This window comes from Perna viridis, chromosome 12 (assembly GCF_037379345.1).
Source record: "Perna viridis isolate PV_CMFRI_1.1 ecotype Kerala chromosome 12, ASM3737934v1, whole genome shotgun sequence".
NCBI classification, from domain to species: domain Eukaryota; kingdom Metazoa; phylum Mollusca; class Bivalvia; order Mytilida; family Mytilidae; genus Perna; species Perna viridis.
Genome location: NC_142456.1, coordinates 36824306 through 37074854, shown reverse-complemented (window position 1 = coordinate 37074854; position 250549 = coordinate 36824306). Strand labels below are relative to the sequence as shown.

At 33.2% G+C, this 250549-nt stretch overlaps 6 protein-coding genes across 15 annotated transcripts; 3 read left to right on the top strand and 3 right to left on the bottom strand.

Annotated features, from left to right (window-relative positions):
* Nucleotides 1–33598: 33598 nt before the first annotated feature.
* On the bottom strand, nt 33599–96104 carry LOC148602178 (serine/threonine-protein kinase mTOR-like). Of its 7 annotated transcripts, none has more exons than XM_088556901.1 (56): nt 96013–96104; nt 92413–92691; nt 91480–91715; nt 89647–89748; nt 89038–89136; nt 87719–87853; nt 86062–86079; nt 83602–83664; nt 82601–82768; nt 81744–81856; nt 81170–81349; nt 80720–80848; nt 79003–79166; nt 77956–78036; nt 77060–77178; nt 76050–76146; nt 74814–75019; nt 74057–74179; nt 73714–73797; nt 72549–72641; nt 71590–71724; nt 70820–70958; nt 69212–69459; nt 68492–68578; nt 67367–67384; nt 64313–64480; nt 63444–63556; nt 62220–62475; nt 61721–61864; nt 61404–61546; nt 60804–60966; nt 59405–59538; nt 57410–57488; nt 56418–56560; nt 55721–55821; nt 55392–55507; nt 54507–54584; nt 54107–54214; nt 53515–53640; nt 52736–52867; nt 52195–52313; nt 50792–50909; nt 50077–50232; nt 49504–49601; nt 48809–48905; nt 47829–47927; nt 45829–45951; nt 44881–45063; nt 42191–42500; nt 41115–41250; nt 40571–40718; nt 39801–39923; nt 39033–39115; nt 38248–38395; nt 37177–37312; nt 33599–35294 (listed from the first exon to the last, which is right to left on the bottom strand). In XM_088556901.1, the coding sequence occupies exons 2-56, from the start codon at nt 92636–92638 to the stop codon at nt 34954–34956; spliced, it is 7485 nt and encodes a 2494-aa protein (XP_088413027.1). In that variant the 5' UTR covers nt 92639–92691; nt 96013–96104; the 3' UTR covers nt 33599–34953. The 7 variants fall into 7 exon arrangements, with proteins under 7 accessions (XP_088413027.1, XP_088413033.1, XP_088413029.1 ...); XM_088556907.1 differs by having other exon boundaries at nt 79042–79166; XM_088556903.1 differs by lacking the exon at nt 96013–96104 and adding an exon at nt 95584–95939.
* A 4792-nt stretch (nt 96105–100896) lies between these two features.
* LOC148602177 (ubiA prenyltransferase domain-containing protein 1-like) lies at nt 100897–104270 on the top strand. Its single transcript, XM_088555758.1, has one exon. The coding sequence runs from the start codon at nt 101038–101040 to the stop codon at nt 102046–102048; it is 1011 nt and encodes a 336-aa protein (XP_088411884.1). The 5' UTR covers nt 100897–101037; the 3' UTR covers nt 102049–104270.
* A 2281-nt stretch (nt 104271–106551) lies between these two features.
* On the bottom strand, nt 106552–136824 carry LOC148602176 (ventricular zone-expressed PH domain-containing protein homolog 1-like). Of its 2 annotated transcripts, none has more exons than XM_088554797.1 (15): nt 136769–136824; nt 135027–135270; nt 132737–132881; nt 130867–131041; nt 129584–129747; nt 128491–128700; nt 127183–127397; nt 121165–121341; nt 120710–120833; nt 119613–119730; nt 117706–117845; nt 116168–116299; nt 114636–114785; nt 113159–113263; nt 106552–111990 (listed from the first exon to the last, which is right to left on the bottom strand). In XM_088554797.1, exons 2-15 carry the CDS (start codon nt 135233–135235, stop codon nt 111688–111690), a joined length of 2367 nt encoding a protein of 788 aa, XP_088410923.1. In that variant the 5' UTR covers nt 135236–135270; nt 136769–136824; the 3' UTR covers nt 106552–111687. The 2 variants fall into 2 exon arrangements, with proteins under 2 accessions (XP_088410923.1, XP_088410922.1); XM_088554796.1 differs by having other exon boundaries at nt 136661–136816.
* Nucleotides 136825–140220: 3396 nt separating this feature from the next.
* LOC148602175 (uncharacterized) lies at nt 140221–141387 on the top strand. Its single transcript, XM_088554464.1, has 2 exons — nt 140221–140677; nt 141008–141387. The coding sequence occupies exons 1-2, from the start codon at nt 140221–140223 to the stop codon at nt 141385–141387; spliced, it is 837 nt and encodes a 278-aa protein (XP_088410590.1).
* A 3345-nt stretch (nt 141388–144732) lies between these two features.
* Nucleotides 144733–185830, top strand: LOC148602174 (uncharacterized). Of its 3 annotated transcripts, none has more exons than XM_088556584.1 (16): nt 144733–144838; nt 146358–146440; nt 155244–155397; nt 156197–156439; nt 158732–159980; nt 162777–162940; nt 165200–165353; nt 166566–166716; nt 169692–169790; nt 171261–171383; nt 172570–172614; nt 175209–175382; nt 176467–176566; nt 177864–178103; nt 178876–179613; nt 181768–185830. In XM_088556584.1, the coding sequence occupies exons 1-16, from the start codon at nt 144817–144819 to the stop codon at nt 182028–182030; spliced, it is 4002 nt and encodes a 1333-aa protein (XP_088412710.1). In that variant the 5' UTR covers nt 144733–144816; the 3' UTR covers nt 182031–185830. The 3 variants fall into 3 exon arrangements, with proteins under 3 accessions (XP_088412710.1, XP_088412713.1, XP_088412711.1); XM_088556585.1 differs by having other exon boundaries at nt 144743–144879; XM_088556587.1 differs by lacking the exon at nt 172570–172614.
* Nucleotides 185831–194940: 9110 nt separating this feature from the next.
* Nucleotides 194941–240209, bottom strand: LOC148602173 (scavenger receptor cysteine-rich type 1 protein M160-like). The gene is made up of 23 exons (XM_088556459.1): nt 239949–240209; nt 235358–235459; nt 233327–233474; nt 232340–232509; nt 231324–231471; nt 230488–230666; nt 227371–227518; nt 225706–225881; nt 224268–224415; nt 222245–222420; nt 217911–218058; nt 214043–214215; nt 211636–211780; nt 210977–211155; nt 210054–210201; nt 205329–205504; nt 203278–203425; nt 202155–202330; nt 199311–199481; nt 197715–197885; nt 197081–197197; nt 196673–196697; nt 194941–195706 (listed from the first exon to the last, which is right to left on the bottom strand). Exons 2-23 carry the CDS (start codon nt 235449–235451, stop codon nt 195523–195525), a joined length of 3348 nt encoding a protein of 1115 aa, XP_088412585.1. The 5' UTR covers nt 235452–235459; nt 239949–240209; the 3' UTR covers nt 194941–195522.
* Between the last annotated feature and the right edge of the window lie 10340 nt (nt 240210–250549).

The window sequence follows — 250549 nt, the reverse complement described above, 5'->3', positions numbered from 1 at the left end:
AGGGACAAAGACCAGATGTGGAAAACACCACAGGCGCTAATGTCAAAGATTTGATTTTATTCTTTTACCCAAAAAATCGGAAATTCATCAGCAAGTTTCGACAAACATTTGGCAAATTTTCGCAATTTTGACCCTCACCTGAAATTCATATATTTACCATACTAACAAGGCCAGAAACTTCTTTTGTACTAAAAACACAATATTTGTTGCTTGAACGGAAACCCCTCAATTACAACATTTCAATATCATTTGTTGAGTCAATGTTGATCTCTATCGCTTCCTTCTAATAAGATCTTACTTCTCATTTCAATTTTGCCTGCGTTACATATTTCGGCGATCGTAATTAGAGATGTTGTTCGCAAATCGATATTTTTTTTATCAGGACGGACGCTTTTGTACTTATTCAACGGAGTTATTTTTACCAGCAATCTGAGGAGTTCGTTATTGTTTTCCTATCAAAAAATGCCCGATGACTTACGATAATTTGGTGAAAACGACCTAGTAAACAACGAAGCTAAGTACACTTGTGAGATATATTTCAACGCCATTGACAAAGATCAGATAATTGCCTACGATTTAATTTTACAAGGCCATTTAAAAAAGGTAAATGAATGTCTCTAGATATTAGGGGGAACCAGATTTTATTTTGTCGCTCTTTTCCCCACTTGCATCAGCTATTTTGCGCCGATGTTTTTATCTTTCGGTTTCCAAAGTCAAATTTATTAGCCAGTTTAATTTGTTCGTAACCGTTCTATATTTTACCTGTACTGCTCATCAAAACGGAACACCTCGGAATGGGGAAATTAACTCCCCTTGATTTACACTGCGCTTTAGATGCAGCTTTCGTCCTGATTAAAAATTTGTCTGGATTCAAAAATACAAACACGATTATTGATTACATAACTGTCTATTTGGGAAAATATTAATGTTGATAGGCGAGTATGGACATGAAGAGGATTATTTATCTCGACAAATCAAAGGAATGTTTTAAAACAGGATAAGTTTCAAGCTTTGTTAGATATGAGTTTTGAGAGAGGGTAAATATTGCGAAAAGTTGCCTAATTTGCATCTGCACTTGCTAAACGATGAATTTTCGATTTTTTTCCTGGAGATTCTGGACCAAAGTGCCTGTGACACACACACAAAAGAACATAAACTAACAAAAAGTACATACAAAGTAACAAAAGTAAACGGGCAACTAGGACTGCACTTAAAACTTGGGGACCAGGTGCACCGCTAGTGTTAGTATCCTCTGCTTTTCTAGAAACACCCACCAGGTTACTCAAACATAGTCAAGTCCAGGACAGACGAATGAAGAAAGAAAAACACACGTTGAACAAGTCAGTTTTCATGGTGCAGATGGATACACCGTAACAATCCACGAGTTCATGGTGAATATGGATACAAATTAACGACCCAGGAGTTTGTTAGGACGCCCATAAAACTTCAGTTGTGATGACTTCAATCATAAAGTTTTAATTGTAAGACGTCATGTGCAATACAAATTATCTGCGTAGTAATGGCAAGCAGTTGCATAAGTAAGAGTTGTGATATGAAAACTTCATACGCATGTGTTTAAGGGATGTTGCCACAGAGGAAAAGAAAGTTGACAAAAAAGAATGTATAGCTATCGCGTTTGTTGTATAGTTTGGTCAATAGTTTTTAATAGTTTCCTGTACATAAAATGAATATATTCCAAAGATTAAGCCGAGAAAATGGAAATAAACATACACATCAAAGAACATGAAAGTACCAAACACTTAAACCACATAATGGGCATACCATGACTTTCGCAACGTTACTTTTGCACACCGTATTAGGAATAAGTCAAATGAAAAAACTCACAGTAGGTCATGTTGTGCAAATTATACGAGGTTGTTGTTTGGATTTATGGAGAAACAAATTGGATTTTCAATCACAAAGTACACGGTACTGGAGAGGAAAAAGGGTATGGTAAAAATAGGGTGCATGATAACTGATCAACAAATTACAATTGCAATGAATGGGAAGGAGGTGGAAGTTGATCTGGTCCAAGAATACTTCGAGTATTATGTACAAAATCATGTTATTCACAGAATCCTTCACAGAAAGAAAATGAGAAGGGAAAAGGAGTATGCGAGAAGAAGACACAAAATAACTACTATTATGATGGAAATCCACTTCTTTTGGTAAAATACAACAGGTCCCAGATTAAAAATATCACTTCAACCAATCAGCTTTTGCATGAAACCTTCATTGAATTACAGTGGGTATGTTTCAGTATAAGACCCAGGACGGGGCAATGAACCATATATCAAGATAATCAATGAACTGTTTCCAGGCAAAAAAAAGAAAGGTAATGAGTGGCACATAACACATTTGCTTTCTAAAATGTTTTACCCATTTAATATCACAAATGCATTATTTTTCAAAGTTGAATCAACTGCAACAGTAAAGAAAAATAAACTATATAGAAAGCATTAAAATTCGTTGAACAAAGGGGGATAACTTTTTGAGTTAAGCACAATTTTGTTGATTTGTTAAAGAACTTAAATCATTTTCTTTCCATACATTGTCGGTTTCCAACAAACGTTTTACTTCTTGACATGCGTATGATATATACATTACATTTCAACAAGAATATTTCGTGGGATGAAATTTACTCTGTGCAACTCATATTATACAATCTGCCCGATTTTTACATGGGCAGCCTGTTAGATACTTGCGTTGCCTCCTCAAACAACTGTTCTTATTTTCATTTCCTTAGATCTTTTATATATTGTTTTGATTGGTTATAGTGTAAACATTCTAACTGGTATGATTTCTACCGTAGAACGTTACCAATTTTTGAAAGTTTTGATATTAACAGTAGCCAACTTTCATTTGCACTTTTATTTTTTTTAATACAGTTTATATGAGGCCTAATGACGGATTTCCAATCAAAAGGTATTTGCGATTAAAAAATGTATGAATCACTAATTATAAGCTTCTGCCTGGTATTAAGGCAGAGCAGTATTTAACACTTTCTCCAAGACCCCTTTGTACTACATATAAAATTAAAAAAAAAACATCAGATACTTATCATCATATCGTTTCTTCTGGTTCAATTTGGACAAGATAATCATACAACAAATTTATATACCAATTGTGTTCTAAAATTAGTTCAAAATGGTGTAAGCATTACGATCATTCATAAATATTATTGTCACCAAAAGAATATCATGTGGTTGTTTGTTTACTCAAATTTGCTACATACATATTTCAGAAAACAAAATTGTTACTCCCGATTCTGGCATCAATTCGGATTTGGTTTTGTTTAATCAATCCTGCTGAGTTCAACAATTTTATAGGTAATACATAAAGAGTCGTTTAAAACGTCTAAAATTCATTTGTACTTTTAAATTAAATACAAAACAACAACAACAACAACAACAACTATCTATATCAACTATAAATAATAAAAATTTTGGTGCTTCAAAGAATAACTTCTTATCACCAGCACTGAACCAAACACCAAGGAAATTCGGGATTAAAATTTAAATTGTATGCAAGAAGTACTCAAAACAAAAACAATATCGATGTCGAAATAGGAAGAAAAATCTTGCACTGTCCCGTTTTACAAGTGTATGTAAAAGATGATACATGATTCTATCCCTATGTTGAATACCTATACAAATGCGTAAGCGAGGTTTCATTTGTTTCACATGATATTGTCATTATCAAAATCGAAAATAACTTTTATATAGTCGTCGACTGTATAGGCAGAAACTGTTCTGTAATGGTTATTCGTTGGTCCGTTGTAGACTTACTTGATTGTGACTAAGCAGTACTTGCAAGTGGACCGTTTTTCTTCGAATGAGTCGACGATAACCGTAATGTATTTGTAGTTGATCATTACGTTGTCGATTGACAGAACTGTAACTCTGATGAAACTGTACGTAAGTCATCATATGAATAGGCTGTAACTGAACAGAACTGTAAGTGGTCCGTCATTCGTCGAATTAGAAGGCATTAACTGTTCTGTATTTGTAGCTGGTACGTACGTTGTCGCTTCACTGGACTGTAAGTGTTCTGTACATGAAAGTAGTCCGTCAGTCGTCGACTGAGTAGGCGGTAACTCTTCTGTAATTGTAATTGGTTCGTACGTTGTCGACTCACTGGACTGTAATTGTGCTGTACGTATAAGTAGTCCGTAAGTCATGGGATAAGTAAAAAACTGTTCTGTTATAGGTTCGAACGTTGTCAACTCACTTTCACTTAACTGTAAATGTGCTGTTCGTGTAAGCAGTCTGCCAGTCTTCGGCTGAGTAGACTGTAACTTCTCTGTAATTGTATTCGGTCTGGGCATTTTCGACTCACTAGACGGTAACTGTGCTGTGCGTGTAAGTAGTTCATCAGACGTCGACTGAGTAGTCATTAACTGTTCTCTAATTGAAATTGGTCCGTTCGATGTTGAGAATCTCAAATTTGTCGTCTCGGTGTGTTGATCTATTTCTTTGCCAAAAAAGGAAAACAGAACATCTATATGTATACATTATGAAGTTTGGTATATTGATATCGTGCATCAAAAGGTAATTTCTTATCAAAAATAATTCAATATAACAGGATTAGGTATGATGTTTATATCAAAGAGACAAAACCACATCGGGATGAAAATGTCAGCTGAGTACAACTCATTGGTCTTCAATGAATGACGAGGAAATCCTCATACCAAAGGGTAGGCTGCATCATGCCCCAAAACATTATACACACGTTCAAGCAACATAAAACAATAACTTAAAGGTGTACAGAGGCTAGAAATTCTTGACTTGGGACTGGCGCAAAAAAAATGCGGCGGTGTAAAAGAACCCTCCCACTTTAAAATCTGGCCATTGTGGAAAAAAATTAACTGTTTCAAGTAGATGATTTTTTTAACCGTAGAGCTGACATCAGCGCCATTTGTACACTAAAGTCGATTCTGTATTTTAATTTAAAAAATCATGTAATGATATATAATTTATATTCACTGTTCCAACGCACGATTAAATATTCAATGTTTTAACATGAAAGGTTACTTATTAAAATTATTTCGATAATTTACAAATATCAGGGCATTGTGTAACACTGATGTCGAATATGCATATTGATTTTTTTCTGTATTATTGTTCGGTTGCACGACTCGATATGAAATATTTAAGCGGTAACACGGACACGTTACTTACAATCAAAATTTAAAAATATTTGACGAAAAGGGCAAAAAACAAAAAATGTTGCCTCCATTGTTCAGAAAAAACAAAGGAAGAACACGCTTTCTTTATGATTTTTTCGAAGTTTGCCGAAACTACGCAAACGTTTTGTACCGTGCTTGACTTCTTACAATAACCCTTCTGGAATATGATTATATTGCGAAAGTCATCACTTCAGAAGTTTAATGGCTTTCATCATGAACTCATGGAAAAAAGACCTTGTTGACCCTCTGTATAGAATTTCCGAGACCCCCAATTTTTACTTTTTCATTATCAATACAAATGACTTGATTAATTTGCTGTAAAGTATGACAAATTTCAATTTAAACTAAACAACTGCCGAAAATGTAAAAATTTTATGGAATGTGTATCGTTAAATGTAATAGTTGAACTTACTTAAAACTTAAATTACTTTTTACCAGCGTTTCTGCTTGACGGTAGGACAAAAAATTATAATATGTCTAAATGTTTTCTTGCAGTGAAAAACCTACCCCTACCCAAAACATAAAGCAGATTACAATGTGTACCCCTTTAGATTCAATAAGTTGAATTAAGTAAAAGCGAGCTGAAAATTGAGACAAAACTAAATTTAAATGTACAGTTTAACGGTATAATAACATCAAAAGAGCACACTTTTGAAATTTAAAAAGTAATATTTTTCAAATTTTGTGAAGTTCGACTTAACGAAATCAATGAAGTTCGAGCAGCAGAAAGGGGAGATAACCATGGACGAGAATGACAAAATAAGTACAACTAGATCCAACTAGTACAACTGTCTAAATGTCTTCTGACAGTGAAAAAACCATCATTTTGGATATTGGTTTCCACAGACTCTTTAAACCAGTTTGTGTGAAAAGTCAAGATAAGGAAAAACGATAATTTCTTCCACTACCGTTTGACAACAAAGGTATAGATGCAATTAATTTTGGCTAACATCCTCCATCACAAAAACGTTACCAACAAAATACCAAGACAAATCCGTACCAATTATTTCATATTCCTGTACTTTACCCATTGCATTCATAGTTTTCTTTTCCTCGTTTGTCTACCCCGGACTTGACTTTTTTTAGCAACTCGGCGGGTGTTTCTAGAAAAGCAGAGGACGCTTACTCTACCGATGCACCTGGTCTTTGCTCCCAGGTTTTAGTGGAGTCCGAGTTGCTCATTTACTTTTGTTACTTTGTATGTATGATTTTAGTTACTTTATGTTCTTTGTTGTGTATGTCTGTTTTCCATGTCTGGTCTTTGTCCCTGTATTACATTCTTTTGATTACCGCTATAACCTTGGTTCCCTTGATTACTCTTTAACTAGTAGAATAAACGTTCTGACAGTTATAGCCTGCTCTAATGAAACAGTTCTTGTAGACCTGGACCTACTGACAGTCCAGGTAGAGGCGGCTTGTTTCAGTTTTAGCAGAGCTGGCTCTCGTACAGTGGGTTGTTCAAGAGTCGGCTCTCATAGAAAGTTCAGAAAAACTGTGTATAAAATTGTTCTTTAACACTTAGAATTTTCATAGAACAGGCGTTTCTGGAAGTCTGTCTACGAAGTTAGTACATACCACACCTGTGTATCTTAATTTCGATATAGGATGTCGTTATTACGATACGAAATAGTCTTAAGCGGTTTCCGTACAAATATAATCCTAGATTTATTCTCGAATGTTAGTCCCCTTATTACATATTGGAACATTAGGAACATTATATCATAGTGATTGGTTGTTCTGATTTAATTTACATGTTAAAAAAACATGTCTTGCTAAGTGTTCCTTCAATAAACTATTGTTAAACATTGATATTATTCATTTTAAATAGGGCTTAAAGTCTTTTTAAATAAGCGAGATTACACAATGTGCCCTTTTCGTACAGTGCCCCTTTTTTACAAAAAAAGTACCATGCCCCTTTTAAGTTCTTGCTAAAACACCATTGTAAAAAATAATATTCTATGTACATGTAGTTATACAATTTTCAAGTATCAGTGATAGCAAAGATAAAAACTTGAAATGTATCCTTCAGATCACACATTTCAAATGTGCAAGTCGTGTTGGTTGAATAGTCTTCAATGTAATCTTTAATAAATGCAGATACTGTCTCCCTGCATCATTTTTCAAGGTGTCCGTACCTCCTCAGAATGTCGATAAAACATATATAATCATCTAAACCTGCTTCGATCGTAAAATCAAGCAAGCTGCTGCTCCGATATCCACATGGGATGAATCGAACCGAAATAAGTCTTAATTTTCTTTACAGTTGCCTGATCGTGTGAAACCAGAACAATAAATTACTTACACGTTGCATCAAATGACTGTTTTATCATTATCATTATTCAATATTCAATAAAAATTGTTTTTATTTTTCAAATAATTAGAAACTCAAAGCGTAGTCTGCTATCGCAACTGTATGGGATATTCACACGTATCCGTCACATGTCAACGTATCTGAGGTCGAAATGTAGCCGCTTTGTGAAAAATTATATGGTTTAGAAAATGCAAAAGTGAATTGGCATGCGCTTGTCGATTTATTTGATTTATGCTTCATTTCAAAGAGCATATATTAATTTTTTCTAAAGACTGCTGCGGGAAGTTATTTATCGGTAGCGTTTGTTTTAGTTGACATACAAGAAAACGCAAACACATCTCATATCAAGCAAGGTACGGTACGAGCCATTTATGAATTTACATGTTCATTTTTCAGACTTCCTGCAGCACATTTTGAAAATTAACATATTCATTGACATTCATTGCAAAACAAATTACAATTTTGTCATCTTCCCACTGCACTTTTGACATTGATGTGGTTCAAACATGGCTTGATTAACCAACCAGGTGCTTCTTATTGCTCATTTTGATATTGTATGATTTTTTGTTGTGTTTGGGAAGTTTTACTTTTTGAAATTATATACTTAAAATATAAACATCGACAACATTTCACGTCCTAAGATGAGTTTAAAAGCAGCTCGTTTTCTCCATGATACAAATTTGACAATGTATGACATATTTCTCCTAAACACACCCGCGTTTTCAATTTTCTACACTTGAATTTCTGTCACAATGGACCTGTTTGTGTGACATATGTGGATACAAAAATAATTATACTTTGATCAACATTGATATATTTTATGTAGTGTTATATAAGAACTCAATCGTTATGCCAGAGCTTGCCGAAACTACGCAGACTTTTTGTATCGCGCTAGAATTCTAACAAATAGGCTTCTAGAACAGGGTTATGTTGCTACAAGATTGAAGTCATCAATACAGAAGTTTTATGATTACCGCTATAATTTTGGTTCCCTTGATTACTCTTTCTATAGTTTTAGGCATTTCTATCATGCATTGAACCATCAAACTGGTTTTATCTCGCATGGTAACAACGACACTTTGATTCCAAGATATATATAGATATATTTGTTTTAATATGCTGGAAGGTTTTGTTTTTGTGTTGTTTTTGTTTTATTTTTGTTTTTTTTTTAAATTGTTTGGTGTGTTTCTATTTTTTTTGCCTAGTCGTTATCTGGACCAGGTGCACCGGTAGGGTAAGCGTCCTCTGCTTTTCTAGAAACACCCGCCGAGTTGCTCATAAAAAGTCAAGTCCGAGGTAGACAAACGAGGGAAGGAAAACTATGACCAGTTGAATAAATCAGTTTTCATGGTGCTGATGGATACACCATAACGATCCACGAGTTCATGATAACGACCATAAAACTTCTGTAGTGATGACTTCAATCTTGTAGCAACATAACCCAATTCCAGAAGCCTATTTGTTAGAGTTCTAGCGCGATACAAAAAGTCTGCGTAGTTTCGGCAAGCTCTGGCATAACGTATGAGTTGTGATATGAACATTCCATACGCAGGAGCCGAAGGGATGTTGCCATTAAAGGGACAAATATTTTTTTGTCTTTTATAACTAAATATAAATACTTCGGAGATAAAGATACATATCAATTAAAATGTACAGAGTACACATTGTTCTTTTGGGTCATCAATTTTGAATGCACTGCATGTGGCGATAAAATATAGGTAGGTGAATATGGTGAGAAAATCATAAAACGTATTTTCCTAATGGTCTTTTTATTTTACTACATTCTTCATTTACTTGAGTGTTTGTCCTTTTCACAAAAAAATCGTAAGTGTTTTAAAAGTAGTCGGAAATTATGACGTCATAGTTGTTCAAAGTATTACAACGTCATAATTTTCGACTAATTTTACACTTACGACTTTTTGTGAAAAGGACAGATATTGTTTTATGTCAATCCAAATTAATCTTTTTTGAAGTAGTTTATTTGTTGCTGTAAGGTTTCGTTATTGAAGATTTATTTTTTCAAACATTTTGTTAACTTACATTTATATTTTTATAGTGACCATTTTTATTAGCATTTCTTTCAAACTCAGTCTACATTTGCAATTTGAAATGAAACTTATAAACTGTAATAAGAAAGTTAAACATCTATAATGAAAAGTCAATATGCGTGAAATACAAGATTATAAACTTATTTAAATAATGTTGATTTGCCAAATACAAAAATTTTTTTAGTAGTCATTTATCGAAATTCATCAAATACAGACGAGTCCATGTTGATCTTTTTTCAAGGTTTTGTGCCAAAGATTCTATACATATTTGGCTTTTAAATGAGACTTATCAACTTGAAAAAAATGGACATATTGTGTTGAATATTAAGATAAATGTTTTTAAAAGAAATATAACTCTATTATGTCTTTCAACCTATTTAACATGCTATACTTTACCGCTTCATTATGTTCATTCAGCTTTGATATCCTTAATAGACAAAACCTACTTTGTTCACTTTAGTTGATATGAATGTTTGTCTCTGACACATCTGTATTCAATTACCAAACACAAATACTTTTTGTCCCTTGAAGTCTATTGTTACTACTCATGCCTGTAAATAATGCCTGCAGCACGAATTCTTTATACAAAAACGTTTAGATTAATTGTGGGGGGTCATGGAATCACATTCACTCCAAATTAAGTAAATGATGCAAACGAAAATAGGCTACTATGAAAGGAAACATAAATAATTGATTTTCGTTTAAAGGTGTCTATTCTTCAATGTAATAATGGCAAATGGTGTCTTACACATTATTTTATAGGATAATTACTTGGAAAGAATGTATAATAAAAGGAATTGACGAATGCCTAGGTTTGCGGAACTGTTTCCGCATAAGAATTGTATATTCAAACATTCTCGGCACTACATATAATATGTTTATTACTCGTGATACCATAAAATCATCAAATGGGCACGGTTTATCTATATGGCATATTTACTACTTTAATAAAGGGTATACGATGTTGTTTTTTTTTTTTTTTTTCGTTTCACCATATCTGTTCCTTTTCTATATTTCATTGCTGACAATATATATGATGATTGTAGTAAATTCAAGGGTACAACAAATCAGCTGAACAAATGATTCAATAAGTTACATTAATAACATTAATATATTGTAATAAATATTTTCCTATTCAAATCAATAGAAAACAAAGCATGCAATATATCCCGGTATTTGCACGCAAACTTTCATTCGTATCCGGAAAAATTCAGACACGTTCCGAATACGTTTTTAAATTTATTGCACTGTTGTTGTCTGCTAAAACAAATGGCTGAACCTGATATTAACAGGTTGTTAAAAATGTGGAATTTGAAGAAATACCACAAGTGGAGGCAAATAATGCTGATTAAATGTTGAAAGACAAGGAGTCTAAGACTTTCAATTTTACTACAATTTATCAAACATTCATAAATTCATATTGCACTAGTTCATATTTTTATTATGCATCATATTTGAACTAGTGCAATAGAACACATATAACGTTGTAAAATGCATTACATCCAACACATTAGTATAATGTTAACTGAAATATTTATTAGCTAATAACTTAATGTAAACATCTTTCCCTTTAACTTTGCCCCCATAAAAAAATCCCTAAATTATAATCTCCGAAGTTCCCAGTTTCTTAACGTTCCCCCGATTTTCTTGGCTCAAATTTTCAAAAATAGTTTGTATTTTGTTTGGACCCAGTTTGTAAATAGTCGTTATTCTATAACTTCTTGTTTGTAAATAAAATTTTGAAAAATGGTTTTTATGCTTTTATTTCTTCGAAACATTGTTACAAATTGAAGACAAAACTGGTACGGGTGTAGATTAAGAGGCAGGTGTACTTTGCTAGAACAGTTGCAAGACTTGTGGTGGTAAAGTCTATCACGCACGGCCAACAGATGATGATAACAATAATAGTGGTGCAGACCAAGGACTTCAGATTTTGAGTTTAATGCCGAGTGAAGGGAGTCGATGAAGTAGTGGGAGAGGGAATTTTGTAAAAAAAAATCAAAACAAAATGGTAACAAAAATGATTTCCCGCAATTGTAGCAGGTTGAACGTCCGCTAAGTCTCTTACTATATAACGGGATCTTTATATAGATGTGCTAATTTGCGCGTCTTTCCATATTTGCAGTAGTCTACAAAGACGTAGGCTTTAGAGACAAAGTTTTGTGAATAATTTGCTTTTCTCCCCAGTCATTCCCAACTTGCTTGTTACCTGCAGGACCTGGCTTTAGGGTTGTATATTGAACAAATCTTTGGTTTAATGATGTTTCATATCTATATAAAAAAAAGCATTATGTGATATAAGTTTTCCCTGGTCGTTTCATTTCCACCCTGTTCTCGTTAGCCCCATGCCATTTCCATCCTGTTCTGAATTGTAAAAAGAGTACTATGGTTTTAATTATTATGTAAACATATTAGCTTATAATTTCTTTCATCTCTCCCAATAATGTTACCTAATTAAAAAGTATTTTTAATTGGTACTATAAAATTGACATTGATTAAAGACTGTTTATTAATTGTTTATTAAAACTTGAATAATGCACCATAATGTACAATCTTTATTGCATTGATAGGGGCAAATCGACCCAGCACGAATCAACTCAGGATGAACATTTACGGGGGCGAAACGACTCGTTACCTCATTGTACAAGTGGAAAACAATACTATCATACATTTCAATTTTCTGTGTTTCATTATTTTTGTTCTATTTGTAATCGTATTGATTGATATACAGCATTTTCATATGTGTAAACCTTGTCAGATGTAAAAGTCAATTTACATGACACTGATCCTTGTAAGTGCAGTTCTGATGCTGACAAATGAAGGCATCTATCAATGTTATAATTCTAAGTCATACACAAGCTCATGTATTTTACACCTGAAGGAATTGTTTATCTTAAATCCTTGTTTAACTTTCAGGATGAAGGCTGTGAAATGTAGAATAAGTTCGGGAGATGATTTATTGACACCAGCTAGAAGGAGCACATACTACAAATGCCAGCATCATTAATGAGTTTTGTACATTTTTTTCACATTTTCCCCTTGTTACAAGTATGAAATCTAAGAATTTAAAAAAAAACGGTAAAATATCCGATTTTCTTTAATACAGCTTCTTGAGAAGTTTGGGATACATGTTCATTTGTAACACCTACTTTCTCTAAATAAAAGTGTAAAGACAATAAAAGGCTATCTTTTCAGCTCAAATGACAATTTTTGATACATGAATAGATGTGAGTCATTGATTGAAACACTTTTTTATTTGATAATTTAGGGTATGAAACGCTATCAGTTGCATGATGATCTGGTGAAGAATATCGTTTTCTCCCCAACCGCAATGCGGAAGGGGATATATAAATACTGGTGTCCATATGTACGTCCGTCAGTCACACTATTAATTCGTATGCCTTTCCTCGAATCTTAATGCAAATTTACTTTGAATTCGTGTTCACAAATTGCACACATATTTTCACTTTTCATAACGTTCTATGTCTAATTTTTTCAACCTGAAATACAAAACTCTTTAAGTTAGTGTTTTGATAAAGTATACCATAAACAACGCTTAATTAAATGCCAATATACATGTATGTCAGTCCTTTTATTCCAAATACGACATTTAAGATTTCATTTTATATTGTTACTTCGTCTGCCAATATTTATTGATAATATATTGTGACACCAACTGACTGGTGTAAATCTTGTTTCACAAAAATTGCCCGAACAAATCAGGATAATATATATTAATTCTTGTAAAATAAATGTTTCAGCATAAATGTATCAAACATTTTCTCCTTTTTATATTCATTAAAAGACCACTTTAACATATTCCTTATTTTAACTATTTCCCTTTTATTTTAGAAAATGTTTAAGTAGCAGTCTTTGTGTGAGATACCTCTTAACTTTTGGCAGAACTTTCGAACTGAAATCAACTTAAACATTTTGATGGATAACTGCAACTACTGGTCTGTCTATTCATTATAAAACATGATTTTGCACTTTAATGTTATCTCCACAGTACCGGTCAATGTAATACTGGCATATGGACATTTTGAACTGGAAATAGATGGAATCGCATCTGTCAAAAAATACCTCATTTCTTACAAATGAATATATTTTAGCCCCCAGCATTATTGAATTACAATATTTTCATACTCCCAGACCAATGAAAATGTTTTCGCAATTTACCATGAATAATAAGAATGGATACTCTTCATATAAAAAATTCAATATTTTCTTTTTGAGACAAATTAGATAATATCACATTAGCTACAATAGCTAAATAAATTCAAAATTGAGTAAATTTTACCGATGCTTTTTGAAATTCTAATGTTTTTATTCTCACTGAACATGAGAAATGTGTTCCCTTGAGCCATGTACAACAACTATGGACATATTTCACATAAAACCTACTTTTTTTTCATATTCAGAGGAAATACATTATTTCTTAAAAATTGAATACATTTTTCCCTACCTTAAATAAATTTTAAACTTTGTTTGGTTGTAGAGGTTTTCAAATATATTTATATAGACTGTAGATGAAATTAGCTCAATACAAGAAGTATCGTTTTTCATTGTTCATTAGATTTGATGTAGTTGATTTTAGTGTGCAATAAACGTTAAAGTAATTAGTATAGACCTGAATACAGAAATGTTGTTGTTACCTAAGAATATAGCAATGTTCCCAGTGTAATAAATTTCAACAATTCACGCTGCGAAATAAATTCAATAATTTCACTCTCGGAATTTCTACCGCCAAAACGTTTCAACTTTGCTATCAATCCGCCAATCATAGAGTTTGAAATTTATGTCGAAAATATTGATAAACTATGAATAAAATCTATATTATAAATAGGATAATTAATTGGTTATAGTGAATAATAATATGTTATCATTCGTGCTTGTTCCGCCCACTGGTTAAATCTAGGCGTTATTCGACACTTGTGATAATACTTTGGTTATTCACTCTTTCCAATTATATAACCTATTATTGCTTATCCACATGGCACTTTACATGTTACTTTTCTACCTGAGCATTATTTAAACGGGTTTTTTTGTCGGAGTTGTATTCAAACAATAAGTGTATCCAACAATGTATGTCTGTATTTTGTATGACATCAAACTCCAATATGATTGTAAATCATAGGCTTGTATCTTTACATTTATTTTTACCGGTATAAGAGTCGTTTAATAATGAAAATACCATTATTTGTCAACCGCTTGTAATGATTCTTGTAAATAAGAATTAGTATGCGTCTATATTTCAAAAACATTTTCATCTGGAACTATACAGGTATATATAACATTTATTCTAGAATTAAAATATCCGATATGAAAATAATCCGTATCATTCATCTTCATTAAGGCAAGATCAATCGTTTCAACCTCAATATTAATATAGGTATCAGGTAATGAATAACTAGAATTTCCGATGGTATATAAGTACACCCAATGTATGGGTCTTCTTTATATTTATCGATTAAAGTCAATGATTTGTACCAATTTTACAAATCCGCAGTCACAGTTTGTTTTTTGTTTTTTGTTTTTTGTTTTTTGTTTTTTTTTTTTCTTTTTGTTTTGTTTTTGTTATTTTTGTTTGTTTGTTTGTTTGTTTTTATTTATTTTTTATTTTATTTGTTTTTGTTTTGTTACGTTTAAAAATTATCATTATTCCCCCTGATTTACTTTTTTTTCTTTTTATTGAACAATAATCTGGTAATGAATTAATTAATCAAAAACATCTATTTACAAACGTTTTTATATCAAATTATAAATATCTATTTTCACTCTGTCATTGTGTTCGCCTGTACAACAGGGTATTGCTTGATTAGGGATTTCCATTCTTGACGAGTCTAAGCAATGTATCTATATGACCTTTATTTTGAATCTAATGATGGACGGGTTGTTGTTGATTGTTATCATCTTGTTTGTGTTATTGCTGAATTGTGCGTTTTGATGACAAGACAAATGTCACATTGTTCACATATTGTATGTCTCCTCTAAATTTACACTCATTACCAAACCTTTTTTAAAAATTGGACCGACCTCTCTTCTTCGAAGATAAATTACAATTTGATACGTTATTTTAAAATTTTTTTCCTTGCTTTATTTTTTAATCATTTCATAAATGCCAGTTATAAAATAGATTTAGACATCTGTTGTTACTAGGGAAAAGGTGTTCGTTAAAGCAAAAAAAATAGTTGCAGAAATCGTGCCTTTCAGAATAGAAAGAGTGATCAAGGGAACCAAGGTTCTAGCCAAAATTAAAGGAATGTAATCCAGGGACAGGAACCAAACATGAAAAACAAACATATACAATAAAGAATGCTCACCATCAATAAAAATTAATAAAAACAGAGAAATCCTGTCAAAACGAAGCGATTAGAACCAAACAGAACAAATTAACAAAAATATAATGAATAAGCAAGTCAACAAATTAAGAACATAACCATGGTACAAAGGTATCGGATTCTACAAGAATGTATTAATGGCCATGGTTGGCTTGAAGAAAGACTTTAATCATTTAAGTCATGTTTATTTAAATATCATGCAGAGACAGATAGACGGGTATTCTTCAGAATTTATTCTTTCATGAATATTATCAACAATAATATGACTTTTGTGCCTATTACGGCAGTTTTCTACACAGAAATTAAAAAACATTACACCCATTTTTGTTTGAATCCCAAAATTTTGTCAAAATAAATTCTGACAGTCCATTAGAGAAACAATGTAAACATGGGAATGATGATAGAAGTTACAATAATCAGTTATACTCATAGGTTGTTTCACTGCAAATACTGTAATAACTTGCAATGATGGAAAGTATGCTGTTTACGTATACTAAATATTGTAAACATGACAAATTTATATTTGTATCATTTCCCTTACCTTGTTGTATAAATATGATCACTTGAAAAGTATTTTTTTTCCTACGTAAAACGTTCGTATACCACTGATGCCCAGTTTTACTTTTTTGTCATTAAAGTCCTGCCTCACTTACACTGTAAATAAAAGTTGTCAGTTTTGCAATGTCCATCAAGTACCTCTTTCTATCAAAGTTTGTTAAATGCCTCTGATTTCAAGTATAAGAAGTATAGCAATTGATTTACAAATTTCATATATGAAGGGTGTGTCAATATGGCATCGCAAACTGCACCAAATACCACTGCAGTCGAACATTTCCTTTCGAAATAACGACATAAACTTTTTTTTTATAAATTTTCTATAGAAAACCGGTCTGGTATTTAGACATGTACTATTATAATACAGTGAGTGAAAAACATTTAAAAATAGGTTGCACAAAATTGTGTTGCTATTCGATCAGGTAGTTTCGAATTTTGTTCAAACGCAAAAGAAAGTAAATTGCAATTCGATAAGTTTTTTTCCTTTATACTTCCCCTTGCTTTATTTTTTAGTCATTTCATAAATGTCAGTAAGTAACCAAATTTAGATATCTGTTAATTGGAGAAAGATATTCGTTAAAGCAAAAATATAGTTATAAAAATCGTGTCTTTCAGAATAGAATGCTCACCATCAATACTAAATTAATAAAATCTGAGAAATCCAGTCAAAACAAGGCATATAAACACCGAACGGAACAAATTGACATACATAAAAATATATTAAATTAAAAGACAATTGTTGCAAAAGAATTGCTAATGTCTTTCCCATGAATATTACTTAATCCCAGTGTTTTTCAGAGCAAGAAATATCCAACTTTAGAGTGAAATGTAAAATAAAATAGAATAATAAGAAAAAAAAACATTTTCTCGTCGAAATTCTGAACCAAGAATTCATTCTTATCGACGTCGTAACTGACACGTCCAGCTGTGTAAAATATCACTTTTAGTATGAAGCGTGTATCTTTTACGTGTGTACTCATGTTGTTCTTACTAAAATTGCTTTAAGTTCCATTTAGTTAACATAAATGTAGGAATTTTAGATGACGATCAAATGTAGGGATTTTAGATGACGATCAAATGTAGGAATTTTAGATGACGATCAAATGTAGGGATTTTAGATGACGATCAAATGTAGGAATTTTAGATCACGATAAAAAACAAACAGTTTCGATTATCAAGTACAAGATCGCATGTACAATTTAATACAGTAGATTATCAAGTACAAGATCGCATGTACAATTTAATACAGTAGATTATCAAGTACAAGATCGCATGTACAATTTAATACAGTATATTATCAAGTACAAGATCGCATGTACAATTTAATACAGTAGATTATCAAGTACAAGATCGCATGTACAATTTAATACAGTAGATTATCAAGTACAAGATCGTATGCACAATTTAATACAGTAGATTATCAAGTACAAGATCAATTGTATAACGTATGATTTAAAACAGTAAAATTTTAAGTGCCATTTATCAATTTCAGGATCAACAATAAAACGTAAATGTTATTATTTTATAATAATAATAATAATTATTATTATTATTATTATTATTATTATTATTATTATTATCTTTACATGTCTTTTAATCTTTGACAATACCAACAATTTGGATGTTTTGAAGGTAATCCAGTGGTGTATATTTAGCCCAACATAATAAATGGTTTTATCTATATACATCAGAAATCGTATGAATAAAACACATACGAGACTTCTTAGTGTGTATTAAGTAACTCCACCAGAATATACTGTCACAAGATTCACATACCATAAGCCAGACGTATGGATGTGTTATGCTCTGAGACGATCAAATTTAAGTAACATGTAACAATATAAATAAAGAACATTCATGAAAAATCAGAACAGATTTTTTTATCCGAGTAGCATGAAAAAACGATACTCAGCGCAGGATTTCATCTGAAATACTGATATTTATACATTTTTGAAAAACAGTATTATGCAACATTGGAACTAAATTATCTTTAATCTAAAGTTGTTGGAGGGAAATCAAGGGAACCAAGAATTCAAGATTGTGTTCAGGCGCAAAGACCAGGTAGGCTAACACACACACATGCAACAAGTAATTTCTTTCGCTTAAATATGATAGAGTAATCAATGGATCCAAGGTTATAGCGGTAATCAAAAGAATGTAAACCAGGGACAAAGACCAGACATGGAAAACAGACACACACAACAAAGAACATAAAGTAACTAATACATACAAAGTAACAAAAGTAAATGAGCAACTCGGACTCCACTAAAAACTGGGAGCATGGACCAGGTGCACCGGTGGGGTAAGCGTCCTCTGCTTTTCTAGAAACACCCTCCATGATATGATAATACACCATTTTCCCCACACTTTCTAACATGTGTATAACGAGAGATTTCAGTGGGAAGGGGGTATTGTAATGAGGTTCTGGTGATTCAAATTCTGTTTCTCTGACAAAAGCTGTACCAACTAACGAGAAGTCGCATCAAAACAGTGTAAAAGGTGAAGTGCAAAAACGTGGAATTAAGAAATATCAAAAAATAATGATTTGCATAGTGATTTATTTTGATTGATTTTATTAATCAATAAGAGTCATTAACAACAGTATATACTATATTTTCTGTAAATATCATGAAAGGGAAGAGAGGTGACAAAAAAATTACAAACGCAACAGAAAGCACTCAAACTGAAATTTAATGATCCTCATCATGACAAAACAGAAGCTAACAGTGTCAAAAGAAAGAAAATAGCTTCTTTATTCCCTGTAAGTTTCCAAGTTTAAGGAAAAACTCATTTAACTCTAATGAAAAGGAATGGAAAAAACTGGATCTTAACAAATTATCATTTTGAGTTACGGCGCTCTGACCGTATCAATTATAATGATATCATAAACAAATGAAATTCGTAGCATAATTAGTAAATCGGTAAATTTGTTAAATTTGTTCTTGTGTCAAATATAAAACAAAGCATGTCGGTACGGAGAATTGTTGTAACGAGATAAAATTAAATGGAAAGAAATGATGAATAAAAAATGACAAACATTCCACGAAGCAAAACCGAATATACGAATATAGTACATAATATAGTACCTAATATCTATTGACAGATTTTCTATATAAGTGAAAGTTAAATAAAAGTCAAGTGATTGATTAGCAGTTTTAACAAATATGATATAGCATTTCTAAAAGAAATTATGCAAATGCAACATCTTATCGCGTTAGTTTTTAATAGTAAATTGTTCACGAGTTATAATAACTTTTGCCAATCTGAGATAAACACCAGGAAGTGGACAGTGGCCGTAACTATTGAGAGAATGTTTATACCTATTTGGATTTTACAATTTTTCACTACGAAGTGTTCAAATTATGATAACATAAAACGTACGTTTTGATCTTTTTATTAAAACCTAGGAGGAGAAGAGCGAAGTTTTTTTTTTTTTTTTTTTTTTGAAGAAAGGGAAATAACTCTATAACTACACGTGTGTTTTCTTAACAGGGTAACTCTGTACTTCTGATGTTACACAGATTTATTTGGTGTACAACTCAACTTGATTTCTCTTGAAACGACAAAGTCAAATGTGGCGGAAGAAAAAAAATTAATAGTCATACGAAAAGTAGTAAGGTTTTCCCTTGACAGGGAAAGACCTTACTGATTTTTCAAACTCAACTTAAAACCACTTACTTTTCTTTTTCACCTGTAAAGTTAACATATTCTGACTTACTTTTGTACATACGTTCATTTGGTGTTAGTTTGATCTTGAAAACACTTCCGGTTATCAACTTCCGGTTTTAAGTTTAATTTCAAAGGTCTTTGACTCTTCTTACACAAATCATACTTTTCTTAAATTCTAACACTCAAACCACGAAATATTACAAATTATGAGAACATAAAGCGTTTTGATCTTTTTTTATTAAAACCTTGGAGGAGAAAAGCGAAGTTTTATTTTGGAAGAAAGGGAAAGAACTCTCTAACGACACATGTGTTTTCTTTGCAGGGTAACTCTGTACCTTCTGAAATTACACAGATTTATTTGGTATACAACTCAACTTGATTTCTCTTGAAACGACAAAGTCAAAATGTGGCGGAAGAACAAAAAAAATAGTCATACGAATAGTAGTAAGGTTCTCCCTTGACAGGGAAAGACCTTGATAAAACATAACCATGGTGCAAAGGTTTAGGATATTATATTTTCCGGAAAATGTTAATGGCTATGGGTGATTTGGAAAAAGAAGTTAATCATCTAAGTCATATTTGTTTAAATATCGGGTCTCTCAGTTTTTGGCTGTTCTGTTAATTGACTATAATCGACAAAAATATTACCATTGTGCTTATCAGGGAAGTATTTTATGTTTTACATTTAAAAAAAAAGCCTGGATACTAATAAATATCTAAAAATATATCGGAAAACATGTCACATCAAAAACTATCCGAATCAGAAAGCAACTAACTTTGTGCACGCAAGCCCCACTTTTTACGTAGTAACAGTAACCCTAAAGGAAGTCCTTTCAGACATATGAATCTTTAATCATGATAAGACTGTGTACATTTTGGTATATTGGTACAATTCAACAGCCACGGACAACATTTAACTGATATGAAATATCAACGGATTGCATTTTATATTATTTTATTCGGTGTTTCACACGGGATACAATTTATGTCACATTTACACGTATCAAAGACCTTTTGGTGTTCTCTGTAGATGATAATATTGTAGATTTGTTACATTTCTCCATATCTGTTTTTTTTTTATTTTCGTGTCATTCATTTTTTAAAGAATCTTTTTCTATCAAACTCTAAAACGGATTCTTATTAAACTATACTGTGTAAATCATAGATAACAGTACATGAGCAGCAGCCAGTGGCTTTTGTGGGGAGGCAGGGAAATGTGATGCAAACAAAATAACGAATGCTTAATTTTGTACTAGGGAAACGTATGCTGTAAGCAAGATAACTTATGTTCATTAAAGATCAAGCATTTCAGACTCAATATTAATCCACACCCTGTCTGGTCTTTGTCTTTAGATCACATTCCTTTGATATCCGCTGATATTTTGGTTCCTCTAATTACTCTTTAAGGATTAGACTTGGCTTACCCCGCGTTTTGTTTTGTGTTCCGTCTTTTTTGTGTTAACTTTGAAGACATATCGCTTGAATCCAACATTATTAAAATAAAAGTTGATTTACCGCATTTAATTAACTTTATTAGGGTCGGCAAGTATTTTAATGATCCGGTAAATATACCAGATTACGACAGAAATAACAATGAAGAATTGAAGCCAATGATACCTGATTATGATATTATTATCTGGAATAGGAAATCTGCTGTCCTTCCCACACAAAAATCTTAAGTGTAAAATTAGACCTAAGCTATGACGTCATTATAGATCAAAATATTGTTATGTCATAACTTGCAACAGATTTTACATTTACGATTTTTTTTGTGAAATCAACCAGTTATTAAAAACCGATGTTGCAGAATTTTCAAATCCTTTGCCGAAAGTCGTAGGGATTAGTTGATGTATATGAATCAACGTGATTAGACACCAATAATTTCTCCCACGAGATATATCTGCATGGTACATTGTTCCTGCAGCGTTATGTTTTTAAAAGATTAGCACATTGATGTATTAATTTACTGTATACATGGAAGCCAGTGTTATGGTACTGGTTAACATTAATGAAATACTGCATGTAAAACATATGTCAAAGACCGGGAGCAGACTTTGCTTAAAGGCATGAAGGAACGGTGTACATTTGCAATACTGTCGTTTTTTTTCTAAACCGAAAAAACGATATAAATTGGTTATGTTTAAGGAATGCGTTTCTATGACAAGGAACGCAATTCTAGCTTTAAGTCAAAAGGAAACCTGTTCATGGTTTGATTTAGTGCAACAATACAGTAACTATACAGATAACGGTTCGATAACGATGTTTCTTTTCTTTTTGTGCTATTAGACAAACTGTTCAAAACGAATAATTAAATCTTTCTAACAAAAACAAAAACAAACAAAAAACAGAAACTGTAAGTATGCAGTGACTGAAAGAATATGTGTGGCGACTTTGGAAACGTGAAATCACTACGTTTTTTTTTATTATTGTACAAAGTTACAAAATAAAATGAGCAATTGTGGGCATGGACCAGATGCACCGGTAGGGTAAGCGTCCTCTGCTTTTCTAGAAATAACCGACGACTTGCTCATAAAAAGTTAAATTCGGGGTAGACAAAAAAGGAAAGATATGACACGTAAAACACAAATCGCTAGACTTCTTACAATCGGGCTTCTGGAACAAGGTTATATTGCTACAACATTAAAGTTATTACTACAGACGTTTTTGGTCGTCATCATGAAAACGTGGATCGTAACGATGTATCCATCTGCACTATAAAAACCGATTTGTTCAACCTGTTATTTCCACTTTGGTCCGGCCGAACATAACTGTTAATTCAGGGGATGTTTGGAAAATAAGTTCTTGCTCCGCGTTTTTAGTTGAGACCGAGTTGACTCCTTTACTGTTGTTCCTTTGTACACATTTGTTAAATTATTTTATATTATATTTTTTTGTTATGTGTCTGTTTTTCCTGTCTGGTCTTTGTCCTTGAATTACCTTAAATTACATTATTTTGATTGGTTTGGTTCCCTTGATTACTCTTTTTAAATCTGTATTGTTCTTAGGTGTAGACGTCCACTTGTCAACATTAAATGGAGTTTTAAAAATCCAAATTGGTTCGATTTGCTCGTGCATGTATCTGTAGCAATGTTTCGGATCTTAACAAAATAAATCTTTATATAGCCGAGAAATAACTATATCAAGATTTTTAATATCACAAACTCGTTAAAACTTTAATTTCTTTAATCGATACAAGGAACTCATTCTCAAGTACAGATTTACCTGTAAACGATTAATACATGCGGGCACCTCTCCCCCTTTATTTTACAGTAGTATTCTGCACAAAGCACGGAAAGCTTAATACTTCCCCAATAAGTTTACTAAATCTTTGAAAAGGTTCATTTGTAAGAGGAATAGTTTTGATATTTTTGTTAAATCGTTAAAGATGACAATTTTTGGTATTGATATTCATAGTTCATATGGTCTTCACGTAGATATTAAATCACAATATTTGAAAGCAGTTTTCTGCATGTCATAGGTTATGTCCTGATTGTATGACTTATGATACACCGTTGTTCTCAACTCGATACGGGAAGAATTAGGATTCATATAGCCCCGTGCAGGTCCGGGTGTTAAAAGAATAGGCCTGCAGCAGCGCTAACCTTGTCGTATAAGGCGATTAAATAGTGCTCAGAAACCTAGCCGGGGGCTAGGCGCTCTGCCCACAGAGCAACTGGGATGTGTGCCCCAGGTGGTGGAATTGGGTACCACTGGCATGTTGCATGCTGGGGTTGTCAGGCTATAATACGGAAAATCTGACCACAAACCATAGTGGTGCCTCGTGTTGGGAAAGATGCCACGTTCCTCGCACGTTAAAGAACCCTGCTGTGCTATTCGATAGGAGTAGGAACCTTTGCACTCCACCACAGGAGGCTAAATTGCCCGACCTTACCCACCCACCCCCTTTTTCCAGTGGCAATCGAAGTTTGTCGACCCTCTTATCCTTGTGTCCCATCCTTTTTTTTCATTTCATGTTCATTTTATCATCCATTTCATGTTCATCGTCTGAATATAGCTGAAATATTGCTGTTCGGACGTTAACCCCAACAAACAAACAAACATACAATGAGGACATAATTCTTTGTAGGTTTACACTGATCTGTAGCTAGAATGTCATGTCAGTTAAACATTAGTAGTCTTTTGCTTGTACCTTTGTGTAACGTATAATCAATTTCTTTATTTCTGTTCCAACAAAGAACTCAGACATTTTTGAACTGATTTTTAGATGTATGTAATTATGTAATATTTTTCCACAGCAGATTTTGAAGGAGGGTTCTGATCACGCCAAAATACTTTCAAACCAACGCGATTTTGCACTTACCCAAAGTCAGGAATGTTTTATCTTTATATGACTAGTTTCGTTTGCACTTTCAGGACCTTTTTCATTGTATCAATCTTTTATATTGTTTTGGGATAGCTGCAGCCTGTCCTGCGATATGAGAGTTTTTTGAAAACCACATGGTGGCCTTTAGCTGACAATTTTCATCCCCGTTGGGTCGTTGTCTTTGTGACATACGCACCATAATCATTCTCTTTATTTTGACTGATATTTTTACTGACCGTAAACACAGAAGACCTTGTCATAATATTAAAATGATGAAAAGACCGATGTGAAATATATTGTGTTATATTTGTTTGCACTTCGAAACAAACAATGTAATCAAATTATACACTACCTCAATAAAAGCCGATTATAGTACAAATTACAGAACTATTGATAACTTTTTCGCATGGATTTCAGATATAATGAGTTTTAAAATCATCTTAAAGACCGTGGATATAGATATCAGACCAAAGTAAAGGTATCATTTGAACGCTATGGCAAATATAAACTTATCAGTCATGAATCATCTTTTTTCCACTTTTTTTGTTAGACAGGTCTGCGGTTAACGAAGGTTCACAATACATCTAATCTGAGATTTAAGCAGGTTTAGACCGAAAACTGACTGATCCGGAGAACTGTCTAAACCGAACCTTGAATAAATACATTTAATCCGAGATAAAGATACTTTAAAGAAACCTCTAGTTTTTATCAGTTTCTGTATTTTTTAGGTTTGGTTTACACAGGTTTGGTTTACACAGGTTTCACAGCCTTCAAATAATAATAGAGTTTGATATGTTCATTAAACTTTATCTTTAAACATTTCTTACAGAATTTGTGATATAAATGACACATATGGTAAAATTACAGACAATTGATCTTTTTTTTATAATTTAATAATGTTCTTTCAGTGGGTAAAAATTATCTGCAAAAATGAGACATATATAGACAGACTGCAATAGGTATCGGCTACCTTAAAAGGACAAGATCCAATACAAATAATAATACAGTGAAACCTGTCTAAAACGAATCCAGAATAATCCGGATACCTGCTTAAACTAGACACTTTTTGAAGTCCCTCTGTATCAATTTGAATGTATTTTTAACCTTTGTAAATAGAACTCCTTTCTAAACCGGTGTATTTAAAGTCCGAAAGAGATTAGGTTTCACAGTAATTGTAGTGGTTTGTAAAAAAATATAATATACCTAAAATTTGAAATTAGAATTGAAATTGCTTAAGATAAAATATATATATAAAAAATGCCGTCGGTGAAATTTATTAAATACCAACACATTCACGAAGTTAATGCCAATAACATCTTAACATACAATTCGATCGCAAAAACATCTATAATTGATTACATGTTGTGCCTGTGGAGATCGTCAGTCTTTTTTTTTTTATCATGTAAGAAATTCAATTATGAGGGAATAACTTTAATCAGGCTGTCAAACTACCGTTTTTGTATCAAGTAAGTGAATACTGTAAAAATTTTTACGGTAATTGTTTTCCTACCTTTCTTCTTAGCAATCTGATTTAGATTTTCAGCTAATTTACATATTTGTCATGCATATGTTTTGTATACATGTATGACTGTCTGTGTGGGGGTCTATGTATGTATCACACCACAACACCGTGTGTAAAAATTATCATTTTGACATGGGAGTAATTTTCTCATTTGACTTGTTCAAGGATTTTCAATTACTCAAATAATTAACATCTACTTCTAATGTGTCAATTCTCAAAACAGAAAATATTGTGTCGTGCTTTTTATCAGTAGATTAACTGGTCTTATACGAACTTTGGAAATAAGACCAAAACAAGATTGTTGAGTTTTTCTTCAAATGAATTGCGAGATTTTAACTATGGCTCAATCGTTGAAAACGTCTGAAATATGTAAGTATTCGATACGAGATTCTACTTTTGACAATCTTGAAACAAGGCATACTTTAAAATAAAGACAAGTTTCATACTCGTATAGAATGGGTATATGTTGAACATCCATCACATGTGAAGTGAATTAAAAGAAACAGTATTAAGGCCAATTTATATCTTAAAAAAAGAGCTTTAACGGCCAGATATTTGCATGTGTAATCGATTTAGTGATATGAGTTACACATAAGCACAACGCATACCAAAATTGATATAAGCATATGTTTCCAAAATATATGATATAGATATTTTTTGTTTGTCCCGGTCATTTTGAAAAAATATTCAGGGTTAGCTTCGGAGATTCAATAGGTCAACGTCCATATCAAGAAATCAGTTTCAGTTAATAGCACTGTGTCCATGCATTACAGTAATAGTCTCTACCGAGATTTATAACTACAGTGTACGCTGTTTTTATGAAGATTGATTGATGTGTCATTCGACAAAATACCCATAAGTCCTTATCAACGATTATCTTAAATTGACAAAATGGTGTAAGTAAAAACAAATTTTCATGCCACTGTTAATGATATATATTTTTTGTATCATCGAATGATTAATCAAAAGGTAAATGTTTTGCTATCTTACTTCTTAGCAAAATGATTTAGATTTTACTCACTCATATTCATGCACGTGAACATATATATTTGTATCCATGTATTTGTGCGACTTCGTGTGTGGTGTGGGAATACGGAGCCTTGTCTGTATCACGCAACATCAAAGAATGTGAATACTGATTTTACATGTGACTGATTTTGTTGATATCTTCAAAAATGTCTATGCATACAGTGTAGTACCAACAACATCGACATATATCACAATTTTGGATAACATTTATGTCACGGCAGTTACTCAAATTCAACGGTCTACCAAGTTCCATTTTTTTTTATTAGTAGATTAAAATCTGTCCTTCTCAACAGACTCTACTACAAAAACTGGGAGCATGGACCAGTTTCATCTGTAGGGTAAACGTCCCCACATTTTTTTTCTGATTTTGAAAGGACTATTTTTTATCACTGCATCTCTGAAATTGACCAGAAAATTTTTAACAGAATGTCAGAAAAAAAAGGTTTTAGACAGTTATCAGTCCTCGAAATGTTCATTTTCAGTGCATTTCAAAAAGTTACAACTCGGTAAATCAAAATGATATTCAAAACTTAATTTGTTTTCCTTGATTCCAATGGTACTTTCAGTCATATAAAACTTTCAAAATAGTTTTTTTTATACCATGTTTCACTCACTGCCTGATACTTACAGACACTGACACTTAAATACAACGCAGTATTATACTTATTGTTTTTCAGGAGACGACTTTAAAGAGAATGAGGAACCTTACAATATTTCTTTTAATCAACCTTTCAATTCTTCTGATCATAATACAGAAAAAAAGCCTTTTTCGCGAAATTATTCAATTTCATATTGGCATACCTAGACTGATTCATTTCATATGGATTGACAAACATTTGAACGGTTCCGTAGGTATACCATATTACGATAGAAATAACATTGAAGAATGGAAGGCAATGAATCCTGATTTTGAAATTATTATCTGGAATACAGAATTAGTCAATGAAAAGTTTCCTGAGGTTGCAAAAATATTGAAAACTTTGCCAAGTGTCGCGTGGGTTTCAGATTTATTGAGATATAAAATTATGTATGAATATGGCGGTTTATATATTGATACAGATATCAGACCAATAAAGCCAGTTCACGAACTGTTACAACGTTATAAAAAATCTGGGTTTCTTGTATGTGAAAGACCGAGAACAAATGTTGTAGATATGACAGAACAGTGTAAATACATATGCAATGCTGTCATGTTCTCTAAACCTAAAAACATTGTCATGTTGGCTATGTTTGACGATGGTATTTCTAAAACTAGAAAAGCAATTCTAGATTTCAGCACAAACAAAACATCTTCTTTAACTTATAAAGCTAAGATCTATGGACCAGGACTTGTAACTGGCATTTTAAAGCGTAACCAATACGCTACTGTGACAATATTAGGTTCGGTTACTTTTTTCCCATGCGATTGGACAGCACGCTCAAAATGCATATATGAACACTTTAAAGACCAAAGCAACACGTATGCAATGCACGAATGGAAGAAAAGATGGTGAATTAGAAAACAAAAAATCGTTGTTAGTAATTCACATTGCTTAGAATAAATTGTGCTGCACTTGCATGTTGTTTCAATAAGTTTTTTTTCTAAATGATTGTGTATTGTTTAATGATAATAAGACTTATTTCGATCGAAAACTGAAATCAAATGATCTCGCCGAACGATATTCCTACATTTGGATCAGTTAACCGCATAAGAGTGTTGGAATAGTACAGCTAGTTGCGAAGTACAATTTGTTCCCATTGGAATGCTGACCGTTTGTTGAAGACGTGTCTACCGCACTGGACAAATATTTTGTAAACACATTTCTGATTGGATAAAAAAAAATTCCATCATCATATGGACCAAATGTATCAATGTGACTATGATGTGACCAACCTTTGTAAATGATTTATTCGTGGAATTATAATAGTAAAATTAAATTATAAGTAATGAATGTCATATTGTTCCGGTATATTTGAAATAACATCAATACCCCTGGTGCACACTTGGAAATAAACTGTTACATAGGTTATTAAGTGTGCACCATGTGATTGATGTATTTCTTCATAGACGGAATAAGTATAACAATTATATTCCGTTGACAACAGTAGTATAACAGTTATATTCCTTTGACGACAGAAGTATAACAGTTTTATTCATTTGACGACAGAAGTATAACATTTATATTTCTTTGACGACGGAAGTATAACAGTTAAATTCCTTTGACGACAGAAGTATAACAGTTATATTCCTTTCACGACAGTAGTATAACAGTTATATTCCTTTGACGACAGAAGTATAACAGTTATATTCATTTAACGACAGAAGTACAACAGTTATAATCCTTTGACAACAGAAGTATAACAGTTATATTCCTTTGACGACTTTTACAACGTTGTTTGTACTGCGTTATCAGTTTATAATATAGATTGTAGTGATTTACTGATTAGTTCCTGTGTAAAAAAAATAGATAATTCTCACTGTAAAATACATTCGGTAATTTCGATCTCAGACTTTCTCCCGCCAAATATGAACATGAATATGAATTCGTAGATCACAAAATTAAAATTTATGTTGAAAAATAAAACAAGAAGACCTAAAGATTTAAAGGGAGCGCGGAACAAGTTGCGCTCTCTCATTAAATCTGGGCGTTTTAATTTATAATCCTTATTATTATTCATCTCAATAATTATCCGATACTATATATTTTCTTTTATGTTTATTCGCATTGAAGCACCCATCCTCTTATGACATTTTTGTTTAAAACAAAATTTATTTGCCGGTAGGAAAGAGTTTTGTATACAATCATTTGACACTCGTGTTATTTCACTGACTTGATGGAGTTAAGCAATGGCAAGCCGTTGTTGAATTTATTTCTCATTCATTAACTATGCATCAACATGTTAATTAATATTTATCAACATGTGTATAATTTAATTATTGATATCAATAAATTACAGAATTATAACATGTTGATAACATTAGTTAACATGTTGAATCATTTACTGATATCAATAAATTGAATGAATTAATACCATATTAATAAATATTTATGAACATATTCTTAAAACATACATGCTTTTTAAAACGCGAACTTTATAACAATATCAAACATTTTTGTGATCATAACTATACCATCTATTGATAAGCTCTTTATTACAACATGTAAATGATTCATCTATTTATTGAAATCAATAATTAATTATTATATGTTAATAAATATTCATTAACGTATGAAAAATAAAATTTAGAAAACTGAAGTTTGAATGCTTTACAAAAAATGGCGGTTAAAAACACCATGTACGTAGTTGATCAGGCATACAGTGACAGTATTCTCTTGAAGGATCGGCATTGATGTTGACTTCTTTATCTTTTACAAAATATTAGGCGTGCTTTGTTTTTCGTCTTTCTTGAAGTGTTGTCCAGTTCTAACATATGGTTGACTTACTTATCGTACTTAACATTTTTTGGGTGGAATTTCATCATGCATTTAGATTTCCAGTCGGCCAACTTATCTAGCTTTTCTTCAACGTGTTGTTACGGGCAAAAAAATGTGTTGCATAATGTTGTTGGTAATCATGTGCTCCGTTAATTTACACCAGATGCATGTAAGTGATATTGATCTGTAGTTGATGGGTTCAAACTTTTGACCTTTCTTGAAAACCGGACATGCATCAGCTGATTTTCATGTTGATGGTACTTCCCCAGTTTCATATAATATTTTTAACATCAGTAGAAGTATCGGTGCAATATCATCTGATAGTGCCTTGAAGATCCTGGGTGAGATATTATCAGGACCTGCAGCTTTGTTTCGATTTAGTCTAAGAGCAGCTTTTTCATTTCTTCCAGAGTAATTTGGGTATCGGGTGCTGTTTCCAAGTATCTAGACATGGCACATCTTTCTTTAAATTGAGATTCAGTTAGGTCCTCTTTCCCAGAGAAGACTTGTTGGAACTTGAGTCTAGGATATTCAACTTTCTCTGCTGGGTTATCATAAAGTAAGCCAGCTGAGTGTTGGTATACTACTCCCATCAGATCTCTAATGCTCGATGTAGGTCCAAAATGTCAACAAGGAATAACATAGCAGATTTGAATCTCTACCTAGATTATATCTTCGTGGTACGTTTTTCCTGCAGCATTATGTTTTTACAAGAGTAATCAAGGGAACCAAGGTTATAGCGGTAATCAAAAGAATGTAATCCAGGGACAAAGACCAGACATGGAAAACAGACACACACAACAAAGAACACAAAGCAATCAAAATTACACATACAAAGTAACAAAAGCAAATGAGCAACTCGGACTCCACTAAAAACTTGGAGCATGGACCAGGTGCACCGGTAGGGTAAGCGTCCTCTGCTTTTCTAGAAACATCCGCCGAGTTGTTCATAAAAAGTCAAGTCCGAGGTGGACAAACGAGGGAAGGAAAACTATGACCCGTTGAATAAATCAGTTTCCATGGTGCTGATGGGTACACCATAACGATCCACGAGTTCATGATAACGACCATAAAACTTCTGTAGTGATGACTTTAATCTTGTAGCAACATTACCCTGTTCCAGAAGCCTATTTGTTAGAGTTCTAGCGCGATACAAAAAGTCTGCGTAGTTTCGGCAAACTCTGGCATAACTTATGAGTTGTGATATGAAAACTCCTTACGCAGGAGCCGAAGGGATGTTGCCACAGATGAAAGGAAAGTTGACAATTCTGAATGAAAAGTCATCACGTTTGTCGTAAAGTGTGGTCAATAGTTTTCCTTTACCATCGATTTCTAAGTGTAGGTCAAGATATGAGGCCGACTTCACAGTGTCTGTAGTATCCTTTATCTCAAGTTCTTTTGGGTAGATGCGATGTATCAAATTCCCGAAATTAGGATTGTTTAAAGATAACACGTCATCTATATAGCGGAAACTGAGATTGAAGGATCTAGCCAAACAATATTCTTTCTTTCTGATCAGATCAGCTATTAAGTCAGCCTCATAAGAGTGAAGGAATAGGTCAGCTAATAAAGGAGCACAATTTGTTCCCATTGGAATGCCGACCGTTTGTTGAAAAACACGTCCACCACACTGGACAAATATGTTGTCGATTAAAAATTCCAGCATTTTGTAAACATCTTCCTCTGCATATTTGGAAAATGATTTGGAATTATTTCTTACAAAGTATGAGGAATCTCTACCAAGAACTATATATTTGTATCTAGGTGTACCATCTTTTTTGGAAAAACAACGTTGTATAATGTTTTAAGTCGGGACTTCAACCGAGCATGGGGAATAGAAGTATACAGTGTTGAAAAATCATAGGTTTTAATGCTATTATATTCAGACAACAGTCTTGAACTGATTGTCTCCAAAAGATCTTTCGAATTTTTCAGGATCCACATTGAATTAATACCACTACGGGAGTAACAAGTGTTGTGGTAGGACTGTAGACCCTCTTTGACAGTTGTGAGTATAGAAGTTAAAAGTTTTGAAAGAAGTTTGGTGGTACATTTTGCAGATCCAGCTATGAAACGTTGTTTGTATGGATTCTTGTGAAGTTTAGGTATGAACATTGATTGATGTACTTAACACCAACACATGCCTTGTTATCGAATTTCTAATTATTAAGGAAAAAGTAGAATCATATTCTCCATCCACTCTTAATCGTAAAATTGTTTTTATCTAACTTCAAGTCTGTCTACTAGGTTGTTGTTTGATACTCTTTTTCAGAAAGTACCATCCCCTAAAAAGTGGGGGGAAGCAAAAATTAGTACATTGCAAATCATCAATACATTTACTGTATCCTCAAGAACCATAATTTGAATTCCCTTTTCCATCAAGATAATTGAATACAGAGACAGAACTACTAAACTAAATACCCGAATGACTTACAGGGGGCATTTCATAAAATCAAATAATGCTAAGTATACAATGGGCAACAAATTACATAACACCTAGTATTCATGGGTAAAAAATCACACATGAAATACTGTTTGCAAGATCACAAAATAACTTACACCCCTACCGCACCCCCTGAAAGTATAAACATATATAATCGGTAAGTTAAATTATCACCTTTTGGAATCTTCCAATAGCAAGTATATTCCTTTAGGCATATCTACATTTGACATTTAATCATGTTAATATCATTATGTTAAGTTAAGAATTTAAAGTGGAGTGGAACTACTATAGAAGTCAAGAACTCAGACTTAAAGAGTTGTGGCACTGGAGTGGAACTACTATAGAAGTTAAGAACTCAGACTTAAAGAGTTGTGACACTGGAGTGGAACTACTATAGAAGTTAAGAACTCAGACTTAAGTATTTCTTAAAGAGTTGTGGTACTGGAGTCTAAATCCAGTGATGCAAAGATCAAATAATATTTTCAGAGGAAGCATCCTTTAGTGAAATTTTACTGTCAGATCAGTGGGGTTTTTTCATGCATGTTTCTGATTTTTCTCATTTTGCCTGATTCTTACAAATACTTACACTTAACATGTAAAACTCTAAAGTTGGATTTTCTCCCTTCATTATTCTTTCATGCACATCTACATATGATACCCAACTTCCCTATGAAATGTCGTCAGATATAAAGACAAGATGATTTCTATACACCCTTCCAAAATTTGTTTGGGGGGGGGGGCATAAAATCATATTATACAGCAAACATTAGTACTTTATTCATATATACATTACATATGCAACTGCTCTCTCATCAATAAACAAAACCATAAAAATCAACAACACAAAATTAATCTTCTTAGTAAAAATATACATGATATATATATATACACAACAAATCGTAACCAATAATAGAAAAATCTACTAAGAGAAAATTTCAAATGATCTGGATAATAACAGCTAAAGCACATGATACAAATCCTCTTTTCTGAAATTAGTTTACCATTACTATAAAACTTAATATCAGGAAACAATGAAAATATGAAAAGGGAGGTTTATTTCTTAAAAATAAACAGTATCAAAGTATGTGCAATTAATAGAATCTATCTAAGCCTTGAATCATTCATGTGTCCATCATTTCCAAATCTAAGCAAACAGTACAATACATATTTTAATATGACATAAAATTATATGATTTATCTACTTTTGTTTCCTAGTGTTTGTTTCAATTTTTTTTCCTATAAAATAAAGTTAAAGAATTTTAACAATGCATGTTTACAATACAAGTTGTCAAACAGTCAGAGTTGCTTAGGAAATCCTTTCAATCTGTTTTTAAAGCTTGCACAATTTTTATATTGTACAGAAATGTACATGTTTTGTGTACAGTACCTGAACTGATTTTTTCAACTATAATTGCTATCCATCATTGATCCATCACACCAATCCTTTAAACCAGTGATTGTTCCCTTCAAACATCTAGTGACCGCTGATTGAATTGCTTCAGTTTGCCATTTTTATAGATAATACTTTGGAAATTATACAAATTCAGATATCAATACATTTCTTTTTCTTTTACATTTCCCTTTTCAATAAATGGGGATTTAATATGTTTAATTCAAGGAGATTTTAATATGGCACTGCATTGGATTAGTTCCAACGATAACTCTGAAATTACAATGAACAAATCACTTGTAACTTTGTAAGACGAAACTATGATCAGAACAGTCTCAGCTTTATAAAACCGCCGGCAATCATTCACTTATTAGTCATCAACCTGTCAAACAGTTGCGTTAATCAGTTCAAAAACTGTATATACCAAAACAAATCAAGCAGGGACAGAATTTATGTAGGATGGAAAAGAGCGATTTAAATTACCAGACAAAATTAAAGAAAATCCCCCCCCAATATTATCTAATGGATGTGTTACAAAACCAGATGATAAAGGTCACATCCAAACAATATTTTAAACACATTCAAGTGTCAGGCAGTTTGCGATACATCTTAACTTTCAGCAGAACCTTCTATACTGAAATCAACAAAAACGTAAATGCAAACACTAGTCTGCCTATTCATTAAAACATGATTTTGCACTTATATATTTTCTCCACACTACCAAAATGGACACCAGCCAATGTAACACTGGCATAAGTTTTCATGAGAAGTGGCCTGTTTGATCAATAATTCAACTTGAGTTGCCACGTCAATGGGTTCTTCTGTTGGGAAATCTTTTCCAGTCAATTTATCTCTCACCCTTTGAACTATTTGTATAGCTTTCTTATTTAAGACTTCAGAAGTTGGATTATCTCCCCCTGCTGGATTTGCTGGTCCTGCAGGAACTGACTTTTTAGCAGTACCAGTCTGGGCAATATCTTCCAGAATATCTGCAGATTGATCCTGACTTCCAGCAAAGGAACCAGAATGGGCAGCTTTAGTCTTTGTTTTTACAGTAGCTGAAAGTGAGTTAAGAGAAGTCATTAATGTCAAAGAAATAAGCAAAACAATGAAGGCATTAACAAACTATAAATGATGATAAAAAATAGTATGAGAAAGGCCTGAAGTAAGCTAGCAAAGCATTTAGTACATTTCCTTTTAAATAAAATGGATTTCAAGTCATCTACAGTGGAAGTACTATTGTTCGTGGGGTATCAATTTCAGTGGTTTTCGTGGGTAGGCCAAACCAAGAAATTCGCTTCCCAACAAAAAGGAAATTTTCATAGATGTGTTTACTGAAAACCTCAAAACCACAAATTCAAGAATCCACAAACTTGTGTTTCTTCCCTAATCCACAAAAATTGGTATCCACGAATTAAAGTACTTTCACAGTACCATTTTTGTTAAATTTGATATAGGCATAATTCCATCTGTGGTAGCCGGCAAAAGATATTCATAATACATGTATGTATGTATTCGTAATTTTATCAGTCAAACAGTTTCAGGAACTTCGAAGAATTCCTTGTTTTACCATAAACAAACATACTTTTTTTTTTAAATCTGCAAGGAGTTCCGATCAAATAAAGTCCATGGATCTGTGAGGTGTACGAATTATAGCTACTCTGATATTTTGCAATTTAGAAATACACTGAAAACTGCTTAAACCAAACACTGAATTCATATCAATGTCAATACATTTTTAAAAGTGGTTAACTTTAGACAGGATAGGCTGGTTTCACTGTACAAAAAAACTCTAGAAGAAAATGTGTAACAATGCTCTGATTAATCTGACTGCTATGAAAAGTGAGTGTCTACACAATTAAAGACCTTCATCAAACTTGCACAACCATTGCTAATTTATTTTGCTGTCCACTAATTTCCCCTCAATTGACTTTTCTTTGTATGACCCTCTCGGCCAGCAATAATGAAAACCTGGTCATTATGCTGAGGCATGGTCAATGTTTATCTTGGTGATTATACCTTCACGAGTTGACTCGTTTATCTCATGTTAAGTATGGCACCATTATCAATATCGTCCCACACACCTAAAATACCCGTGCCCCATTTACCCCCTCTCAGCACCCCTATTGACCTTCTTCATAATTCCAAAAACCCTGATGAAATTTTAATAATCAACTATCTTTACATGTAATAAGCATTGCAATACAATTGTAACTTCTCATTTCCTTTGAGAACTAGGTGTATTTAGGACAAGTTTATAGTACTTGATGACAACCCCTATTTTTTATCGTATTCCATGGAAATGACCCCTAAAACCCTGAACTTTGTGAAATTTAAACATTTGTAAAATGGAGATATTCATAATCTGTACAGATAATTTGCAGTCATAATTCATATAATACGGAGAACCCATAAAGTAAACACCTCTGATATTTTAAAAATTTAACAAATCTGCTATTTGTCTAGCACATTATGCACTCCACCTGTGCCCCTCTATTTTCAGACCTACCTAGAACATTATTTCAGCAATACCTATTAAATGTACCATGCCAGCTATTCATGAAATCTGATTGGTCAATTAAGATATGATACCAACCCCACATATCAAAACTGAACTTAATCTGTATTTCATGGTCCACAGCATTGTATTGGAATTAATAACAGTTTTGTTTTGTGGCATTTTTAACATCAATGTAACAGACAAATTGGCTAAAAAATGTAAAATTAATCCTTATGTAGCTCTATTGTAACTAAATGATCAGGGTTACAAAAGAATGAAAAACATTTCAGTTTCTGAAAACCAATAAAAATCACTTACTACATTTGTATCCCTGCTGTTGCTAGAACTAGTTTAAGTGAGAGCTATTTAACTACAGCACATTACATGTTTATTGCTGGATGAAAACCTAGTTATTTTAATTTAAACTGGCCTCGACTTACTGTCCATGAGCCTCCAGTTCAACAAGGGATCATAAACAAATGCCTCCAATACCGCCATTAGACTGTCTTTATGTTCCCGTAAAACTTCCATGACACTTTCACATGTCATACGGTAGTTACCATCAATTCCTGTCACCTATGTAAGAAAAATTTAACTAATTTACAATAGAAAACTTGCAGGAAGGTTGAACATGAATAAAGTCATTCAGAATGGATTAGGCCACTTTATCTATTCAAGACGGTGGTGAGGTTGAGTTGGTATAGGTAAACATCATTTAAAAAATACTAATAAACTACCTTATTTCTTTAACAACAAAAAAACTGTAAGTTATGCTTACTTAATGGATAAACCTCCACTTCCAATGTTGGAAAGTGACAAAGTTCATGTTTAGCTATGCAAAAAAGAAGAGGAGGGGCACATCTCTAATCATAATTAATAATGATTGTGTTAAAATGTCATTACATTCCATTTAGTAGAAGTTACAGATAAGAGGAAGGTACCCCTCTGAGTAACAAAAGTTAGGTCAGACGTATGAAAGTATCACCTGTATCACTATATACCACCAGTTCATCAAATGGTCATATACGGTGATATTACAGATACCTGTTCAAGTTGAAATATCATACTGTCAGAGTACTATTTTTCGTGGGATGCCAATTTTCATTGGTTGGTGAAACCACAAAATATGGTTCCCAATGAAAAGTAAATTCCCATTGATGTGTATACTGAAAACCTCAAAACCATGAATTCAAGAATCCTTGAATGTGTGCTTCTTCCATAATCCACAAAAATTGGTATCCACGAATTAAAGATCTTTCACAGTATCTGACAACTCTCATACGACTTGCACAACTTGCAGCCTAAATTCAGCATACAAGTACATACCATGATCTTTGAAATTTTATTTTCAAATCTGTCAAATCTGGTTTCTTAAAACTTGAGGGTCCTAAAGTATCATCCTCATAATATAAAAAGAACATCCATTTCAGTAAATTAAGTAAGTTTTCTAATGGTATTGAGAACAAATGTTTGGTTCGTCATTTGTTTATGAATTTAAGTTTTAATCGTACTTCCATAGCATTGATCAACATCCTTGTCAATCTGAATGGAATCTTCTCAGGAAATTTCTCTCTCACCATGGCAACTTCAAAACAATCACCGAAGTCTATATGGATGATTTTACCACTCATACGATCCAGCATCAGGTTCGACGGATGCCTAAAATAGATTCATCAGTTAAAGTTCAAAGAGTAATCAAAGGAACCAAGGTTATAGCAGTAATCAAAAGAATGTAATCCAGGGACAAAGACCAGACATGGAAAACAGACACACACAACAAAGAACACAAAGCAACCAAAATCACACATACAAAGTAACAAAAGCAAATGAGCAACTCGAACTCCACTAAAAACTGGGAGCATAAAATAGCTTCAATAAGATATTCACTTGTATCAATGATTTGACCCAAATATATAGATTCAAATTAGTGTCATTAAAGTGCAATTATTGTCTTTATTCTGCAAAATCCAATTTAAAAAATTCCTTTTTCATCCAAAAAAATATATTTGATTCAAAGCAATGACATCCTGACAAACGAAAAAAAAATGTAACATTTGTGATATCATAGAAAAAGACTAAATTTAGTCAGTTTCAATACATCAGTTATAAATATACCATCAATGCATTTTACTGCTTAGGTAGAATGGTTGATATATAAAAGTAATGATGTTTCAGCCATTGCAGAAATGCATCTATGATTAACGGTTCTTTCAAGGAACTAATTATCTGTCACCCAGATCAAAAACATATCCTACCATTGACATAACAGCTAAAGAAGAATATCATTATAAATTACCTGTCACCCAGACCTAGGACATATCCCACCATTGACATAACAGCTAAGGATCTAGTGTAGTTAGTTCTCCTATCAAACCATACCTAAAATAAAAGTTTAAAAGACAGCTGACCAAAAGCATGTACATGTAGTTCCCACCATTCTAGGCAGCTATTATACTGACAAAAAACAAAAACATGGTATTGGAAGTGTTGAATTATCAATATGCTATAAAGTCTTAACAGTAAAACATGGATGACCAATACATGTCTGGACATGCATCAATAATCTTTAATTTTACAGACAGACAGGTGGTCAGAAAGGAGCAGCTTCTACATCTGCTGTCACTATTGGTGACACAAGTAAAAACACAGAGTTTCATTTTAACAACCACCTGAGCCAGATATTGGATTATTCTACTTTTATATCATATGTATATAAATCTCAGTGTACAAACAACAGGTAAGAAATGTAATACACTACAATATCTCCTGAATGATCCCTAAGTGCGTGTCAACTAACCTCAGACCTATTTATGCATGTGAACTTACCTCAGACCTAACTGTGCATGTGTATTAATACAGCACTTGAATGGTATCAGTTTCCTACTTACACTACGCACCATCCACCATTCCACATAGAAATATGCCCACATTAGGACTCTTATACCATAAAATTTTGGCTATAAAAAGATCTACACTTCTGTCCAAACTTCTGGGAATAAACTATAAAACTTCAGTCTAACCACCCTATCCACCTCTTTGTGTATACATTCATGTGTGTACTAACCTCTGAACTAGGACTCTTATACCACAGAATTTTGGCTAGGTCATCTCCTTGTGTGTGTTCTAATGCATGTTCAAAAACTTCTACTTTTTGCATTAGGGTTAAATGATCATAATCTGGAGCCATCTGAAAAAAAGATTATGAACATCAACGTTTTATTGAAGCAGACACAACAATGCATGCCTTGCAAAAGTAAATAGTCAAAAGATAATATCAATTTCTTTCAAATGCAGAGAATTATTAGCAAAATGTTTAAAATTGAAATAAGATTAAAATACATATCAGAAAATCTTCTTATAATTTGTGTTTACAATATAATCTTTCCTTGCGAGAAGCACTTTCTGTATGTTAAGGATAAAAGTCACAAACATGAAAAGTGAGAATGATTTTTTTCTAAAAGGACCAACTTCTTGAATTTTTGTTTAATTCTTCGGCATTATCTTTATTGGCTCAACTCTATAAACCCACCCCTTTTTGAGAAAAAAAAAAAGACAACTCATTTTTAAAAGAGTAATCAAGGGAACCAAGGTTATAGCAGTAAGCAAAAGATTGTAATCCAGGGACCACGACAAGACATGGAAAACAGACATACACAACAAAGAACATAAAGTAACTAAAATCTTACATAAAAAGTCACAAAAGCAAATGAGCAACTCAGACTCCAATAAAAAGTGAGAGCACGGACCAGGTGCACTGGTAGGGTAAGTGTCCTCTGCTTTTCTAGAAACAACCGCCAAAAAAAATCTACATTGACAGAAACATGAATAATTTACCCTCAGCATTAGTCTGTGTTCAATATTCAACAAAATCTTCTTCTTCTCTCTGTAATCTCTGATCAACAAGTGTAACGTGTCACAGTGTGGTACCCAACCAATCAAACCAGAGTTTGTCGACAGTGGAATCACAGAAAATCTCTGAATCCTACAAATTACAAACGTATTTATTTAATGTTAGTATCTTAAGTACAAAATTTGTCAAAGTGGAAATTTCGGACAATTTGCATATCTCTGTATAAAAATTCTACCACTTCTTCAAGTTTTATGAGAATCAAGCAAGTAATAAGGAAGAATTTGTGGAAAACATCATGTCATCCAATTTCAATTCCAATTTATTTCATACTGGACAAGGTATGGGCAGCAAAAATGGTAAAAAATACATTAATACAAAATAATATAAAAGAACAAACTACTTAAAATCTAACAGAGTAGAACTAACAGATATTCTGTATTGAGGAACATTTGTTTTGAGGCATTAACGTTTCACTATATGAAGTCTGACATGGAGACAGACATCATTGTAAAACTGATTAAATCTTACGTCAGATTCCTTCGGAATGTTTCAGTATTCTGTAAGAGAAGTGAATTGACCAATCTAAACAGCTGCATGACACGTTCATCCTGTCTTAAGTCTTCATGTCCTTTAAGTAAAAACATATACTCCTGACCATTGCTTCCTGCAAAAATAAAAACATCAGGATGTACACACCTAAACGTGCTACATACAATAATCACAAGGGAGCGTGGGTAGGCCAACGCGTGAAAATGGGTCTGTCACTTGAAAATGGTCATTTTGTCCATTTCTGGTCATTATTTGCTACCTGTGGGGTTCAACTGGAACAAATCAGAAACCAAAGCACATTCATCCTACAGCCTGTAGACTGTGAAAGCTACTGAAGCCAAAAAAAGTGTGTTACAGTCACGAGCGGGGGGGTCAGGAACCCCCTGAAGGGTCATTCATGTGAAAAATTGAGGATTTTTTCCAATTTTTGGCCTCTTTGTCCTAAAACTGGAAGTAGTCAATACAAGGGGTTGACATCAAAATGGTGGTGACAGAAATCATTCGTATTTAGTTTCCAGATGAAATAGAGTACTACAGATTTTGCTCAGTCCTAGAAATGAACCCTAACCCCAATAAAATCTCATTTTTTTTCGACAGTGGAAACTCATGACCTCTTCTTTTAGCTTTCAAGTCATTAATTATTAACTAACTCTATATGAGATAGCCTCATTTTAAAGCACGGTCACACTGCTTGCAGATGGACACAAGTAAAAGTAGATTAAATTGATAGATCAGATTGCTTGTTTTTTTAGATATAAACATTTGAAATTTGGCAGGAAAATGATTTGTCTTGATTTTCCATAGGTTTTGTTTTCTAGCGATTTAAAAAACCAAAGAAACAAACATGGATTAAATAAAATCTTCTCTTATAACATTTTAAAGTGTGTTTAATGAAATTATGAAAAGAAAATTGGTGGAGGTCACTAGGCAAAAAATATAATAGCTATGAAATGGATAAAACCAAAAGAGTCAAAAAATCTGATCAAGATAACATTGTAAAGATTTCACAAATTATTACAATACTAAGATTTACCAAACACATTAATAAAACATACCAAAAATACTCAGTTTCCTTGGCCTCTGTTTAGATGTGATGACCTGCATTGAACTCTGAACTTTTCTTATTTTGACAATTGGCTGGCTAGGATCATAGGTTCCTGGTACAGCAATATCAAGGTCTTGGCATCGTAAAAGTTTTGGTGAGACGTACTGCAGTTCTAACGACGTAAGCTGTGGTAATTGTTTTGATATCCTCCTGAAGACATGATAATATAGATCCCAGGCCTGTGTTAAGTCTTTCACATTCCCAGATCTTTGGTACTTCTTACACCAGTCTTGTGCCTCCATTAAATCTCTGCCATATGCCTTAAAATTTATAAGGAAATAAATTGTTACTAATTTCAATAAAAGAATAAAAAATGACTATATTGTACCAACTGAGTAGAGAATTGAATACATATAACTATAATATTCCCTACTAAAGACTATTGTTAAGTAATAATTATCAATTGAATGCTGTAAACCGAGAAATATTTACGCTGTATTTTTTTTTTTTTTGTGGTTTCTGCTATAACATGTACAAATCTGCTTTTGAGTAATTTTAAACTGGTGATCATTCATCAAATTGTATTGTAATGTTCTTCAAAGAAAATATCTGCAACAGTATGATTTCTTTTAATTACGGATCATCTTGGTGCAGAAATAGCAAAAATTAAACTGCTGCGAAAATTTCACTGTTTACAGTGTCCTTTTTATCAATAAAAATAACATTACTGCTGACGTTTCTATTGGATGTGATGGGTAGTTACAGAGAACAGTAAACCATATGTACAGAGAAAGAAAAGCAGGTAATATTAAGGGCAAAAACATTTCTACATAGACAAAAAACATTCATGTAATCTCAATTTGAACACCATGAATACTGTTCTCATGTTTATTTGTTCTATTTACATGTATATATAATGCAAGATTTGTCCTTGCACAAAGGGTTTTATTGTACACCTGATCAGAAGAGATTTGTAATGGCATAATTACAAATAGCTTGAAAAAGGTTTCTGAGTAATATACCAGACTGAAAACCAAACACTTGCCTCAACAGATCAAAATCTTCAATCCATAAAATTTCAGTTTGTACAGGTTTAATTGCCAATACCTGATTGAATGATTAAATGACGTCTCCTTGAAAGTCTGAGGTCCCCTTTCTAACATTCCCAGTACATACCTGATTGAAGGAAGTCTCCTTAAGAGTCTGAGGTCTCCTTTCTAACATTCCCAGTACATACCTGATTGAAGGAGGTCTCTTTGAGAGTCTGAGGTCTCCTTTCTAACATTCCCAGCACATACCTGATTGAAAGAAGTCTCCTTAAGAGTCTGAGGTCTCCTTTCTAACATTCCCAGTACATACCTGATTGAAGGAAGTCTCTTTGAGAGTCTGAGGTCTCCTTTCTAACATTCCCAGTACAAACCTGATTGAAGGAAGTCTCCTTAAGAGTCTGAGGTCTCCTTTCTAACATTCCCAGCACATACCTGATTGAAGGAAGTCTCTTTGAGAGTCTGAGGTCTCCTTTCTAACATTCCCAGTACAAACCTGATTGAAGGAAGTCTCCTTAAGAGTCTGAGGTCTCCTTTCTAACATTCCCAGCACATACCTGATTGAAAGAAGTCTCCTTAAGAGTCTGAGGTCTCCTTTCTAACATTCCCAGCACATACCTGATTGAAGGAAGTCTCCTTAAAAGTCTGAGGTCTCCTTTCTAACATTCCCAGCACATACCTGATTGAAAGAAGTCTCTTTAGAGGTTGAGGTCTCCTTTCTTACATTCCCAGTACATACCTGATTGAAGGAGGTCTCTTTGAGAGTCTGTGGTCTCCTTTCTAACATTCCCAGTACAAACCTGATTGAAAGAAGTCTCCTTAAGAGTCTGAGGTCTCCTTTCTAACATTCCCAGCACATACCTGATTGAAAGAAGTCTCCTTAAGAGTCTGAGGTCTCCTTTCTAACATTCCCAGTACATACCTGATTGAAAGAAGTCTCTTTGAGAGTCTGAGGTCTCCTTTCTAACATTCCCAGTACATACCTGATTGAAAGAAGTCTCCTTAAGAGTCTGAGGTCTCCTTTCTAACATTCCCAGTACATACCTGATTGAAGGAGGTCTCTTTGAGAGTCTGTGGTCTCCTTTCTAACATTCCCAGTACAAACCTGATTGAAAGAAGTCTCCTTAAGAGTCTGAGGTCTCCTTTCTAACATTCCCAGCACATACCTGATTGAAAGAAGTCTCCTTAAGAGTCTGAGGTCTCCTTTCTAACATTCCCAGCACATACCTGATTGAAAGAAGTCTCCTTAAGAGTCTGAGGTCTCCTTTCTAACATTCCCAGTACATACCTGATTGAAAGAAGTCTCCTTAAGAGTCTGAGGTCTCCTTTCTAACATTCCCAGTACATACCTGATTGAAGGAGGTCTCTTTGAGAGTCTGTGGTCTCCTTTCCAACATTCCCAGTACATACCTGATTGAAAGAAGTCTCCTTAAGAGTCTGAGGTCTCCTTTCTAACATTCCCAGTACATACCTGATTGAAGGAGGTCTCTTTGAGAGTCTGTGGTCTCCTTTCTAATATTCCCAGTACATACCTGATTGAAAGAAGTCTCCTTAAGAGTCTGAGGTCTCCTTTCTAACATTCCCAGTACATACCTGATTGAAGGAAGTCTCTTTGAGAGTCTGAGGTCTCCTTTCTAATATTCCCAGTACATACCTGATTGAAGGAGGTCTCTTTGAGAGTCTGTGGTCCCCTCTCCATCATGCTATGTAATGGCTCTAGTGTGTTGAACATTCCCTTTACATCCCTCTCTCCAAAATACAACCTTGAAGCTTCCTCTAGACCCTCATGCCAAAGTTCATGCCATAGAATAGCTACTCTAATCAGTTCTTCACTCACCTAAAAATAGCAACAAGGTTAAAACTCCATCTTCATTAATATAATACATAGAACAGATTGAGTTAAATTTGTTGATAAACATCAAAGTATGTATGAATAAAAAGTAAGGAATGACAGGTCACTCAAAATGAGGGAAACAGCATCATTCTATGAGAGCAGTTGATAGTATTCTAGTATCAAAAATTTCTGTCAATCAAAATAAAGTAATAACTTGACAACTTTTGGCTTAGAATCCATGCCCCTACCCCCTTGGTTTTTATAATGCTCTAATCACTTAGATATCATATCCAAAAATGATTTCATTGGGTTTATTGTTCTTATCACTAGGATGCTACAATTCACACATATCGCCCTTGGTTTTTCCAGTACTTTGATCATTCAAACCCCATACCCCAAATGTCTTCAAAAGTTTTCCATTGCTCTAATTACTTGGACACCATGCCCAAAGAATAATTCCTTTCATTTTTTTAAGTGTTCTGATCACTAGGATGCCATAACTCCAAAATATTTTCCTTGGTTTTTCAGTGCTCTAGTCATTTAGGCACCATATCCTTCTACAATATTTCTCTTTGCTTTCTACAGCTCCATCACTTGAACTTAATACCCATCCCCTAAATGCCTGTTAATTTTCCAGTGTTGTAAGGCACCATAACTACCCACCTAAAACCACCATCAATTCTGTCTTATCAAAATGTCTTACCAATATGTCTTGCCAACCTGTCTTACCAACCTGTCTTACCAACACGCCTTACCAACATGTCTTACCAACATGGCCTGTTGTACAAGGTTACTGCTGTGTTCTCTCATACTTTTCAGTACTTTATTGGCTGACACCTGACGAGCCATTACGTTAGATTTAGAGGCTACAGTTAGAGGATAGATTAAAGCCTGAAATTAGAAAAATTTACTAATATTTAGAAGAACTGACATTTTGAATATAATTTTGATCAAACTGTATCTTAAGTACGGTTCACATAAATTTCAAAACTTAAGTTTTCGGATGTTAATAAAGAAAAATTTCAAAAAGCACCTTATATATATACAGTGCAACCTCTGTAAACCGGCCATCACTGGGACTGACGAAATCGGCCGGTTTTCAGAGGGTCCGGTTCCCAGAGGTACCGGAAATTGACTTTGTTTCTCTGGAAACTGGTTCCGGAAGTATACAACTATGATTAATCTATGTCTGCAAAATACCCTCATTTCATTTTTAAAGCATGTTGACAGTTTGTGCAGTGCATTGTATCTTTTCAAATGTTTTTTTTTGTAATACATGTATGTTTCATTGAATAAATATTTATATCCATGGTGTTGTTATTTTACAAGTTTATTTATAGAATACCATAAATACATCGATATCGGGGGTCACTGACCTTGAATAACCTGTATATCTGTGTCAGCATTTAAATGTACAAAAACGTTTGATATTCATGGGTTTAAAAACAAATTAAAAATATACATGTGGTAAACCACGTCGATCATTGTGTGTGCAAGCTAAATTGCCTTTTAATCATTATCTTTACAAGCCGATTTGTTCAATTATTATGTTTTGATGTTTGATAATTACATTTAATTATGATTTGCACCTGTATAACATGTTTACATAACAAGGTAAATAGTCCGGCGGCAATGGTTTACATGTAAAATATGTCAATCAATAATCAATACACAGAGTGACAGGTAACAGGGTTCACCGATTTCTTAGGTAAACAGATTTTGTCGGCCGGTTTTAAGAGGTCAATATTGTATGAAAACATATGTTTCGCCGGAATTTGGAATTTAGAGAGGCCGGTATTCAGAGGACTTTTTTACTTGAATATATTGGCGTTAATTCTGGACCAAAAATAAATATACGGTTTTCAGAGGGGCCGGTTTATGGGGGTTCCACTGTATACATATATATCAACATTTAAATTCTGATTTCTAAAATAAAAATTATGAACAATGCATTTAAAAGTAACAGAACATGCATATCTTGTTCAAAAAATTTTTACAATAATACATTTAACTGAGATATCTTTTGTATTCAGCTTCAGTGTGTGTTATTGTGTTTTCATTGACTACATTAGCTAATGGTAGGGTTGGGCTCCCATCATACCAGTTCAATTCTACCACATCTGTTGCACCTGTCCCAATACAGGAACTTTTTTGTTTATCTTGTATGATCTGGAATTGGGTTCTTACATGTACATATTTAGGATAATACATGTACATTGCATTTGCTGCAAATTTCACTCACCCTTAATATATGTTATTTTAGGGACCACACTGAGGCAGTCTCTGTATTAATTTTCATGAATACTAACTTTTGCAGATATCATCGAATGAACATATTCCCAAATATATATATGATATTTTTATTCTTTGAACCATCTAAGACAGGTACTGCAACAATATGTAATTTTGAGATGATGTCTCTTTTTTTTGTCCAGTTAATTCTTGGGGGAATAAAATGAAATAAAACAGCAGTGAAGCAGCAGTAAAAGAGAAAATCTGGTAATGCATGGAAATCATAAACCTCGTTTTTTACGGATGTTTCTAGAAAAGCAGGGCATGCTTACCCTACCAGTGCATCTGGTCCATGCTCCCAGTTTTTAGTGGAGTCCGAGTTGCTCATTTCCTTTTGTTACTTCATATGTACTATTTTAGTTACTTTATGTTCTTTGTTGTGTGTATGTTTTCCAAGTCTGGTCTTTGTCCCTGGATTACATTTTTTTGATTACCGCTATAACCTTGGTTCTTTGATTAGTCTTTAAATATCTTACCTGTGGATGGGCTTTCCCTACATCAATTAAGAGTTGTGATATCAACCTGCCAACCAAGTTCCTAGGGGTGTCTATTCTGGCTATCAACTGGGGAATCACCTTATAAAAGAAAACCATGATGTATTTCACATATTTGAATATCAGCACCCAGAACTAGTTCTTTAGTAGACAAAACAAAAGTTAACATTTTGATATATTAAGTTAGCTAATAATAAACATCTACCAGCTAACTAGAGTTGTTACTAAGATTTAAAATACACATACAGTAGAAGGTTAATGTACCAAATGAGTAAGTCCAAGGTCTTGTGCTCCACCTTAGACATGCTTACTGAGACAACAGTAGTCTTTTCATGAGAATAGCTTGAAAGGAAATTGAGCATTTGCATCAGGGGATTTCAGGGGATTGGTGCCAGAATATGTATCATTATCATGTCAGACAGCTTGCAAAAATTGAGAGGGTCAAAATGCATGTCACATTAAATTCTTGTATTTTTTAACCTTTAGTATAAATAAGATATTGTGAAAGTGCTTTAATTCATGGATACCAATTTTTGTGGATCAGGGAAGAAACACAAGTTTATGGATTCTTGAAATCGTGATTTTACACATCAATGGAAGTCTTCTATTCATTGGTGACCAAATTTCGTGGTTTGACTTTATCCACAAAAACCACGAAAATTGGTACTCCACGAACAATAGTACTTTCGCAGTATAACATATGGTGGAAAGTTATTGACCCTCAATTTCTGACCAAGGGCCTTTATTTTTTTTTTTTACATGGGTCCAAGACCTTCAATTCTTTTCACTGACACTTTGTTGTGGACATTTGCTTTTTCTCAAGTGAACCATCAATTTCCAACTAAAAAGGCCTGGGACCTTACATTCTAGAAAGTAAATTTAAACCCTTGAATTGGTACAGCACCTGCCATAGCAGCAGCTATGCCCCTAAAGTCCTAGGTGTTTGGGACAACCATGCTTACCTGTAACCAATTATCTATCTGAATAGTCTTCAGTCCATCAACAAGAGCTTCATAGACTTCCATCCATTGTCCATAATCAAACCACAGAGTCAATAATCTACAAAATGTTTCTATTATTATACACGTAATAGACAACAACAGTGAACTGACTTGAAATAAAAACGAATTAGAGTAAGAATGACACTAAGAATCGTGGTAAAATGCAAAGTTTTGCTGAGTGTTTCTTCCCCACTAATGGCCCCAATGATGATGCTACGATAAACAGGTAGTTCTTGCAAGGGTACACAAGTAGGCGGAGCCAAAGTGTTATATACCATCACTGACCATAGATGCTGTCAATGCAAATAGAACGATTGCAGTATAAATTTGTATTAATTCATATCTATCTAGTACACGAACAAATTTCAATGTCCTTAAAAGTACACACCTATATGACATTTTTGGTCCTGTAAGCCTTTTTATTTAGAAAAGGCTGCTTAAATTCAATGCATAATAGTCTTTTTGCTAGATGCTAATTTTGCTGTTTTTCAGCAACACCAAAATAAATTCCATAATAATTTAGACTAAATATTAAAATCAACAACGTTTCTTTTTCCCCTGAAAATCACCAAACTTTTACACCCATCAATATAACCCAATTAACAGTATCTTGTAAACTGTTCTGCTGAAGAGAAGCCTGTATTAAGCCAGCTTACCTAAGAGTATCTTGTAAGCTGTTCTGCTGAGACAGAGCTATGGATCTAAAGAAACCCTGCACTGAGGGCACACAATATTTATGCATCTTTGCTGTATTCTGTAAAACAAAATATTACAATCATAATCAAACAAAAAAAGGAAGGGTGTTGTTTTGGGCATTTCCTGTTACATTAAAGTCAATGATCCTTGTCTGTTGACATAACAATATAGAAAAAAATTTCATCACATTTTTTTTTTTTTTTTTCAAGGGTAAAAAAGTCCTTTTTATCACATCTTCTGCACGATACACCTTAATCTTTTTAATCCCTGTCAAAATAGCACAAGAGGACTGAGGAAAATAAGAGATAAATTACCAACTCAAGTAATCGTGAGCTACCAGGAAATATTATAACCAACTTACTGGTGGAGGTTCTTGTGAACCACCTTGGGATTTGCTGGTTGTCCAAATATCCCCAGTGGACTAAGAAGAGCAGTAGCTCAATTGTAGACTCATCTGAGCAACCCATTAAAAATACTAGAAATAAATGTTTTGTCAGATTTTAACAAGGAGATCGACTCATGGCTCAACTTACTGACTCTGGTTTGGGTGAGCCACCATCAAATTTGCTGGTTGTCCCAATATCACCAGGGGACTGAGGAGCATTAGAATACATTTCTTCATCAGTCTGATTCTTTTGTTTATAAAACAACACTGCCTCATAATTCATCAAAGCCCATGCATGCCAAGCCTGTAAAAACAATAGGAAAAATCAGTATAATAAAATAGAAAAACTGAGCGATGCTCACAAATTTGATACCTGCCACACCCCTGATAACATGTATTGATTGACATCCTAACTGATTTGGATCAAAATCTAAAATAAGAGTTGCACAAAGGGAACATGTAATAAATATTCTGTGAAAGCCTTTTTCAATTCCATTCAGTGGAGTAGGAGGAATAATGGAAAAAGGATGGGTCTCTCCCTGCCTTACGTATGGAAGGACGGATTGCCAGCCCTATCACAATATCCCCCAAGAAAGATGATCAATCATATGCTTCAGTTCCCTTTTTTGCTTAACAGAAATTGCCTTTTTCCAATAGTTTCAAGTATCTTGGTTTGTATAAATTTTGCATTTCATTTGTACATATGTTTATTTCATTTAAACCTTTGAGACATTAAATAAAATTATGTATTTTTTAAAATAGAATTTGAACCAATGGTCTAAATAGAGGCAAGGAATGCCATGAACATTGGTATCCTACAAACAAATTCTTCTACAGTGTATAATATCAAGTTCTTAGCTTACCTTGTACCAATCTTTATCATGCTCTGTAGCTCTATGGTAACAATCTAGGACTTGGGGTATAGAGCTCTCGTTTATGCCCATCAAGTTTTCTGTCCAATCTCCTAGCTTCAGGAAACATCTACATAATGAATAATTAAAAACAAATACCAAAACTTTATAAGCACAACCTCATCAATAGTACTTTGTTATGGCTGATCACAAAACTACACTGAAACCTGGGGGTTCTGAATCCAGAATAAAGCAATACCCTTATCATGCTTATAAACTCAAATTTCTAGTATATTCTACATTTTAAGTAGCCCTTCAGCTAAGAATCATGGAAAATGTGATACATGGTTGGATAGCCTCCATATTCTTATTTTTGATATTTTGTTTAAAATGTATGAGTAAACAGGAATTAACAGGTTATATAACCCTTGTTCTTACCAGATAACAATTATATAGAATGTACCGTAGAATTCAAAATTAAGGGAGATCACTCAAAGAATAACATTAATTCACAATAGAAACTGTTGGATTTTCAATGTGGATTATCTCCGTAGAGCAGACAGATCGGAATGAATAATTATACATTTCATCATATAGACCTACAAAGCAACTTAATAACAAAAATAAAAATGTGTGGCCTATTTGGGGGTGTATCACATATTTCAGGATTTTCTTGATCCTTACAAAGACTGCTACATAAATATTGATACGTGTAAAACACTTCATGTATATATGCATACACAATAAATACAGTGAAAGCTATCCAAACCAAACTCCTGTAGAATGCGTTCACTTTAGACAGGTCTTTGATTTATCCAGGTTCAAAGGTAACATTTAAACTAATACAAAGGGACTTCAAGAAAGTGTCTGGTTAAAACAGATTTTTTTCATTATTCAGGTTTTGGTTTAGACAGGTTTCACTGTAAAAATGTTTCATAACATATTAACCAAGTCAATATGTTATATATGGACCTGTTCAGACTATATAAAGAACAAAGTCAGAGGTCAATACAACTGACTGGGAGAAATTCCTTTATAATTTATATATTACATATGTAGATAATGTATTTTCTTTTTGTCTGCTTCATCTGCGGCAATTCTGTTATAATTGGCCGAGAGTAATTACAGAATGGAAAGGTTTATATCCAGATCTAAATTTAGAAGTACAGCTTCAATAAACATATAAATAGAAACATAGCGCTAACAAATTTAAAAATAGAAACAAGGCTTCATGTTTGTGGAATATCATTTGCATCACGTAATCATAATAACCAATGAACAAAGAACACTGTTACACCATATGTAATATACACTGATATAGCTTTCAGCTAATTTTTGTTCAACCAAGGTCTGTACTGTTATTAAGTTTATTACATGTAAGTAGTTACTGTCAATACTATACATTGTACATGTACCTTGCTAAGAGTTTATTCAGTTCTTGTCTCTGTTGAGAATCCTCTGGTGAAATTAACTGTAAAGCTTTGGTCTGTAGTGAATGCTCCACAAAGTACTGTAACTTATTGTATGCTTCAGTCTATTGTTAAAGAAAAGGTGAAAAAAATCATTAATAGGCAACTTGAATGAATGATTGATTTATCCAAATATCCTCATACATGTAGTTCTGAATAAGAAAACAAATGGTAATACACGATTTAAATATTTTTGTTTCCTGTTCATTAAAACAAAACATTTAAAACAATTCAACACTAGTCTTTATAAGAAATTGCATCAATCCATTTTCATTGCAAAAAAAACATTGCCATTCCAGGAAGTAACATCACGGCTGTTCCATGAATTGTGTTGTACAGAAGTTTGAGATATACAGACTCAACTCACAGGCAAGTCCTCCCAAGTCTACAAAAAGGACCTAGGTCATCATTGAACTCATCACAAGTTGCATGATTACTGATAAAGTCTCTTTAGCTTGTAACTTTGGGAAATAAAAAGACACTATACCTTCTGGTTACTTCTCCACATATGTTTCATGTAGGTAAATGTCACCTCTGGGCTGACGGTAGGGAGTGGCTGATCTGGATGCTTACTTGGATCTGTTCCTAACAACATTACTAATGTCTTACTAGATAGAGCCTTAAAGTATAGAAAATATGTTAAATGTTTATTGGTAATCTGTACTTTTTATTTTTTATTTTCTTGAAATAATTGTAAGTACCCGTAATGAACTTTGTTAGAAGGCATTTCTGTTAATGCTCTAACATTAGGGGTACTCCCACAAAATTAATGAAAAATTCAGCATTCTAGGACTCCTATTTCCAATTATCCCAGGCAAGTGAAATTTGGGTTAAAGAGTTAGTTATACTTAGTAACACTTTCCCGTTGGCAAGTAAACATTTTGTATGTTGTAACCATTTGTTTAGTAAGGAAAGCAATTGTTGACTGAAGGGAACTTCATTTAAGTGAGTAGTTTTACCATGGAAATCTCAATTTCTAAAAAATATCCTAGACCACCGCGACTCCCACTTAAAATTGGAACACTTGTAAGAGATTTTTTGTTCAAATTATCACATTTTCTATGAAAAATACTATTTAATTGAATTTTTATATTAATAAATGGGGGAGAATCTCCCACATAACTATTACAAAGGTTAACAGGTATGTAAAATGGTGGGGTCAACAAGTACCTGCAGTCTGCACATAATACTTCCCTCAAAAGATGTGCTCATTAAAATCCAAATTCACTTAAATTATAGGGGTAGAGACAATAAGGTTATACTAACCAGTCTGTTATTTTTCCGACACAAGCTGCTGTATTTCAACCATGTTTTCTTATCCTCCAGCGGGGAGACAACTAAAGATCTGACTTGGATAATCCTTCTCCAGTCTTCTACTACTCTCTGGCAGCCCTATATGAGAAAAAATAAATCAGTACAGCCTGAATTTACAAAATACATTTGGGCCAATGGTTGATCCTCTGAATAACGTGGTATTAGAGAACTAAAATGTTAGAACAGAGGCTCAATGCAGGAAAACCCTCTATCAATACAGCAAATTATCATAAACCCTTCAGTTCACAAAGACAAAAAATATTATATCAGAATGAAAACATCGTGTGATATACTTCTGTAATGAAGTTTTTGTTTAAAAATATAATCACTTTCTAAAGAACTAGATTGCTACACATAGCTCTGCCATAATGTCAGAGCAATATGATAAACTACAAATATTGGCTAACAAACCAACAAAATTTGAAAAAAATATGTTGAGAAATGTTTGAGAAGTTGCATCCAAAAGGGTGACTGAGGGACAAGTGCACAGACATTAGTATTACAATATCTCCTTCTACCTAGCTGTGGGGTAAATACATCATACCTGTAATCTGTCCCACCACATTGTTTTAATAGCGTCTCTCCTGTCTGGCATCAATTTGTACTGAATCACCTCCTCCAATTCTGACAACATCTGCACATTCACCATAGCCTAAGGGAAGTAATCAAATACTCTACACATATATTCAATGTAACATGGCTATTTTTGCTGCAGTTTTTTTTTTAACAAAAAAAAAAAATGGACCAACTGCAATCGGACATTACAGTCAATTGATGACAATTGATAAAAATAAAAAGAATGGCAGTCAACCCTGAATATATAAACAGATATAAATTACAGTGAAAGTTTAAGGTTGACTGCAACACATGATCTATTTAATTAAAAAATGCTTGATACACGGAATATTTAGATAGACCAGTAGCTAATTGAAAACTGCACTTACTCCATAGGCCCTGTTGTAGCTTTCCCCAACCATAGCAGTCAGTTCAGTATCCAGAATATCTCTTGCCTTATCTATACACTGTAATATAGTGAATCAATGATAAAAAAGCAGTCTGTAACTAAAATAACTAATACTAAGAAAAAATGTCAAGACCTCATTAATTTGAGAGGTTTAATTAATCTAACTGCTATTACATAACAAAAAATCAGCATTTAAGTATCAATTGTGTAAGTGAAAAGATGGCATACTGTGAAAGTACTTTAATTGATGGATACCAATTTTGTGTGGATCAGGAAAGAAACACAAGCTCATACTAGTATATGGTACTCCCAAATAAAAAAAAACACACACACATTATCTCAATTAGAAAGATTTTATTTATGAACAGGATTCTCCTATTTTCACCATTCATAACTTCACCAGTAATATAAAGCAGGTATGAACATTAAAAATAACTTGACCTGCAAGCAGACAGGTGGCGTTGACAAATGAGTCATGATAAGTTAAATATTGGACTTCCTATTGAGTTCATTGGAATTTAACCATTAGTTTACCTGTAATTCTTTAGTTTGCTTGTTGGACTAGTTAATAATTACTCACCAGTTTACCTGTTGACCTAGTTGGTATTTAACCATTAGTTTACCTGTTGACCTATTTAGGAGTTAATAATTAGCTTAGGTGTTGGCCTAGTTGGTAGTTAATCACCAGTTTATATGTTGACCTAGTTAGTATTTAGTCATCAGATTACCTGTTGACCTAGTTGGTAGTTAATAATTAGCTTAGGTGTTGGCCTAGTTGGTAGTTAATCACCAGTTTATATGTTGACCTAGTTAGTATTTAGTCATCAGATTACCTGTTGACCTAGTTGGGAGTTAACCAGCTTACCTGTTGGGCAAGTTGGTAGTTCTCTGAATGTAAGGCAAACACAGCTCTGTAAAATGCACCATCATATGTAGTTCTAGGAATCAAACACATGTATTCTTCCATACTATCCCACTGAGCTATAAATAAAAAAGGAAACTTTTAAAACCAAGGCAAACATGGTGTATATCACTGGTAAAGAGTAAAACATAAAATCATTTTAACATATTTATACATCAATAGCTACTCTACGGCAGGTTATTTTGGCAGAAATAAAATATGCCGATTTTGAGTGTACTGCTTCAAGTGTTGTTACTTCTTTTTGGAGATAATAATATTGACAATAAACATACCAAGACCCCATGCAGCAGCTGCTGCCATTCTGGCCATCTTGGTCCTCTCAGGGTCGCTGCAAATAGACCACTTCTCACAAGCTATCTGATGTAACTGACCCCTAAAATAGCAACGATATAATATAAATATCATTTAAGAATTACCCCTAAAACCAAAATACAAATTAAGAAGTATGAAGTATTTGTAAGAGAAAAGAAAATATGCTAAATACCATTGATCTAGCATGGTAACATTCAGGTATGATCAAGCCTGCCAAATTATATTGCACTATGTGCATCGACACATTTAACCAAACTTTAATTTGAAATTGACAGAACAGAAAGAAATGTGGAGAGTGATATATCCATATACAAACCATATTTCAACCATTCTAAGCCAGAGATTAAAAATGCATATGACTTTTTCATCACCTGGCAGCGATTTCTGGGAAAGATTACTATTCATTTTAGATTTTCCTTTGTTTTCTACTGATTTCATGGCAGAAACCAGTAATTTTCATTCGATTTATTACGAGAAAAAAAATGCGGAAATAAAGACTGCAAAAATTGAATACACCTATTCATGGAGTAAATGGTGAATTTTGGCACCTGCTATTCGGTAGAATGTTGAATTGAAAAGAATGAATAGCCAAAATATGTATGAAGTGCCAAAGAATTTAAGAATTTTGGTTATTCACTTACTAATTACTATACATACCACTCAGCTAAAGCCTCCAAACAACGCATCCTCCCCAGCGTCAAACCAAAATCATCAGAATTCTTCTCTTTCAGTCTAGATTCATATGCTGCCAGAGCTTTGTTCCATTCATGTAACTTTTCATACCAGCCCTCTTGTACTTTCTGAAACAAAAATAGAAGCCTGGTTTCAATTGCTACTTTCTGTGAATATATCTTTATAGAAAAAGGAACAACTTTATATTTTCAAATATGATAAACTATGTAATAATGAATGTATTCACTAAATATGAAGTTGCCAAAAATATGACCAGAAAGTGACCAAAAAGAACCGAAATTGACAAAATATCAGAATACTGGTCAAGTTCAAGCAATGTTTTCTGTCTTTTCAATGAAAGAATTATCAGAATTCTTTATGTTTTCTCATTTTTTTATGGATTTAAGTCTATATATCCACAATTTAATCATTCAACATTATATGATTAATTTTTAGTTGAATTTTAAGCCAATAAGACCCTTTATGGCCCCTTCTCCTCACAAAATGAATAATACTGCAGGTTTCGTAATGAGTGAAAGTTAAATATTGTAAAATATCAACTCGAGTTTTTCAATTTCAAAATCATAAAATCAAGCCTAGGCAAGTCTGTCATGATGTAAGAATTAAATAACTTAAGTTGATATTTTGTGATACTCAACTTTCAAGAGTTATAAAACCTTTTTCTCTATGATTCCCTTGGAATATTATGTACACTTAATATTCGACATATATCATGGCAAAAATTATAATGATCATCCACCTATAACGTCACCAATGGTGTGGGAGAGTAACGCAAGAAACATCACTTTTGACCAATCAGGTTTTATAGAGTGATACACAGCCACACAACCACAAATCGCAACAGCAAATTTTTAATACCTCCAGTTCCTATCAAATCATCCATGGTGTGATATCATAAATATCTAGCTGTCAAAGAAGAAGATAAAATGACCAAATGATGGAGAAATTATTCTTACCAAATCTGTTCTATGATGTTTCATTGTGTATTCGAGGACACCTGAAGCAGACTCAGCTTGCTGTAACTTGTTGTTAATACTACAAATGTAATGATATGGAATTACAAAGATACAGCTACACTTAACAAAACTTAGACAGACAGAAAGAAGGGAGGGTTGGAAGAATCATGGAAGTACAAAGGGATACCAACATACATCCTGCTGTTCAGAGAGCAGAGAGGAATTAATACATGCACATAATTTGTCCATTATTACAACTCACTTGCATAAAAATTGATAGTCCATTTAATTTCAACAGACTATAAACTTTGGTGAAATCGTAAATTAATTGTCAATTGAAAACTGTATTGAGTTTTGTACAAATTTTCAGTCAAACACATTTTAAGAACCTATCCATATAAAATTCAGACACTGCAAATAGTGAAGGTGGTTCATGGTACAGTTTTACCCACTGAACAAATAATGCTTTATGGAGGTACATACACAAAATTATTGTGCACATTTCTGATTAAAGATGTATATTTTGGAGAAAACTATACATTCACCTTCCACAAAAATCAACCAAATCAAGAATGAAACTCCAGCAAAGTGCAACTTCTAAAGACTATCTGTATAATTTTTACTCAAAATTGCAGCTACCAAGTGACTAACTTAACAACTTGTTGTGAGGTCAGTAACTTTTTCTGAATAGGAAATAAATGTGAATTTGGTGGGTTTTTGACATGCATGAATCACCTCCTTTATGATGTTTATAAAGATTAATACTTAAAGGTTAGAATGTAAATAAAGAATTATTGTGTCAAATGCATCTAGTTGCAAGTAATCTGTCAATAGTCTAAACATTATTTATTCATTTCTAAAATTCTGAAGTAGGACTTTTTTATGTACAAAACGTTATTATACATTTAGAATTGAAATTACAAATTCAAAATGACAAATGAAAAGATAATTGCTGCCTTTACAGTGAAGTTGTGTATTTTACCTTCACAATATGACAAATTTTCTATAGTCAAACCTTTCTAAAATGACCTTTCAAAAGAGAGCAAAATCACGGTCCAATAAGACAGGTGGTATTTCTAAACATATTCATACACTATATATAGAATGCACCATATGGGGATATTTCAATAATAAAGAAATAAAGTATCTAACACCTGTGAATGCAAGAAAGGGAAATCTCAAACCCCCCATGGTAAGATTTAATCTTTCTCTAACAAGGCTCCAATGGTATCTGAGATTACCCATCCCCGAGGTAAGATTTGATCTTTCTCTAACAAGGTTCCCATGGTATCTGAGATTACCCATCCCCGAGGTAAGATTTAATCTCTCTCTAACAAGGTTTCAATGGTATCTGAGATTACCCATCCCCGAGGTAAGATTTAATCTCTCTCCAACAAGGCTCCAATGGTATCTGAGATTAGCCATCCCTGAGGCAAGATTTAATCTCTCTCTAACAAAGCTCCAATGGTATCTGAGATTACCAATTCCCGAGGTAAGATTTAATCTTTCTGTAACAAGGCTCCAATGGCAATCGAGATTACCCAATCTTGTATGATAAAAACTGGTGTTCAATTCTTTTTCTCATATCAAGTTTGTTTTCTGGTTAATTATTTTGAATTAAAATGGCCCACATTTAACAGTTGATTATGAAGTATCAATGTGGCCAGTGATAAGTCACAATTAGTTGTAAAATATAGGTTTGCTTCAAAACAGCCACTGAAAAAACAAACTCTGTGAAATAATCAATCAACATTTCTTCTCGTTAAAATCAATAATTTAAAGGAATTTTCAAACAAATATAAGTAAGATCTGATCATTCACAAACTCTTTTATTTACTATTGTACCAATGGGAGAGCACACACGTTCTGTCTCAACCAGTCGGTGAGATAAAGAAATTTTGCCCATTTGAAAATATGAATTTTCTTGTCTCTTTATTGAAAAAGTCAGCCCTGAATATAGATGGTCATAATGTCCTGTTTGACTGTACATAGTACCTAATGAGAGCCTCTAAAGTTTCTGTTGTGGGTCCTCTATTAAACTCCTCTTCTTTATAATGTAAGGCTTTAGCATAAGCTCTACAAACCATCGCTCTTTGTCCAAGCAGGGAGGAATCCAATGGTAGTGGACCCTAAAAAATAACATAAGCTTGATGAACTAAATTTAAAAGAAGGGAGGAATCCAGTGGTAGTAGACTCTAAAAAATAACATAAGCTTGGTGAACTAAACTTAAAATAATTCAATGAATTTTTGAACAAGTAAGCAACAAGAAAATTAATCGTATAGACATGCTTTCAAAATTCTAGTTTTACTGCTTAGGAATGTTTTCAGATCACAACAAGCAAGTAGTATGGTAGAAAAAAAAAATAAACATTTTGTTTAAAAATAAAACTGGATAAAGGAGGAAGTAGATAGCAGTACTGAATTTACTAGGGCAATTTACAAATCCAACACAAAATTCAGTTCAACACTTTAGTTTACTTGGCAGATTCATAAAACACCCCTAAATCACTCCTTTTCCAATAACTTTAATTTTACTTATTCTGTTCTAATTAAATTCATCCATGCAGCTAGCATGAACATACCCCAAACATCCTTAGTCTTCTGTGAGACTAGCACATTCCTGTCAATTGACAACCCTGGGACCATATCCTTTATTGACCATAACTTAACACAAGCTGTTTTAAAAAACTGTTTTTTGCAAATACAATTTTGGTAATAATATATCTATTAAAATTGTATATAACTGGCCTTACAAAATAATTAGTTTAACCAAAAAATACTAAAAACTATAAATTCAGTACAAAATAAAATTGAAAACAATAAAATTTGAAACCTCGTCCAAGGGAGGTAACACACTTATTGCAAAATAGGTCTGGTTCTTATCCTATGAATATCCCTTTGCTCCAATTGAGTGCTCCCATATAAGAACTGAACTGTTTGTTTGCATTAAGGAGAGCTCCTGTAGAGCTTTGTCCCTCAATTTTTATACCAAGGTAGCAGTTGGAGATATGTGACAATACGGCCAAAAAACCTACCTACAAAAAGATTTTCACTTCCTCCATCACCACAAGAAAGTTCACTTGAAGCTATATCTTTTAACTTGAAAAACTGGAAATTTATTGCAATTTGACTGCACATCATTTCCCAACTTCTATTGAAGTGCACTGGAAGAGGGCAAATAAATGTGCCATGGTCTTTCGTTGTAAATTTTTGTTTTTTGTTTTTTTTTGTAGAATTTTGACAAATTAGCAAATTTTAGTCTGGAACTCCTCCTTTTTTTTAATTTTTGAAATATATGGATCTTGGCAGAAAATTTCAAAAATCAAAAGAGAAATTCTGCTAAAACTCAATTCATACACAAAAGTATGCTGGACATGCCTCTATCAAACCAACCTTATCACAGTGTTCCATGAATTCAGCCAAGTTAAGGAGAGTCTGTGTTATCTCAGGTATTTCTTCCGATTTGAGAGCTTGTTCTAAATTCTGGATAAGTTCATCCTGTTGTGCCTCAGTTAGCTCAGTCCAACATGAAACAAACGCTGCATTAAACAGGTCTCTGAAAATTTACATGTATATACAGCTAATTACAGGATTATTACATTTATCTATTACAATACAAGTAGGTTTAGGCGAAAAGTGTACAGCATCTGAATATTTGGAGTTTGATTCATTCGCAAATTCAGTTTACAGGTAATGGCTAATGACATCCATTAAATCATGATCAATGACAAACAAATTTTCAAATCCAAATCTCTATTCTCTTGCAACTGTCCATATCACTGACACTGGCTATTATAAATTGGGGCAAAATGAGAATTTGAACGTGGAAAAATATCCAGACATTTACGATGTTATCAGATGAATTCAATGTTACAAGGAATATTGCATTAATATCTCTGAACTGGTGCCACTACTGCAGCAAAGAATGAGACATAGATTAAAAAAAAAAATAAGATGATAAAAAATACCTTGCTACATAAACGAAAAACTCACCTAGCAAGAGGGTTATAGGCCTGTGCTAATGCCCAACAGGACCTGAAAGCTGGAGAAGGGGATTCTTTCAATAATTCTATACTGAGTCTTCTTATCCATTCCATCCAGTCCTCCTTATTTTCACGTCTGCCAGCGGTAAGAGACTGAAACAATGTTAAAAAAGATTTAAATGAGAAATCAGAATCAATTATAAAACAGCAAGTCTAATAATCCAGCAAACTTCATGATTTACGAAAGATATCTAAAATCATAGTGATATAAATTTTACTCAATATGGTACCACTCCTTTTCAAATTGCCATTAGACAAACACTTTACCTTTTGGAGATTAGAAAAGCTGACAGGAAGTTTTTTGCTGATGATAGTATCTGTCCCAGTGGCAGAAGATTCTGATGGCTTGCCATGATTTTTTCGATGCTTCATCAGAACGGGATCATCTTCTTCCTCCGCTATTGTTGAACTCTATAAAATAAAGTTAAGTTTTTTGGTTTTCTGTTTGCGTTGTCTACAAACTCATAATATAACAACAATAAATCGTCATCCACTTTTATTGTTTTACTAAGCAAACAATATTTTGTAACTGCCTCATACAATTGAAACTTTTTACTGGAAAGTGAATAGATATAAATGTATTGTACCATGACTGTCATAAAGCACATAACATTCTATATTATAAAGGTTGGTATTGAAAATTACATCTTAACTTTTCCTTGATAGAACAAAGGTATTGATACTAAAACAACCCTATAACTCTATAAATTGTACATTTTTTGCAAATGTTTGTGGTTTTAAACTAGAGCTGATATTCTTACTTTACCTTCAATATCCTGCAGACTAGTACTGTGTATTTTCCATGTTGTATTTTATGTCGGGTCATGACCTTTGTTACCATGGGAATAAAGATGGAGAACTTCTGCCCCAGTTGCATGACTAGAGAACATAGAACATCCATAGCTGTGTCATGGAGTTCAGGCTGAGTGTCAAGGGTACGAACAAGGGGATGAATAATACGAGAGGCAAAGTCAGTAAGGTCAAGAGTATCAGAAAATCTATCAATGGTCTCCAAGGCAGCTCTGAAAATAGCAAAATTATTAACTACATCTTTCAGACATTCTGAGTCTATAAAACCAGTTTTGTTTTTCATTCTCAAAAAAAAAAATTCATTAAGTAACTACAATTTCAATACTTTTTTAATCAAACCTATAGTTGTGGTGTTTTAAATGCTTCATTAGAAGAACTTATTACTTGGGTAGAACTATTGTTAGTTGTCACCAGTTTACATGGTTCTTGACAACTGTACATAATTCTCAACACAATGTAAAATTTCCATTGAAAGTTAAAGTTATGAATTCATAATTCCATGAAATTTTGAAAAACCACCAAATTTGATACATGTACCTACAAATGAATGTACCTTCATAAAACCTGCCAAATAAGTTAATACAGTCTGGTGTTACAGTTTTATCTGTGCAACAAAAATTTACACAAAATCTAAAAATCAAATGTTGAAATCTAGAAATTGAACTGTGTATAGTTTCTCTGTACTAAACATAAATAATCATTTTGTCTGATATCAAAAACAACTGTTATTACAGTCCTTAAACCAATCCATGTAACAATTTGACAGATCGATAACTGCTGACTGAATGATTGCTGATAGATCAATAAAAAATGGCGGGTAACTGATCTTATCACAGTTTTGTTATGTAAAATGACGGATGATCAGTACAAGGAACTTTTAGAATTTCCGTTGAAACGAATCCAACCTGAAAACCATATTAAATTTTTCTTAAATTTAACTTATTAAATTCCCATATTGTATGTTGTAAAAAATAAAACAAAAGTAATTATTTGTTGTTCAAATTTAATGTGTAAACATTCATAGTATATATCTACTACACAGTGGTCACATGATGCAATCACCGGTTTTACCGATTGGCTTGATGGATCAATGGTTGATAGGAAACGTCTGACATTTTGTAAAAGTTCAAACTCGCGGGTTTCTGAATATGCTAATGGCAAAAATTACATAGAAACATACTTTCTGACAGCCAGTGGTATATCATTAGAATCAAACAGTTTAACAACTGGTGGCAGTAATAAATGGAGGTAATCATCTAAATTGGCACCAAACAACTGCAAGCAGTTCAGAAGCTACAAATAAAGGAAGATAATGTAATTGAAATGAATCACACATCCAACAAAACACTGTCTTGGAAAAAAATAAAGTTTTACAGCACATACAATGATGATGTTCAGGGGATACCTGGTCTTCCTTGGATAAAAATAATCACCTGATAAACTTCCAAAGGTATTTGATTAGACAATGGGGAATTTCAGATTTGAGAGAATTAAATTTTCAATCAATATCTACTACATCACATACATAGACTGATAGAAGTTTTAATCTCCTTAACTGTCAGTATATTTCCTAAGGAAGTTCATCATGAGGTTGTTATTAAATCAATAGAAGACTGACTTTATCCCTTCAACTGCACCATTAAATGTGCTGTAGAATCTTTACTTACCTTGAGTATTATTCATATGCCAATTCTTTATAACATTTTAAACATTTAAAATCAGTCCATATGCTTTTTCCATTTCAATGGGGCTCAAGCAGGAATAAATAAATTCCATTTACCATTAGTGGAGGAAAAAGACAATTTAGCCCATGAAAATATACATCTGTAAGATTTGGATGTTGATTTCTAAGGTGAAGAAATTTTTTGCATACCCAAAAACTTTTTCTGAGCCTAAGATGTCACAAAAGTCACATTTAATGAACATTGATCGTTCAAACTGCGTCACAAAATTTGTTATTAAAAAATAAAAACAATGTCATATACTTGTGCAAACACTAAATTAAATTGATAATTGAATCAAACTTGAATTTGATTAGATTCCCATTACCTTTTTAGTAACATCTCTATTTTGACTAGCATCATGCATGAAAACTTTTAATATCTGTGGTACTATCTGAGGAAGGTAGATCTTAAACTCAGTACCAAGAGCTGACACAATCTGTTCTACCAGTAGTATTATTGTATTCTGCATCTGACTATTAGGGGTCCAGTAATCCTAAAAATGGAAGTATACATATGACACATGTACCAAGCTTTGTAATTGGATAATTTTTAAAGTGATTAACCTATGAACTCAAGTGGACAAATGTGACATGTATCAAGATTTCTAATTGGACAATAATTTAAGTGATTTACCCATGAACTCTGTGGCCTAAGTTTCTTTACGGATCTTTGGGTTGTTTATCTGAAATGTCCATAAATGGCCAAAGATTCAGAAGTCCTAATATACATCATATTAAGTTGATTAGTTCCAAGTTTCAATATCCATTAAATATGATTTATGAAAAAATTCTGATACTTTTTAGATCTCTATTGGGTGTCTCTTAAAAAGGTAAATACAGACTTGTTACTTACCCACAAAATGAATGAATCTAAAATCTTAGCCAGCATAGGTTTGTTTTAGCTTAATTTAAGGAAATAACATATATTAGAAACTGGTCAGTTTTGTGTGATACATTGAAGTGAAATAAGGTCATTTTATATACATAATGTTCTACAGTAAAGTGTCTTAATTTTTGTTGAACTTTCATAAAGCCTAAGCAATGAAGCACACATAAGATGCGTTCAGAGTACATACATTGGTACCAATGGAAAACACCAAATGTTGGCAATGTTTTACTTACACCAATGGTAGACAACCTAGTCAATTGTTCCCACCGATGGAATTATTGGCTCTGAATTACATGACCATTAAAATCTTAACCTTATTTCAATCTGCTTGTGTTAATGGTAGCATTATTGAAAACCAATAAAAAAAAATCAGTAACTGGTTCAAAAATCATTTAATATACCTAGTCCCATTTGAAAACCACTAACAAATAATGACAATGGTAGACTTAAGTTACCATCAAAATTTCTCTGAATGCATCTTTTCATTTTTCTGGAATAATATCCTGTGCCTACATTGTATGTAACACATCAAGCACATTTCAAACCATGCTTTCTGATTATATGAAGAAAGATAGGAAGGTAAAGAAGATGTCAGAACACAGACATGATTTAAGGTAGCCACAAAAATAGACAAAATGGGAAGAAAATATATAGCACTTTAAGATTTAAAACAGGATTATCCAGATTTGGAAAAATAAAACAATTCTGTTTTAAAGCAAAAGAAAATCATGACTGAGAAGGAAAAAAACTATTTCTAGCTATGTTTCTTATAACAACTGAATGAAATAAGTATCAATAGTTATACAGGTGGCTATCAATAGTTTATGAAGATATTGTACATTTAATAATAAAAATGATTGTCAGCATGAAGTTGCACAAGTTGTTGTTCTAGGTATATCCCTATTTGTACAGGAAGCTGATTAAGGGGTTAATACAATGACCCCATTCTTCACTTGAAAGTCACATGGTATTGAGTAGGACCTGTAAGGTTCACGTGCAGAAAGATTTTAAAGGTACATGGCTCAAATCTATTCAATCTTATTCACAGAGGACCATTAATACAACTTATAGTGAAAAATGTAGATTCACTAACATTTGTTTCAGGCCTAAAATTTCATGAAAATTAAAACTTACGTTCTTTTATTTAGTTATTCCTATTGTTATATTTTGCATTTAAAATGATAGCTGAATCCTACCATACAAAAATTACAAGTTATTTTGTCACATTTAAGTCATCATGATGTCATCATGATGTCACCATATACTGTTTTAATGTAGTTTTTTCAAAAATTTATTATTTAACTGAGAGGTTAAGGGTTATGTCTTAATCCAAATAAATATAGAACACAAGCTATGAACAACAGAATATTTTGCCATAAGTTGAATGATTTGGAAGGCTGTTGTATCAGTTTCAGATATTGACACACGTATTGTAAGTTTACTAAATAAAATTGATAGTGAGATAAGATCATTGCCCAGCTGTAATTTGTCTGAATTTCACAATTTACTTAATTTTCTTTTTTATCATTCAGCTGTCACTTGACATGAAACATTTTCTAAAAATCTCCTGTGACCTTGACTTCCTTACTTATGACCTTGAACATAGTGAGTGACAGACATTAAATGTGCTGGTTCCCATTACCCTATTCTTTTATAGCTCTTTTGATAAGGAGATTAGTAGTAAAATTAGTCAGGATTTTACAGCACATACAAAGACTCTGTTCAAAGGACAGAGTTGGCCTTCCCTTGATTAAGGATGTAGATCTAGGGTAAGAGACATAACACTTAAAATTAGTAATATGTATCATATTCAATTTCACTAAAGCCTATCAAGCTTTCATTTGAAACAGAATGAAATCAGTCGAAATTCCTTTGATGCTTACACGAGATTGATGTAAAGTACTGAATACAAACATTCCAATGATTTTTAAGAGTTGTGTCCTTTACCCTAGGTCTACCTCCTCAATTGATAATCCGCTGATAAAATGCACTAGGTTTTTCACTGGACGATTGACACTTTTACTTCTAAAAAGTTATTTGAATCTTTGTTTGATAGAAAAATTAAATCTCTTCGTCAACTGTTCAGTTAACTACCTACATATAAAGAAATTCATCAGCTGATTGACACACAACCAACAGAAAGCCCAGTCTATCCCATGAACATTGTCACTGAATGTGCTATAATTCATAGATTAGAGGAAATTTAATTTAAAGCTATGAAGATGAAACTTAAATATTGAAGACATACAGACTCTATACCACAATCATGCAAATGTATTCAAATGTAACATTCATGTTATTCAGGTTAAATGTATTTTTATGCATAAATTCATGTAGATCCCCTAATGAACCAAGAGTACAATACCTCAGTATATACCTCAACAATTAATACACCTGTACAAAGGCTGAACTTATCTAACTCCCTAATGATACAATATGTTTCAAAATTGACTGGCCAAGAAAAAAGTATAAAAAAAGAACTATTGTGTACCTTATGCATCCAAAACTCCTGAAAATACATGCAAATCAAAGTTCAGGCACAAATTAAATAACTCAAATTGAGATACTTTTATCTACATAATTTTTTTTTTAATTTCAAGCGAGCTACCGGTAATTGTCCAAATTTGAGTTAAAGAATGATAGGACAAAAATTATCAAATTGAGACTTTTAATGGAAGTGGACCCATTGTAAATAAATATCTTGGAATTAGACAAAACAATCATTTCATCACATTTAAGTTTTTTTTAAATATTGTGAAACAATTCTTCTTATTACCATAATGAGAAACCTGTTCAAATTCAAAGTAGAAGAATTTGTTTGATTTACACTTTTTTCAAAATGTACCGAAATTGATGTGAAGGGAGTACTGAATGTACATATGTTTGTGAAATAATTTTTTTTCATTATTTTTCAGGAATTAGTTTATCCAAGTTACATTGTACAAATATGGAAGTACATGTAAATGAGAGCTTCAATATTGTTTATAATAAGTTTTGCAAGTGAGGCTTAATCGATAGAAAAAGCTAATAAAGAGCAGCTAAGAATTTTTAGAGCACTTCAAAGCTTATGGGCTGTACAAAACAATATTGACATCACCACTCTCTGGAAACTGTAAAACAGCCACTAATGGCCCTGACTATAACATTAGTTTTTATTTCAATGTATACAAAAACATATTTGTCTATGTTTTACAATTTCATTTTAGTGGAGTTCATAAAATTATGAAATTTCCAGAGTGACATGATGCAATTATAATAAATGTTAAAAAAAGGATTAAAAAAGAATTTGACATAATCATAACAATCTTGATGTAGACTAAAGACTTCATTTACTCATCAACTATATATTTTAATTAAAAATAATGAGTACAAAATACATGTTAATTTCCTTAATGAAATAATGGAGGTGTCAACTGTTTAAAATGACCAAAAAAATCTTGAAATAAAGTGTTATCAATAAATTTTCTAAATAATTTTTTTTTAAAACTACCATCCACATAGTTACAGAACTATCCTAGGCTCAATCTGTCTAAAGTACAAAAGCACAAAATATTCTGTACAATTATATGTAAGGGCCAATTTGGACCCTTTATGCCCCAACTACTTTATTACCTACCTTTATCAGTTCAAATATATCATCCAAGTAGTTCCTAATGTGCTGCTTTACGATGGATATGATCACACCAAGCTGTTGGAACAGGAACTGAGAAAGCAAAAATTAAAATATAAATCTTGGAACAGGAACTAAGAAAACAAAATAAATACCATATCTTGAAACAGGAACTAAGAAAACAAAATAAATACCATATCTTGAAACAGGAACTAAGAAAACAAAAATTAAATACCATATCTTGAAACAGGAACTAAGAAAACAAAAATTAAATACCATATCTTGAAACAGGAACTAAGAAAACAAAAATTAAATACCACATCTTGAAACAGGAACTAAGAAAACAAAAATTAAATACCACATCTTGAAACAGGAATTGAAAAAGCAAAAATCAAAATCATATCTTGGTTTTTGCTATTGACATCACACAGTACACAGTCAGATGAAAAATCTACAGAAAAAAAGTCATTTTGTAATGGATAATTAATCATTTGCAGAGCTAAATATTCATTTTACCTCCAAAAAATTATAAATTGAGAAGAGTAGTTTGCCCTTAGGTAAATCATTTGTACTACCTTTAAATGGAATTATGAATAATTTTCCCAAAGATATGATCAATAAAACTTATACTTTGATTCTGATGGTAGAAACAGTCAAATTACAATGTCAAAGTGAGTTTTTTTCTTACTACCCAATGCCTGATTCTTACAGAGACTAGTCACTTACATCTTTGAAGCTAGGTTCTGCAGTCCTGATAACATTCAGGTAAGCAGGAATAACCTGCTGAATGTATGGAACACATTTGATCCCGACTGACTTAAATATAAAGGTTATCGCCTGAACAACCATTGAGTGATGCTGGGATAGATTAGGGTCACGGATTATCTTCATAAGTGTTGCTATGGCAATGGCAAGATAGAATTCTTCGAGGGTTGACGTTGTGCTCATGTTAGCCAACATTTCACTAGTATTTTCTACAATAAAAGTACTTAGTACAAGTCAATAAAATTCAGACACTGCCAATATTAAAGTGATTCATGGTGTAGAAAAACCCACCGAACAAACAGTGGTTTTTCAGTCTACATATGCTATATTTTTACATATCAATAATCATATCAGATCTGCACTTTCAGAAAATAATACATTAATCTCCCACTAAAATCAACCAAATGAAACCAAATCAAGAACGATAACTCTTCCAAAGTGTTAATTTCATGTACAATCTGTATAATATTTATCCCAAAAGAGCAACAACCAAATGAAAAACTAAGACTGGTCATGAGATCAGTAACTGTTTCTGAACAATAAAACTGAATTCGGTGGGTTTTTGACATACATGAATCACCTTCTGTCTGAATTTTATTAAGACTGCCACTTAATAACTGTGCTATGATGCATGTTGTAAAAGCTGTTTTCCAACTTATCTTGCAAGCAAAGAAAAAACGTGAAAATGAAACACATTGAAAAAGACGATTTGATATCATATAGCCGGATGTTTTGGTGGGTGTAAAAATGTCTACAAAACATTTTTGTTTTCTAATTTTGGTGGATGAAAAGTGCTGTACTAAGTACATGTACTTAAGCCCAGAGTCCATATTTGGCAGAATTTATTTTGGCTTTTTTAGACAGACTGCTAAAATATGCCCTAATAAGCATCCTGTGAAAATTACCACTATGTGGTGTTATACATCTGAGAGAGAGAGTGAAACACAAAAAATTAACTTGTCTTAAAATAAGATTGGAAAATAAGAACTGTTAATGCATTAATATTTGTGTTGTACTAAATTAAAACATCAAAAATAGGACCTGCAAAATTGATTTTTAACACTGTATAACCCTAATCATTGTTAGAAACTGTGAAAATTGATACCATCAAATATGTACACTTGAAAAATCTGCAAAAATTAGTATGTTTACAGATCTATATGTGGCTAACAGTACAAAAAATTAATCATGTATTTTAACTAATGCCAACACTAATAGCCTATATTAAGCTAGATTGGTAAGAGGATCACATAACAATATTCTTACTTCTAATTAATAATATTTATGTTAGTTTATCACCCCTTTCAACAATCCAACAATGATTATTTTTCTCCTGCACATCTACATATGACATCCAACCTAAATGTAAAGTATCATCAGAATCAGTAGAAAGGCTGAGAAGGAGTTAACATGGTACATGGATAGATATGTGGACATGATGATACAAAAATACCCCTCAACTTTCAATGATTTAACAATAAACATTGTTCAACTTGTACAGACTCCAACTTGGGAAAAAGGTGAAATTCACCAAAGATGGACTGTACATACATTTATTCTACTCCATACCTGGCTGAGAAGCATCCTGATTAGCTTTACTATCAGATACACTATACACAGCTTTTACTTCAGACTTCTGAATAAGACCTAGGTTCATTTTGTGCTTGTGGGGATCTAAAGCTCCAAGAAGACCCAAAACTCTGATAACCTGAAAAAAAATTACTGCTCTTATTTTTAGTAACAATGACCTTGACCCTTGAAATCTTCGCCATTTCAACACCTGTTCTCCAATTCTTTTTTATTTTAATAGTCCAAGAATCAAACTAAATTTGTGTGATAGGAACTAGTTCCTGGTACAGAAACAGATGGATAACCAAATCATATAGCCCTAGATAAACCAATATGTGACCTAATTGCTATATAACAGAGTAAAGCACTCCAAAAGTCATGAACTTTGGATCAAGCCATTTGTGTTGACAACTTCTATATACAGAATAATAGCAGATATAAGTCAAGACGTATTGAGATTTTCATAACTGATGTTTTTTTTCTATATATTACAAATATCAGACATATTGTTGTCATTGGAAATTGCCAATATATTTTCAAAATCATGGTAATGGTAAGCCTTTCATTAACAAATAATACCAGGTACTTTTACCCTTCTAAGCTAATAAAAAGCATCTCCAGAATTAAAAAAAAATCATCCATTTTTAGGAAACAAAATGATGAAAAGTACCTCCTATGTAACCAAAGGTACATACATTGCAAAAAATAGATGAAATACCTGCAGCGGGATAAAACAATAAAGTGGTCGATGAAGCAAAATTATCCATTACCTCTCTCCTGATTCCAGGTGATTGCTCTGTCTTTAAGAAAGCCAGAAGTATATCCAGTAGTGTTGGATATTTCTTGTAAGGCTCTGTCACATATCCAGTAGATTCTACCAAGTGTCCAAGTGTCCACAGTGCTACCTGAAATAACAATCATCAAAGTTATGTTTGGGACATTTGAAATTGGATGCTTACCCTATCAGTGCACCTGGTCCATGCTCCCAGATTTCAGTGGAGCCCAAGTTTATGATTTTCTTTTGTTACTTTGTATGTATTTTTTTTTAATTATTTTATGTTCTTTGTTGTGTGTGTCTGTATTCCATGTCTGGTCTTTGTCCTCGGATTACATTCTTTCGACTTCTGCTTGAATCTTGATAACCTTGATTACTCTTTAAACCTAAAAGACTGTTTCACAATTCCATCATCGATCCTTGATCAGTCATCAATCAGTCAAACCAATGATTGCTTTCATTTTACATCCTGTACCTACTACACATGTAATAATGGATTCATATATTTTATGGAATCATTTGTTGTGTATTTCCATTTTACACAAATTTACTCGTTGAAACAATTCTATACATAAATTTAATTACTTTTACTTTACAATTGCATTTTTCAATTAAATACGAAATGTGAATTCTGAAATTTTCATAGACTGATCATCAATTATTGTACATGACAAAACTCAGATCATGATCTGTTATGGTCATAAGTAATCAATCCATTAGATAATCATTGGTCATTGATCAGTTATGTAGATCAGACTGTACATGTATTGTCTTAATGTATCATGTCTAATTTGTCTATCCATAAGTGGTGTACAGAGGCATAGGTTCATACATACCACCCCCTCCCCTGATTTTGTGTGTGTATAAATGATACAGTATAAGACCTCTCTAATACATTATTCAATTAATTCAATTTGATGTCAAAGGAAATCAGGGGTACATCATCAAACAAACCTCTCTTTTCTGAAGAGATGACGAGTCTTGTAACATTTCTATAATGATGGGTAACAGTTCATCCATTGACTTCCTCATTTCTATTCCACTGACCTGTAATAAAGTGATAAAAATTGTGGTATAAAATGTGATCTACAGGTTTTCTTACATGTAATCAAAGTTACACCTGATGTACACCTCAAAATGTTCAAATCATTATGTGAATGTGTATTATGATGACATAACTTTGTTTTTAAAGAATAAAAGCTCAATAAACATTCTGACAAATGGAGAGATTGGCAAACAGACAGGCAGAAATACCATCTAAAAATACTGTGGGCAAGCTCACAAAGAGAATACCCCCTGCTTCATATCATACCCAAATTTTATATAAAATTTCATCAAAATCCTTTGAGCAGTTTAGGAGGAGTTGGGCTATCAAGGTTGTAAAAGTTGTAACATGTAAAACCCATAATATGGTTTATCTTCCTTCACAGTCTGCAGACAGTATATATGTTCCTTCATGCAAGTCTACAAATCAAGCAAAATCTATCTAAAAAAAATCATCACTTTGAGTGGTTTAGAAAGAGTTGCGCTTACAAAGTTTCAACAAGTAAAATCTGTAATTTGGATTATCTCCCTTTAGAGTCCTCTGTCAATATCAATATTCCTTCATGCATATCTACAAATGATGATACATAACCTTCCAATTAAATTTCATCAAAATCCATTGAGCAGTTAAGAAAGAGTTGCACTTACAAGGAATGTAGACAGATTGACAGACAGACAGACGGGTTGATTCCAAAATACCGCCCCCCCCCCCCAAACTTTGCTTGTGTTGGGTATAAATAACAGACATACATGTAACCCGTCTTACTTAAAGATCTATAAGATTAAGCATCTTTTTTTTTACAGAGATTAAAACTTACAGAGAAAAGTATGAAATAATTTTGTTACAGATGCACAGGACCACAAGTGTAAAGAAAATATCAAAAATTAAAGCTCACCAAAATAAAGTGCAGACATTTCATAGTTAACTTAAAATTAAGACTGAGAAAATTAAATACCCCTTTTAATAGAGCAAATTGCCAAATTTCACATCAGCTACAATTACCCCGTGTTGTGGGGTGATAAGAAAGTACAAAAGTGCAAACCCCCCTTTTTTATAGACATTATATTTTTTGACCTGGGCTTGTTCACCAATAGCAGCCAACACACTGATAGTCACTGAAGGGTTTGGATCAGGTTCTTTTAGTTTTGGTATCAGCACCTGAATAAAATACAAACCACAAACATGTCAAAACTATTCCTCAATACTGTGAATTCATACAAATACATATCTAATCATCATTTTGGATTTTCACATCCGATTCAGACTGGATTTATGGAGCCAACCAATAATAAATGGAAATTTTCAATTATGAAGTAAACGTATGGTAAAAAAAAATAACATTAAATTCCAGGTTTGAACAAGTTGAATTCCATTTTAGAGCAGAAGAAAACCAGGTCTGCTTATTCTATTTACTGACCTTAAGTATAGGTTCCATGTAGGGCCTGATCAATCTGGAGGCATTTGCCACAAGGAGTCCCAGCATTCGGGCTGCTTGTTCTTTATTTCTGCCAACTCCACTATGTTCTAACTCAGTCAGGATCTATAGTATTATAGTTATTCAATCATCCAGTCAAAATTAAAAAGAAGACTGAAGAACTATCAAAACACAGTAAAACCTGTTTAAACAGAACTTTTTGCCCCAGACTTAAGTCAAATCTTTGAGCCTCACTCCCTTCATTTTTATGCATTTTACTTTTCACCTTTAAAATGGGACTATTTTTCACTTATTTAACATTCCTTTCTATTTCAACCAATCATTTTGTTTTGTTTAGACTGATGTTGGATTCACACAAAACACACTGAAATTGATATGGAAGAGTCTGGTTTGGTTCCAAACTTTATCTACGGTTGGTTTAGACAGATTTCACTGTAGTTGTATCAGAAGCTTGTAGAAATATTGTAATTCACTTCCTGGTTGACTTGCCAATGATTATGTCATTTTTAATCATTCAGTTGCTCATTGTTACTTTGTGTGTATTATTTTGATTATTCTATGTTCTTTGTTGTGTATGTCCGTTTTCCCTGTCTATTCTTTATCCTTGATTATATTTGTTTGATTTCGAGTCTTGAACTCCGTGATTACTCTTCCAAACATTTGTTTTTGTAGATTCTATATGAATAGAAACTTATTTGAAGATGTTGAACGAGCAGCAAAATGGCTTCAATGAACAAACCTGAATTAGTGTCTTCCTCAGTGATGGCATAACATAGGCAGGATTTTTGCTACTCAATCTTCCAATCATACAAATAGCCAGTTCTCTAATCTCAAAAACTTCATCATTCAGAGCAACAAACAAAGCACTAAGGTTCTCAGCCTGTGCTAAATGTGGGTCAAATCTCTCATCCAGGGAACCCAATACACAGAACCTAATGTCAGAATCTGAAAGACAAATATTGTGATTATTGTGGTCTCTAATTTCTAATGTTCTTCAGATAATATCAATGCACTTTTCTTGACAGTGGAAAGGAAATTCAATAAATAAAAACCAACATTAATCCTTTTTGTGCAATTGGTAAGTAGGAAAAATTAGTATAAATTTTTTCTTTATTCAAATTTTGTGCATTGGAAAGCTGGCAAATATTTGAACATTTGAAAACTGTTACACCAACAGTTGCTTCAAACATGTGTTGTAGTTACCCATATACATATACTTTTTTTTGCTACATTTTTTCAGCCTGTCCTAAGTCACAAATTTCTAGCCTCTGTATGTCATGTTTTGTTTTCACCTTTAAATAATGTTTGTGTGACTTGAGTACATTGGGGCAACTCTTTCACTCCACCTGTGTATAATGACTTTTTGGGGACAGCTACAGTCTGCCCTGTGGTATGAGGATTTTTTTCCATCATTCATTGAAGACCAAAGGGTGGCCTTGGACTAACATTTTTCTCTGGGTGGGGTTGTTGTCTCTTCAACGTATTCACCATACCTATTCTCGTTATACTTTTCGACATATTCACCATACCTATTCTCATTATACACTTCCACATATTAACCATACCTATTCTCGTTATATTGTAATTGTACTTATTTTACCGAGTATTGATTTTCGTGATTATTGGATTATTCGTGATTATTTTGCAGAAATCGTAGTTTTTGTGTAAAGAATAATGGTAGAAATTCTCTTTCACATACTTATTTTTCACAGATAGTACATGACTCTGAAATTTGTCAAAATAAGTATCGCGCGAAAATACTTTGAAATACGATTACAGCAATTTCAATTTGAGTGAATGAATACTGTTTCAGTTGCGATTCATAAACAGCTTCTTGCCTACATATTCTATACATATCTTTTGGAAATTAAAATAAGATTTTTTAAGTTTTAACTCAGGTTGTCTAAATTCATATATCAACACATTGCTTAACTTGTCTATCAGACAACCTTTAGAAATGACGTCAAGTAAATACCTGTATCAGTAATGCCCACAACCAATAACTTGTGTAGAACCTCTGCTACTGTGTTCATGGCAGCCATGCTGACTTGACCTTGGCTAGAAGCAAGAAGCTAAAACAAAATAATATAAGGTTAATTCTTAATTATTTAATATCAGATGTAACATGCTTTCTGATTGAATAAAAAAATTTGTCCATCATCTTATAGACCACATTATGTTATGTGGCTGTGGCGTCATCAATCTTTTTTGATAATTTACTTGTTTAATTTAGATACTAAAATTGAATTATAAGGAATGAATGATATATTTTTTTCAGTCTATTTGAAATAACCTCAATCATGTGGTGCACACTAAATAACCTGTGTAGCAAGTTATTTTAAAGTGTGCACCACGGGCATTGAGGCTATTTCAAACAGAACAAAAAAATGTAACAGTTGTTCCTTAAATATATCTTTCCTTTCTCTTTTACTATTACATCTACTAAGTTCATGATTTTTTTAAACAATTTATGAATAATTTACATCTGTTTTTCTCATCTACTACATCTATTATATGCTGAACAAACAAGCCTGAAAATATCTGTCCAGTTAAGTAAGATTGAAGAAGGATTAAGTGTTTTATGGATAGAAAGAGTTGGGATTAAATAGTCAATTAAAATATTCTAATTTGTACAGATTGTTTTAGGTCTTTTAGTCAATATTTCACATAGGGCTGCAAGAGAAGCTTTGACCCATTAAAGAAACTCCGCTATGAACTACACAAAGATTTTTTAGATATAAAGCTGATAGAAGCAACAGCCGACAGGAAAACATCTTAAATACATTGTGTAATATCAGTATTTAACCAAAAATACATCATGTACATGTAAATATATTTTTGAAGCAACAATTTGCATACTAAAGTTTTCCAACTTTTCATGATTTAAGTTTGAAGTGAAATGACATTATGACATTAAGCTAATAAAGGTTTCTTGTCTTGAAGCGAACCAACCTTCAACAAAAGAGATAATTTAGGTAAACTTACCTTCAGCAAGGGAGATAATAGCCTGGCACATGTTCTGACTGCCTCCATTCTGATTTCTTTTGATTCACTGGACAAGTAATGTTCAGCACAATGCTTTACAAACTGAGTGAGTGAATGACCTACAGAGTTATTACAGTACAATTTTTAGGATAATGAAATCAAAATGTTATCAAAAAGTAATCAACACTACACCACCTTTTCACCTAGTAATCAATTACCTGTCAACAAATCATGCAATATCTATGCAAACTTTCTTTCCTTTTTAACCAATGAATCAAGTGCTTTCTTATTTTTTTCAGTGATAATACATGGAGAATACTTTAATCTCATTTTCCTTTCCACATTTCACATGATTTGGTCAAATTTAAAAGAATTGTTATCAATGTAAAATCAGTGTGTCCACATGCTTGAGGTTAATGCCCTTTTTTCACTTCTAAGGCTATGGAATATATTTTAGATGAAAAAATGCATTCCAATGTCTTCTTGTTCAGCTTTAAGCTTTGAATATAGTTCTACAGCTGATTCCTGTTAATTGCATAGCCTAATTGTCAGAAAAAATATGCAATTAATAGAAATATGGAATTCACAGAAATTATCATTTCAAAGGAAAATACCAAATATTTCCAATGTTTAAGTGGGACATATTCTTATATCATGTATAATTAGATTCCTGCAATAGTGTCTTTACATTATGACACAATTAGAACCCTAGTTCAGTCCTTGTAAATGGTGATACCGGTCAAATTGATTCAGCTTATTTTTTTACAAAACTTGGTCACTAACAAAAGTGGTAAACATTCACCAAGTAAAGCACTTTTTATATAAAATTTAATGCAAACTTGTATATACAAAGACAAATGAGAAGTGTTGATATTTACCAAATAATGACCATTTACCTTCAAAATCAAAGCTTCCAAGGGTCCTCAGTGCAAGTGTAACACTAGTTGTATCATGAGTATCAGTTGGAGACATGGCGCCTAATGAAAATAAATACATTGAAAACAAGACAGAAATTCTGTAAGGTTGTTTTATCTACATTAAAACATGTTACGATCTTCTTTGGTATGTGTGCCTTACTTTCTTGCCAATTCATCAGATTTGTTTATTTACATGTATTATCCATTCTGTATAATGCACATTTTTACTTAATGTTAGTCAGATCTATAGGTGGAAATACAAGAATTTCTAAAATCAACTGCATTTATGCTCTCGAATGTTCAATGAAGACCCAAGGAGTGGAGGCACATGCAAAATGTTGTTTTCAAAATATTTTTCATCCATTTGAGGTCATGAACTAATGTTGAAATGGGTGTTGTTTTTTAGTTTACAGAATGATAAAATAAAATGAATTCCATAGAAAGCACAACATTTTTTAAAATAAAGGGAAGTAACTCTTTGATTTGATCATAATTAACTTGATTTGTTAGGGAACTTTGAACATGTACATTCTGAGTAATTGACCCTGAGTCATCCACTTTTGGTAAAAAGAAATCCTTTGCTTTAAATTTACTTTGAGCTTACAACAATAAATCAACAGTTTACAAAAAACAGTTTAGAAAAATTTTAAATTTAATAGACAAGTAAATTAATTAATGTCTGAATTTATATAATTCAGTAAAAGTGTGTAAAAATGGAAAATCAAGACAAACTGATCCTCAAAATATATACACTGATTGTTGGTCACATGATGTAAAAAAGAGGTGATCACTGGTTTAACAGATCGATGACTGATTAGAAACTGATTTGTGATCAATGAACGATTGCAATTATAGTTGCATGGATTGGTTCAGGTACTGTATAAAGACCACCCATCTTTTAAGACCATGAATTTGCTCTTCCTTGGAAGTTCACTTTAGTTTTGCGCTCCCTTGGAAGTTCACTTTAGTTTTGCTTTCCCTTGGAAGTTCACTTTAGACAGGTTATACTATACATGAGAAATTAACCTGAAGCAGGCAAGACTGACATGGGACTTTTAGGAGCACCTGGATGTTTTAATTGGCGTCCCATCAGGACTGTGGACAGAATTTTCAGCAATCCATCCTGAATATCTTTCTTCAGTAAAGTAATCTGAGTAGCCAGATCTCTGAGGGCTGCTGTCAGTGCTGGACTGTAATATGAATAGTTTTAAAAGTATTATAATCTATGAAATCAAGACTGAAAGGAAATTTTTTGAAAAAATAATTCATACTTGATTTGCAACATGCATTTTGATTGGTCGGTTCTCTTAGAACAAACTAAATTATTTTGTATACCTTCCTTAGGTACAGTGATGTCATTAACGTCATCATACCCATTCAAACTTTTTGATATCAAACAAATTCTTAATATTTAGATTTTAATCCATTAGAAATAAAATTAAAATAAATGTTTCAATTTTTTGAACAAGTTGTATGAAACGTGGTATGGGCACTTATACTTTTTATAAACTGCTTCATGATTCATACATGTCATAGCCACGGTAATGAGAATAGATTATTTCACTTCAGTATTTATTATCTATAGTAAATAAAGCGTAACATTTTAAGTAGCACTCCAGCTAAGAATCATGCAAAATGTGATACTTAGTTGGAAAGCCTACATATTTTTATTTTTGATATTTTGTTTAAAATGCTTTAGTAAACAGAAATTAACATTTGGTTTTTCTTGTAACCCATGCTCATAGGAGATAAAAATTATATAGAATGCACTGTATACTTCAAAATCAAGAAAGATAACTCTGTAAATGACACTCAAATACAATAGAATCTGTTGGATTTTCAATGTTGATTATCTCCTAAGAGCAGGCAGATTTGAATGAATAATTACACATTTCATAATATACACCCATAAAACAACTTAATTACAAAAATAATAATATGTAGCCTTATTTTGGGTGTATCACATTTTTCAGATTTTGCATGATTCTTACAAAGACAGCTACTTAACTAGTTACTCCAAAAGGCTTTGATTGTTCTGTTTACCCAATCAACAGTTTTTATTATTGACCGGGGCAATTGTACTGTCCTCATATTTAACGGTACTTTTCCTTCAATTTTCATTGGCGTATCAAAATCCAGATGTATTCAGGGTTTATCCTTGAATAACGTTAAAATCTGAAACCATGTGATCAGACAACATTCAACAATAATGGTCCCGTAATTTATTCATGGGTCGGGAAAACATCATTATGGTTCAGTATAATCATGATTAGAATCCTGGTACAGGTTTGTGCAGGTCGTGGCCAAAGGACGACAACTGCAGTGAATTTCACATTTGATGTTACCCATTTTTAATAGGGCTTAAAACCTTTTCAAATAATGACACAAGGTGCCCCACTTGTTCAAATTCGGGCATAAAGTGCCCCTTTTTGCAAAAATAAAAAATATTAAAAAATACAACACCCTTTTAAGTTCTAGATAAAACACAAATACAGATCAAACATTAAAATCTACCCCATCTCATCACTTCTATTTTATTCTCAAATGAAATCAATAATCCCGAAAAACTGTATTTTGGATTTTGTAGAAATTTGAACTTAGCCTGTATTTTTTAATACTAAAAAAAACTGTGCAAGGTTTCATACTAATTTATAGATACGTTCTCAAATTATCATCTGGAAACAAAATGGGATAGAGAGACAGATGACAGTATATAAAAAGTATTTCCTGTAGGTTGTCATACCTAAGACCTGTAGCCAACATAGAGTCCAACAAATCACGAACATCTTTAACCATATTACTTCCAACAGCTCTAGACAACATGCTTATACAGGTAAATACTGCTGGATCAACTACGAAACTCTTAGATTTCCTAAAATAGAAGAGTAATACCCTGTTCTAGATTAAAAAGAAACATGTATCAAATTAGGGCATTAAAACAAGGCAAACTTATTTAGAAAAAGAAAATTTTAATAGTACCTAAATAGAACAAAAATGCTTTTGTAGTATAATTTATAAGTTAAAGTGCTCATTTCTAAGAAAGAGGAATTAATCTATGAATGCATGGAGTTCTACTAGTACAAATGTACCTAGAAAGCTATGATCAACCTAATTTGTTCTCAATGACTTATTTTCAATAAGAAATTAAGGCACCACTAATTTTCAATTTGTCATCATATAAAAGAAAACTCACTTGACAGGTAAGTCTTTGGGAGGGAGAGAACTCCTTATAACTTCCATAATCCTGCCTAGATGTCGAGAGATATTCTCCTGTACTGCTATTGCCATTAGCCCTATTGCCTGGAAACCTGCCGTCCTGTCCTTAGGATTCTTCAGTGTTCCCAAAAGAAAGTTCACTGACTCTTCTAAGTAGCTAAAAACACACAAAAATTTCCCTGTATCCTCTAAAACAATTAGGAATAAAAACTATACAGCGTCTAGATTCTGAGGTTTTGATAGTGGGTTTTATCGTCACAAATTGATACAAAGTAAGGCCAAAATAAAAAATATCCTAGATTCTCATCCTTTCACAAACCAATTTTTCCACCATCCCCAAAAAATTCTAATGATCAATTCAAATCATGTAATTGGGTTAACATTTGTCAACAAAATGCTGAATAACTCTGAAAAAAAAATATTTTGATAGTCCGAAACATTTCAACTACATATGTTATTCATCAACCTAAACATATGAAAAGTAAATGAGAAACATACGAGAATCATATAATGCAATTTTTTCAGTTCCCGTAATTAAATTTCCTACTTACACTTTTGAAAATACATCTGGACTGAAAGCAGCAACACGTGGAAAAACAACCATTAACACTTGCTGTACATACGGGTTCCTACTAGTTCTGTACCGTAGTATAATACTACATATCTGAAAATTAAAGAATTTAAGTACAGATCTCAGTAGATATCAGGCAGGATACAACCATCAACACTCGCTGTACATACGGGTTTCTACTAGTTCTGTACCGTAGTATAATACTACAAATCTGAAAATTAAAGAATTTAAGTACAGATCTCAGTAGATATCAGGCAGGATACAACCATCAACACTTACTGCACAAACGGGACATCTTTCACCAGTTTGAGAAATTCAAGTCCTTTTCATGAGTGGAGCATAGCAGAACAAGTCAAAAGACCAAGAATTTCTCTAACCAGTAAAAATATCTGTTTCTTCCATGAAAACATATATATTTTGTTTGGTTCTCCTAAAGAGTGCCACTGTTTCTGGAAATATGGTATCAAAGCCTGTGTGACCTAGTCTTATTCGGGTCATCTCAACTAACAAAGGGCCGCTTCCAGAATAATTTAAGTACAAATCTCAATATGTATCAGGCAGGGTTTAAAGTAGCTGTGATATCCCTCATTTTTCAGAAACTTAGTACAAATCTCAGTAGAAATCAGGTGAGGTTTTAGATACATATGTTTATGACAGGATTCAGTTTGTCAAATTTATTATTATCAAAACCAACAAAATAGACATAATTTTCTTTAACTTATTTTGGGTTCAATTTTCAAATTTACAGTTCCACATGCAAACATAATGGCTAACAAGTAAATGTTAGAAAATCTTTTTGTCTAAAACGGTCCAACACTTCAGTTAGAGTGTTTATACCTTTTCATAGTTACGAGAGATAAGTTCCTTGCACGTGCGACTCTCATACAGGATATTTTTGGCTGGATTCTGATTGTGACCAGGTCCAAAACTACTCAGTGGTGATGATTTGTTCTGTAACTGTTGCAGTGCCATTACGCTACCCATAGACTTATGTCGATGCATCTCCTAAAAAAAACAGAGTACTCTGCCCATAAACCCAATACTCATTGCTTTTGAGGGAAAAGTTTTCTTTATTTCATCAGAACAACTGTATGATTTTTCCAACATCTCATTTCAAGTTTGAATGACTGTCACTAATCAGGTCAGTTATGATAAGGTCATAACATTTGACAGCTATTAAAACTAGAACGACAATGTTCAAAAGATCGAACAGGTGTTATATGGTCATACAGTGAGAAACATAGGCCATTGGCATTACGTAGGGCAGATTTCTACAAAGATCACTATAATAAACCACTCTGTCCCAGCTAGTTTGTAATAAAATTGGTACTTCTTTTAATTTTGTATAACAGGGATTCTTCTGCAAAAATAATTTTTATTACAAGAACCCATTACAATGGTATTTTAATTTTGTTGATTTAGAACCTAAAAATACATGTAATATAATGATTTGTCTGAATAACAAGTAAAGGATAAGCAGTTCCTGACACACCTGTTTCCTTATATTACAACCTTGAGAGTTCCTGACACACCCCTTTCCTTATATTATTACCTTGGCAGTTCTTGACACACACCTTTTCTTATATAATTATCTTGGCAGTTCCTGACATACCCCCTTTCCTTATATTATTACCTTGGCAGTTCCTGACACACACCCTTTCCTTATTTTATTACCTTGACAGTTCTTGACAGCCCCCCTTTTCCTTATATTATTACCTTGACAGTTCCTGACACCCCTTTTCCTTATATTATTATCTTGACAGTTCCTGACACACACCGTTTTCCTTATATTATTACCTTGACAGTTCCTGACACACACCCTTTCCTTATATTATTACCTTGACTGTCTTTTCATGTAAATATTGCTGATTTGTAATTTCCTCCATCTCCATATGTAATCTCTGAAATAGAAAAAAGGACAGGGTCCAATATGGTCACAGTTGTGGCTCTACCTAAAACCTAATGTTATATTTTACTGGAAAACTTCAATGGTCTAACAAAATTCATAAATTTTAGAATCCACAAATCACAAAGTTTACATAAACTATAAAAATTAATACCCACAAATAAACTACCTTGAAGGTAACAATTCATTGCAATTGATAAAGTCCTATCACATTTAGTGTTTAATTAGGACAGGATGACACAATCACAGAAAATAAGGCACATAAGCATGTATTAAAAGAACTAAAATAGCAATACTTAGTAAAGCTGGGGTAATCTAATAATTTGTACGCCATTTTTTTCAAGAAACAATTATTGAATGCTGATAGAACTTAACTATGGTAGACTAAGTTATAAAAAACTGTTGTCGATACTCATGATCCTCAGAAGGGCCAAGAGGACCACTGAAAAGTGGTGAGTATTTTTTTTTTGTAAAATAAGACATTGCTTAAAGGTTTAGAAATGGTTATCCATAAAATATTTTAACACTACGTTGAATAAAAATACAAAGAATAACATGGAATCACTATTTCAAAATTAACCATAGGGACTTATACACAATGAGTGTGGTCTTAATATTTATAACTGTTGAGAAAAGAGATTATTATAATCATAAGAAATAACCATGCATAAAAGAATATATGAATATTATGTTTCTTTCTAAACATGCATGAAAACTTATAAAAACAGTTGCACCAAAGCACAGTACAGTAACCCCCCCTTTTTTTAATAGGCATTCAAAGTCCAATAACTCTGAAACGTCAAATCTACAAACAACAGACAAATATTGTACCACACAATTATACAGGGATGATTTTACAAGGTCATCAAACAAAGCAGAAATAGGCAAAATCTGAAATAAATAAACAATAAAAAAGAATCGCAACGGTAAAATCCGGATTTCAATTAGCTGAATTCCTCTAAAAAGTTGAAAAAATCATCTCTGATTATATAAACCTCTAAAATGTATGTTGCATGTTTGGATGGACAAACTGATGAACAGTGATACCAGTATACCATAATATGCCAATAAAAAAATGTGTGATCCAAAAATAAAAAAAGAAGAAAGTAGCTTTTATTAAATCTAACATCAGCAGTGATCTTGATAATGGAATTTCATTCAATTATTCTTTCAAGAAGCAACTTATCAACCATTTGTAAGAATGAATGCTCTTAATATTAGTAAAGGCATTTCATTAAAGAATTAAAAAGATGAATTTTAATTTTCATAACTCTAAATTAATGTAAATATTGTACATGGTTGTACAATGTACATGTATCTGCATAACAACCAGTTTTCTTAGTCAAAGAAATATGCATACATTTAGATAACTAGTTTATTTTTTTCACAAGCTGCAAGGAAGGTTTTAATAATAAAAATGGTGATGCAGCACTAAACCAAGACACTATCTGAACCTAGAACCATATTATTGGAATTTTCGTGGACATCTAAATTACCAGTCAAATTTTATTAGACTTATCATTTTTTTTAATTTATTCACTGCATGTAGGATCTAACAACACTCCTTCCTACTTTCTACTCTGATGACCTTTTCAGAATCTGCTTTTGAAATCATGATAGATGAATTCTGATTGGTTGATCAGAAAGGTTATCAAAACAGAAAGTAGAATGGAATGTTGTTATATACATACCTGTTAACCCTCCCACATCAGGGGAGACGCCCACAAAACCTTTAAAAAGTTAAGAATCTCCCACATTAAAATATAAGATTTGTAGGAGTTTTTTTGGTTAAAACTACTATATTTTCTGTGAAAAACACTTAAAAATTGAATTTTTACATAAAAAATTGCTTTTACATAAATATCTTCATCATAAGATTGTGTCAATGTAAGAAGGGGGTGGAATCCTCCACAGGAACTGTTACAAAGGCTAACAGGTATGTAAATCCTACATGCAGTACCTAAATGGAACAATTGATAGGTCTAATTTTGTTAATCAGATTGTTAATTAATTTTAAAATTGGACTTTTATTTACATGTTTGACAACAATAAATTTTAAATTCTAACATTACTGAAAGTTCTACTCATTACATTAAAGTAATTATTGGTACAAAGCTACATCTGCATGTATATCACAATTTCATTGTAGTTCATGTAATTTTATAAATATAGTGCTATATCTAATTATTTCTTGAAACAAATAAATATCACTTAGACACACAAACACACGGCAAGATTCATCCTCAATCCCTTAGTTGTGATATATACAAGTATTTAAAGTATCCGTTTCAGAGCAATTTATCAAAGTAAAACAAATATCTAGGTTCATTTAGTGCCCTGCTCTACAGATTTGTAAATGGATTTGTGAATAGAAATTGCATCCCATACTTACATGCCAAACTAAAATCCCCTGTTAATCAAGGTCAAAAATGTTTTTTGTGATAAGAACAACTTCAAGTTCTCATGAGAATAAACTGTAAAATGAGACATTTTTAAGTGTGTAGCCAGCAGTCTTCACAGTAAGCTTTTTGATTCACATGCCAAATTCATAGATGCCAACCCTTTTTTTTTTGATACAATCAGAAAAAAATTTGAGTTGTCTGTAATTTGTCACCTAAGTCAATGAGTTTTAATGATCATTTAAACTCAAATTGACATCTTAGATTTGTCTATGATGAAAACTTGTTTCGTTCACAAGATTTTTCTTAACCAAATCGATAACATTTGTAAACCTAAACACACTGAATGATTCAAAATCCCATTGCACTTATTTCAAAGGTATCTGTGAAGTGTCGTAACAATCAGAACATGTTTTCTAAACCAGGAACAGCTCTGACTGGACGCAATTGGAAATTGTAAATATTAAACATTTTATTAATTTTTTGTATAGATATTACCATCTTGTTAAGTGGATTTTTTACAGGCCCAAAAGAACTTTTACCAGTCTTGCCTACTGGTTTATTGTGAAGACTGTGACTGTTAATACATACATGTATTTATCATTTTATTATGTACAATTTTGGTTTTTATATTTTCAAATTTATATGGAGAAGTCTGATCTTCATTCAACAAGTAAAATACAAGTAAAATCTAGTAATCAAAGTAAGAGCTACATAAGTTTCTGAAATAGAAGTTCTGAATATTACATTTCAAATCCTTCACATGGCAAATCTAGTATTATCTGACAACTGATGTACATTTCTAAGTAACACAACAAAAATGACAAAAGTCTTTTCAACAATGGACAAAAAGGATAAAAGATTACAAAAGCTTACATTAAAAAAAAAAGTTTTCAGTCTAGCATAATAAATTCAGAAATAATTGTGAATAGGTCAGAAAATTTTGAACATTGAAATTTTATCATTATTTTAAGCAAGTATTTTCTGGACCAAAGAATTAAATCATAAATTAATCTTAAAAGACAAAACTGTAATACATATACATGTAATTAATGCACACAATTATGTTTGAATTTACAGTAAATGCACAAGGTAGTAAGGGTTTTCAAAAGCACTGCTTTTTTGGTGTTTCTTACAGTCATATGAAAGAAATTATGTCAATTGAAAATTCAAATTGGAATTTTATTTAGGATTGTTTTTAATTTTGGCCAAAAATTGAAATAAAACTATATTTGGGACAATTTAAGCTTCATGAACCACAAAGCAGTTTTTAAAAAAACCTAAATTGTCCCAAAGTTGGTCATGCATTTTATACAAGCATAGCTTGCTCAAACTTTTTAAAATCTTTATTCAATTCCAGTTCGAATTGAGATTTAATCCTCCACCAAAATATCATTTAGTTTCAGATTATAGACTAGTTACCTTAAATGGTATAACTGAACTAAAGTAGCTTTTGTTGCCCAATCAGAAGGCTTAATACACATTAAATTACATGTATTTATGTTTTTTAACTTTTAAGCAAGGGCACTATCATTTTGGCAAAAATATCTACATGCTTCAATTGGGTAAATGATAAACAAACATATTTTTTAATATGGCCTACTGCTGTATGAAAATTTGAAGAAAAAGGCCAAGAGAACAATAATCTACCTCTCCTTCCATATTACTGCAGCGTAACAGTTCATTGATCACAAGTAAAGAGCCATGTGCCCAGTCATCTTTGGACAATTTCTTTTCTCTGCCTGTGGACTCATCATAGGGCTTGGCTGCTTCATCAAAACAATGCTGAATGATAAAAAAATAACAGTTAAAAAAACATTGAAAATTATCTAAACCAAAAGCCTTCCTAGACATTAAAGATCAGACAGTTTACAAAGGTTAAATATACATTTAACTTGATATGAAGATATTTATGGTTTGGTTTAATTAAACTGAATAGACTGATTTGAATGAACATATTTGCATTTTTGATTACTTGATGTAGGCATTTCATTGATGGAATTAACAAGGTTCCTAAAAACCAACACAAACCCTACAAACAACTTTACCTACATAAAATATGTTTTAAATTTAAGTAATAAAATACTATGATTGATTGATTGATTGATTGTTGGGGTTTAACGTCCGAGCAGCTATATTTCAGCTATATTCAGACGATGTACATGAAACGGATGATAAAATGTACATAAAATGATGATGAAATGAAAAAAGGGATGGGACACAAGGATAGTAGGGTCGACAAATTTTGATTGCCACTAGAAAAAGGGAGGGATGGGTGAAGTCGGGCAATTTAGCCTCCAGTGGCGGAGCGCAAAGGTTCCTACTCCTATCGAATACCACAGCAGGGTTCTTTAACGTGCGAGGAACGTGGCATCTTTCCCAACACGGTGCACTACTATGGTTTGCGGTCAGGTTTTCCGTATTATAGCCTGACAACCCCAGCATGTAACACGCCAGGGGTACCCCATTCCACCACCTGGGGCACACATCCCAGTTGCTCTGTGGGCCCCGGCTAGGTTTCTGAGCACTATTTAGTCGCCTTTTACGACAAGCTTAGCGCTGCTGCAGGCCTATTCTTTTAACACCCGTACCTGCATGGGGCAATAAAATACTATAATATGTACTAGACTCTAAATGCATGTAGTTCATGTCTCCACCCCTGTTATTCCAAAAAATCCAACCAAAGATGTCTCAAAAATTGCACACACCCCAACCACCACATGTCATTAATTAATTAAGATCCCTTAATGTGATAATTTTCATCCACATAATGTGTAATGAAAATATAATAAAAAAGTAATCATGATTACACCACTTTTTTATCCTGTAATCAATTACATGTGATTATTTGTAATCACAATTTACAATAATTACTGATTATGTGTGATTACTGATGAAAGTGTAATCAAAGCTGATTATGATTACTGATTATGATTACCAAATCCCTGTCCACATTATATTAATCATACCTTATACCACTGTGACTTCTGTACTGCTTTAGTCTCCCTTTGTGATGTTACTACCAAAGCAGCTCTCATAGCTGCTACTGCCCCTTCTCTTAAGACTGGCTATATAAAACATTATTAATAAAATAACAGAGTAAAATTGCTTAAATTCTTTGCCAAGAAGAAACCATACATGAATTGCTGTTCATTTAATATGGCTAAGAAACAATAAATTAACTTGACATTTACAAAATGAAAGAGTGCAAGACCAAAATCAATACTATTTTATACAACAGTTTCTAAAATCATTATTGATACATTTTGTTTATTAATCTAATAAAATCTCTATTCACTTTATATTTGATTCCAGGAGGGTAAACAATAATTTGGTAAGTTGACAGTTGGTTATAATGCACCAGAAAACGTTCACAATCAGCACAATACACCATGCTATCTCAGAACTATTACAGTCAAACCTTGATGTGTTGAACTTGGAAGAGTATCAAAAGGTGTGTTGAATGCAATTCAGAAAAAAAAATATTAAAATCAAACAAAAATAAATGTTTTTTTACTGTCTGTCACCATCTGCATGATTTTAATGTACATTTTGTAGATCTATATATATGATCTTACCTTTGGATCCCTTACAGCCGCAAAAATTACATCAAAGAACTGTTGAACTTGTTGAAAGAAAAATGTTGGTGTACATGTCGCAAGCTCTCTCAAAACAAGCACCTATTAAAATAGATTACATGTAGATATATCATGCAATGATTAAAATTTCTACTAGTCTTAGGTCAAGTAAATTTAAAAGGTAGATTCTCATCCAACTTCACAAAAAATATGGGGTGAGTGGGAGAATTTTATTATTTTATTTTTTATTTCTTATTTCCTAGAAAGGCAAAATTTTAACCAGGCGAGTGATTCAGGCTCCTGGGAGTCTCTTGTTTAATATCCTTCTTGTCAATTTATTAGGGGCGGGAAGGGTTGAGAATCTACTATTAATTCTATTTGGCCCAACAGAGGATCAAATGTAGTTTTCCAAAGTCCAGGACCCTGTATGTCTTATCTAGGCCCTTTAAAATTTCATTCATAGAGGACTCCAGAACCTTCAGAAGACTTTTCCTTTTCCTTAAGTGGACCATTGATTTAAAATTTGATTAAGTCCAGAACCTTTCATTTGTAAAAGTAAATTTGAATCCCTGGTTAATTAGTTATCATTTATAGGAAAAAAGGACCTAGAACATGTGGAATAGTGACTTTCAACCAACTCCATGGTTTTATACTTGTTATATATAACGTTTACATGTAATTCTTTGATCGGTCCTTGATTGTTATGTCATGCTGGTTAGAAAATTGGAGGTTTTATATTTAAGTAAACATATGAGGGATGGGGAAGAGACTTTATTCTTTGTATATGGGTGGGTGTTCAGGTCTCTTGACACAACAGAGAGTTTAAAACAAAACATCAAAAGAACTTCTATGGGTGACTCCCCTGGTGAAAAAGTGCCTTCCCCGGGTAACTCATATCTTTAATAGAACCCATAGTGGTATACATACCTGTGAATTGGAAAAGAAAAAGCAATGGACCAGACATGCTAACTCTTAAAAATTGAAAAGTTTACTTTGAAAACCTTAAGAATGGCACAAGAATATTAGAATAAATAGCATATCAAAAAATATATAAATTGGCTACTTTTCAAAATATTAAGTGGTATATGCAATAGCAATACATCACCCGTGTACCATGTCTACAATGAATCCTTCAATGAACTGGAAACATATACTTGTCTTACAACAAGTGGACTATTTTAAAACAGATTTCAATATCAAATGCACTTTGCGTACATGGTAAATAGAATTACATGTATCTGTAATTTTAGTTTGTGCTTTTTCCCTACTATATACATGTATTGCATTACAATAATAATAGGATAATTAATTGGAAATAGTGAATAACCAAAACATTATCACAAGTGCTGAAGAACGCCTAGATTTAACGAGTGTGCATAACTAGTTCTGCGCACGAGTTAAATCCTGAAGGGTTCTAGACATGAGTGATCATATTTTGGTTATTCATGATAACCAATTGATTATCCTATTTATTATATAGATTTTCTTCATAATTTATCGATATTTTCAATATGAACTTTGAATTCTGTGATTTTGATATCAAAGTTGTGACGTTTTGGCGGGAGAAAGCGTGAGAGTGAAATTATTGAATTTATTTCACAGTGTGAATAATCAAAATTTATTACACTGGGAACATTCGATAAAACACTGCTATCTATATAATAAATTATTTTCTTGTACTATTTTATCAAGTTCAAACATAATAAATGTTAGTGAAGAGATTACATTCTTAATTTAATGTCAATTAATTTCTCTACCTGTGAATGAAACTTGGTGCATATACAATGTACTCTCATAAACAAGGGAGGGCTTCAATCAGTCATAGAAACTTACAGCCGCATGTCTCTTTCCTTCATTTCTTTCCCCAATCAACCAATCAATCGACCTTTTGACCTCATAATCTACATGTTCTGCAGCATAAGTACCAGATGACAAAGCAAGAATGCCAATAGCCTTGGCCGCCATTTCCATGATGCTGACATCAGAGGATGGTAGAAGGGTGCGTAAATAATTAGCAAATCGGCTAACTTTGGCTGTTTTGTTCCCAACATCAACACCTATTAAGCTCACTGAAATAGAGCATATTTGTTTAAAACATGAGACAAAAAAGAAAATGTGTGTTTCCTGCTAACTTACCTTGTTTTTATTTCTACTTTGGCTTAAGCACTGTCACAGTCAGGATTGTTTCACCATTAACTCAATGATGCTCAAAATATGATTTTGAAAAATAATTTCCCTACCTGCCTTCCCTATTTTTTCCTTACAGTTAGAAGAAAACAAGACTTTTATTATTTTTGCTTGACACAGTGAAGCTTGCAAATTCATGTAGGTAGAAATGTCAAATGCTATTGAAATATTACTCTAAGTAATGTGATCTAGTGCTTAATCTAATCTCACAGTCTTGACACAATAAATAAGACTTATTGAAATTTACATATGTAAATAGTTGTTCGTCAATAAACATGACCTTCAAGCATGGTTAAAGGGAAATAAATAAGTGTTTACACATCAAGCCTGAGCATAACTGAATAAAAAGAAAGGCTTCTTAATAATTAAAAACTTGCGTCTTCACAAGTATTTCGGTTTCAAAAATAATTTTTGTCCCACCACTTGATGTAACTAAGTGATCATAGCGAAGTTCAAGTTTGATCATAAAACTGATACAAACACATCCATACTGGATCCATATAAATACACTTAAACTGCTAAAAGAAAGTACGAAGCACAGTTTTATCTTTAGACCATTATATCTGTGACACTACTTACCAATAGCTAAAATGCCACCTTTCTTTTCATTAAGATCTGAACTGGAAACCAACTCAAAAATCTGATGGTAGAATTTGTCCATAAATGCTGTATGCTCTTCAAACGGCATTTCACGCAGCTCGGTACTGACAAACCGATGCAAATCATTGGCTGTCTTGATTCTAACATCTTCATGCCGGCTTTTAAGACCAGTTATGTATTGGGGCATTAAAGCCACTGATGACATTTTTAACTTCTCTGATCTATATTCTATGCCATCTTAAATAATTACCCATTTATCTACAATGGAAGACAAAAAGAAGGTCATAATTTTAAACTCCTTCAAAACAAGCCATTGGAACAAGGTTATGTTGCTATAAGTCATCATTTAAACAAAGTTTCACAGTCAACATTATCAGCTTGTAGATTCTTGACCTACGAACTTAGCTCCTATGGTCCTTTTTGCAAACTTTAAGAGCTACGGTTCAACAGCTTGTAGATTGTTACAGTCCTTGAACCGATAACAGATGACCGGTGACTGATCTGATCGCAGTTTTGTTACATAAAATGACGTTGACCAGTTTAAAATGAAAGAAATGTGAAATATGAGTATAAATTGATGTTTAAATCTATTGTATTCTGAAAATATGTGTAAAATTGACACAGAAAACCAATGAAAACCATAAAATACATTGACAGCTTTGTGGTCACATGATGCGATCAGTTTGAGAGATTGATGACTGATCGGAAACTGATTGGTGATCGATGACTGATTGCAAATTTATTGCACGGATCAGTTCAGGTTCTGTATGTTGTGGCCATCTCTGCCATGACTGCTTGAGAACAAATTTGTTTGCTATGGTGTGGCCATCTTTACCATGACTGCATGAGAACAGATTTGTTAACTGTGTCATAGTTCCTCTCTTTAATTTTAAACAAGATCTGACATAATTATTTGAGAAACTCAGGGTACTCCTAAAAAAGCAAATGACAGATACCATGCTAGTGTTTAATGTATTCAATTATAATGGCAAAATATTAACCAATTTGCATACAGTAATTTATATCTTGAAACCAGAACAAGCTAATGTTATCCTGGTATGATGCTGAAATATAATGGGAATTTCACTTTGGCTGTGTAATCCTTCATGTAAAAAACTAGAAAAGCGTACTTAAAAATTAAAAGGACTATTGGATTTGACAATCCTTGTAGACTTTTTGAAAAATAACTTTATATGGAAGTGAAGTCTGGGGAGTCAACTCTACATTTAAAGACTCTGACACCCTTGAAAAAAAGTATCAAATTTATAAAAGAGATACAATACCATTCTGTCTTAGGGATGTACTCACACAGTATTCATGAAGTAAATAAGTGATTATAAAAATTAAATACTGCAAAAATAATTTTACTTATAACTGATATTCTATTTAATTCAGCTTTGCAACCATTGGTTGGTGCCTTACAAGAGCATCGGAAACAATCTATTACCTGGTATAAAAGATAAAGTATACTGTATCATCATGTTTCAAATATGCATGCTCACGTATGTTCTATTATTAATCATAACTTATGATGTTCTGTACAGTGGACCTTGACCATGTGCCAATAAATATTAAATTAAAATTGAATTGTATAAAGAATATCAAAAAGATCAATGAGATTATGCATTACTGCAGTGATAAAAGATTAAGGTTTACAAGTAAATGTACATGAGTTCAGGTTGGGGATAAATTCATGTAGAATAAAAGGTAAAAGTAAGCAAGAATATTTCTGGGGTACGGTTTGAGAAAAAATTCATGCACTTTTTTTTTTAATTTTAGGGGAGGGCTACAACTGGTATGCCTATTCTTGCATCCATGCCTGGTGATAATTTTTACTAAATGCAATAATGAAGTTCTGTTTGCAACAACAGCAATATAATAACATGTAGAATATTGAAATATACGGAGATATTTTCCTACATCATGTATGTTTATGATACAAATAACAAAGATTTAGTGTCACATGTAAGAGGCAAATCTTCTTTTGCATGGTTGTTTTGGCCACAAATTTTAATCAAAGTGCTAATAGCACTGGAGGTTTTTGATTCTTGTGAAAACAATAGCATGAACAAAATTTCAAAGATTACATGATGTTAAATAAAATTGTGATCATACACTTGCATATTAAATATTATCAAGAACTGTTGTTTTTTTTTAAATTTTAATACATATAAACTGAATATCAATCCATACTACTTATCCAACTTTACACAAATTTACAAATATTGTTCCATTTCACCTTTTTCCCAAATTTTTAAACCAGTCCAAAAGTTGATGTGCATTTTCATTCAAAAACTATATAAACAGTATTATCCTACACTGTAATTATACTCAAATAAAACCAATTTCAGCTTAGGAAAATAATTTCCTTCGTGAACACAAGATTTTCAAAAACTAGCCACTTTTATCAATTTTATTTTTCCCGCCAATTTTACTTGGCTAAAATCACTGCTCTTCACTTCCTGTTTATTAATGGTAAAATATTACTGATAGGATGAGAATTTGATTGGTTTGTGTATTAAATGTAACATGCTTAACACATTTTATGCTACTTGACACATAACTGCAAGAAAAAAATTCCTAAATGCAAATTTATCATTAAAGTTTTTCAAGGCCAAAATAGAGTCCCTCAACCCTTCAGTTGATTTGAAGACTGGATCTTAATTTTATTTGCAGACATAATAGAATAACGATGGGCTGAATAACTGCAAGAAACACATTTATAAAAGAGGTATTGAATGATATAAATGGAATTATATGTGGACTATATTTTTGTGTAGTGAAGTTCCAGTGATGGACTGGTGACATAAGGTATTTTGAAGGATCAAAAACCCAGAAACTGCCTCCTCTTCTACAAATGCAATGAAAACCCTTGACCATGTAAAAAAAATAATAACCCTATACATGTACATGTACCTTATTGATGATGAAGTTCTAATAACGGCTACCAATACAAATTAAACCTATGACAGGGTTTAACACTAACTATTCTAACTAGGAAGCCCTCAGGACTGAAAGAATAATTTTGTAGTCCTCATTACAATGTTGCTGTCATGTCCTTAAGACTAATGAAATTGTAAGAATAAATTTAATTCGCCCAAAGGACTATCAACTAAAATTTCAAAGCTACTGGTAATGAAACATATTTACTTTTACATATTATTCCTGTTCTTATAGCCTTCGAATTTGATATCCAATCACAGCCATGTATAAAACTGTTAACCAGTTTCCACATCAGTAGTAAATGTGAAAGTCATCTATTGCCGAAATCCCTTTTGCCAGTTTTGCCACTTTTGGGAATCAGCGTCATACCTGGTTTTTGTCAAGTGGGAATTAAATTACGTTAGATCAGAAGACAACCAAATTTTTATGTATTTTTCAACATGCATTAACCTAGGGACAGCCTAATTTTATTTTCATCAAACCCGATACGACGACAGGTTATGGTTCACAAAAAGTTGATGTCAAACACTAATGTATAGTCGTAATTATTATGTTGTCTGGAATGTTAGTATTTAATTTGCTTGGTGGCCTCGCTCATATAAAAAAATGTCGCCATCAGTAAAAAAAAAAATATACCTTGCAAAATATGTAGTAGTAAATGTTTAAAAAAACACATGAAGTCGAGTTTTTTTTTTCTACCGGAAGTCGTGCAGTGGAAATTAATCTCCAACCTTCCATAAATACATTTTGTTTAAAAACAACTGTACAATGAAAGAAATAGCAATAGCAGCATACTTCGGACTTATGGTCTTAAATTTAGTGGGTATCAACTCTGCAACATTCATTCAAATATTACTATTTTTTAAATAAGTTTAGGGTGCTTATAACATTCAAAACCGGGCTCGGAATCAGACCCGCACGAGATCCGAAAGGGAAACCATGAAACGAACCCATCATATCAATATAGATGAAGATGGAGATATACCTGACGTTTTTGTAAATGGATTTTAGCTATTTTTCTCAGATATAGTGTCAGAGGGCAACCATATCTGTGGAAAAGGAGGGAGTAGGATCAAATTTTGTGTCCTGGATTTTTTAAAAGAATTATTCTTGACCTGAATTTTTATTTTTTATTCTAGCATGTCCTGGATTTTTTTTAAAAACCAGACCTTATTTTTTTCTATTAGTTCCACCCAACTTCCCTTTTATTTTGAGTCCACCTAAGGTACCAGATCAGGACCATGCCGGTTGTTTCCAACGTTCCGGTTTTTTACCCTGATTTTGCTACTTTCCTTGTATTCCCTTTGACTACTGCCTAGATTTTATCAGTTCGATGTTTTTTTTTATTTCCTTTATTTGAGTAGAAGAAAAAATGTACAACAAAGATGATAACATGCTAGATGACAAAGGGGTCCCGAACGACTCACCAGAAACTCATTAGAGGACTAAGAGGGCCTGAACGACTCATCGGGAACTCATAAAATTGATATGCAAAAAATAATCGAAATTCGCCTCCCTCCCCTAATTTTGAAAAAAAAGTTTGATGAGAATCTATGAATTTTAATTAATATGGCCTGAACATTGGGATAAGGATACATTTTTACACTTTAACTCCATAAGACATAGGTGAATTTTATAATGATTGGACTTACCGTTAATCAGAAACGCTTGAAGATAGTTTAGAATAATGAAACTGTAATTTCAGTCATTTGTTAATTCAATAAAGTTGTTTTAAGACAAAAAAAATAAAGCATTAAGAATCCAATATTCACAGCAGTGGACTGGTATATTTTGAAATGAAATTGTCCTACTTTACAGTACTTGCCAGTTGGCAAACATGTTCTAGTTCTATAGAAAAATGAAAATGTGGTCACGAAAGTTCCTGAAATGGGGGACACCTAGGAGGAATTAGACCCATGGACTATACATCGGTTAAAGACTTCCAGGGGCGTAGCCTAGGCCTGTTTTATTTGTACGCAAAATTACGGCGAGAGGTCTTGGGGGTCGCTCAAGGCCCCCAGTGAGTCATTGCATAAAACCTTTATTTCATCTTTGAAATGTATGTTTTTATTTTTGTTACTTTTTCCGAAAGTACGCAACTGCGTATTTCCATATAGGCAGCTACGCCCCTGACTTCACATGTATTTGTCCTATTGATGACTACATACAACATGTCAAAATATATGCAATTTGACTCATGAAATACTTTTATTTGGACTTGAACCCCCTGAAAGTATTGAAGTTTTATTTTTACGAATTCTAAAAAGGCATTACTGGAGTGGAATCGCATATCATCTAGAATTATAACAGCCAGATTCAACTCTAGGTTCCAAAACACAACCACCATATATGCACCAACAAACGATGCTGAAGAATATGACAAAGCGGACTTTTATAATTCCTTGCAGACCACCATAGATAAAATACCAAAAAGAGATTTAATCAAACTAATGGGCGATTTAAACGCCAAGGTAGGATCAGAGAGAGAAGAAAGAGAGAGAAATTGGTCCACAACAGAGGTAACCACTGCAATTAAACATATGAAAAATGGCAAAGCAGGCGGAATAGACAAAATCCCTCCGGAAGCAATGAAAACATTAGATTCTATCTCCATCGACAAGTTTCACCATCTTTTGAACAGAAAATGGGAGGAAGAACAAATACCCGAGGACTGGAGCAGAGGTATCTTGGTAAAACTTCCTAAAAGGGAGACAGGAATATATGTGGAAACTGGAGAGGTATAACTTTGCTTTCCATCCCTAGCAAAGTACAATGCCATATCATCTTACTCAGAATGAAAAATGAAGTTGATAAAATATTGCGAGATGAACAAGCTGGTTTCCGACAGGAAAGATCATGTACTGACCAAATTACCTCCTAAAGAATCATTATAGAACAAACTATTAAATGGCAGACATCACTATACTTTACATTTATTGATTTTGAGAAGGCATTTGATAGTATAGACCATCAAGTACTATGGAAACATCTCAGACACTATAGTATTCCAGGGAAAATTGTATCCATCATTCGTCAAGGATTCACTTGTCAAGTTATTCACGGTGGGAACCTAACAGATCCCGTGTCTGCAGAAGTTCGACAAGGATGTCTCCTCTCTCCTCTTCTCTTTTTGATGGTCATAGATTGGGTCAGCAAAACATCTTAGAGTCAACCTATGGGAATTAAATGGACCTTACAATCATGTCTTGAAGACCTAGACTTTGCCGATGATATTTGCCAACTTTCACATCGCCACCAAGACTCGATCGCAAGAACAGGCCTCCAACCTAGAATCAAATGCCAAAAGGTTGGACTATACATTAACCCAACAAAGACAAAATCTATGAGGATCAATGATAAAAGGATAAAATCGAAAATAAAGCCTAGATAAGAGGTTCTGAAATAGAAGATGTGGTACAATTTACCTATCTTGGAAGTGTCATTAGTACAACAGGAGGGACAGATGAAGACATAGTAGCAAGGAAAAAGAAAGCACAACAAGCTTTTGCTATCCTCAAGCCGATCTGGAGGAGCAAAGAACATCTACAAAGATCCGAATTTTCAACTCTAATGTTAAATCAGTGCTTTTATATGGATGAGAGACATGGCGATCAACTGTTGCATCCACCAAAATAGTACAAGTGTTCACAAACAGTTGCCTAAGAAACATCCTTGGAATAAAGTGGCCACATATAATCAGCAATAACAACTTATGGACCGAACAAGAACCGGTCATGCACACAATTACATCAAGAAAATGGAAGTGGATTGGACACACGTTGAGAAAAGGAAGTACAAATGTAACACGTCACGCCCTGGAGTGGAACCCTCAAGGCCACAGAAAAAGAGCTAGACCAAAAACTCATGAAGGCCAGATTTGGATACAGAAGCCCAGAAGATTGGAAAGACCTGGGAGAAATTAAAGTACTGGCAAAAGATAGGAGGGGATGGAAAGCCACAGTAATCTCCCTATCAAGGGCGAATTCAGGAGGGGGGCGTGGTGGGCTTGCGCCCTCCCTAAAATTTGCAAAGCATGGGTTGTCAGGGGTAGATTTAGACGATTTTAGGTTGTGTAAAATTGGTCCAAAATTCCCAATAAAATAAACAAGTAATCTGAGTGTCAGGGTTCTTTATTTCATCATACGTGGATATGTTTTACAAACGAAAAAGGCCCTGAAATAACAATTACAATAATTAAGTTACAAGCTACACGATTAGAATTGCGTTACATACAAATTATTCATAGGAAAGACATATTATTTCCTATCTTCACTATTAAAATTACGAAACTATATCTTTACTATATCTAGTTATCAAAATGAGTTTAACGCATTCTGATCAATATAAGCACATCAATACTATATTTTAGTATGCACATCTTTGAGAATGCATCTTTATAATAATCTGCACACACACACACACACACACACACACACACACATATATATATAACTGTCCCGTACTACCATACATCGTGTACTAAGTTACAGCCCTGGATTAATCCTACGAGGAGGAATGACCCGGCCAGCGAAAGCTATATTTTTATATAGCCTAGCTGGCCGAGTGGTCTAGGGCGCTGGACTTTGTGCAGGCGGTGTTGCCATAGATGTCACAGCGGTACGAGTTCGAGTCCCGCGGAGGGAACGACCAAAAATTTGCATTGCAAATTTGATAGTTCTAACATCGTTGGGAATTTTTCAGACCTTTCTATAAGTTTACGTTATCTTCCCTGTATCAATTTGATCCGATGGAGCAGTGTAGCGAATAGAGTCGTCACATTCTGAGACGTTGTATATATATAGATAGATAGATATAACAGTAAAACGACGGAATTGCTGTACGATTTACTTGAAAAATATGAAACAAAATTAGTCGAAATAATTAAGCAAGACATATAGCCTATTTAGACACGACAATACAATGACATTACATTTGATACAAAATGTAAACATTAATTTATTTTCTCGCTAATATTACCACAAAAGATATCTACATTACACCCTCTCTACGAGAATATTTTTTAAAAAATAACCTTAAAACGTTTTTCGAAATTTTAACTGTGCCCCCCCCCCCAATCTAAAATCCTGGATCCGTCCCTGCCTATGTCCCCCATGGGATGAAGCGTATTAAGTCAAGTAAGAAGTCAAGTAAGTCATTTTACTAGCTGATCCTTTGGAAAATCAATTTTTAACACAAGAAAATGTAATCGTGCTAACATTTATTTAAGTTATATGTACTAGTTTCCATGTATACTTTTACCACATTTTTTTCTTAATTTGATAATATGTCAAATTAATGCAAAACAGGCATGAATGGTTGTGTATATCTTTATTTGTAAACTATAGGTTGTGTATATCTTTATTTGTAAACTATATTGGGTGTGTGCTTAATAGTTCTGATTAGGCAATAACTTATTAAATTAAGTAAATTTCGCCAGCGATATTTCCGGATTGTGCATACATTTTTAGTCCGGCTGCGTGTCCCACTGATGCAATTATAATATCATTAATCTCTAAATCGAAAGTAGCATGTCGAGGCTAGAGATCTGACAGTGACGATAGTCGTAAACAAAGTTTCGTAAGGCTTGAATTTATTAGATGTCTTTCCGCGACAATGACTTCCTGACATATGCTTTAGTAAACCTCGTCCTTTTTATTAATCATGCGTGCTTCCCTCAGTAGAATGGATAAGAAGAAAGAGAAATACACAAATGGAGACATTTCTTATTCTGATGATAAAACACCGAGAGGTTTATTTTCGAGACAGACACTGAGAGATGAATGTAAAAAATATATAGCTGCCCTTCGACCATGGTCATTTACTGCTAGTTTTACTCCTGTTGCTCTGGGTAGTACTCTTGCCTACAAATACAATGGTGACTTTAGTGTTTTGTCCTTCATTGTCGCTTGCTTAACCGCTTTGTCTATTCATGCAGCTGGAAACCTAGTAAACACTTACTATGACTATATTCGAGGAATAGACTCAAAGTCTGCTGATGATAGAACACTAGTTGACATGATATTGAAGCCACCAGATGTTGCAAGATTAGGAGCTGCATTTTATTTCTTTGGATGTATAGGATTTCTCATTCTAACAATGACAACTTCAGCCAGGATGGAACATCTAGCCCTTGTTTATTTTGGAGGGTTATCAAGCAGTTTTTTATACACTGGAGGCTTCGGTTTGAAATATATTGCTCTCGGAGATATTTTAATAATTTTTACATTTGGACCACTAACTGTTCTTTTTGCCTTCCTTTCACAAGGTGGTAATCTGTCTTTAGTTCCAATGTTATTTGCAGTGCCATTAGCCTTGAATACTGAAGCAATTTTGCATTCAAACAATGTAAGGGACATGGAATCTGACCAAAAAGCTGGAATAGTGACTTTAGCAATTTTAATTGGGAAAATTGGCTCATATTTTTTGTTTACACTTTTCATCTTTGTACCATTCATTTTGTTTGCATTAATGGGTATTCATATTTCAAAGTGGATGTTTTTACCATTACTATGTATGTATGAAAGTTTCAAACTTGAAAGACGATTCATGAAAGGAGATCTTCAAAGAATTCCACATGATGTTGCCAAAATGAATCTGATGATGGGACTTCTATACAACTTGAGCATTGTTTTAACAGATATTTCTGTTTTTCAGAATCTTCTTCCAAGATAATTACATATTAGATGCTTAGAGATTAACCACGTTATTTTTCATGCCATGTATTTTTTAAGATCAGTGGTCAATTCAGGGATCGACACTAACAGTAGGCCAGTAGTCCTGTGCCACCCTAATTTTGGAGTGGACTACTTGAAAAATTTTCATGGTAGTCCTGTGGGCTATCTAAATTTTCCTTATTTTTCATAAGATCGAATAAACAGAACCATCATTACTGTCTGCAGGCTACCTGTTCTACCTCTGAAGTAGTCCTGTTGACCATCAAATATAGTTAGTATCAAACCCTGCAACTTCACGAAAAGATGTATCAAAAATTAATCCTAATTTTTAATAAATTAATGAGAGAACATACATGTACATGTACATGTATTTCGGTATCAAAACACTTACCATTGGTCTTACACTCATGACTTTTTTAAAAATGATTGCAGATCTATATGTTCCGTGGAATAATTGATCTTATATGTACATCTTTTTGTGTACAACTTTATACATCACAAGAAATATTCCTTTAATAATTATGGAGTTTTTTTATTATTCAAGCTATTAACTAACAATCATTTTCTATCTTTTTTTCACATCAATTGAAGTTGAAAAAAAAATGTGCAGTCATCTTTATTAACAGTTGCCTTGTTGTATATGTATTAACCCTTTAATTGAAAAAAAAAAGGAATACAAATTTGACTGGATGACAGAAATGTTGGATTTATCCTTAGAGGCGTGGTAGACTGCTGTAAGGTCTACCATTCCACTTATCTTTCTGGTGTACCTACATGTACATGTAGCCCAGCAAATATGAAAAATGTGTTTTAAGTTTCGGGTTTTATGCTTTCAAAAATTAGGATATAAATGCAGGTATATTTTACACTGTACCTACTGTACCCTACATGCATTTTTTTCAACCAATGTTATTAAAATAAACATGTTTTTTTCTTTGACTTATTCAAAAATATTTGTAAAACCCTTAGTGCCATCCTAAAAAAATAGGATTGGCAGGGAAAGGAGAAACATGGTTTTGGCCCTTAGATGAATTATAAATAACCAATGATTGTTAGGCCAAAATAGAAGTATGTCTATTTAAGGTTACCCTACCCACAATATTTTTTCTGCCTACCCTAGCACAATATATTTGTATTTTTTAAATGAAATGCCACTAAACAATAATTTTTTTATTAGATGAATGAACCTACCCTATTTTTTTCATTCAATTTAACCTTGAACAAACATTTTTTTTTTCTCTGTAATACAAAACTTTTACTTTTTATTTGAAGTTCAAAATATTTTCTTGAATGTGGTTTTAGATTCTGTACATTATCTACAGGGGCGGATCCAGACACTTTAAAAGGGAGGAGTTACACCATGGGGTTCCTCAGAAAAAGAAAGGTGTTAGGACATTTTATTTGCCATATTTTTGTCAATTTTACACTTGTAAATGACCAATTTTCCAATAAAAAGGAGGAGTTAGAACCCCTGGATTCGCACTGATGCATTTAGTTGATGGTTGGTGAGTAGTTTGATTTTGATTTTGAAGTCAGTAATCATGGTAACATAGGATTATTTTATAACCTCAATATTTTTGTTTTGTAGGAAACATCATGTACATGTATATATAAGGCTTAATGTTTGTCCTGAGTTCCTGATTATACATGCATTTAAATTTTTATGTAAAAAAGGCATTATTGAAAAATGATGGAAACTGATAATTAGTCCATTTGTTTCTTAATTGTTCTAGTCAGAAAAAAATATATTTTGTACATCAGCAAAGACGTTTTTTCTTTAAAAAAAATAAAGATTCTAGACTGGCACATTTCTAACATTTCTAATTTGCAAATAAAATACAAGTACATGTAAGTCAAAAGTTGTAAATGCACACAAAGTGGCAAGGTATTATGTAGTACCCTACGATAAGTTGTGTGTGTGTCTGTCTGTATGTCACTGATAATTTCCAGATAACTTTTGAAGATTTTAAAGGACCTTTTTCAAAGCTTGTTTATTTATTAATTATCATGAAAAACAAATCAAGTTCAAATTTCAGTTGGATTAGATTATTCAATCACACATAAGTTATGGCCATTTTAAATAGTTTTTATGCCCCCTCCCAATGTTTTTGCAATGTGGCAGAGTATCATTTAATGTCCCATTAGATGCTCTATTTTTTATTTGCCAGAGTGGGATGTGATATAAATGTAATATATATTAATAGATTAAATATTTTTGTGTGTTTAGTTTTTCAACTTTTTCTTGACTTAAAAACTACAAGTATTATTCTTACATGTACATGTTTTTTTTGCTCTATCATTAATGAAGTACATGTCAAATGTGGGAGAAATGCATGTATGTATGAGACAATGAGTCAATTAGAATAAACTGAGAAGAGTCTTCTTTCCCATAACATGAAGGATAACATACTAACAGTAAACTTTTATATTGATCAGTAAATGTTTGGATGTGCGAATCTTTGATGAATTGGCGAATCCAGGCCCAGCGTACCTGGCGTAGGTAACCTTCCAATTTTTATGCATTTCCAATCATATTTCCTTATTATGAGACTTTTTCCTCCTCAAAAACATTCAAGTCTTTGACAATTTATTATGAAACTTCGGTTTATTGTTTTTATCATTGATGTAAGCCCCCTGAGGGCCGTAGCTACCTTTGAGCCAACGGAGGCAACTGCCTCCCCTAGAATTTCGGCAACATTAAAAAATATATATATGTAATTACGCATTTGAAGGATCGATTCCCAGAGAAGCTGAAATCCGTTTTCTAGGGGCAATTATCTAGTACCGTCGTTGGTAAAAAAAAACTTGACCGCAGAAGTTGTTGACATTAAGAAAACCCAGTACATATACATGAATGATTTATCAACTGAAATGACTTTCCTCAAGAAGTAGATAGATGGGTAGCAAAATGCAACAGACGCAATATCTTTTGCCGAAACCCGAAATTGTATCCGAACACCCATCGTATACTGAAACTCCTTTGAAAATGTAAGTTTCTCAGAACATTCACTATGTGTAAAATCATTCAAAAGCAGTTTTGTCTCGAAAAACACATTTATGTCGAAAGCATTTTTTATCATGAAGCAAATGTTGGCAAGTAAATGTGTCGACTCAACTGATAGCTCTAACCAACCAAATGTATTGGACTATCAATGAAACGAAAACAATATATATATATATATATAGAGATAGATAGATGCGCTGTACATTTTCGCAGTAGCTATTTGTCGCTGAATTTGTCGAAGAACATATTCGTGGGTATCATTTTTTTCGGTTTCAAAAAAATATTAGCGTTATATAGTGCTCAAAATCAATTTCATGGTTACTTTTCGCGCTTTTCTGTCCACCGCCAGGGGCGTAGCTGCCTATACGCAAATACGCAGTTGCGTACTTTCGGAAAAAGTAACAAAAATAAAAAAAACACACATTTTAAAGATGAAATAAAGGTTATTTATCACATATGCATACCATGATCGTAGTATAGGCTCTGAAAAAACTGGCTCCAAAATCGTTAAAATTCAGGAGCTTCCCCTCAGGGCTTTGCCTTGCCGGACTCACTGGGGGCCTTGAGCGATCCCCCTCCCCCTAAGACCCCTCGTCGTAATTTTGCGTACAACTAAAACAGGCCTAGCTACGCCCCTCACCGCGAAATTAATACCTTTACGGTATTTGAGGAAAGAAAAACCTCTGGTAGAAAGCAAATCCTGTCACAGTTTCATTACAAATTAGAAATAATTGCTATTTTTATATGGGATCACACATTTATTTTGTCCGAATGATTGTACGGGAAGTGAGAAATCTCTTTACCTAGTTGGATACAAAGACGTGACACATAGAAAACACCAGTAAAACAAGAAAACCATGAGTGGAAATTAAGGCTGACAACTAAAGTACCGAACACTAATCAATAATCAAGTCAAGTCCAAAATAAATAGATTTTACATCACCAGAGTAGCTGGTACTGGAACTGTCCTGACTTAGTACAGGCAGTTCAAATGAAATGGTGGGTTAAATCTAGATTTTATAGCGTGCCTCTTTCATTGTGGCATGAATGTATCGGTGGTGATTAAATAACATTCGCATGTTATAGTGTCATAATAGGTAAATCTGTGATCATATCAGTACAAGGAATTATTTCCGAAAAGCAATCATAATTTATTGTTTTAGAAGAAACTGGGTGTTTTTTAAACATGGACTGATATCTGAAAAAGAATTTGTTAAGAGAACTTTTGAGACACAATGTTTCATACCCCTGATTCGGGAATCTGTTACAAAGATATGTGTGATGTTCAAGGAAATCAGAGTAGTAAGTACTAGCTCTAACACAGCGAATCAATCATGAAATATAAACACCATATGCACGAGATGAAGATATATTTTAAAAACTGAAGTCCTCTCTTTTATAATAAATCTTAGTACAGAGATGACCACTGTTGTCAAATTTTAGATGAAGGTCCAAAAAAGATCGTTTTGGTAATACAAAATATTGCTGAAAATGTAATAATTTGATTTTCTTTTATTAGATAAGCCATCTGATAATCTGGTAAAACACCAATATATAATGTGTACATCTATACATTAAATAAAAAGTATAAGTAAACTTGAGAATATATAAATATTTGATATAGGGGTACTCCTCACCCAAAGATACAAACAACACAACAATAGGTTATGATTCAGGGCCTAATCTAGAAGGAGAAATGAGCAAAAACTTCTCCTTGGTTTGTGCTCACTTCTCCCATTTGTCTTTGACAGGGAGAAGTTTTTGTAGTAAATCACATAGACAAAAATGTCAATATTGTTATTTTTCTAACAAAATTACTAAAACTTCTTCATGTCATCAATGTCTAGATTAGGCCCTGTGATTTTAAAATGAAAGACAAAGAGGAGCATAGCTACAAAGATAAAATAATACATGTTTTCGATTGCTAAAAAAATGTTGAACAAATGTAGTTCCATATCAACATGTATAGCTGAACCACAATGCAATGCTTTAAATTGCACAAATTGGGGATGACAAAACTCATGTTAAAAATTGTAGCTATGCTACAAAAAGTGGAATACAATAATATTATTCCAGTAAAAACAAACATTACCATATTGTATAAAATGTTATTTTGAAAGGTTTTTTAAGTCTAGTTCTGTCTAAAAACCAGGGAGAGGATGATTCATCATATCTTAACAATAATTAATGAAACTGTTAAATACATTTCTTGCATCCTAAAAACAACTCTTTATATTCATTTCATTGGATCTGCTATACATGTATATGTAAAATATTTTTTGACTGATGATACTCTAAAATTTTGTTAAAAAATATTCCTGTACTTTTCTGCAGAAGAACTTAACCAAATTATAATTGTTTATATATCCATTGACCAACTCTCATTTGCACTTATATTTTTGAATACAGTGTCTATGAAGAATTTCCAATCAAAAAACATCTGGGATTAAGAAATGTATAAACAACTATTCATAACTTTCTGCCTGGTTTTTGAGCCAGAGCTTCACTAGTATCAAGAGCAATGGTAAGTTAAAAAAAAACCAGCTAAATTTTCACTTCATAAGAGCAAACATTTAAATAATTGCAAGACAAAACAAAATAGTATTAATTGCATTGGACACCAACACAAATGTTACCCAAATTTTTCCACTGTCACAGCAGGACCCAAAATCAGTTTATACATTTCTATGATTATTTTCGAATTTGAGAAAAAAAGTTTCAAAATTTTCAACCAGTGACCATTTTGGAATGCAGGCCATGATAGAAATTTCAATATTTGCATGCACACCTCTTACATCAATAACATAAGCAAAACACCTAAAATCTATCCCAGCCTTCCTTTTGTGACACAGCACTTTGTAGTACAATTTCATTGAGATCCATACACTTATACTCCAGTAATTGTCTGGACACCAAATGAGAAAAATGATGACAGTGCTATACCATCATATGAATGGCACAAATAAAGTGGTCATATATTATAAAAGACTAAAAAATTGTAATATACAGGTACTTCATCTTAGAACAAATTGTGAATAGTCCTTTTTCATATTTAAGGAATGCAAGCCAGCTCGGCAAGTTTTTTTTTATAGGAATGTAACCCACCAATACACAACACCTTGGTAGGAAGTCTCATTAAGGAGGAGCAATATACAGTTTTCTTTTCACATTAGTAAGTATGGTAGCTAAATAGTTTGAAACAAGTTATTTAAAAGTAACCAAGTACTTACCACAGCGCCAATAAATCAAATACTTGAATTTGAAGTATACTGCTGTCTATTGCCCAAATCTGACATTAAACCAGTCTGTCAGATTGGAGAGTTACTTCCCTTTGCTTAGTTTTTTTTTATACAGAGGTCGGTAATATGAGAAAGGACTATTTGGTACTAGCAAAAATACTTATTATACAGTATCATATTTATATGTTAATTAAAAGATGTTAAACAACTGAAAAAATTCAGAATAAAATAATGCAGATATGATCAGTTACATGTACATGTAGTGCAAAACAATCCTACTAAATTTGATCTAAATCTGAGGTATAACATTTACTGAGTTCAACAGACAAATCTGAGGATAAATATTTACAAGTACTTCAAGAAAGTTTTGTAGATATGTTTAGATTGAATAAATAAATACCCTACTGATAACAAAAATTTTTGCTACTTTAAAACAATTCATTTGTTCTTTTTTTATAGCTGAAATTATTTTCTATCAACAATTGATATTCATTGATTTGCCAGCTTGTCTCATACCATCACTTACAAAACAGAAAATAACATAATTACTTGACTGGTAAAATCATATACAATTGTTACCATTCAACTGCATGTTTTGCAACCAAAGCCTAGTAAAGAAGGTAAATCAGGCCAAATACCCAACATTTTTTCTTCTCATTTTCTGGAACAATAAAAACTACCCTACTAAGGCAAAATTAGAAAAGATGTGTGTTTCTTATTACCCTATTCACCCTATTTTTATCAGTTAAAAATTGTATATCCTAAATTTTATTTTGTGGTAATTCTCTAGAATTTATCCTGATATTTTACAAAACATAGAATTTCAGGTTGATCAAACCTATTACACAGAGCATTCTTTTCTGTCATCTTGCATATTCATTCAGAAGTATGTATTCTATATGCGCAAATAGTACTAGAAAAGGTAAAAAAAAATGATAAATTTTTCAAAAAGATTTGGCACAAATATATACATGGTAAAAATACAAACATTAATTTCTTAAACCTTCTTTCAAGGGGGAGATAATTGGTAGGAAAATAAGCTGAATCTATATATAAAACCACCTACACTTAGGCTCAACTACCTCGAAATTAAATTTGGTGACCTATATTTTTTATCCTTTAATTTTACAGTATGCTAGTTCAAGGTCATTCTTGAAAAATATTAGGAAATTCTTTCTACTAAAAGTATAATTTAGGTATGTTCTACCTTAAAGTCAGAATGTTTTTTTTTCCTTTTCAATAGGAGAAGGAACTGATGAGGTGGAAGGCTACATATTCACCATTGTAGAACTTTTATTAAAAAAAATAGTAAATACTTAGAGATCACCAAAAGGTCTTCAATAAGTATGTAAACAGAGATCACCAAAAGGTCTTCAATAAGTGTAAACACACCTTTAAGTAAGCTCTGAAAGTTCCTAACAACAACAGTAATAAAATCCAGTAACAGAACGACTCACATGACAAAAAAAGTAAAAAAAATCCCTATACAATAATTTTATGGTGAAATAGGAAACCCACATATTATTTTTTTGGCCTAATAAGTTCAGAATTACAACCATGTCTTTACTTCAAAATATTTTGAACTATTTATTAATTCATAAAACAAATAGATTTAAAATATCACAGACGATTCAGTTAATTTTTTGGTTCTCAGCCTTTTGTGGATTCCCCATCCCTCATTTTTATTTCTTATCAATAAAATAAAGACAAGCAGTAATTCCCTCAATTTGTTTTTTTTTTCTAGTTATGAACAACGTAAAACATGAAAAGTACCCTCATCATTATTACGGTCAATTAAAAGTAAAAAGAAATAGTCCCTTCATTGGTTTTTCGTAAAAATGGCCTAAGAACCAAATAGTTAACTTCAAATTGCCTTAAACATAAATATTACAACCTAAATGGACATTACAGCAAAAACGATATTCTTCTTCATTAGACGTATTAGATTTTCTGTAAAAATGGATAAAATAAATGTTTGATATTTAAAAAATATTGAAGGGGAAAAGTGAGGAGGAAGGTAAATTAATGTTACTTTCTAGTTTTATTTCAGTAGCCCTTTTCCAGTTAACTGATCTTAGATATAATTCATGCAAAGGGACATAACTCATACAACAGGTGCATTGCCTCATTGAGGTAAGGCAGATAAAGAAATGTTTTCTCTTTGGAAAGTAAAACAATTTAAACTTACTGTTGTTGTAATTTTTTTTTCAGTTCATTTATATGTTACCAAAGTTTAGGTAGTTATATTCGACAAAAACAATTATAATTGACTGTTCTTCCTTAGCTACATGAGGCAGCCAACCAGTCTGTCTGGTGTTTGAGTTACTCCCCTTTGCATTATATGTCTAAGAACAAGTACGAAAGCAATACTGCATAGATAAAGAACTGTTGCAGCATTGATACTCTCCAATGAAAAAAATACCATAAAGTTTATACAAGCTGTAGAAAATAAAAAATCATGTACAAAAATCACTCACTTAGGAAGTCGGTTTATGAAATATTGCGATTTTAAATGTCAGAAAACAACAGAGTTGTATAATGCTAAAAAACCAGTCAAAATATGTTTAGTTCCATATCAATAATAAAATGCTATAATCACAAAAACACTAAGGGAGAAATATTTCTGTCCACTAATTAGTTTGGTTAATACAACGTACATCAAAATTAAAAAAAAAAAACACTACAAGAAAACTTCTGTAATATCTCACTAATTTAGATCAAAACGTATAGAAATCCAAACATAAATTGATTCTGAAATATTTAAAAATGTTTAAAAAAGCAACCCATTAAGAAATCCCATCACAGGCCAGTACTAGTTGCAAGTGTTTTTACAACTTGGACAATTAATTACTGTAATTTATAAATCAGTGGCCAATCCAGAGGGAGGGTGCAGAGGATTTCAGGGTGTTGGCATCCTCCTTTTTATTTGAAAATTTGTCATTTTCAAGTGTAAAATTGACAAAAAAATGGTAAATAATGCCCTAGCAACCCCTTTTTCTAAGGAACCCAAGATGGCACCTCTCCTCTTCAAAAAGTCTGGATCCACCTCTGTTAATTATAATATTTCATGAATTACTGTTAATTTGGTCCTTTAAGTATATTTGTCCTCAATTAACATCTTAAACCATAAACAATCATTTAGTTAACATTTAAAAGTTATTTTCTATGAGCCCTCACGAAAGGTTACAAACCAATGTCAGACTGAAATTGTAAAACCTGAAATTATGTGTTTAATTAGTATTCAATGCTTACTGAAAACCGTAAAATTTCAAGTCAGTTTTATTTCTGCATTTTTTTTGCCATAAGAAAATAGATTGGTAGCAGAAATTCTAAAAATCCAGTTTACTGAATTTTCTTTTTTTTTCATTACTGATATGGAACTAAATGTTCATTGCTATAATTTTGTATCCATAACAGATCTCGGTCTTTCAATCACAACATTTTCTTGGTTAAGGGGGTTCACATGACTTGGCATTGGAACCATTTTCCCCCCTTTTTCCTCATCTCCCTTATTCTGTACTTGTGCAACAGCAATATGTAAACACTGAACCCATTGTTCTATATTTTGTTGTCCCTTGGCTTTGAAGGTGTAAGTCTCGTCACCCGTGAAGATTTCAAATGCTTTTGGAATGTCTCGAATACCTTTTCTCACTGCTTTAACACTCTGTATTTTACTGACTGGTAGTGTCTCCTTCCTCTGAAATAGAATAAACATCTAGGGTAAGCCATATCACTCTAAAACATAGACTATGAAAAAAAATATCATGGTCATATAAAAACAGAAAGGAGTACAACATTCTTACTAAAATTGCATGTATTTCATCCTTGTGGGGTTGTTGTCTCTGACATATTGAACAAATCCATTATTGTTATTTTTTGAAGTTTTTGAATTTTTAAATTCTCTTGAATTTAAGTGTAAGTTTTGGTAAGAATCAGGCAAAATTTGAAAAATCAAAAACATGCAGATCAGACGATACAATTTTATTCAATGATGCTTTAAATATTTGAAAAGACCATCATTTGCTCTCTGTATCACAGGATTTACTCAGAAATTTTTACAACAGACTGTTAGAAAATGAGGTTTTTACAGAGTTATCAGCCCTTAAATGTTCATTTTCAGTGCCTTTTAATGAAATTATAACTCAATTTAACAAAATGGTATGGAAAATCTCGTCTGTTTTCCGCAATTCTGATGGTGCAAATAGTCTAATTAAACACTCAAAACTGTAGGTTTTTGCATACCATGTTTCACCCATTGCCTGATGCTTATAGAGACTGACACTTAGATATAATATGCTACTCATATGTACACAAATCACTGTACAAGAGTTAAGGATGTTCGCTGCTTTGTTAAAAAAAATAGCAAGAATTTCATAGGGTTATGAAATCTTTTAAGACCTTTCATGTTAAAAACAATAGGAATAGAAAAGATGATGGGTCAGTGTGCTGATTTTTGGAATATGTAAATATTTGAAAATTTGGCAAGAAAAGGATTTCTCTGGATTTTCCATGGGTTTTGTCTTAGTAGGTTTAGCTATCAAAAGCCCTGAATAAAGAACAAAAATATTAGGAAAATTTCTCAAATAAGACTCTAAATTTATAGATGACCCTTTCTAGTTGACATCATTATTCAAAGGGAAAAGCCAGAGGACTCTAAAAAGGTCATCTGAACAGAAAGAAGAGTGTTGTTAGATCCTACATGTAGTGATGAATGGGACAATCGATAAGTTTAATTTTAATTAGATTAGAAATTACCAAAATGTACTATCCACTAAAAACTGTGTATCCCTTACATAAGGAGGTTTAAAATGGCTATTATTCTAAATTTCATATTATCAAGTAGCAAAAAATTGTAAGAATCTTACATGGTCACTTTTATTATATGTCATGTGTGCACCAGACAAGGTGAAATATCTTGTTTTCCATCTCTTTAAAAACTTCCACTTTCCTTTCTTCTCTTTTAACTGGCCCTTTAAAAAACAAATCATACAAAATTATATTATGAGGAAAAAATAAAAACAAAACAAAAATTATGACTCATTCAACAGCCACTGAGACTGAATAAGTTATTACTTCCATCTGAAAATGTATTAAGAAATCTTGGAATACTGTAAATGTATTAATTTTCGCAGATTCTATCAAGTGAACATATTCATGATTTTGGTCATTTCTAAAAATGTTTAATAGTGTTAATTTTGAAGGTACTATTTTTTTGCTATTTTCTGTCCACCATGAAAAAGGCGAAAATTAGTACATGATGAAAATAAATACTTTTACAGTATAGTCTTTTAATGGTAGTGTATTATTGCCTGAAAAGCAGAGGTATGGTACAAGTAATCATGCAAAAGTAATATACCAAATATCTAGACATTAGAAGCTGAGAAATCTGTTATACAAATTTCCATTGTGCATCACATAAACAATGACTTAGTCATAGGATTTACAGGATATAGATTGGTGAGGAATCTAAAAAAGGGAAGGCACAGTGCAAGTCATCATGCAAATGTAATACATTAAACATTTAAGCATGCCCTCCAATAGAAATTGAGAAATCCGTTAAAGAAACGTGTAATGGCACACTGATGGACAAAATGATTGCAATATAGCCCCCATTACACTGATGGACAAAATGATTGCAATATAGATCCCATTACACTGATGAACAAAATGATTGCAATATAGATCCCATTACACTGATGGACAAAGAGATTGCAATATAGATCCCATTACACTGATGGACAAAATGATTACAATATAGCCCCCATTACACTGATGGACAAAATGATTGCAATATAGCCCCCATTACACTGATGGACAAAATGATTGCAATATAGCCCCCATTACACTGATGGACAAAGTGATTGCAATATAGATCCCATTACACTGATGGACAAAATGATTGCAATATAGATCCCATTACACTGATGGACAAAGAGATTGCAATATAGCCCCCATTACACTGATGAACAAACTGATTGCAATATAGATCCCATTACACTGATGGACAAAGATATTGCAATATAGATCCCATTACACTGATGGACAAAATGATTGCAATATAGCCCCCATTACACTGATGGACAAAATGATTGCAATATAGCCCCCATTACACTGATGGACAAAGTGATTGCAATATAGCCCCCATTACACTGATGGACAAAGTGATTGCAATATAGATCCCATTACACTGATGGACAAAATGATTGCAATATAGATCCCATTACACTGATGGACAAAGAGATTGCAATATAGCCCCCATTACACTGATGGACAAAATGATTGCAATATAGCCCCCATTCTAATGAGTGGGGATATAATATATTCATAATTCTGATGACTCACAGCCATAACAGGAACACCATTCTGGAGTAGGTCTCCCATCTTTTCTGGATGATTGCATACAAAACATGCCCATTGTTTCTTCACAGCATTAAACTCAAAAACATCGAAGAAACGGAGACGATTCAGTTCCTGCAGTAGCAGATCTTGGTCCTGTAGCAATAAAGTAATGGTTGTTGTTTACTATTTATTTGTATGACTTCATGTTAATTTTCAAACAGTGCAAGAATTTGCTATTTTATTAGTGAATACCTAATGTTAGCATTACGATATTTTAGTATCTAAAGCAATGGTTTCAAATTATTTTTAAAGTTTAACAAACTAAATCAAGAATGCTACGCATAGCCATATGTCCCCTGCCACTGTAAAAAGAGTTGAATTACAAATGTTTGACACTTCTATAAATAGCAGATTCAAAACATATGTGCTTTCATAAGTAAATGTGGCGATTCAAGGTTAATGTATCTTAATGAATCAAATCAAGTTAGGTTAAGAATTCTTCATACAACGAAAAAAATCCACAAAAAAAGAATGTGCAAAATGAACGAAGTCCCATAACTACCATAAAAATTGTCAAATCAAAATAGCAGTTAAGTATAATCAACTACATATGGTGACAAACAATCCTACAAAATTTAATCAAATTCCGTTAGCTGTTTCTGAGTAGTTGCGTTGCGACAAAAAACTGTGCGCAATACTTCCAAACTTGATACTTCACTCCCTCATTTGATAACATGCACCTTTTGACCTCCATATTGATTTGGATAAAAAACTACAATTGGAGGTGGTGCACAATGGGACTATATAATAAAGATTCTGTAAAAGTATCATCCAATTCTATTCAGTGGTATAGAAGGAGTGATTGATAAGAGATGGGTACACCATGTCCCCATATTAACAAAAGACAAAGTCACTTTTTGCTTTGTGAAGCCCCCAAATTGAGTGTGATCAAAATCTAAAGTAAGAAGTCCACAACTAGAACATGTAATAAAGATTCTGTAAAAGTTGCATTCAATTCCATTCAGTGGTAGAGAAGGAGTAATTGATAAGAAAAGGGTATTCCCATGTCCCAATATTCACAAAAGACAAACACATTTTTTGCTTTGTGAAACCCCCAAATTTATTGTATCAAAATCTAAAACAGGTTGTGCACAATGGGGACATGTTATAAAGATTCTGTGAAAGATTCGTTCAATTCTATTCAGTGGTATAGGAGGAAAAATGGATAAAGATGGGTGCTTCCTATGGAAAAAAAAAGAAAAAAAAACGGACAGACATCCCTATCATTTTGCAAGTGGGGGTATAATAAGTTCCCCATGAAGAATAACGCAATACCTAGAATTTGACAATTGACATACAAATAATAAACCAGAATGTAAAAATGGCGAAAAAAAGGACATAACTTTAAAGAAAGTAAATGCTTTATACTTTCAAGGAAAATTCTTAAAGGAACTCCTAATATCAGTTCCTAAGATAAACAAATATATGATTCAGAGGTAACTGGTATCCCTCTAAAATTCACACTCCATTTTTACCTTGGCTGATGGGAATGATGAAGTTACTATGGTTACAAAGCTGTTTTGTCCTTTCTCTGAGATTACTTCCAAGCAAGCTCTCAGGGAACTAATGTTTGGGTCATTCTGGCTCAAAGCAGAAGTTGACTGGGCCTGAAAAACAATAAAATTTTTTGTTGATGTACCTGTACCCAACAAATTTATTATTTGTGAATGTACCGCTAACAAAAAAATTTTTTGTCTTTGTACCAGGACCTATATATGAATCCATTAAGAATCTTTGCATCAGCACATGAAAGCAACCATGTTGTGCTCTAAGAGTTATGCTAATGAACATTTTGAATGTTTAAGTACCGATCCATATAAAATTCAGACACTGCCTATGGTAAGGTGATTCATAGTGTACTAAACCCACTGAACAAACAGTGCTTTGTTGGTCTACGTTTGCTATATATTTATGTGACAATAGTCATTTCTGTATTTAGATCTGTACTTTTAAGGAAAATACTCTTTAACCTCCCACTATAATCAACCAAATCAAACCAAATCAAGAACAATAACTCTTGCAAAGTGCTAATTTCATGTACAATCTATATAAATTTTATCTCAAAAGCTCAACACCCAAATGAAACACTAAGACTGGTTATGTGGTATATAGCCGGTTCTGAACAAGAAATAAATCTGAATTTGGTGGGTTTTTGACAAGTATAAATCACCTCCCGTCTGATTTTTATAAAGATAGATACTTAATCCTTAAGTAAGACTATCCACCCTTACAAGCATTTCACAAATAATTACATTCCTTTATGCACATGAACATAGGATCCCTTCAGGAGGTAGACCTAGGGTAAGGGACATAACTCTTACAAATCATTGGAAAGTTTGTGTAAAGCATTTTACATCGATCTGTTCTAAGCATCAAAATAACTTGGATTGATTTCATTCTTTTTCAAATGAAAGCTTAATAGGCTTTGGTGAAATTGAATATTATACAAGCATATCACTGATTTTAAGAGTTAAGTCCCTTACACTAGGTCTACCTCCTAAAACAGTTGAGGGTACAAGTAATGTGGACAAACAGAAGACTAAAAGAACAGTCAAATACTCTCAAAACTTCAAAAAGTTATATACTTTACTAAATTATAAATGGACTGGTAATTTGTATATAGTGCACAATTTATTCAATACAAAATAAAGAAAATTAAACATAAAAGGAGAAAAGACATGAACTTTGAAGACTGCAAATTAAATCATTGTTCTAGTAATGACAGAGTTCTATGGAAGGTGACCAGTGGCAGATCTATTTACATGAATCAATCTTACATAGAACATTATCCCACAAGGAGCTATGGCATTTTTTTAATCCATGAGAGAAATTCTCATTTTTTTTCACTCACTCCATTCTTGAAAAAGACAGAATTTCTCATGGAAGAAAACTTAGATTTTCTATTAGGACCTGCATAAAAACCTTTTTAATCTTTCATAAGTTATATAATAGATAACGAATTACTGAATGATACAAAAACCTATTTTCACTAGTTAACTGGTAACCCTCATACCTGTATAGCGAGAAACATTAAATGTATCCACGTTTTGGGAAATTTAGTATCTAAGGTAAAATAACTGTTGCCATAGAGACATTTTTCCTTCTGGTCTCCACACAGAAAGAACAATCTGACATACTGACGGTGTCTTCCATCTGCAATGAAAAACTAGTCTCAATTATCTGCACAATTTTACATTCTGTATTTATTTCGCAGTGTACCATACTAATTTTCACTATTGTCACAGTGGAAAGAAAGTTGTGAAAGACAGTACCAATAAAATGGCCTTTAACATCATATAGCACTAATACCCGTAATTTTTGTTAAAAAAGGCGAAAAATTGATACACAAATATATGCAAATATGTTACTTTGATCTATATATTCAATTTCATCAATAATTCTTTTTTGTATTTTTATTTATTCAAAGCAAAGGGAAGTAACTTTTCAACCCAACAGACTGGTTTACTGTCACATTGGAGCAGTGGAAAGCAGTAGACTTCAAATTCAAATATTTGATTTATTTGAGCTGTATTAAGTACTAAGATACTTTTAAATAACATATTTGAGTGTCAGTCCCTGTATGAATCAGGCAGAAGGTGATACATGGTATAAAAAAAAAAAACAATCATTTTATAGTGTAATAATTTGCACAATCAGAATCAAGAAAAAAAGACAAGATTTTCTATATCATGCTGGACCACTGAGTTACAATTTCATTGAAGTGTACTGAAAATGAACATTTCAAGGGCAGATATCTCTGGCAAAAACCTCCTTTTTTCAAGATTCTATTGAAAAAATTCTGAGCAAATCCAATGATGCAGAGATCAAATAATGGCCTTTTTCAAATAAAGAAAGCATCCTTGAGTGATATTTTATTGTCAGATTGTTGGGGTTTAGACATGCATGTTTCTGATTTTTCCCTTGTTGCCTGATTCCTATTAACACTTACACTTAAAACCATTTAGGGACTTACAGAAGTGGAAATAGTTTAAGTTTCTATAAAAAATGTTCTCTACTCTCCCTTTCCCCAAAGAGACTGCAAACCAGGTTGGTATGTATTGGTGGGTTATGCCCATTATGAAAAAAAAACTTGGTAAAATGGCTTGCATTCTTAAATATGAATATTCAAATGATAACAAAAGTTGCCATTCAACACTGATTTTATTTATTTTGTCCGTAGACTATACTTGACAGGCCTTACCATGTAATGAGTCTTAATACATGGATATCAGCATGATTTGTTTAGCTGCAAAGAACCCATTTCAAAGATAATGGAAACAGATTACTACTTGGAGAGCAACCAAATAAAGATAGAATATATTTGAAAAATTCAGGCCTAGGCAATAATCACTTTCAAGACTTTAAAAAAAATGATATTCCACTTATAAAGTAATATCTATATATATATAGAAAGGTCTGAAAAATTCCCAACGATGTTAGAACTGTCAAATTTGCCATGCAAATTTTTGGTCGTTCCCTCCGTGGGACTTGAACTTGTACTGCTGTGACATCTATGGCAACACCGCCTGCACTAAGTCCAGCCCCCTAGACCACTCAGCCAGCTAGGCTATATAAAATATAGCTTTCGCTGGCCGGGTCATTCCTCCTCGTAGGATTAATCTAGGGCTGTAACTTAGTACACGATGTATGGTGGTACGGGACAGTTCATTTAGATGTTAATTTGTAGGATAGAGGATCAAATTAATGATGCATGTCACAATTTGCATTGCAAATTTGACAGTTCTAACATCGCTGGGAATTTTTCAGACCTTTCTATATGTTTATATATCTTCCCTGTATCAATTTGATCTGATGGAGCAGTGTAGCAAATAAAGTCGTCACATCTTCAAAAATCTATAAATGAAAAGTGGGCTTAAAAACAAATAACTTCCATAAGGAAAATGATGAGTGTAAACTTACTTATAATACCACATTTAGCTGGAATGGGAATTCGGGCAGAAAACTGACAAATAAAGTTTCTGATTGAAGCCATGTGTTTCTCACAGAAATGCTGGATTCCATCTCTTACTGGCTCAGCCTGAAACAGTACACAAAGTATATTTTTCCGCTGTTGTTTTGGGTGCATTCTACACCGCTGTGCCTGGTTTGTGCATTTTTTTTTCTTAATTTAAGCTAACAGATCTATTATGTGATAATAATTTAATTTGATTCGTAACAAGATTTCTGACATGTTAGTTCTCTTTGAGCTACAGTCCCTAACTATTTGATGGATCAATGACCAATGATTGAGTGGTCGTTGATGGATCGATAACCAAAGACCGGTGACTGATCTGATCACAGTTTTGTTATGTAAAATAATGGATGATCCTTTTATTAAACTTTTCAATGAAAAACAAAATGTTGATTTATTATTTTAAGCTCCAAGTTAATTTAATAGGACAATTTATTTTGTTCCAATCAAAATTCAAAAAAAAGTGCTATGATGTCATTAATGATTGGTCCACGTAATCCCTAACAAAATAACGTTTTGATTACCAATCAATTCTAAATATTTGGTCAGTCACACATTAGGCATTATATTTAAGGAATGTTGCTAATTTTGTAACCAGGTTTGGTCCAATTCACACCATTTATAAAATGTTTCACTGTTTATGAAACCAGGTTATTTCATATAACCTGTTAAAAAATTGGAAACATTCCTTAAATGGATGCATATACGCATTAAAAAAGTTAATACCAGAGGCTCTAGAAAGCCTGAATGGCTCATCTAGAGAACTTGAAATTATGTGGTCATATCATTTGATAATTTAAAGTTTAAATGGCCTTTCATGGGCATCTTGTTTAATCAAGCAGTGGATCTTCTGCAAAGTTAAAATTGGTCATGGGATTTTCATGTTGTTGAGCAAAATGTGAAATGTTTAAGGATGACGGATGCAAATTGATGGCTTAAGCTCACTGGAACCTTTCCAGCTCAGCTAAAAAAACATGGACTCTGATCCTGAAGTGAAACTATTCTAAATAACTGGTGTCTATATTTAAGCTGCTTTTCTACTCACAGGAAGTGGTGGCCCAGTCTGAGTACTTCCAACTGTCAATAAACTTCCAAGTGACCAACCATCAGACAGCAGTGTAGGGGCTGGACTCACCGGTCTCTCAAACCTAGTGTTTGTAGAACTGTTTCTGGAAATTTGAATGAAGTTCAAAGTGATAGCCATGATAAAATCCAAACTAAAATGATGAACATGAAAGAATCTTTGAATTATACGATATAAAAACATCCTTAAGGCCAAACAAAATCAATAAACAATTTTTAAAGAGAGTTTCTTTTTTTTCTCCTACTGAAGTTTATATTGGTCTCATTTCCCTACACGACTGATTTCATTCCCTACCTGATTGATTGATTTCATTCCTTACCTGATTGATTTATTTTCAACCCTACTTGATTGATTTCATTTCCCTACTTGATTGAAATCATTTTAACTCTACTTGATTGACCTCATTTTCACCCTACCTAATTGATTTAGGAATGCTTTGTTGGCTTGAGATAGTACTTTGAGATATTGCATTGTGTCTAACTGCTACTCCTGTACCTGGGTAAGTTGGGGGATTCCCAACAGTTATTACAGTCACCTGACCTTCAGTCTGACTGGATACCGATCTGGTCTCCTTTCCTGGAGGTGGTGATGAGCTAAAATGAATGACACAGTATGTAAATAAAATGTTGGCTTTTTTACCAATGTAAAACCACTGCCAAAAAAAAATTGCATTTCTTTCAGATTATATGTTATTCATGTGAGTTTTTAATATGAAATTAATATGACTCTCACTTAAAATTTTCATGTAAAAATTCAAATTTTTATCTATTTCATATGAAGCTTCTTCCAAGTGACTTTTACATGGACATGTGTTGAAAAACTTATTTGCTTAATTCATGCAAAATATTTCTTTTATCATGATGGCACATTCTTAAAATCAAGTCAGTCAGAATTTATATCAATATAATCCAATGGCAAAGCCATTATCTACACACCAACAAATCTTTTATTTTAATACTGGGGTACAATAAAACTTATAAAAACCAAACCCCATTTTAACTTCAGAATTTGACTGGTTTAAACAGGTGTTCAGTTTACCAAGGTTCAAAATACCGGTACATTTAATCTGACATGAAAGGACTTTAAAAAGTGTCTGATTTAGACAGATTTTTGCTTTATTCAGGGTTTGGTTCATACAGATGTTTGTTTTATTACCGGTTTGATTCAACCAAATTTTGCTTTATTCAGGGTTTGGTCCAGACAGGTTTTACTGTATCTAAAGATCATAGAGTAATCAAAAATGGCTATAGTCATAATAGTGCTATTGGAAAATGCTATCTTTTTTTTGTAATGAAATTTGTTCATGGTGGTTTTGCATGGTATTTGCATGGTATGATTTTCTTGTGGGAGGGATTTACCATACAGGCCAGTTCATCCACTTTTTGTGTAAGATTTCTTTCTGTATGAGTAATACACAAAATTGGCTTGGAAAATCAAATCAATACAATGGGATTTTTTCCCCACTTTTTCACCTCAGATGCTTGTACAATGTATTTGTTTTTTTTTTATGGCCAAAAATACCGATCATGATTTTTTAATAAAAAAATTTGAAGTGAAAAAGAAATATGAAAAAAATATAGCTCCATCCACCCCAAGAAAACCAAAATGTCTGTGGGCATTATTTAATAAGATTTGTTTATTGAGACAAAATTTGGCTTTAAATACTGTCACTTAAAGAATAAAAAAACTAAGAGCAGAGATCACTGGGTGATACCCCTGCTTCCATCTCCAGAAACCAGAATACCACATTTAAGCATTTAGGTGGGAAAACAAAATAGGAGGTGCACAATGGCATCATATAACAAGGAGCATTGAAAAGTTCAGTCATGCTGTGATTTCTGAGGAGTTGTTGATTAGAGAAGGATCCCCACTTGGTCTACAAATGACAGTCCATTTTTTTGCATCAGGAAACCCCACAAGTCATTCAGATGGAAAAACAAATGGGAGGTGCACAATGGCATCATGTAATAAAGAATCTGCAATAATTTCATAAAATTCCATTTAACGATTTCAGGCGAATTGCGTCTATAAATGACACATCGGGAAACCCCAAAAAAGTCCTTCAGATGGAAAAACAAAACTGGAAGTGCACAATGGCATCATGTAGTAAAGAATCTGTGGAAGTTTGATCAAATTCCATTCAGCTGTTTCAGAGGAGTTACTGATTAGAACAGGAGACAGAAGAACAGACAAACAAAATGGTCACTATATACTTCCAACTTTTCAAGTGGGGGATTAAAAATTGTATTTCATTATACATGTACATGTAATATAAAGTTCTATAATGTGAAATTTGGGAAGTCCAATTACAGGTCAGTTTAATACACTGCACTCTTTGAATATTGTGATGGTATATTACGACACTGCAATTCTATTCTCCTAAAGATTTTGAGGCTAATATTAAAATTAAAATGAAATTAATTTCTTTTTTATAGAATTAGTTCAGACCATCACTCCCCATTTTTAAATTGTTTATATCTTCCTTTCAAAGAAGCAATAACCATAACATTTAGTTTCATATTAAGTGATTATTATAAATTTGGAAACACAAGAACTTTATGGCTTCAACTATCCACATTTATCTAGACAAAATATTCTGTTCAAATCATTTATCCTTTCATAAATTCTAATTTCAACAGTTTTTATGCCTGTTCAACCATAAAATAACAAAACAGATATATTCTAGAGATGTGTACATCATAGGAAATTGTCACAAATTACCGATGAATGAGTATATCACACATCAACATATTCATAAACACAGTGAAACCTGTCAAAACCAAACTCCTTTGGAATTTAAAATTAGTTCAGTTTAGACAGGTGTTTGGTTTATAAAGGATCAACATACATTTTTAAAGGATGTAGACCTAAGGTAAGGGACACAACTCTTACAAATCATTGGAACGTTTGTATTCAACATTTTACACCAATCTCATGTAAGCATTAAAGTAAATCGGACTGATTTCATTCTGTTTCAAATGTAAGCTTGATAGGCTTCGGTTAAATTGAATATGATACAAACATATCATTGATTTCATGAGTTATGTCCCATACCCTAGGTCTACCTCCTTTAAATGTGTTTGGTTTAAACAGGTCTTCAGATTTTTCAATCAGGGTACAGTTAAGACAGGTTTCACTGAATAGAAAAAAATAATGATATACTCCTAAAAGGCTTCACATTCCCAACAAATACTATTGTCAATGAAAATGATTTGAAACCAAAAAAAATAAATGAATTTTGAGTACAAATGAAGTAGTGGAAGGAACTATACATGCCCCATGCTCCCATTTCCTCTTACCATGCAACACTCTTCTTGTCATTTCCATTTGAATATGGATATGTTGGATACAAATAAAAAAATGGAAGGGGTGCAGGGTCGTGGTCTGACATTATTAAAGGCTGTCATATTGGGATGCAAGGTCATGGTCTGACATTATTAAAGGCTGCCATATTGGGTTGCAGGGTCATGGTCTGACATTATTAAAGGCTGCCATATTGGGTTGCAGGGTCATGGTCTGACATTATTAAAGGCTGTCATATTGCCAAAGTAGAAATACCATTTGGACGAGTAGAAGTTAAATTACACTTCCCCGAAAGACAACAAAATGCTATGTATTTTTCAACATGCATTAACAAAGGACACACTGTTTTCAATTTGGGTAAGTTGAATTTTTAAACCCTGAAGGTCAAGGAGACTAGCTCTAAGTGTCTGTGAATAGAAGAAAAGTGCAACAATTTAGCAAAACTTTAGACTTTTACATGTTTAAGGTTTCTATGGCAACAAAAACATAAAAAACAAACATATTTTATTTGCTTTATTAGAAAAATTAAAGTGTAAAAAAGTATATAAAAGAGTATCAAAATTACATAATTGTTGAAAATAAAAAATAACATACACAGAGTACATTATCACACTTTTCTTCAGAATGTAACCATAGAACATGAATACCTTAGGGGGAATTACATGTACATGTATGACAAAAAATAATCAAGTTTTTTTCCTCTTTCAAATTTAGATAAATGCTGTAAATTCATGAAGTTTGATGTAAAAGCATCCTTATTCAAATACTGAATTCCTATGATATTAATCATGATGGCCCAAAATAAATCAGCATTGCTTTAGACTATTTCTGCTGATGTTGCCATTAGTATTTTGAACTATTTATTGTACAGCCAGTGCTGTTTCTGATTTTACAAGGTCAACAAACAAAGCCCAAATTGGCAAAATCAGAAGTAAAATATTGGGGTTAAAACAGGAATTGTAACAGCCAAATCCTGTATTTGAAATAGTGGAAGAAATCATATTTGAGTCACTTAGTCTTATAGAACCTAACTTTTTTATTCTGAGATAATTATCTTTCAAGGTCTTATGAACTACCAAATAAAGAATCAAATACTCATTGAACATGTCAAAGGACATTAGAAGGGACTTTATACAATCTCACTTCAGCATAAGTGATACCAAGAAACAACATTTCAAATGTTTATTAACCAATATATTGTATGTAAATGGAAATGATAGGGCAATAAAATGCACTGCTTGATACAACCCCAGACAATGAACCCTGAACAGTTGGGTTCAAGTATGTACACACCATGTAAACTTGATACAGTGTCCTCTAAAATCAATCCTAACCTTCCTTTTGGTACAAATTCACAGCAATTCAATCCCTTTTGCTGACATTATTATCCAGGAACCAGAAAAAAAAAAACTTGTTTCTGGCCCCTCAGTGACCCCTTCTTCTTACTTGGCTCAAGTCACAACCCCTCAAATCAATCCAAACCTTCCATAGGTGGTATAGCACCTTGTTATACAACTTCAAATAGAACATTTCTATTCAAGATAAATATTATCTGGACATAAGGAAAATCCTTTTTTTGGCCCTCATTTATAAAATGATAAGTCTTAACCCCTAAAATCAAAACCAGTCTACTGTAACCATTGTGGTATAGAATGTTATAAAATTATATTGGACACATTCCTATGCTTTTACTGGAGTTATGTAGTTAAATTCCATGAAATGCTTGTTTTTTACCCCTTTTTGCCCTACAATTCTGTAATGATTGGGGCCATAACCCCCAAAATCTATACCAATATTCCTTTTGTAATTTGGAACCTAGCCATAAAATTTTATAAATATCAACCATCTAATATTCAGGTTACTGCATGAAAACCAAGTGTCTATGAACGACAACAATGACACAGATGGTAGTATCAATCAGTCTAAAACCATAAATTGTTTGGCAGTTGTATAAAAACTTCAAATTCAAAACATGAATAAAATGATCTTAACTTTTAGCTTTCCAGTATTCATCAGAAATTTAAATTTATAGTCATGTACATACATAAAATTAATGGTTTTCATAAGGGACAGAAATTAAAAATTTTGATTGAAATCAAATTTCAGTTGATATGAACCATTACAACCAAGGAAATTGGTACCCCTTGAGCAATATTTTTTCTTGGCATATAAGTAACTCTTGATAGGATGTTGGCTGGTCTATATAAGAACAACAAGGATTTCAGAGGGTTGTAAAATCTTTGAAGATCTTTTATGCAAGAACCCTATAAAAAGAAAAAATAGAATGGCAAATGTGCTTGCTTTGGAGGTATGAGCATTTGAAATTTTGATGGGAAAAGGACTTTCTAGATTTTCCATAGGTTTCGTCTAAGTAGGTTATATCTATTAAAACTACTTCAGAAATAACAAGGATTTTATAAAACCTTCCCCAATAACAATTTAAGAAGCATTTAATGAAATTATGAAAAAGCAGAAGTGGGGGCACTGGGCAAAAAAAATTCATGCAATGAAATGGATAAAATCAGAGGAGTCCGAAAATCAGACAAAAATGGCTGAACATGACCAGCAAACATCCTTAAGACAAAGCATATACTGTGAAACCTGTCTAAACAAAATTTATTTTGGACTGTATAATTTGATTATTTAATATTTTTTCAATGAGAGGGAGTTGAAAAAATGTTAAATAATCTGTTTATTGCTGTTTTGCTGAAGTATAAGGTATTAGTTTTCTATCATTTTCAGTCTTCCTGACCTAAATATTTAAGTTTTATAAATGCTGCAAGGTTTCCTTTCAGGACTATTTTTCGGCGGAGTGCTATGTGACGTCATGTATGTTGTGCAGGTATAAGATAATTTTAATTCTCACTTGACTGGCATGAGAATGAATGTTATTGAATAGCAAGATCAAAGGGATTTTAACAAAATAGTGATAAAATTTGTTCAATGTTAGTTTCATCCAGGTTCATAAGTCATTCAATCTCATGACTTCAAACAAAGTCTGGTTTACACAGGTTATTGGTCAACTCAGGGTTTGGTTTAGACAGGTTTTAAAATATATATATATATATGTATGTATACTGGTATACTGGTATACAAAAGATATATGAATTAGCGTGATTGTCTCTTCTTACTATTTTTTCAGATCCTCTTTAAGCTGTTGTACCAACAGACGTACAGTACTAGATCCACTCTGCGAGAGTTTACTAATCTCTACAATATTCTCCTCAAGCAGGTCGTGGTTGTTTATACAAAGAGCTTTAATTTCTTGCAGAATGACAGCCAAGGCTGTCTGATCCTTCATGCTTAAACATGATACAAAATAGTCCATACTTTTCTTGGCATTGTCCTGTCAATAAAAACAAAACATAATTATTACCACCAGTTGACAATACATGTTGCTTATTTTTCAGACAAGTCTGTCATACATACATGTGTAATCACTGTACCCTGAATTTATTTTTGGTATGGTTTGATATCCTGTTGTCATCAGAATATCTAATGTCAAGTAGGCATGTAACATTACATTCTAAGTAATGTCTTTAATAAAAAAAAAAATAAAAGGGAATGGAGTGTCAGCGACATCCTAAATATGTAGATCCTCCATTTTAACATGATTGACCCAAAATCTTTCTGTCGGAAGTGACATATTTCGAAAGTGACGTATTCAGTTAGGATGTAATTCTTTGAACTATAAATACAGATCCACATCAGAAATCCTCACATAGACACCAGCTATATAACAACAAAGCGGTTAATTATCAACAAAGTCAAATGTTTCTAGTACAAATAGAAGCATCCCTTATAGGCAAAAACTCATTTTACAGCTGCATTCCATGGCAAAAATGTAAGTACAATAGTGACAAGAAATTAATAGTAACAACACCCATTTTTTGTATGACCTACTTTCTAATATACAATATTGATAACATATGGTTGTTCTGGGTGGTAAGGTAATATCCAAAATGTGTGAAACATTTTTGTTACATGTGTGTATAAAACCTGCTTGAAGTACTAAGAGTTAATATGGGCCTTAACTCTGCAAAAAAACACAGACTGGATCAAAATTAATATATGATCAGTAAAGTATCATGATAAGAAATTTGGAAAACTCATTTCTCAGACTAACAGACAGAATGAATGCAGTGAATACCTTAAAGAGGTAGACCTAGTGTATGGTGGGACATAACTCTTGAAATCAGTGATATGTTTGTATCATATTCAATTTCACCAAAGCCTATCGAGCTCTCATAAGAAACAGAATGAAATCAGTCCAAGTTACTTTGATGCTTACATGAGATTAATGTAAAATGCTGAATACAAACGTTTGAACAATTTGTAAGAGTTGTGTCCCTTACCTTAGGTCTCTTCCTTAAGAGCCTGTCAATTAACTTGCTGGATGGGGACTAAAAAATCTTTATGATCAAAATCTTTCCACATACCTTATCAATATTTCCAACTGCTCCAACTATTTGTACCATTTGAACAAAATACATTGGTTGTTGCTCTGCTAAATCTTTTAGGGAAGGGAGGTAACTCACAAAGGCTCTGGGGTTTGATGTTGCCATGTCAACAAATATTATGAGAACTAAAGCTGTCAAAGTACTTGAAGACAGATATTTACAGAACTCCTGTATGTGAGGCTCCAAAATCTGGAAATAATCAGAAAGCAATGACACCTTTATAACAAGAATAGGTCAAAGAGGCAACAAACCCACCAGGATGAAAATGTCATACATATAAATTTTAAAAATCTGAATACTTATACTTTAAACATTCTACTTCAAATTGATGTTATAAAGTTCTTAAGTCATAAACATGAAATAAAAAACACATAGCTATACACAATAATAAAAAAAAAATCCTAATTCTCATCCTCACCTGTCCCAATTTTTCAGGCCCACCCAGAATATTTTATAACAGTCGTTACTTAGTTCTGGTTTGTAAAGCATAGTTTTTTGCTGCTATTTCAAAGAAAATGTTTGCTAATTGATGAAAACAAGTACAGTTGTAGCACTAGAGACACCTATACGTTGATAGAGCTGTTTCTATACATTCAACCTGGTAAAATCTATCACCAAGCACAAATAGAGATTGATAACAACAACACTAGATTTCCAGCATGAGTGACAGATACTGTAGAAAAAATGAAAAAATAAAATTCCACATCCCAACCAAATTTTTCAGAAAAGTTGGATGTGAATCTAGAATCTTTTTTATCATGGCCATATTTCAACAAAACTACACTGTATTACATTTAATTGGGATTTTGCACTTTTTATGTTCAACTTACATGTATAGCTTAAACTTATGTGAAACCTTTTTGTTTTTTTACAATTTTCCAGAAATACTTTTACTTGAGAAAGACACAGGCAGACAGAATAGCATCATGACAATATCAACAAAGCAATGTTTATTGGTATAAAACTATTTCACTGTTTGAATTTGCTGTCAAATATCTACATTTGTTGAAGAGTATTTTAGCATTATACAAATTACTTGAATCAAACATGCCCTTTTCTACATACAATATACCTTTGGTTCATTCTTTGATATCATGCCAAAAACTTGAAGCAAGCTTGCCCTTTCTGACACATCACACTCACTGATTATATTGGCAAGTTTGTCAACATTATCGATGACTGGTTTCCTGTTCTGAGAGTAAATTTGTGGCAGTACTGTACTAAGGAAATAGTTCCCTGTCAATGTACGAAAGAGAAAACTGAAAACATGAAGTTTTACCACCCTAGGCCTTTGATCTAGGAAACAATAAGGACAATCATTTCAACATTTTTTTTAGATCCAGTAAAGCATTTTCAGTTACTTTACGATATCGTAGAAAGGGATGATTTTGGACAGGACATGTGTCCAAATCCCCATTAAAACTGAAAATTATCTCCAAAAAATCAGAAATTACTCATTAAAATCTGTGGTAAGCAATCATTATTTTCTTTTGACCCATTGATTATCAAACTGGATTGTCACTAAGTCTTAGGAACATGATTTAAGATAGATCCCTACATTATACCATAATGGGTTCATCAAAAGACTGATTTATAAAAATAGAAATTAGAAATTAAGTGCTAGAACTTGTAAGAATCATACTCAGAAAAATCACACCAACTTGACAATGGGGCACATATTCATGGTGTATTGAGAACAAATTGACAGTTTGTATGTCTTATATGTCTTAGAAGTGTCAGAGGATGCAGAGAAGCAAGTTTAAAGTTACAAAGGAATGGTAGGAGAAAATAAGTTATTTTTCCTTTGATGATGAAATTGCAATGCACTCATATAACTCATTCCACAAATCACTCACACTTAAAAAAGAAATTATCGCCATTTCCGCATTCCAAATAACAAAAAGAGTTGTGTGGTGTTTTTTTTCAACACACTCGGTATAGTTTCGCTTTTTTACCGTTTGACCTTAAGGACATTCTTCTATGGAAATGCATGTCACCTTTTCACAATTCTGTTATCTGATTGGCCAAATACTGATAACTTAGTGGTGTTTGAAAAAAAAAATGTATTGAAAATTTGACATTGTGTGCCACGTGTTATTCTCTTGAAAGAAATGTAGTAACTTAGAAATAAAAAGATGAAAATTTTACAGCATCAGCTATCTTTCTTTATAGATTGTACTTGTGTCACCATGACACCACAATTCTCCTGATTCTTTCAGAGAATAGCACATAATAGAAACCATTGAGAAGTGTGTTATAGTCTTTCCCATATCTTTTCTGCTAAATGCTCAATAGGGTTGTTCAGTGAAATACTCATGGCTTACCATAACCATTAACACAGTGGAGATAACTCACCTCTTAGTATAGTACTTATTATCAGATCTACATATTTAGCCAGAGTATCAGCATTGTCAAGTGCTGCCAGGGAAAGATAACTGGAAACATTCCTTGTCAGTTCCTTATTGTTAAAACGGAGAAAATTCACTACCACTGGAATAGCTAGAGACATCACCTTGGTCTTACTGTAGTGCTACAAAAAAAAAAAAATTCGTAAGTTTTTGTAAGAATCAGGCAAAATGGGAAAAATCAGAAACATGCATGTTAAAACCCTGCCGATCTCACAATATAATTTCACTCAAGGATGCCTAATCTCTGCATCACTGGATTTTCTCAGAAATTTTTCAATAGAATCATGTTTGAAAATTCAGGTTTTTGACTCAGTTATATGCCTTAAAATTATCAATTTTGGTGCATTTCAATGGTTCTAACTCAATTTCACAAAGTGATAAGGAAAATCTCCTCTTTTACCCTTGATTCTGATGGTTTAAAATCAAACTTTCAAAATGGTAGGTTTTTCATATCATGTTTCACCAACTGCCTGATTCTTACAGAGACTGACACTTCAACAAAACATTACATTATTTTAAAAAAAAATAGTAATTAGTATTGGCAAGAAAAAATTGCTGAAAAAGTACCGGTACACACAGTTAAAGTTACCCACAACAGAGTAAGAAAAATCATCATGATAAATGTATTTTTTTCAAAATTATTCTTATTTTCCACACATGAAAAATAAGGAGCTATATTATCCATCCTCGTGACAATTTTCATTTTGGAAAATAAAACTGCCACAGAAATTTCAGGATTTTCAATATAACAATGATAAGAGGTACATGTACTGCATTACTTTGAGAAAGATGATAGTTTGGTCTATTGATTTATGTCCTAAATGTTCATTGGTTGATAAACCATACATGTATGGCAGGTTATTTAGCAGTTGTAAAATAAATTTAGGAACTTTGAAGCAAAAGGGTATACAAAAAATTTGGCAGATGATACATGTAAGTGGCGCACATGTACTAATGAGACAAAAGTAAATGTTTTGCAGAATATAATTTGGTGTTTTTAGACAAACCTCCAAAATTACCCACTATACAGTATCAATAACATCTGATCAATCAAACAGACCCTTGTTTGTACCAGTCTGTAACTTCAAGCCAAAATGTCATTACTGTTCCTTAGATAAAATGTGCTTGATGGACAACAAGTAACTCCCAAGTTTAAAATGTTTGGTTTACATGTAGCTTCGCTGAGGATAGAACTTCCCTCCCTTGAAGGGCTTCACACTAAATACCATACTCGACCATGCTTATGGGGAAATATTAGGAGTAACCAAGTATCCCATGAAAACCAGATTTTGAGCTGGCTACCAAACTTTTTGGTAGAATTCAGTAAATATAAATAGAGAATAATTAACAGAAATGTAATCTGGGCTACGTGGCTCAAAAATGCCAAGTTTTACCCCTGAATTGTTACTTCCATGGGACCACTGAGGAGGTTTGGAGATGGCAGCAGGTGTGTGAGGACTATAGTATTATAGTATTATTGTGTAAGGTTTTCCATTAGGGTTAGTTATTTATCCAAGGCATAGCCAAAGTCCAATATAGCTAGTCGAGCACCAACAACTCAGCCAATATGGAAAACCTTAGACAATTATACGTGTATTGACTAACAAGTCAAATACGTCATGTTGGCCTAGCGTCATACTGGCCAAGGCCATTATGGATTTTAACCAGGCCAATATGACATATTGTGCAGGTGAAAGCTATATTAGACATCCCATATTGGCACACTTTTGTATTTAGTATTGTGTTGGCAGTTTTGAGCATATTTAGGCTAATATTTGAACATTAGTCAATAATATTTTGTATTGATTCAAACATACCATAAAAATACAGCTCATAATGTCTGATGCTATCTTAGCATGAGGAGGATCTTTGTCTGGAGAGGTTGGATTAAGGTCATACTTCTGACAAACTTCCAACAACAACACAAGTGACTTGGAATGTGTTTCAATGGAATCAGTCTCCCTACAAAATACAGGTAAATTTCAGCAATATGTTGATACACACAATCATAAGCAAGAATCCTTGTAAAATGTATATTTTAATTCATGTTATTAGGTCAAGTAGACTTACATGATAGATTCACATCCCACTTTCACAAAAAATATGGGGCGGTTGCAAAGGTCCGGAAATTTTGACAGCCCATGCCAGACATTTTATCAAACTTCAGCTGACGTTTTGTCAGTCTTTTTACATGCTCAGATCGAAAATAAACTTTGTATGTAGTTATTTTAAGATAAATATTGGAAAGTGTGTTATTTCATCACATATTCTGTCTTTTACAAAATATCAGAGCGAGTGAATGTGTTTGGTTTTGACCACACGTGGACGTTCCAATATGTAAACAAAACATCTTATCTCTCTGACTTTTTCATCACATAGGCAAACAGCCGAAAACTTCTGAGTGATGAACAAATTGTTGATTATTTATAAAAGAAAATCGCGAACACATTTTGTCAATATATTGATTTAAATGGTCTGTTCACTTCTGTGTTAAAATGATTCAATCGACAAATTAATAATTACAAACTACATGTACGACTGATTCAAAGTTTCAGTTCCATGTGCTTTCGTTACCTCTGAAAGATCGGCGGGAAAATGGTCAATCTTTTTTCTAAATAAATGTATGAAGATTCTCCAAGTTACTTCAATTAATTCGTATAGGCAATGGGGCTGCACATGTACCGTTAATTCAATTATGCAAGCAACTAATCAGTTATAGGTAAATCAAAGTCACAGGTGGCTGCATATCAGCTAAAATTGACACACACCTGTCAATTAATTCATCTAGAAACTGATGCGAAAAAAGACCTGATTTTGAAATTCCAACCTCAATTTTTTTTTTTTTTTTTTTGTCAATTTGTTAGAAGCAGGAGGGGATGAAAATCTACCAATTAATTTTATTTGACCTAATATAGACAAAAGAAATTTGTCAAACAATTTCTGTAACACATATTGTGATAGAGTTTCTCCTGTCCAGTAAATCCAGAAAAAGTGAAAAAAATCATCCCTGCAGTGTCAAATACCACAACACAAATAACAATCACAAAGACTTATTATACAATTGGTTTTTGTTTTTGAAAGTTACAAAATGTACCTGTTTTATTCTTAAGGAAATGGAGTGTCAATAATGTCCAATAATTGTATATGTAGATACTCTAAAACATTAATTGCTCAAAACTGTTCTGTTGGAAATTCAGTATTTCATGTATGCAAAAAGGAAGTGATTGTTTGAATTTTTAATGCAGATGCAGCGTGTGTTTTAGGAAGTCTCGCATATTCCTGTTCTTTGAGACATCAGCGATATCACAAAATTGCGGTGCATAATGTAATTTGGATATAAATAGCTCCATCCATCACAGGCAAAGCCAAAAATTATGTCACATTTTCATGCAACAATGAACTCTAATTATTGTACATGTACATGTTATACTCAGTGACTACTGTGAAAGTACTATTGTTCATGGGCTTCCAATTTTCGTGGTTTTCATGGGTGGGCCAAACCATGAATTTGGTTCCCAATGGAAAGGAGATACTGAACACCTCAAAAGCATGAATTCAAAAAATGGGTTTCTTCCTTAATCCACGAAATCTGGTATCCACAAATCAAAGTACTTTCACAGTATTTTGTATTATTATCTAGCAAACCCTGCAGATAAACATATGAAAATTCCAGAAAGGCAAATGTCTAAACATGAAATAATACATGCATAATGTAGTGAACCGAAAAAAAAAGGATTACAATAAAAACTGAAGATAAGGGAATCAGGATGTAACACAAAGGCTCAAGCCTTAGTAATATGAGCTCCCACAAAAAGCCAGGAGTAACATCATGTGCTTTGGAAGGGTAAACATGTCCTTCTCCGCCAGCTGCACCTGTCATATTGCAAGTTAGTGTAATCCTGAAATAGACTAGTAACAATAATACAGCTCCCCTACACGAGTCACTAAGGGGCCTGGTCAACTATTTGGTTTTTATGGCAGAGGTAGGATAATACTTGAAATATTAATATCTTGGACAAGTATTTCATCCTTATTTCATTAAGCTTAAAGTGAAAGAAAAAACAGGGATTACAACTACTACAATAAAAACTACATAAAAAAATGTACCTAATGGCTGTTGTGACTCTTGTAATACATATCTCAACCACACTCTGATCATTATCGTTCTGTGTATAATCTTTACAGTCTAGAATCTTACTGATGGCCTCTAGAACTGGTGTAATATCATCTTTAATATCTTCATCTGACAAGGAAAATAACTCTCCTGCCTTGGACAAATCTCGCTTTTCTAAAACTTCTGCAAACAGTTTATTCATAGTGTTTCCATGGTATCTGGAATCCTTGTATTAGTCTAAAACACAGTAAAAAGCCCTGCATTAAATGGTGTTTTTGAAATACAAGTATTAAAATTATTTGATTTGGAATGTGAAGTATAACGTAGATAGGAAACCTCACTTTTCAGGATCTCTAGGCTTGGAACATGCTCAATTTCAATTTTTTGCCTACTTTCTCAATCAAATAGCTACAAATATTTTTGTTAAACACACAGAAAATTCTTAATCGGCAAAACAAAAAAAATTGCCTTGTTTCTTGTTACCAGCAAAAAGGGGTGTAGGTTGGTAGGGAACTTATTTCATTCTTCAAAAACATTTAACATTGTGTCAAAGGGGGAAACTATAAAGATTTTAACAGTACTTGACCCAAATTTGCCGTAAAATGTTTAGGGTAAGCACAAAAAACTAGGATAGGTAGGGTAGCAGATAGGAACAGATATATTGTTTGTTTTGACCTTACATACATGTAAATATGTCAAATAGAAGCAGCAACAGTAGTTAACAAATTGAAAGAAAAAAAGTAATGTCCTGAAGGTAACAGAAGTGACTGTCCTATGGGAGAAAATTCAACATTTTCTTTAGCCAAACAAATAAAAATGTTTGATAAAAGAATTTATATCAGTAAAAGTAAGTTAATCTTTTCAGATAGTCTTGAGGTCTTCTATATTTGTTTTAATTACAGTAGAAATGAATATTATTTATGTTTGGGAAATGTATGTAAGTATCTTTCTCCCATGTTCAAGAACCTAACATGCCTCAGAAAAAATACATCTTAGATCATATTATCCAAAGCAAAACATAGCTTTCCTAAGATAGGAAAGCCATTCATGATATTGAAATAGGAGGCCAGTTCAGGTTGCATCTAAAATCTTCAATGTGCATTTGTTTACATCATAGCTAATGCATAAAATATTACCATCTTCCATGGAGAACTGATATTGTTCCAAAAATTTACAAATTATAAAATTAAAAAAGGGAAAATTGCTGGAGCTGTTTGTGAGAGTATAATGATATTTCAGGTATGTAAATTAAGTATCACAGCACTCGCTTCTAAAGGCAATGCCCACTCCATATTAATAACTTCTTTATTGCATGATACACCTATAAGGGTCAAGGGAGTTCATAAGTACACACAGACAGATACACAAACAAAACGTGGAGTGACACAATATTAACAAAATATACAATATGAATAAGTCAAATCGTATGATAATGCATGAATGAAACTCCAGTGAGGTCAACAAGCAGGAACACTAAACCACATTCGAAGGAAACGGGCAGAAAGTAGATTGGAAAATAATAAATGATTACTTATTTTTGTGTAACTTTTGTATCTTGAGTTTGCAATATAGTCTAGACCAACCACCACATGTAAACAGAAAGTGACACTACTTAAATCGAACGCACCTTTTTCGTTTGCCTGTGTTTTGAAGAGATAGTATGTCAATAAAGGTATGAAAAACAGTTAGAAAAACTCAATTATCAGTACAGTGTAAATATTCGAGGTTTTTGTACATTTCTATTCGCTGACAACACAACTTCCTGTAAACAAAGTTCTAACATTTAGAGACCCAAATACGGTGTGTAGAAAAAAGACTAGAGAAGACCAGAGAAGTCCAAAAGTCAAAAGAGCGTATTTTTTTCGAACCCCAAAACCGAAAATTTAAGTAGCGAATTACTCTAAAATAAGTTCGCATTAACATACTTCATAAAATATGCAAAACTTAGCATATAAAGGTATTATTTTACAAATATATCACACTTCTTAGTTCTGGTCTTTTCTGGTTTTTATTTCTACCATCATAGACTTGTAACTTAATTTAATTACGGTTCTACTATGGTCTTATCTCTTATCATAATGTAATAGTTAATTCAATAAATTATCACGCATCATTAATTTGATATACGGTTTAATTTGGGGATCTAACTAGTGAATAAGACATCAGTTTCTGTAGAATAAGAGAACCTAAAACCAGACTGAAAACTATAAAGTAATATATTTGTCTACCTAATATTTCAACATGTGAATTTACAAATCGTTCTTTAAAAAATGCATACATATACTACAACGAAAAAATAACTGGTCGGTAGTTTCCGCCTTGTAGACAGTTACTTTTCGTCAAAACAGGACAAACTCTAACCGTCTTGATCTCATTTTGTGCTATTCCTGACAAGAGAGGTTAAAGACAGACAACCTAGTCCATTCATACAAATGTATAACTTATATCTAAAAATCTAAGTCCATACTATCTTGTATAGTAAATCCACCTATAATAAGGGTCACTGTGTGATCGGGAGAATACACACGTATAGTTTATGTTATGAATAAAAGGTAAAAACCAATTAAGGTAAAATAAAGGATGATGGCTTCTTTACAGTTGGTATTAAAAGAATAATTAGATAAAAAGTTATATAAGTAACCTTTAAAAGTTTCAATAATGCTAATTTTTTCTATATTTGCGTTAAATTAAGTTCTGAAATTGATTTATTATAAAATTGTGCTATATAGTTTACCTAATGCGTCATGACTTGCATTACGTTAATGCTTCTTTTGCTATCATAGTCTTATTTAATAATTTAAAATAAAGTAATTTAACAGCTAATAGCATTATTTTCTTAAAATTTATGACAAGATCAAAAGCTGCTATTCAAAAGAGTCTTAAAAAGACTGGACTTCAGTTTGTCTAGGTGAGTATCTTGACAATATAAGAAATATTGTGTTGTACAGGCTTGTGCAAATAAAGCATTTCTATACCCTCTGTACACCTAGTTATATTCATATGTCTTGTGTACATATATCACATCTGTGAATACATGCCAAAGGCAGTGTCAAACATATATATTGGTTTGCGCTGTGTCATTATTTTTCTTTTGGATTTACTTGAAATTGTTTTAAAAAACATATACATAACTGGAATTCAAGAACCTCAGCCCATACATGCAACTGGCATCTCAGAACCTAGCTCAGTCCATACAGAACATACAACTACTGTCTCCGAAGAACCGCAAGGGAGGGATCACTCATTATATGATGATTGGTGGGGTGTGGTGGGGTTCTGACAAACGAGGGTTGTTTTTTTTTCATGTTTTTGTTGTCTATAAATTAAAGGGGTACATTTTTATAACATCACATTTGAAGGTATACACAATTTCAAGTCTGTATTGGGGTTGTGTATCTGATAAATCTGTCATGGTTTTAGCATGACAGGTCAACATCTGTATTGAATTACATCTGCAGTCATCTTTCATCGACTTTACAACTTGTTTTCAAAATAAATTTTGAATTGATCAGTCAGAATCATTTCATATAATTTAGATATCGTTGGAAGAATACTGACAGGACGGTATTTTTTTTTTTTTTTTTTTTTTGTCCGATGGATCACTTTTTTATATAAAGGTACAACCTTCTTTAAGCCTGTTTGGAAAATTACCATTACAAATAGTATTATTTATTGAAGATGTACGTAATATTTTTGTTAAGAACAGGAGTCGGTCCTAACACGTTGCTTAAGCGTAGATGAGATATTATCAACATCTGTAGCTTTCTTAATACTAATTTTACTAAAAATTAACCTTGCTTACCTAATTGACCAATACGTTATTTCGGAAACAACCTGTGGTGAACTCTCCCTTTTCCAAAAAAAAAAAACACAGTGTATAGCATCTCTAATGTCCTCATTAAACCATTCTGACTGTTTGAATGAGGGTTCACCCGCTTTATATTCTTATAAGGGCATTTAGAGACTATCGATAGAATAGAACCGATATGGGAGTACGTAACTTAAGTTCACCATAATTTAAATAGTATATTCTTTCAGAGATCAACCCAAGCTCCTCAATAAATTTAAGCTATTTTTAAGTCAGCACTGGAAGGCCCCGACAATAAAATAATAAAACCCCCGCGGTAATAGAACGATGACAATTCTTCAAAATCAAACTGAAAAAGTAGTATCACGACACAAAGCCACATAAATGACAAAATATCTCGTTATTGTGGACAGGCGCATGAAATACGCGGTTTTATAAAGCCTTAACCACCTCTTTGATGTAAGATAAAAAAAACAACAACCACACCATAAAACTCGCTCAATAATACATCCAATTCTCCCCATGGATACCTCAACATAAACCATATAAACAAATAATACATCCACGCAATGAACGCTTGCAGTTACTGAAAACTAACCCTGACAGAACATAATTTATGACAATACTATCATCGAGGGAAACGCAGGTGTGTAGACAGCAGTCCAGACTTACCACATACTCTTCCAGAAAAACACACAAGCATTATAGACAGTGAACTCAACCTAGCCATGAAAAAGAGAAATCTCGATTTTAACGCAAAACAATTTCGGGCAGATAGTCTAACACAAAACATACTTGAGTAGGGACGTTAAAATAAACAGACAAAACAAAAACAAAACATAACCAACCTAATTGTCATAAATCATACACAATGAATAAGATATCAGGTTTCCAAAATACTTTCCTGACACCTACCAGTGTTTGACACTGAAAAAACAAAAGTGGTCATATCACAGACAATTTGAGAAAATGGCAGACAAATCGGCACAAATGCATCATATAGGCAGGCATCACTGGATTACACGTCCAAATAGATACCAAACAGATTTATGTTTTAGATAGCTGACTGTTTCTCGTGTAACGAAAGAGTTCTGAAACTCGATCGTTCACAGTCCTGTTCATGATCATTTGATTGTGGTCTATATGCAATTGCAAACACGGCTGAATTCTGTATAAGTGGTTTTACTGGTGGTCTTCAATACGAAGAAAAATATATGAGAGACCATTTCGATTTGGATGTCAGATAATACCTGTAATAAGATCGAAGAAAGAAGAAAATGTAAAGATAAACAATTGAACGCGCCCACGAGACAAAAAAACAAGACAAGCACAAGAATTATACAAAGAAAAGGATAAAGAGGTTAAAAAGGGCTGCAAAGATGACAAGAAAAAAACATGTGGAACAACTTGCAGAAGAAGCAGAAACCGCATGCAGCAAAGGAGACATCATGACTCTTTACAACACCACACGTCAACTGAGCGGCAGAACATCCAATACTGACACGCCTGTAAAAGAAAAGAATGGAAACACACTCACAAAACCTGAAGAACAATTGAAACGTTGGAAAGAACATTTCGAAGAAGTCATGAATAGACCTCCTCCTACAGATCCACCAACTGTAGAATATGGACAAGATCTGAGGATTAAGATAGAGCGAATAACTAGAACAGAGGTAACCACTGCAATTAAACATATGAAAAATGGCAAAGCAGGCGGAATAGACAACACCCCTCCGGAAGCAATGAAATCATTAGATTCTATCTCCATCGACAAGTTTCACCATCTTTGGAACAGAAAATGGGAGGAAGAACAAATACCCGAGGACTGGAGCAGAGGTATCTTGGTAAAACTTCCTAAAAAGGGAGACAGGACTATATGTGGAAACTGGAGAGATATAACTTTGCTTTCCATCCCTAGCAAAGCACTATGCCATATCATCTTACAAAGAATGAAAAATTAAGTTGTTAAAATACTGCGAGATGAACAAGCCGGTTTCAGACAGAAAAGATCATGTACTGACCAAATTGCCACCTTAAGAATCATTATAGAACAAACCATTGAATGGCAGACATCACTTTACCTTACATTTATTGATTTTGAGAAGACATTTGATAGTATAGACCATCAAGTACTATGGAAAAATCTAAGACACTATACTATTCCAGATATAATTATATCCATCATTCGTCAGCTCTATGAAGGATTCACTCGTCAAGTTATCCACAGTGGGAACCTAACAGATCCTTTTCCCGAATCTACAGGAGTTCGACAAGGATGTCTCCCCTCTCCTGTTCTCTTTTTGATGGTCATAGATTGGGCCAGCAAAACATCTTATAGTCAACCTATGGAAATGAAATGGACCTTACAATCATGTCTTGAAGACCTTGACCTTGCCGATGATATTTGCCAACTTTCACATCGCCACCAAGACTCGCAAGAACAGGCCTCCAACCTAGAATCAAATGCCAAAAAGGTCGGACTATACGTCAACCCAACAAAGACAAAATCTATGAGGATCAATGCTAAAAGCGAAAATAAAGCCTAGATAAGAGGTTCTGAAATAGAAGATGTGGCACAATTTACCTATCTTGGAAGTGTCATTAGTACAACAGGAAGGACAGATGAAGACATAGTAGCAAGGAAAAAGAAAGCACAACAGGCTTTTGCTATCCTCAATCGATCTGGAGGAGAAAAGTACTAAGAACTTCTACAAAAGATCCGAATTTTGAACTCTAATGTTAAATCAGTGCTTCTATATGGATCAGAGACATGGCAATCAACTATTGCATCCACCAAAATAGTACAAGTGTTCATAAACAGGTGCCTAAGAAACATCCTTGGAATAAAGTGGCGAAATAAAATTAGCAATAACAACTTATGGCAAAGGACCAAACAAGAACCGGTCATGCAAACAATTACATCAAGAAAATGGAGATGGATTGGACACACGTTGAGAAAAGGAAGTACTAATGTAACACGCCACGCCCTAGAGTGGAACCCTCAAGGCCACGGAAAAAGAGCTAGACCAAAAAACACATGGAGGCGAGATTTGAGTACAGAATCCCAGAAGATTGGAAAGACCTGAGGATAAATCAAAGTACGGGCAAAAGATAGGAGGAGATAGAAAACCACAGTGGTCGTCCTATATCCCCCATGGGATGAAGTGGATTAAGTCAAAGCAAGTCATTTCGATTTCATATTTTGAAAAGGGAGAGTTAATGGTTAGATGGTAAAGGAAAACATTTGAGCAAACTTTACGACAAACATGATGACTTTTCATTCAGAATTGTCAACTTTCCTTTCATCTGTGGCACCATATCCCTTCAGCCCCTGCGTATGGAGTTTTCATATCACAACTCATACGTTATGCCAGAGCTTGCCGTAACTACGCAGACTTTTTGTATCGCGCTAGACTTCTTACGGTTGGGTTTCTGGAACAGGATTATGTTGCTCCAAGATTGAGGTCATCATGTCAAAAGTTTTATGGTCGTCATCATGAACTCGTGGATAGTGCTCCCATTTTTTTAATCTTCGATCTAAAATTGATAAAAATACGACTTCATACATACAAAATTTTATAAAAATAAAGGAGATTATATACAACTGCAGATTAAAATTTCATAAAAATTTACATCATTTTTTGTCAATGAAGCCACGACAGGGGCTGATATTGACCTAGGCATCACGCGAAATCTTGCTTCGTTAAGCGGATATCAAATTTTACAGTAGCACTCACAAGCATCCGCGATCAGGTTTCTAGACACAGACCATAGTCAATGAAATGGATTAAAAATAACCATAAAATACAAAGATTATCAAAACCAGCATACAATGGGAAATTTCGCATCTTTCATTTCATTTAGAAGTCCGTATAATAAGCACTATTTTACGACTTGTTTCATTGGACTGTTTGATCACGTAGTGACAGTCGAACAGTCGCCAATCATCTCATGCGTACTAATTTCCTACGTGACCTTAGGAGCAAAAGTAATCTCACTGGTTCCCTGCACGTCAATATCATAAGTGACCCTAGGATCTCTAAATATATTTGTTTGTGAGAAACTTGTGGAACAAAAATATTACCGGATTGCCAGGTTAAGGAGAAAAGTTGCCGAAGCTGAAGGGAACGCCATTCGGGAAACAGTTTTTCTACTTTTTTAAAGGTGGGTAACTTCACAAAAGCATCCCCTAATGCACACATTTTATTCAGTTTATATTCATTTGGAATATATCACACCAATGCAGTTAATGAGATTGGGAATTGCTAATTTTCTGATTCATCGAGTATATGGAATCCAAAAGTACAGAAAGATACAAGCTGTTTCAATGCCCTTTTGGGTCTCTCATGACTGTTACTTATTGGGATTCTGTTAGTACTTGTACTTAGTACTGTAGAGGTGGCAGAATCCAGCCCTTGGGTAATCGGATAGAAGTCAGAATATGTGTATACTACTGGTTGAGCTGCTGCGTTGATGCTCTTGCCTGATTGTATGGTCATTTCATTCATATTGATGGTAATTAGACAGCAAAAATGGAAATTGACATGCTGTGACTGGATTCAATAGTTGTTAAGCTACAAAAGCCTACAATGCACTTACATGACTTTGGGACAACCCTAATTTTAAAGCCTTTTAGACATACATGTAATAAAATTTGGTTCAATCCTATGATAAGCAGAAGCCATTGCTTTATAGTGGAATTGGTGAAACAGAAAAAAAAACATGGGAGATTGATTTAACATGTATATTTTTAAATGTGTATCATCAAATCTATGTGTCTGAAAAGTTCAAAATGTTGTGGGTAACTGTTCTCCCATTTGTTTTGTCTAGGTGTCATGACTGCTCGGTTTATAACCTTCTTTTTAAAAAAAAGCTTTGTGTCTCACAGAGTAAAAATTCAGCAAGAAATCTGTGAGCGATGGCTCACTAGTGAGACACCCACTTTCAACCACGTTATAAGGAAAATAAACAAAGTCTTCGGTAAACAGGAAGTTGTTGTCGATTTCTTTGTTCAAAATGGATCCTACCATATAGTCAAAAGAGGGAAAAAACCAAAGTCTTCGGTAAATAGGAAGTTGTTGTCGAATTTTCCCAAAAATGGATCCCCGTATAAAGCATAACTACAGAAAAAAAATGAAAAATTTCAAGCCACTGTGATGAGTAGTTGCCGAGAATAGCGCGACAAAAATGTCAAAATATAAAGTCAAAAATAAAGTCCTCGATTGACAGGAAGTTGTTGTCGATATTTTGGATCATATATCGTACCATATGGCATACTTAAGTGCCAATACAATGTGCTTAAACCTCAAGCTACTGTGATGAGTAGTTGCTGAGAAAGTTCGACGAAAAAATTTCAACTTGCAAAATATGTTAAAATAAGTTCTCGGTAGACAGAAATTTCTGAAAATAAATCCCACCATATGGCATAACTACAGGAAGAATATATGAAAATTCCAAGCTGCTGTGATGAGTAGATGCTTAGAAAAGTGTTACGAAAATTTCAACTTTCAAAATATAATCAAAAATAAACAAGCAACACAGACAAGGGTAAAACTGTATACCCCCTCTGATTCGAAACAGAGGTTTAAAAAATACTTTCCCTATTTAAATATTATACAATCCATTTTTTTATGATTTGAAATGTGAACAGAGCAAACTATGACCGAAGGCCTTCATTGACTCGGTACTTAAGTACTTTGATTATTGAAAAGTATAAACAAAAATTATCGCATAAATTAAAGCCTTTTACGACAAGCTTAGTGCTGCTGTGGGCCTATTCTTTCTTTTGACACCCGGACCGGGTAAATATCAATAATGAACTATATATAGTCTTAGAGCTATGTTCATTAACAGGTCCTGTTTTCAGACCCACCAAATAGGCGCCATTTATTGCCTCCCTTTATTAAATCGAAAATGAAAGTTGACTTTTGGGAAGTGTGGAAATTTCCTGGGTAGCCGTGCTTTTAGTATGAAACATGACACACCGAAAAGCTGACGGTAGGCCAATTGTAACTTCACGGGATCTTGAAATCTTCTAAGTAAATAATGTTCAAATATATGGATTCGCTGTCAGCATTATCTTAGAGGAGAAAATATAGTTAAGATCTTCCATTTTTATCAGTGACAGTGTAGAACAAAGTTCGCAAGTTCATTTGTATAATGCATAGAGCTACATTGTTTAAAATGAAAGTTCTAATGTATACATTTTGATTTTGTGCTTGCTTATTTCAATCTTTTGTAACTATCTGGTTAATTAATTAAAAGTATTCCATAGCTTTCAAACTCGAAATGTATTTTACAGCTAGTTAGGTACTTAATATATATATATCCAAAAAGAAAATACTGTAAAATGTGTTTTGCCTATTTACACATTAGAAAAAAAATGTGTGGGTTGGGAGGGATTTTTTTTTATCTTACTATTTTTTTTTTACACAGAATGGTGGAATTCAGGCTTGAAGAGTGCAGTGCTTATATTAATTACCAGTATTGAGAAATGAAAAAAAGAATTTGGCTGCGCTATTTATAGCTGAAAAAAAAATAGTTTGAATAGGCAGATAGAGTTAATAGAAAACACACATGTTTTAATTTGGCCATATTTGCATATTCCATTTAATACCTAAATATTTAGCCAAAAATAGTACATAGTGAAAATTAATATATTAACTGAATAATGTGTTATTTGCATTCATATGGAATAGAACAAGACAAGTTCTGTTTTGATTTTCACTCATAGTGGACCTTTGTCTTAGTTAATTTTCAAATATAAAGGACATGGTACATTTAGGGATGTTTTTGGTCCCCTTCTAGGCTGAAATTCTAAGCATGGTAATAGAATTTACCTATCAATATTTTTGATCAGGAATTACATGTAAATTAGTACAACAACAATACCATAGAACTTTTAGTAAGTTTTTGTTGAGTAATGACAAGTCAAACTTGGTTTAAAACTCATAATATTTTTTTGCAAAAATAGCTAAAATTTTGTGCAAAATTGGTCTTTTTTTCAAATTTTTGATGCCTGCACCATGTAAGACTCTATAAATCTTCAGGAATTCTGATTTTATAGATGAAAATTCTTCAGAATATCAAAATAATACATAAGTCTACATTGGCCAAGACACTGGTGTTTCATGTGGAATGGGTAATTTCTTTCCTGGTTTTGTAAAATTTAAGAAAACCAGCTATTTAGACCAGTGATTATGACTTATATGTGCAGTAATGATAAGGTATAAAAATAGGTAATTAGATTTTAGGTTTAAAGCTTTAGTTCAGCAAGTAAAAGTTTGCTGTGACTCAAACATCAGTTTTCTTGAAAATAAGGGGCCAATTTCATCCATAAATGTACTTCAACCTTTCTGCTGGTACAGATGGTACTATACATGTAATTCAGTTTTCATGGATTTTCCTATCTCTTAATTTTATGTACTTACAGTTATAATCGTAAAAAGTAATGATGAATCACAAGGATTTTTTTCTATAAATTATAATTTATAAATGCTTCTTTTTTTTACTGTAGAATGGTTGACCAGAAAAATGAATAAAAGGCTGACAGCATTTTATCTGTCACCATCACGAGACAAAGATGCAGTTGTTGTTAGGGTAATATTAGTATTTGAAAGTACTACAACTAAGATATGATTTTCCTACTTTCACTTTCACTGTCTGTTTAGAAAATCAGCACTTGCATGATTGCTTCAGCATATGACCTTGATCATGTTGATATTCGTTATTTCAGTCGTGCTCAAGCTATATACATTTAGTCAGTACAAGTATAACACTTAGATAATTGTGTTAGTCTTTTGTAAGAATCTTGCAAAATGGGAACTTATCAAAAACCCACCAATCTTACAATATAATTTCATTCAAAGATGATTTCCTGGTTTGAAAAGACTACTATTTGATCTCTGCTTTACTGGATTTGTTCAGAACTTTTCAGTAGAATGTACGAAAAATGAGGTTTGGACAGTTAAGCCAAATAAAAAAATATGTGTGGTTCCAGTCACCTATTTGAATAAAATAGGGTAATCATATTAAATTTTTTTGAAAAACTACTGTTGCTAAATCCTACAAGATGAATGCCTAAGTGTTCAATGAAAACATAATCACAGTAACTGATCATTACACAATCATCACATACTGGAATGAAACATATGCAGGCTGTAATATGGCTTTCAATTGTCTCGTGGCCACAGCTGCAAGCAAGTGCTCAGCTACTGTTGTTTACTATTGTAAATGCCAAGTCCGGTCAAGAAAAGTTACAAAAAAATCTGGATTACCTGAAGTGAGTAGGGTTGGACTGGTTTGTTTTTTTTTTAATTTTTATTTTGGCAAAAAAAAAGTTTCGAGTCAGCTGTAAAAACTATGGTTTGTCAGGCAATTAAACAACTTCAACAAATTATGAATAAAGGACCAGGAAGTAATTGCTTCAGTTCTGGTCGAATTTTTATCCTGTGTCAAATATCTAATAATCAGAATTCAAAGCTATATCAAGTCTGAATAGTGTGTCTATATATACTTGCCCCAACTGTACATGGTTCGACCTCTGCGGACGTATTAAGCTGCACCCTGCAAAGGATTTTTTTTTCTGTTTACACTCTGGGTAGTTAATACAAAAATACAGATGATGGAAATGTTACAAAGGACCTGGGCCATTTTGCCCTGGCTTCTGACAACATTAGTAGGGCCAAATTTTCATTACAATCTATTGAAAAAACCCAAATTGGTCCCAGAAATGCAAATTTGTCATAATGTGAAAAATTAGATAGGAAAAAATACAAAGATTAACAGCAAAAATTGTTGAAAATATGTTTTCAACATATTTACTTAAAATTGAACATTTTGAATAAATAATTTCTGATGAATCACAGTACAGCCAGTACAATATATGGTTTTTTATACCCCACCACTGTAAGTGGGAAGGCATTATGTAATACTCTCCAAAAGTTATGTATCCATCCATCTGTATGTCTGTCAGTCTGTCCCCCAACTGTTTCCAGTTGATAATGAAAATGAATCAATGATTGTACAGTTGTATATTACTATAAAAGACAGGTTAGATTCAATTTTCAGCATTATCCAATACTGTAAACATATTAATTTACACAGTGTCCTAATTTTGCTATTTTCGCGGAGGACAGATAAGTGGGAAAATAAGTACCCGCGAAATTAATTTCTAACAATAAAAATGATAATCATATTTTGAAACCGTGAAAGGTGATACATGCGAAAATGTTCTTATCCATGTACCTGGTCCATGCTCCCAGTTTTTGATGGGGTCCGATTTGCTCATTTACTTTTGTTACTTTGTATGTATTATTTTGGTTATTGTATGTTCTTTGTTGAGTGTGTCTGTTTCCCATGTGTGGTCTGTTGTGTATGTCTGTTTCCCATGTGTGGTCTGTTTCGTGTGTCTGTTTCCCATGTCTGGTCTGTTGTGTGTGTCTGTTTCCCATCTCTGGTCTGTTGTGTGTGTCTGTTTCCCATCTCTGGTCTGTTGTGTGTGTCTGTTTCCCATGTCTGGTCTGTTGTGTGTGTCTGTTTCCCATGTGTGGTCTGTTGTGTGTGTCTGTTTCCCATGTGTGGTCTGTTGTGTGTGTCTGTTTCCCATGTCTGGTCTGTTGTGTTTGTCTGTTTCCCATGTGTGGTCTGTTGTGTGTGTCTGTTTCCCATGTCTGGTCTGTTGTGTGTGTCTGTTTCCCATGTCTGGTGTTGTGTGTGTCTGTTTCCCATGTCTGGTCTGTTGTGTGTATCTGTTTCCCATGTCTGGTCTGTTGTGTGTGTCTGTTTCCCATGTCTGGTCTGTTGTGTGTGTCTGTTTCCCATGTCTGGTCTGTTGTGTGTATCTGTTTCCCATGTCTGGTCTGTTGTGTGTATCTGTTTCCCATGTGTGGTCTGTTTTGTGTGTCTGTTTCCCATGTCTGGTCTGTTGTGTGTGTCTGTTTCCCATGTCTGGTCTGTTCTGTTTGTCTGTTTCCCATGTCTGGTCTGTTGTGTGTGTCTGTTTCCCATGTCTGGTCTGTTGTGTGTGTCTGTTTCCCATGTCTGGTCTGTTGTGTGTGTCTGTTTCCCATGTCTGGTCTGTTGTGTGTGTCTGTTTCCCATCTCTGGTCTGTTGTGTGTGTCTGTTTCCCATGTCTGGTCTGTTGTGTGTGTCTGTTTCCCATGTCTGGTCTGTTGTGTGTGTCTGTTTCCCATGTCTGGTCTGTTTTGTGTGTCTGTTTCCCATCTCTGGTCTGTTGTGTGTGTCTGTTTCCCATCTCTGGTCTGTTGTGTGTGTCTGTTTCCCATCTCTGGTCTGTTGTGTGTGTCTGTTTCCCATGTCTGGTCTGTTGTGTGTGTCTGTTTCCCATCTGTGGTCTGTTGTGTGTGTCTGTTTCCCATCTCTGGTCTGTTGTGTGTGTCTGTTTCCCATGTCTGGTCTGTTGTGTGTGTCTGTTTCCCATGTCTGGTCTGTTGTGTGTGTCTGTTTCCCATGTCTGGTCTGTTGTGTGTGTCTGTTTCCCATGTCTGGTCTGTTGTGTGTGTCTGTTTCCCATGTCTGGTCTGTTGTATTTGTCTGTTTCCCATGTCTGGTCTGTTGTGTTTGTCTGTTTCCCATGTCTGGTCTGTTGTGTTTGTCTGTTTCCCATGTCTGGTCTGTTGTATTTGTCTGTTTCCCATGTCTGGTCTGTTGTGTTTGTCTGTTTCCCATGTCTGGTCTGTTGTATTTGTCTGTTTCCCATGTCTGGTCTGTTGTGTTTGTCTGTTTCCCATGTCTGGTCTGTTGTGTTTGTCTGTTTCCCATGTCTGGTCTGTCGTGTTTGTCTGTTTCCCATGTCTGGTCTGTTGTGTTTGTCTGTTTCCCATGTCTGGTCTGTCGTGTTTGTCTGTTTCCCATGTCTGGTCTGTTGTGTGTGTCTGTTTCCCATGTCTGGTCTGTTGTATTTGTCTGTTTCCCATGTCTGGTCTGTTGTGTTTGTCTGTTTCCCATGTCTGGTCTGTTGTGTTTGTCTGTTTCCCATGTCTGGTCTGTTGTGTTTGTCTGTTTCCCATGTCTGGTCTGTTGTGTTTGTCTGTTTCCCATGTCTGGTCTGTTGTGTTTGTCTGTTTCCCATGTCTGGTCTGTTGTGTGTGTCTGTTTCCCATGTCTGGTCTGTTGTGTTTGTCTGTTTCCCATGTCTGGTCTGTTGTGTGTGTCTGTTTCCCATGTCTGGTCTGTTGTGTGTGTCTGTTTCCCATGTCTGGTCTGTTGTGTGTGTCTGTTTCCCATGTCTGGTCTGTTGTATTTGTCTGTTTCCCATGTCTGGTCTGTTGTGTGTGTCTGTTTCCCATGTCTGGTCTGTTGTGTGTGTCTGTTTCCCATGTCTGGTCTGTTGTGTTTGTCTGTTTCCCATGTCTGGTCTGTTGTGTGTGTCTGTTTCCCATGTCTGGTCTGTTGTGTGTGTCTGTTTCCCATGTCTGGTCTGTTGTGTTTGTCTGTTTCCCATGTCTGGTCTGTTGTATTTGTCTGTTTCCCATGTCTGGTCTGTTGTGTTTGTCTGTTTCCCATGTCTGGTCTGTTGTGTTTGTCTGTTTCCCATGTCTGGTCTGTTGTGTGTGTCTGTTTCCCATGTCTGGTCTGTTGTGTGTGTCTGTTTCCCATGTCTGGTCTGTTGTATTTGTCTGTTTCCCATGTCTGGTCTGTTGTGTGTGTCTGTTTCCCATGTCTGGTCTGTTGTATTTGTCTGTTTCCCATGTCTGGTCTGTTGTGTGTGTCTGTTTCCCATGTCTGGTCTGTTGTGTGTGTCTGTTTCCCATGTCTGGTCTGTTGTATTTGTCTGTTTCCCATGTCTGGTCTGTTGTGTCTGTTTCCCATGTCTGGTCTGTTGTATTTGTCTGTTTCCCATGTCTGGTCTGTTGTGTCTGTTTTCCATGTCTTGTCTGTTGTGTGTCTGTTTCCCATGTCTGGTCTGTTGTGTGTCTGTTTCCCATGTCTGGTCTGTTGTATTTGTCTGTTTCCCATGTCTGGTCTGTTGTGTTTGTCTGTTTCCCATGTCTGGTCTGTTGTGTTTGTCTGTTTCCCATGTCTGGTCTGTTGTGTGTTTCTGTTTCCCATGTCTGGTCTGTTGTGTTTGTCTGTTTCCCATGTCTGGTCTGTTGTGTGTTTCTGTTTCCCATGTCTGGTCTGTTGTGTGTTTCTGTTTCCCATGTCTGGTCTGTTGTGTTTGTCTGTTTCCCATGTCTGGTCTGTTGTGTGTGTCTGTTTCCCATGTCTGGTCTGTTTCCCATTACATTCTTTTGATTTTGATTTATTTCCAGATTTTACTCAGATTAAAGAGTTTTCTCCTTTTCTTTAATGAATTTCAATGCTTTCTATCGAATTTGTTTCTCTTTAATTATTGAAGTAAATTAAAAACCAAAGTTGAACTTTGAGAAAGGGTGCATTTGTGATATGAAATGGGTGAACATATTTTGAAAAATACAAAATATGCCACAAACTGCCTGCTTTTGGCATGAACTACCTCTTGATTTCATGTTAAAACACCTTTTATCCTGTATTCCCCAGTCAAGCAAGTGTATACACTTAATGGATTCTTGATTTATTTGAATTGCCACTCATGAGTACTATTCTTTCAACAAAATACTGAGAAGCTTTACCAGAGTGACTTAGTAAGCTATACATGTGTGTGTGTTTCAAGGAAATGTATTCATTTATGTTTGATAGATGAAGTTGCCAATCAAGTTTTCTGTTGAAATATACTTCCTGAATAGCATCAGATTATAATACATGTACTTAACACACTTAGTATGTGTAAATGTTACACTTACAATGAATGTCACTGGGCACACAGATCCATGTAAAAATAGGGCAGAAAATATCCTGATAGTACAATCATTAAAAGGCAGGAAGTGGAATATTTGGCTGCTTATCTGTTTAAGTTTGATACTTTTGTTTGTACCTGTCTTTTCCAGAAAAGCTATTGTGATATACAGAAATAACACTTTTAAAAATCTTCCCAATTCTAAGTATACACCTTCTAACAAAGAATTGGGGGGGGGGAGGGTAGTGAGCCAGTATATCATAAACAATACCCTGTCTGTCAACAAATTTTATAAGTACAACTCGTAAAATTTTATTGAAAGTTGATGCATCATTTTGATGCTTGCAAAGAGAGATAATCCAATTTTAAGTTTTATGTGTAAATTTCTTGTAACCCATTTCCTTTCTAACCAATGATATGACTTGGATTCATTTAACTTGATGAGAAGTTAGTCATTAGTATATGTAGATGTCTATAGCAATAAGAAACACTTACGTTTAGAAACTTGTAAAGGGAGGTAATTGATTGTTTGAATGGATTTTGATAAAATTTTAAAGGAAGATTAGGTACCATGTATAAATAAGCATGCTTAAAGGAAGATGATAATTGTTTTAAAATAATTGTTGTGTATCTGCTTTGGGATGTATTCAATCTTAAGCATTATTAAGGTCCTGTCCAAGTGAAGTGGGGATATTCTTTTTGTAGGTTTCTGTCATGGTATTTCTAGCTATTGATAAAATATTTTCAACTCTGTTCAAAATTGTTGATTGTAGAGTTTTTTTACAATTCTAAAAACAAATTACTGGTAATTCATACTGGTCATACTATACTGTAAACATTTTTCCACCATTTTGTTTTGCCTATAATCAGTTTAACTATACTATGAAGCAGCTACTGGTGGTCAGAATTGAAGAGTGCAGTGTCACTCCCTCCCTGCTAGCATAGAATAGAGGAATTCAGTGTCCCTCCTTTCCAGCTAGCCTTTGGGGAAATAAATTTTTGAAGTATTTATTGATATGTATTAGGTTAAATAAAAACAATAATAGTTTAAATGTTGAAGAATTTAAAAGTAGAAGTTCATTTGATAATATAAATATTTGATAAGAAATATGCAATGGGGATTCATTTGGGGGATCGGGATTTCTCTATGGGGAATGACAAATTCTCATTTGGGAATTGGAATGGGACAATTGGGAATAGGGAATGGTGTATGGTATAAGTGGGAATTTTATACAATTCAAGAGCTGTAGCCCAGACTAGAGGATTGCTCTGCCTTTCCTTCCAAGCTTGTCTAGAATAAAGGTAGAGGGTTGCAGTGCTCCTATTTTCAAGGTAGCATAGACTATCCTACATGTATATGAGTTCTACTATTTGTTTTAAGTGTTTAATCTTTGTGGTATTTCAGTAGTACAGTTACTTGTAGAAAGGACACAATGGGGTCTCTTGATGCCACTCCCTCCTGGTAGGTAAAACCAATATTGATAGAAAACCCTGTTTGACAGTAATAATTGTATTCAGAATGAATTCAATCATAGAGAAAAGTGAATGGAACTGAAAACTACAATAATTGTTGCCCAGGCCAAAACCAATTTGGGGTTGGCATCAGGGGGCTCGATTTGGTCCTGTCTTCATGTACCTGTATTCAACCTTTGTAAACAGTACTGCAATTTTGTATGTTTGTGTGTGTTCCTGACTTATTTTTTCAAGGACTTGTACCTAATCAAGGAAGTGGTTACAAATTATTAAAACAAAGTTTTTGAGAAGGAAATGGTTTTGTGCTAATGGACAAGTTTAGCTTTATTGGAGTGTTGGTATGACACATTTGTTTATTGGATTTCCACAAAGTGAGCAATGGTACAAACTGCCATCATGCAACCCCATTCCCATTCATAAACATCAAGATGATTTTCGGGAACCTGTGTATATTAAACACAGGCTAAATTGCAACAAATGACTTTATTAATGTTTTAAAACATATTAAATGGAAACATATGTATAGAACTGGTATGGTAAATATCAGTTTTTGGCATTTTAACTTTCATAAAATCAAATGTTTTTTGAAAAATCAGATGACAACCATATTCTTTTCAAAAGTGAAATAGGAAATTTGGGGCAGGGCTGAGTTTATTGGCCCTCCCCTTTTAAAAACATGATTTATTAAAACTATAAAAAATAACGATATGAATTCTATTTTCTTGTTTTTCATGAATTAATTTGTTGCCAAAGAATATTATCAAATTCTTTTTCACTGTTAGCCTATATCACAATCTTCTACATTATTTTTTATTCTGCTGCCTTTTTGTCTCCCCACCGCTTCATGGAAGGGGACATAGAAATACAAGTGTCAGTCTTGTTCTTCAGTCAGTCCGGTGGTCACACTGTTGTGGATGCAAGTTGGAAACCCTTTGGAGAATTTTGTTCAAATTTTATAGGATTGTTAGTAGTTGATCAAATAGACTGCGACATTTTGATTTGACAAATTTTACAGGAGTTATGGGACTTTAACAATATTGGCAGGGTCTGATGACATGTGGCTATGAGTTGCTTGTTTATGGTTTGAGTGTTACAAAAAGTGGTGTGGCATGTATATACAATATGGTGTGACATCTATATGCAAAGTGGCATGGCATGTATGTTTACAAAGTGGTGTAGCATGTATATACAAAGTGGTGTGATATGTATGTACAAAATGGTGTGGCATGTATATATATATATATAAAGTGGTGTGACATATATATACAAATTGGTGTGGTATTTATATACAAAGTGATGTGGCATGTGTATACAAAGTGGTGTGACATGTACATACATGATGGTTTGGCATGTATATAGACAAAGTGTTTTGGCATGTATATACTAAGTGGTGTGGCATGTATATAGGAAGTGGTATTGCATATACATGTGAAGTGGTGTGGCATGTATATAAGAAGTGGTATTGCATGTACATATGAAGTGGTGTGGCATGTATTTACAAAGAGGTATGGCATGTACATACAAAGTGGTGTGGCATGTATATACAATGAGGTATGGCATGTACATACAAATTGGTGTGACATCTATATACAAAGTGGTGTAGCATCTATATACAAAGTGGTGTAGCATCTATATACAAAGTAGCATGGCATGCATATATATAAAGTGGTATTGCATATAACTGCAAAGTGGTGGGGCATATATATACAAAGTGGTGTGGTATGTACATACATAGTGGTGTGGCATGTATAAACAAAGAGGTCGGCATTTGTATTGTTCTCAATCTGATATTTGGCTTTAAAAAAGATCAGTTCCTTATTCAACTAATTGGTAAGAGTAGGTGAAATCTGCTTGTTTTTGTTAGTTTTTCAAGTTGATATAGCTGAAAAAAGAAGAGTTAGTCTCTAAGGTACTGGCAATTTTATATACTTCCGATTTGCATTGTGACTCAAACCCCCCCCTCTCCCCCCTAAAAAAAAATCAGTATGATCTAACTTAATGCTTGTACCAAGTCTGGACCATTGCAGTACAAGCTACTCCGGTGGTATAATATCTATTTTGTCAGATTTCATTTGGATTGACGTTGTTTATGGATTAGATTTCCATTAATTTTGTTGTTACTCTTAAATACTGTTATACTATTTCTACAGAATATTCCTGAAACTGCCACCAGGGAAACTATTGAGGACTGCATTGAAGTCATATGTAAAGATGTGAAGTTTGATGATATATATTTCCATGACAGAAGTAAAGGGAGAGAATTAAAAAATGTGGCCATGTTATTACTCACTGAGAAAGTTAGAGGTTTGTCTGACACAAATATGCAATAAGCTAAGGCCAAACTTAAAATTTTTTGTGTTTCATAGGCGATAGGTCAATAGTTCAACTGCTAAAAAAAAGATTGGATTGGTGAATAGGTAAGTAATTGTTTTCCAGAAATAAAAAAAAAAAGAAGAGAAAATGATAGTCAAAATTCAGCCAATAAAAGTTTTCATATCTTGACCTACACTTAGAGATCGATGGTAAAGGAAAGCTATTGATCAAACAACATGACAAATGAGATGACTTTTTGTTCTGTATTGTCAACTTTCCTTTCATCTGTGGCAACACCTTTCAGCACCTGCGTATGGAGTTTTCGTATCGCAACTCATACTTTATGCCAGAGCTTGCAGTAACTACAGACATTTTTGTATCGTGCCAGACTTCTTTCAATTAGGCTTCTGGTCCATGCTTCCAGTTTTCAGTGGAGTCAAGTTGATCATTTACTTTTGTTACCTTGTATGTATTATTTTAGTTACTTTCTGTTCTTTATTGCGATTGTCTGCTTTCCATGTTTGGTCTTTGTCCCTGGATAACGTTACCTTTATTACTCTTTCAGTTGTGATGTTTTTATGGGTTGGTCAGGCTATGGTTAACAATTTTTAATTTTGACCGATACCGGACATCTTTTTTTATTGGAAAAATTTATCATTTTAAAGAATTATGATTGAATAGGCTTGTGAGGAATGGAAGTTCTTTTTAACTTTTTCTTCACTTTCCTGTCAGTGTTTTGAACTGTCCAGGAAAATTTCAGTATATACTTGTCTTTTTTTTTGTTATAAAGATATAAAGGCCATCCAGCAAAGAGCTGAGAAAAAGAAGCTAGAAAAGCGTGAATTAGAGTTTAGTGTCCTGAATCCTCCTGATGGAATTATTATGTATGATGTTTCCATTGATACAACAAAGAGTGATTTGGAGTACTATTTTGACAAACCAAAGCTGATTGGTGAAGAGAATGAGGTCACAGAGGTCAAAGTTCATGTGCAGGTTCAGATTGCTGTTGTACTTTTTAAAAACTCATCTGAAGGTATTTGTTGTGTGTGCTTTATAGATATTATGGCAGCATATAGCAAGCCAGGGGGCAACACTGGTTAAACAACATGGCTGAAATTGAGAGAGACTGCAGTCTTACAAAGAAATAGATACTAAGACAAAGTACTTCCTTAAACCCCTAGAAGGCTCTCTCTAGAGTGTATTTAGAGCCCTTCATAGAGTTTTCATATGATGAGAATGGATATATGTCAGAGAGATACAAACCCCACAAGGACGAAAAATATCAGCTCAAGACCACCCATGGGTTTTCAAAAAAAGACCAGCAAATTACACCACAGGGTAGGCTTCAGCTGGCCCCAAAACTATATTATACACATGCAGGTATGGCTAAATAGTTGCCCTATATTCTAGAGCAACATTGAAGTAAACTGAAAGTGAAATCAAAACAATACATACGGAGGCCATAAATTCCTGACTTGGGACAGGTACAAAAAATGTGGCAGGTTTAAGTACTTTAGTGTGATCACAACCCTCCCCCACTGTGAAAAAAATTACTCAATTAACCACACCTGAAAATCAGTTTAAAATAGTCTTAGTCCCTTTTTAAAACAGAACAAAGAAGCTTATTATAATAATGTATATATAATATACACTTAAAAAAGTCAAATTTTGGAATGGTGAAAAATGTCAGAACCAACCCAACAGTGTTCTTTGTCAGTGTAGAAGGCCACTGGTCAAAAGCAAAGCAACATATTACATGTCAGTCCCTGTAAGAATCAGGCAGTAGGTGAAACATGGTATGAAAAAACACATCATTTTGATAGTGTAATTTGACTATTTGCACTACTGGAATCAAGGAAAACAGACCAGATTTTCCATACCATGCTGGACCATTGAGTTACCATTTCATTGAAATGCACTGAAAATGAACATTTCAAGGGCAGATAACTCTGTCTAAAACCCCATTTTTCTGAGATTCTATAAAAAAATTTTTAAGCAAAGCCAGTGATACAGAGATCAAATTATAGTCTTTTCAAATAGAGAAAGTATCCTTGAGTGGTATTGCATTGTAAATTTGGTGAGGTTGGACATGTATATTTCAGATTTTTCCCATTTTGCCTGATTCTTACAAACACTTACACTTAACATCAATGAGCTGATGGTATGTTAGAATCACCTTGTCCGTCCATCATTATGTCCTGACAAATTTTGTTGCTATTATTTCTGTTTCCAAAGGTTTCAAAATATAGGTCATACCAATCATATATAGGTCATACCAATCATATATTGCAAATTTCAATATTATTAGGTCATTGAACATTGTTTCATCTTGTGGTCATTTGGTCTTGCGACAATGCCACTCGATCAGAGATCAGCATGAGAAACTTACTCTTGTTGAAAAAAAATATTAAATAACCTAATTATAGCGAAATTTGCAATATTTATGACCTGTATTACTTGTATTTTCCATTTATAGAGTAGAAGTAATTGCAATTAAATTTGGAAGGACAGATTGCCAGACAGATGGACTAGTATATCATCACTCATTAAGTGTGGCATAAAAATATGTGTTAACCAATGTTTTGTAAGATGGAAGAGTAATCAAGGGAACCAAGTTTTATAGCAGTAATCAAAAGAATGTAATTCAGGGCCAAAGACCAGACATGGTGCTTTTCTAGAAACACCCGCCGAATTGGAAGGATACATGAATGCATAGATGCATGCACAACAATTATATGCTTCAGTACTGCATGCTGTCTCTAAAGTGAGAAAAATCTGTGACAATAAATTGCTGTGAACAAGTCATTGTTGAATATATGTAAGACTGACTTTAAAGGCACAAAAAATACCTAGCAATGACTTGACATTGTGAAATTCCAAAATAAATATCCACAAACATGTGGCTATGGATTCAGAAGAGTAATCCAGGGAACCAAGATTATAGAGATAATCAAAAGAATGTAATCCAGGGACAAAGACCAGACATAGAAAACAGACATACACAACAAAGAACATAAAGTAACTAAAATCATACATACAAAGTAACAAAAGCAAATGAGCAACTCGGACTCCACTAAAAACTGGGAGCATGGAACATATCTATACATCAAATAACTTAGATATGGCTAGCAAATGTCTGGTTAGAAATACAAAATAAAAGATAGAATTCTCTCACCTGCCCCATATGTTTTGTAAAGGTTGGATGAGAATCTTCCATTTAAGTTTACTTGGCGTAAATTGAATTTTACGTGTTGTAAGTAGAGTTGCAACAGTTCTAGTTATATTCGAATTGCTGTAATAATTGTCCTAAATTTTGATATTTTAGCACTTCTTAAACTACTGCAAACTCCACAAAGCTTTAAAGGAAAAACTATTCCCATGGAACCATATTATGAAAAATTTCATGATGTTGTCATAGAAACATTGCTGAATGAAGGTCCTGTTCAAACTTATGAACCATTGCTTAACAAGAAAAGTGAAACATTAAGATATGAAGAATTGACATGTCTGGGTAAACCACTTCAGGTTAAATCAAATGATGAGACATATGAATATCAAATGTTTGAACAGAAAACTGTCAATACTGTTCATTTGGAGCAGAAAGGGTTTGAAAATGTAGGTTATATTGTGGGGAGTAGGGCAAAATCAGAAGGTAAATTTAAGGGGAATAATTCTAGAATTAGATTTTTGACATCAGATTTTGATGATGAGGATGATGATGGATACTTAATAACAAATGGATTGGATAGTTTGGATGCTAGCAGGGATACCAGTGAAAAGAAGCAATTTTCATCAAGTTCAAGATCAGAACATATTTACATGGAGATATCAGACAATGACGATGTTCCTCAGATACCTGTTACTCCACGCCCATCAGAACGAAGGAAAATGGGTGGCCATAGCGAGAAAGTTGGAATGGAGAGGGAAAAAATAATATTGCTTCGAATTCATAGATTTTCTAAAGAGTGTGAAACATATGATGTAGGTTTAAATTCCAATGAAAACTCTGTTATTTTAACTGGAGAGAAAAGCAATATTCAAACAGCTAAGTTAAGAATGTATGAAATTTTGGATCAAGCAGAATCAGTTACTAGAAGAATACCAAAAGGCCAGGCAATAGTTTTAAAATCGTGTTCTGGCAAATTAAGCAACGTTCTTAGAAAAGAGAAGATACGAGCTGTTTATTCTGTTCAAGGTGAAGATACTTTAGCTTGCCAAGCATTCTCCAAGAATGAAGCTGAAAAGGCTACAGATGTTTTGCTGAAGAAATTTGAACACATTGAAGTCAAATATGCAGAGTCTAACTTCAAATTTCTGAACTCGGCTGAGTGGAAAAAGTTAGAAAAGAAAATGAAAGAAGAAAACAATGTTGAAATTGAAGTAGTAAGAGAGAACAAAATAATTTCAGTGGATGGTTTATGTAGAGAGTGTCAAGCAGCTGCTGGAGAGATCAGACGAAGCTTAAATAAGAATGCAGATGCATCCAAAGACAAGATTGAAATAAAGGGAAGTAAATCTGTTTGCTTCTTTCATGGGTTCAAAGATGATTTGGACAAGCAAAGATCTGAATTAAGGTAACTAATGAATCCTAAAATTCTTGGTGTAAGTTTCCAAAATGAAGGTTGAAGATGCCAATTCTATTTAATGTAAGGATCAATTAAAGAGTGACAAATTAATATTCTAAATCATAATTATATGCTTGTCTTTTAAGGCAGGATATCTTAGGGTATACCAGTGGCTGTTCATCTGGTTATCTGCCATTAAAACACTTTACACAATAACTCAAAAATGCTGCCACCAATTTTTGTGAAACTTTAGTGAATTGTTTCTTTTCAGTGATTTGAGGTCCCTTTCGATATTTATAAAATTCTGATTTTTTTTTTTTGTGTGTGTTTTTGTTTTTGTTTTTGAGCTATTTGACTTTATTATGTATATATTCATACAAAATTTGGGACATTTTTCGTTTTTGGACTAAACATAATTATAACTAAGTCTGTGCAGCAATTTCAGTGGAATTTTGGTGAATTGCTTCGTCAATAAAAACTGAAAATTTTTTATTTGATCATTTAGAGTTATGGAACTTGATTTATAAAAATGACGGATTTTTTCAGCTTTCATATTATAACTCAATAGCAGTTGCACCTACCGGTATTTTCATGACAATTGATTTTTTTCTTTTGATCGATAAGAGCTCTCTTTTAATTTTTATTTATTTCATTTTTCAATTTTCAGCTATGGGTATTAATATTTATAAACAGTTGATGATATTCCCTATATTAGTGCATTAACACAAAAATTATTTTTCTTGAAACTTTATTGAACAGTTTACTTCTATTAGTGTAAGCATCTTTTTGTTTTTTTTTTTAGATTTTATATTTTTGAGTTATGGAACATAATTCATACAAATATTTCCAGTAATTTCCAGTTTTTGGACTTCAACTCAAAATTACTTCCACCAGATGCCATGACATTGTGAACTGTTAACTTCTTTTGATCTAGGCTCTTGATTTTTTTTATCAAATTGTACTGATACAGAAATATAATTCTTGGATCTATAGAAAGCACTGAAAGTCTGTCCATCTGTTTGTCTGTTCATGTTATCTTTTAAAAGTCTTATTGCAAGTATTTAAGTTATCTGACTGCTTCCATTTTGGTCAAAATGTTATCCTGTGTCATACATCTAATCACAATCAAGATTCACTGCTGTGTCAAGCCTGATATTTGTGTCCATATTTGCCCCTTCTATTCAGGTTTCGACCTCTGCAGGGGTATATCTAGCTGCACTCTGGAAATTATTTTACTACATTGTGTATATCCTGCTCTGCCCAAAAAGGAACTGAGCATCTGTTTCACCTCAAACATCTGTCTACATATCTTGTAAGAGTAACTCATCCTAAACTTCTTTATTAAATTTGATGAAATCTTAATGGAAGGTTGGGCATCAACACTGTCCCGGAGCTGATCCTTGCAACTATTTGACGGATTGATGACCACTGATTGAATGATCGCTGACAAATTGATAATTGATAACCAGTGACCAATCATGGTTTTGTCATGAAAAATGATGGATGATCCGTTTATGTCAATTTCAAAATGTTCATTGAAGTGAATCAAACGAAGTGAGTGCCATAATAAATGTATATTAAAATCATATTTAGTACTGTGAAAGTACTAATACTTGTGGGGTACCTATTTTCATGGTTTTCGTGGGTAAACCAAAACCACGAAATTTGGTTTCCATCATAAAGAAGATTTGCATTGATGTGTATCCTGAAAACCTCAAAACAACGAATTCAATAACTTGTGTTTCTTCCATAATCCATGAAAATTGGTATTCACGAATAAAAGTGCTTTCACAGTATTTCTTGTTAGAAATCAAATGTAAAAAAAAAAAATGAAATTGATGTCATACTGTATTTCATTTTGTAAATATTTGTAAACATTGAAAAACGAAACAAAGGAATCTGTTCAAGATATCAACCAATCAGTGGTCAAATGATGGAAAATGGATGCGATCATCGGTTTAACAGATCCATTTGACAGATCATTGACAGATTAGAAACTGATCTGTGACTGATGACAGATCAAAATTATGGTTTGTATGGATCGGTTCAGGTCCAGTAGGTGTGCAAAAAGGAAGGTAATCATTATGCAATTCCTGCAAAGGGAGATATTCCTGTTAGAGCTTTACATGTTGAAACCTCAATGGCACTATTTCTCCTAAACAGTTTATTGGATTTTGATGAAATTTTATAGGAAAGTTAGATATAAATGAAATAAACATAATATCAGGTGACTGTAAGAAGGAGACTTTGAGTATACCAATTTACATTAAAATGATACACGGTAGAATCTAAGAATACTGCATGCAATTTTGCATGTGTTAAATTTGGCAATTTGGAGGCAAGTCTATTTCTTGGAACTTATTAACATCACTTAGACACATAAATGCATGGCAAAATTCATCCTCAATCCTATAGGGGTGCTATTTACATGTATATAAAATAGCTGTTTCAAAGCAGTTTTTTCAAAGTAGAACTAAATATCTAGGTTCATTTAGTGCCTTGCTCTACAAACTTATAAATGGGTTTGTGAATAGATATTGTGCCCCATACTTACGTGCCAAACTAAAATTCCCTGTTAATCAAGGTAAAAAATGTTAATACGTGTACTGAAAATTTTGGCATTTCTAATTTTGGCAGATGCTAAGTGGTGCACTATAAGTAATTATAAGCCCAGTGTAAATAATTTAAGTGATTTTTTGTTGTTTTTTTAGGCAGACCACTAAAATATGTCAAAACAAGCACCCTACAAAAATTATCTGTACTGTAAAATTGGGAATGAGTATGGACTAAAATCTTTTTTTTCAGGAAAAGAAATGGTGAACTAACATACAAGCGAGACGGTTCTAAATCAGTAACAATAGAAATTACAGGAGACAGGGCCATTGTGGAGGATACAAAAACAGCAATCAGACATTGGGAAGAAAAGATTTGGGAGGGCCCAGTAGATCTTGACAGAATTAGCAAGAAAGGTTAGTTCAAGTATTTTAAAAGTACTTCTCTATATAAGAATCAGGCAAAATGTGCATAAGGTGTGGTAAATGGAAAAAAAATATGAAGATTTTATTATGTTGTCCATGTATTATACCTCATAACCTCTAGAAATAACTTCGGAGTGTAAAGTTTGCCTTTGAAGGTATTGATAGGTCATATTTAGTTGATATGCACTATGGAAAAATGGGGGTAAAAAATTTCCTACACTTTTTCCCTATATAAGCAGTCAAAAATTATCTATACCACAGATGCTTCAGAAGAAATTTAAATAGCTTTAAATCTCAAACGATTATAAAATTTCCATAATATTTAGCACTATTATACAGATAGCAGTGATTTATCTAATATTACCTTTGTAAATAAAATCTATAGTTCAAACCTTGGAATAAATTCTGTAATGTCACTCTTGGACTTTCTCCTGCTAAAACACAACGCCAATCATTAAGTATAAAATTTATTTTAAAAATAGTAATAAAATGTGGAGACAATCTATGTTATACATAGAATAATCAGTATGTTATCATGAATAAACAACAGACACAGACAAAATTATTTCACATGATTTTCACACAAATTTCACACAATTTTCAACTGAATTGAGCAAATAAACTTCGTGACAGAGTTCATGTGAAATTCAGGTGAATTGAGCCTTTAGCTGTAATTCATGTGAAGGGTCACATGAAATTTGAATAACATGTGAATTTCATGTGAAGCTCAATTAACATGAATTTCTTGTGAAATTCCTGTTGCCTGTGATTAATAAATTGTGCCAAGAATGCTTAAAGATCTAAATCTTGTGTAATTGTAAAATCTAGATGTTTTTTAGTACTCTTGATCATGTCTTTGTTACTCACTCTTTCCAATAAATATCTTATTGTCCCTAAAGGTGGCAAGTGATAATATCCTGACTAGTGGAGTATATAGTGATGGGAGTGTCCTTCCTTCCTTCCTTCCTTCCATCTGTACTTCCTTCTGTTACTCCTCCTACACCACTGAATGGAATTGAATGAAATTTTCATGGAATTTTTGTTCCCACTGTGCACCTCCTGTTTTAGATCCAAATCAATATTGAAGTTTAAACATGTTAAAAGTGCCGAGTGGTGTGAGGGTTTCCACGTCATTCATTAAAAGTGCCCAGTGGTGTGAGGGTTTCCACTTCATTCATTAAAAGTGCTGAGTGGTGTGAGGGTTTCCACGTCATTCATTGAAAGTGCCCAGTGGTGTGAGGGTTTCCACGTCATTCATTAAAAGTGCAGAGTGGTGTGAGGGTTTCCACGTCATTCATTAAAAGTGCCGAGTGGTGTGAGGGTTTCCACGTCATGCATTAAAAGTGCCCAGTGGTGTGAGGGTTTCCATGTCATTCATTGAAGACCATTGGCTGGCTTTGGGTTGACATTTTCATCCTGGTGAGGTTGTTGTCTCTTTGACATATATACACCATATCTATTTTCGTTATGTATTATTAAATGGGGGAGTGGGGTATCAGGTTAGTGAGCATTGCTCACATTTTTTCATGTTTGTCTTTAACATTCCAAAATATTTCTGTCAACCTGACACTTGGTGTAAGGGTGGTACTTAGACTATCAACTGGCTTGTGAAATTTTATTTTTGCAACGTGTAATGGAAAGTAACTTCCTGGTTTGGTTATAGAACTCTTAAAAAGAGGTTTCACACACTGCAATTGTACGTACAATATAATAAATACAAAATAACAGCAGTTTTGAAGTCAAGATAGGAAATATCACAGTGAGCCTGTTAGGCAAAATGTGATGTTTTGTCAAGAAGTTCAAAACTGACATTATTCTGTTTATCAGTGACATCACAATTGATTTGACATAATGTTGTTATTGGAAATTGCTGAAATTTCCAGAAATTATCAGGCAGTAAGAATAACGGAAAAAACAATAACCTTATTGATAAAGGAACCACCCTGTATATCTTACTCTCTTTGTCTAGAAATATTGTAAACGTAATATCTACCAAACCACTTGATGAAAGGTTAGGCATCTGTGTTTTTGAAACTACTAAAATTTGCTTGCATATATTTTCACAGGAAAATCAAGCAAAAAACATGAACAATAGGCACACTGCACAAAAAAAGGAATAATTAAAATATTTGTTTGCAATCCAGTATGTGTCAAGCTTAGATTTGGTTAACATAACTACTCCAAACTTTTATGGTTGTATCAAGCTGCACTTTACAAAGCAGTTTATAATATCGACTATTTTCTTACCAGACACAGATTTGAGCATCATGTCTAGGGCTCTTGATTCAGGACGAGGGAAAAAGTTTTTGCGTGAGTTTGAGGAGAAAAACAAATGTGGAGTAAAGGTTGAAAAGAAAAATGACAAAGAATTTCCAACTGTCAGATCCTTTCCCTCTCTGCATGGGTAAGTATAGGCCAAGCAAATCGACTTGGTGTTTTCAGCATCTTTTCAGTTTTCTATTGACAAAAAATATGTTCCCAAGTTAACAATTATGTCTTCTGCCAGCTCTTTGATTGGCCATAAAACGGTTTGGTTTAGGCCAAAATAAAAAAATATCCTAGATTCTTATCCTTAGTGACCCAATTTTCCAGCCCTTAAAAAAAATTTTCTTTGAATTTGTGTCCAGTTAAGCTCAATTCTTTAAAAATTAACAACACTTTTCACTTGAGTTGAAAAAAAAAATACTACATGAATTCAGCCTACCTGCCCCAAATTTTGAAGAAAGTTTAATGAGAATGTAGAAATTTTTTTTTTATTGTGGCCTTAAAGAGATTTCTTTTTTTACATCCATCAACTTAGATTAAAGAATTCCTCCATCAAAGGAGATGATGTTAAACATCTTTTTTTCCTGGCTGACCCTAAATTTTTTATGGTGTCAAAAAACCCCCCAAAAATATACAGATGTTGGGCATTTCCGTCATCGATATTTTACTAGAATCGCCTTGCTCTCTGATATGGCCGTGACTATGACAAGTTCAATATTCAATGGTGTCATAATAGAGGCAGCAAAACCTGTAGCTTTCAATATCCTGCAAATCTATAATTTTTTTCAAAAAAAAAACCTTACCTACCAACCCTAATTTTGAGGGAGATGTTACCAGAAACACAGAATACTTTTTTTTTAAGGCAATATGTGAACTTATGAATAATCCAATGGATATGCATTCCTACCTGTTTAATCTTAATTTTATGTTAGATATTATTTATATTGTTTTCAAATTCCTAACGATTTGACAAATTTTCGAACATTTTACGATTTCCAGATTTCTGTCTTTTTTTATATGACTCTGTTACTATTATATCAATGGTCATTTCTTGTTAACAATACTGTAAACAAACTAATGGTGGACAGATAACCATGAAAAATAATACACTTGAAATTAATTTTTAACACTATATAACGCTAATCATTTTTTTGAAAGCGCGAAAATTGATACTGGTAAATATGTTCACTTGACAGAATCCACAAAAATTAGCAACCATGAAAATTGATATGTTTACAGGTATAGGTCCCATATTGTGGGATTCAATTTTAGGCCTGTCAGACATCAATTTCCTGTTTAACGAAATTTGGCCATTTCTATATTTGACCCATTTTTATATTTTATAATTTAGCTACCAAGACAAATCAGAGTTGAAAAGAAGGAACACAGAACCAAATTTTGGAGGTGCTCGTCCCAAAGAGTTTCCAGCCAGAGATAACAACAGATGGGTTTTTGATCGGACTGAAATCTTATTGATAAAAGGAAATATTGTCTATGAGGGGGTTAGAATTTATATAGTTTTAATACAACAGCAAAAAATATTAAGTAGTACATGTATAATGGCATGGAACTGTTGTCATCCACACTTGGTTTTTGTGCAATAACTTGAATATTAGTTGGATGATCTTCATAAAATTTTACGAGTTTTCAATTGTCTCAAGGAAGGTTGGTATATACATTTGGGGTTGTGGCCTCAACAGTTTCGATATTAAAACAAGTATTTCATAGAATTTAACAGTATAACTCCAATAAAACCATATGAATGTCTCCAATATTGCCCCACTCTCTATACCACAAAGGTCTAACTGAGTGTGATTTTGGGGTTAAGATTTGAACCATTAAGATTAAAGAGGAACCCATGGGCATTTCCAGATGTCTGTACCATAACTTGACTATAAGTAAATGTGCCTTTTTGAAATTATATCACATTATTCCACACCCTCAAAGGAAGATGTGGATTGATTTTTTAGGTTGTGACAGGAACAAAATAGGAAGGTTCAGGAATATTACATGTTTCAGATCAAAAGTCAACAATTATAAGTATCAATTAAAAGGCCTGGTTTATTGATCAGGATATATGCTAATGAAATTTCAAAGGAATACACTGGCAAATGTGCCAAATATGAGAATCATATGGTGTGCTTCATATGATAATCATATAAATAGAGCACAATATGATTATCATATGTTTTCAAGCCAAAATTAACACATTAGAATCATATGATAATCATATGACTATCATATGTTAAATATCATATGATTACAGGGATTGAAATTAGTCTAGATATTTGTCTAGTAGACAAAACAAATACCTAGACCTGCAAACAAGCCACTAGACCTGATTTTATAGCTTTGATAAAATTCTGAACTGAATAACACAGTTTCAGGTGGTTTGTTCTGAATAAAAGTGGCATTTCATTCATTTTTGTTGTGTTTTTTATTGCTTTGAAGTTGGGATCTTTAAGAAGGTAATTTTTAAAATAAATGTATAGAAATGATGCCAGCCAATGGGCATCAGAACTTAGAAGACAACATAAAATATTATCTTAAAACTTTATAAGCTGCAAACTTTCAATTGATTAACTTGCTATGACACAACAATTTTAATTGCAACAGTGAACACAATTTTATCATCTGGGTTTAGCTGAAATTCAATGTCAGATTCATATTCAGACTCTGAGCTTTCGTGGCATGGTGGATATCACTAGCCTTTATATACTCAGAGCTGTCATGGCATGGTAGATATCACTAGCCTTTATGTGTTGTTAAGTGTTCTCGTGCCAGTCAAGTGTATCCTATTTTTTTGGTTCCAGTTATAAGTTTGCTGTCACCACCCCCACTAGTGTTATCACGACAATATTAACAGTACAGTTATTCCAATGATTCTGAAACGCTTGGCACCTCTTCGTAGAGTCATGCGCTTTATTTTGTTCCCCTATTTCATTGGAGGATCATTTTTGAGGGGTAGGTTTCGACACCCCTTTGAAGTGTTGCCACTTGCTTACTTTCTTTCGGAACTACTCAGTTAATTTCCTGCAGTTCAGTTACTTACCTTTGTGATATGAGAAAGTATGAGAAGTACCGATTTGGTTTACCATGAAATTGATCAATAGCGATGTATGTTTGAAAAATGCCTCTCAAATCCTTAAGCATGGAATTATGAAATAACTAATTCTGGGTACATTTCTGAAAAATTCTTCTAGACCACTGGACTGGTACAATAAAGCATTTTGCTAGACCGTGACTGATTTTACTAGACACGGGCTAGTGGACCAATGGTAATTTCGAACCCTGTGATTATATGAATCGAGCACAGTAAGATTATCATTTGGCTGTGTAAGGTCAGAAATAAAGAATCCCATTCTTTCCCTGGGTTCGTACCATCTTTTATTTAAACCCTTGAGTATTTTGCAATCTATGTAAAGCAAAGTGTTTTACCTTTACAAGTTATTTGTAGTTTCAATGAATATTAACTAAAAATTACTAGCTACAGATTGTGATTCTCTCCTTTAAACCCAAAGTCACACAAAGTTCAGGATTTTACAGATAAGGTTTATAAATACAGCCAGAAAAATGGATTGGAGCATAAACAGGTCTGGTATAGTAAAGTTTTCTTGTAAATGAAAAAAAAAAACTGATATTATATCACTTCTGTGACATTGTCTAAGCTTTATAAACATCAACTTTGAAGTCCTTGAATGAGTAATCAAGGGAACCAAGGTTATAGCGGTAATCAAAAGAATGTAATCCAGGGACAAAGACCAGACATGGAAAACAGACATACACAACAAATAACATAAAGTAACTAAAATCATACATAAAAAGTAACAAAAGCAAATCAGCAACTCAGACTCAGCATGGACCAGGTGCACTGGTAGTGTAAGCGTTCTCTACTTTTCTAGAAACACCTGCCGAGTTGCTCATAAAAAGTCAAGTCCGGGGTAGACAAACAAGGAAACGAAAACTATGACCTGTTGAATAAATCAGTTTTACAACCTTTTTGATTGGATATTTACTTATTTAAGAATGCTGCATTTGACCCTGTCGCGAGGCCTGTCTTCAGATGTTCAATGGAAAATATAAAAATGTGTGGTATGATTGCCAATGGGATAATCACCTAATGCCAAGCAAGAAACAATCAAATGTCTACAGGCCACCAAAAAAAGGTTTCAGTGATGGACAAAACCCATACTTAAGGCAAGCTGTAAGAGGCCCCAAAATAAACAATGTGAAATTATTCATAAAAGACAAAAGTTGACCTAAATCTATATAGTTCTAATGCAAAGCAAATAACAAAGAACATTAAATAACAACAACCACTGGACTACAAGTTCCTGGCTTGGGGCAGACACATGAAGTATGTGGCAGGATTAAAAATGTTAGTGACGGGTCAACCCTCCTCCCACTTACTAGGAACAGTGCAAATATAACAATGAAACAATATTAGCACTCCACCTATCTTATTTATTCTTTTCAGGCGTCAGTTTTGGTGCATGTTAAAGCTGAGAAATGCAAACTAACAACTGGTAGAATATCCAAAGATTTCATGAAGCAGGGAGGACCTGAATTTGAAAGTGTAATGATTTTTATTTAGCCCTCTACTTGTCCCATTAGTGACGTTTAAGTATGTATAAAAATTCTTTATTTGGATAGACCACAGTCTCTGCATTTGTTCAGAAAATTTTCAATAGAATGTTAGAAAAACGAGGTTTTTGACAGAGTTATTTGTTGAATATTTGGGGTCACCAAACTTATTTTTCTTGTAATTTAATTCCTATTACGTTTCTATAGAATATTTTCCCACTAATCAATTCCCAGGAAAGAGGATTTACATTTAAATGTTTCTATTTTTACCATGTATATATTTGTACCGAAAATTCCTTTTGAATAATTTGGAGACAATTTTTTACATCATTTCAAATACTATTTGCTCTTTGAAAAAGCATCTTTTTGTTTGCTTTTGCAAGATGACAGAAAGAATGCTTTGTGTAATTGGTATGATCTGCCTGTAATTCAACTCCTATGTATGTTTTTATCATAAATGTGTCTTCTGAAGTTTTTTAAGTGGTTTTGGGACTTAAAAACAAATTTAGGTAATACCACCTTTTGTTTCATTTGCATTATTTTTCGGTAAGCCTGTAATTTGAAAGATATTTTAATTGTGTATTGTATAGATAACAATGATTTTTCATATGTTCCCTGTGTAATACATTTTGAAAATTTACATGCGAAATGTATTCGGTAGCTTCTTCCTTTATCCCATGAAAACATTACACTAATATCAACCAATCTACTGATCACAAAATTGAAGATTTATGTTGAAATTGATAATCAATTGGTTATCATGAATAACAAAAATCATGGTGGAATGTTTTTAATTTTTTAACAGGTTATACAAAATAACCTGATTTGTGGCAGTTTACACTTATAAATCGCTCAAGGTTTTAAAAAAGTGTCAGAACCAGGTTATTGAGTATCACCTGTTCAAATAGTAGATCAATCCATGTTAATGAAGTTGTAGTACCAAGCAAGGTTATACAAAATAAACTGGTTTGCTCAAGCAGAACCAACCAACCAATAAAATCAGAATAAATTATTAATTATTACCTGTTAGCCTTGTAATAGTCCATATGCAAATTCTTCACATTGACACTGTCGCATGTGGTAGATTTTATGTAAAAGCATATCAATAAAAATCTTCCACAAATTTTACATTTTTATGTGAAAGATTCTTAATTTTTCATTGATTTTGTGGTTGACTCCCTGAAGTGTGTGAGGGTGAAAAGATTTTTTGCCAAAATATAATTACTCTTGCCATGAATAGTTGAACATTTAAGTAGCAGTCTTTATAAAAAATCAGACAGGAGGTGATTAGTGCACAAAACCCACCGAATATAGTCTGATCCATGGGTTTTTCTATACCATGAATCACCTTACCATAGGCATTGGCTGAATTTTATATGGGCTGGTGCTTAACTTGTGATCATATTTAGGTTTTTCTCTTTCCAATTAATTATCCTATTATAATTTCACATTTTTTTTTTAGAATTTTATGCGAGCATGTGAAGGGAAGGATGTGAAGGGTGTATACTTCGGTAATAAATCTGGAGGACTGAAATGTGCACAAATCTGCCATATAGTGTTACCGATATACAATAGGGATAGAACTGTAAGTTTGATTGTACCCAGCGATACAGGGATGTAGAAAATGGCAGGCTTCCATGAATCTGTGTATGAGTCCGTTCCATTTCAAACTTTTCTGTGAATTTTTTTCACCAAAGTCTATATTCTGTCAAAATGTTGTTTTGGTGAAATAAAATTATTTTTTTTGGTTTTTGACACCTTTACAAGACTTTTATGTGGTTATATTACTCAGTTGTATATGACCCCCAAAATATGACACGATAATAAAAGAAAATGATCTCTTACAAAACTATAGTATCTGTAAGTTTGACAACATTTTGTTTAATTCTAATTTGGAAAAAAATAGAATGTCATTGATACAAAGGTGTTAAGTCTCCAGATATGTTATGGAAAATTCAACTATCTCCTGTTTACATGACTTTGTCAGAGAGGGAGATTCAGGGTCAATTTCTCCTGTCTTATTTGAGGTTTCAGCTTAAAATCATTATAAATTACTTCAGTTCTTGTCAAACATGTTGCAAAATTAAAACCTTGACACATCTTTCCCTTTAAGTAGATTTTGAAAGAGAGATCTCTCACCTAAGAATTTTCAAGGGTGAACACCTATGTTTATGAAAAAAGGACGCCTACCCTACCAGGGCACCTGGTCCATGCTCCCAGTTTTAAGTGGAGTCTGAGTAACTTTGTATGTATCATTTTAATTACTTTATGTTCTTTGTTGTGTTTTTCTGTCTTCCTTGTCTGGTCTTTGTCCCTGGATTACATTCTTTTGATTTCCGCTAGAATCTTGGTTCCCTTGATTACCCTTCCATGTCTGGTCTTTGTCCCTGGATTGCATTCTTTTGATTTCCGCTAGAATCTTGGTTCCCTTGGTTACCGGTACTCTATAAAACACTTAGAAATCAAAACCTTTTAAAATCTAACAAATTTATACATGATAGATTATCTATTTTAAAAGAAAAAGATGTCTTGACTTTTAGAACTAAAAGTACCCAACATTTTAAACTGACATTTTGATCTGGGATTATTGTCTATATGATATATTCACTGTACCTATCCTTGTTATATTTTATGCAAGAAATATAATGAGTATAGGTATAATGTGTATGTCAAACAACCCCAACGGGATGAAAATGTCAGCCCAAGGATAGATATTCATCAAAATTTGGAAAAATAGGAAATATAATTTTTTTCTTCTATGGTGAGTGAAGAACCCTGATGAACGTGTTGAAGGAGGAGATGATGTATACTTAGAGGTATTAATTCAAGATTGTTCTCATATTTCTTGTTCTTTGTGATGCATGTTTATTTAAATTGTCTGTCACTGTAATTATACCCCATTCCCCCACCCCAGCAATCCTGGTAAACTAATTTAGGGTTTAACATAAGAATCACCCTGTGTGTCTTTTTCGTCTCTCAATATTACTTTTAAGCCCAACTCCTTAAATCACTCAAGGGATTTTAATGAAATTTAGTAGAAAGGTTAAGCATTCGATATCAGATTCTGTAAGGGTGGGGTATACCCAGCACAACAAGGCATGTGACTTCATGATATGACTAACAAGATCTCCTAGCATGAAGGATAGATAATGCCTTGCTTGTAACTCTCCTGGCTTGAAAGAAAGAAAATATTAGCATTATGATTTCAAACCACTTTTGCAAAATGTGAATTTACCATTCTGTTTGTTTTTTACAGCAGTTGATTTACTTTAGATTTGCTTACTTCAGATTATTTGTTGGATTTATAAAATCATACACATTTAATAAATGATCGATGTCTGTTTATTACAAGGCTTACAAGTACCTTGAGAGGATTAAAACTGTTAGACTACTCATATCTGAGTTGCTTCACTTGATTTTCTAATTGTTTTTTAGAGCCTCTTTCTTAAAGAGATACATGCTCCAAATTTCCCAAATTTCAGCAGTGAAATTCCCAATTGTGACTTGAGACATCATCTCAAGATTTGTACATGATTGAAATAGATATTTATGAGATGCTTAAAATCCTCTCTTTACTTTACTGTATCAATATAACAAGAATAGATATGGTGAATATGTCAGAGAGACCCCACCTGGATGACAATGTCAAATATGCATGTCATCCAGAAGTTACCTCATGGTCTTATTTTTTAAATAGTGAATAATATTGTTCCAAGTAATATTATTTTCAAGTCACAATTTCACACTCTTTTTCCCAATTGCATGGACCTTCAGCTTCCCCAAATCAGCAGAAAATCTCTGGATGATTTTTTTCTGTTTTGACTTGCTATTTTAAAGACCACATTAGGTTGAAATAATTTAGTTTTTTTTAACTAATATTAAAATAAGGCTTTGAAAAGTCTCATTTGGGTCTAAGCGGTGTGATAACTCAAATTAAAGAGTTATTGCTCTTGAGAGATGATTGTTACCATTTTGAAAACCAAATTAGATAGAAATTACCAACTATCATCTAAAGTCACAAGTATGAATCTATCAAAAAATCATGCAGAGGCAAATTCAATATTTATGCATGTATCACTTACTCTCAGGTTTGCATGAGTTGCATAAAAAAATAACATATATAAGTTCATGAATTTTTACAGGTTTAAATACTGTTATATTAAATTATAGTGTAATATAATTATATAACTAGGGTTTTGATTGGCCCTACTCAAGTGTAAAATTCTCAATCTACCAGTCAGAATCGATTCCTAAATTATCGCTTATAAATATTGCAATCAAGATAATTTGCATACATGTAACAATAAAAAGTACAGACCTACTATAATATTGACAATAAAGATAATGACAATTTTGAAGAATATTTATACTTGTTCAATGTTGAATGAATTTTTCACAACCAAATTGGTTTACGGTATATTAATTCCCTATGAACCAAGATTCTTAAACCCTAAGGTAGTGGTACATTACAATTTTCAACTTTTTTGAAAGAACAATTTTCTTTAGGGTAGGATTTTGTGAGGTGGTCAACATTGGTCAACAAAATCCTGATTAAATGAATGAAAGATAGGATTTTATGCATCACACCTCATTTATGAGAATTTCATTACAATAGAGATTACATTTTTGTACTTTAAGTTTTGTGGACTTCCATCTATACAAGGTAAACTCAATTTGCAACAGTAAAACAACAGATGGACATCAGCAAAACTTCAAATTTAACACAGTTATATTTTAATTATACCTCCATTCAATGAGAGGGTGGTAAATTGGAATCACCTTATTAGTCCATCAATTTCATCACAGTTTTCTTATTCCCAAATTGATGAATTGATTTGAAATTTGGTATGTAGCTTTATATTGATGGGACATACATTATAAACAATTTTGGGTGCTGTCTGATATCAACTTCCTGTGTGGATATACCTGGCATAATAATGTGCAACTTCAAAAATTAAAAAAAAAAAAATATTTAGTGCATTATCAGTTTTAATTTCTTCAATTTAATAAAAAATGGTACTAAAGTATTTTAATTTTTTGCAATTTTGAGACAATCCCATTTTTGTGATGTTAAAAATTCCATAATGGTACTGTAATCTGTGAAATGTGCATGACAGTTTTAATTTCACAATTTTCGTAGTGAGACCTGTTATGCGAAAATTAAACTGTTTTGAATACTTTCTTCAAAGAACATTATAATACAATCAGAGGAACTTTCGGGAATTTAAAACTGTGCAAAATTTTGCAGATTGATCACATGAAAAATAAACGGCACAATAATTTCCCAGTTTACATAATTGGAAAGAAAGTCAAGTCACTTTCTATGAATTAATCTTGATAAGTATTTGTTCTCAAGATTTTTTTTATAGATCAAAGTCTTTATTGAATTTTTTTATGTTTGTGTTAATAGATTTTAACCAGATATGTAAGAGACTGCTTTAAGAAATGCAGTTTAATGGATGCTGTGTGTGTTGCTATGCCTGCCATAGGAACAGGCCAGATCTTGAAGTACCCTAACGAGCTGGTAGTTGATTGCTTAGTGTCTGAAGCTAAAGAAGCTGCCAGAAAAACTAAATCTATCAAAGTAAGCATAACAAGTTTTGATTTGTATTGAAATATGCTTCATTTTAGAATGTTCTTTGGATACCTCCACAACAATAGTTCCAGGTATTACTGTAAAAGAATTTTTCCCCAGATGTCTTGTTTTATAAAAACAAAAATCAGGAAATTGATTCAATTTTGTTTTTTTTACCACTACACAGAAGAGGACATAGAAATATCAGTGTCTGCCCATGCATTTGTCTGTGCGTCAATCCGGTCGCTCTTGTTGATGCAACTCCTTGGAAACCTCTTGATGGATTTTGTTTATAGCATTGTTAGTCACCATTTGTATTTGAACATATTCCATTTGATTTGACAAATTTTACAGGAGTTATGGGACTTTTGCATTTCAACTTCTTTTACTACAGCGAAGGACATATGGTTTGTTTCTTTGTTTGTTGTGGTTTAACACCCGAGCAGCAATATTTCAGCTATATTCATGTGATGAATATGAAGTGGATGATAAAATGAACATGAAATGATGGTGAAATGAAAAATGGGATGGGACACGAGGGTAATGGGGTTGACAAATTTTGATTGCCACTGGAAATAGGGAGAGGTGGGTAGGGTCTGGCAATTTAGCCTCCTGTGGTGGAACCCTATGGTTCCTACTCCGGGAGAATACCACAGTAGGGTTCTTTAACATGCGAGGAATGTGGCATCTTTCCCAACACAGTGCACCACTACGGTTTGCGGTCAGGTTTTCTGTATTATAGCCTGACAACCCCAGCATGTAACATGCCAGGGGTACCCCATACCACCACTTGGGGCACACAACGCAGTTGCTCTGTGGGCAGAGCGCCCTAGCCCCTGGCTAGGGTTCTGATCACTACTTAGTTGTCTTTTACGACAAGCTTAGCACTGCTGCAGGCTTATTCTTTTGCCACCCTGACCTGCACGGGGCAGGGACATATGGCTACGAGTTGCTTGTTATTTTAGCAAGTAGAGTACAGTCTCATGCTTTTGCCTGTGCTATTATTTGTTCATTGTCTGATTCTTCTAGCTACTGGTACTATACATTGTATTACAGTTGACAACTTAGAGAAAAATATATATCTATATTACAGAAGATAAAGTTTGTGATTTATGATGAAGGTACTTTAGAAGAATTTCGACGCAAGTTACAAGGTTCATCCCCAAGTAGTAGACAGAACATACCATCTAGAAGTTTGTATTTTTATTTGCGGAACTTTTTAGATAGGCACAAAATGTATTTTGTTTGTATTTAAAATAGGAACAAAAAATGCTACTCCTCGTGTGAGAGTGCTTGCTTTTGCTTTTAGTTAATTAATTAAACCCCTACTTGAAGAATTGGAGGTATACAGTGATCATGCTATTTATCTGCAGAGCTGCCAATCATTAATATTTTTGCACCAAATCTTTTGATTTTGGCCATTAAGAAATGCTGTACAAATAAGAACGAGAATCGAACGATTTTTTATTTTAAATGAAAAAAAAATTCTTTTCATTGTCATGACCATATCCTACAATTAGTAAATCCTTTTCGTTGGATTTTCCACATGCACGCCAGTTATGTATTGTAAAATACAAAATGAACCTCTTGGTTTTCGATTGAGCTCAGATAGAAGCTTGATATAACAAAAAATTGTCTACTCTTCACAAAAAATCTCCAGTGGACTGCCTGCCTCATTATTTTCCATAACTAGGGGTTGGCAGCTCTGCATCTGTTTGCCTGCCCCAGTTCTTATCCACAATACCTTTCAACTCACTGTAGGAATTAGATTAAATTTCAGCACAATTTCTAAATAGCATGATGCCATTGTGCATCTCATATTTTTTTTCCCATCTGAATGTTTTTTTTTTGATTTTCTGATGCAAAACATGAAATTGGTCATTGGTTGACTAAGGGGAACTATCTTGTAATCAGCCACTCTTCTTAAAAAACACTGAATGAAATTCAATGAAGCTTTTACACTTTCTTTATCACATGATCCCAGTCTCGTCATTCATGGATCCTCTACCATTCAAATGCACAAAGATTTGTCACTAACATAGCATAAAGTCAGTATTAAAATAAAAAAAAAATACTGATTAAAAAGGACTAATATCTAGTTTTACATGATACAGATATTAAGAAAAGCATTAACGTAAAATTTTGCATTGTAATGCAAGGTTTCCAGATCTTTACGTAAACAATAAAATGCATATTGGAACATTGGAAAGGAAAATGAAACTAGAACAAGAGTGACAGACCCTGTATAATTAAATGGCTTCTAGGGAGAGGAGTGCAGGTAGTACCAAGCTTTGTTTACAGTATTTCTAATTGTTTCTTATTTTTACCTTCAGAGTTATACAATCTTGATCTTTTATAGGGGGATATTTTAATTATTCACTTTTTGGTTACTTTATTTTGGAGTGTCATAGGTCAAATGATTTATACAACATCAAAGTTGATTCAGTGTGATTAATATTGATGATTTATGACTAAAATTACCTTTTGTAGATGATAATCATGATTCAGATGATGAAAAGAATGAAAAAACAAGATCAACTGTTTCTTTGGAGCTATTTGCTGTATCCAAGGCAGAGGGCGAAAAACTCAGGAAAGCTTTAACAAAAGATATCAAAGATACTTTCCTGTTTGAGGAAACGTGTACCCCTTCCAACATGAAGAACTTGCATAAAGACACATGGAAGAAAATGACGACTATTGCCAATAAAAATCATGTCTGGTTGGAACAGGGTAAGCACATGTCCATGTTGTATGTTATACAGAGAAACTTGTCTAAACCAAACCTTCAGTTAACTGCAAACCTGTCAAAACCTAACATCTTCTGAAAACTATTTATTTCTCACTAAACAGACAAGAAAATTCCTATTTTTAGCTGTGTGAGATTTCCTTATCTCACCCACAGATTGAGATAGAACATGTGCTCTTTCCCATTAAATTTGGCACAATTGAATAAGAAATTAATGAGCAATCAAGGGGACCAAGGTTATAGTGGTAATCAAAAGAATGATGAATGGTTATATCTTTCCAATATCGAATACATATGGTTGAAATTTTTTTAAATAATAATTTTATCTAGAATAACTGGTGGTTGATTATTTCTTGCAGTTTATTAATACAGTTTTGAAGTGACCTAAATTTTACACCTGGTTATGGCATATCACTGGCCTGATAAGTCATGATCTGCTGTTAAATGTAGATCATTTCAATTCTAATTGAAATTAATTCTAAGGGAATTTCTCAGACACTCTTGGGTTAAATGTTATACCTAGCCTAATTGGAGAATAATTAAATCTTACCTTTGGGTGGCTGAGATTTCCCCATCTAAGGCCATTTTGCACTTGTACAGGTGTTAGGTTCTTAATGTCTCTGTCAACACAATTTGAACCTATTTAAATCAAACTTTTGCCTCAATTAAATAAACCCTTCTGTCCAAAAGGTGTTGGGTTAAAAAGGGGGTAATTTGAGTACTGCTTGTGTTTTAATATGAAACATCTTTGTTTAGATGGATCTGTTCTCAGACTGAAGGGGGAGAAGGATGCAGTGATGAAGTCAAAGGGTGATGTCTTAGAAATATTACTGAAAGATTACCACACTTCAGGAGAACCCACCAAAAATCGTAGGTCTGAGAAGTATTCAACGCAGTGGTGGATGGAAAAAAGTGTAGAAAGTACTGTTGTCCCTATGTATTGGAAACATTTCAGGAAAGGGGAAGGATTGTTTGATAAAGTTAAGGACACAGGCAAAAAGTTATTTGGTAATGGCTATCTTGTTGACGTCCATAGTGAAACATTGAAACAGATAGAATATCTTGTTCAAAGCACATGGGAAAGGGGCAAGGTAGGACAAGGGAGTGATGCAAAAAATTTATGTCACCAAGCAATTAGAATAACAAAGGTTCAGAGAATCGAAAATTTTGACTTGTTTGATAAATATCAAACTTCGAAAAAGGGATTTTACAGAAGATTAGCAGATAGAAGGAGGTACCCAAGGCTAGAAAATATTAAAACAACAAAGGCTGTGAAAGGTCCAGTACTAACAGAAAAAATTAGTAGGGCTTTGACAGTTGACCTAGATTTGTTCTCATATGCCAATGAGCTTTATTTCTTCCATGGAACTCCTGAAAAGTATGTTGACAATATCATCAACAAGGGTCTTGATGAAAAACATGGAGGAGATAATGCTATGTTTGGTCAGGGTATATATGGAGCTGAATCCTCAACCAAAGCTGATCAATATGCAGGTAATTGTAACAGTAGTCAACGAAACTCTGTAAACATGAAAATTTTTTTGTAATTTTATATTTTTTTCATGGTTACTGCTTTCAGTCTACTTTCCTTGAGCTTTAAAGTTGTGATTATCCCCAAACTGTAATGTAATTTTCTTCATATAAAATATTCATGACAGTTTGATTTTCGTGTTACAGGTCTTACCAAAAAAAAAGTTAAAATAAAACTTTTGCAAAAGAATTCACCAGCCTCTTAACTTACATGGTACACCAACTTTCTTTTTTGTACTCTTTTATCTTTTTATGAGCAACTCAGTGGGTGTTTTTAGTGGAGTCAGAGTTGCTCATTTACTTTTGTTACTTTGTATGTATGTTTTTTAGTTACTTTATGTTCTTTGTTGTGAATGTCTGTTTTCCTTGTCTGGTCTTTGTCCCAGGATTACATTCTTTTGATTACCGCTATAACCTTGGTTCCCTTGATTACTCTTTTATCTTTTTATATGACAGCAAATAATTTTCAGTTTTGATAATAATTATAATATAATGGTATCATACTGTCGTCATCATGCAGCATCAACTTCGTCATGGGTAGACACTTCATGTCTGGACAATATTTCTTGATTAGTGTATAGATCATTATGCAGTTTTACCACAAGGTGCCATTCACATAAGGAAGCTTGGGATTTCTTTTTAGGACCTTTAAGGATAATGGGGCAAAAGGGGGCCAGAAATAAGCATTTTTTAAAATATCCATTGTGAATGAAATTCTTGTTTCAGATGTTTTCCCTGTAAATTTGTCTCCTTTCTTTCATGGGCTATTAATTTGATTTTATCAGTAGGTATCCAATAAATGGCAATACAATTGCTAGGGTCAGTGTGATAAAATAGGGATAGAATTGAAACCCCTGTAATGTTTAGTTTGATTTATCTGATTCAATGTGCTTCCAAGACTACTATATAGCCGGTAATTTGGGTCTTAGTACTGCCGAAGTATTATTGTTAGTGGGGTACCAATTTTCGTTGAATTCGTGGGTTTGATATACCAAGAAATTTTGTTTCCAATGAAAAGGAAATTTTCCATTTGTTTGTATGATGGAGTTATCAATTCCACGAATTCAAGAATCAATGAACTTATCATTTTCCTCTTAAAGGGAAAGACCATGTTGTTGTGAACGTCATAAATATCAAAAGTAATCTGTTAAATATTCATAAAAATTAAATTGAAACAAATTAATTTCCTTTTTTTAACTAATAAATCGAGATTTATAATAAGGAAATTTGAATTTCCCGTGCCTATGGGCGCCACTGTGACCGGTTGAACTGTGACGTCAAGTGAAAGTAAATAGGTAATTGATTACGATGTCCGAAGAAATCGCAAATTTGGGACTTTTCCCCTATAATTTCAACCCAAAATAAATAGAAGAAGAGATTATGGCACAACATGTATAAGCAAATGTCAGACATCATCGACGAACTACGGGATTTGCAGCCAGATGGGTAGTATTTGTAAGGAAAATCGTATGGCTACTTCCGAAGAATGTTCGCGTTGGTGGTAAAAAAAAACTTTTAGAACATTTCTCTTTTATCATTCGTGCAATTGTAAGCTTGACAAGTCATCGTGTTTTTGTGATTAGATAAACATGATTGTAGAAATAATTACGGAATATTTTTTCTTTACATATTATTTGCAGTACTTGTATCAGTACCAAACCGACTTAATGACGTCATGAGCCAGTCGGAAGCTATCGGTAAAAATCAATAAAATCTGGCTATAGCTATGATCTTCCTTCAGATAGGAGAGTTCTACAAGATGGCTGTCCACTTATATTTCAAGGGTTTCGAATTTGCATAGCCTTGAGCATTATATAAAAGCACATTTTGCATTAAAGGTTATTTATTTTTGTTTACGTGGGTATGATTTATCATAAGAGCCCAACTTAATACAAAGGTGGTCTTTCCCTTTAGCCACGAAAATTGGTCCCAACAAATACAAGTACTTTCACAGTAGGCCCACAAAAAATTCCATGAAATATTTTCTCTTAGCTTAAAAGTATTTAGTGCACCCCTTGACATTTGCCAACAAAAGAATTAGCAAATTTTTTTGTACATATTTTTGCCTCAAAATCGTTATATTACCCATCAAATATACCATATTACATTTTCTTTCAGATGATGACAAGATGAACCGGCAAAAGAGAGACAGAAAGATGCTTCTGATGAGACTTTTGTTGGGTGATATCTATGTCGCAAGTAAGCCAAACAGGTTTAAAATGCCACCCTGTGCCAATTGTTTTAAGGAAAACTGTACAGATGGACACCATCATCCATTTGACTCTGTTGTAGCAGACGGTCCATGGCTGTTCAGGGAATTTGTTGTTTATAGGCGGGAACAGTGCTATCCAGAATATATCATTACCTATGACAGAATATAGATTCTGTAAAATATGTCTCCACAATAAGGGTACCATGTAAATTAGTCTTTCATGTTTTTGTTTTTTTAGATTCTGAGCTAGTAAGCATAGGTTTGCTCTATCATGGTGAATCAAATTTACTTTGTCCACAAAATGTTATTGAGATATAAGGTTTATCAATGTACTAGTATGTTTTTGTTTCAAAAGAGTCCTCCTACACATATTCTCATTCTTAGCCAAGTTGGAAAGAAAAAAACTGTCCTCTTAGCTCTACCACAAGATAAGAAACAGATAAGGATCGTCAAGGTACATAAGGTTACGGTTACCAGTTACTGTAAATATAGGGAGAAATTTTTGTGTTATATTTTTGATACTCTTATGAAAGAGTAATCAAGGGGACCAAGGTTCTTGTGGAAAGAATTATGTTAGAAAAAATGCAACAATTCTAGGCTGTTGACATCATGAAGTTACTTTTCAGTCTAAACACAGGGAAAATTATTCCACTTGATTTTGACCTGAATTGAGCAAATTACATTTGTTCACATGAAAATGATGTGAATTGAGCATTCATGTAAATGTCACGCTAACTTTTCACTACATTGTCAGTTTTTGTAAGAATCAGGCAAAATGGGAAATATCAGAAACATGCATATCAAAACCCAGCTGCTCTGACAATATAATTTCACTCAAGATTGCTTTCTCTATTTGAAAAGACTATAATTTGATCTCTGCATCTCTGGATTTGCTCAAAAATTTTTCAGTAGAATGTTAGAAAAATGATATTTTTTAAAAAGTCATCTTCTTTTGGAATGTTCATTTGGAGTGCATTTCAATGAAATTTTCTCCTTGATTCTGATGGTGCAAATATTCAAATTAAATTTTCAAAATGGTGCTTTTTTCATACCATGTTTAACCCACTGCCTGATTCTTAGAGAGACTGATACTTAAAGCTCATGTTAAGTGGATTTTGCTGGAACATCAAATTAATTTCATATGAATTTCTTCTGAATTTCAAAAACAATATTTTCCTGTGTAGAAGTCTGAAAAATGAAATAATGTTTTTTATCTGTGATATATACTTGCTGTGCTTTGTTTAGAGTTATTTTGCTAAATTATACTTCATTTGATGTTTGTTTAAGGATGTTTACTGGTCTATATAAAAAACAAGGATTTCAAATGGTTGTGAAATCTTTTAAGATCTTTCATGCTAGAACAATATAAGAAGAAAATTAGATGGGTCAGTGTACTTGCTTTTGAGATATGAGCATTTGCAATTTAGGTGGGAAAAGGATTTCTTGTGATTTTCTTAAGTTTTGTCCTAGTAAGGTGTATATATTAAAAATAACATAAAAACTTCCAATATAACATTTAATGAACTTATAATTATGAAAAGAAAAGAGAGGGTCACTTGGCCAGAAATATTAATGCTATGAAATGGATGAAACCAGAGAATGGCAAGTCTGATCAAATCTAACATAAAATGACTCAACATTACAGGCAAACATCCTTGAAATATTTTTTTCTGTGATTAGAATTAAGTCAATATTAAAATCAGCAGGTAGGGTTGCAACTACAAAAAATGTAAGCAGTATTTACAATGTATCATTATTATGATAGGAAATAGAGAAGTGATTAGTTGGCTAAGAGAAAATAAAATGTCTGATGGGTGATATGCCTCTCTTGGGCCAATTGCCTCTGTGTACCAGCAAATAAAAAATTGGTTCAAATGAAATATTTGTCTAAAGACTTTAAAATGCAGTAAATCAATCACTGATACCATATAATCTGCATGATTCTGACATGGATCTGTATCCAAGTCTAAAGTGTGATGTTCCACTCAAAATATTTACTAGTTATATTTTGTATCTCATAGTACAAAACCTTATATTAATTCTGCTCGCCAAGTCATCAAGTCACTTTCAATTTCAAGTTGCCATATTAAAATTTCAATATTCAGCTTGGTCCAAATAAAATTCTTTTACATTGAACATGAAGTGTTTAGGTGGCTGATATTTTAGGATGTTTAAAACTAAATTGTTCAGTAATGTATTGTCAGGAAATTTTCATTTGAACCTTGGCAAATAAACACACCCAAATGCCAGTGGAGGTTTCATACTCTGTATGTAGTAGACCTCCCCAAAGAAAAAATGAAGGGTAAAAAAAATCACCATGTATTTCATATCTACAATTTCAAAAAGAAAAACAAAGGAAAAGATAAGACATTAGAAGTGATGTCTGTCTCTGAGATGTCACTTGCATGACAATCTATTATGTCCCTTGCCATGTTTAATTCAGAATTCAAAGTAAATTTGTAGCTTAAAATTTTGATAATTCACATTTGAAATAAATTCTGTATTTTCACAATCAGACTTTCTCACACTAAAACATACAACACATTTCTCTTGTTTTTTTAAGAAGTCTTCAGGATTTTACTAATGCACAAAACAAGTTTTGCTCACTCATTAAATCTTGGTATTCTTGTTGACTTTGATCATATTTTGATTATTTAATTTGAACACATGTGACACAGGAGAGTTCCACTCATTCGGCATCAAGAGTCAGTGGCAATAATAAAAAAATCAAGTTTATTTTTTCGCATTAAGTATCTTATATCATTTGAAAGAACATTCACGATAGAGTATATGATACAATTTTGCATGTCTGCAATACAATGAAACCTGTCTTAAAGAGAATCCTGAATAAACTGATGATCTGTAATAACTAGATGATGATAACTGGTTTTTTTCAACGACCTTGAAAACCAATACATGCCTCTCACGGTGGATGTTAGTGGTTAGCGGAGCCCAGCCTTTGAGATAACTGACCAAAGAACTTGGTCAGAGTATATCCTACTAGCGGATAGGCTGCTGTGTAGATGATCTGGCCTACTTTTACACCCGCTTGGGTCTGGGAGTGTTTCCCCAATCTAACTGTCTTGGAATTCGAAGTATGTCTACAGACGAGTGTGAAATATAGACTTCTTCCCACGTCCCTTTCATCTGTTTCAATATATTTTGAACATGGATATGCAGAACACCTCCATAAATCAAACAATTCCTACAGTCTCAAAAAGATTTGGTTTAGATAGGTTTTACTGCATGTTTATTTGTGAAAAAAACACTGATTTCTCCGTATCACTTCTCTCTTCTGACTGAGGTTATTGCTCATTGCCATTAAATAACATGATGATTGACACCAGAATGTTGTTCTCTTAATTTGATTTTATTGATCTCAGCTCTGATACTGTAAATTCAAAAGCTTTTGTGACCCAAAATTTATACAACTGAATGTTCCTTTGTACTTCGCTTTTTTTTAGCCTAAAATTGACTATTTTTTCGGTTTTTGTTTTTACTAAATTTTGTCATTTTTGAGCCAAAATTGACTGTTTTTTTTTTTCGATAATTTTTAAAAGAACCTCTTCATTCTTATTAAACTTATATTTTTTTAGCCAAAACTTTTGTTTTATATTTTTTTTTTGTGTGGCAGAACTAGAAATTCTAAAACTGGCTGGCCTTATAGGGGACCTACCAGGGATTTCCATTTATTTTCAATTTAGCCAATCAAATTTTTGAACATTTGGGAGGCGTTGGATACAACCCTCTTTTGGGATCTGTATATGTTAAAAAAAAATCCCAGCAATAATGCATTGCAGTAATTTCGGAATTTGTAGTAAACATGTGTATGTACTTAATTTTTAAACTTGTACCAATACCTTAAGTTTTATGCTTGTTATATAATTAATGCAGTATACATTTATTATTTTACCTTTATTCTAGTGTTATTTTAATAGAATTTTACAAATAAACTGCATCTTGTCTTAATACACTTAAATTTTATTTCTCAAATTAGTAAATACAGCACTAATGTGGCCTGGAATCCAGGTTCAGTTATGTTCATTTTCTGATTAAAGGACCAGAAGAAGCAGTAAAGCATTGATGAGCACATTTAACATATACAATGCATTTCATCCTTCACTTTATAAAAGTTGCTAAGTTTATATTTTTACACTTGAAAATTTGGGCTCCAATCTATATCATTTTTCTGTTTGTACTTCCTTTTATTCTCCGGATCAAAGTCAATTTAGAAATTTTGATATAGCAATGCAAGACTTTCTGAATATATAGTACCCATCAATTCTATAGAATTGCTCCTACATCACATAATACAATTTTATGAATGTTTGACTGAATATTTATCAAACATTGAAGATTTGCAACTCGTTTTAGTTTTAGTTATTAGTATAATTTTTTTTTTTTTTGGGGGGGGGGGGGGTGGGTAGGTAATGTCCGAGGTTCCTGAGGCATCTATTAAGTGAAAGATGTTGTAAGAATCAAGAAAAATGGAAAAATCAGAAACACGCATGGCAAAAAAACACTGATCTGACAATATAATTTCACTCAAGGATGCTTTGAGTATTTAAACCATTGTTTGACCTCTGCGTTAGAATAGAATGTTAGAAAAATGAAATTTTTGACAGAGTTATCTTCTCTTGATTTGTTCATTTGTTGTGCATTTCAATGAAATTGTAACTCAATTTACCAACATGATACGGAAATCTACTATTTCATTGAATCTGATGTTGCAAATAAATAAATTATACTTTCAAAATGGTGGTTGTTTCATACCATGTTTCACCCTATGCCGGATTCTTACTGAGAATGAGACTGAATTAACCTTCAGTACCAGCTATACTAGTATCAAAAAGGATCTACTCCGTTACTACTCCTTTACCACTAATATAATTTTAATGATTTTTACCAAAAAATGTATGGAAAATGTCACTATAACACTCAATCTTGCTATTCCTGATTCCTTTAAAGACATTCATCTCGTAATTTAGATTTTTATCCTTCATCTCGTTGACCAAATTTTGTAATGTGACTGTGACGTCATCAATTTTTTAATGATTTACTCGGTAAATTTTGATATTTAAATTGAATTATAAGGAATGACTGTTATATATTTGAAATAACCTCAATGCCCTTGGTGCACAGTGGACATAAAAACACTACGCAGGTTATTTATATTGTGCACCACGTGATTGAGGTTATTTCCTTGTAAATCAAGTTCCTTAAATGTGTTGGAGAGTTTTCAAAAGAAAATGCAGATTTAACCTTTTATGAATTTAATTTTATGACCCTATCTTTTCCTGGCCACTCCTCTTACACCACTGAAAAGAATTCACTGTTACTTTCTCCGGATATTGAATATTATGCATTCCAATTGAGCAATTGAAAAAAGTAAATACAATAATACCCAACATTGGAATTATGGGGTCAAATTGTTTAACCTTTTATTAACTGTTCATATAGAATAGTAAATAGGAACATTACAAATGAATCACCAGAATTAAGATATGTGTTATCACTTTCAATTTGACGTTCATTCCGAGAAAAAAGCATAAAACGCAAATAAACAAATAAAAATATAAAAAAAGTATCTTTAAAATGTTAACAATAAGGTATAGGTAATTAGTGAAAAGTGTTATGAGGTGTGACAGGTCTTAAACTAGAATGCCTTTTCATTCATCTGAGCGTGAGGGATTGCATCAGGGCAGCAAACTGACCTCAGAATAACTAGTGAATGATAAGGCTCGAAGCCCATTTATCGTTTCTTCAGCATGAGATATATCGGTTGAAATAAAATCATAAGTTGGGTTGATATTGATAATTTAATTCTGTTCGCTTCTCCGTTGTGTGTATCTATTTTACCTGTATGGTCTTCATCACTGGATTACATTCTTTTGATTTCCGATAGAATCTTGGTTCCCTTGATTACTCTTTAACGTTTAGGTCATGTTTTTTTCGTGTTTTGATTTATTTGATATACCTAATTGCCGACATGGTGACGCTTCGTTTTTTGGCTGATATTCATATATTATATATATATATACGTATACGATGTACGTGTTGTTGTAGTTGATGACCGCATATAAAAGTTTTGGAATTGTTATGAAGTGAACAGAAGATCACAAATTTTCAAATGCGATGGAAAGAAGCCAAATAAATCATTATCAAATTTATATTCATATTTTTTAATCAAAGACTTTATGGCGTATTTAATTGTCTAATTCAAATCATTGGTTATTTTATTACTCTTACAATGTAGTGAGAGTCAGTGCTGACATCACACTTTATAACATGAAGCACTTAAGAAATAGTGATTTCGTTAATTGATATGAACACCACAATATATACTTACTATCAAAATTAGGCTAGAAAATACAACACAGCGGCCACCAAAGGGAAGATAACTATTCAATTAAAGAGGTTTCCTTCCATAAATAGAATTATAATTTCAAGGAAATAATTTAGTCTTAAAGAGTAAAAAAGGGAACCAAGATTTTAGTGGAAATGAAAAATGAATTAAATCCTGCGACAACGTCAAAACGGGGAAAACAGACACACACAATAAAGTACAGGGAAAACAGACACACACAATAAAGTACAGGGAATAACCAAAATAACACATTAACAAATAAACAAAAGTAAATGAGCAACTCGGACTCCTCTAAAACTTTGGAGCATGGACAAGGTGCACCGGAATAAACATCCGTCGAGAAAACGGAAACCCACACTGTTAGTGCGTTTGTCATTGCTTGTCTTGTACTTCAATGTATTTTGCCTTATTTCAGATCCTTGTGAAAGTGAAAAAAAAACAAAAAAACTGGTGATTCCGACAGACAAGCAAGTTTATAAGAATGTTATAATATTTTAGAAATAGTTGTATGCGCAAACCAAACTATACGAAATATTAATACATTTGCTGAATTACACACTGGTAAATTTGGAAGCGCCTTCTGTTCCTAAGGCGGAAATTGATTAAAAAAAGCCATATATCCCTCCCCCTCATGGCTGCAAAATAGTTAAAGTGCAAAAGTCTCATTACTCCTGTGTGTGAAAGAGTAATCAAGGGAACCAAGATTATAGCGGTAATCAAAAGAATGTAATCCATGGACAAAACCAGACATGGAAAACAGACATTCACAACAAAGTATGGACCAGGTGCACTGGTAGGGTAAGCGTCCACTGCTTTTCTAGAAACTCCCGCCATCCCGGGTAGACAAAGGAGGAAAGGATAACTATGATCTTTGACAAATTGGTATTCATGGTGCAGGTGGATACACCATATACAACAGAACAATATTCATCTACGTTGTAAAAGGGCGGTGATCATACAGACTACATAAAACTGTAAAACTATGTAACTAGTAAGTTACATTTTATGTACAAATAATAAGAATGTGTTTTTTTCTTCAAACATGTGTAAATATTATATGCACTTTTCCACAGTGATATACAAGTTCACTAAAGGAGTAATCAAGAGAACCAAGATTCTAGTGGAAATCAAAAGAATGTTATCAAGGGACAAAGACCAGACATGGGAAAAAAAGACAGTATAAAGTTACTAAAATAATACATACAAAGTAACACAAGTAAATGAGCAACTCGGACTCCACTAAAAACTGGGAGCATGGACCAGGTGCCCCGGTAGGGTAAGCGTCCTCTAGTTTCTGTAAAACTGTTATTTACAACTCTATACAATTTTAAAAGCTCATGATCATTTTGAATTTGGTATGTTTAACCTTAACGTTAACTACAAACTATTGATCGACGTGGAATAAACAACCTTGAAATAATCATCAGTACTGAAAATAACCTTGACATACTATACAAAAAGAAGACAAATCATGCAGTCCTTGTATACCTAGTCAATTTTTTTTATTCTTTGCAAAACTGCTAAAAAAGAGTTTCAAAAGAATGCGGTTTTGTTATTTATATTATTATTTTGTCCCCGACAGGACGCATTGATCATTGACAAACTGCATGCTTAGCGTAGGACTCGGCTTTAATTTAGCCATCTACAAGTGTAAACCAAATGTATGATGAAATGAACGTGGCATGACAAACTCTGTGTCACTGGCCACATCAACCTCGACCCATTTCATCCTTCGGGAATGTGGCCCTCTTGAGTGATATACGAGTCCTGAGTTGATACAGCATTTGTTACAGATTTTGGCATGCAATATTAAGTGTATATTTAACCTTGAACTATATCCATTATAATTTTTTTTGTGCATATTTTTTTTCTAATGTAAATGTAGGATTGAGTTCAGAAACTTTGGTTAAATGTTGAAGAAAAAAAATCTATTTGCATATTCAATCCGATTAAAGTCAGTTTCTATGATAAAAGCGTAGGGCAGTGTAGCGTATCATAACGGCTGATTTTAGTAAGACAGTTTGCATATTATACTTATGACTAATTTGTATCCAAATTAAAAAAAAAAATGTTTAAATAGGTCATTCATTCATGCATTCCTTTATTCATTCATTTACTTTATAAATGTTTTAGAGAGACTGCAATCATATTTGGATATGTTGTTGCTGGAAATGTGGGATTATTTGTGCTATTATGTCTCGTCATTGGTGTTGCTTCTCGTTGTGAGAAAATATGTCCGTGTGCAAAGAGAAAAATAGTAGCTGCAGAACAAAGATCGGCAGACGAAATAGTCAATACAGTCATCGTGCTCAGAAATAATCTTGTTGTGAGAAATAAGAAACAAGTACAAATAAGATACGCAACTACTTATTCTTTTTGTTTGAAAGACATATAATTTTTTCTAAAATATGTAAATTTAAACACAAAAATAAATGCTTGTTTGGATATAATTTGTTTGTTTATATGCATCAAATGTAAGGAAAAGGAAATAACTTTATATATTTTACTTACACTAAAACATTACATTAAAAAAGACCAAAAACACTTAGAATTCGTCGAGTAAAATAGCGGTTTATCAATGACAACATCTGGTTTACATTTTTAAAAAAAAAGTTGAATTAAAACTGACTTACAGAGTATTTGCTGTGTTTCTGTACCAGTATAACATTGACTATGTTCAGAAGTCGGATATGCAAAGCTCTCTTTCTCAAGATACATATACTTCAAATGTACAATGAATTTGTTTTATATCTTGAATCGAATATTCCATTCAAATGCGTTTCGGTGTATACTGCAATAATATTTTGCGATATCTACTAGATAGATTTATTATTTAGATGGACTTGCGATTGCAATACAGCGAAACTCTTCTATACTTAACCGCTTTTTGGCTTCAGAATATGCCCGATTTAGACTGATGTTTTTTCTACCTATGTTCAAAATCAACTCAATTGACTTAATCAGGATGACTAATCAAGGGGAGGGAACTATGATTCGTACGTGACTTAATCAGGATGACTAATCAAGGGGAGGGAACTATGATTCGTACGTGACTTAATCAGGATGACTAATCAAGGGGAGGGAACTATGATTAGTACGTGACTTAATCAGGATGACTAATCAAGGGGAGGGAACTATGATTCGTACGTGACTTAATCAGGATGACTAATCAAGGGGAACTATGATTCGTACGTGACTTAATCAGGATGACTAATCAAGGGGAACTATGATTCGTACGAAAATCATAAGAGTATATTCCAAGGATAAAGAGTAGTCATTGAAAATACAAACGTACACACAACAAAGAACATGAAATAACTAAAATTATGGGGGAAACTATTACAAAAAGTGTGTTATAATAGCAGGCTTAAAAGTTTGTTTCATATGCCTTGATCTGTCTACAGTAATCCAAATGAATACCTTATTCTATCTACCTGAACCACAAGGTTTGCCTTATTCTATCTACCGCAACTACAAAGAACACTTTATTCTATTTACTGTAAACACGTGGAATATCTTACTATTTATACCATCACCGACGGAAAGTTTTATTCTTTCTATATATAGCTACCATCATCGACGGAATACCTTATTCCTTCTACCATCAATACTGACGGAATACCTTATTCTTTCTACCATCACCGACGGAATACCTTATTCGTTCTACCATCACCGATGGAATACCTTATTCCATCATTCGTCGTAACTTAACAACGGGAAATATCCTATTTTTACAATTTCTGTATTTGCCCTTCGATCGATGGAAAAGGAAAACACAAGACCAAATAAAACTACAAGAATGATGACACCTCATTCCGTATTGTCAAATTTCATTTTACCATCGTCAAAACCCTTCATATCTATATATGGAGTTTTATTTGCGTTTCACCTTAGCTTTTCTACAAGTTGGAATATTTGTACCGTGCAAGACTTCTTAAAATTAGGCTTCCGAAACGGAGATGCTGACACCAGATTGATTTCATCACAACTTAAGTTTTGTGTTCTTCATAATGAAAACGCAGATCGTTATGGTATATCGATACATGAAAACCAATTTCTTTTCGTTTCATAGTTTTTCTGTCCTCTTTCGTTTTTCCCTTGCGTTACATTTAATAATCAGATCGGCGTTTGTTTCTAGAAAAGCAGATGACTTTAATCCTACTGGTGAGCCTGGTCCATATTTTCTAGTGGTGTCCAGGTTGCTTTTTCATGTTTTATTCTTTTTACGTGTTACTTGGTTATTTCATGTTCTTTGATGTGTACATCTATTTTCCCAGTCTAGTCTAGTCTTATTCCTTGCATTAAATTCTTTTGTTTAACTTCCGAATCTGTTCACCCTGGCTAATCATCGAATAAAAATAATCATGTTAAAAAAGGATAATTAAAAGGAAAGAGTGAATAACCAAAATACTGCCCCGAGTGCGGAAGAACTCCTAGATTAAACGAGTGTTTGGAACTTGTTCCACGCACGAGTCAAATCCTCGAGCGTTCTTCGCACAAGTGTTCATATTTTGGTTATTCATTATCTTTTTTATTATACAGATTTCCTTCATAATTTATCGATATTTTCAAGATGAATCTGATACCAAATTTGTGACGTTTTTGCGGGAGAAAGTCCGAAAGTGAAATTACATTATTTATTTTCCCACTGTAAATTATCCAATTTTATTACAATTTGAACATTTGGTAAAGCACTTCTATATTTATAATAAAATAGGGGAAATCTTTGAATCCATTGAATAATATGTAAGTTTATATAATAGGCAGATATTTTCAATTTATTGTTCATATCTTCTGTGATGTTATGACTATTGGTTTCATCGATATTTACTGATGGCAATTTCAGGCTGCCCATTTGTGTACCGAATAAAATAAATCGTATTAGAAGCGAGGGTTTAGAGCGTTATGAAATCGGGTTTTGCCCATTTTTTATTTAAGAAATGTCTTTACCACTCCCGACCATTACCATGGTTTCTAACTTTCAGGTCTTACACTGATATTGCCATTTTTATCCAGAATTCCTGTTTGACTACAGCCTATATATTAACAGTTCGATAGTTTTCGTTTAACCTTAATTGAAAGGGAAATCAAGGGAAACAGGATAAGAACGGTAATCAACAAGAATATAATTCGTCAAATACGACTAGAAAAAAAACACGACAAAACAAAGAAAACAAACACACGCACAAATAAAAACCAAAACAAAAAAAAACAAAAAAAAAAAAAAACACAAAACAAAAAACAAAACACAAAACAAAAAAAAAATGACACGCACGTTGTAACGAAAGAGTAATCAAGGGAACTAAGGTTCTAGCGGTAATCAAAAGAATGTAATCCAGGGACAAAGACCAGACATGGAAAACAGACAAACAGTACAAAGAATATAAAGTAACTACAATATAATATTAATACATACAAAGTAACAAAAGCAAATGAACAACTCGAACTCCACTAAAAATGGGAGCATGGACCAGCTGCACTGGTAGGGTAAGCGTCCTATGCTTTTCTAGAAATACCCGCCCAGTAACTCACAAAAAGTCAAGTCCGGGGTAAACTATGACACGTTGAACCATCAGAATCAAGGAAAAAAGCCAAGATTTTTCATATCATTTTGGTACATTATAAAATTTAAAATGCACTGAAAACGAACATGAAGTGGAGACAATTCCGTCAAAACCCTATTTTTCTTACAATCTAGTGAAAAAAATCCAGTTATGCAGAGATTAAATGATGTTTTTTTTAAACAGAGAAAGCATCCCTGAGTGAAATTATATTGCCAGATTGGTGGGTTTTTGACATGCATGTTTCGGATTTTTCTCATTCTGTTTGATCCTTACAAACGCTTACACTTGATCTACAGTTCCTATTGGACCAAATTCTTCACTTTAAGGGACATTCATCATGTACATTACCCTAAAAAAGTACAAAGTGGTAATCTAATACCAGATATGGAAAAGCATAGTGAAAACAAAAAGGATAACATTCTTAGCGACTACTATAAACATGTGAATTTTCGCGGTTGATAATTATGGCGGAATCTGTAGAGTAACCATATTAGCGGGTTTTTCCGGTTTAAGAAATGACTAGTGTTACAAAAAATGAAAAATAAATTTTGCAGGTAATATTTTGATTTTCAGTCCACCGCAAAAATAGAAAAAATAGCAAAAAGTAGTGCACCGCGAAAATTAATACGTTTATTTTACCTGTATTAAGCAATAACCACTTGTTTGATGCCAACAAAGCGCATGCTTAATTATACTGGAATATTACATGCAATTAAATAATGAACGTGACATATTGGCTCTGACAAAGACGTACAGCGATGGCTTTAATACATTTTTTAAAATAAAAAATAGATGCGAAATCCGACGTCCATTAGCTTCGTTAGTTTGTACTCTTGTAGAAATAATAGAGCATTTTTCAATTCTTTCTTAAGTTTTGGACACATAAATGTCTATGCTGAAATATAACATATATATATATATGACAGCATAATTTTTTAATAATAGATATTCTAAAAACTGGTGCATGGAAGGCCATTGACATTTGTGTATCATTTCGTTTTTTGAATACTGTATAAAATAGTAGTTAGGAAGCTGAGGTAAATGAATAGGTTTATTTTTTGCACTGAAAATTAATTACAATCAAGAATTGAAAAACAAATATCTAGACTACAAAACAGTATTCAACAAGGAAAAAAATATGCCACTTATTAAGTAGCATTCCACCCAAGAATAATGCAAAATTTGATACATAGCCTACATATTTTATTTTTAATGTCTTGTTTAAAATGTTACAGTTTACAGAAATTAACATGTGGTTTTTCATATTACCCATGCACTAAGGAGACAAACGTTAGAATGTAATGTAAATGAAATTATTATTATTAACTATTGAAATTGCCATCTGGATTATCTCCAAAGAACAGACAGATTGGAATGAATAAATATATATTTCATTTTGAAAACAACTTAATAACACAAATAAACATGTGTAGCCTTTTTTTACAGAATTTTTACAAAAACTGCTACTTTGGTTTTAATAGTCGAAATACTTTTATAAAATACAGTGAAATCTATCAGTAAATCGAACCCCTTTCGTATTACATGTTTCCTACAGTTATTACAAGTTTATGGTTTACATTCATCGAGGGTTCAATTTCGATAGGTTTAACTATATATTTATTATTAGTTACTAAACTGAAATAGTAGGATTTTTCTCTTCTCAAGCAGTCAAGACAACTGTGTATATCCAAAACGCTACACAGTATTTACTCTCTTGTCAGTTCTTTGAATTATAGATGAGAATTTTCTTCTCCATCAGAAGTATACGGTTCGTAGCTCAAGTTTATAAATCCTTGTCCCAATGGTTGTAAATTAGAAGCGTTTGATTTTCCAACTTTTCTATTAATATCTCTATCACTATTAAAGCCATCATCATTTGGAAGCAGTATCGACATAGAATCAGACATATTCCTACTGTGAAAAATAAATATATATTCAAAGTTAAATTGAAAACAAATTTGAAATCACAACATTAACATTGTTTGTCTTTTGTCGGGAAAACCTTAAATGTTAATGAGGTATTTTTTACTGAGGAATACTACTTAACATAAATGAAGGAAGAAATTAAGTATTTTGTTTTCTGTACACGACATAATGATGGTTTGTTTTGATAAAGCGTGTTTTACACCCTGTACTTCATTTCTTATGACCATCTAGACGGATGTTTTTTTTAAAGCAGAGAACGCTTACCACACCGATGCACCTGTTACTTTGTATGTATTACTTTGGTTATTTTATGTTCTATGTTGTGTGTGTCTATTTTTCATGTCTGGTCATTGCCTCTGGATTACCTTCCTTTGATTTCCGCTAGAATCTTTTATTTCTTTTTTTTAATGAGCGTGTTATTCTTATATGAAAAATGGCAAAAAAGTTTTTCAGACACTTAATATTATCGACAAAATTGTAAATAACTTGGCATTGAAAGCGTTATCTGAAAGCAAAACCTAGAACTGCTAACATATACCTGATTTTCTAATAATATGACTCTTTAGAGTGTTTTTAGATATAAAGTAAAACCTGTCTAAACCCTACCCTGAATAATTTGAAACTTGCCTGAAACAGACACTTTCCTTTTTATCAGTATAAATGTTTAGTTTTCAAACCGTACATCTGTCTAAATCAAATGAAGTCCAAAAGATTTAAAAGGTTTTACTACAGAAGTTTAATGGTCATCATCATGAACTTGTTACGGTGTATCCATCTGCACTATGAACTCGTGGATCGTTACGGTGTATCCATCTGCACCATGCGCTCGTTACTTTCGTTATTTTGTTTGTATTACTTGGTTATTTAATTTTTTTGTGTTCGTCTGTTTTCCGTGCATGTCTGGTCTTACTCCCTTGATTACACTCTGTTAATAAATCATTAGATTAAACTAACCCCGTACATTTTCGCCCTCCTTTACCTACAAGGAAAACATAATCACTATTATATAACATATTATCTTTGTATTTTCCTTTAATTAGTCATATTATATATCTTATAAAAATGCAATTGGGTTTATAAAGTATTGAGTGAACAGAGGACCGAATTCATCGTTATTACGAACAAAAATGTAAATTTAGTGAAGCAAAGTCTCTTTACTGACATAGAATAAACTGAAAATCTGTTTAAACCAAACCTACTTAAAAGTCTAATATGGTTCGTTTTAGACAGGTTCCACTGTATATCATTCAGAAACAACAGCAGAACAAAGTGATACTATAGCAACATTTGCAAAAATGCTTAAACATTGTTGGCTATATTCATTTTCAGCATAGTCAGAGCTATTATTAAAAGAATACCAACCATGTATGTACCAGCCAAAAATACCGACAACTACCACACATAGGATGCATCCTGCTAGAGCCGATACGAACTCACTGTGTGATATCCACATCCCTTTATCAGATTGAGGATTTAATTCTGCAAAAAAACAAAAAAACAAAACAAAACTAAACTAAACAAATCAAAACAAACAAAAAAAGAAAAGAACAATGAAGAAAAGCACAAAGAGAAGATAATAATAAAAAAAACAAAAATTTTCAACAAAATAATAGAAGCGACAAAGCGACAAAACCATTATTTCTTTCACCATCAAAATGAATTCTGTATTTTCGAAGATAAAACCGATTGGCTAATTGACCACTTTTACTTAACTTAGCAGCATACGTACTTCTGTGATTTACGACAAGAAAAAAAAAACACTTTGTATCTCTATAATTATAATGGCAATGAAAAAATAAAAGAATTTTTTGTATTAATAATTAAAAAAAATAACGTGTGTAAGTTTTATATGTATAAACAAAATATTATACCCGGTCAAGGAATTGTAATGCATATGATGTTAATTATAATGACGATAATGAATAAACGAGATTTTTGTTTTTTATAAATTAAAACAAATATTTGCCAATTACATATAAATAATAAAATATAATACCTGGACAAGCAATTGTGTTACATGTAATGTTTATAATATATTCGCCACTACAGTTGGAACCTTGAAATGTCGGTTCTGGTGAATTGCATTCTCTGGTTCTTGTCATGTAGCCATCGCCACAGGACGAAGAACATGTTGTCCATTTAAGCCATCTAGACCAAGCACCATTAACTGAAATAATAATAATAAGAATTTGGAAGAGTGAATAACCATTATATGACCACGAGTTCCAAAGAACGACTAGGTTTATAGAGTGTGCAAACCTTGTTCTACGCACGAGTTAAATCTGTAAGCGTTCTTGCCACGATTGATTATATTTGGTTATTCTCGGTAATCAGTTGATTATCATATTTATAATATAGATACCCTTCATTATTCATTCCTATTTTTCACATGATTTTTAAATCTTGTGAACGGCGAATTGATAGTCGTGTCGCGACGTTTTGGCTGGGATAAGTCCGAGAGTGAAATTGCAGAATTTATTGCATATTGTGAATTACCGAAAATTTTTACGCTTGGAGCTTTCCGTAGATCACTGCTATCTATATAATGAAAACATATCTGCATTCTACAGTATGTTTTTGTATCTTGATTATATCTCCAAAATTTCTCAAAATCACAAGAAGTACCACACATTGAATGCATTCGATTAAGTTTGTACAAGCGTACACTGCTGTGTGTATATGTTTTTATAAACAATTCTGATATTATTATTCTTGCATAAATCTACTCTATTTGATATGGTTCGAAAATCAGTGGTGATATATATAAAACATCAGATGTTTTTCATCGATAACATCTATATAGACCAGTCGTCATATTAATTCGACATCTGTAAATCTCTTTATTTTAACAACATTTGACAGTTGTAGGTTAAATTAAACAACACCAATGGCATGCACTTCTTTCTCACGTTGTAAATACTACCATTCCGTCTAAACATGATCGTTTTTACATGGTTGATAAGTTTTAATTAAGTAGCAGTCTTTTTAAAAATCATACAAGATAAAGGCTTCACATTTTTATTTTTGTTATTATGTTGCACATTTGCTTTTGTTACTTTGTATGTATGATTTTAGTTAATATATGTTCTTTGTTGTGTATGTCTGTTTTCCATGTCTGGTCTTTGTCCCTGGATTGAATTCTTTTGATTGCCGCTATAACTTTGGTTCCCTTGATTACTGTTTGAAGTCTATATAATAAAATGTATAATTGTTCATTCCAATCTGCTGTAAGGAGATAATCAATATTCAAAATCCTAAAGTAAATTTTGTATTTTAGTGTCATTTACAGATTTTTCTCCCCTAATTTTGACTTCAACAGTACATTCTATTTAATTTATAATTGTTATGAACAATGTTATACAAAAAGCCGCACGTTACTCTCTGTTTACTTAAGCATTTTAAACAAAATATCAAAAATAAAAAAATATGTAGGCTTTCCAACTGAGAATCACATTTTGCATGATTCTTAGAATCTTTTATATACCAAATACACTTTCACATGCCTTACCTATATAAACAATGCTTCTATGAAACAACACTATTTTTTGCAGAACAATGAACTAATAATATCACATAATGAAAGCACGTTTACCAGGGCAATGTGAATCCAGGCAGCTGAGAAATTCAGAGTGCTTTCCAGTACAATACTCTCCTCCGCCTACTGGAGAAGGATTATCACATGATCTTTGTCGTGTTTTAAATCCTAATCCACACGTCACACTACAGGTGTTCCAATTAGACCAGGATCTCCAATTACCATTTACTGCAAATAAACGTCATGTACTAAATGTTATTTTCATTGTGATTTAAATACACATTTCATTTTCCTTTTTAACCATATTTAAATATTATTAGGGCTAAAGCACGGGATAAAAACGCAATCAATATTAAAATGATAATGTCAAATAGCATATGAAAATTTAGATTTTCTTGGGAGTAGTAAACTTTAATAAATAATTACCGTTTTTCTTTTGCCATACAGTATTATAGTGTTTGAAAAAATCAAGTGAGAATAAAAAAAAACCCTTAATACTTTCCTTTTAATATTGAAGAAACTTAGTGATTATATACACAATACTCCACGCGCCCATATTAGAGAGTGAACTATTTTTACCCCAAAAGGTGGCCCTTTGAGTGATTTCTGTGAACAATAAAACTTACCCAACCTTTTATTCCTGCGTTATTATTGAATTAACCAAAAGATTAAGGAAGGCCATAAAATGCAAGTACTCTTAAAGTAACAAGCCTATATGAAATATATTAAATAAGCCCCCTCCCCAAAAGTGGCCCTCCTTAACCAATATCTTAAAAAAATCAACCCCGTCAATGCATTTATTTCTGTTAACAATAGTTCAAGGGAGAAGGGAGGACAAAATGACGGGTCAAATACACCATACCCTTTCATCTGGATGCGTTGGGTATAATAATATCAGATCAATAGAAGGAAAGCCATCGGAAGGAATTCTTATTTAATTTGAATTTTTACGCAAAATCTTGAAAAAATCGACATATTATTTATTTAATACATACTTAATTACATTGTAAATAATAGAAAAGCAAACCAATCTGAGTATTCACTCAGTGAGAAAGTATTCGACTCTGTCTGTTCAACGCGACAAGTAACCCTGCCAAACAGTGCAGATAGATTTATGCAGAATCTTACACGCTTGAATTTCCACATAATACAGAGCAGGCACTACCCTAAGAGACGAGTCAACTTAAAAGCACGATTCTACCAACACCAAACACCTTAATAATTGAGCGTTTTTCTTAGGTAATTGCATAAAGGTCCGTTTCAAATCTAACCACTGTCGATTAGCCATACCTCAATTTCTTAACACATATCACTATTTACCGTGCAAATTATGAGAAAAATATCATTAACCGACTCATCCATGAACTCGAAAGTGACGCCTTTGCATTTCCTATAGTGGAAATCAAAAGAATGTAGTCCAGTGACTAAGATAGGCATGGAAATCAGACATACATACATACTAAAGCACACAAAATAACCAAAATAATTCATACAAAGTAAAAAAAAGTAAATGAGCAACGGATTCCACTAAAAACTGGTAGGATGGACCAGGTGCACCGGTAGGGTAAGTGTCCCCTGTTTTTTTCTAGAAACACTCACCCACCGAATTGCTTATAAGAAGTCATGTCCAAGGTACACGAAAGAGGAAAGGAAAACAAACCAGATTCCATGGTGCAGATGAATACACCAAGTACAATTCAAGAGTTCATGATGACAATTATAAAACTTTTGAAGTTCCAGAAGCCTAATTATAAGAAGTATGAACTATGTTACCCATTATTTCACCACATCAATGAAAAAAGTGAATGCCTGTCGACGAAGTCGAAAATCTAAAACTCAAACTTAATTATCGTGTTAAAATTGTATACTAAATTTAAAATTACTCCCACCTTCTAAGTTTAAACACATATTATATACATATAGTTAATGAACAACTGAGCAGAGAAAGTCTGCAATGCAATTTTGTTTTACAAACGAAAGTTAAAAGAAATATGTATAAAATTGGGCATTAGTAGAAATATATATATTTTAAAATATATATGATTGTAAACATTTTATCAGTCACTTAGTAATTATGGGTTTGTTACAAATGTGACGCAGGCTGAACCACAGGAAATCCTTAAAGCCTGCTGGAAATATATCCAAAAATCTTTACAAAATCATCAACATTCCAACTCTTTGAGGTCAAATGATTAACATTGAAATACTTTGTTCAATCTTACAACAAATTTGGTATGATATAGGGTGTTCCATTCCACATGACATAACACTCAAACAGCCATATTTATAAACATTTGATTAAACTCTCCTGCTAATATAAGTGAATGGGGATTCTGTAATGTGATATAACCCCCAAATGATTTTTCACATTTTCACAGAAGTAAAAGGTATTGATACCAATAACAGGTCGGTTAAAACTCATAACAACTACATATTGCATATCGACCGTTTAACATAAATACCATTAGCCAACACTATATCATACTGAAACCAAATGTCTTTAAAATATTATCTCAAGCTCATCTAAAATAAGTCCATATAAGTCTAAGTTCATGCATTCAGTTATTGCCCTTTTTTGCAAATGAGAAAAAAATAGCAATTATATATTTCATGACGATTAGCAAATGCAAACTGGCTGTAATTTTTCATTTATGACACAAAATTTTAGTATTACTATTTAAGAAAATCAAATTGGAGATAAGCCTGCATTAAAAAACGCAACAAAATATAGCTTTAATGAAAATACTCGAAGATACAGGTGTCGATTTCACAAAAAGTAAGTGTAAAATGGATCGTAAATTATGACGTCACAATGCTATTTTAGCTGTGACGTCATTACTTACGATCAACATTACACTTTCGACTTTTTTTTGCGAAATCGACGGCAAAAATGTTACAAACCTTTTGGTTTATTAAAGCAGCGGATTCCAACATCATTACTATGTCTGCACTTATTATTTCCCCAGCCCGAATGCGAGCAGTCACTTAATGTGGATTCATGGCCGTCACAAATTATGTTGCTCAACCATATATGGCCTCTTCCAGAATTTGGTATGTAAACAGAAGCATTATGTATTCTACAGAAGATAACACGTAAATTAAATATATTTGAGATACGATCTTTCACCGAGCCATAAGTTTCTTTTCTCTTTCGTGTATCCCGGACGTATCATTTAATGAACAACTTGCTCAAAAAATGGCGGGTGTTTCTATATGGTAAGAACGCTTCTTCGGTGCACTGGGTCCACACTCCCAATTTTTAGTGGAGTCCGGGTTGCTCGCCCACTTTCGTTTCTTTGCATGTGTTTATTTAATTACTCGTCATTTTTTTTTGTGTTTATGCCTCAACCAAATCAGGACCATTGCGGTACCAGCTATTCCGTTGGTGAAATTTATGTTCTGTCAGATTTAAATTGGACTTGACTAGATTATGGATCGGATAAGTTTTCGGTAATTTGGACTTGACCAGATTATGGATCGGATAAGTGTTCGGTAATTTGGTGTTGGAGATATATGCAAAAAAACTTCAGTCTGATCTCTATGCAAAATTTTATGTAACGGTGACCATTTTGTTTGCTTAACGAAAAATCTCCACATCAGTTCTATGCAAATTATCCTTAGAAACATTCATACCAAGTTTGCTTCTAATTGGTCTAATAGTTTTAGGGTGAAGAGTTTTGAAAAAATGTTAACGACGACGACAACGTCCGCAAAATGATGTTAATAGTTCACATGGCCCTTCAGTCCTTATTAGATAAAAAAAACAACATGAAGATAGAACAAAATTAGTCATAGGGACAAAACATCTGCAACGTCCTTTTCCTACATAAATGACACAAAATTATTCTGTATGAAGTGACGTATCTCAGAAATATCGTAGTTAGGTAGAAAGTGATTGTTTGATCTTTTAACTCTGATTTTGTGTTTTAGGAAGTCTCGCTTACTCCCATTGGTTGAGACAATAGCGATATACATCAACATAGCATAACTATTTCCGGCACTTGTCTTGCATTTCTAGACTTACCCTTTACCAAGCTCCCGACATGCAACTTCTGCCGATGCGTTGTTAAAATTTGTGTTACACACTGTTCCCCAAATTCCCTTGTGGTATACTTCTAATCTCCCAAACACCGAGTTTGAAGTCCATGTACTGTCACTTAAACGTAATTTACCTGTAAAACCATTGAAAGGGAAGCCCTTCTTGAGTGCACAAAGAGAGACAAATCCGATACATAGTACCAAAATAGTCGGTACAATTGCCCATTTCAATCTTAACAATTAAAGGTGACCGATAAAAGTAATGTAATATTGGAAAATTCTTTAAAAATCCAATTACCCTACGTTGATAATATTTTAGTAAACAAAATCGGTATGAAGGTTGTCTTGTAACTTTTCCACAACCATTCACAAGGGATGGTGGGTGGTTATATATTTGCAGTACACTTTGGTTTGAATGCGCAACATTGTGTGGGTTTTATATGTATCTTTTCATATACTATTTAAAAAAAAGATTTAAAAAGTCATTTACTTTAATCTACAGAATAACTGGAAACATTTCTGCAATTCTTCTAATACATCAATTTCATCTAGTTTTTAACATAGCTTTTTGAAAAGTTCATTTGCTTTTGTTACTTCGTATGTATGGTTTTAGTTACTTTATGTTCTTTGTTGTGTATGTCGGTTTTCCATGTCTGGTCTTTGTCTCTGGATTACATTCTTTTGATTACCGCTTTAACCTCGGTTCCCTTGATTACTCTTTGAAACTTATACCATCACAGCATGTAAGCAAAAGATTATTGGGTCAGTAAGATATTCCCAATTCATATATTCAATTATAAAACGATTTGCCACCAATATATATACTTCAAATTTCAAAATAGACTCTTACTAAATGATAGTTCAAACTCATTTTTAATTCAATCATACTTTTCTTTAGTCGTTCTTTTATTGAGGCAGAGTTGTCTTTATTTGTAATGCGTTTCTAGGTTTACAAAAACCAAAAATCAGTACATACGATTGATTTGTACAATCAAAAAGAATTTTTAATTCCTTACGAGAAATCGTTATTCGACCATTTTTGTTGCTAAGTGCCGATTGTTGACAAAATACAGATAATTGTATATTAAATTTCTATGTTGACAATAATTGTAATTTCTCACGAATTTGGACATAAACAATTTTTTAGTGGGGATGATAACCTTCAAAAGAATTTTTGACACAGAATGAGGCGGTAAATCTTGCTTTCATAAGACAACCAACAATGAAAAATCGTCTTGGAAACAACATCTCTGCCGATTTGGCAATGTAAACATTGTGATTTGGATTTTAAATGTAATCGGATTTGAAAAAAATCACATTTTACGGAGAAGCTTTTTGTGATATGAATGAGCAACTTATTAAACATATTTTAAAAATCGGTTCGTGCCAATAAAACTGTAGACAATTTTTTTTTCAAATATTAACAATATGATATGTACCTGACGCCGAGTATAATTATTTTCGGGGTGACCTGTAAAACTGACCCATTGTGATGCTTGTCTGTTTTAATCATCTCTATTGCAGGTTATAATCCCCAGCAAATCTTTAAAGTGTCAGTCTCTTTAAGCATCAGGCAGTGGGTGAAACATTGTATGACGAAAACCACTATCTTAACAGATTTATTTGACTATTTCTACCATCAGAAACACGGAATAAAGACGAGATTTTCCATATCAGTTTAGGAAATTGAGTTATAATTTCTTGAAATAAACGAAATTGAACACTTCAAAGGCAAATAGCTCTGTCAAAAACCTCATTTCTCTACCATACAATTGAAAAATTTCTGAGCAAATCCAGTGTTGCAGAGATCAAATAATGGTCATTTCAAATAAAGAAAGCCTCCGTGAGTAACATTAGATCGTCGGATCGGTGGTCTTTGATATGGAAATCACTGACTTTCCAAATGTTGCCTGATTCTTACAAATACTCACACTTAAGAATTTACTTCTCCTTATTTAGGTCCATAAAATTTTAGCAGCACTTTTTCTGGGATTTTTTTTACGAATATACTTCATTTTTAAGGTTTGACTGATATACCTTCCGTTCCATTGAAGCAGCTAAGGCTAACGTCATCTCTATGTGTGCAGTTGTAATTTTTCAAAACTGAATGTGAGCAGTCACCTAACGTTGACTCTGAGCCATCACAAACCACGTTATTCAACCATATATGACCAATGCCTGAACTTGATACGTAAAAAGATGCACTGCTTGTTCTAAAGAAGAAAACGACAACAAAAAACGAATTTTATGAAGTCATTATTTAGTTGAAATTTAAATGATATGTCAACTTTCATTTTGAACTATCCCCTCTTTGTTAATCAGTAGTTAGGTTTCTGAAAGGGGTGTAATGCTAACTCTTTCTGGAAGTTTTGTTCAAAATTTTTATCATTAGTTTTCTCACATTCCATCATCACCATGTTATATATGACGCAATTGCATTATCCAATGTTATTAATGGAACATTGCAAGAGTTTGTACTTGGCTATGATATGAAACAAAAATAGATGATATTTATGTATTTACTCTGGAAAATGTCAAAATCTTAAAGAATAATTCAATATTTTGTTTTATTATAAATGCATCAATCATTTAAGAAGAACATGTCTGAATTTCTGAATATCTGTTGCATTATAACAAGAAATGGTTGCTTGGCCACAGAAACAGTTCGGACCGGCTACCAGGTTACGCCTGATCTTAGGGAACTGCTGCTCTATAGTTGCAGTTAACTACGCGGAATTTGTACCATGTTAGACCTCTTAGAGCATAGTTCATCACTACAGAAGTTAATGATTGTCATCACGAACTTGATGATCGTTCAGATGGGTCCATCTACTCTGCACCACAAAAACCAATTTGTTAACGTTGTCATGGTTTCCAATTCATTTTTCGCCTACCCTGGTCTTCACATTTTGAGAGCAACTCTGTGAATGTTTCCAACTCTAAGAGGACGTTTACTTACCGATGCACCTGGTACATGCTACAAGTTTTGGGCTCTATTTGCTCATTTGCTTTTGTTTCTTTGTACGTGTTATATTTTGGATATTTGTGTTGTGTGCGTCTGTTTTCCCTGTCCGGTCATTATCTTTGGAGAATATTCTTTACTTTCTGCACGAATCCTGATTCCCTTGATCATGCTTATGCAAATCTGACAAATTTAACAGTGAATAGATCAGGAAACCAGTTCACTCAAAGTTGTAAGAAAGCCCCATTACCATAATAGATGTCTTTGATTGTTGTAATTGATATAGATGTTTTTTCTTATTATTAATTTCAACTAATATCTAATTATTCATTCATAATTATCGTTGAATTTTTCAGTATGTTTCCTCAAAATATATAAGAGGAAACGATTAAGGACACTAATCTCTGGATTTGGAAAAAGAACTTGCAAAGAGTAATCAAGGGAACATAGATTCTAGCGGTTATCAAAAGAATGTATTCCAGGGTCGAATACTTGACATGGAAAACAGACATACACAACAAAGAACATAAAGTAACTAAAATAATACATACAAAGTAACAAAAGCAAATGAGGGTAAACAAATGAATTCCATAACATGAAAGAGTAATCAAGGGAACCAAGGTTATAGCGGTAATCAAAAAAATGTAATCTAGGGACAAAGACCAGACATGGAAAACAGACATACACAACAAAGAACATTAAGTAACTAAAATCATACATATAAAGTAACAAAAGTAAATGAGCAACTCGGACTCCATCAATAACTGGGAGCATGGACCAGGTGCACCGGTAGGGTAAGCGTCCTCTGGTTTTCTAGAAACACCCGCCCATAAAACGTCAAGTCCGAGGTAGACAAACGAGGAAAGGCAAAGTATAACCCGTTGAATAAATCAGTTTTCATGGTGCTGATGGATACATCATAACGATCCTCGAGTTCATGATGACGACCATAAAACTTCTGTAGTGATGACTTCAATCTTGTAGCAACTTAACCCTGTCCCAGAAGCCTATTTGTTAGAGTTCTAGCGCGATACAAAAAGTCTGTTTAGTTTCGGCAAGCTCTGACATAACGTATGAGTTGTGATATGAACACTCCATACGCAGGAGCCGAAGGGATGTTGCCACAAATGAAAGGAAAGTTGACAATTCTGAATGAAAAGTCATCACGTTTGTCGTAAAGTTTGGTCAATAATTGTTCTTTATCATCGATTTCTAAGTGTAGGTATGAGGCTGACTTCACAGTGTCTGTAGTATCCTTTATCTCAAGTTCTTTTGGGTAGATGCGATGTATCAAATCCCCGAAAATAGGATTGACTAAAGATAATACGTCATCAATATAGCGGAAACTGAGATTGAAGGATCTAGCCTAACGACATTCTTTCTTTCGGATAAAATCAGCTATAAAGTCAGCCTCATAAGAGTGAAGAAATAGGTCAGCAAATAAAGGAGCACAATTTGTTCCCATTGGAATGCCGACCGTTTGTTGAAAAACACGTCCACCACACTGGACAAATATATTGTGGATTAAAAATTCCAGCATTTTGTAAACATCTTCCTGTGTATATTTGGAGGATGATTTGGAATTATTTCTTACAAAATCTGAGGAATCTCTACCAAGAACTATATATTTGAATCTAGGTGTACCATCTTTTTTGGAAAAACAACGATGTATAATGTTTTTTTAAGTCGGGATTTTAACTGAGTATGGGGAATAGAAGTATACAGTGTTGAAAAATCATAGGTTTTAATGCTATTATATTCAGATAATAGTCTTGAACTGATTGTCTCCAAAAGATCTTTCGAATTTTTCAGGATACACATTAAATTAATACTACTACGGGAGTAACAAGTATTGTGGTAGGACTGCAGACCCTCTTTGACAGTTGTGAGTATAGAATTTTTGAAAGAGGTCTGTTGGTACATTTTGCAGATCCAGCTATCAAACGTTGTTTGTATGTATTCTTGTGAAGTTTAGGAATCCAGTATATAGACGGTAAATCACAATCATCGTCCTTGGTAGAGAGACCAAAAGAGGATAGCACAGATTTATGGTTCTCCACTATCTCTTCTTTGGAAAGAGTGGTAGCAGTATAGCTATTATTTTCTACGTCTACCTCTGATAACAAACGTTTTGTAGACAAAAAAAAATGTTGTTTTGGGCTTTGTCTGCTGGTACGACAACATATTTGTCATGTATAGTAGACAATGTTTTTGCTACATCGGGGTGTTTGAAAACTGATGTAGCCTTGGCACTCATTGACCTACTTAAAACTTTCATTCGTTTCAAAATTAAAGACCTCACGGCTTTAACCACTCTGACAGTGAATCAATGTCTTGTTCTCGTTTTATCCATTTTCTTGCATAGTCCTCGACGGCATCCATAATAACTTTAAAGTTACAATTCCAATTTATGGAGCTAGGATCACGGTACCTTTAGAAAGGGTACTACGTAGAGATTCGTATTCGATAATGGTTAAATCTCCCGTAACGACGTGACCAGAAGGACCATATTTGAATGGAGAGGTTTTGCAAGGACAGTCAGGTGGTTTAGTCCTCAATCTGCAATAACCTTTTATAATTGAAAATTTTGGATGCAATGGGTAAAGTATAGGAATATGAAATAATTGGTATGGATTTGTCTTTGAAATATGGAGGAATTTTCTTGGTAACGTTTTTGTGATGGAGGATATTGGCCAAATTAATTGCAGCTATACCTTTGTTGACAAACGGTAGTGGAAGAAATGATCGTTTTTGTTCATCTTGACTTTTCACACAAACTGGTTTAAAGAGTCTGTGGAAACCAATATCCAAATTGATGGCAACAAGTCTGTATAATGATGAGGTGGGGTCAGAAACAGAAAAAGAGTGTCAAGACTTGTTTTGTAAAGGGAGTGTAGTAGAGTGAGATGTATAGAATAAACTTTAGTTCTAATGTGATTAAGTCCAAGAGGTTTTTGTATGAAAGGAAGGAGACCATTTATGGAGACATCATGTAACTTAGGTGACGTATAGTGGCGATGGCCAAGATTCCTTTCCCGTCTTGGATTTATGTCAAATAAATTCATCGCATTTATGCTAATTTTATATTGGCTTGAAAGGTTTCCTATACTTTTGATGTTGTCATTGCATCCGTAAGGTATTGTAGTACCTAGTCTGAGTATCCAGTACGGGACTGTTTGTAGGATGGTAATTGTTTTCTAAAATACGAACTTTCATGGAGAGGATTGAATGATCTTGTTGATTAAAGTGTTGATAAACTGTCATACATTAAACCACATAAGTTGCATTCTAATCCATATATTAAGTTTGTTGATTTGCAACTTAAGTCATTGTGACTTCTTGTATGGAAGGTTTGTTTGTAGGGGAACTGGAGAAGTAAGGGTCGGTTATAAGAATGTTGCATGTTTTGCAATTTTTAATACCACATTTTGATATGGTACAATGTGGTTCGTCATCGTTGTAGTCAAATATATCGTTTAAAGTGATGGAACATGGTTTGATTATTTTAAAATAGTCAGAATTTTTGTACTGGAATAGATGGTCTGCAAACTGAATGTGACCCATGTTCAACATTTCACGAAGAATAAAGCACGAAATGTGTTCCATGATTGGCACGCTCACACGAAGCCCACGACACAAGATTAAAGAGGTGTGTATGAAAACAGTATTGGCCCAGCCGAGTTCAAGAGTACATGCTTTTGCTTTTAAGTATTCAATAATTTATTTATCTATATGGCTATTTAAGTGGTGTATATGACTTTGAATCAAATACTCAATCTGAATACACCGAAGATGCTTACCTTTCTCCGAGCTGTCCGCACATAACTTTTGCAGCTTCACTGTTGATTAGCTTATTACAAACTGTTCCCCAGATTCCAAATTTAAAAACTTCCAATCTGCCATATACTGCATCGGATGTTCTTGTTTTTATAGGTAACCGCAGCATTTCTAAATATTTATACAGCAGTTAATTTGAAATAACAAACAGAGAATAAATGGCATCAATGTCAAATTAGAAAACATCAATCAATTCATGCAATAATAATATCAGCGAATTACATTCACTTGAAATATGACGGGTGCCACTGGTGGAACAGGATATGCTTAGCTTTTCAGAGAATCTGATATCACTCCTATTTAGGAGTGTTTTGTGTGCGTGTTCATGCATTCATGTGTTCATGTAAAGCCCATAGTTTTGGAATTTGACCTATTTGAATTATTCAACTACTGTCGCTTCGGTGTTGTTTTGCGATACAGATAAGATAAGGAAGAAATGAACAACACATACAATTGATGTCTATATAAGGATTGTCCTTTATTCTTGACTATGTTATGCGCGGTTCGTGAAGCGTAAACTATCCCAAACCTAGTTATGCGAGCATTACTTGTTTGTAAATAAGAACCAAATCTTATAATTTAATTTCTAACGGGTTAAGGCAATTTTCCATTCACCGAAATCTTATTCAGTTTGGAATTCTTTTAATTGTTAACTGCGGACCGATCGACGTTAATGACGTCACAGATCAAGTTTGTTTAAGGAGAATAACCTATCTTGCCCAGATAAGAAATAAACAATCACATTAAATTATATTTTCATCATAATCCTTACGGGTAGAGCTGATTTGATCCAAACACTAACGGGATTCTTAATGTAATACTTTGAAAAACTTGCAAGAACATTTGAAACCGACAATTTGTCAAAGATTTCTGTCTACCTTATTACCTGTTGAATCGTTGAAGCAACTGATAGCTATATCGTTATTGTGTGAACAGTTTTGTTGTCCCCATCCGGAATGTGAGCAAGCGCCTAAATGCTCCTCTTTTCCATTACAAACCACATCACCTAGCCATATTTGTCCAGTTCCATGGGTTGATGCGATGAAACTTGCAGCATTTAATGAACTGAACAAAATTTATTGAACAGAGTTCAAAATAACAGTAAAAAAACTTTACTCAACATTGGTATAGGTTTTTTTTGGTTCGAAAAATAAACTTTTAAATAATCACCATATAAAAGAAAACAGCTTAAAAAAAACCGTAAATCAGTTATATAGTTGGGTAATCAAGGGAACCAAAAATCAAAAGAACAAAATATAAAACAACTAAAATAATACGTACAAAGCAATAAAACTAAATGATCAACTGGGACTCCACTAAAAGCATGGATCGGGAACCAGTATAGAAAGTGTCCATTGAACACATCAGTTCGCATGGATACCCCGCAACGATCCACGAGTTCATGTTGACGACCATATTTTTTGAACTAATCAATTTCTCCGAAACAACGAATATTGGAACCCACGAATAAAATTACGTTCACAGTGCACTTGTTTATCAGTAGAACGTAACTAAATAAAGAAAACAATATGAATAACAACGTACTTTGTACCTAACTGTCTACACGCAACTATCGCAGTTTTATCGTTCAAAAAACTTCCACACACGGTCCCCCAAATGTTGTTATGTAAAATCTCCAATCTACCTGTTGAAGTCGAAGTCTTTCTGTTGTCAACTAATTGAACGGCCCCTACATAATGAAACGCTAGTTGTAAATTTTCATTTGCAGTTTTCCATTTTAATTATTATTATTTATTGTTACCGTAAACGTATTGAATTTGAAATGTACTCATTCTCGCTATAGAGTAAATACTGGCCTTATCAGATATCATATTACACAAGAAAGCTAATGCAATATAATACTCCGCTAGGGACAATATTCATCAATATAAATGCAATAACCTTTTATATATATAGCCTTTATATAAAATATATATACATATATTAGTCGAAAAAAAACAGACCAGCACAACAAATATTATGAAATAAACAAAATAACACGAACAAGAAACCAAACAAACAAATAAACATAAAATAAAAAAATGAGCTCGATGAGTTGCTTATAAAGTCACGTTCGGGTAGACGAAAAATAAAAAGGAGAACTATGTCACGGTGAACAAATCAGTTTTTGTGGTACAGATGACGATTGACGAGTTCATGATGATGACCATAATTTTTTTTGTGATGAGATTAACTATGTTGCAACATGACCCTGTTCCAGTGGCTTAATTGGAAGAAGTCTGGGACTATACAAAACGTAATTGCAGCAAGCTCAAGCAAAACATATGAGTTTTGATATAAAAAATATCCGCAATTACTGTTGAGGTCTAATAATGTACATATTGAGTGATATTTGCACTTGTGCAATACGACTTTATGATTTTTCTTTGATGGTTTCATTTTCAATAATTCTAGATAAATAAAATAAAGATTTCATTTTATTCTGAAACATGAACAATTAACTTTCATTTTTACTTAGTCCTGGAACGAGTAGATTGATCAAATTTTCCTGTACTTTCTCGCTCTGTTATAATCATTTCACAGCTGGAACATTAGGACATTGCCATTTATGTTAGATATACAATTATTCAATACGGATCCTTAACCGAATTAGTCGTTAAACTTCTATACAAGCCACTTATAGACCACCTTAAGCAGGTAGACCTAGGGTAAGGGACACAACTCTTACAAATTGGAACGTTTGCATTCACCATTTTACATCACTCTCATGTAAGCATCCAAATGACTTGTACTGATTTCATTCTAATTCAAAGGAAAGCTTGAACGCCTTTAATGCAATTGAATATGAAACAAACATATCAATGATTTCAAGATTTATGTCCCTTACCATTGGTCTACCTTCTTAAATCCCTTTTTGTACAGTATACGGTTGTTTACATGTTCGACTGACCTATAAATAAGAGGTCACGTTGCTTATTGTAAACTATTGGTTTGACTTCAGTTTGTTTGTTTTTTCTCCGGGTTCTCAATTGTTCTTGTTCTCGATTTAGTGTCATAGTTTTCACCATTCGTCGAATCTGTTCTTGACATTTTATGAGCAGCTCGTAGAGTGTTTCTAGAAAAGCAGAAAACGCATGCCCACGTGTATACCTGGTCCATATTCACAGTTTGATGTTTAATTGGTGGTTTTTTAATTTTGCGTTGAGTGTGTTTTTTTTTTTTCTTCATGTCTGGTCTTTGTCCCTGGATTCTGTTGATTTACTCTACAATCTTGGTTCCCTTGATTACCCTTCCATGTCTGGTCTTTGTCCCTGAATTACATTCTGTGTTGATTTACTCTACAATCTTTGTTCCCTTGATTACCCTTCCATGTCTGGTCTTTGTCCCTGGATTCTGTTGATTTACTCTACAATCTTGGTTCCCTTCATTACCCTTCCATGTCTGGTCTTTGTCCCTGGATTCTGTTGATTTACTCTACAATCTTGGTTATCTTGATTACCCTTCCATGTCTGGTCTTTGTCCCTGGATTACATTCTGTGTTGATTTACTCTACAATCTTGGTTCCCTTGATTACCCTTCCATGTCTGGTCTTTGTCCCTGGATTACATTCTGTGTTGATTTACTCTACAATTTTGGTTCCCTTCATTACTATTAGCAATAGCAGTTTTTGCAGAGGTGTCAACACCACATTTAAGGAGAAAAATACTTATAGAAAAAGAAACAGATATGATGAAAGGCATATATTTCTGGGTGTTGTTGTATTTGTAATTTGTGAATGACCCTTTAACCTGATCACTCTTTTAACCAGATAGAACCAGATCCGCCATATTGCGCAACATGAATCATCCAAATTCATTGCTGAGGGTATCAATTAAACATGTTTACCTAGGATTATTTTGTTTTAATGGGTGCTTTTTAGTCAAACTGTTGTTTCCAAAATACAACGTACAGTTGAGGCCTCAACAATTATAGTGTTGATTATGTTAAGTACCTTCTCTTTGACAAATAACCCCAACATCTTCACCATGGTGACAATCGTTCATTCCCCATCCTTTGTGATCACAATCTATCAGTGAGCTCTCAAAACCACTGCAAGCTAAATCATCTAGCCAGATTAAACCAGATCCACCACCTGCTGTGTAAGTGTCAGCACCTTCTTTTTTGCTGATAAGTAAAGACATTTCATAAACAGTTTCTCACAGAGATAAAACATGTTGAAGTTAAAAAATTTATCGGGTAAATTTTATATTCAAAGAAAAAATAAATGTCCTTATCACATACTTAATCTTGATACGTCCATTTTTACATACTTGGTAATTCTGGGTAAAAATGTAAATTATCCGTGTTGGTGAATAATATTTTCAATCGTCGGGCCCAATAAATAGTTATCACTCACTTTTTTAGTAATGGTAATTGAATAAGCATGCAAATAATCATTCTATTTGAATATTAGATTGCCATGAATGAGGTCGATGACATTTATCGAACTCCCAACAGTGATCTGTACAGGTAATAAAAGTAAGAAAAAAGTAAAAAAAATAATAATAGCAATAATAGTAAAATAAAATATAGATACAAATGCTTCAAAGTGATTTGGAACCAAACGTTCATTTATTCTGGATACATCAATTGGAAATAAGATAAATTATACTATGATAATTGACTACAAGCGACAAAAGTGTCGGGTAAAATATATAGCCCTTTTGTCGTATTTACTTGAACAAAGCGATTTTTATTTCTTGTTTTGATATTACTAATTCTTTTTTTATATATAAAATTGATGATTATTATACATTCCTTTTTAAAGACATAAATACATGTCCATGTATGCGATAAATAGGTTATTACAGGCATTTTCTATATATGTTTGCTACTAGCCTTCGACTATGTCTCGGGTGTGATTTTACATTTTAGTGTTATATAGGAAATGCCATGACATAACCCACAATCACGTATACATGTTGTTAATGAAATGGAAAAATATTATCTTAAAGAAAAAACAAAAAACAACACAATGAAGAAAAGACTAACAAAAAACAAAACAAAACAATACAATACAAAAATTTCAAAAATGAATAAAAAAATGACACATCATTATGTAAAGTTGAAAATGAGTTGAAAAAATATTTTTTTTGCAAAACAACTTTTATGTTGCCTTATCTTTTATTTCTGTTTTTGAAAATTAAACAAGTAAAAAATTAATAATGTCTACCCAGTGATATATCTACTGCTTAAATGAAAACAGACATGTGAGTTAAACAACCAAGAACATATTGAGAATAACGAGAAGACAAAAAAAGTGTTGATCATTCTTCATATTTGAATAAATTTCAAAATATCTAAAATACTGAGGCTTTCTTTTGTGTATTGCCAATGACAGAACCTCTTGGTGAGGTGATATATTTGGCTTCATATTTTGCATTTTAAATAGGTCGATACATTTAAGCTTAGATAAAGTATTTCCTCATAAATTGCTTCTAGGTATTTAAGCTTATTATGCAATAGCACTTATTTCGCGGGTGTTTTTTACGATTGGTGCTTTCCAAATATTTTTGCGAGTATTTAATTGCAAAATTCTCGGCAATAAGTAACCGCAAAAATGATTTTTATAACAGCAACCATGGTAGCATGTTCGTAAAAGATGTAATATGCACACAATGGTAAATGCTGGTCAAGGGAGTGCCAACATGAAACACCACTCAAATACTTAACATGCGTTCCCAGATTTACAAGACAGTGGAATTATAAACGGAATTACCATCTACAATTTATAAAATTGTTTTAAATAATAAGCCAAAACAAACCACCTCTACACCTTATTTTTTTCTAAACGAATCATCACATATTGTCCCCATTGACCATCTATAAATATATCTTCAATCGTGCTATGATTGAGTACGTATATGTTGTGTTTACATATTCCATATAAGAGTAATCAAGGGAGCCAAGTTTGTAGCGGTAATCAAAAGAATGCAATCCAGGGACAAAGACCAGACATGGAAAACAGACATACACAACAAAGAACATAAAGTAACTTAAATTATATATACAATGTAACAAAAGCAAATGAGCAACTCGGACTCCGCATAAAACTGGGAGCATGGACCAGGTGCACCGGTAGAGTAAGCATCATCTGCTTTTCTAGAAACATCCGCCGAGTTACTCATAAAAAGTCAAGTCCGGGGAAGACAAACGAGGAAAGGAAAACTATTACCCGTTGAATAAATCAGTTTTCATGCTGCAGATGAATACATCATAACGATCCACGAGTTCATGATGACGACCATAAAACTTCTGTAGTGATGACTTCAATCTTTCATATTTCAGTTTTTTCGTAACACGCTGATGTCGAATATTTATGTATACAGAGAAGAATCGAAAGTGCGTTTCTTGGCTGTGTTTCATCCTCAGCTACAGAGACATTGAACAACATAGAAACAATGAATTCATGTAAACACTTTTAATAAACTAGCCTTTTAAAAAGAAAAAAAACATCATACTTGTTATGCAAAGGGTGGAATTTATCTGTTTTAAGAAAAAAAAAAACCAAATATTAACAAAAACGTACAGTGGTTCCGAAATCAACAGGCCAGGAAAACAGACATACACAACAAAGAACATAAGTGACTAAAATCATACATACATAGGTTATCGTGTTAAACACAAGTCGATTAAAAAAAAAATGTATACGATTTAACCATCTTTATCTTTGTTCGTAACGTAGAATTTGCGGAAAGGAATATTTTTTTTTTCATATTTCAGTTTTTTCGTAACACGCTGATGTCGAATATTTATGTATACAGAGAAGAATCGAAAGTGCGTTTCTTGGCTGTGTTTCATCCTCAGCTACAGAGACATTGAACAACATAGAAACAATGAATTCATGTAAACACTTTTAATAAACTAGCCTTTTAAAAAGAAAAAAAAAACATCATACTTGTTATGCAAAGGGTGGAATTTATCTGTTTAAAAAAAAAAAAAACCCAAATATTAACAAAAACGTACAGTGGTTCCGAAATCAACAGGCCAGGAAAACAGACATACACAACAAAGAACATAAAGTGACTAAAATCATACATACAAAGTAACAAAAGCAAATGAGCAACTCGAACTCCACTAAAAATTGGGAGCATGGACCAGGTGTACCGGTAGGGTAAGCGTCCTCTGCTTTTCTAAAAACACCCGCCGAGTTTCTCATAAAAAGTCAAATCCGGGGTAGACAAACGAGGCAAGGTAAACTATGACACGTTGAGTAAATCAGTTTTCATGCTGCAGATGAATACATCATAACGATCCACGAGTTCATGATGACGACCATAAAAATTTTGTAGTGATGACTTCAATCTTGTAGCAACATAAAACTGTCCCCCCGAAGCTTATTTGTTAGAGTTCTAGCGCGATACAAAAAATCTGCGTGGTTAAGGCAAGCTTTGGCATAACGTATGAGTTGTGATATGAACACTCCATACACAGGTGCTGAAAGGATGTTGCCACAGATGAAAGGAAATTTGACAATTCTGAATGAAAAGTCACCACGTTTCTCGTAAAGTTTGGTCAATAATTTTTCTTTACCATCGATTTTTAAGTGTAGGTCAAGATATGACGATATTTTTTCATTCGGATCAGATGAGCTATAAGGTCAGCCTCATAAAAGTGAAGGAATAGGTCAGCAAGTAAAGGAGCACAATTTGTTCTCATTGGAATGCCGACCGTTTGTTGAAAAGAAAGTTATCTAGGGGCAGAGACCAGGCAGGAAAAACAGACATACACAACAAAGAACGTAAAATAACCAAAATCATACATAACAAAGTGACAAAAGCAAATGAGCAACTAAAAACTGGAAAAGTGCTATGAACTACCTCATTTCAAGCTGTATACAAACGACCATTGCATCCTGTTTACCAAAATTGTCATCACATACCGTCCCCCATATTCCGTTATGAAATACTTCTAGTCTTCCTCTGATCGAGAATTGTGACGTCATATTTTTCGCTAGTCTGATATTACCTGAAAAAATAAGTATATATTTACAAAGTGTTGGATGTATTTTCCCATGTATTCAATACAAGGTTATTGGTTGTTCGAGATATCTTTACTTGCTCGATTGATTTGTTTTGATTTTTAGTTTTGATTTTTTAACCTTTTTAACATAGGTTATCGTGTTAAACACAAGTCGATTAAAAAAAAATGTATACGATTTAACCATCTTTATCTTTGCTCGTAACGTAGAATTTGCGGAAAGGAATATTTTTTTTTTCATATTTCAGTTTTTTCGTAACACGCTGATGTCGAATATTTATGTATACAGAGAAGAATCGAAAGTGCGTTTCTTGGCTGTGTTTCATCCTCAGCTACAGAGACATTGAACAACATAGAAACAATGAATTCATGTAAACACTTTTAATAAACTAGCCTTTTAAAAAGAAAAAAAACATCATACTTGTTATGCAAAGGGTGGAATTTATCTGTTTTAAGAAAAAAAAAACCAAATATTAACAAAAACGTACAGTGGTTCCGAAATCAACTGGAGCGATTTTAGACAAACTTATGAGATTAGAAATAATTAAACAATAAACGTATGCTTATTTCCTGAATGATTTATCAAAGTGCTTGTCTGAGACTTGCTGAATAGCCTTTCTTTCAGCAGACATTTCTACGTACACATGTCATAAATTTAAACTTCAGCTACAGAAAGACAGGATGATATCAATCACTGATTTAACACTGATGCTGAAATAAATGCCAGGAGAGGTCTGCCCAAGTTGTGCGGAATAGTGGTGAAAAAGAACCGGGAAACAGTACGCATGTTATCTTGTCTGTTGCAACTATTTTCTTTTGTCAACCTCGGACTTGACTTTTATGAGCAATTCGGCCAGTGTTTCTTAAAAAGCAAAAGACGTTTACCCAACTCATGCACCTGGAATATGACCCAAGTTTTTAGTGGAGTCCGAGTTGCTCATTTACTTTTGTTACGTTGTATGTATTATTTTAGCTACTTTATGTTTTTGTTGTTTATGTCAGTTTTCCATCTCTGGTCTTTTTCCTGAATTACATTCTGTTGATTTCCGAAAGAATCTTGGTTCCCTTGATTACTCTCTTAAACATTCGACTGAGCAAATCCAGTGTTGTAGAGATCAAAGAGTAATCAAGGGAACCAAGGTTAAAGCGGTAATCAAATGAATGCAATCCAGGGACAAGGACCAGGCCAGGAAAACAGACATACACAACAAAGAACATAAAGTGACTAAAATCATACATACAAAGTAACAAAAGCAAATGAGCAACTCGAACTCCACTAAAAATTGGGAGCATGGACCAGGTGTACCGGTAGGGTAAGCGTCCTCTGCTTTTCTAAAAACACCCGCCGAGTTTCTCATAAAAAGTCAAGTCCGGGGTAGACAAACGAGGCAAGGTAAACTATGACACGTTGAATAAATCAGTTTTCATGCTGCAGATGAATACATCATAACGATCCACGAGTTCATGATGACGACCATAAAAATTTTGTAGTGATGACTTCAATCTTGTAGCAACATAAAACTGTCCCCCCGAAGCTTATTTGTTAGAGTTCTAGCGCGATACAAAAAATCTGCGTGGTTAAGGCAAGCTTTGGCATAACGTATGAGTTGTGATATGAACACTCCATACACAGGTGCTGAAAGGATGTTGCCACAGATGAAAGGAAATTTGACAATTCTGAATGAAAAGTCACCACGTTTCTCGTAAAGTTTGGTCAATAATTTTCCTTTACCATCGATTTTTAAGTGTAGGTCAAGATATGAGGCTGACTTCACAGTGTCTGTAGTATCCTTTATCTCAAGTTCTTTGGGGTAGATGCAATGTATCAAATCCCCGAAATTATGATTGTTTTAAGATAATACGTCATCTACATAGCGGAAACCGAGATTAAAGGATCTAGCCTAACGACATTCTTTTTCATTCGGATCAAATCAGCTATAAAATCAGCCTTATAAGAGTGAAACAATAGGTTAGCAAGTAAAGGAGCACAATTTGTTCCCATTGGAATGCCGACCGTTTGTTGAAAAACACGTCCACCACACTGGACCAATATGTTGTGGATTAAAAATTCCAGCATTTTGTAAATATCTTTCTCTGTATATTTGGAAGATGATTTGGAAATATTTCTTACATAACATGAGGAATCTCTACCAAGAACTATATATTTGAATCTAGGTGTACCATCTTTTTTGGAAAAACAACGATGTATAATGTTTTTAAGTCGGATTTTTAACTGAGTATGGGGAATAGAAGTACACAGTGTTAAACAAATCATGGGTTTTAATGCTATTATATTCAGATAATAATCTTGAATTGATTATCTCCAAAAGATCTTCCGAATTTTTCAGGATCCATATTGAATTAATACCACTACGGGAGTAACAAGTGTTGTGGTAGGACTGCAAACCCTCTTTGACAGTTGTGAGTATAGAAGTTAAAAGTTTTGAAAGAGGTTTGGTGGTACATTTTGCCGACCCAGCTATGAAACGTTGTTTGTATGGATTCTTGTGGAGTTTAGGAATCCAGTACATAGACGGTAAATCACAATCATCGTCCTTGGTAGAGAGACCAAAAGAGGATAGCACAGATTTATGGTTTTCCACAATCTCTGCTTTTGAGAGTGTGATAGCAGTATAGGTCTGATCATTGCTATTATTTTCTACGTCTACCTCTGATAATAAACAATAATGATAATAATAATGGTCTTTTCAGCCAGAGAAGGCATCCTTTTTATTTCTTTGTACGTATTACATGGTTATGTTATGTTCTTTGTTGTGTTACTCTACTCACCCGGTGTATCCCAGTTTTTTTAGTGGATTCCGAGTTGCTAATTTACTTTTGTTTCTTTGTACGTATTATTTTATGTTGTGTATGTTTGTTTTTCCTGTCATGTCTTTGTCCATGGATTGTGTTCTTTTGATGTCCTCCAGAGGTTTTATGAAAATAGTATACACAAAGTCTAATAGTTGACTTGATAAAACGACACTTCCATTCTTGAGTTTCATCTTGTTTGTCTTTAATTTTAGAAACCGAAAATGGGAGACAGATAGCTGAGTCGTTTTCGAAGCACTTTTTTTTCGTAATAAAAAATATTATCGTTTCTCTCGAAAAAGTTATTAATTTAAGTTTACTTTTTTTATGATTAAATTAACTATAAAATAATAAATTGTATTCGATAATTTTTTTCTTGAATTTCTGTCCAGCACGCTGGTCGGTAGAAAGATGTCTCGGGTACATGCAATAGATGCCCAAGTAACAAAAAATCATATCTTAACGATTTTCTTCCGACCAACATCTGCACCGCACATACATGTACATGTACCACTCACGGTCTAAATGAATTATCGATCTTGAAATTGCAAGTCATCAGTACGAAGCATTCGAAGTGTTCAGTTAAATGCCAGTTCGTGATAAACAAACTGGCGAAAGGACTAGCTGTAACCCAACTTCGTGGATATGCAATCAGAAGTCAACGTTCATAAAATGACTGATTTTTGCTGTTAGTTCTTTTTGAACTAATGGTAATGGTACTAATAAATCGAACAATGGTATACACCGTCTAAATACTACTCACAGAGATATTTTTGGAAAGTTTAACCTATTGTTTGTCCACCGTTGATTAGTAAAAAGAATCCACTGTTAAAACCATAGGTTGATGTCACAACAATGGTTTAATCGTACTTAATAAATACAAAAGGTATTAACGTTCATTATGGAAATTGGGGAAAGGGTAAAGTTTATTGGGAAAGGAGATGTCAATTTAAGGATGGTCGCTGGTCATATTCAGTCATAATATCAGATTTCCGGACTCCTCTGGTTTATCCATTTTATAGCATTAATATTTCTTTGCCCTGTGAACTTTTTTTCATAATTTCATTAAAAAAGGCCTTTAAAGTTTTTTGGAATTGTTTTTTTATATCCTTGTTAAATCTTCAGTTATAAAACATATTGAGACAAAACCTATGTAAAATCTAGAGAATTCTTTTCACGCCGAATATTCAAATGCTTTTATCGAAAAAACGAACACACTGACCCATCTATTTTTTCTACGTATATTGTACTAGCATGAAAGATTTCAAAACATATTTCACAACCGATTGAAATCCTTGTTATTCCAACGGACATCCTTAATTTATCAATTTGGCTTGCAATCCTTTAATAAAGATTATAATACCTTCTGTTCCATTAAAGCAACTGATGCTTACATCATCGGTGTGACTGCAACTATTATTTCCCCATCCAGAATGTGAGCAGTCACTTAAAACGGATTCAGATCCGTTACAAACCAGGCCACTTAACCATATGTGCCCACTGCCTCGAGTTCGTGAGTAAAATGATGCATTTTTTGTTCTAAAACAATTATGTAAGAGATAAAACACATTACCGTATAAGTTTTCCACCCTAAAGCGGTTTCGTACCTATATTTGTGAAATATACATTTATTTCTCTATGAACTTTTTAAACGGCTAGATATTTGCGATATCATACCATAGTTATGCTGGTTGTTTTTGATTGTATATCATTTTTCTTTAAAAGTTAATTGGTCGAAAGTAGCGTTATTGCAATTGTAACGTTGCTTTTCCATCACTATTAGTGACGTCATAGAGAGACGACCGCCATGACAGATGCCGAATTTCAAGCGGCCAAAATGTTCAAATTAAATTAAATCGAGCTGTTATATGAAAAACAATTCTCAACAAACTGCTCAAATAACACTAAAAAATGTCACTAAAAGTGAAATCCTTTTCCGATAAAATACTTAATTCTGAGATACCAGAAGTTTCTGATATATTCATGGCATTTACAGTATCACAAATAGCCCCAAAAACGGTATGGTGCAATGCCTTATATTACACATGGACGGGGAATAGTGGAATGGGGAATAGGGATAAGGAATCGGGAGATAATTTGAATCGGAATAATATTTATAATTTAAAAAATGATAAAATAATGCATTATAATGTAATGATGTGGCAAGGAAGAATAAACGTTTCCCAATTTGGAAAAAGCTCAAGATGCTCAATATTTTTTTTTGTACGTACTATTTTGGTTGTTTAATGTTCTTTGTTGTGTTTGTCTGTTTTTCACGTCTGCTCTATGTCTCTTGATTAGTTTCCATTGATTTCCGCTGGAATCTTTGTTTCCTTGATTACTCTTTCAAGGAGTAACCAATCATCAATCAGATTCGTAGAATGTTACGAATCCAAAACTAAGTGATATATAAGAAGCACTCAAGCCTAAAATAACTAAATCGGAAGGCAAATCCAGCATCGAGAAATACTATTCTCAGGTCTAAAATAAATGCACAACTCCCTTATATTTGTTTGGAATATAAAATTCAGATGCACATATATATCTCAATAATAATTGAATTTGCGGAAAATTTGACATTTTGTAGGTGAAATCCATAGCATTAAACTCTGTTAAAATAAAGATTTCCTGAACATCGAGTTTTGATGTCTAAAAAGTAAACATTTTTTACAAAAAATAAAATATAGCTGTTTTGTCATTAATTATCTACACACCTAAATCCAAGAATTAGTGTTTTTTGTGTACTGTAACATTTACATTGTACTATAAACTATTCAAAAGGTAAAAAACTTATGAAGCTTTTCACTTTGGCTGGGCCGAAACCTATACATGTAACAATATTTGCAAAAATGTTTGTTAAATCAGTCGTATTATCTGTAAAAGCAAGTCCAAATCAATTGGTTTCTAGGTCTTCTAAGATTGAGTAATTGCACGTAGAATTTCGACAGTTGAGATGAGAAAGAAGTCTATGTCCAATGACAGCAGAAAAACTTCGAATTTCCGGAATATATTGGGGGGTGGTTAAAAATAAAACAAAACAGATAAAAAAAATAGTCGTAATTATTTCTTTACCGCTCAAAATAGACAGAAATTGGATATCTCCGTACCCTCCAATTTTTTTTAATAAAATATTCAAATCAGCATATGTGTCAGTATATTTTATTTGATAGTCTCGATAAAATAAATATTGTAATTAAGTCAAGTACAGCATGTACAGTACCAAGCTATACATTCGGTTAATGTATACATCTTTATTAGAGCTGTATCCAGACATCGTTATCTTCTGCACTATAAGAATCAAGACACTGTTCCCTGGATATAACACATTTTCTGAACAAGCATATTCTGTGCAGACTATAATTTTTCATTAAATTTATAGAACTTACTTTTCTCCAAGTTGCAGGCAAACAACCTTCGCCGCTGCTTCGTTGAACTTCTTATTGCACACTGTTCCCCAAATTCCTTTGTATTTTATTTCGAGTATGCCATAAACCGAGTCTGAAGTTCTTATTTTTGATTGTAATCTTAGTTCAACTGTATAATAAGAAAAACGCAATATGGCTATGTTATATGATATATTCCTCATTGCAGATGACTTATGCACTGACTAGGCACAAACGATTCAATAGGCACACGCTGTAATGAATTTATAAATGTTTCAGGAGCCGAGAGTAATAATCAACCTCTAGTAGAGGTTTTGAAACACACTGGAATGGGAGACAAAGTCCACTTTGAAAAACAACTTGAGATAGATGGCTAGCTTCGATCACATTGATAGAAAATAATCAAAAACAAAACTAAGACAAAAGGCCCCCAGGAGCCTGAATCGCTCACCTTGTTAAAGTTTGTCTTTTAAGGGCAATAAATTTAACAAGGATTTGTCCAAAAATTTTGACTCGAAAAGACTTTGATAGGACTCTCAAAAGGATCAATTCAGTGATAGAAAGTTTCTTTCTATCCATTATAGTTTCCAAGATATTGGCTGAAAATTGTAAAAATTCATCTTTCAAGGGCAATAACTCTTACAAGGAGTCATCTGACATCTTTGATCCCTTAAGACTGTTGAAGGCCTTATGATAAAGGCCATTTCAGCAATAGAAATAATTTGCTAAACCTATCGGTTAAGGAGACATTTGCAAAAAATACAGGTCTGACCCCTATGCTCTATTTTAGTAAGGGCAGCCATGTTCTTCGACAGATCAAAAATCCCCACGATAGATCTATGCATAATACCCCAAAGAACAACCATACCAAGTTTGGTTCCAATTGGTCAAGTAGTGTCAGAGGAGAACATTTTTAAAGAATTAACATGAAAAATAGTAAAAAACGTTGAAAAAGGGCAATAAATCCAACATGGCGTCATAGATTAAAATGAAAATTTGACCACAGATAGATCTCATCATGCTGAACACTTTCACTCCTGCCAAATTTGGCTAAACCTAACCGTTTTTATGCGAAAAACTACTGTCTGACCCCTATGTTCTATTTTTAGTAATAGCGGCCATTTTTTTCGACCGATCAAAAATCCCTACATTAGTTCTACGCAGGGTATCCGAAGGAACATTCACACCAAGTTTGGTTCCAATTGGTCAAGTAGTTTCCGAGGAGAAAAGTTTTGAAAAATTGTTAACGACGACGACGAACGCCAAGTGATGGCAATAGCTCATATTGCCTTTTGATCAGGTGAACTAAAAAAGCAGTCATATTGACGTTGGAATTATGGTTCATGTAGATTTACTATAAAAAGTGTCATGTTATTTTTGGAATTATTGAGTATATTGAAAAAATGTATATTTCAATTATTTTAGATTAAGATCACATTACCCTCTGTTTCATTAAAGCAGCTAATACCCACGTCATTACTATGTGTGCAGTCATGATGTACCGAGTCAGAAGTTGAGCATTCACTCAAAGTTGATTCTGATCCATTACAAACAATGTTGCTTAACCATATGTCACCACTGCCGGGACTTGGTGTATACAAATGCACATGCTTTTGTCTAAAAAACACAAACAATAAAATCTTACTATCAGTGTACTTTTAGCGATTACCTAAGACTCTTATTTTCTCTTTTTTATTATGGACACTGTTAATAAAAAATGCAAAAACCCACTGCCCTACGGTTGACAAAAACAAGAAGTAATTAAAAGAATAAAACAATATTGACGAAACCCGAAACAGTGTGTGTGTTTGTGTGTCACATGACACGATTCTTATAAATCCATTGATAACTTCTAGAATTTCTTCATCAAATAAAGCTTTAGTTTAAATTAGTGAGAGTTTATATATTTTTTTCTTTCTAATGATGGGACATATTTACTCTTCATATAGAGTGAATTCTAAAGGCAGTTACGTGCATTTGTCGAAGTATGACGATTTGAATTTGTTTTTATGGCACTTAAATTATAATTTATAATTGAAAAGTGTAATTTTTAGATATATTCAAGTCAGGTCTATTCATGCCATGGTATGTAAATGGAACTCAAATCAAACTGATCTGTCAGTCTGTCTATCGTTATGTCTGTTTACCAAATAACACCAGATTTTGTATATATACCCTCAACGAATCTAGCCAGAATTCATCGATTCATGATTTCAACAATGGAGGAGTAATGAGAGATCGTTTATTGTAGTTAATTTAAATGTACATTTGCACAACCAGAAATTATCCATGCAATTTCTAAACATTGTTTTTCCTAACTGTACTGTAATTACAAATCATGTATGTTTTTGTAATTTTTTTCACTAGAAGTAAACCCTACAATTACAATTAGGTGTTTTTTAGACTTTGGAAACCCATATGGATACCAATGAAATTATATATATAATGCATTGGTTTCTTATGGCAGTAATAGACCCTTTCGTGATTTTCTTCTGGACATTCTCTTGAAATACTTTCACAAAGTAAAACTTTCCCGATGAAAATTGGTTGAACATTGGGAGCTATAAGGTATATCAGCACGCTTACCATACCGGTGCACCTGGCCAATGCTTCCAATTTTAGTTGAGTCCGTGTTGCTCATTCACTAATGATGTTTTGTACGTATTACAATCTCTAGATTTTCGGTTAATACCATATTCCCCTTAGCATTTACATACCTCAAAGAAGTATTAACTGAGAGTGCTCAGAAATACAGCACGGAAGGGTCTATCTAACAGGATTGATTTGACAGATAAAGTAATTAATAACATCACACTTCCTTCACTACTTTAACTCTATTTTATCATGAAAACATCCAGTTCAGCTTAACATTATGACCATCATTTCATTATAAAGAAGGAAATATTCTGCCTGAAAAAGTCTTATTTCCAATATCCATATCTCATTGAAAAATACTCTTTGTTCAAAATCGCACCAAAAATTAAAAAGGAGTTTTTTAGGGCGTGGCCTCTTATAATTTAGACTGTAAAAGACATCAAAAATTTGACTGAAAAACATAGGCAAGAATTTATATAATCATGTTATTAGAAACTGAGTTTCTATCTACCTTTGTCCAAGCTGCCTGCAAACAACTTCAGCAGCGGCAAAGTTGAAGTTGTGAGTACAAACTGTTCCCCAGATTCCAAATTGATAAATTTCTAATCTACCATACGTCGAGTTATTCGTCCTTCTGTCTACATTTAACCGTACCATTTCTATCAGTATGATAAATAGAAAGGTGAAATATAAAACACACAGATGCAACTAAAATAAACAAAATAATCTTTAAACAAAGGAAAGATCGTGTAAAATCATAAAGCTGTGCTATCCTCTTTTGGTCTCTCTACTAAGGACGATGATTGTGATTTACCGTCTATGTACTGGATTCCTAAACTCCACAAGAATCCATACAAACAACGTTTCATAGCTTGGTCGGCAAAATGTACCACCAAACCTCTTTCACAACTTTTAACTTCTATACTCACAACTGTCAAAGAGGGTTTGCAGTCCTACCACAACACTTGTTACTCCCGTAGTGGTATTAATTCAATGTTGATCCTGAACAATTCGAAAGATCTTCTGAAGACAATCAGTCCAAGACTGAATATAATAGCTCTAAAACCTATGATTTTTTCAACACTGTATGCTTCTTTTCCATATACTTAGTTAAAATCCCGACTATAAAACATTATACATCGTTGTTTTTCCAAAAAAGATGGTACACCTAGATTCAAATATATAGTTCTTGGTAGAGATTCCTCATACTTTGTAAGAAATAATTCCAAATAATCTTCCAAAAATACAGAGGAAGATGTTTACAAAATGCTGGAATTTTTAATCCACAACATATTGGTCCAGTGTGGTGGACGTGTTTTTCAACAAACGGTCGGCATTCCAATTGGAACAAATTGTGCTCCTTTACTTGCTGACATATTCGTTTACTCTTATGAGGCTGACTTTATAACTGATCAGATCCGAAAGAAAGAAAATCGTTATGGTGTATCAATCTGCATCATGAAAACTGATTTATTCAACGTGTCAGTTTTCCTTTCCTCGTTTGTCTATCCCGGACTTGACTTTTTATGAGCAACTCGGCAGGTGTTTCTAGAAAAGCAAAGGACGCTTACTCTACCGGTTCACCTGGTCCATGCTCCCAGTTTTTAATTGAGTCCGATTTGCTCATTTGTTTTTGTTACTTTGTATGTATGATTTTAGTTACTTTATGTTCTTTGTTGTGTATGTCTGTTTTCCATGTCTGGTCTTTGTCCCTGGATTATATTCTTTTGATTACCACTATAACCTTGGTTCTCTTGATTACTCCTTAACGAAAGGAATTTGTAGGTCTTATACATGTTCATTTTTGTTATTTTTAAAATATTTGTTAGATAAATGCTTTATTTTTAGAGGAATTCAATTTAAGTATCCCTCCAGGTAAGAATCATTCTAAATGTGCTTCATGTTTGGAAAGCCTACATATTTTCATTTTTTATCATTTTATTTAATATGTTCTTTTAAACAAAAACTTACATATGGCTTTTCATATAACCCTTGTTTTGAGGAGATAAAAATTTAATAAAATGTACAGTAGATTTCAAAATTCAGGGAGATGACACTAAAGGCACTACAGTACAATAGAAACTGTTTGATTTTCAATGTAGATAAGAGCAGACATATTGGAATAAATGATTATACATTTCATCATACAAACCTATGAAGCAACTGAATAACAATAATAAAAATGTGTAGCATTTTTTGGGGTATATCATATATTATTTGATTCTTACAAAGACTACTACTAAAGCATGGAGAGGAATATTCAAAATAATATTCATAAAGCCTACTTAATCACTCTTTTATAGATTTCGTATCAAGTAAAAGTTGAATATCGCAAAATATCATTCCAAACAAGCCTCGGTGATTTTGCAATTAAATAAAGCGAGTTAATACATTCAACTTTCACCAGTTATAAAATCTTTTTCTGTAGGATCGTTGAAAATACAAGAGACTCCAAGAAGCCTAAATCGTTCTCGTCTTTCAAGGGCTATACATTTATCAAGGAGTTGTCCATCAATTTTGACTCAAGAAGACTTTGGTAGGACTTATTATAAGTATCATTTCAGTGATTGACAGTTTCTTTATATCTATTATAGAATTCAAGATATTGGCTGAAAACTAAAAGAAACGTCGTTTTTCATCGTCCAAGGGCAATAAATCTTACAAGGAGTCGCCTGACAACTTTGATCCCTGAAGACTTTTGAAGGCCTTATAATAAGGGTCCTTTCAGCACTTGAATGAATTAAGCTAAATTAACGGTTTTGAAGATATATGCAACAAACTACTGTCTGACCCCTATGTTTCATTTTAGTTACAGCAGCCATATTTTTGAACAGATCATAAATCCCAGGATCACTTAGATGTAGGATACCCTAAGAAACATTCATATCGAATTTGGTTCCAATTAGTCAAGTAGTGCACGAGAAGATTTTTGAAAGAAATAACATTAAATATAGCAAAAGAAATTTGGAAAAGGGGCAATAACTCCAACATTGCTACACAAATTAAAATGAAAATTTGACCACAGACAGATGAAATCATGCTCAACACTTTGAACCTGTCCAAATTTGACTAAACTTAATGGTTTTGGAGATATATGCAAAACACCACGGTTTGACTCCCTATGTTCTATTTTTAGTAACGGCGGCCATGTTTTTGACGGGTCAAAAATCTCCAGGCCAATCATATGAGGGAAACAAAAAGGAACATTGATATAAAGTTTGGTTCCAATTGGTCAAGTAGTGTCAGAGGAGAAGAGTTTTGAAAAATTGTTAATGACGACGACGGACGAAGACGACGGACGCCAAGGGTTGGCAAAAGCTCACATATCCTTCGGCCAGGTGAGCTAATAAATAAATATCGAAGCGTCAGCATAAGGTTGATTCAAAAACTTTAAAATCCAAAACATGGTCTAAACTTAAACACATGAAACAGAGACGATCTACATACACAATGCAGCGAACCGAATAAAAAGGTTACTCATAAAAACAGAAGATAAGGGTAACAAGACGTCATACAAAAAGTAAATCACTAGCAAAATGATCTACCACAAAAACCGAGAGTGACGTCAGGTGATACGGAATGGTACGCACGTAAAACGACCAAACCATAGATACAAACCAATTATCACCTTCTGATATGTTGAAGCAACTAATAGCTACATCGCTGTTGTGTGTACAGTTTTGTTGCCCCCATTCTGAATGTAAACAATCACCGATGTATTCCTCCGTTCCATTACAAACCACATGCCCTAGCCATATTTGTCCAGATCCATGAGTTGATGTAATGTAACTAGCAGCATGTGAGAAACTTAAACATATGGTAAACGTGTAATTATTATAAAAACAATACGGTAGAGTTCAATGAGCGACTGTGGTTTACATTTGTAGAATCGTTTATGTGTGTTAAAACGTTGTGAACGGTGAAAAAAAATGCATAAAATATAAGTTTACGTTAAATTTGTGTTTAAAGTTTAAAAATCAATCTCAGGTATCTTTAAATGATTGCAATAATTAAGAAAAATATTTTATGAAAGTTAAGTACCATCTATGTAAGAATCAGGCAATGGGTTCAAAAACATAATTCTTAATTCTGTCTTTTTTGCCTCAAATATATTCCAGAAAACAACAGAAAAGTAATCAAATATAACCTGAAGGAGCTGTGACGTAGATATTTTTGACTGCTTATATAAGCAAAAATAGCGGAATTGTTTTTTGCCATTTTCCCATAGTGCATTTCAACTAAATTTGACATATCATTATCAAAAATCAAACTTTACAAACACTTTGATGATTATTTCTGGAGTCTTATTCTGGAGGTATAAATGCTTAGATAATGCAATAAAAAAATGTTTTTTCGACATAAGCCACACCTGATACACATTTTGCCTAATTCATAACAAGAAAAGTATTTAAAAATGACAACATAACATAAATACGTGTACTTTGTTTCTAACTAATGACATACTTCAAGTCCAAATGTCTACACACCGCTGCTGCTATCTTATCATTAAAAAAACTGGCACACACTGTCCCCCAAATTTTGTTATGTAAAATCTCCAATCTACCTGCTACATGTGTTGGAGACTTTGTTCCGCTAGATAGCCGAACGGCACCTAAAAATACAGAATATCAGGCAAATGGTTTTTTAGCACTGCTTATATAACGCAAAGACGCCGGTATTAAAAACCAAGATGTTAACTGGTAATTGAAGGGTAAATTTTGTATGTTTCATCAAACTTTAAAGTATTGCTTTTTTAAATAAATCATATAATACAATATTCTTCAATGAATAACTATAATACTCTCAAACCGATTCCCGATTCGCCGTATTCAAAACCTCTAAATCAATCGTTTGTTAAACCTATAACTTCCGTAAACAAGTAATATTTTAATGATCCTTCATATCAGTTTTAAATTTTTATCCTGCATGAGTTCATAATGACGACCATAAAACTTCTGTAGTGATGACTTCTATCTTGTAGTAACAATACCCTCTTCCAGCAGTCTATATGTTAGAAATCTAGCACGATACAAAAAGTCTGCGTAGTTTCGGAAAGCACTTGCAAAACGTTTGAGTTGTGATATGAACACTCAAAACGCAGGAGTTGAAGGGATGTTGCCACAGATGAAAGGAAAGTTGACAATTCTGAATGAAAAGTCATCACGTTTCTCGTAAAAATTTGGTCAACAGTTTTCGCTTACCATCGACGTGTAGGTCAATATATGAGGCTGACCTCACAGTGTCTGAAAAACACGTCCACCACACTGGACAAATATTTTGTCGATTAAAATATCGAGCATTTTGTAAACATCTTCCTCTGTATTTTTGGAAGATGATGTGGAATTTTTACAAAGTATGAGTAATCTCCGCCAAGAACTATACATTTGTATCTAGGCGTAAACATCTGTTTTGGAAAAACAACGATATATGTAGTTCAGGTATTAACACTAATATACTGTGTCACATGATAGCTATTTTACCTTCTTTTCTGCAAATGATACCAACATCCTCATGGTGGCTACAATCGTGTATTCCCCAACCCGAGTGACGACAGTCTATCAATGAGTTCTCTAAACCAGAGCACTCTAAATTATCTAACCAGATGCTACCGGATCCACCACTTACTTCGTAAGTATCTGCAACATTTTCGCTGAAAATTTATAAAACGCTGAATATAAATTTTGTGCATTATTCAATTATTGTCGGCTTTTTTTCTGAATAATAGTTTGAGCTATACACAAATCAAATATATTTCTTATGTATGAAAACGCCTTATGCTTTACTATATATCACTCTGCTAGCATAAAGGCTCTGTGTTGCGGAATCGTGTTGCGTAAAACAGACGAATATACAAATGCATAACACTATGCTAAACAGGATGTGAAGATATTAATGGAACATGAGCACTATCAGAACAAATATGAATTGTACTGTACTAATTTGCCTAAAGGGGGTGTAGTTAAACACCGAGTTTTGCAGAGGCGTTAGGCTTTCGAATACAATTACCCTCTCTGCTTGGGGACTGACTTAACTCATTTATATTCGTATGTGTTAATCAAATTGTATATCCCTTAAATTTGTTAATCATATAGTTATAACGTATATACAGTCATATAGTTTAATTTGAAAAAACAGGATGTGAAGAGAGTGATGTTAGTGTGCATCACGTGACTGAGGTTATTTCCTCATAGACCGAAAAGAAAAAAAGTCATTCCTTAAAAGATCATATGCTAGTTACTCGAAGTCAAACTTTTCTGATGATATACTACATAACCAGTAATGCAAGAAAGTTATATAAAAGGTAACAACCAAATGAATGAATTACATTCAAGGAAGTGCCATGTTTACTAACAAAAACAAAATTCAAGATATACTGTAATGTAAATCTTAGTTCAGTAATTATATATCTCTTGCCTACATAACAAATCTAACTCTACATATGCCATGTTTACAGTAATATTATTTACCTATCCCAAAGCTGTCCACAAACAACCCCTGCTTCTGTCTTACCAAAACTATCATCACATACCGTCCCCCATATTCCATTATGATATATCTCTAATCGGCCCTTGATTGAAAATTTAGATGTTGTACTTTCTGCTAATCTGACTTCCCCTAAATTAAAAATAAAATCAGCGAAACTTCGGAATGTATTTAAACTGTTATTTTTCACTTTAATCTTAATTAAAAGCGATACACTGGACAACTGTGGTCTGATTTTGTAACATAACTTCTTCCTTCGAAATTCTGAAAACCAGAAAAAAAGAAACAAAGTAAAAAACATAAACATCACAGGGAACAGGATATTTCTGTTGCCTCATTTTTTCCTTGTTATTTTTTAGTGGAAAAGGGGGGTGATACATACCGAAAAAAACCGGGGATAGTCATCAGCCGTATCTTCTTCTGTTCAAAGAGGCGTTGGATTAAAAAATACTTAATTTATCCATAGAATTTGTATTAAAGGACATGAAAGTAACCATTTATTTCCTTAAGTTTAGTTGACTATCGTTAATACATTGCAATAAACGGCTTTAAACAGAACAGCGAACATCCTTAATGTCTAATCATACGAAAGAAGTTATACAAAAAATACGAAAACATGCAGTCATTAAGTGTCAGTCTCTGTAAGGATCAGGAAGTCGGTGAAACCTGGCTTGTTTCACAGTGTCGAGATTAAATAATGTGCCGATGAGATGTGCACATAGAGAATGTAATGGTATAGAAAAGATGTACATTGCAGTTAATTAACTCTCTAAGCAACGTTAAATTTGAGAAACTGGTCTGACAAGATTTTACTAACTTCTGCAGTATTCATACTTGGATCATCGTAATAGCAACAAGAGATGATGATGATCTTTAGGACCATAAAGGTATCTCAAAACCCACCCTTTTGGTCACCCTTAAACAATCCCGAAACCTCAAAACGTTTTATTCGACAGGTCATTTTCTAATTATAATCCACATTTCGTCTTAATCAGTCGTCATGCCAAACCAAATTTCGAATCGTGTAAAAAATGCACAACTTGGAATCGGCATGACATTTTTAGCCTGAAAACCAAATTTCGTTCAAAATGGGGCAAAATTGGCGGGAAAACCGGTTGCTACAGCAACGGACAACATATCGTTTCCCTTTTGGTTTGCATAATGGTGTTGGTTTGTTAAACTCTACCACCTCAGCGAATCCCAAAATACTAGCTACCAAGTTTTAAATAATATTTTGTTAAATTTTTGGCTCCTGTTTCAAAATAGCTGCCTTTTTCTGAAACGTGTAGAAGTCGCCTCCTGTTTCCGTGTTTATTCATTTTAGATGTATCTTTTAAGGAAACGATATGTTCAAAGGGGTGGCCTATTTTATAATTTAAAAAAAAAAATTAGATCGATAATAAGTTCAAATTGTCAATTGCGCCATAAACTATTAATCTGGACGGTTTATCTAAAATCTAAATATTAATTTTCATCGTAATCTGACATAAAAATATACATTTCCGATCGATCGCGTTGACTGCTATGTTGAAAAAAAAACAGTCGTCTTAAAGACACGCATTTTTTAGACCCTTTAGCTGAATATCTGAACAGTTTTGGAGATATACGAGTTCACATTGTAATAAGTAAACAAATGAAACTCTCAGTCTGGTGACCATTTTGACAAAAATGGCAGCAATTGGGCATTTTGTTTGGGAGTTCTGGACCACTAGAAAATTAATTAAAGTAAGAGGAGTACAAACATAAAGTCTCCGACACTTAGTGGACAGCAAATTAATAGACATCAATGCACAATTAGTAGGCTTCCCGAAATTCGTACTTTTGTTTATCAATTTAATACCAGTGAGGGATTATATTTGTCTTGTCAGTAAACACGCTCTATTTTTGTAAACTAAAAGCAAATCTTTCACACACTGGAAGAAATGTTAAGTCTGCATTTAAATGTTCGTATACTCTTTTCAAAGAATTAACCATGAGAACGTCTTACCAAAATAACGTAAAAATGTACACATTACCTTCATTGGAACACTTGACTGTTTTAATTTGAAACGTTGTCAAGACAACAACCATTACTATATAAAGAAATACTAATTCGGAGTTGCGCCGCATCGTCAAACCTTCAAAAATAAAGAAATACGAGAGTAATCAAGGGAACCAAGATCCTAGCCGTAATCATAAGAATGTTATCCAGGGACAAAGTCCAGACATGGAAAACAGACATACACAACAAAGAACATAAAGTAACTAAAATCATAAATACAAACTAACAAAAGTAAATGAGTAACTCGGACTCCACTGAAAACTAGGAACATGGACCAGGTGCACCGGTAGGGTAAGCGTCCTCTGCTTTCCTAGAAACACACGCCGAGTTGTTGATAAAAAGTCAATTCCGTGGTAGTCGAATGAGGAAAGGAAAACTTTGTTCGACACGTTGAACAAATCAGTTTTCATGGTGCAGACGGATACACGGTATCGATCCACGAGTTCATAATGACGACCAAAAAACGTCTAGAGTGATGACTTCAATCTGGTAGCAACATGACCCTGTTCCAGAAGCCTACATGTTAGAAGTCTAGCGCGATACAAAAAGTCAAGCTCTTGCATAACGTACGAGTTGTGATATGAACACTCCATAGGCAAAGTGCTGAAGGGATGTTGCCACAGATGAAAGGAAATACATTGACAAATAAATGCCAAAACATTATTTTGTTGGCTCAATATATATGATCTTCGAAAGTTGAACAATGTCCATGGAAGTGGTTGAAAAAAAAAAAAAAAAAAAAAAACAGCGGTACACAAATAACAAATTCAATACCATCTTAAAGAATCGATTATATATTCCATAATCACACGGACTGAGTTAAAAATTCCTATCTATCGATATGCGTTATTTATCGATTACAGACACAAATGGAAATACGAACCAAAAATATCAAAAAGAAAGACAACTTGTAAATTTTATTTTCAATTTTTCCATATTGTGTTGTATGGAGAAATCACTCCTCGTGTCGAATTCACAAAACATCATAAGAGAAAATTCGATCGCAAGTAATGGCGTTACAATTTGATCTAAAATAGTATTGTGAAGTCATAATTTACGACCAATTTCACACTTACGACTTTTTAAGAATTCGACACCTGGACGCTTAACCATATCTGTTCCTAATCTCTTTTTAAGTTTAATTGTTTACAATTTATACATTTACATGTTTTTTTATCACATTCTTGTTAATAATATGATGAAGGTGAAACTTTTTAACGTTCCCGAAGAAACATCAATTAAAACAACTTTAATAATTTTTTTCAGCTCTGATTTGATATTTTATACTTCTAACCTTCAAGTACGGCAAACTTTGTAATGATATGTATTTGTCCTAAAGCATTATACTGATTGTCGTGGTCTGATATGTCTATTGAGCGAAATGTCCGACATTAATAAGGAATTATTGGTTGTCATGGTCCGAAATGTCTTTGGGTCGAATTGTCCGGCACTGGTTAACATTAAGGTTCTTATATTTGCGAAAGGTCTTCAAAGATTTCTTTTGTTGCATTTAGTTTTGCTTCATTCTGTTCCATTTTGTATAGTTAAATTATGTTTTTATAACGATTTGATTCATTTTATCGAATTGATTCGTTTCTTTCTTTTATCGATTATTTTTGTTTCGTTTCACAATTTTTATGACCCGATAATTATGGGAACTATTGATTACGTTATTTTCGTAAACATCTGGACGCCATACTGCAGACTATAATACCAACCCTATGTTGGAAAATCTATGATTTGATTTGTATTTAATTATCGAAACTAGCAAATATTTTCCGAGACTGGTTTGGCTTACAAGTATACGTAAATGAAGCTGCCATTATACTGTTTTTCAGCTCCTGAAAATGCCGGTACAAATCAGATATTGATGCTTGTTCTTGCCATAAGTATACAGAACCAAATTGATAATGAAAACCATAAACACTCCCTTCGGGAGCGTACTAGTTACTTTCAATTTTAAAACTGACAATACCATATGCAACATCTCGACGAGCGCGAGAGTGCGAGTTGAGATTTCCCACGTAATAGAGTTGATATCGAAATTGGAAGTAACTATTATTATGTTTGTCAGTTATTCTATACATTTTTAAACAAGTATTTTTTTCCGGCCTACATTTGTCTAATGTGACTACACACTTTTAGTTCGTGACGTCAATTTCATTTAAAAGAAGGTCGCAAGTCATGATCACTCCTAATGTTTTGATGGATATTTTGTAATATAGTATTAATGTGTGACCTTTTCCATATTGGCCCTGTAACATGCCCGAGGTATAAAGGATGACTGTAATGGACCGATGCAACGCCGAGGGCCATTACAGCCATCAGAGTCTATTATTAATACCAAGGGCATGTTACAGGGCCAATATGGAAAAGGCCATGCATTGATACATTTATTAACCAACTTTATTTCAGGATATAGTCTGAATCTATTATCAATACATATGATTTCACATTAATTATCTCGATGAATCAAATATTTATGAAAATAAATCATGAAGGTTCGGTTGTCTTTTACAATAATCATCCCCCCCCCAAAAAAAAAAACAAAACAAAATCGTAAATTTATAGACAAGTACAAGATTAAACATACCTAATAATTTATATGTAGAAATTGCGATCACCAAAAATGAATATTCATGAGCTAATCAATCACGTGACCTGTCGCCCGATACCCGACAAAAACCATGACTTTTCAGATATCCATAATTTACCGAATATTTGGGTTGTTTCCGTCATTGTTATTAGGTTTATTGATACTGTCCTAGTATGTGACGCGAGAAATTTAAATAATAAAAAAAACTAACAAATATTTTGGCAATTTTTTACGTAAAAACTGGTCTTTAAGTGCATTTTGATATAGGATCAAGCTATTTTCAAATGTCGTGTTGACAGAGGAGCGGACAAGGTAGTCGAGTATAAAGAGAAAAGAAATTTACTTTGAAGATTAATTTCAACACCAGGATTCGTGCAAAACAATGAGATTTGACTGCACATTTCGTCTTTGAAAATCACTAAAACACGAAAGTCCCCTTTTTTCTTTAGCATTTCTACATGTATATAGAAAAGTATGTGCTCCTGCTTCGAGATTTCATTTTTGTTGCCCTTTCCAATAATCCCCCTCCAATTCAATATACTTAGGCCCAGTACCATCTTTCAGCAACTTTTAATATCCTAAACTAATAAATTGAATTATTAGGTCACTGTTATTGAAAGTTGTCACTTATTTTAAGAAATGTGTGCCATTTTGATTTTGTTCATAATGGCCCTGTATTGACGCCCTGTTTTGAAATTTGTAATGTATGGCTGTGATTTCGTAATGATTACATTCTTTTGATTTCCGCAAGAATCTTGTTTCCCTTGATTAGTCTTAAATAATAAAAAAAAGAATTAATATTCTGTAATATCCTGATGTGATCGGTTAAGTACCAGCTTGACGATAGTTGCTCTTTAACTGAGTTTATTTTAAAACAACTCAAATGGTGAAAACATTTCACAATATTGTTTCATGTCAAAACGTTATAAATACGAAATTAACCTTTATTCAAAAGAGAAATAGCTTATTAATTGAAGTAATTTTCTCATTTTTCAATTATTTCCATAGGAATAACACAAACATATTTATCCCAGAGAGTGTATGGGATTGCCAATTTTAGCTTCTAAAATGTGTTAACTTTCATCATAAAAGTGTTCGTCAAAATGTCAAAGTTAAGCGATAAAGAGGGCCAATATATTAATTATGAGTACATAGCATACGTGTCAAGGGGGTGGTAAGACAGCAAGACGACCAGATGATGACTTAAATCTTGTAGCAATATAACCCTGTTCCAGAAGCCTAATTGAAAGAAGTCTAGCGCTATACAAAAAGTCTCTGTAGTTACGGCAAGATCTGGATAAACATTAGAATTAACAGTCATACAGTACAAATCAGTTGATGACAATCAATTATCCATTATGAAAATAAGACTGTTTCAGCTTGTCTTGATTTCAGTTTCCCTTCAACTTTTTAAGCCAATTATAGATCAGATTTTTAATGGTGTAAAATACGTAAGGGGAATCAAGGGAACCAGGATTCGGACAGTAATCAAAAGAATATAATCAATGTAATGGAAATGAAAAGGACTATTTTAAATGTATTTAAATTAAGATTTTGACGATCTATCAAGCAGTTTGAAGAATTGTCTGATAAATCTAAGGATACAAACCGCAAGTCGTGCATCAATTTCCTGATCTTCTATTTCTAAAGAGATGTTGATACATTTCTAATTCATAATTTGATATGCTGGTAAAGTATTTTAGTGGATTTTTGTGTCCAACTTGGAAAGAAAGACCAATATTTTGGTACTTATTATTTTCTTTTAAATCCTCTTCTGATCAAATAATTGAGAATAATCACTGTATAAAAATATTCTGTGAAGTGGAAATTACACAAAAGGATTATAAAGAGGGAGGTTAGAAAATGATAAAATTGTCGATGCTAATTTTTGCTTTGAAATCAGCATGGATTAGAAAATTTAATGTTTTTGAAGCCCGATATACGTTTGTCGAGAAAAGAAAATACTTACAGTTGAAAGTTTTTTTTGCTCCAAACTGTCCTGAATATTAAAAAGGACAACTTAATAAATCGAGAAAATCGAAATTAATGAGCATTTTATGCTGATTTATCGTATTTCCGATAGTTGCAATATATTTTCCTTGGCTTCCAAAAGCTCCTAGGGTTATGAAAACAATGTAGAGACATATAGTGCTGGCAAATTAAGAGGTCACTTGAGGAATATCAAGTTAGCAAATAAAATTATGACAATGGAAGGAATTTCCACTAATATTTCTCGTCACGCAACGGAAATCGTGCAAAGCACTTGAGCCAAGTCAATGTCAACTTTATTTCAATAACACTAGTACTAGTACTGTTATAAGAGTAGTTGAATATCATACTGCGTCATCTAATATACTAGTATTCTTTTAATTTGAAACTACTGCTTTCGGGATCAAGTTTCACCAAATTTCATTAAAAAGGTGTAATAGTTGAAACGGATTAGAGATGGTACCTAAATGTCCACATATTCATAAATGACCAATTCCATATTTTGATATCTAAAACCACCAGGATCAAAATCTATAATTAGAAGTCGCAATGGGAATATGTAATAGTAAGATTGTGAAGGTTTCATTAAATTCAATTGTAGGAGGAGTAAGAGGTATATCCCGCTGATTAACAGAGGGAAGAAACAAAGGAATGACGGACACCCTTTTACAATAAACTCCATCTCATCAAGTGTGGGGGTATAATAATTAAACTTTGAAAAATATATGTTACGTTTAATTATTTTTTCAGCATCACAGCGCTGCGGAATAGTGAAAAACAGAACAAAGCAAATAAAAAACACATACCAAATAAATAAAACAATACAGTTCGTTCAAGAGTCATAGAACAGAGCGAATTAAGAGGAAGAGATTTTAATCCTCTGTAAACCATTTAAATATTGCACAAGTCACTTATATAACATAAGAAAAAAAAAGCCCAACCTCTCATGCAGGAATATGTTACGATTTTAATACCTGATCGATTAACTGTTCTTTGAACAACAACCTTGTCTTCGTATTCACTTTTAATTGGTAATGTACATTTTGTTTCACACGGTCCATGCTCACAGTTTTTAGTGGGGTCCGAGTTGCTCATTTTCTTTTGTTACTTTGTATGTATGATTTTAGTACTTTAAGTTCTTTATTGTGTTTTTTCTGTTTTCCATGTCTGGTCTTTGTCCCTGGATTGCATTCTTTTGATTACCGCTATAATCTTGGTTCCCTTGATTACTCTGTAACTGCCATGTTTCATGCATTTTATGACGAGAACATTTGACCAGTCAAACAGACCGTATTTTGTATTTGTTCGGCGCGCTGAGTAGGATTTTCGATGTTCATGGAAACAACCACATGCATGCCAACACTCACGGACACATTAATTCAATCTTGGTTGTCTTGGTTACCCTTCCATGTCTGGTCTTTGTCCCTGGATTACATTCGTTTGATTTCCGCTAGAATCTTGGTTTCCTTTATGATTACTCTTTAGATAATTTTTTTTTCATGTTTTACTAATAGCTAATTTTTGCAAGCAACTTTATCTATCCATTACAAATAAAGTAACAGAATAAAGCATTATGCACTTGTGGTTGTCGAGGTACTAGTTGATATAAAGGTTCGAGGTAACAAGTTAAAATGTTACCCTGATTTACCATAGAAAATAAATACTGAAGTATAATTAATGTTATTCTTACCATTACAAATCAAGATTCAATTCTCAGAAAACATGAATTTGTGATCTATGATGAATGAATTAAAAAAAACACAAAGTTTAGAATGTGTCATTTTCCTCTGAATAAGTGTGCAATTAATAAATAACTTGAATGTAACACTAAGAGAATATTACAGAAAAAAAAAACGAAAGTACAAACGTCTGTCCATAAAATGAAGCGTAAGAATCAGGCAAAATGGGAAAAATCAGAAGCATCGTGTCAAAAAAACTACCGATCTGACACTATTTCAGTCCAAGAAGATTTCTTTATTTTAAAATACCACAATTTTATCTTTGCATCACTGGATTTATTAAGAAATTTGTCAATAGAATGTTAGAAAAATAATGTTTTTGACAGAGTAAAGTGTCCGGGAAATGTTCATTTACAAGGCATTTCATTGAAATTGTAACCCAATTTACCAAAATATGGAAAATCTTTTTATTCCTTGATAAGTCATATTATACTTTCAAAATGGTGGGTGTTTCCTTACCATGATTCTCCCATTGCTTAATACTTTCAAAGACCAACACTAACAATGTTTTGCTAGTGTCTAGACCATCAACGTTTGAATCAATGTATGTCGGTGGTTAATTTGCGGGAAAAGACTGGTTTTCCGTTCGTCTAAAACAACTGGTTCATATCATCACCGTACGTGCGGGTCCAAATTAAAAAATAAACCCACAGTCGCCCTAAGGTTGTTAGAAAAGGTGACTAAATAGCGCTCAAAAACCTGGGAACTAGGACGCTCTGCCAACAGCGCAACTGGGTTGTGCCCCAGGTGGTTGAATGAAATGCCCATGGCATGCTACATGCTTGAGTCGTCAGTCCATAAAGGTGTCTTCAAGGAATGCCAACATACAAAATACAAAAGATGTTTTGATTGCAATTAAGTAGCACTCTAGCTAAGAATCATGCAAAATGTGATACATGGTTGGAAAGCCTACATATTTTTTTTTAATTTTTTGATATTTTGTTTAAATTGCTTTAGTAAACAGAAATTAACATTTGGTTTTTCTTATAACCCGTGCTCATAGGAAATAAAAATAGAAATAGCATTCATATAGAATGCACTGTAGAATTCGAAAGTAAGGGAAATAACTTTGTAAATGACACTCAAATACAATAGAATCTATTGGATTTTCAATGTTGCATATTTCCTAAGATCAGGCAGATTTGAATGAATAATTACACATCTCATACTATAGACCCATAAAACAACTTAATTACAAAAAATAAAAATATGTAGCCTTTTTGTGGTGTATCACATTTTTCAGATTTTGCATAATTCTTACAATCAAGGGGAATCAAGGGAACCAGGATTCGGACGGTAATCAAAAGAATATAATCAATGTAATGGAAATGAAAAGGACTATTTTAAGACAGCTGCTTAAGTATTTGATTACAGATGGAAAAGGTAAATTTACAGAGCGATCTTGATTATTGAAAGTTTTCACTTGAAAATAAAATATTATTTTATCTATACAAATATCATGTAAGATGAAATTAATCAAAATAAGATTAACAATAATTACTAAACTTAACTTATAATGAAATATTATACATAAATTTGATTTATATATTTATATTTATATAACGTCTCAGAATGTAACGACTCTATTTGCTATTAATTTATTGGTCGTTCCCCTCCCATGGGACTCGTACCGCTGTGACATCTATGGCAACACCGCCTGCACAAAGTCCAGTACCCTAGACCACTGGGACAGCTAGGCTATATGAAAATATAGCTTTCGCTGGTCCGGTCATTCCTCCTAGTAGGATTAATCTATGTTTATAACAGTTCATATTTGTGTTAATATGTAGGATAAAGGATCAAATTAACGAAGAATGTCACAACAAATTTATATTATATGACGCCACAGAATATATTAACACTTATTAGAACGTCCAACACAATTTTGATGGTAAAAATTAATGCCATCACAAAAGGAAACATGTGTAATTAGAGGAAATTGGTAATAGAAAACAAGCTTCAGTTTACTGTCATAATTTTGGTCATGTTTGTGGATGATGCGTGAATCATTAGTTATTTTCTGAAATGAGAAGGTAATTATCGTTCACTAAAAACTATATATATTGTACCTATTAATGGATAATCTTAATAATGTTGTATAAATATGGCTAATGCATAGTTGTATTGTTTTGTTACAGACTTGGCAACCAGACGACATTTTATGGCTATAATAAAAAAGGATTTTTTCCAAACAACACTTAACAAAATTAATAACACCTTGTTATTCGGACGATTTAGGCTCTTACAACGACGACTTCAATATCAATACTAAAATATTTATATGCTGCACAACTTTCTTCGAATAAAGCAAGTATTGATTATAAAGAATGTCAGTTTTTTAATCTTAGTATTCATATCAACATTAGTAAACTTGATAAAACTGAAATTTACGACAAAGGAAATGACTTCATTTCCTTTTGTAACTATTCACTTTATTAGTGATGTCCTCTTGTAGCAATCTTAAGTTGTTTACATATTAAAATTGGTTCCATCGGCTCGTATTTGTGGCAATCTCTCGGATTTTAACGAAAGAAATCTTTATAAAACATTACTACATCAAGGTGCTCGTAAAAACATCCACACAAAAGTTTTCAACCGATATAAGGAACTAATTCTCAAATATAAGTGTACTTCTAAACGATATTACCTTTGAAAGTGAATGGACAAGGGAGACCAAATCTTACTAGTTGATGATGGTGATGTTCACGTAGTTATGGATATCTTGTATAATGCACGCAATAAATGCTCTAGATAGGAATTGGTCAAACGAGTGAAAATCACCCTCCATTTCTCATTTATATTGGGTGAAAATATATTATGTAATGTCTCCTATTGAAAAAGATCACTCCTCTGTTATGATATGATTTAATAGTTGATCAGAACGCAGTTCATATGGCTAAGTTTTATATGTTAATAATTATGAAACATATTAAAATGCTATAAAATTATCAGCTTTAATGCAAAACAGACTGAGTAGAGCTCCACCAAATATAATGTTATTCTTTCGTACCTTATCAGAAATTGTTTCTTAGGACAATATTTTTTATCCTTCAGCTTTTTTTTCTAAATTGGGTTTCAATTTTTGCTGTTCAGTTTTAAGGCTCTTTAAATGACAAAACAATAAGGACTTTTGCTCATTTTAGTTGTGTAATTACTCAATTACTCCCCTTTTTGAGCTCTACTCAGTGATATCGACAACAGCAATAGCACTATCAACACCGTAAAGTTTACTGACCACGTGACAGTCAACTGGGTTGAGTCAAAAAGTAATCAAGGGAACCAAGATTCTAGCGGAAATAAAAAAAAATGTAATATCTAGGGACATAGAATAGACAAGAAAAAAAACAGATGCACAAAACAAAGAACATAAAATAACCAAAATAACATGTACATGGCAACAAAAACACTGCCGTTGACGATATCTTTGAGCTTTACTCGCATACCACATTGACTCATTTATTCAGCCAAAACAGGACTATCAACATCTTTAACCTATTTTTGTACCAGCGGTCATGTTTGTCAACGAATACAAAATCAGACTTTTCATTGAAATCGGCCCTATAGTGTTAGAGAAGATCAAAATAACGGTAATAGAAGAAGACATATGTCAAGATATTGCAATAGCTAACATGGCTTACATCTCAAAGTGGCATTACAGTGTTTTACATGCAAAGCAGAGCAGAATTGGCAAATTTAGAAGTAACTATAAGTACTGTGAGAAATTTTAGAAAGAACGCCTCGCTTCGTATAGTGTTAAATGTTGATTCAGTCAGTTGGATCTCACTGTATTTCACGCAGATCTACATGGTGCCAAATATATTAAAAATTTCATCAGTGGTTTAGCAGGAACTGTGTGCTTATACACTATAACATGTCAATCCTATCTTCCTTTGAAGTTATTCAACAATCTATAAGCGATGCCCATATCATAAAGATATCTTAAGCGGTTGAAAAAAAATGTGTTTACGAAGTTTTAATGGTGTCATATTGGTTTACCCACTTTTAATTGCAGGCATAGATAAAGATAGGGGTAATTATGTTAAAACAATTAAGGTTTGTTTCTATAATTTACCTGTGTTTTACCAGTAAATTTTGCAAACATTTTTCATAATCAATAATGAGTTAAGGGTTAATGCACATTTCAACAATACATAGTTCACACTAAACCCGATGAATATTACTATAAATCAAAACTGGCACACAGTTATACATTTTTGAAAATACGTTTTCCTCAGAAATGTTCCAAAATATGTGTTGTGTAGAAGTTGCAATTTGTACAAAATTATTGTACATATTGCAACTTGTACATCCTAGATGATAAATTACTTGCAACCCTTTCATTACAGGTCTACTATTCTGTGTAAGAATCAGGCAATTGGTGACACATCATTTTGCCCGATTTAGTCATGTTTGACTAAAACTTATTCAGTGCATCTAGAAAACAACCAAAAAGCTGTTTAAGTTTATCCTAAAGGATATGTGATGCAGATATTTTTTACATGCGTATATAGTGAAAGAGTGCGGGGGAATTTTCCAGTAGTGCATTTCAACTAAATTTGACCTATCAATATCTTAAAAGGGCATTTTTTACAAAGACTTTCATGGTGGTTATCAGATATAATTAATTGGTTAATGCAATAAAATCTCTGCGGTTTTTTTTCTTTATGTGCCACACCTTATATACATTTTACCCGATTCTTAGACGAAGAAGTACTTAATTCAACAGTTTTACTTCCAATCCTAAGTCATTTCTAACATAATTTTGAAAGATGTGTAAAAATAACCAATCGAATGATGAACAAATTAATTCTAAAAATGTTAAAATGAATTAAACACCTTTAAGTAGATGTCAATGTCCAGGCAGTTAAAACTGAGTAGTAGTTGTATGAAATTATAAGACATATAGGTTACAGACCACCAATTCAACCAATGAGCATTTGGAACGTACGCAAAAATAGTCCTACGCAGAAATTACCCCTGTTCCTCATAGTGCTGTGAAAAAAGTTCTCATCTTATTTAAAAAAATTAAACAGTTTCTGAAAGGAAAAACATTCCTGTACATTTTATAGGTGCATTTTGCTTCTTGTGATGTGAAGCCTAATCTCCATAATGATTTTTAAATATACCCCTATCTTGTGAAAACACTGGGATTTTCAATGCTATTTATAGACCCTTCACTTCCGGTGACCAGTACTGCACTGCAAGTCTGCTAACCCCACATGCCATTCTGAGGATTGTGAGCTGACATATGTAGAATCATGCTGATATATAGTCATCTGCAGGTTAAAGTTAAGGTAAAGTCCAGAGAAGCCATTGAATATTGTGAAATTAGCATAGAAGCCTATGGGAAGTGGAATTAGTGGTTTTTAGCCTATAACAATAATCATAAAATAGTTGTCGATAAACTGGACAATATCGTGATATTTAGACTGCCCACAGAACAGTGGTATTGACTAATACCGTGACAATGACCGAGCTGTAGGCGAGGTCATTATCGGTGTTGCAGTCAATACCACTGTCTTACTACTAAGTTTATTTCATTGAGGAACCATTTCCTCAATTTTTTTCAGAAAGCCAAGCAAATCGTGTTTCTGTATACTTTCATTGACAACTGCTTGATCACGAATGCGTTCTTATAAGAGGATTAACTCAAAATTTGTAAGCCGGCATTATCACTATATGGTATTGACTGGTAAAACTTTATACTGCAGGTTAATAAATACCACGTGAAAAGGTTTTATCTAATTGAAATTACTGGTTTTTCGTTGATATGAAATAATAATAACACATCTTATAGATGGCATTAGAGAAGGTTAAATACGAGCTCGAGAGATCTCTGGAAGTGTTCTTGATGTCACAAATAAATTCATATCAGATATCACTTACCCAAACATCACACAAGTTACGTGTGTTAAGTGTTGGTGATATAATCCCAATTCCATCAGTTGACAATGGTCCGGCTGATCAGAGAATCATTGTATGTATTGTAATGAATGTGAATGAACATGGAATTTACAAGGAACTGTAGAAATGAGTAGGACATAGGAGGTAGACCTAGGGTAAGGGACACAATTCTTAAAAATCATTGGAACGTTTGAATTCAGCATTTTAGATCAATCTTATGTAAGCATCTATTTAACTTGGATTCAATTTATTCTTCTTCAAACGAAAGCTTGAGAGGCTTTGGTGAAATTAAATATATAATAATAACGTATCACTGATTTCATGTCCCTTACCCTAGGTCTACCTCCTTAAGAGATACACGAGTAGGTCACAGATCTAAATTATACGGAGTGTGCGAATTGAATGCAGATGATGTTCCTAATATTGTATGTAGTTTAAAGAGATGTTGTATGATGTCAATGAGTGGTAGGCAATTGCAAGGGTATTATGTATTGTTATTATAGGAGGGCCAGACGGGGATGTATAATGCCGTACGAATGATGTACTCATTTATTACCATTATAGGTGGGCCAGTCGGGGATGTATAATATAATGCCGTACGGATTAAATACTCGGTCATTTTCATTATAGGATGGCCAGACGGGGATGTATAATATAATGCCGTACGGATGAAATACTCAGTTATTATCATTATAGGATGGCCATCCTATAATAACTGAATACTTCATTCGCACGGCATTATACATCCCCGTCTGGCCATCCTATAATGATAACTAAGTACTTAATTCGTACGGCATTATACATCCCTGTCTGGCCAGTCAGGGATGTATAATGCCGTGCGAATGAAGTATTCAGTTATCATTATAGGATGGCCTGACGGGGATGTATAAAGCCGTGCGAATGAAGTACTGAGTTATTCCAAGTGACATGCAGCCTCAACTTGTAGTAAACGTTGAACAACTTTTTTTTTTATATTTTGTGAATATTTATGATTTTTCATTAATTTACTATCTTCGTTTCACACACTTGCATTCTGTACTTGATATAAAAGTATTTTGATGGCAATAAAATGCAATCAAATTAATGATAAATGTCGTACAGGTTGCAATATGCACAGCAGTAATTATACGGGTTGCAACATGCATTTCCGTCACATACAAATTTCAACATAGATTTTGTACAACTTATACACAACATATATACAAAATGGTTGAACTCGTGAATCGTTACGGTGTATCCATCTGCACCATGAAAACTGATTTATTCAACGGGTCATAGTTTTCCTTTTTTCGTTTGTCTACCCCGGACTTGACTTTTTATGGACAACTTGGCGGGTGTTTCTAAAAAAGCAGAGAACGCTTACTCTACCGGTGCTCCCAGTTTTTGGTGGAGTCGAGTTGCTCATTTGCTTGTTACTCTGTATGAATGATTTTAGTTACTTCATGTTCTTTGTTGTGTATGTCTGTTTTTCATGCCGGGTCTTTGTCCCTGGATTACTGCTATAACCTTGGTTCCCCTGATTATTCTTGGAAACATGCAACAGGTATATGTGTATAGATAATAAAATTAGACAAATAATCAAGTAATCAGAGAATGAAATTGAATTCACCATGTCATTTGAAATTGTAATATTGGTATTTTCTTGATTATTTAAAAATATTTTGTTCAAATATATCAGATTTTCAAATTCAAAGAATCAACCGTTTGAAGTACGCATTGTACTCCATGGGATTACCATTGAAGGCTACTACCGTCACTTTATTCTGTGTATTCTGCAGACGCAAACTCAGGAAAAGCTTGTACAACAAACAGCAGGACTACCACTTGCAGCACAACACCCAATTCAATGTTAGACTCAATGCACTTGATGCTATTGGAGATGCTGGTAACGTTACACAACATCCCCGTTCATTGACAATGTGACTTAATTTTAGTTGAAGGAGTTTTTTTTATGGATATTGTAGACAAGGCTGATACAACATCCGACTTCCTTTGCTTGGACTATAGATTTCTGATTGATATTGTAAATGTGATGTATCTTTTAACATAATTAACAGTAAAATGTGCAAATTTTGCCAGTTTTAAAATGTGGTGCTTCATACAGTTTTTACTGTGGATTTGATGATTAAAAAAATAAAGAAAAGTAAAAATTATATGATTGTCTTATATGTTGATGAAGTTAAGATAATATTTCCTATATTGTAACATTTACTTTTAGATTTTCAAAATATGTAATTTACCTAAATAAAATAAGAATCAGTGGTGGATCCAGAAAGGGTGTTTGGAGACGGCCCCACCCTTTCTATTGGAAAAATCATGTGTAAAATTGACAAAAAATTGCAAATAGTGTCCTAGCACCCCCCTTTTCTGATGAACCCAGTTTGCCAACTGTCCTTTTCAAAGTTTCTGGATCCACCCCTGAGAATAAATTATATCAATGTTTGTACACTATCATTTATGCAGCATCTTCTGATGGTTAACAATATTATCCCTCTTCAGAATTTTGCTAAATTAAAGTTATTGAGTAACAAATGTATTTACAAAAAAAAATGTACTTTGACCACTATTTTCTGTTTTTGTAGCATCAGCCATTTTTTTAACGGATCAAAAATGCAAAGTCATTTTGTGCAGGATACCCCAAAAACGTTCATACCATTCATAATCTAGTTATTTCTGAGATTTTTGAAAAATTGTTAACAAACCCCAAATGATGGCAATAGCTCAAATGGCCTACAGCCAGATGAGCTAAAAACAAATTTAATTTGGAAATGTGACAGGCAATGAAATTACCAGACATACTCATGACTACTATTTAACTTCTGATGTAATCAAATATTCATGAATTTTCCTGGACTTTGAAGATATTTAATATCTAAATATTTAAAGATTAAACTAGAATAGTTTTAATGTACATGCATGAATGTTTTGATTTGTGAAA

Coding starts and splice junctions, on each gene's coding strand:
- LOC148602176 (XM_088554797.1), bottom strand. CDS start 135,235: ATGAATAAACTGTTTGCAGAAGTTTTAGAAAAGCGAGATTTGTCCAAG. Junction 119,731..120,709: donor AGACTGGGCCACCACTTCCT/GTGAGTAGAAAA, acceptor GTACTGTTTCAG/GCTGAGCCAGTAAGAGATGG. Junction 116,300..117,705: donor TAATGTTTCTCGCTATACAG/GTATGAGGGTTA, acceptor ATTGTTTTTCAG/GCCCAGTCAACTTCTGCTTT.
- LOC148602173 (XM_088556459.1), bottom strand. CDS start 235,451: ATGCGGCGCAACTCCGAATTAGTATTTCTTTATATAGTAATGGTTGTT. Junction 233,475..235,357: donor AGTCAAGTGTTCCAATGAAG/GTAATGTGTACA, acceptor TTTTTAATTTAG/GGGAAGTCAGATTAGCAGAA. Junction 224,416..225,705: donor CTGCTTTAATGAAACAGAGG/GTAATGTGATCT, acceptor CTTATTATACAG/TTGAACTAAGATTACAATCA.
- LOC148602177 (XM_088555758.1), top strand. CDS start 101,038: ATGCGTGCTTCCCTCAGTAGAATGGATAAGAAGAAAGAGAAATACACA.
- LOC148602178 (XM_088556901.1), bottom strand. CDS start 92,638: ATGTCATCAGTGGCTTTAATGCCCCAATACATAACTGGTCTTAAAAGC. Junction 82,769..83,601: donor TACATGAAAAGACAGTCAAG/GTAATAATATAA, acceptor TGTTTTTTTTAG/GAGATGCATCGACATAAGTC. Junction 70,959..71,589: donor CACCTGGAATCAGGAGAGAG/GTAATGGATAAT, acceptor ATTTTTTTTCAG/GTTATCAGAGTTTTGGGTCT.
- LOC148602174 (XM_088556584.1), top strand. CDS start 144,817: ATGACACACCGAAAAGCTGACG. Junction 159,981..162,776: donor AAGCAAAGATCTGAATTAAG/GTAACTAATGAA, acceptor CTTTTTTTTCAG/GAAAAGAAATGGTGAACTAA. Junction 165,354..166,565: donor TCCTTTCCCTCTCTGCATGG/GTAAGTATAGGC, acceptor TTTATAATTTAG/CTACCAAGACAAATCAGAGT.
- LOC148602175 (XM_088554464.1), top strand. CDS start 140,221: ATGACAAGAAAAAAACATGTGGAACAACTTGCAGAAGAAGCAGAAACC. Junction 140,678..141,007: donor ACCCGAGGACTGGAGCAGAG/GTATCTTGGTAA, acceptor ATACTATTCCAG/ATATAATTATATCCATCATT.